The following is a 268,161-nucleotide window of genomic DNA, read 5'->3' on the forward strand; positions in this document are numbered from 1 at the left end:
TCATTACGATTGAACACTGAGCTGCAGTCCTCAGTGAGCAGTATACAGTGTTCTCAAAATACTTTTTTTCTAAATGAAATTGGCTCACATCAAGATTTTTGTTGTATGTAGATTCTCAATATTGTTTTCCTCAACACACTAAATTTCATTTCTCAGTGTCTAGTTTCATTGGCACTTTACAGTGCAGCCACTGATTATAGAACTTTATTTCAACTCTCTGAATCACTGCACGTCATCATGTTTACTCTGTTCCCAAATTATTCTTAACTATGTTTAACATCACAACATTCATCGTAGATTTTTATGGGCTGAGAAAATCCATCCAATCTGAAAATTTAGTTTCTTCCTATCTTTGAATTCCTGAAGTGAATATATCATAGGCCCACAAAAAGATCTCTTTCCATAACATTATCATTTCCTTAAAAGCTTTTGGACAGGAACTATGCCAAAATATTTTTAAAATCCTAGTAAATTTTATGGTTTGTGCCAGCAAACCCATGTCATTAATGGTTTCTTTAAAGAATTCTGATAGAATTACTAAGTATGATCTCCTGCACAAAGAAAAAAAAAGTAACTATTTGCTATCATATCATAGTTATGCCTGTGTTAATTTATTTCTTTTTTAGCATGATTTTTTATCAGATTATTTAATATCATCTGTAGTTTCTTGGATCACTCCTGAAATGTTTTTAAAATTATTGGTGTATTAGCTATCTTCAACTGTCTGGTAACAGAGCACATTCAATGTAAGGATTATTTAAATATCACAGTTGGCAGTTCAGCAATTTTACAAGCGAGATCTTTTAGAACTCTATAGAGAATACCACCTGCATTAAGCAGTTATTGTTCATTATATTGATTTATTTTAGAATATCTTCAACTGTTTCTTTATGTGAGACAGTCTTTCAATGTAATCTTGAAGGCTAATTAAGCTGATTTATTAAAATACATTATGTATAGCAATAAAATTCCTCAAAAGTAGTTCCTTACAGTTCTTAAGAATAATGGATGCAGAACCACATACACAGAAGAAGAGATACCACCTTGAAAAGTTAATTATGAAAAGCTTGTAGGGATCCTGGTGGAAGAATAGTAAAACATCAGTTTGAAGACCAAGGACATTGGGAAACTAGCTACTTGTACTTTCTGTTGACTAGAAAAAAAAATGGTGAGAAAGTGGGAGCTAAGACAGAAATCAGAAGCTCCCAAGGAGAAAAGGAATTGAAATTTGGATCTATACAATTTTGTCTTCCTTTGAACATTGGTAAAACATTACTAGAGCACATCAGTGTTGTTGGTTGCATTTTGTCATCACCATGGCTAGGCTTCATGAACAAAGAGTTGGGAAGAGCTCTACCCACGCTTGCAGGAAGCGTGCTGGTGGCTAAAGAGGCCGATGCGGAATAGGCAAGCCAGGTCACAAAAGGCACAGTGGAACATTTTCTTTTGGTGATATTGGTGAGGAACGGTTCCTTCTGCATTGTCTTTTCTCAAGACTGACTCTACATGCGTTCTCAAAGGAAGCAGCAGCATCGTGAATGGTGTGTCTCCATGAATCCCAGCTGGAGGCCAGAGTGGACCATTGGTGGCAGTCAATATGGCCAAGGCTGAGGTGTTGTTTCAAGGAGTCCCTGTCTCTCCTCTTTGGGCCTCCTCTCTTGCAGAAGCTGATGGTGAGTTCACCATAGAGCACAAACATTTTAACACCTGGCATTACAAACCTTGCCTGTCCCTACAGGGCTTTGCAATGTGGGTGTGTCCTTCGAGCCTGTGCAATGAATGTTTAAGGTGAGACACAGCGTGTGCAGAACTAGCACCACCCCTTACTCCTAAGGTTCATCTTCCAGGGCTGAGCAAACTTGGATGGTGACAGCGAATACCTCAGGACACAGGTTTAGTTAGAATATCTTTTCTTTAGATGAATAGCTAAGATAGATAGGCTGTAGTGAGCTCCATCTGCCCAGGTTTTGGAGTTAGAGTTGTTCTGCTCCTAGGACGGTTGCCAGGGGGCTAATGAGCCCATCCTGTCCATTGACCTACTTTGTCTGACCTTTCTGGCATGGGAGACCCTACTGGAGGCACATACCACTGCCAGCATAGCACACAACCTCATGAGGGCATGTAAGCTTCTCCCCCACAGCAAGGGGAAGTCCACAGAGAGCTCTATTTTGTAAGACAGAAGTATTGGCAAAAGTACAGAGGAAAGTTAGAAAAATCACCTGAAGACTGGAAGAGCCTCCATTTCTTTACAAATTATGAAATTAGTTATTGAATAGAGGCCCAGGCAAGATAAGTATTCACTATTGTGTCATGTCTTCAGAACAAGTTATAAAGCCTTTTTGGTATATATGCTTTGCTAACATTAGAAGCAGCTAATCTCTCATTTCCCAAATTTTCACATGTAAGAGACAGTTTTTTCATGTGGGACTTGTGAACATGACAGTTACTTCAACATTCTTGAAAATTATACTGTTTATTTCTCAGAAATCCTAGCCAGATAAGCTGAGGAATAAAAACAGGATTGGTGAGGAGGGCGCACAATATGGATGCATGTTGATGTCAGAAGTGTCAGAAATTCTGCAAAACCTTAAATAAATATGTTAATAAATAACTCATCTGACAGTGTGGGTAAGCGCAGAAGTGACCCTGAATTGCTGTTGACAACCTGATACCTGTGAGACTGCATCCATTTGTTTGGTAGAGATGCATTTCTTTTCAGATTGCTTGTCTTTCATGTACTATTGAATGCAAGATGTGTCTCAGTGACAGATTGACTGATTGAAACAAGGACAAAGAAAAACAATCATTAATTATTTAAGTTATTTTGTGGGTCATCTTTGAGGACACATCTTGAAGAGGCCAGGCTGCCATTGAAAACAACAAATCTGCAATCATGTAGCTGTTGAGCCAAGTGCTTATTTTGATTGTTTGAATTATGCACGTTAAACCCATTTTTTTCTCAGAAAGACCAGTGCAATCAAACCCAGTGAAATAGTTACTGGTTTTCAGTCTGATCTAGACTTCCTCCCTCTAGAATTAGCAAAGAAAACTCATTCAGCACTTACAGTGAAATGTATAGGTTTTAACTCTTGCCAGAAAAAGCTAATTTTGCTTGCACATCAGATCTTACATAAGAAATTAATCACTTTTTTACATTAAAATGTGGAACTATAAATCTCATAATTGTGATCTAGATTTCATCATAATATGAGCAAAAAATTATACCTGTGACTATTGTCAGGCTAACTTGCATAAATTTTCCAAATTGCAACTGACTAGATAAAAGAGAAAGAGTCTCAGATATGTATTTGAAAACCAAAGTTACACAACATATATGGCACTAAAAAAGAAATGTAAGAATCAAGTCTGTGGTGAAGTTTTGGCTCTCAAATTGTTAGATGGAGACCTGTATCTATGCAGTGATAATTAATTCAGCTAAATCAGGTCCTGTACTCCCTAACTGTTGTGTGATTTTAGATGCTATGGCCCACAGCCCACTTTTTGTCAAAGTTTGTGATTAACTCTACTGAATGGCAACATGGCATGAGAGCCATTGATCTGCTGGCAAGGTATCCATTCAACATATTCTGCTTAATTCATTGATGAAGCTCAGTAGGGAGCTAAACACCAGCCAGCAAAACTGGTTGTGCTTTCTGCCTCCCAAGTGATAAAGACTTCAGAATTGAATGGACTGACAAAAAAGGGACAGGCTAACAGTTTGAGGACATGCTCTCCCACAGTACTGCTAGCTAGGATAGAGAGCAAGTTAACAAAGAGAACAGAGAGAGATGTCTCTTCCAAAGGAAAGCTTCCCTCTCACCAAATTCACTGGCAAAAGGGACCAAGTCCACTTAGTTTTCACACAGACCAACTAATTCCCAAATTACAGTCCCAAATAATTCCTAAACAGTCCCAAATAATTCCTAAAGACTGCATCCTATCTGGTACTTTATAAGTAGTGAGCCAATCTTTGCAGACATGGCAGGGGGCCTCAAGTTAGTTTTGGGCCTCATGCTGTGCATAGCCACACATAGCTCTCTGAACAGCTATGGGTACTCATGTTCTTTCCCTCTTCTCTTTCCTCCATCCTCCTTTGTCAGAGTTCACGGCAAAGACAGTTGTATTGCAGGGTTGCTCAGTAATAAGAGATAAGCCTCTGGCAGAAGCCAAGTTCACACCAAGATCCTGAACCCTGCTCAGCATGGATAACTTCAGAGCATGTCATGCCAATCCAGCTACATTGTACCAAAGCCTCATATAGTATTTCCTCTCCACAGAACAATTCCCAAAAACTGTTATTGCACAGGAAAAATGCAGACTAACAGCCTTCTTTGTTAAAGTATTACTGTTTTGACTAAAAAACCTGTTGTCAACAAATAGTTCTTAAGCAGCAGAACGTCTGACACTTCAAGCTTTGCTAATGGGATTACTTGCACATGCCAGAGCCATAAGACTGGCAAGTTGTTTCACCCCATTTTTAACCTCCATAATATCTGAGAAATTGTGTGCTACCATCAGCAGGGCTTTCAGTTATTTCTGCCAAGGCAGTGTGCTCATACAGGACTGGTCCTGTCAGACGTATGTGTGTCAGAGCACCATGCAGTGCTACATTTGTGTGCATAGAGTTTCTTTTGTGCTTCCTGCAAAATATGTTGGGCACTGTAAGTTTAGACTCATATTTACAAGTTCATGAAGGAAAAAAGTTTTCAGAGGACTTTTTAGCATTACATACATAGCAGCATGAGAGTGAAACTGCCAATTTTGGCACCTCTGACAAATGAAGATTTGTCATGGAGGATTTGGTGTATTTGTTTGGGGTTCTTTTCTCGGAAGAATTTAATCAGTCTGTTTTGAAACTCTCTCGATATCCCATATCATATTAGCAGGGTGCACAGCATGAGAAACTCAAAAACAAACAAAAATTACCCAACATTTGTACAAAGGTAGGTGGACAAAGTCTTTGCAAAACAGTTCATATGCTGGTGGAGACAGAGGTTCACTTTAAAGGAAATGAGGGAGTAATACAGGAGAGAATTGTATGCATGGCCAAACTTCATGAACACAGATTTTGACAGGGCTCTCCCCACATGGGTGTGCCCTTCCAGCCTGCACAGTGGATTCTTTAGGTGAGGCACAGCATGTGCAGAACTGGCCCCGCCGTTTAAGTCCTAAAGTCCATCTGCCACAGCCGAGTGAGCTTGGACAGTGACAGTGAAGTCCTCAGGACTGCCTACAGCACCCAGTACAAACTGGGGCTGACTCTGCTCAACATCTGAGATCTGATAGGATCGGATGGCAGGGAGGCATTGAACTGCCAGGGTAGGTCCCCACTGAGACTCAAACTCACAACCTCGGAATTCGGATCCGGACTGCTGTCCATTACACCACGAGACCGCCCTAGGAAAGAAATGTACCCATATGAAAAGCAATCATCTGTTTAAAATTCACCCTTAGAAGTGAAGCTAGGGGCCTAATAGTTTCCCTGGATTTGTGACAATGCCACAGTGGCTCATGGTGCCATTGCAGCTCCCCCTGATCACTGGCTCTCATAGACCTTCCAGACACCCAGCTGTTTCAAGGGCTGCTGGAAATGAAGAGCCTGTCCAAGTTCAGAGCATGTCAGTGCTCTCCCAACAGCTCTTCAACAGTCTATTTCTAAGTAACTACTCATTTTAACCACAAGGACACATAGACTTATATTCATAACACTCAAAGGTATCTTAAAAATTTGAATGCTCAGTTAACACTTAAACAAAATATCAGCCTTGTTGCACAAAAAAATTTTCCCAAACTTCACTTTGATAGAAAACAAATTTGTGAGTGCATTATAAATATATTTACTACTGTAACCTATTTGATCTAGTGGTATGGTTTTTATATGGTTATTTGACATTTCACAATTGGTTAGAATTCAGCACTGCTGAGTCAGACTGTTAACTAACCTAATTATTTATCAACAAAGGACACCTAAAGACATGTCAGCAAAGCCAAACAGCAAATCAGTGGGAGAACTAGAGCTCCCAATAATGATGACAAACAGTTGCTCAATCTCACAAAAAAGTAATTAAAATGAGAAGAGGAAACAATTGCAGTGATCTAATGGCATGGTTTTTTAAAAAAAAATCAGTTTGAAAAGTATCAGTTTATGTTTTCCGGGCAGCTTGCAATATGAAATCCACCCTCTTGTGTTCAAGGGCTCTTGACTTAGAAATCTTGTTGTATGTTCTACCATAAGGCAAAGGACTTGGGAGTGCTGGTGGATTAAATACTGGACATCCAACAGTGTGTGGTTGCAGCCCAGAAAGCCAACTGTATCCTGGGCTGCATCAGAAGAGGCTTGCCCAGCAGGGATAGGGAGGGGATTCTGCTCCCCTGCTCTACCTGGAGTGCTTCATTCAATGTTGGGGTCATCAGGACAAGAAGGACATAGACCTGTTGGACTGCGCCCAGAGATGGCCACCAAGGTCACTAGAGGAATGAAGCTCCTTGTAAGAGGAAAACATGATAGAACTGGATTTGTTCAGCCTGGAAAATAGAAGGCTTTGGTTGCCTTTGAGTACCTAAAGGGAGACTACAAGGAAGGTGAAGAAGGACTTTTTACAAGAGCATGTAGTGACAAGGCAAAGGAGGATGGATTTAAATTGAAAGAAAGTAGATTTAGGTTATGTACTAGGAAAAAGTCCTTTACAGTGAGGGTAGTGAGACATTGGAGGTAGTGGCACAGAGAAGTTCTAAGCACCCTAGAAATGGTTGGATGGGGGTCTGAGAAATGTGGTCTAGTGAAATCTGTCCTTGCACATGGCAGGAAGGTTGGAACTAGATAGACTAGATGACTTAAGGTCCCTTCCAACTCAGACCATTCTATGATTCTATGCTCTATTTCCTTGACGCTCTAAAGTCACTTTGATTGGCAATCATGCAGTATCTCTAGAAAAGCTTTTATTCGCTTTGATTTTATTGAAGCAAAAGTGGAAATGAATAAAAGAAGCAGACTGGTGTGGTTTTAATTCTTTTATTTTTATTCATCCAAGATTTGTCTATAGCATGCCATCTGATGTGGGATAGTCTTAAAAGTACTGTCATGAGAAGTCTGGAGTTCTGGTGTTTGAGCCTGTACTGAGCTCATACTGTGCTATTGACACTGAGAAAGGAACTTTACATGGGGAGAAGCATAAGCAGTTAAGATGTTCACTGCTAAGAAGTATATGCTATTCATTTAAAAAATAAGTCTCACTATAACAAACTGCAAGTTATTCTGTGTGAAAAGCATACTCCCCACTCCATCTGAGGCTCTGCTGATGCACAGAGGGTAGAGATTGGACAGGAAAGCAAGTTGACTCTTCTGTGTTGGAAGACACTATTGTTTTCCCTGACACATGTGAACTGTGCCCTCCTTCTGCATTTTTTTCCAGTGATTGTTCAACATAAAGTGAGTTTGTCCTGAGAACAGGCCTAGGCCCTCTGATTTTCCCTCCCTGCCCTGTGTACAGACTGGAATATGATGATGCATTCCTGAAGCTTGGAGCATCAGGTTAAGTACCTTACTGTAAGTTATCAGGTTCTAATCCGTCATGGATGGAGAGATGCCAGAGATCACTGATGAAGATTAAAACCCCTTGGTGACATATGGGATTTAAGATATACTTTTCTTTTGTTAGTTCACCTGGGAGTACTCCAGGGATCTTTTACATCTCTTCCCTGAACATGAAAACCATATTGATACTGCAGGTAGAACTTTTGATTATGTTGTGCCATTAGACATGAAAAGATAAATATTGCAATGCTGAAAAAGGAAGGATGCTCAGTTTCTTTTTTAATTAATGCTTCTATCACTGCAAAGCAGTAGGTTCATCAAGAGATCGTAATGTCCAGATAGAATAAAACAAGTCTTATGATAATAAATATCTCTATGCATATCTTCAATTTTGGGTGCAATAGAAAGTTTGTGAAGACTTGAATTTTGATATCTGAATTTGCAAAAGGTTAAGTTCTCAAAATGACAGACTTGCAGGCTTGAAAAATATGGGTTCAGTTAAAAACAGGACAAATACAAATCCAAGAAAAAATAAGACAGCAACACTTTGAAACAGCAATGCTTCAATGAACATCTGACACCATGTTAGCCACCACAGCTTTATAACCCAAGCAACATTTTGCACTGTGAACACTTTTGCTGAAGAGAGTGTCAAGACAACAGGATCTCTTCTGTAACTCTCCTGGTCCTTTCTTTAAATATTATCCATTTGATTGACACTCAGCTCTATATAGGTGAGCCCATGCACTGAATAATTATTCTCTGAAAAGAAATATTCATATCAGAAACTACCTTATATCATTATGGTTGGAAATAATTAAGTAACCTCAGTGATAGAGAAAATGTCACAGCAAGAATTCATTACAATGATAGGTCATGTTTGCACAGTGAGAGCTTTGACACAAAGCTTGTGTCACTATTAGCTCAATAGAGGGTTAGTCACACTGTATTAGTAAGCACTTGACTGCATGATTTCCTAACAGAAGGTCCAGGACATGTCTGAACAGTTTTTAAAATAGTGAGAATTCCTATCACATTGCAGAGCCTTAGTTCTTCCTGGAGGTGGGAGGGAACATGCAGTGCAAAGCTGTTCTGGTGCTTTACAGAAAGACATATTGATATGAATGTGTTACTAATCCATAGCTGCTCTTCAACTCTGCTTCCATTAATGTTCTGTCAGGTTGCTCCTAAAAATCTCTATTTTCATTCCTTATAGCTCTGCTGTAAAAAGTCACTGCAGTGTACCATTTGGTAAAAAGTCTCAGCCTTAGCACAGCTCTCACTGTCACATTTAAACCAAATATTAAAAAATTACCAAAAAAAAAAAACCAACCAAAAACCCACAAACCTATTACAGTATTGCTGAATTCAGAAAGAAAATGCAGGATTCACACAGAGACCTAAGTTATATATTTCATGCCACATTCAGCACTCAGGTATTGAAACAAATTCCTACAGTAGACCATCTTCCCATGCAAACACTGTCTTATTGTGTACACATGCACTAAGACTGAAACAGTGACTGGGTTGGGCACTGATTTTCCATCTGTGTCTGTGAGATTTTGATCTTTGCAGTTCAGTCTCCTCACTACTTGCTAAATGCAGGTAGATGTTGGATCACTCATTTTACTAGACCTAATGGTAAAGTAGATCTGGCAGATATAAATGGTTCTTAGACAGATCTACTATCCAGCTCTGATATGCTGAAGTTTTTCCCACGGTTGAGAAAGTGTAACAGAAAAATGGCCATAATTTGCCCTGACTAATCATATTCCCCTGGAATACTATGCCATGAAATGTCATTTCTGGGTGCTTCTCTTGTCCCTGCCTATGCTAGAACCTGCAGGGAAAGGAAGAGATGGAGGTTATGTCAGAATCAACTTCTTCAACAATCCCACCACACATGCCTTCCCAAATGATTAAGGTCTATTTCTTCCACAGTGCTAGGCTGGTCTAAGGGGATGGAATAGGAGAGACCTCCTTCATCTTCTTACTCTGCTGCAAACATATACACTCCAGGGTTCCTGCATGATACAATACAAATAGGAAGAACACTCGTCGGTTTCTTTTAATCTCAAAAACCATCCTCCACCTCAGTATCCTTGGGTACTTCCTAATGACACATCACTAATTAAACAGAGATATCATGGACAAAGCACATGAGCAAATCACAACATAACAACCAGGCTGGTCATAATGTCATTGTAATGAAAAATAAAGGGCTGAGAGCACAGTGTTCAAGGATCTGTGGCTTACAGAACACAGACTGAGAAAAATTTCTTGAACTTTAACCTTCATAAGCTGCAATGATTCAGGCTTTGTGCCTGAACTTTTCTGTAGGACACCAGGGATACAATATGTTTCTCTCTGTCACATCGATGTCTTTTCAGAAAGGTTCTCTGTATCTGTGCAGCCTGATGTGAACAGTGGAGCTAAGTCTACAGAGGATAAGCCTTCAGTTGGTACCAGAATGAATGTTCGGTAAATTTTTTAATTCACATGATGTCTTACACATGATTTTCCAATAAACTAAATCATTAATTGTAATTAGAATATGTGCAACACAGTAAGATTTTACAGAAAAATCCCTAGGGCTATTCAAGTAAAATTTTCACAAGTCAATAAAGACTTGTATCTCTACTTACAGTAAAATGAGATATTACTGACAATTAAGGATTTTTTGCAAGAGCAGCTATTTCTCCTGCAAATACAGAGTGATCATGCCACAAAACTTGACATTTAAATAGATGCATATTTAACTACATTTAAATAGATACATATTTGACTACATCTGTGTCAAGGTTTAAACAGTAGCCACTGTTAGACATTTTATTTAGAGGGGTTATCAAACCTTTTATTTAGAGGGGTAATTTTCAGTTTCAGTCTATGACACAAAATGAAAGGCATCAGATATCTTCCTGCATCATGAACGTATTCTAGAGAATTAAAGGATAAGTGTATATTCAATGGCTAGAGTTACTACTAGGTCATCCAAGTAAGGAAATTACAGAGAATGTAGTACTACTTACTCATGTAAAAGGGGTACCTGAAAAATTAAATCTCAATGACCATTTAAGAGGAGGCTATCTTCTTGTGATGTGTAGAACTCAAATATGCATGAATTAAAATTATTATTGTGGTATGAAAAAACCCAACACATCTTGTCTAGGAAACTACCCAAATAAAACACTGTGCAATAATCAGTAAAATATTTGTAACATTTAAAAGGAGGCTGTTTCCACAAAGAAACAATATGTTTGGTATATTTATATAATTTTCAAGCAGAATTATTTTTTTCTCAGACATCATTATCACAAAAAAATACATTTGTTTGCTTATGTCTCATTTTCTGCTTACAGAACAATTTTGGTCATGTTCACATACTTCGATCAGAACATCTCTATGTCTCAATGATAGAGATCTATTCTTTTCCTTCATGACTTAGGAGACATAGACAAAAAACTTAGCTCAAGAGGGCCTGAGAAAAAAATCTAACAATAAGAAACCATACCCCTCTGTTCACTATTAAGGCAAGAGAACTCCCCTCTGCATCCTACTGGTGGCTCCCTAGAGACCTCACAGTCTGGTTTTCAGTAAAAATTACACCAGTATACAGTGCTTCACTCACATCTCTCTCCAGCTGTGGATGGTAGGAGAAGGGACAACATAAAATGATTACATCAAGTCCAGATTGCAATTTACACAATGAGAAATTCCTCAGGTTTCATTATGGAGACTTGGCATGCCGTAGTGGAGGCATTAAGAGACATGGGGTATGGAAAAGGAATTTTTCTCAAAGGCATTTTTGTTTTAGGCAAGTTACAACAGATATCCCAGGTGTCACATACAAATTTCAAGCACTGACTCCCATGCAAGTTTAATCACAATGGAATTCCTGCAGTGGCAATTTCATTCACAGCACTCAACCAAGATTTGAAATTGATACAGTAAGAAAATTTGCTGAAGAGTTAGGCTGTTGGTTAAACTGTTGGTTATACTTGTTTGCAAAGTTTATTTTGTATTTTAGTTCTCTTTTCCCCATCTGCAACCAAAAGATGAAATGCCAGATAAAGGCAAAAATTTTGCTCTTGTAGTATTTCTGATTCAGATGTAACTCACCAAAAAAGAGATCTTTAGATTCTGTTCCAAAGAATTAAAGCCAGTTGCAACTTACAGCTTTTTAAGGATGTTTCCAACACCAGAACATTTGAGATTTTAGTGTTATCTGAAGCCCATTGATTATTAGTGCTTTCACCCATTAAAACAAGTAGAGGTAACTTTATGCATGTCATACTGCAGCTGAAAATGGAAGTAATTGAAGCGTCATCCAAAGAGGTTAAATCTGTCTTTGTCCCTGAATAGAGATGATTATTTCTAAGTTAAAATACAATGGCTTGTACTCCTGTGGATCCATAGACCCCAATCATTTGCATAGCCTGAATAAAGAATTTGTGGTTGGTTTAAATGCTCATAAATTTGGACAAGCAAATGAATTCTGTCTCCCCACTGCCCCTCATCAGATAGTGGTTTACTCTGGTTTTGTGCCTTTGTTGTGAAAAGAGGAAAGAAAAGGTGGGGGTGGGAGAATTTATATCAGCCATCATAATTAACTGTTCATGATAAGTGTTACATTTCCCTCTTCATATCAGTTTCAAGTGATGGGATTTAAAGATGTCAGATCAATTTAGTCTGAAGGAAGTATGGCAAATGAAGCTTTATTCCAAAAGGCATGCTCTGGTGGGGAAGAAAGAAGTTTGGCAATTGCTTGGAAAAAAAAAGCCAGATTTCTTTCCTGCCACATTGTGTTCTGTCTGGCAACACAATATAACATATTTATCAACATGTAGGAAATGCAATGGCAGGCCTCAAATTACCTTGCCATTCAGTTAGATACATAAATATATGCAAAGAGAAAGAAATAGTTTAAGGAGGACAGGATAAATTGTTTTTTCTTTTTCCTTTTTTTAATCCAGTAGACCTGATTTGCAACTAACTGCTGCAAAAAAAAAGGAAGGGTCCAGTCACAGCTCTCTTGTTGAGACCTATTAAAGTGGCAGATGTTAGGAAGGCTGTTTAAGCTGCTGAGTGCATGACAGTCAGCAAGCAACAGCATCTTCCCTTGTTTTTCTACCTTTGTTTTATTTTTCATTGTGTTACTTTTCCTTAATCACAACTCCTGCTCTTCAGAACTTGTTACTGATGTTGTTTGGGAATTCAATGAATAAACAAGTCCAGGACACTCATGCCAGACAGCAGTTCCTGTGTCCGAGTTTTAGTGTCATGGGCACATCACAGACTTAAAGTGCTGGCAATGTGCCAGTTTCATATTTCAGCTTTTGCTGCTGTTTTTGGGTATGGTGGTACAGGAGGAAAACATATTTTGTAAAAATTTAAGACAGTGTATTTTACAATGTTATATCCAAGTAAACTATAAAGAACTTATGTTGAGTCCTCCTCTCCTGCTCAAAATAGGTCATTTTATATGGTTGCTTTTCTAGATTTTAATCTCTCAGGCTCCTATCCTGCAAACACTCATGCATGTGATTAACTCTGACTACCCACATGCGTGAAGTGTTTGCAGGATGGGGGCTTTAATTTGTTGTGACAATGTCACAGGGAAGGGAGCTAAGTGGCAATATGTGAGGAGAGCTGCATAAGTGAGGCCATCCAGAGTAGGCTGTGTTAACCCTCTACTGGGCAAAATTTTGCTAATGACTCCTACATCTCTCCAGACCAGTAGTTTATGCTATACTGTGTTTTGTTTCTGGAGATGTCAGAATCGCTATCAAGAAGCTCAAAGGGAAACAAAAGGATATTAATTGTCGTGGAAATTTTTGTTTTGAAGAACTTTTTTCCCCAGTGCATTTCTATTACTGATTGACTTGGCTTTTACCTTTAGGACTGTAATGGTTTTACTACCCCATCCAGAATGGCAGGACAGAGAAACATCCAATGTTTGGCATTCCTGATGTGTGCATAGTGAAGGCTGTACCTCTTGTATTTATGCAGCTCAGTGCTATGGCCTCTTTCTCTTTTCATGATCCCTGTGCCAGAAGCAGCTGGTCTGCAGATTAGGGTGACTGAATAATTGTTTGCATGTAGGACAGAAAACAAGACAGAGGTCAAAGTGTGTGAGTAGTGTCCAATACTTGGAGGAGTCCTGCTTTAAGGCAGTTTTCCTGGATGCATTTTAGTGCCAAGACAACATATAACTTGCACAGGACTAGCCTCTCCAACGTGAAGACAAAAGGTAACATGCAAAATAAATTGGACATACTGGTATCTCTATCAGGGAAAGATGAACGTGCTATCTCGTTCTAGAAGAAACAAAACTTGCTACATAGATACCTGATTCAATTTCAGTCACATAATTTCACAAAATAATGCTTTTTTAGAAATTCTGAAGGCCTTTGTTTTCGTATGAAATAATGTTATTACTGTTTGTTTTCATTTATGTTTGTACACATCACACATTACTATCTCTTCTGTTTCAAATGAAGTTTCAGTATTGCTCCTTTCCTCTCAACCGTTGCACAACAGAGTAATTTTTCATTTTAATAACAATGTAGTAAACATTGACAGACCAAATGATAAGCAGACCTTGTAAGAAAATACTGAAATGATGTTAGGAAATGGAGAAAGGTTGGGCCACAAGCATTTCATCCCACAAGGAACTATAAAGATCAGCTTGCTGTTGGAATTTCACTAGAGCAATTCTATAAGAACAAAGAATATAACTTCTAGAAATATGAATAAAACTGATTTGTCTAATAGAAATTTGGACAGCAGAATACAAACACTTATAATTGTAGCAAGACTCTTATATAACTCCCTGCTTCACTGAAATGTGGGTGCCTGAGGATATTGTTATCATTATGTATTATCAAGTGCCTTACCTGCATAGAATGGAAATCAAAACTTCCTCTGAAATGATTGATTCATTCTAAAAATGTCCATCACAAAGATATAGGTAATGCCATAAAGGACTGTCACTTGTCAAACTGTAAGCCATTAAAAGAACAAAGTGATAACATTATTGTGGTCAGAGTACTGCACTGAAAACAGTGGGATTTATAAAACAAGCTATATAAGCAATGTAATGCATAAAATGTGGTTGCCCATGACCTCCTGTAATGTGGACAGATTCTTCTTAAGAAAGAGCAAGCTCTGACTGGTGCTTTTCCTACTTTCAAAATATCTGCTTCTCATTAGATTCTTAGCTATCAAAAATGGGAAATGATAACACTGCAGCACTTCTGCCAGTGGGAAGAGTATCTCTGAACACGAGGTATGGCTTCATGAGAGAAAGGAGAGTTTAAACTCTCTAAGCACTCTACATCACTATTGAAAACAGAAACCATTGGCCAAAATATTCAAAATTGTTTATAAAAGCAAACAGAATACACAAGTGCCACTTCTTTGGAAATTCATACTAGAATACTACACATTAAAATACTTGTAATTTTTCCATATGGCTATATAGTTTGAAACTACATCCATAAGTGAGAAACAGAACATGAGAAAGAAGGAAAAGTTTCTAATAAAAATTTAAATTACTGCTTAAAAGACTGAAAATAATTCAGGGCACTTCACAACCACTGTGTTGCAATGTTCACCAAAGACATCAGCCTCCTCTGATGTAAACTCATGTACAGTGTGTCTACATATGGCCAAATGTGTCAGTTCGTAATGTGATTAAAAATCAAGGATACATACAGTCTGAGCTACAGTGTCTCAGGATGTCTTATTTATGAAGAATGGCAAATTTGAACCTCTGTCTGGAGGGTTTTATGTTTTACAAGATTGAATCATAGAATATCCTGGTTAGAAGGGATGCACAAAGATAACTGAAGTCCAACTTCTACCCTGCCAGGAGAGCCCTACGAATCCCATCACATGGCTGAGACTGTTGTCCAAACACATCTTGAACTCAGACAGTCTTGGGACTGTGACCACTTTCTTGAGGAGATCATTAGTGTGCCTGAACACCTTCTTGGTGAAAACTTAAGTTGTTGAAAAGTGTTGAGGATAGCTCTGGTCATTACAAATTGGGTTTTTTTTCCCACTGGATATTCAGAAGCTGCTCTAATCCAGCCAGGTTTTGAATTTCCTTAATCTCTTATTTTGTATTTCCTTAATACCTTATTTGGTCTATGGTAGTAGGATCTATTTATTGTCAAAAGACAAAAGTGCTTTCTTTTGGTCACAGCCAATACAGTTTAGCCAGATGAAGAGCCATTGTTCTGTTGTAGATCTTAGAGTCATAGAATCATAGAATCGATTGGGTTGGAAAAGACCTCCAAGATCGAGTCCAACCCTTGGTCCAACTCTAGTCCATTTATTAGATCATGGCACTCAGTGCCACGTCCAATCTCAGTTTAAAAATCTCCAGGGATGGTGAATCCACCACCTCTCTGGGCAGCCCATTCCAATGCCTGATTACTCTCTCTGGAAAGAATTTTTTTCTGATATCCAACTTAAATTTCCCCTGGCAGAGCATAAGCCCGTGTCCCCTTGTCCTATTGCTGAGTGCGTGGAAGAAGAGACCAGCCCCCACCTGGCCAGAACTTCCCTTCAGGTAGTTCTAGACAGTGATGAGGTCACCTCTGAGCCTCCTCTTCTCCAGGCTAAACAACCCCAGCTCCCTCAGCCTCTCCCCATAGGGCTTGTGCTCCAGTCCCTTCACCAGCCTTGTTGCTCTTCTCTGGACTCGCTCCAGCATCTCAATATCCTTTCTGAACTGAGGGGCCCAGAACTGAACACAGTACTCAAGGTGTGGTCTCACCAACGCAGAGTACAGGGGAAGGATCACTGCCCTGGTCCTGCTGGCCACGCTATTTTTGATACAGGCCAGGAGCCCATTGGCCTTCTTGGCCACCTGGGCACACTGCTGGCTCATGTTGAGCTTCCTGTCAATTAGTACCCCAAGGTCCCTTTCTGCCTGGCTGCTCTCCAGCCACTCTGTGCCCAGCCTGTAGCGCTGCAGGGAGTTGTTGTGGCCAAAGTGCAGGACCCGGCACTTGGCCTTATTGAACTTCATCCCATTGGAATCAGCCCATCTCTCAAGTCTATCTAGATCCCTCTGCAGAGCCCTCCTGCCTTCCAGCAGGTCGACACTCCCTCCCAACTTGGTGTCATCAGCAAATTTGCTGATGATGGACTTAATCCGCTCATCTAAATCATCAATAAAGATGTTAAACAGGACTGGACCCAACACAGACCCCTGGGGAACGCCACTAGTGACCGGCTGCCAGCTGGATGCAGCTCCGTTCACCAGCACTCTCTGGGCCCGACCCTCCAGCCAGCTCCTAATCCAGGAGAGGGTACACTTATCCAAGCCATGCGCTACCAGCTTTTCCAGGAGTATATTATGGGAGACAGTGTCAAAGGCCCTGCTGAAGTCCAGATAGACCACATCCACAGCCTTCCCCTCATCCACCAGGTGGGTCACTTGATCGTAAAAAGAGATCAGGTTGGTCAGACAGGACCTGTCCCTCCTAAACCCTTAAATCTTAACTGAATAGAATAAGGTATGTTAGTACTGAAGAAATACTTTATCACTTTCACACATAAATGCACAATATGACACAAACAAATTCTCTAAATTTGATTTCAGAAAATCAAAATATTTTCTGTTTCAATTTGAAGAGTTTGTTCCTTCTGAACCCTTTTACCAAATTTGAGTTTTCCTAAGTTTGCCTGCAAAACTAGACTATTGGTCCAAAGATAGTGAAATTCAAATTCAGGCATTCAAAAGACATTTTACATGATGCAGTCTAGGATGAAATTACAGGTTCTGGACAAGTTGAAACATTTACGTGATCCAACACAGCTCAGATAACATGTGGCTGAGAGTACATAGAGTTGCATTAGTACAGTGCTTCTGGAGCCAATTTACTTAACTCCTCTCTTCTGATTAATTAGGGTGTAGTGCTGTGCTGACAGAGCAATTCTGCATCCAGTTCTGGAGTTATTTTAGATACCTCTGCCTGTTATTGAATTGGAGGATTTACAACTTGCGAAACCATTTCTAGAGAATGTGATATTGTTCTGCATTATCCTATTCTTAAGTTCTAATTCATCAAAGCTCTTAGCATATGCTTAAATTCTGATATGAGATGAATTTTTGGGGGTTTTTTGCCTTTTTTGGAGCCACTTATTACTCAAACATAAAGACATGGAAAAGACACAGGGAGCTGAAAGACTACCACATTATGTCTTCCTAAATGGTGCTTGCACAAATGATCTAAATAGCCACTAATACCTTTCTAATAACAAAAGTAAAAAGTAAAAGAAGATGGAAGAAGATGCCTTTTCACACCTTCTTGAAGTTTATAAGGTATCCCTTTTGGCTGTTTTACCACTATCTCTAATCAATACACTGCTAATATTCCAGGCAGCATAGCAGGTACCCAGGTACTCAAACTAAAACAAACAGGGGAAAAAACCAACCAACCAAACAACAAAACACCAAACCAAATAAAACAGGGAATAAATACAGACACACACACACACTCCAAGTTGTATCAAAAGTCTTCTGAGTTAAGCATTTTGAGTGGGTTTTGTGAAATGTGGTTTACATCCTCAGTGTGACACATGAAACTGTTTTTCCTAAAGTTGTTCAGACTCTGAAGACAACTGCTCCCCTGTGGAATATCTTTCCATAGGCATACCTCCAGGGCAATTATTTTCTTCCTTCCTTGTCTTTCTGAACATAGGAATCTTAGTTAGTTTTTTACGAAAATGCTAGTCATGTCTCCCCTGCACATATATGTACAGTCAAGTCAGCATTAAACAAGCTAAATTAAAAACAGGTGGCTTCTACCCTATTAACTTCTGTACACCTTAGGTCTTGCAGAGCACTGAGTCTTGAAGTTAACTGACTGGAATTAGCCAGCTGAAATTTTCTCATTCCTAAACTTCCTCACTAAGCTCCAAATATGATGATCACATCCCAGCTGATTTTGGGGAATTCTCCTCACAATGTGCTAATTCCCTTGCCATCTTCAGGAATAGTTTGGCCCAGAGATAAGTGTCTTGGTTAAAGATGCACCCAAGTCTAATGATCTAACAGTACAAACAGTTGATTTTCAGTGCCCAGGACTGCTGTCTAGCACTTTTTAATTTAATTGTATGGAGGAGTCTAACAATCTACCGATAAGAACACAAATTTCTGGACAGGTGTATTTGTCCTGACTGTCTAGCAGGGCTGAGCAGTCCGTACAGAGCTCTGTGGTGCAGTCACAGAACTGATAATCAAATTGCTCTTTAAAGGCACTGCAAGTTTCTGTTGTGTAGATAAGATACGCCTCATCTTATTCCAAGCACTAAGACACTGTGGTATCAGTGGCCCCAGACATCCTGCAATCTGTACCCACAGCCTTCTCTAAATCTAAAGTGCCAACTGCTATGCTGCTTTACCTGACAGGAGAGATATTGAAAGCCCTGTTGTAGTAGACTACATTAAATTCCAGATGAGATCAGGGTTTCTGTAGAGGTTCAGCCATTTATGTATTCTGTGATTATATAGGAGTGGTATAGTAACAGAGCAGTCCTGTGGAGATTGTTAAACACTTCAGATACCTGTGCATTGTTACACAGCAGTACACAGTTAACACCATGGGCATCTGGATGAACTATCTAAGAGGCTTTTTTGCAAGAGTCCTATCCAACAATATTTGTATAAATACTTCGGTAATCATCCCAGAGCTCTTTTTGGCCTTAATGTTAGTAATCAGGATGAGTTATTAAGTTATGCAGACTGTACCATAACAGAGACAATGGCCAGCAGTAGACAATGCAAGAAAGAGGTCTGAGAAACACTGTTAGAGATAGGATAACTTCTTCAATGAGAAATTCCACTCCACTCTCAGGCAATTATTGATTTACTCACATTCTAAAGCAATGATCTTTATTCCTCTTCTGAAAAATATGCCATTTTTTATGTTGTTGTGGATTATTATGTTTGTACAACAGCCAAGTGACTTTTGAATTTTTTCCAGGTCTTGGCCTCACTGACTCTTTTGGCAAATAGTTTCCCAGGGTGAATATCTTTTCCCTTTTTAATGTATGCTGCAGTTTCAGTATCATTGAATTCTCTCCCCATGGCATGTTCCTTGATTAGGAAACAGGACCACACAGTTTACTTTCACTCAACTACTCCTATCTCTACCATTCCCCTCTTATTGTTTTCTTGCCTAAGTGTTGATGACATTTTCCAAACTCTAGAAGGAAACTATTTCCATAATACATACTTGATAGGATATGTCACATACTTCCTGCAGCTCTGCATCAAGAAGATTTAGAAATAAGCAGCACCTGTGTGGATATGTCTAGATTTTTAAAATTCAGAAAGAATTTGGGATTCTAATCCTGGGATTTTGTGTTTTCTTTTTCATATGTAGTGAGAAATCTTGCATTGAAGTTCAAAGAGATCTGTTGCTGGGAGAAATTTGTTTTCTGCTCAAGAATAATTGGAAGAAATAACAATAACTGACAGTCAAAATTAATTAAAATAGAAATTATCAAAGATCACTCATGAAACAAGAGAATACTACCCCTTCTACTTGCATTTGTTATGCAATATCTATCTTTGTGCTTTAAATGTCAATATGAAGTGGAAAGTAACGAAAATTCTCTTCAAAAAATTAAAATCATACATTCTGCCTGAGAACAAAAAACCTGCAGGATACTATTCTTGCTCTTTTATTTTCTTCTTTGCAAGCCTGGTGATAGCAAGATCTAAGACTGCAAGAGCTAATTGGATATAAAAATTAAAGGATTTGTAGACACAGAGAAGCAATCTCAAACAACTCCTCCACAAGAGGCATTTTGCAGTGTTGTGTTCTTACAAGTGGCTCTCTGAATGGCTATTCTGGAACTATTTCTCCAGGTACAGAAGCTTTTAGATATCAATTTGTTTCTTTTTATCTAAGAACTTTAAAAGTATAGCAGCATAAGAATCCATGAAATGCAAACACAAATATCTACTGTTCAGAGAGTATACGACCCGGGAATTTAGAATGCAAACATCAACAGACCTGTTTTTTTTTTTAAATAAAGAGGACTTATACTTAGATAAATACCTTTATTTTATAAAGAATATCTGTGAGAATCAGAATTTGGTCTTCAGGGAATGTTGGTTATGGAGAGCTGGAACTATGTACATGGCTCCTACACAAAGTGCAATAACTGAGGAGAGGAGGCCTTTCACAGGTAGAAGCTCTTGTAGTGGAGGCTTCTATTTAGGTCTATGGCTACCGGCATTAATCAATCCTTCTAATAAACGTCTGAAGAGCCAGATCTTAAACTGAAAGCACCATGTCTCAAACAATGAAGGAGAATATTTTCTAGGACAAAATCCCATGCATTTAGGATGAAGCAGGAGAGAGGATAACATGAAAAAGATAAATGCAGTGCCCAAATGCTACTGCTGAAGCGGAACAAACACTTTAAATTTAGATCAAAAAATTAGACTATTTTTTTGAGCCTTATTTGAAAACCTACAACAGATAAAACCTTCTGCCATGTTTTACTTATGCTTTTGTAGGCAGAAAGTACCGAAAAGTCCAAACTATCAGTGAAAATTTCATGGTGATAATGGTTAATCGTAATGGAAGGGACAAGATGCTTTCATAGAAGAAAATTGTAATTTCCTACATTTAAAAGGGTTTTTTGTATTTTTTATTGTTTAAGCAGAAGTGAAGTGCTTATTTGAAATATAAAATAGTGGGAAGTCTAATGTAGAAATAGAGAATGTTAGGAGATTACACTACTCATGACATCAGCATGACTGGTTTAAAGTATTGACATTACTAGATTAACAGTAACAGGTTTTTCACTGTTTTACCTGCTTCACTCTGCAATGTTTTGGTAGGCAGCATATACATGGCTCTGAGGTCAAATTGAATCAACAACACATGCACAGGGATTGATGTGCTTTCATTCCAGATCATTACATATTTCATAAAAGTACTGCAGACCTCAGAGTAATACAAATGTCACACGACCTTGTGCCTGCTTCCACGTCATGTGTTAGATCAGGAAAAGCACAAAGACAGTGTCATATTCCATATGAACTTCACACACATACTCTTTCCTACTGAACAAAGGCAGCAGCAGTATTACTGCTTACTAGGTGACGGCATTACAGAGCTCAAACAGACTAATCACAGAATTACTAAGCATTCATCTGGGTCTTGCAGTTCATGCTGGGCTCTGTGCTACTGATATCCATATCAGACAGTTTACACTACTTTGTTTACAGTTACAAGAAACGCCACAAAAAACAATATCAGCTTTGAAGAATAATTATCAAATTGTTAATTCAACCAGCCATCACGCTTTCTGTAGGCTAGGAGGTAACACTGTCATCAAAATTCACACAGAAAATAAATGTAGTGTTACAGAGTACTTACCATGGCACCAAAAACTTCTGTAAGGCACAGGAAGTACTGATGGAAACACAGCCTTTGACTTTATTATATGTGAATGGAAGGGTAAGAGGAACCGCACAGATGGAAGATAAAGTGCAGCTCCAAGTACTGCTGACATAACTTTGATTTTGTCAGCCACAGTGTGTATCTGAATCTGGACCTCCAAAAACAAATTGACCGCTTGGGTTTTTTTTTTTCATATTTCTATACTAATGACTACTTCTTTTGGTTGCTTTTCAATCATGCCTCCCTGTCTTTGTTGATAATTGAATTTTATAACAAACGAGGGAAATCTTTATCAAAGAGGCAGCAAATCTTAAAGGGTGCAATATATAAATAGAAGCATCTCTGGCCTATAGAAATCACTGTAAATTAGTGATAGTTTCAGGATTCTTGATGTATTGTCTTTTAATCCTGGGAAGAGGAGAAATTTTCACATTTTTCTACAGAGAGTAAAATCTGGTGAAACAACATGAGCTTATTAGATTCAGTTGATAATCTCTACCCTTTTCACAAACTGCCAAACCAGTCAGCTGAGAAATGCAATGATAAGGGTATAAGAGAATAATGCAATCAAGGGAGAAAATACTGAAAGATATTTTTTAGACACTTCAATACAATGACAAAAAATGTCGCTGTGTACTGTTGAACTTAAGTAAAAGAAAACATGTCCATTCCCATATGGTGTTTGAAATATATATAGCAGAGATTCCATGTGTTTTATGAGTAAATTGCATATGAATTGAAATTTTTATTAAAAAGGAATTTTTTAAAAGATAATTGTTAAATGTCAATTTAAGAAAATGCAATACACAACATTAAAGAAACTATTTAATCGCCCAGCTCTTCATCTAGAGCAGCTATTTAAACTTTAAGCACAAGACAAAGAAATTTATTACCCCAATTTGTTATGTTTCTTCAGCAAGAAGAAAGAAGAAATATGAAGAATTGACTAGGGACTGCTCATGCTGAGGAACTGGTAAAGCAGTCAGGTGAAACAATCTGTCAGTGCTGGCTGCAGACACAATACTTTGTTTTTCCTCCCTTTTTAGTAACATTCTGTAATTATCTGAAATTGTCTGAAATTAGAGGTCTATGTTATTCCAAAGATTAAAAATAAAGAGATTGCTTTCTTTTTTTTTTTGTTCTTGCATTCTGGTAAGTGCTCAAAACTCAGATCAACCAGTGGCATCAAGCAAAGCAGCTCACAAGCTGTTCTTTGTAGTCTGACCTCCCAGCATCCAACAGACTGGATGTGGCAGCACAGAACCAGAGTATAGCAACCCCTAGCCTAAATTATAACCTAGATTACAGTTCTACCTACAAGATCCTTCCTTTTCTCCCAGCCTGCAGATGAGTCATTTTAGGGTTGCCTCAGATGTTCTACAGCTTCTATACATTAACCTTATTGGATATTTTTTCATATACTGTCTAACGATTTAAAGGAATTGACATCCCCCTGTAGCTAGCTAGGAATCATGCCTACTGGAGCACTAGAAAGACCAAGGATCTCAAGTGTGCCAGACCTGGTATCGCTCCAAATAGGCAGTGTCCAGACTGTTGTTTAAATAGAAGAGTTCATGCACTCCTGCATTAGATATTCACACTGTGTCAGCCCAGAACACAGCCATAAGATGTTCAATTACTTTTTGGGAAGAACAAAAAGGTTATTAGCATATTTATCATTATACTTTAAAATAGAATTGAATACTCATTAAACATGCATAAAAGAATGTAAATGAAATGAAATCCTCACAGGCAATTTTCAACCACAGTTACTTCGTCACTTCAACACAAATCTTTTGCCATGGTGCTCTGTTGAGATTAAATGTACATGTAAATTGATGTTTTCACTGCCTCTGCAAAATAGCAATTACATTTGCAGTATTTACCTGTCATTTGGCCCTGCTGCCACCTTTTCATCCCCACCAGTCAGGTGATATAAGTAGACTTTCTAGTCCAGCTCTCTAGAGCCTTTCCTAACAGCTTGCTTTCAATTCCTGAAAGCATTAAGTATTTAATGAAATCTTAATTTTTCTCTCTTGTGATTTGTAATCTATTCAGAATAGTATAGGCTAATTCAAAAAATTGTTTTCCTTCTGTGTACTCATCTATGAATGCCTGTGTTAAGGAGAACAAATTGATTGTGGTCTTTTAAATTATTGCTTTTAGAAACTAAATCTTTCCTGCAACTAACATCATGTATCAACAAAATAAAACAGGTTGTTTGTTTATTTGTCAAATCTGTGATTTTATTATCTATTATGCATGCATACAGCTTCACTGATAAACAGCATGCTTAAAACACAATCATAGAGTTCAGTTGTCTTTTGGTTTGAGTTATAACAGCAGTCTAGCATATCAAGTGCAACAGGCACAGGTTCAGTCCTCAGTTTACCCAAAATCAGGAACTTTCCTTACTAAATATCCCTTATTAAGTTAAATTCACATGGAAGCTACATATTATATCTAGTAAGAGTACTCTTTAAATCTGCCGTGCTCATCACTAGGAGATTGGCTGGAAAAAGATTGACTATAATCTGAAAAATTTTCACAATTTGGATTAATGTCAGTAAAGAACAATGAGGGAGTAATTCTATCTCTGAAATAATCACAGTATCAGGTATGACAGATAGAAATTGATGTTTCTTTCAGACAATTTGCACCACTTATTGTTGCAAACCAGGGCCTAGTGAGACTGCACACACCAATGTGATGTAAAGCAAATCCCAAGTTTATTCATAAACACAGGTATATATGACCTCAAGTGACCCCGCCCCAGATGCGGTGGTCTGACTCCGATTGGCTGAGGCTGGAAACATGTCCTTTTAAGGTGAAAACGAAACCTGTAAGGTGGTCCTCCAGACCCACCTGAATCAGGGCTGCAACATCTCCCCCTTTTGTTTCAAAGAACAAGGTGAAAATACAAACAACATAATACACATCAGGCATATTGCAACTTGAACAGAAAGGCTGAAAATTTTGAAAATTGAGAAATAACATTTTGAAAGTCTTAAATTTTGCTAATTCAAGACCTAACAGGGTATTTGCAGGTTACACATCCCTACCTCCCCCTCTCTTTTCAAAATAGACTTTTAGAAGGAGGTACAGTAACCTTTGTAAACTAACACAAACTAATACATGATTAAGACACGTATGTTTGGAATTTGCAAACTTACAACTAGTGCAAAACAAGAAACTTTTCTTTCACGCGTGAAATTGTGGTCCTTCCTGTGCAGTCGTCACCGCACAGACCACTGTAAACAAACTACGAATTTTATTAAATTTTGTGCAAAGTGTCCAAGAGTGCAGAGTGACTTCCCTTAGCAAAGAAGCGAGTTCAGTCCACCTGAGCTAAATCTCCTTATGTTCAAGGTCCATTCTCAGAACTTCTGTGTGGCCATCACAGAGGCCTGAGAATGAAGCTTTGATTTTTAGTCACCTTATACACTCTTGGTAAAGCAGTAAACAAGTGTGAATTCACAGAGAAAATTCACAAAAGCTAAACATAACTACTTACATTCTGCAGAAAATGTTCAGCAGCTGAGGGGACAGGTGTTTTTACCCTTACAGCCTGCTGGGCAACTTGGTAGTGCAATAAGCTCAAAACTGCACTTTAACTGAAAATTAACAGAATTTCAAAATACAGGCTAAACATGATAACTTGAACTGGACTGTTCTTGTTTGATTGGACAGTTAATGACTAGTCCTGCAAATAAGAACAATCAAACAAATCATAATAACAACCAGGATCAATACTCCTTGAATTAATGCTGCTTCTTGCCAGGTTATTAGGCTTAGGGAATGAACCCATTTCTTTAAAGGAGAAATGTTAACTGTTAGCTTGTCAGAATTATTTTTCACTGCTTGTACTTCTTTGGAGTGTTTGCTTAGTTCTGTGGAACACATCCCTTTAAACTCATCACATTGGTAACCATGAATCTTCAACAAGAATCTTAGGGCTTCTCTGTTTTGTAATACTGCTTGTTCTATCTTATCAGCATCTGTTGAGAAATCATTAAGCATTTTGGCAATGATGTTTAGTTGTTCCTGCACCCAGTAGTTAAGCATTTGCACTAAACGTAATGCTCTGTCTACACCAACTGGGGAAAAAACTGCTGCTAGCAAATTTCCTGTATCACTCCAATGTTCTATGGTGTTTTCCTCAGCTTGAGGACTAGACCACTTAACATGCTCTTGTATTGATTGTGTAAATTTGGTCAGCTGGCCTAAGTAACAAGGTCCACTTTTTGCCTGGGCAGATATTCCAGGCCATGCTCTACTACCACAAATTAAGAAATATCCAGGAGGCAGCGCTCTTCTCTGGTTACCTTTTCTGTGAACCAATCTTGTTTTGGGGTAACTTGTATTTTGTGAACCAATAACATTCCAACACCAACTGCTATTGGTGTAACTCTTATTATGAGGAGTGACATCTGTGCTTCCCACAGGAAAATACTGCTGTGACCAGTGTTTGTTTGACCATTCTGATACACTAGAATGCACAGGGTGAAATTCAACACATGACTCATTTCCAGGGAGAGCTCCTACTAACCTTAGCTCTTGCGGATCTCTCTCTAAGGAAGTATTCAATTGCCATATGATGTCTGCTATGGTTTCTCCAGTACGACTGCAGGACACTTTTGCTTCCTCAATACCAAAAGGAATGAAATCTTTGATGTTATGATAAGGTATTCCTATAAGGCACATTTTGTTTGGTTCTCCTGCTTTAACCATGTTATCTGAGCAGAAATTTTCTAGATTTGCCTGTTGAGAAAGCATTATTCATACATTTTGATTAGTAACAGCAACAAGACAAGTTACAAATGGAAGAGATACACTTAGATACTCTCTGGATTTAACTACCCTTTGAATTATGGTGGCTAGATGCTTTTCATCTGGCTTCACCATAGCTGTGAAGGCTTCTGAAATGGTCTTTTGAGTTACCAGAGGCTTCCGTGTTCTAGGAAGGTTAGAAAAGACAGCTAAAGCAGCATTTTTGGATCTTTCAAATCCCTTTTTTACTACATTGTGATTCCCAGCTCCCCCCAGCATGTCCCAAACAGAGGCTTCTTTGTCTGTTGCTCTCCATTCTGGGATACAGCCGGTGGGTGTGGCTGTCGGTAATGGAGGCTGCAGGTACCAGGTTGCTGGCACAGGGGCAGTCTCCACCGGCGTAGGGGGTTCCAGTGCCGGTGCTGGCAGCTGCGGGCAGCGCGAGGCTATCGGGGAGGGAGTCCCCGCTGGTGCTGCAGCGCTTGGATCCTGCACGACCGGCGCTGTGGGAACTCGCTTCTGCGACGCTCGCTCTGTGGGTGGCACACAGTGAAGGGAATGCCCAGGGGGAGCTCCGCGGGCTCCACTCCACTGGGGAGGAGTCTCTCCCCTCTCCATGACGTAGTCGATCCATGCAGGAGGTGGTGGGGGTGGCGCGGGAACCATCCACCCCAGGGGCAGGCAAATTCGGAGCCGACCCCGGCCCCTGCGGGCTGCGGCGGACCCGCGCCTGGCGCCTGCGCTGTGATTTGCATGCAGGAGGGAGTGGGGTTGGGCGGTCCTTGCGCCTCGTGGTAAGGGCGCGCAATTCCTTTGTTTGATTTCGCGGGCGTTGCGATCACGTGGTCTCTTTGTTTTCCTGGCCATGCGGTTTTGAGTCCTGCTGAAATGTCTCCCGCGGCTGTCTCTTGCCGCAATGGAGCGACTCCGGCGTACCCGCGGGGCGGCGGGGCGACCCCAGCCTCGAGGTACCCGCAGGGCATTGGCGTCAGCGGCAGTGGAGCCGGCGCCGAAGGTGGATGGACAGGGGGAGAGAAACTCCACGGGGTTTGTCCCCCCCTCCACATGTCTCTCTCGGCTGAGGGCATTCCCCATCGTGCCTTCTCAGAGTTAGGATTCAAATAAAAGCCACTCACGGTTTGGTTTTCTGCGGCGTGTCTCGTGGGGGTCCAAGGTTGCTGCTGAGGTCCGGCCGCTTCTACAGCGGCAGTCGGTGGTCTCATTTGCTGTGCATAGGCTGTTTCTTGGTAGTTGTAAGGCGGTGCAAAGACGACTTCTTGGCTTTTTGCGGCAACGAACGGCATGGAAAAGCTTTGATTCCATGGTTGCTGTGGTCTTGCCGGGTTTTCCAGAGCGGGAGCGGGCGGTGCCGCGTATGGGTACCACGGCGGGGGTCCCGCAGGCGGCACGGGCGGAGAGGGGTACCGCGGTGGCGTTTCTGCGAGCGGCGGTGCCCACGGCGGTGCAGAAGGATGTTCAGGGGAAAAACTGCTATGTAGAAGCTGACTTTTTTCCTTTCTCTCCGGTAGCTCGAGGTTTTTACGGGCTCGTTCTACCTCTAACAGCATTTTCCTGACAGGTGCATATGACGGAATGAGCTGTAAAAATTCTTCGGGTGCAGTTTGCACTAAATTCTGCAAATCTGCCCCAAATTTATCACACAATTCTACGGAAAGTGTGGAATTGGCATCTGTTAGGTGCCCTCGAGTGAAGCACCAGTCCAAAAATTCCTGTAATGCTTGTCTTTCAATGTTTGTTTTTGTAACACGAGCTAGTTTTTCAAATTTATCAAGCAATAAGTTCGTTTTAGTCGAGTTGGAATTTCCCATGTTTCTTTAACTCACCGGTTCGAAGGTCGTGGTTCCTTCAGTCCACATTCTTCCAATAGCTCTCAAGGCCACTACACAAAACTCCCAAGTTTACGGGAGACAGAAGCTCTCAGAGGCTTCTCCACAAAGCACCCAAAAAAACTGGGGGATAGCAGCTCTCGGAGGCCACTTCTTAAGGTTCTAGGCAGGTCTGCAGGTGGCTTCCATGTCCTCAAATCACGTTGAGGTCCTACCAATTGTTGCAAACCGGGCGCTAGGGAGACTGCACACACCAATGTGATGTTCAAGCAAATCCCAAGTTTATTCATAAACACAGGTATATATGACCTCAAGTGACCCCGCCCCAGGTGCAGTGGTCTGACTCCAATTGGTTGAGGCTGGAAACATGTCCTTTTAAGGTGAAAACGAAACCTGTAAGGTGGTCCTCCAGACCCACCTGAATCAGGGCTGCAACAACTTATGTCAGAATAGTGGACTCTTTATAGTGTAAGAAATTATAAAGAGCCTCCTATTTGATAACATACAATATTCATTGAGATTGCAACTGTGCCTAGAGAAAGGTGCAGGGGAACACAGTGGTAAATGGGTCAGGGAAGGTGGAAGTTGGAAAAGTACTGTATTGGTGTTGCTGCTGTAAAGAATTACTTTACTGTGGCACACTTCATTTTGCATGCTGACGCCAGTTTGGCATAGGGAAACTGTCAAATGTGTAAATCTGACCTAAAAAGCAAAGGCTAAATAGGCAGCAGCTTGCATTTTCTTGATTAATACCTGTATTCCAGTATAAAAAACAAACACACCAAGCTTTTTAGAAAGAAAATTTTCAATATATTTGCAGCATTACTGGTGCAGAATGCTAATTTTTGTAGCAAAGTAGTTCCAAAAGATCCAAACCATTAAATGACAGATGCATATACTGGACAGAACATAAAAACTATTGGTATCATCACAAAAAATATGATGTTATAGTGGATTTGACCTTGGAAATATAGCATTTAACATTCTTGTTTTATTAGGATAAAGCTCTTTATAAAACACAGCAATGTTTCTTATCTTTGAAATTCCTAATTTGTTATTTTTAAGTATCAAATGAAACAAACATCAAGTCTTTCTCCATAGCAGAAGTCTTAAAATTCAGTGGCAAGTAGGCAAATAAAATTAATGTTCTGATTTTATAGTGAATGTTTATTTCAAGCTTGAAGCACTAAAATGCAAAAAATAAACTTTTTTTTAATTGCTAAAAAAATACAAACCAGGGAGGGAAAAAATTTCAAACAGATTAAAGTGTTAAAGTACTGAGCACTGTGGGGTTAAACCTGAGTAGTTTACAAGTGCAGTCCAGTCCCAGAGTAAGCACAAGGACAAAGTGCCTCTGAAAGCATCTGCCAATCAGACATAGAAGCTTGCCAAACTCACCAACAAGAAATATTGAGAAGTACAAGTATTAAATTCTGTAGTACTAAAGTATGTGAACGACTTTCCTCAATCTGTAAAGAAGTGATTCTGGTTTCTTAAAGGTTAGGAGGGCTGAAACTTCACTTAGAGGTAGTTGCCTACAGCAACTTTTCTCACAAAACTCTGCCAGCAGCTTTCCTCCCAAAACTCTGCCAGCAGCTTCCCTCTCTGTTCCAGTGACTCAATCAGCCAGGAAACGTCAGACTGTGGGCCATCAGTCAAACACCAGATATGTACTGAAGTTACATCTATCACAAGTTTCTCTTCTGACTTCAACTGCTGACTTTGTACCTACTGAGGGAGGACTTTCCTTCTCCTTCTAAGAACAATTTCATCCTTCAGTAGCAGCAAAAACTGTCAAGTACTAGTACAGATAGGATAAGCAAAAACACTTCATAATAATAGTGCAGCTCAGTGAAGCACGGTCCATCAACAGGGACTGTGTATAAATCTCCACACCTAATAAACTTTGAGCAGTCTATAACTATACAAGTTTGACAAGACATTCCAGAAAATAGAGAAGACTATTTCCAGTCCATGAAGGGGTAATATGTATGCCATAATATCTGATCAGCAGAAAGAAACCATGCCAGCCAGCATCCAAGAACATTTATGCAGGTCTCTTGTAGAAGCTTTCACAATTTAATATGAGATAATGGTGTATATAGCATTTATAAGCTTCATTTAGCTGTGAAAGAAAGTTTAACTTGTGATCTGGATAAGCACTAATCCAGCTCTACTTCAAACACTAGCAAAGCAGAACAGATAATAAGACTGTGTAGTAGACAAAAAACCCCATGTTTTCTGAGAAACCCCAGCAAGGTCAGATGAATAGGAAGCCAAAGGCATGTGCACTCACACCAGAGCTGTGTGATGTCTTCTAAGGTAAACTACAAAAAATAAAGAATAAAATACTAAAGCAAGAACCAGTTGAGATGGCATGAAAACCAGCTGATAAAGAAGCGCTGAAGAAGTGGGATGTCAGCCATGCTTCTCAGGTGATCCTGTACAGTAACAGGATATCCTGTATTAAATTCTGGGTCTTTTTTAGAATAATAATTAAAAAACAAAACAAACCACAACCAAAATCAAAACATAAGAAAAAAATCCAAACCACAACCAAAAACCCCACAACCAAAAAACCCACTGTCCTAGTTTAGCTGGTGGGACCAGTTAACACTGTGTGGGGGTGATCAAAGCTGTGCATTCTACCCCCTCTATTCATTTCCCAAGGACAATGGACCATTAGCAGCAGCTGCCCAGGGAGTCAGTAGCACCTACATCTGGGGGGGGGGGGGGGGGGGGGGGGGGAGGGAGGGAAGGGGAGGAGCGTGACTGCTAATAGGCTATCTACAGTTCAACAATACCCCATGACTCCCAGACTTAACCACCCATTGTGTGAGTCCCCGCCCTGGGGGAGGGACTGGGTGCTCCCTCAGGGTACATAAGGGGTGGGTAAGAAAACATCAGGAACCTCTCGTTGGATCCAGAGAAGCAGCAGGACCTCAACAGGAGGAGATCACTGCTCTCGACCAGACTACAGCCATTACCTGCACCAACAGGTTTCTCACTTCTTTTTGCTTTGGACTTGGGGGGAACCATGCAGGTCTCAGCACAAGGGCCAACAAACCCCTTTGGGTTTGTGCCCCAGGACACTGGGTTATACTGCTGGGTTTTGTGAGTTAAAGCAATTTCTCTTTGTGTCAATGTATTTATTGTAATATTATTATTAAATTTTAGCCTCTGACTTATAATCTCTCTTGTGGTGAGTTCATTTTCCATGTTGGTTCACCTTTAAACCAGCACACCCACCAAAAATTCCAACTACAAAGCCTCCATTAAACACCCCCCCCAAAACAAAAACAAAAATCCTGAAAATTAAACCACCACCCCAAAACCTGAAATTCTAACTATAAATCCCCCATAAAAAAATCCTGAAAATGAAACCCCACCTCAAACCAAGGCCAAAACAAAACCCCGTGAAAACAAAACAAACAAACCACAAAAGAGAGGGATTTTCTCATATGTTGCAGTAACTGGCTGCTTTTCCTAGCATTCAGTATCCCACATTTCCCTAACTAATGTAGAGTGGACTTATAGAGAGTCGGATTTGCTGGGTGTGTGCAGTACTCTATGTTTGTTCATACTGGACTCACACCTGCACACTTGCAAAGATTTAGCAGCTCTCATAGAAAAAGACAATTAATTTCTAAATTTAAACCAGCTTTTTAAAATTATCTTGATAAAATAACATTCCTTCTGCAGAAAAAAAAAAAGTGGAGCAATATTCCGACAGGCTAACTCCCATGTAACTTGCACTTTGGTATCAGAAAGACTAAATTATCCCAGGAGGCTTTGAAGAGAGAGTCAGAAGACCTAGTGCAGGAACCAGCACAGAAAGGAAACAAGACTCATCAGGAGTTTGCACCTAAGAGTGAATTTGTATTATCAGACAGAACTTCACACCAGCAATTTTGGACAGCTTTTGTCTGTGTACACAGAATTCAAAAGCTCTCCACATCACTTTTTCACCCTGAGGAAAAAAGAGTCCAAAATTAGGAGGACTAGTAAAAACTAGAAGCATTCATGAAACAGATCCAGGTATGAGCAGCTATCATCACTTTCCATAGCTCAAAAGAGACAAGTCTCATGCATCACAAGAAATGGGAAGTTTTGCAGTAGGTCTCCCAGATTTTCACAAATCAGCCTTTGAATCTTTGCTCCAGATCTCACTCACTGCATATTCAAGCCGTACTACTGGCATGGAAAAGGCAGAGAGCACATTCTTTGAAGTGTGCTCCCAGGTGATATGCATGAATGGAAATTCACACTTCAGAGGACTTGTTTAGCATTTTCCATTTGTTGCATATTTAAAGTGAAAACACTCTAGATCTGAAACTGAAGATGTCAAAGTTAGTGGTTGAGTCAGTAAGTTTACATAGATGGGCATAGTAGGTGTAATCACCACTGCCAAGCAGCTTGAGTACAAGCCAGCTCCATCTACAAGCCATATAGCTATGCCATAACCAGGCTGTTCTTTGTCAGGGTGTCCTTAGGATAACAGCTACAATGACCAGATATGATTGCTGTTGATGGGCTTGGAGCAAAAGGAGTGTGAGCTCAGGCCCATCTGCTTTTACCAGTGAAGAAAGTTTCTCAGAAGTGTTATCTCTAGACTTGATCATTCTTTTTATTTAGGTTAATGGTTGGTGTCAGATATTGGTGTCAGATCAGGCCATATCACCACCTTGATGTGCTTTTTAACCCAGATGTGTGACCCAATGGCCTATGCACCCCACTTTGCCATTGCCAGCAGCCTCTGTATCTTGGTCCAGCAACAATCTCTGTTTTCTCTGCATCATACTCTCTGAACAGAGTGCCTATCTTTAGTAATTTTGCAAGTTCACTGTCCTGAATACTCTTAAGTCCGTTCCCCAGAAACACTACTTTCACAATCTCTTAATAATATTAGCAAATAGGACATACACCCTAATTAGAATAAAACAACAAACAAACAAGTCCTCTTAACTGCATTATACCAAGCACCATCCCTTGCCAAGTGACCACATAATCTTATTGTTGTTCCTCCTGTCATTCCTCACTGCCTTACTACCCAACAATTATTCTATGTCTATAATTAGTTCACACTGCTGCAGCAAGAGATACTAACTCGCAATCTTGGGGCTGCCTGAACATTTCCTGAAATCTGAAGAATTTTTCAGGGAACAGCAGCCACTGGTGGCAACTGATCAGAAAGTTCCTCAGGAGAAGGGGTCTCATGTCTTCATTTCAGAAAGACACTTAGCCACCCCTAGAAATCATCAGCACTAGTCACATTTCTGATATCTTAGGACCTTATCTAATGAGATCTCAGGACACATATCTGCCCTTTCTCAGTGCAGTTCTCCTGGTATCAGTAGATCCAGGGTTAAAGGCAACCCAAGTGTGCATGATTTGTCCATAACAACACCTAATGTAATTTAAATTAATTAATGATTTTACATTCCTTCATTTTTGAGAAGCTTTCATCATAGACAGAGATTCCTACTTAAAATCACACCAGTAAGTCAAGCTCAGCTGAAATTATACAATTTCTTTACATCTATTCATTGCTCTATTCAGAAGTCAAATCTGTCTTATAATTTGCTGTGCAGTATCTGAAATACTACAAATTTTTTTCTAAATTTAGCTTATAATCATGTTATGGATCTACTCACCCCAGGATAATATTAAATAGAGTTATTCTACTTGTTCTCAGTGCCTGCTATAATCTCAATTTGTGAGCATTATTGAAAATACAAGATTTAAAGGAGTTGGAGTTTTATGCTTTTTTTACATCTTTTCACTAATAGAAAATATTGGATAGCTGATCCCTTCTTTCTAGTGAATTCATAAAGCCTTTTATAAGCATTATTGCAATTACAATGCTCTCTTTAAGGCTATTAAAGACAGAATTAATTTAATAATATGTCTAAAGGTCTTCCAAGTGGCAGACAATACACTGATTACATTTTACTCTATTTTCTAGTTTAACAGAGTCCTAATTGGTTCAAAACCAGCATTTAAAAATCTTTGTTATTGAACATAATTGAAATTGCAGTTACCAATACTAAACCTTAGGAAATGTTAGAACAAAGGTTATTTGTGCACCATAAACTGGACGCACAATTACAGGATCACTCTTTGTTTTTCTAAGACCTTGGTTTCCATAAGTCTACTGCATAAATCCACAGTTTGTGGGGAAAAAAAACCACAGGGTTAAGCAGAAAATGTCTGTCTATAGTATCCTTCCATGGGTTTAGTTGCCTTTTAATTTTCCTCCCCTAAAAGCAAGGTCATCAAGTTTCCCATTCTCCAAGTTCCAAAACTGAGACCCCAGGACCTGATTAGGAGAAATGTTGAGCAAGAAGAGGAGGAATTGGTACCATTAAATGTGCTGAACATTTGAGAAACATTGGAGACAGAGATCTCAAAACTGATAAATAAGTTTCCTCTGTGCTCTTTCTTTTGCAGAATGAATATACTAGTGCCTCTTACCTGACAGGTGTATTCCACATAGCAATGTGTTAATATACAGAAATAATTTCTGAGGTACAAAGGCCTGCTGAAGAACCCCTAAATGCTAAAGAGATACCCTATGAAATCTTCAGCACTCCAAGTATGAGTTGGATGGATACAAAATTGGTCACAGCCAACATGGCTTCATGCGAGCAAAGTCCTGCTTATCAAATCTGATTTTCTCTTATGACAAGGTAACCCCGTTGATTTAATCTTTTTGGATTTCAGTAAAGCTTTCAATATTGTCTCTCAGGATCCTTATGGACACAATGTCCAGTTTACAGCTGGATAAACAGATCATGTGGTGGGTGTCCAATTGGCTCATGGGTCAAGCACAGAGGGTAACCGTGAATGGGGTGACATCAGACTGGTGACCTGTCACTAGTGGGGTTCTGCAGGGCTCCATCTTGGGACCTGTGCTATTCAACATCTTCATAACATAGGACTGGAAGGGATACTAAGCAAGTTTGCAGATGACACAAAACTGGGAGCAGCTGTTGAGTCCCTGGAAGGCAAGGAGGCCCTTCAGAGAGACCTGGACAAATTAGAGGACTATGCAATCACCAACGATACAAAGTTCAGCAGGAGGAAGTTCTGGATTCTGCACCTGAAATGGGACAACCCTGGACGTACGTACAGGCTGGAGAATGAGAGGCTGGAAATCAGTGCCATGGAAAGGGATCTGGGGTCCTGCTCAATGGCAAGTTGAATCTGAGTCAGCAGTGCCCTGGCAGCCAGGAGGGCCAACTGTGTCCTGGGGGCCATCAGGCAAAGCATCACCAGCCGGCTGAGGGAGGGGATTGTCCTGCTCTGCTCTGCACTGGTGCAGCCTCACCTTGAATATTTTGTGCAGTTTTGGTACGCTCTTAGAGAGTGTCTAAAGGAGGGCAACAAAGATGGTGAAGGGCCTTGAGGGGAAGCTGTATGAAGAGTGGCTGAGGTCACTTGGTCTGGTCAGCCTGGAGAAGAGGCGACGGAGTTGAGACCTCATTGCAGTTACAACTTCCTTGTGAGGCGAAGAGGAGTGGCAGGCATTGATGTCTTCTCTGCAGTGACCAGTGACAGGACTGAGGGAATGGTCTGAAATTGTGTCAGGGGAAGTTTAGATTGGATATTAGAGGAAGGTTCTTCACCCAGAGGGTGGCGAGGTGCTGCAACAGGCTCCTCAGGGAAGTGGTCACAGCACAAAGCCTGATGGAGTTCAACAAATGTTTGGACTATGTTCTTGGGTACATAATGTGACTCTTGGGTATGTGCTTGTGCAGCATCAGGAGATGGACTCATTCATCCTTGTGGGCCCCTTCCAACTCAGCATATTCTGTGATTCTGTGAACAAATAAGAAGTGGAACTAGATCATGAGTCATAGAGAATAATCTTACAGCATTTTATTCAGGGCAAGATCCATTTTTCATGTTGTTGAATTGTTATGCTTTACAAGTAATTGTATTTCCAAAGTCCACACAACTTTGGAAAACGGTTTATGCCCTCAGCTTCTTGTCTGTTCAAAATGTTTAGGATAATCTGAGCTCTGTGAGGCAGGAGACAGGCAGTTTAGTGTTTTCTTCCTTATTTAAGTTTATCTTATTGAAGAATAGAACTTCCTACTGCACTTCTACTTCTGAAACTGTATGAAAAGGGAAAACTGAGATAAAAAATGCAATCTATTAAGAAGACATTAATTTCACTTGTTATGGACAAATTATAAAACAGAAATTATTTACCTCATGATTATGCTGATGATAAGCAAACAAATGAAAAACACTAAAAACCAAGAAGTCAAAAAATAAACCATAGTAAAGCATTAGAATGTGGAAAGCTCTACTGTACATAGCAGTCCAGAACAGGTACAGATACAAAAAATCACCAATCATCATCACTGTTGAAAGTTTAGGCTCAGAAAATCAGTGGTTGATTCTAAAAAGGCCACCCATATCTCACACATCTCAAACAACAACCACCATTTCCCTGGTCACTCACCCCAAATACTCAACATAGTCCCTGACCAGTCAGAAACAACTGGAAACAGGGTGTTTTAGTTGCTATACTTGTTGTTTAGTCATTAGCCTTCTTCCCTCTGAAGACTTCAGCAAGGATACTAATTAATGCAAATGGCTTGTAATTAGCAGTGATGATTTTTGTAATGTGGATACCTTCTCAGTATGAACAGGAATGAGCCACCAACTCATTTCACATGAGGCAACCATCAGGAGGTAAAGATTTGCAGTTAATAAAGACCCATGTGAGAACGAAACCAGTGACTCAGAAAGGTAATGCATTGCTTTGCAATACTGGTCCCCAGTGCTGGCACCACTAATCTAACTGGATCATTGTTAATCCTTTGTTTTACTGAGAATGTGAAAATTCTTTAAACACTTACTTCACATTTAATTTCCTCAGAGATCTGTGTTGTGTGTAACAAATGTGCTGCCTCCTGACAGGGCACCATTACTTGAACAGGAATTCATTACCTTAGTTTGCCTTCTGTTTTCACCTGCCCAGCTCCATTCCCATTTCCTGCAAGCATGATGCCTGTGTCTGCTGCCTTCACTTTTGCTCTGCTAATCCTCCTCTTGATCCACTTTGGCACTGCTCTCTCTGCTTTCCTGGAAGCAGATGTGAAAAGGTTGCTAATAAGCTCTAGTATCTCCCTTCTCTTCTCAGGTCCATTTAACATGACTCTAATTTTTCTGTGATTTTGAACTTCTCCACTTAATTCATTCCTTTTTTCCTCAATCCCTGTTACTGTCTTTTCTCACATCACAACACCTCTGGTTCATACCCACTCTTATCACCAGTAGAGCATGCTGGCTGCCTTCTCCCTCAAACACCTTTCTTTGACACAGCTCCTGAGATAACACTTGAGCTCATTCCACTGCCCCAAAAATATGAGCTCCCACTGAGTCCTTCACTTTTACTGGCTAATAATGGATCAGTCATCACGGATCAATAATCCTTTGTGGCTTCTAGTTGCTATAATTTTCTCCTTCAAAGACCACTCTCTTCTCTCCGTCCTTAGCCTATTGATGACCCCTCTTGTCCATGTGGCAAAGATGGCTGAAGAGCTGCCTCCCCCACTTAAGGTCCTGTTGTACGGGCATCTTGGATCTGCCCTATCCCTGCTTCAGGCTGGCACCTGCAGTCAGACCATGCTTGTGCAGCCCCTGGCTCCCTCTGGGCCTGCCATGGGCCCTGCCTTGGACCTGCCTGCCAGGCTCTCATTGGGCTGTCTCCTGTCTTGCTGACATTATTTCCTTCAGAATATTTTTGCTTTGAGGGATGGTTCAAAATGGAGACCTCTTCCTCCCAGGATTCCGTCTCCACCAGCTGTGCCAGCCAGTCCTCCCTTATGTTTCCATTCCAAGTCTCCCTCCCCTGAGTCATGGCTCTCCATCATCTTCACTTCTTCCCGTGTTTAGAGCTCCTTCATTTTTTTCCAGAATCCCTCTGTAAACATGTGTTCCCACATACCCACTTGTGCCATGACTCACCCTCCCAAGCTAACCTTCTAATTATTTGTAATTAACAATAACAAGAAGGAACTAACATGAAGTGGAGATGATTAGATGTGAGGATGAGTTCAGCGCAAATGCTTAGAGAGACAGAAACAGCATGATATACAACTGAATAATCCAATAATCCTTCTGCGTACATTCGTTTTTCCATAACCACTGCCTGACACCATCATGTCCTGTGCCCTGTTATGAGTTATCTAACCTTGATTCTGAGCAGAGGCCATCCACTTTCATTTCCATAGGTGCTCAGCAGTAACAGAGGTCAGGGCATCTGAAAATCAGGCTGGCTTTTTGAATTTTATGTGTAAAACATCAAACATAACTATTGCAGCTTGTGCTAATATATAATACAAGGCATTAAAATTACCATCAGCTTGTCTCAGCTGCCTTGGATTCACTGTACTAAAAAGTCCAGCCTTTCCTGTTCTGCCGACTTACTGCATCTCTCATGCATCTTTTACTGCAGCTATCCATGTGATGGCAGGCATGAGAACCTGGCCCTGAGGACAAATATGCAAATTGCTTCTTTTATTCCATAGAAGATTAAAATTGCTTTGATGGCACAACCTTGCTTTCTTTTTTTCCACTCTCATTGACTTTCCTCCTCTGCCACAGTTTACTTTATAATGCAGTATGCTTCCCCCATCTTCTTGCATCAGAATCAGTAGTCTTTATCCACTGGAAACAGAATCCCACTGCAAGAGCCTTGTCACTTTCACTTCTTCAGTGAAGGTCATTCCAAACCTATAAAATTTCTTTAAACTTTATTTATTTATAAGAAAGAAAGAAATGGTTTTATCATAATAAGACATGAATTACAGAGGCTACTTTATGAGCAGCAAATTTTATATGTGTAGAATTATCATGAACTGTCAGAGTTTACTATTAATTTGATTCTACTTTTTGACTCCATGAAATCAGTGAAACATGACTTGGAGCAGGTGAGGTCTTCCTGAGCTGGTAGTAAGACTGAAAAGGTGACATCAAAGCTTTTATTCATCTTGTTAACACTGTTGCTGTGGTGGTCATTTGATGTGAAATGCTGGGAACTGAGTGCTTCAGTTAAAAGGTCCACAAGAATGCCCAAGAAGTTCTGAGATGACCAGGTCCTAAAGGGGTTATTTTGTATTAGTGTAGCACTTTGCAGCATTTTGTCTAGGAAGATCTAGTTGTATGATAGGTTATCAGCCCCAAAGATTAAATCCAGGTAAACAATTTACATGAGCTGGTATTTATTCCTGGGGTATGGAATAAGATAAAACAATCCACCCCTACCTAAGATTCTGAGTGTATGGAGAGACACCCATACATCCATTCACTGACTCAAGGAGAACAATTGTCCCACGTTTTCTTTTATCTGACTTTGAAACTGTCAACAGCAAATGAGCAGTTATTATCACAATCATTCAATATATGTAAAGGAGGCAGAGTGTTGATTAATCTTCATTTCTGGCCTGCCACAAAAGAAGTCATCCCCACAATCTGGCAAAGTGCTGGGTGAGTTCATACAGTTACTCCATTCAGAATCTTTAGTGAAGGCAACTGTGAAATACTCTGTTGCTTTTTAACTTCTGAAAATAAAGAGTTTAGTGACTGCTTACCTCGGCCAGTCTGGTACTAATGATGCCTCTCTGTAAGGGTCTATCAGGATAGTACAGAATCACAGAATGTTCTGAGTTGGAAGGGACCCACAAGAATCATCGAGTCCAAACCTTAAGTCAACAGCCCATACAGGAGATTGAACCCATGACTTTGCCATTATTAGAACCAAGTTTTAACCAACTGAGCTTACTCTTGTTCAGATCATATCTACTTGATATGGATGATGGAAAATAGGGGGTTTTCCCATGATTCCACTGTAGAGAAAAAAACCCAACAGTTTCAAATGTAGCCAAATGCTATGTCAGTATGACAGAATCTCTCAAATCAATTTTGTTCCCATACTGAAGCTAATTTACAGAGATAAATCCAAGGGGCTAAATCTTTACTTTCTACTATACTAATTTCCAAACACTGATGATCCATATTACTTGTTTCCAAATATATATATTGAAATACATTTAAATATGTATATTAAATGGGAATTTAACTTCTTGATTTCTATGTATTGGTCTAATATTCAATATTGTGGCAATGCAATGAAAGATATGTGTGCCACTATTGATATTAATAAAGCATAACAAGCGTAAAACCAGACCAAAACAAAAAAGCTGTTTATGCCATGAATTACTCTGGTTGAATCCTTGGGTATGCACCTATTTGGAGGCTCATAATTACCTACAAGAATGTATAATTAATGTTTTTTTTAAATTCCCATACCCATTTACAATCCATTTAATCAGGCAGGAAATTTCCTGTTATTCATGGGCAGCTGAAGCATCATACTCCAACAGGACTATTTTCAGAAGTAATGAAATAGCTTTAAAGTGATGGAATCTTTTTCTAGGTTCCTAAGTAACCTGGAGAATGTCAGAAACTCTGTTCGATATTGAAAAGTATCATATACCAAGCTCATGTTTTTTCTTATATACATTACAGAAAGAGATTTTATGAAATGGAATAATTTCAGAAACTGTAAAAGAATTACAGAATGCCCTAGAATATTGAGTGACTAGTGGCATCACTGGGTAATAAATTTTGTTAACATTGAAGCATGACCTATTTGAATAATGTTCTTGACTTGCTTGCTACTGGCAGGTAAGCACTGGGTGGTACAAGCATGTATGTAGATTTGCAAAAATATATTTTAAAACTTCATAAAGGTGTTTTGATAAGAGTGCAACATTTTTTTTTCTTGGCAATGTTATTCCTGTGTCCACCACTCATAAGAGAAACGTATTTGCTAATTTTTACCTAATCTTTTAATCTTCTCATTCCCATTCCAGTACATATGCTCCCAAGCTAAACTTTTTTGCTGTGTTTTCTCTTGGTTTCAGTGTTAATGATTAGCACAAAATGCTGACCATATAACTATCTTTCAAGAGAAGGTAAAACATTGGTTATATAGAGGATATGGGCAAGTACCTTTCTAATATTAATCTTCCTATATGTAGAATTACAACAGAGATGTTTTGTGTTTAAGTAAAGGCCAAGTAGTGCACTCCAGTGTCTTATTTAAAACAGCAACCAACCTGGGAAAGAATGTCAGCATATTTGATCCTGATGCAATTTCTTATAGTAAGAATTTTAAAGCAGCTTTCCCTTCTTGGGGTAAGAGTCTAAGGCAAAGGTGTACTTTCAAAAGGGTATTTCTCCTTAACCTGATCTAAACATTTCTCTTATTTTGCAATATGAAAATAAAAAGTGAGGATATAGAGCAGAAGCTGCACAAAGCAGAAAGACACACAAGGATTTAGAAGTCACCAAGCATCTAGGTACCACAGGTAAACACTGCATACAAATAGCTGATCACTTAACATATTTTAGTAAGATGTATTTCAGCTGTCCAAAACCAATTAGCATCCTACAATAGAATTTGGGGCCTTTATAGTTTTAAACATCCTACATTTAAAGCCAGTTTATTTGCTTACACCAGCCTGAATTACAGCCACACAAGTGTTATTTTGGTACCCAAAGTAATTATAGTAGCTGAAATAAATGTTTGCACTTTTTCCAGCACATAGACAGTCAAACAAAAAATGCTTTTTCCATGTCAAGTACTATAGCTCAAGTAAATTTTTGTGTTTCAAATGCACACGAACTGGTGTCATAAACAAAAACAGAGGTCTTACTTTGTAAGAGAAGAGGACTCAACACTAGCTCTGTGTGTGCAGCAGAATTAGGTAAGTCATGGTCTCACAAGAATAAAATGAGCCATTATCCCTTTAAGTAGATAGCTGGTAAGCTCAGTCCTGCTCACTAGTGCAAATATACATTTAACTTCACTGAACAGCCTAGAGCTATATTAATGAATCCATCTGAAGAACTCATCTGGGTCTTCTTGTCTAGACTTGAGAAGTAAATAAATATTACTAATACATGGTATTCAGTACAACAACACCAAAATCACATTTATATGCAAGATGAAGCAAGGCAGTGATAACTCCTTTGGTCGTTATTTTGGGTTAACACCTGTACTTCATTTAGTCTGCATTTTATTATACTGCTTGTTCCTTGCATTCAACTTCTGTGATTGATACATCAATGGTAATTGATGTCTGCCTTTCAGAACAGGCCCTCATTCAGTTATATGAACAGTAGGTCAAGCACCTGAACTACTGCATGCTGTTGCATTAGAACAGTTACCTGAAGACTGCCATGTGCTTATACACTTCCAGGAGCTACTTAATAACTAAAGAGAAATAAGTCCAATTCCACAAGACATTTTCCCCCAAGATGGGAGTCCTAAGTCCTCCATAAATCCACCTACTTGCATGGTTTTAACTGACAAATGGCATTGCCTTCAGCTTTGGAAAGCAATTACTGTTCCAAGTGTACAGTTAGTAGTAGTGGGATGGCAGAAAACAGCAGGCCATCCCCCTGTTGTTCACAGCTGTTTTGAGCTATTTTACAGAAAACTTACTACATAGCATAAGTCTAATTGGTTTTACTAACACTTGCAGTTGTTTAATGTTAGCAGTTGGGCTTAATCTACCTAAGGTTGACACTAAGTCAACCTTTAATCTTATCACCCTTTTGATTTTACTTTACTGGGTTTACCATTTAACACAATAAAGTACAATAGATGGGCAAGGACAGGTATAGTCAATTCATTCTACTGTTGAAGTACTAAGATACTCACACTCTTGGTAAGAGTAATGCTTCCACAGCAAGTAGAAGAGAAAGCTTCCACACCTCATCATAGCTACTGTCCACCAAGCATTATCCAGAAGTAAGTTCTTTTCAGTCAGTGTAAAACATGAATGCTGAGATATAGTACTTTGAAGAGATCCATATTTTTATTTTCAGCCTCTAGGACCGTAACTAAATGTCAAGGCCAACATCATTACTCTAGTAAGCTCCATCAGCAGTTGCTTGAGAGGTGCAGCTAGAATTAATAGCAGTGTATTGGTGTTCATGACTGTAAACAGGTAGACATAGACATAGACAAGCTGTACAGGTTTAGAACCTGTCATTCATATCCTGAGTTGTAGCAAACTATTTAATAATAGCATAAAGAAAGCAAACCTGCGAGATTTTTTTATACTGCAAATGAAAAGTATGCTGCATTATACTGGAGAAAGAGGAGAATGATGCTTCAGATTTCTGTTCTCTTTATTGCCAACAGATTTATATTTAAAATGCCAAGGTCCAAAAAAAATGTAATAAATACTTCACTTTGGGCTGTAATAAATTAAAAAAATCAATAAGGAATGCACTTTGCCAGCCACAAGTGTGGGTATTTTTGAAAAACAAGGAAAAAAAATATGGCCATAGTTCACAGTTAAGCAACCAGAAGCTGCTTGTTACAATTATCCCCAACGACGGAGCTCTCCCTTCCCTCCCTCTCCAGATGTGTATTTCACAGTTTAAATCCATCAGAAATGCTCTCTTACAGAGCAAGCAGACACACTCTGCTCCAAGTTCAAGTCAAATATATCTTTAACACACATGAAGCAAGGAAAACTATGATTCGAAGAACTCCTTGTCACATTTTAGTCCAAAAGTAGGTTCAGGCTTCCAAGAGATGTGTGCCCAGCACACTAGGACAGTCAGGTTTTCGTACCACCACACATCCATCATCAACATACTAGTTGCTCCACTGTCTCCACTGTAGATTCACAGTGAACAAGAGGGCCCATTTGGTTTACAATCCCTTCAGTTATATCGTTGCAGTAGCATGTTCAGAGCATATTCCATTCTGTGTTTTAGTTCCAATGAACATCCAGAGACCAGAAGAGTTGTCAGACGAAAAGTTGTTGACATCCTATCTTCATTGATGTAGGTAAGGAGATACTCCTCACTCTGATTGCAAATTATGACTTTTGTGTGATCATGATAGAAATTCACCTGTAAAAGAGAAATGAATTCCTGTTTGTCTACTTCCTTCTCTCATTTTCTGAGACTTAGCTAGTTTTATTGCAAAAAAGTATTTTAAGAAGAATTTTCTACAGTGATGCTGACAAACTTACTTGAAACGTGCCATCATTGAAGAGCATCATTAATGCTTTATCAGATTTGAGCCACTGTAAGAGGTAAAGCCTGGGCCTGCGTACATCTGTTAGGCTGGGCAAATCTCCACCCTAGGAAAGGGAACAGATTATAAGTACTCAGTTTACACTTAGTGTATTTTTACAGCTCAAGAGCCTAAAGATGCTGAACTTACATCCATGAGATTCTCCTCCATATAGTGAGAGAAATACTTCAGTACAGTTACTTGGCTAATAAACTGTTCAGGAGCCTCTGTGGCTGAGAACACAGAGCATTGGCCCAGCTCAGCATAGTAGTGCACTGTCCTGGAAGAGAAGAAAGAAAATAAAAAGGTCAGTGATGAAAAATAAGTATTTCATGTTTAAACAGCCTTAGTGAATTGCTAGCTTTGTAATGATTCTTACTTTTTGTCTGGCAGAAGGCTCATATGTGCCCCATTGTTGAAAAGTACACCAACGGTGTGATCTGACAGCTGGTACCCAAAGCCATACTTGTTAGAGTAATCCACCCATTTTGTAACCCACTGGAATGATGCTGTCAGCTGTTCCTTGGGAATGCTGTCTGCTTCCGGCATGTTCTCCAGACATCCTCGCAATACCCTTGCAACTGTATCAGCAACACTTCCCATGGTACTGTCTTCCAGACCTGAAAAGGAATGATTATTAGACTGACAAGAGCACACTGCAGATTTTAATTCTAAACCTTTCAGTTATCTAGATTTTAATATTAAGAAGTTCAGTCTTTATGACTTTTCAAATTTAATTTTTCAAAAATATTGGCTGTAAAATTTAAAGCATCAAATATAGGGGATGGAAGCAGCTATTTTTTTTTAAGCATCAAAGGCATCAAGAAAAGGTGGCATTCAGAATCAGAGATTACATTTTGCTGAACTTACATTCACTACTGCTGCTGCAGCTTCCTAAAGTTCCTCTGACTAACATCCGAATAGAATCTCCAATCTGCTTAGTTTCTGGCAGGACTCCTGACTTTGCTACTGTTGTGATAAGAGGCTGGATCTCCTAGAAGAGATGTCAGATATGTAAACATCAAACATAACACAAGGCAAGGCTTAACATAAGTTTTGCACGGCTCTCCTGTTTCTCAACAAAATGATAAATTATAGGGAAACTAGTATTAACATTTCCAGCAAGTACAAAGAGCTGCTGTTAGACTGAACTTAGAACAGTATGCCAGGTCTTTCCATTCTTTAGATCTTCAATTTGCATCTCACAGGCTATTAATCAGTTCTCTGGCTCTCCTGCCCTAGCAAGGGAACAGCTGTGTGCAGCTCTGAATATCAAATGGCAAAAGCTAGATCTCAGAGATTTATTCTTTTAATCATGAACTGAAGCCCTGTATTTGGAATATTGAGAAAGAGCACCTGCTAGACAAGTTACTACACAGACAACAATGGAGTCTAGGCAGATACTATAATTACTCAAAAGCCAAAATTTATAGACTCCATACAAAGGCTACCATACCTTGGTGATGCTTGGTTAAGCCCTCTTAAAGCAACTCTGCTAATCATTTAAGCTTGATTATACTGCATACAGTCCCAGCAGTGATATTCAAGTCAAATATCATTTAATTACAGCTACTCCACCCAATTGTTAGTGGAATTGAACTGCACTTGCACATACCTCATCTGTTCTGTGTTTGGGGGGCTGTTGGGTTATTGAGGTCTTCTTCAAGTCATTCCTGAGCCTGTAGATTTCTTCATCTTCTTTAGCTAGTCTGTCTGCAATACAAAAAAAAATACTTAACACTGAATCTTCAAGGGCTGTTCAGTTACTGAAAGCGTAACAAATTAGCTGCAGAAAGAACATTGTCCCCCATGTGCAGCTTCTTCTAAACATGCCAGAGTCTCCCAGAACAGTGATGACATTTATACATACATCACCAAGAGACCAAACTTCAGTAGATAGTATTAACAGATGACCAATATAGATTGTCAGTATGCCATAAGAAGCATTCAGTTATGTAAGATGGTGTAGGTGGGCAGGTTACAATCTATACTTAGGAAGAAAGGTCAAAACTAACCCAGGGAAGCTCTGAGATAAATGTAAGTGCTCCACTGCTATCTCCCAGATGTACATTACCAACACAACACGGATTCAACAGAGATAGGTTTCAAGTCTTGTTACAATCCACTTACTGTGTGTGTCGAAGTATCTGGCTTTATCCTTTTTACCACCAAAGAGAGCAGCAGCTGCTTTTTTGAAGAAATTTTTAGCAGGACTTGACAAATGGAAATCAGGAACAGTGTGACAACAGCTAGCAGAAAGTCTATCAGGTGTAAAGCCCTGTGAAATGCAATACAAAAAATTTTTAGACCACAGAGTATATTTTGTATGGATACTTCTTTCAGCTAGAACACTAGACAGTACAAACCTGTAAGAAAAAGTCATGCCGAATTATTTCATCTAAACTGGGCCGGTCTTCAGGGTTTTTTGACAACATGCTAGCTATTAAGTGTTTTGCAGGTGCCAAGAGAGATGAAGGCAAGCTATATCTTGCTTCCCTTATACATCTGTATGTTTCTTTAAGATTTGTAGTCTCAAATGGAGGTCTTCCCAACAACATTGTGTACCTGGTTAAAAGCAAAGGAAAACAAGATTATTTTACATACCCACAGTACTTATCTACAACTATAAAAAAGGTTTTGTCTGTCTACTAACATGAAAGAAAATTTTGCGCTTGGGCTACACATGTACAAAAGATGCAAAAGTACTGCAAATGGATGCAGTACTGCATCCCTGTTTGAACTCTTAAAAGCCTAATCCAATGATAGAAATATTTCATTTCAAAGGCAGTAAAGTACTTACATTACACAGCCTAAGGCCCAGATATCAGATTCACAGCCGTGCCCTTGTTTGTTGAGGACTTCTGGAGAGAGGTAATTTGGTGTGCCACATATTGTTCTGAAAAAAAAAATCAAAGAGGCCACAGAGCGGGTTAGTATTTCAAATAGAAGATAGAAGCTATTTTTCACAGGACAGGTTTTCCTCTCAAGTTCAGACAAGAATTTAAGAGACTCCTAAAGAGGAGCTACAAGAACCTCAAGAGCATATATATTTTTCAGTATGCTTTCATGACACAGGAAGGACAGACTCATGTCTGCACTATTTGTCAATCAGACATGCCTCTTGCATTTGCTATTATTTAAAAGCAAAAGTCAAAGCATAGCAGCCCATTTTCTGGAATAGGAATTCTTAATCTCAGAAGTAATTAGCTTTTCCTATGAAAGAGGATTTCTCATTTCTAAATTAATTTGGTTTCATTTACTACCAGACTATGTATTTTTGATCTTCCTACCTCCTCCTGTGCTCCAGTGGTTCCAGCCTAGCTGCCAAGCCAAAGTCACCCAGTTTCAGTTCCATGTTCTCATTGATAAAGAAGTTACCTGGCAGACAGAGAATTCCAGTTAGTCCATTTCTTGCAAGGTAGTAATGCATTTGCCACACATGCTGAGTCATACTTTGTTCAAAGTCAGAAGTTAGCCAATATTTTATTTTTTTTAATTAGGAATGCTTAATGTCATTCCTTAAGCGCTCCAAGTTTCCACTGTAAAGACCAACTGAGCTGATTCTACTAATTAAGCTATCAACATACAAGAGTAAAGTGGTACAATACTGACAGGGCTGGAGGAGCGTGTTTTGAAGTAGGGAAGGTGCAGAACTTACCTAGTTTAAGATCCCTGTGTAAGATTTCCTGTTCATGAAGATACTTTAGCCCTGACACAATTTGCCTGAGGTAGTATCGGACTTCTGGTTCTGTCAATACCTTCCTTGCTTTTAAGATGTGAGCCATTGACTGCAAAGGAAAAACAAAGGCAGAAATGTCACTGAACATTCATGCACAAGACTCACCTTAAGCAAAAGTACATGAATACATGAAAAAACAACAACTAAAGCCATAGAAAAATACCTTTTACTCATCACACATATAAATTAGTTGCAGATTCCATGTAAGTAAATACCAGATATCTCCCAGTTGATGCTCACCCTTCTACTGCAGTATTCCAGAAGAATGTAAATATTCTCTCTGTCTTCAAAGTAATGGTAGAACTGCACAACATGTCTATGATTAAGCATTCTGTGCAGCTCAATCTCTTTATCAATCTGAAAAGACAAGAGAGGGGGGAAATGAAAAGGCGTTGCTAGCTTTACTTCCACAAGGTAGAGCTAACAGCTCTATCAGAACCATTTCAGGAAAAGGGCCAGGCAATCTTGCACACAAGAGTTTGAGAATTAAAAAAAAAAAAAGGCAATCATGCATACACACCTTTTCCCTTTGATGAGGTTTTGCCACTCTGCTGTGAGGAATGATTTTTGCAGCATAAACTTTATTTGTTGTTAAATCTGTCATCTCATAACACTTGGCAAATCCACCCTAGAGAGACACAGGAGAAAAAGGCAATTAAAGAGCAGGTATGAAAGCAGTCCCGCACTTAGTCATTACCAGCTCATGTATTAGTCAAGGAAGGCAACTTCCTTCGCAAAGGGCAATTTGCTAAGGACAGGTCCTGGGTTCATCGTCTGTCGGAAGGTTCCCGCTTCCCACTCCCCGCATGCAACATCGAAGTCATTCCCGCGGGCTCGCCCGAGCAGAAGGCTCCATTTCACTTGAATTTCGAGGCAGAGACAAATCAGGGGCAGGAAAGGCGTTGGGACCCGCCGCGTCTGGGCCGGTTGGGGCGGCAGTGCGGCTCCCTCCCGCTGCCCGGGGCAGCGCTCGCCGCGCCGGGAGAGCTCGGGGCGCGCCGTGGCCATTACCTTTCCGAGCACCTTGCCACGGCAGTAGCGCTTCCCCGTCGTGGGGTCGGTTATAATCCGGGAGACCTCGGCGGCGGGGTGGCCGTGCTGGTGCTGCTGCGGCTCCTCCGCCTTCTTCCTGCGCGACTCGCCGCCGGCAGCCCTGCCCGCCGCGGCCTCGCAGCACTTGGCACCACCGCCGCCCGGCGGGTGGGCGATAGTCCGTAGCAGCTCCATCACTGTGCTGTGCTGTGCTGTGCCGTGCTGTGCCGTGCCTGCCTGTCGTCTTCTTCTGCTCTGCTCTGCTCTGCACTGCACTGCTTTGCTTTGCTTTGCTTTGCTTTGCTTTGCCTTGCCTTGCCTTGCCTTGCCTTGCCTTGCCTTGCCTTGCCTTGCCTTGCCTTGCCTTGCCTTGCCTTGCCTTGCCTTGCCTTGCCTTGCCTTGCCTTGCCTTGCCCTGCCCTACCCCTCCACCGCGCTCCACTCCCGACGCTGAGGAACTCCCCGGCTCGGCGCTTATATAGAGGTGGCGACTCCGCCCCGGCGCTGCGGGACGGCCCCCCGCTCGGGCTCCGCTCCGCCCGCCCTCCCGGCCCGGGGGCGGCCCGAGGGCGGCCCGAAGGGAGCGGAGGTTCGCTGGCGGTCCTGTTCTGCCCTCCTTCGCCCGGCCGTGCGGAGGCACCGGGGCCGCCAGTGCGTGCAGAGCCACGCTATTGGCCCGCTGCAGCTACAGAGGCTCCTCTGGCCGCTGCTGTGCCGGTGGGAGCTGGGCAAGGGGAGCTTCAGCACAAGATGTGTTTTTCCTCACTCGAGTGTTTTTCCCTGCGGGGAAGCAGGAGTTGGTGATGGACGATCCTAGCTGTGGCTTGCTTATAGGAGCAGCACTCTAAACGGATGTCTGTTGCTGCATGTGAGGAAGGGAAGGCGTTTTTCTCACCTATGCCAAAGCTGCTCCACCACAGCGGAGAGCGACAGGATCAGCATGAATCTGAGGCCCATGGATTTGAGCGGTGAGGTCATTGGGACACATGCTCCGGTGCCAAGGTGGCTATCCTGTCCCTCCTTTAGGAAAGAGAGCACACGCCTAGGGACACTCCCCACACCTGTCTGACAACAGTCAGCTCTAAAATCTTCATACGCAAAAACATCTCAAGTGCAAATCAAGTTTGAAGACACTTGAAAGCAATGGTTGTACTGGTTTTCATACAGAAAATTGTTGAAGAGTGAAGTGTGCGTCTGGGAGAAAAAGTATTGAAATGTGAAACAGTTTTGCATTTTTTCATTCTGGAGTTTTAAAAATGCTGGAATTCATTGCATTCTTCTGGAATAGTATTTGGCACCTATGAATACTTCTACCTGTTTTCACTGCTGCTGAAAATCAAAGACTAATTGATTTAATAGGAATGACTCTCAGAGCATATAGCTGTATAAATTTAGAGTCAGTCTCTGAAAAACCCTAATTTCAAATCTTAAAGTAACAGTATCATATACTTATTTTACAGTCCATATCAGGATCCCTTCCTTAGCAGAACACACACAGTCCTCCCAGCCAAAATCAGCAAAAGCACAGAATGACTATATTTGATTCCCTCCATAGATATTGCATTATTCAGGTGACAGTACTCAAGTGTTGAATATACTGGATTGAGTACACTCTACTTCTACCCATCTGCATGGTCACGTGCTTCTGCATTCAGGTATCTTCCATCCTTTCTCTGCAAAATCTGATCAAGTCATGTTAGTATCACCGGGGTTTAAATTTCCAGGTAGAGGTAAAAATAATAGGATAAAATTGGGATACTAAGACACTGTTGTGCCCCCTCACTCCTTAGCTTTTCAAGCATTCACTTCTCAGACAAATGTTTTTTCCCTCATGCAACTTTCTCCAAATTAGTACCAGTTATTAAAAAATAAGTTACTTAATGTAAAGGTGATTTCTCGATTCTTTGTTCGCTGTCAGTATATTGCTTTGGTCTGCTGCACTGAAAAGATTATGAGAAGAGGGGAAGATAGGCTGAATAGAAGAACAAGTTTTCTCTCTGCTGGAAAGAAGTGGTATTGCACATGGTAAAAAGGAAATATAAGATAAACAAGCTTTGTCTGGTAAAGGTTTAGGGAAGATCATTAAGATTTACTTTAAGAGGACACAAGCACACAGTTAAAGCTAAGTATACGAAGTGTGCTACTACGCAAGACTGGGAGTATTTATTCTCACCTACTTTGCTGAAGCAAAATCTTTAAGCTGTGTTTCCTCTGACTTACAAAAGTATATAAGGCTGCCAGACTCTTCCATGGAGCAGTTACTCTAATATTGCTTCTTCCACTTTTTCATTGGGATCATATATTTGTCTCAAGATGCCAAGTTTACGATACCATTCATTGTGAGGTTTTACAAAGCAAACTTTTTTCCTTCTAAAGGTGCTCCCTTGGATAAAATAACAGTACTGTAAAGGCTAGAAACTAACCCCTTTAAATATTGCAAGGGAAAGCCATTCTAGCCAGTGCTCTGTAATCTCCCACTTTTCCTTCAAAGTTACATCAGCAGAATGCTGAAGCGTACCTGCAGCATACTCAAGAAGCTCATTTGCAAGCTAACTAGGATAGCAGCAGCTCTGTAGCCAAATCAATATGCATCCATGCAGTTACCCTGCCAAGAAAGAGGGCAAACCTAGCCCAGACTCAGGGTTCAGGCATGTCTTCTGTCTGTTTCCAAAAAAAAAAAAAAATAATCATTTATCCCTACAGCTTCATATTGACACAAGTATACAGCTGTTCATAAAAACCTTATTATTGAGGGTCTGGGAATCCTGGGTGTGAATAAATCCCTGGTTCAGATGAGGAATGGCAATTTGGCAGAGTCATAATCTGCCTAATTACAGGCTTGTGGTAAGAAGGTCTTAGCAGGAACTGCTTTTTCTTTCCCTAATATTGGGAAAGTAAGATGTTCAAAGACTTACATCTCCAGAAAGAATGGCATTAAATCCTGTATGTCCAGCTCCCTGCATACTACAGACTTGGCACTGTGTTCATGGCCATGATTTTGCCAGGGTAACCAAAGTTTTATGTGAAATCAGGATCAACACCATCTACCTGACTTCCAGATGGACTCTCAACTGAACTTCCTGAATATTTGATGCAACAAATATGCTTTTCCCTCCCCAATATGCCCATCTGAGCCAATTCACTAAACTCCTCCAGGCACACACAGCAATACCTCTACAGTCCATACTGGCCTCAGGTGTCAGCCCATGTAGGTTTGGCAGTTGGCCCTGACCTTTTACCTGGATGATCTCATAATTTGCTTTCTGCTATCAGAACATCTACTCTCCTGCCTCCTCCCAGCTTTGGCAGGACATTGTTTTTCATTTAACTGGTCATGGAGTGCCCTCAGCTGCTGAAGCAAAGTTATGGCAGTGTGTCCAAAGAAAAGCGTATTCTACTTAAGCGTGGGACCAACTAATGAGTTCCACAAATAGCATCTGTAATAAGTATCAACATAAAAAATAAAGAGCTTACAGGTGATAAAAAAATAAACAGCTTACTTCTAGAACATCACCCTTTAAAAACCATGTTATTAAAAGTGTGACTTTTACAAAAAGTGCTTCATGATCCTTAGTGACTTGTCTTGAGAAACTATTGGTGATCTTACTGTACTTTAGATTTTGACTAAGTCTCATTTCTCTCCTTGGCTTCTCTCCTGACTTATCCTCTTAATTTCCACTTTCACATCAGACTTTTCTCACACCTGATATAGGTCTGTACATTCTCTTTATTTGTTTTCCTTGTTTTCCCTGTTCTCCAAGGCACTTGTTTCCAGGGTTTCTCTAGCATAGGCATCCTTAACAAATAAAGTATAAAACACATGAAAGCCGGACTAGACATAGGACTAAATGTTTGCTCTGATGCTGCCATGCAGTGTCAATGTGTCATTTCCTATGTGGAATTTTATTGTCATAGTTTGTCCTTCAAATGTATGATACCATTTGTTCTCCCTAATCACTGCAGAGCTAGTGCAAAGCACTTGTTTCTGAAAAAAATTAATGTATTTTAATTTCCTTTATTTGAAGCTCAGCAAAGTTTCCAAATACCTAAATTCTTTTTCAGTTTCATTTGAAGTAATCTACTAATTAAAAAGCAGGCAGATTAATGGGAGCTTAAAGCAATCATGTTTTTCCAGAAAGATCTCAAAAAAAAAAAAAATGTCAGATTCAGCTCCCTGGGCTCACACCCCCCATGTTCCTTCCCTCTCTCTGTGTGTTTTTTCCCTGAGGTTTTTACAGTTTCCCTGCATCTGAGTTCTACACCCCTTCCCTTCCCTGCTGCAGCCCCTCCCATTCCTGCCTTCCTAACCCCGCCCCCAGATGGGCTGTCCAATTCCCTTCAAACCCTGCCCCTATCAGGACCCTTATAATCCAGACCCCAGCCGGAAATAAAGTGCTTCAGACATGTTCTCCAATTCTGTGTGTGTCTGAATTATCTCGGAAGCCGTTCCCATCTCGGTCCCAAGAAAAAGAGGAGGGTGCTTAGCTCATTGGACACATAGGCTCTGCGAGCTTTTAGTTCCTTCTGGAGTGATGTCAAAGTCTGGTTCACACCCCACCTGTCAGGTGTTAGTTCCCTGGGGCTGGCAGGAAGGCAGGGTTTCAGTTGTGGTGGTTATTGGATCCAATATTGGGTCCTCAAAGACACAAAACTCTTATTTCCTGGACTTTAATGGGTACTTACAGGGTGAGGGTTGATGGATAGCTCGTGTTCCCCCAGTGCAATGATAGTGTATGAAAAATAACATAGCTCCAGTCAAGTGTCAGTGTCAAGTGAAGAGAGTGTCAAGGAGACTCAGGTTTCTCCCTCAGTACTCACACTCCATCCCTGTGTTTCTTGGGTTGAGTGTAATGTCTCACAGTTTTATTTCAGGACCTAGCCCCTGCACTGGGAAAGTGCAGTCACACTTTCATAGAGCAGCTACTTCTAAAAATGAAATCAGACCACAGGTTTGCACATTGTGTTGTTTTTTTCACAGCTTGACCTGTTTTTTTTCCATATTCCAAAACAAAGGTTATACTAACCTCAAAGTGAAGAGCACTGCAAAAGTAAAGACTCTTAAGCCTTTGCCTTTATTTTAAAAGTTAACAATGTGTTTGTACAGAGACTACTGTTAGATACATCATTTTCTTCAATGAAAATCTCTATTGCCTCAATTTACCTGCCTTGCAATGCACTGAGAAGAAACAAGAGCACCAACTCTATTAGCCATCCTTAAGAAACAGTTAAACCTAATGACCACGAACACATGCAAATACTTAACTTAGTGTCCTGTAGGAATCACACTCTCTCTCTGCCTGCAGTGTGAATGCTCCTAAGTGCTCATTTATTCAAAAAGTTTCTGTCCACGTGATACTTGAGGAGACATCCTGGCACCATCTAGTCTGCCAGCAGCACCCTGTGAGGTGCTTGGAACCTTGTGAGGCCGGAACTTGAGACTCTGTGTGCCAGTGATGTAGTTGTTATGGCCAGAATTATCCTGCCTCCCATATAAATGACTGCTAGACCCCTTATGCAACTGCATCAGTCATGCATAAGGAACAAAGACCTGTATGATGGTAAGGCATCATGCCCGGTATTAGAGACCCTTAGTCTCAAACCTGAGGAACAATCAGAGTAGTGTTTTGTGCTCTAAAAGAACTATGTTCTTTTGAGGGTTTTGTTTGTTTGGTTTTTGTTTGGTTTGGGTTTTTTGTTTTGTTTCTCTTTATTTAGCCCTTCTCAGAGCCCAAATATCTTACACATAAAACCTCCTTGTTAAAGGAAATAGTGCCAGAGGGTAGTCAAATCCTCTAAACAGAACAAAGAGGTCAGTACTTCAGTCAGTATGTTTCACTTCCTGATCTGCTTTCTTCTTTCCAATTTCAATCAACTGCTGCACGGTACAGGACAGGAGGGTTTCTTACTGGCTAGGCTAAGTGCTTATTTTCTTTCTATGGATAGGAATGCAGTTTCCTGAAGTAAATTTTACTGGAGCTCTGTTAACACAGACAACCCAGTCACAGAGTTACAAGAGATATGGTGCCCATGTCAAAAGGTTATCTGTCTCTATGTCTCCCCTTTCTGTCAAGAACAGCCATATCTGTTTTTCATACATGTGCTGCCAGTAACTAGACATGCACAGGCCACTTCTCTCTATGTATTACAAACATGAAACACAAAAGAAGACAGCAAGTATTTAGGAGATTGAAAACATTTGTTGTCTTATTTTCTGTAATTAACCATAATTGTAGAACAAAACAGCTACAAAGAGATAAATGTTCTGGCAAACAGAAGTATGAGTCATTACTCCTAATCCTCAACAGTTGCAGCTAATGTTCAAACTAACCAAGGCAGTAAGGCATGTCTTAAGCATGTTTAGATATAGAGGAACTCTGGGGAGTTAGAGTTGATGATAGGAGAGTTCCTGGTCTACAGAAAATTGAGTTACTGAGTAATTAGATATAAGCCAGCACTTCCTTTGAGCACTGTGGGTACAAGAGAAGGTCATTGCTACCAAAGCAAGATATTCCAGAAGCAATCCTGAACAGAACAGAAGAAAGACTCTACTCAGGAAGGGAAAGTAGGCTGAAAGCTGGTGTTGTCAGAGACAAGTGAAGCAACCACCTCATCTGTGAAAGAGGGGCATCCTGTGCTCTTTCACTCATTGGGATTAGATTAAACATGGTTAAAATTTATTACGTTTCCTAGATTTCTTCTATGCACGTCTCAAGCAGCAAAACAATATGATTTACAAAAAGTACATAGAAAGAAGACTTAGCTCTATGTCTTACCATAAAAGTAATTTTTCTTCAGACTTGACATGACAGTTGCACTTGTTCAGAGATTCTGAGAAAAGCTGAGAACGATAATTTTCAGTAAGGTCTTTTCTGTCTTACTATTACTTCTGCATTAGAAGTTTGGTTTTTTTTAACTGGAAGAAATGTTTCTTACCTCATTTTATACATAGATCACTACAGTTTTTCCAAGTAAGAGTACTTTCTACATTTATGTAAATATTTAAAAGTGACTGGCACTACATTTAGTTTATTAGAATTACACTTGTCCTGACTGCTAATCTGAAGAGTTGAAACACGTCATTAGTAAAGTCAGTGTGCCAAGTAAAAATAGATCACACACAAGAAATGGCCTCTAATGAAAGTTAAGGTATCTAGGAGGCAGAGACATGTAAAAACTGGGGTGCCAACCTCTTTAAGAATAGAAATGAAAGCAGGTGGTAATTAAGATGAATAAAAGAAAAGATAAGCTAAAATGATGCCTAAATAGCTAGTTGTGAATGTGAACATCCCCAATACAGTTTTTTCCAGCAACTCACTTTGATCCTTTTGTTCTAGCATCCTTTTCTGATTAAAGCTATTTTTAACATCAGCCACTCAGAGAAGGTAGGTAGGCCAGTGCTGTAATTTCCTTTTCCTGACTTTAGCTGCATGGTCCATCAGCCACCAAAGACCTTGGGCAGTTATTGGACATGTGCTTTTTAAGCTAGGGAAGCCAGTACCTTGAATAAATCTAGTCACCAATACAAAATAAAAAAAGGGGAAGGTATTTGACAAGTGCAAATGAAGCCAGAACCATGACAAAAAACCTGCTGAAAAATGATAAATGCACTAGCCAGAAAGCTCAGTGTTGCCCTCTGAACATGGAATATCTGTCTGGGTGAAGTCACTGCCCCCCAGACTGGTCACACACTGGGAAGTAAAAAATCTGTATTACTCCCAGCACCACAGCAAATGCTTTTCTGCACGTGTGCTAAGAGGAGAGAGCCTGGAGTACCCAAAGGGAACAAAAGAATTCAGATACAGAGTTACAGATTGACCCAAAAATTTTGTCCAGCAGAGGCAACATTTGAGAAAAATTTTAGTTCTATTTCAAATTGGTATTTTAAGTGTGTTTGGATTGTGGGTGCTCAGTTGGCCTTTAGTGTTTTGTATTATTTGCCATGGGACAGTTTTTTTCAAATATTGACAGCAGTTACTACTGGCTTAGATCAACCACAGCAAATATATTGTGTATCAAGTCCACCACACTTTTGTATCTGAAGTGCTCAGAGTAAATGCAAGATGAAGAAAGATAACACTCAACAGAACTTACAACAGGTAAGAACATGGACATAAATAGTTGTTGCAGCTGTGCAATGCAAAGAGGAGCTGTGGCATCTGGCAGAGGACAAGCCTTAGGAAAGGAAATAAAATACTGCAAATACAAGTTTAGCAACAGAATGAGATAGCTCAGCCCACAATGTGCATTATTGGACTTTTGATATGGGACTGAGCTAATTTTAGCTCTCATTTCAAGTAAAGCAGAGCACTTCCTTCAGTAAAAGAGTAGCAGTGACCTTCACAGTGAACTGTGAGATTTCTCCTATTGAAGACTGCATTTTGCTTTAAAAGTTTCTTCTTCTATTTTAGACTTCCATTAGAGGGGGTATGCTGAAAGGACTGTCTCTTTTTTTAGATACATCATCTGAAGTATATGAAAAATATTACCTCGTCTTGTCTGGTTTATATATTTAGATTCTCATGACAGAGATTCTGCCTCCAGAAGCTTCCTTTTTTTTTTTTCTTAGTTAAGTATCTCATCACCGTTAGCCTTAAAGGACTTATTTAAAACTAGTAGAATCAGCAAACTCCTGACTTTAACAGACATGGACAGTTTTCACTCATCTGTCAAGTAGTGACAGGGACTCATGGTTAGCATTCCAAATCATATCCAATTGATAATAAAATGTATGAAGGAAATCCTCCAACACTAACTTGCACAAAACATACATATTTTTAAAAATTAACCCTTAGTTTTCCTGCCCTTTGACTCCCTGTTTAGAAATATGGTGTTTAAGGAAACATGGCAGCTTCTAGAAAAGCAATACAAATTGAGAGAAGAGTCAGAAAGCAAGTGAGCAGTGATGAGAAACTGGTTCCTGCCCTTTCAGCAGTAAGACAGGTTTTTCACACATGTATGTGGTTTGCATGAAAACAGGAAAAGGTCACCTAAGTGGAAAATGAAGTGGTGAGTGTTATTTTTTTTACTATATTTAAGGTGATTTTAAAAGTGCCTTTGTGGTTGGAACAAATGTTTTCAAACCCCATGCAGCACTACAGTCTTGAAGAAGAGCGGTTTGGGAGCTGTTCCGCAAAAAGAGACTTGGGGGTGCTGGTTGGCAGCCACCTGAATATGAACCAACAGTGAGCCAGATGGCCAAGAAGGCCAATATCATTTTGCCTGTATAAAGAGCAGTGTGGCCAGGAGGACCAGGTCAGTGATTGTCCCCTTTTTTTTTGGCGCTGGTGAGGCCACACCTCAAGTTCTGTGTTCAGTTTTGGGTCTTCCACTTCAAAAAGGACGTGGTGCTGGAACATGTCCAGAGAAGGGCAACAAGACCCCTGAAGGGTCTAGAATACATGTGTTACGAGGAACAGCTGAGAGAGCTGGGTTTGTTTAGTCTGAAGATGAGGAGGCTCAGAGGAAACTCATCACTCTCTACAACTACCTGAATGGAAGCTGTAGTGAGAAGTTCCCATCCCTTCTGCCACGCCTACTGTGGGAAGAAAAGAGGAAATGGCCTTCAGCTGAGACAGAGGAGATTCAGACTAGATATCAGAAAAAAAGTTTGTCACTGTTACTGTGGTCAGCCATTGGAATAATTTGCTCTGAGAGGTGATGGCGTTCAAAGGGCATCTGGATCTGGCACTGGGCAGTATGGTTTAGTGATTTAGGATTAAAATGACAGTGCTGTACAGACGGTCTGATTGGATGATCTTGAAGGTCTCTTCCAACCCTGATATTTCTGAGAGTCTATGATTCCGAGCTGTCCTGATTTCGGTAAGACTGGTTCTCAAGCATGTCCTTTCACAAAAGCAGGTAAACTGCTGACCAAGTTTTTCTGACCAAGAAGTGCAGATGCCCCAATCTATATGCATTAAGAACTACAGACTTTGTTTGACTTCATTAGATCCAAACTAGCCAGGTAAACTCTTGTAAGTTCAATGTATGAAAATATTAGTCATAGCAGTCTGCTAGCAGAATTCCTTTTCCTGCACAAACCTTGCCATTCCCCACAATATTTACTAGATACTTAAGATCTTTTTCCAGGTTCACAAGCACAGGTCGAATTCAGGCTCAGAGAAACTCTATTTTCTTATATCACTGTTCCCTGTAAATTACTGTCAGATAACCAAGACTTTTGATAGTGATGATCTCAATGCACAGTCTCATCACTGATGAGGAGAATTGAAAAAAGGGAAAAATAAAACAGACTCTACTATATTCTACACTGAAGAACCAAGGAAAGGAACACCTGGAGTTTGCATTAGACTGACATACAGTCATTCCTGGTTGAGAAAGAGACTTGCTGTAAGGACTTCTTTGCTATAACTAGTGAGAGAAAACCTCTGGAATATTGATTCTGCCTTCTAACTTCTTCCTGCTCCTGTGATCTTTTTGGGAAATGTTTTTTTAAATTTTGTTGGTCTAGGTTTGGTGTTTGTTTAGGGGTTTTTTTGTTTGTTTGTTGGGGGGGGAAGGGGCTGGTATTGTATGGGTGTGGTTTCTGGTTTTTTGGTTGGGTGGGTGTTTTGTTTTTTTTTTCTTCCTGCTTTTAATCTCTCTTACCTTCTCTTAGTCACTATGTCACTCTTATGATTTTTAGTTGGGTGATATCCTCTGCTTCCCTGATTTCTTAGCTAAGGTGGCCTCCATGAGTCGTTGCTCTCCTCTGTAGCCCAAATCTTGCCTAACAGCTGCCTGGGGGTCTCCCACTTGCATTAATTAAGTCTGTTTGCTCTGGGGCAAAATCTGAAAAGAAGCGTCATTTTTTAGTGAAAAGGAAGTCATACCAAGGAGAATCTTGGGAGAAAGCTCTAAGTTTGAGGGAAGAAATAAAAATGTTTACCAAAAAGCAGAGGAAAGGATTCCTCCACAATAATCACGTCACTCTATTAAATTTAAGAAAAGGAACTTTAATTAGAAAATGGATATAAGAAGGATAACTGTTCTTAGCTACTATATATATACATATATATGTAGATATAGATATAATTGTAAACAGACCAGAGCACCAAAGGTAAAAATACAAAAGACAACAACCTCCAAACGGTAGATTCCTCCTGGGGCAGCTATATTTATGGATAGTGTCAATGTCCCACCTTGGCTGGCTGCAAGATGAGTTCTCAGTCTTTTCCCAGAGAGGCAGAGATGAGCGGGGAGCACTCACTGAACTCTCTCTCTCTCTTTGTCCTTTGTCTCAAATGAAGAAGTAAAAAAAAAAAAGATGTGGAGGGATGATGATAGTTCCCAGGAAAACAGCTATGACTCCTCTCTCAGGTTGCTGCTGTGGCGGGGGGGGGGAAGGCAGGCCGTGACACTGCAGGCGATGGTGAAACCAGAGCAGCAACCAGGGCCCCAGTGCCGAACCAGTAGAACAGCCATGGCAAGAAGAAGAACCAGCTCGCTAAACAGCAGCAGCAGTGAGGAGCGGGAGAACGGCTTCTCTCCAACAGCAGCACAGACACAGCTGCCACGTTCAGCTTGAGCTAAATGGAATGTCCCCAAAACCAAAAGAGATAGAGCAAAACCATTCCTTGCCACACCTTCCCTCAGTCTGCCCCCCACCCAAACGATCAAGAAGGAACTGGTAGCAGTTAACTACTTCTATTGTTAACTAATGGCATGGGGAGTTAGTGGCAGGGAGAGAATTTTTTTCCTTTAACAAGGGAGTTTCAAAATATCTATAATTCTGATGAAGTTATCTCCTTAACAGACATAATTTTCTCAACTGAATATGCTTTTTTTGCGACATAGCCTCTCACAGGTAGGTGAGACATTTGAATCACTCTTCTTGTCTGAAGATTGGGTTCCACTTGCCCTCTTCTACCTGCAAGAGTTTTTAAGCTTATCTCACAGCTGGAAGAAAATATACAGAAAGGGACAGTGCTGCAAAGAATCCTATAGAAGTTTCATGTTTTCATAGCCTCCCCAACTTCTTTAAAGTGATGCCTTCCACACTTTCATAGTCATTACTCATACAATTATTTTTATATAGGTAAACTATGGCTGCAATAGGTAATATTGTCTCTACAGAAGTTTTAGGAAGTCAAACTTTAAAATATTGCCACAGATGAATGTTAATTTTTATTTAAAAGGTATTCATCACGTTGCCATAATGTCTTCTAAAATGAAAGAAGAAAGCAAAGCAACTGCTTATCTAGCAGCTGATTGATTATTCTTTCTTATTCAAATAAGAAACCAATAAATTGTTTTGAATATGCCTATGCAATACTGTTTTTCTTAATGACAATTCTATTAAACTCATACTACATTTGACTTGTCACAACATTCTTTGTGGGTAATAATCTATGTGTTAGAGTTTTACATACTTTTCAAGGAGGAAGTTTGTGAAAAATAAATATTTGTACTCAAATAACACACATCCCACAGGCAATGTAGAAAAGATTAATAGCCCTATTAAGAGGGCTAGTAACCTTTAGTTACAAGTTGTATACACTGCATCACTTTCTGATTTCAGTTTTATTCAGTCTTTCAAGATTGTGGGGTTTTTTCCTGCAGTACATAACTACATTTTTTTTAATATATGAAAGCATTTATTTTACTCTTTATGCTTTAGAGTATTTCCAAGTCACAACCATACTGTTCAAGCCCCTTCAAGATTTGCCATTTTAATAAATAGCAAATTCTCAGTAAAAGTTATTTCTGTCCTTACTCTCTTACAATGCTCACAATTCAAAGCAAAGAATTAAATACTGGCAGTGTTGAGTTCAATGTTTTCAGACATCCCTGAAGTCTGCTAGACTACGGTGACAGAAGTGTTCAGATATTTTGGAAGTATTACAGAATTACAGAATAAGTGTAGGTTGGAAAGTACCATTGTGTGTCATCTGGCATAACCTCCCTGCTCAAGCGGGGTCATTCTAGAGCTCATGGAACAAGATTGCATCCAGACAGTTCTTGAATATCTTCAGTGAGGGAGACTCCACACCCTCTCTGGTAAATTCCTAGTGCTCAGTCATCCACATGGCAAAGAAGTTCTTCCCCATGTTTTGGTGAACCATAACTCTCAACTCATTCATTATCGGAGGAGACCCGGGGTTTATACAGTGGCAAAAATACTACAAGAGATGGATAGACGAGGACGCTGAAGTCCAGGAACCCAACTCCGACTCCCAAAATATGGAAGCTCTGCGAGAGATTTATAAGGACTCTAATAAGTTCACACCCTATATTGATGTTTCCCCAGTTTGAATGTTATACACCCCAATATGTCTACCCTAGTCACTTTCCCTTAGTTGTTCCTTATCCAAGTTTCCTCTTCCCACAAAACCCTCCGGGTCGCAGCCCCCTGTCCTGGTGCGACTCGGCCATGGGGGCGGTTGCCGGCGGGGCCGCCCACGAGGCGCCGCTGGAGCCCAGGCAGGGACTGTCCCTGCCTCAGACTGCTGGAAGCCCTACAGTAGAATTTCCCCACCCACCTCATTCTCCTATTGGTCCTTTTGCCACTCCTCCCCTCCCTCCTTCCCTTTGTTTGCATGCACTCAATGAAGTGCGTTTCTCCGCCCCGTCTCCGCCCCTCTTCCCTGCCTACATTCGGGGAATTCCCATGCTCTCCTTAAAAGCTAGCGCGCGGCATTAAACTTGGCTTTTCCTCATGGACCGCCGGCTGGAGTGGACTTATTCCGTTCAGGGTGGTCGCTGGGCCGGGGCCAGGAAGAGCCGACCTCACTTCTAAGGGGCTTGATCCTAAGGGAGCCCCGCTGGCCGCTTTCCTAGCCTTGCTCCTGGAAGCAGAAACCTCTCCACTGTATCAGTGGGCCTTTTACAATCCACTGATAATTGACGCCCAACGCAGTGGTGGTATCCACTATCACTACGGTGAAGCAGCATAAGCCGCGGGATGGGTGAGTCCCTCGGTCATCAGTGGACCTCAGAGGAAGCGATCGGGCAGAGCACCTCGGCATTTCTTCAGCTCACGGCTGCCAATCCCTCGTTGTTTAGACGTGGGACCGAAGGACTGACCCTCAGCCTACCTTTACTTTGGGTAGGTAGCCCTCCGAGCAGACCCTGCTCCCTATCACCCTTATTTCATTTATTAAAAATGGGGAAAATTCTCTCTAAGAGAGAAAAAGAGACTTACCGCTGCCTGAAGTCCCTTCTAACTCAGGCGAACTGTAAAGTGGACAAGGCCGCAATAAGATCGTTAATGAAATACATGGCTAAAGAGAACTACTCCCTGCCTTTTCATCTTACTACAACAGAGTGGGACTGTTTTGGATGAAAATTAAGGGCAGTGGCTAACAAAGGCGGCAGGCATGCCGCACATGCTTTAGCAGCATGGACACTGATAAACTCAATCCTAGAAGCAGACCAGGCCGCAGGGGGCCCTAGGACAGAGTAGCGCAGGGCGTTGCGGTCGAAGCGCGGTACCTGCGTCGCGATTTCAGGGGCCCCCCTCCATTGATCCACCGGCGAACCCTGGAACTATTGCTAGCACGGTGCCGGCCGCCGTTGGGGCCTCTCCACGTGCACATGTTGGTTGCCCACAAGATGGCGGCAGACAGCGTGGTGAAGGGCCACCACAAAATGGAAGCTGGGGGACGGGGGAGGATTCACCCGATGCCCACCCCCTGGGCGTGGTGTCAAAAGGGGAGGGACTGATCTCTGTGGTAGGCAGTCCCTGTGAGTCCTTATGCCACACCCAACTTCCTCTTTCCCACGGTGGCCCCGCCCCCTCCCTTTGTCAACATCCGGCCCAAGATGGCTGCACCCATGGACCAGGAGTACCTGGATTACCGGAGATGTTGTTACCAATGTAGATTTTCTCCATCAAAACACCAAAGAAGCCATCATACAAAGGAGAAGGACAATGATCTTGCTTAAATCCTGTTTGGAATGTACAAGTCTCCTGTTGAGAATTTTCTTCTGTATATGTTTATATTATAACTGTCTTTTAATTATGTTTTGCAGATCTCTGAACAACGTATAATCATTTGCATGGGCCAGAAATGGGTGTGCTAGGAATGCATTTAGGTCTGTGAGTGTGATTACTTGAATGTGGTGGCCACCAGTGTGAATGAGATAGTTAGGGTGAAGTATAGATGTATCCCTACACTTATTATATTTATCATCCCTGTGTGAATGTTATGGTTTTCCTAGAGGTGCTCTCTGATGGCCACATGCATTTCACTGAACTTTACCCATCTAAATTCAATAAGTAATTCTACATTTTCTTTATTATCAACACTTCTTGAACATAATTTACCTTTGCCTAAATCAAGTATTTATATCTCATTTTAATTGTGCTAACATTTGCTTTACATGCATTTGACTTCTTTTTATTGACAACCTTTTGTTTGGAGTAAAGATTTAATAAAATAAAGTGTTAGCAGGTCAGAAGACGGTCTGTGAAAAGGTAGAAGAAAGTTTGTTTGTGTAGGGTAAGATAAGGATGGCCAGTGCAAGTATAGGTTGGAGAGAGGAGCAGGAGAAGGAATCTGAGAGGTAGAAAGAGAAAGGAGAAAAAAGAAAAAGAAGGGATACAGGTTTGATGAAAATGTTAATGATAAGAAGTGTTAAAATATTGTGAAGAGAAGACCATATGTGAAGAGTGATAGCTATCATTCGAGTTTCATTTACATGTATTACCTTTTATCGGGAATCTAAGTTGGAACCTGCAGTGTTTCTTTACATATCGTTAATTTTCTTAATGCCTCATGTAATTTTATTTAAAACTGATTACTTTTTCAAGTCTACAATGATTTGTAAAACCAATTCCTGCCCCAGTTTATTCCAGTGAAAGACATTGCTTAATCGTTGCTGTATTTTTCCTTGTATGTTTAAGTCTTTTCAAAGTTTTAAAGCTTTTCAAGCTCCTCGTGCCTACCCAGCATTAAAAGATAAAAAAGGAGGAGATGTCGGAGGAGACCTGGGGTTTATACAGTGGCAAAAATATACAAGAGATGGATAGACGAGGACGCCGAAGTCCAGGAACCCGACTCCCCGAATGTGGAAGCTCTGCGAGAGATTTATAAGGACTCTAATTAAAGTTCACACCCTATATTGATGTTTCCCCAGTTTGAATGTTATACACCCCAATATGTCTACCCTAGTCACTTTCCCTTAGTCGTTCCTTAACCAAGTTTCCTCTTCCCACAAAACCCTCCGGGTCACAGCCCCCTGTCCTGGCGTGACCCGGCCACGGGGGCGGTTGCCGACGGGGCTGCCCACAAGGTGCCGCTGGAGCCCGGGCAGGGACTGTCCCTGCCTCGGACTGCTGGAACCCTACGGTAGAATTTCCCCACCCACCTCATTCTCCTATTGGTCCTTTTGCCGCTCCTCCCCTCCCTCCTTCCCTTTGTTTGCATGCACTCAATGAAGTGCGTTTCTCCGCCCCGTCTCCGCCCCTCTTCCCCGCCTACATCCGAGGAATTCCCATGCTCTCCTTAAAAGCTAGCACGCGGCAGTAAACTTGGCTTTTCCTCGTGGACCGCCGGCTGGAGTGGACTTATTTCATTTGGGGTGGTCGCCGGGCTGGGGGCTGAAAGAGCCTACCTCGCTTCTAAGGGGCTTGTTCCTAGGGAGCCCCGCTGGCCGCTTTCCTAGCCTTGCTCCTGGAAGCAGAAACCTCTCCACTGTATCAGTGGGCCTTTTACAATCCGCTGATAACTCATTATCCTCACTGATGCCTAGCATGATACCTTTTTGGGTTGTCTAACAAACGGGACCACTCCAGCATAGCGCCTTCCTGATGTGTCTCTCCTAAACTACATGTAGTCCTTCATGACATTTCAGTCATGCGAGCTGTCCCACGACATCCACATAATAGCACTGAGCTTAATGCCCTGTGACTGCACACAGATCTCTGGTTCCTCCTGTTTGTTCCCCATACTCTGTACATCGGTGTGCAGGCACGTAATAGAAGTACTTGATGGTGACAGTATCCCAGTAGGACCACAAAGTGATTCCCCACAGTCCTGTCTAGTAGTTGCCTCTTTGGCTCTTTGTGCTTGATTGAGGTATTCCCTCTTAAGCCTTCTTTTGCTGTTAGGGTGTTTCTCTGGTGTTTCCCTATTGGCTTCTATTATCTCAGGATTCTGTGGCTCACCTTCATAGGACTGCAGGTGGACTCCAGTGTGACTATTACATCTCAGAGACACCTGAGCAGAGCCTTCACAAGTACCCTCTCCCTCTAAATTTTTTATGCTATCCCACAGTTTGACAGGGACAAGTCTGATATTGTCCCCTCTCCTATGAAATCTAGTTTAAAGCTCTGTCATTGAGTCTCACTAGTTTCTGGACAAAGATTCTCCTTCCTCATTGAGAAAAGTGACTCCAGTCTGATGCCAGCACTCCTGGTGCTGCATAGGCTCAGGAGTTGTAATATGTTGGGTTATTACTAATTAGGTGGTACGTCTGGTATGACAAACCTTCATCCACTTCATCGTTAGGCTGGTCTTCCACATACCTATTGTGTGGAGGCACCTGGGGGAATGAGGTGAGCAAAGAAGGATTTTGCTTGCCTCCCTGACTCATGGGAAGCTGTGTGGGTTTTTTTGGAGCTCTGTCTTGGTCACCACACTTTTTCTGGTGAGCTTAGATGACTTGGCTTCCCACTGAGCGAACACAATATTTGAACACTTTCAGTGAGTGTAATGATCAGCGACTGAGCTAGCTACTTGTGCTGCAGTGCCTCAGCTGATCTGACACTCACCCCTTGGACTTATATCTGTTGCTTCTGCTACTACCACCATGCTGCCTGACTCAGTATTCAGCACTACTAAAGTATTCAGCACTACTAAACTAGAATTACATTAAGATGTTACTGTGGGACAAAATAGTGGGGTTTAAGTAAAAGGGGACAAGAACATTCAGCTGTTGCTGCACAGACCCTGCTCTGTATGTGGATGAAGTGTACTGGCTGGGCCTCCCCAGAGTCTGGACAAGATGAGCCTGGAAAAGCAGCAGAAGTAGTTTTCTGGACATGTCCTCTGGAGAGGGACAGTGGATTTAGAGATCCCTTGCCTTGAATCTCCATGTGAAACTGGAATCAGTGGCATTGGCAAGACCTTTTAGTCTGGGTCCAATAAAATCACAGCAGTCACAAAAACTTAATCACTTTCAGGCCTTTCTTGACTGTGTTCTCCAGCACTTCAGAAAACATTAATGTGCACTTGCTATGCTCCTGCAATATCCCCTGCTCATTAAAACACACAGAAACTTTAATACATGTTATTAAATAGGTGCTATCTGAGAAGATTCTTGCAGTTTGACATGTGCAGTCCTGCTTATTGTGGTGGATTATAAATGAGAATGAGGTCTGGAGCATAAACATCTGCTTTTGGGTACCCAGTTTTGGTGAACTATTGAAGGTTTTGCCTCATAAAAACATTAATCAAAGCTCAAGAACCCTGGCTTTTTGGGGGTTTTCTGTGTTTTGAAAACTTAGCAGCAAAAGAGATGCCTTCTAAAGACACTTCTACTGATCCCAGTGACACACCCACTAAGAAGTCCATCTTTTCTGGGAGGATGAGCAGAGCACTCCCGACTTGTTAGCACCTTCTGGGAACTGCCACCATTTTTTTCCCTTTCCTATGCAGCTGATGCAGTCAGCACAAAGATAGTCTAGATGGCACACCTGTGTAGGAAACTCTGCTACGTTAGTAGCAGAAGAAGAAAAGGAAAATTAAAGAAATATTCTTTGTGTGTTAAGGAAGATAAGGCAGAAAAGAGACTATTTTTAGCAGGCAAATATTTGGAAACTGACATGAGAACCTGTTGTTCAGCAGCACTAAAAGGACTTTGCAGCAGCTAACCAGTCTTCTGTTAACAACATTGTCCCTATGCTGCATGGCTGTTAGAGAGGCCCAGCAGCTTGCTGTTTCACAAAAATAAGGAATTAACCAGGCTTAAGTAGACTCAATGTCTTATCATTGAAGACTAGAGCTTGTCATGTTAATAAAGAAGGAATGCAATTCCCTTTCTGATAGTTTACAGCAGAAAAGGCAGTTTAGATGAAGCTTCAGAAGTGCAGTATGTACAATACAGCTAACCTCTGTTTTCTCTGTACAGAATAGAGGATGTGTAAGGTTGGAAGGAACCACTGGAGGTCATTTGGTCAAACCTGCCTGCTCATACAGGGTCCCTTAGAGAATGTGATTCAGAAATGCATCCAGATGGTTTTTAATAACTCCAGGGAAAGGGACCCCACAGCCTCTCCGGACAATATGTTCCAATGCTCAGTCACACTCACAGTAATGAACATCTTCCTCGTGTTCAGGTGGAAATATCCATGTTCCAGTTTCTGCCCATTGCCTCTTATTCTATTTCTGTGCAACACTGGGAAGAGCCTGGCTCCATCCTCTTGACGCTGTCCCTTCAGGTACCTGTATACATTCATGAGGTTCCTCTCGGTCTACTTTTCTCCAAGATGAACAGGCCCAGCTCCCTCAGTGAGTCCTCATTATTGAGGTGCTCTACTCCCCTGATCATACTCCTAGACCTCACCTGGACCTGCTCCAGTAGTATGATGTCTTTCTTGTCTTGAGGAGCTCAGAACTGGACACAGCACTCTACGTGAAGCCTCACCAGGGCTCAGTACAGAGGCATGATCATCCCTTTGGCCTGCTGGCAATGCTCTTGCTAATGTACCCCAGGATGCCATTGGCCTACTTGGCCACAAAGACACACTGCTGACTGATGGACAGCTTGTTGTCCATCATAACCACCAGGTTCTTTTCCTCGGAGCTGTTTTCCAGTAAGTTGGTTCCCAGTTTACACTGGCATGTGGGGTTATTCTTCACCAGGTGCAGGACCTGCATTTGCCTTTGTTGAATTTCAGGCAGTTCTTCTCCACCCATCTCTCCAATCTGCCAAGGTCCTTCTGCACAGCACTTCAGGATATTGGCCACTCCTCCCAGTTTTGTGTCCTCAGGAAACTTGCCAAGGAGGCACTCTGGCCCTTCATCTGAGTTCCTGATGAATAATTAACAATAGTTAATTAGTTAAACCATACTAGACCCATTATTAAACACTGAAGGACACCACTACTGACAGGCCTCCAAACAGACCATGTGCCACTGATTACAGCCCTCAGGGATCTGCCATTCAGCAGTTCTTAATCTACCTCACTAAAGGCTGCACTTCCACGTGTATGAGGAGGTCATGGAAGACAGTGTCAATGGCCTTACTGAAGTCCAACACAACATCCACTGCTCTCCCCTCATCTATCCAGTCAGTTTTCTCACCATAGAAGGCAATCAGTTTAGCAAAGCATGACTTCTTCCCTTTGGTAAATTCACATAAGCTACTCCTGACTATCTTCTTGTCTTCCGTGTGCTAAGAGATTGCTGCTAGGATGAACCATTCCATCACCTTTTGAGGGACTGTGAGGCTGACTGTTTTGTAGTCACTTGGGGCCTCCTTCTTGCCCTCTTTGAATGCTGGGGTGATATTTGCTTTCTTAGACTCCTAAGGTGTCTCTCCTGACTGCTGTGACCATTCAAAGATGATTGAGAGTGGTCTAGTAATGACACTTGTAGATTCATCTTGTTAGGGCCCATAGACTTGTGGATGTCAGGTTTGACTAAATGGTCTCTAATCCAATCTTACTCAATGAAGGGAAAGTCTTCCTTCTGCCAGACCTTCTCCCTGGTTTTCTGGGCCAAGGATTCCCAAGGGCTGGCCTTGGCAGTGACGACTGAAGAAAGGAAGGTGTTTAGTAGGTCAGCCTTCTCTGCAACCTCCGTTGAGATAAACCGTATTCCATTCAGTTGCCAGCCCTCATTTTCCATGGCACTCCTTTTGTTATTCATGTATGTATGCGTAAGGAAATCTGGGGTACCAGTTATATCCTTCTCTGTATTTCCAGGTGAAAGCAGCAACATAGGAAGAAACATATAGACTGCCTCTATTAATGCATGGTTCCATCGCTGGTGTCGCCACAAGAATTTTTGAATTTTCAACAATGAAATGGAGCACCAGACATGCTGGCTCACTTTTCTTACTGAGGGAGGAGAATCTTTGCTTGGGAACTAGCAGGATTCATTGGCAGAGCTTTCAACCAGATGTGATGCGAGAGGGAGGAAATATCACTCTTGTCCTTGGCAAAGTGTGGGATGATATGCAAAGGTTAGAGGGAGGTATTGGAGGTCCTCTGTCAGTGACTCTGAAATGTGCTGGATGCATTGGAACACATTTACAGTCTTACCAGGGATGAGCCAGGAACTCCTGAAGTAACCGAAGCTAACATGGAAACATTAGGGAAATATCTCAAAGGAGTTCTTCTTTAGGAAGGTGACACAGCTGACAGCTCAGTTGACTTTAAACCAAAGCACACAGCATGGGCAACAAACTGGAGGAACTGGAAGCTACCATGTTGCAAGAAAGTTATGACCTTTGCCCTTACTGAAAGCTGGTGGAATGAATCCTATGACTGGAGTGTAACTACTATGGCTACAGGCTGTTCAAAAGAGGCACGGGATGAAGGAGAGGCAGAAGGGCTGCCCTCTACATCAAAAGTCTGGTTGTGTGGGAAGAGTTGTTTCGGAAGAACAGCCATAAGAAGATCAAGTAAAGTAAACAATAAATAACACAGAGGAAAATGGACACCACACATCAGACCAGTGTGATCAAGTGAATGCCATTTATTTCACACTGCACGCAGTTTATATAGTGTTAAAGTTACGTTCTATTGGCTAAATTGAACCTCACACCATCTAACTGCATGTCCCAGTTGGTTATAATCCACATCTCAGAAGTCCAGTGTTTTAATGAATTCATCCTAACTGTTTTCAGTTACTATCTCCGGTGTCCTATGAGAAACCTGAGGAGTTCTCATGATAAACCTCTGGGGAGCTGCTGAGAACTCCTAGGGAGTGATCTTTTCTTCACTGGACAACTGCAGCTGCGGCCTTAATTTTCTTAGCTGCTTTCCGTCTCACAGGTCCTTATATAGATCTGAATTGCTCACCTTTGATTTTTCTGTACCTGTAATCAAGAACCTGCATTAAGAATCAGAGACAAAGGAAACTTTGTGGTTGGTGCCTATGACCAAGAGGAGCCCTTCTTACTTCAGCTACATGAGGAATCATGCTTACAGGCCCTTGTACTGATGGGGGACTTCAACCACTGACATCTCTTGGAAAAGTAGCATGGTGAGCTGTAGGCAAGCCAGGAGATTCCCAGAATGTGTGGAGGATAACTTCTTGAATCAGGTAACAGACAGCCCTACCAGAGAGTTTGTGTTACTGGATCTGTTGGTCACTAATACAAGTGAAGTAATTGAGAATACCACAATGTCCTTGTTCAGCAGGTGGGACCAGTTATCACTGTGTGGGGGTGATCAAAGCTGTGTATTCTATCCCCTCTATTCATTTCCCAAGAACAATGGACCATTAGCAGCAGCTGCCCAGGGAGTCATTAGCACCTTCACACTCAGCCGGAGGGGGGGGGGGGTGGGGGGGCGTGGCTGCTAATGGGCCATCAACTGTTCAACAATACCCCATGGCTCCCAGAGTTAATCACCCATTGTGTGAGTCCCCACTCTGGGGGAGGGACTGGGTGCTCCCTCAGGGTACATAAGCGGGGAGTAAGGAGACCTCAGCAACCACTTGTCAGATTCAGAGGAGCAGCAGGACCTTGACAGGAGACCATCACTTTCAGCCAGCCTGTGATCACCATTGTTGACCAGACTACAGCTGTCACCTGCACCAACAGGTTCTTCACTTCCTTTTGTTTTGGACTCAGAGAAACCACACAGGTCTCAGAACAAGGGCTAACAAACCCCTTTGGGTTTGTGCCCCAGGACACTGGGTTATACTGCTAGGTTTTCTGAGTTGAAAGCAATTTCTCTTTGTGTCAGTATATTTATTATAATATCTTTCATTAAATTGTAACTCTGACTTATAATCTCTCTTGTGGTGGGTCTGTTTCTCCTGCTGGTTTACTTTTAAACCAGCACACACGATTGAAAGCAGCCTGGACTGTAGTGATCATGCACTGGTTGCAGTCCTGAGGGATATGGTTCAGGTAAGGAGTAAAGTTAGGGCCCTAAACTTTCCAAAAGCAGACTTCCAGCTCTTCAGACAGATAATCAATGGGATGCCCTAGTAGACTGCCCTTTGGGGAAAAGAAGTGAAACAGAGCTGGTGGATCTTTAAGGCATTCTTCCTTAGAAAGCAAAAGATAGCAATCCCCAAGAACAAGAAATTGGGAAAGGAAGGCAAGAGACCAGCATGTGTGAGGATGGACCTACTGGGGAAAGTAAAGGGAAAGAAGAAAATGCACAGGCAGTGGAAGCTAGGACAGGTAACTTGGGAAGAGTATAGAAATGAGGTTCAGTTATGTAGGGACGGGGTCAAGAAGACAAAGGTACAGCTGAAGCTGAACTGGTCAAGGAATGCAGAGAGCAACAAAAAGAGCCTCTACAGGTATGTTAACTAGAAAAAGAAGGTCCAAGAAGGAGTACTACCCTCTGTTAAACAAGGCTGGAAAACCGGTAATAAGAGATGAGAACGCTGAGGCACTCAACAATATTTTGCCTCAGACTTCCATGGCAGCATCTCTTCCCATACCTCTCAAGTGGATGGGCAGCAGGATGGGAACTGAGGAAGCCAAGTCCCTCCCACTGTAAGTAAAGATCAGGTTCATGAATATATGTAAGTCTATGGGACCTAGTGAAATGCACCTCAGAGTCCAGAAAAAATTCGCTAACGGTGTTGTCATAGCAATCAGGAGAACTCCCAAGTGACTGGCAAAGGGGAAACATACTCATTTTTAAAAGGCTGGAAAGCGGGACCCTGGGATTTACTGACCTGTCAGCCTCACCTCAGCACCTGGGAAGATGATGGAACAGATCCTCCTAGGAGTTATACTAAGGCACTTGGTGGACAGAGAGGTGATTCAAGACAGTCAGAATGGCTTCTACAGTGGCAAGTCCTGACTGACCAATCTAGTGGCCTTCTATGATGAGTGGCCACATCAGTGGACAAGGGAAGGGTTATGGATGTCTTGGACTTCTCTAAAGCCTTTGACACTGTCCCCCACAACATCCTTTCCAAGTCGGAGAGAAATGGCTTTGATGGATGTACTGTTAGACACATAAGAAAGTGGTTGGATGGTCACACCCACAGAGTAGTGGTCAATGGCTGAGGCCCAACAGACACCAGTGACAAATGTTGTCCCTCAGGGTTCTGTATGGGGACCAATGTTATTTAATATCTTCATTGATGACATGTACAAAGAGATGAAGAAAATTTGCAGATGACTCCAAGCTCAGTGGTGCAGCTGACACACCTGAATGATGAAATGCCATCCAGAGGGACCTGGACAAGCTCAAGAAGTGAGCCCATGTGAATCTTAAGAGATTTAATAAAGCCAAGTGCAAGGTGCTGCACCTGGGTGGAAGGAACTGGTATCAATACAGGCTGAGGAATGAACTGATTCAGAGCAGCCCTGCCAAGAAAGACATGGCTTGTGAATGAAAAGCTGGATATTACCCAGGAATACGTGTTCCAGCCTAGAAAGCCAGTTGTGTCCTGGGCTGTATCAGAAGCAGCATGACCAGCAGTTTGAAGGAGGTGATTCTGTGCCTCTGCTCTTGGTGAGATCCCACCTAGAGTGCTTTATCCAGCTCTGGGGTCTCCAGCACAGGAAGCATATTGACCTGTTGAGTGAGTCCAAATAAGGGCCACCAAGCTTAGAGGAGCATAGCACCTCTCCTACAAGGAAAGGCTGAGACAGCTGAAGATGTTCAGCTTGGAGGAGAAGAGTCTTCAGGGTGATGTCATTGTGACTTTCCAGTACTTGAAGGAAGATGAAAGAAGATGGAGAGAGACATTTTGGAAAGGCTTTAGTGAGAGAATGATGGTTTTAAACTGAAAGGGGTCAGGCTTAGATAGGATATCAGGAAGAACATTGGTCTACTTGATAAAATTTGACCCTAAAAGCCCTGTGTTGAACAAATTTCATGTACACAGAGCCAAAACACCAAATCCTGGTGTAGGTATGGATTATTTATGTGTGACTCTTTGTGAGGTGGACTGGAAGTAAGACATCAGACAAATGCTGCCAGGCATGCAAGCTACCATACAAACCACTGCTATCCTAAAGATTAAGTAACTGCCTGAAATGGCACCAAGACCTTCCTTACAACTTGTTCCTGCAGAACCATAAAGTACAGGTGTGAGAGAGTTGGCCAGGTGGTGGCACAGAGCCTGGCATGGTTGAGTGGGAAGGGGCCTACCTTCTTGTCACTGGATCCTTGATTGTCTCTCCATATATCCAATGTCTCATCTTGGGGAAATACCCATTAGAAAGCCTCGAACTTCCATTTCACTCCTGTGCTGTCAAAGGGGTCCTCAGGGATACAACTGTCATTTTTATGAGGAAGTGCTGAGAATTGCAACAAGTGCCAACCACTGCCCTGTAACATTGTGAGAGTGTAAACTCCTGTCCATGGGACCCTGAATGTTCATGTAAAATCCTATTGGGAGCATTGAATATAGCAACAAAAAGAAAAAAAAGCAACCACCCTTCATAATTGAGTGTGTATATAAAGAGAACTGTTGAGCACTAAGTTGAAAGGTGGTGTCTGTGTTTTTCTTTGGAGGGGAAAGCCATAGGCAAGGGTCAACTAAAAACAGATAGGTTTTTTTGTGTTTTCTTTAGCAGTCTACTGGTGTGTAGTCTCAAGCAGATTGGATTACATCTAAGGTGAAAATTTAGAAGAAGAAAGGAAGTATTGTAATATTTTCCTCAGGCAAGTGAAGCTTGGAGAAAAAAGAAAAACATTTCTGGGTAGATCCTAATCCTAGTATAACAGTTTCTAAAGTGCTTTGTTTCTCAGAATGTGCTAATGCATGTTGGGTTTTTTTCTTCTTTTGACGCAGGACTGACTCATAATCTTTAAGAAGAGATGATGTTTGTGTTCACAATATTACTGTGTATCCTGCATGAGAATAAACATAGTAAAATAAGCCTTCTCTTCTTCTTCTGAGTACACTAGGTGTAATGAGGGAAGCACAAGGAGAAAGATATATGCTGTATTAGTGACTATTTCCAAGTAGCTTGAATTTTTTGTACTGTTACAGCCAAAGTACAATAACATAGTTGAATGTGGGTTGACTATTTTGATAACATTAAAAAAAAATCAAAGATATAAGCAGCTAAAAATATTTTAGAGGGACTAGATATAAACTTTCCAGCATCTAGATGAGATTGTGGAAAAAAACAAGTAGATTTTTTAACTACCAGCAGCACCTAGCAGCAGGGTTATGTGTCTCAAAACTGGTTCATCTGTTGCCTTCTTCCAAAATCCTAGTTTACTTAATTCTGCATCTCTTGGCTGATGACCAGCTGCTTACAGGTACTCCAGCTTCTTACAGAGACAAAAAGTGAGTGGTAGATGTGAGAAGAATGTGATGAGAAGAAGCCAAGTTCTAATCCCATACCACAGTTCAGACCTCTCAGAGGGATAGTCCCAATACATCACTCTTTGTTTGGGCAAAAAGAGTGATTTTTCTTTTCATTTGGATTCTGCTTTCTCTCTGTTTGTCCACCTTCCTACTATTTTTCTTTTATACCATAAGCTGGTGGTGTTTTCTGGTTTTGTAGGAGAAACTGCTTAAGAACATGCATTTTTCTATCCACATTGCAACAACAGATAGGGATTTTTCTACAAAACCATTATAAAGCTGCTAGCTATGGTGTAAATTTTCAGTGCTGTCATAGCATGGTAACTGAGAGAGAGATCATATTTCTCTTATATGGACAATCAATTAAAGCATGAATGCTGATACTTCTAGGCTGCAAACACTAAACTCATGTTTTAAAGCGTGTATTCTACTATGTTCTGAGCAGTTCATGCATTTTGGTATATTTTAATACTGAAAAACACCAAAGAACAACAACAACAACAACAACAAAACCCCCAATCTTTTTAAATTTTTTAATGAAAAGGCAACACTGAATGAGATTTGCCTAACTGTATAAAGGAAGTGTGTGGCAAAATAAGGTCATGAATCTTTATCTCACAATTGCCAAGCTTGTATTTTTCTTTACATTGCTCCTCCTGTGCATTATACATTTTGAATCATTAATTTAAGAGAAAAATGTATTCCATTAATTTGTGTTGTAGTTGAAGCTAGACAAGAAAGACAGGAATAAATTCAAAATATTCCCCTGATTTTTCTGATACAAACATTCTTTGAGGAATTGTCTCTTATTGTAAGTAGACATAGTGAAACCAATTTCTAAATCAAGCTTCTTCTACCAAAGTATGTCATATACTATATACAATAATTCAGTCATACCTAGAATGTCAAATATCACTGTTATTGTGGCAGTACTATATCATGATACATGTGTTTTCTTCATAAGTTAATGAAACAGCAGGTAACATACAACTACTTCTTTTTTTTTTTTTTCCCAGCAAGCCTTAAATGATGCAATCTTGATCACAAGATGGAAGAGGACCCACACCATGCAGCCTTCAAGTGTTCTCTCTAGCTGGAAATCTTATTCAGAACTGCTCCAAACTTTCTCTTTTGCAGAGCTCAGCAGTTCCAGGGTGGACAACCAAATCTGCCATTCAGGTAGTGTATGGTGCCGTATTTGTATTGAACATGGTGCAGTGGGATGCAGAAGTAAACATATTTTGGACAGTTGTAGGAGAAATGCTACAGAGGCTACCACATGAAAGAGGCAGAGATAAGAGAGGACCTGCCTCCCAGGTCACTTGCTGAAAGTGGCAAACACTTGAAGCAGAAGGACAGCACAAGGAGAAGTTTGGAAGCTGCAAGCGTAACAGAAGAATGTAACCAAGGACAGTGTCTAACGAAAGAGTGCTACTTTAACGTAATACTCGTGTGTACCAGTCTTGTAACAGTTGTGCAGGGTTTGTTTGGGTTTTTTTTGGATTTTGTTTTGTTTTGCTTCTTTTGGGTTTTGTTTTGCTTTTTTTTTTTTTTTTTGTTCTTTCTTGTTTTTCTTTTTGGTTGGTTGGTTGGTTGGTTGGGAGTTCTGAGTTTTTTCTGATTTTTGTTTGTTTGGGTATTTTTTCCCATATTCAATGCTCCAAATGGGATTTTACAGCTTATGAACATTCAGGGTCCCATGGACAGGAGTTTACACTCTCACAATGTTACAGGGCGGCGGTTGGCACTTGTTGCAGTTCTCAGCACTTCCTCACAAAAATGACAGTTGTATCCCCGAGGACCCCTTTGACAGCACAGGAGTGAAATGGAAGTTCGAGGCTTTCTAATGGGTATTTCCCCAAGACGAGACATTGGATATGTGGAGAGACAACCAAGGATCCAGTGACAGAAGGTAGGCCTCTTCCCACTCAACCATGCCAGGCTCTGTGCCACCACCTGGCCAACTCTCTCACACCTGTACTTTATGGTTCTGCAGGAACAAGTTGTAAGGAAGGTCTTGGTGCCATTTCAGGCAGTTACTTAATCTTTAGGATAGCAGTGGTTTGTATGGTAGCTTGCATGCCTGGCAGCATTTGTCTGATGTCTTACTTCCAGTCCACCTCACAAAGAGTCACACATAAATAATCCAGTGTTTCATACTGGCTCCATACCTACACCGGGATTTGGTGTTTTGGCTCTGTGTACATGAAATTTGTTCAACACAGGGCTTTTAGGGTCAAATTTTATCAGGTAGATCAATGTTTATTTCTGAAATAGGGCAGACAAAGGCTGAAGGGAAGAACAATGGTTTTCTCACTGAATTTTGTACATCACAAAGCATGCTGTCTGCATGCAATTAACAAATGGGGGATAGATGAAGAAATGAACGAATTAATCTGGAAATTTTGGGTTCACTGTGATGCCATTATTTTTTTAGGTAATTCAGTATAGCAGACTTCTGCATGCATAAAAATTTAGGTCCCAGATCAAGCAATGGCCAGGAGTTGTGTCCATAAGGCCACCCTTCCCCTTCCCCTCTATGTGGAACAAAAATCTTTGTTTGGGGAAACCAGTCCATCTGAATGGTCTTAACTGGGTAGATAATGAAGGCTTCATTATCTGCTCATAACACAAGATGCAGTGTACTTTAATCTTGCATTATGATTCATTTAGCAGAATTAGTAAGTGCCATACTTCAATTTGTATTACTTAATTAAAGAAATAGGTAGATAATCATGGAAAGATTTGCTAGAAGATTCTGAGTTCTGATTTATTTGAAAATATAGAGTGATTATTAAAGAGGGCTAACTGTAAAATTAACAAGTAGAATACATGTGCTGCTATAACTCTTTAAAATGCTTCAATTCTCTCCCATGCCCTGTTTTTAGGAATTGCAACACTTGACAGTTCTCCTGAAGCCCTTCACTGGCAAAAGGCCTCTTAGAACTGTAACCTTTCCCAGGCCTCGGCTGCCTCCCAATTCCAGTTTCTAACATTCCTCAGCACCCGGATCTTGCCAAATACCGGCCTTTCACAGCCATTTTTGCAATGCCAATCTGTTTATAAAAAAACCCAAAATTTTCTTTTACAGTGCCTGGTGATTCAGGTCAGTTACCTACCCAAATCATACAGTTGCTGATCATCAGTGGTATCTCTATTGTTAGTCCTTTTCTAATGATAGGAACTGGTTGTTTTTTCAGTTCCTGCACTTTCTCCTAAAACACCCAGCGTGCAAAGCCGAAATCTTCTTTCTGATATTACACTCCTGTATTATATACTTTGCAGGCTGATCTGCAGCTCTCATGAAGAAAGTTTCTTCTTTTCTCTTAAAGGACTTTGCTAATTATTGTAAATATCTAAGTCTGAGCTTCATTTGAAAGGGCAAGCTCCTTTCAGGGGAAACTGAGCCCAGAAAAATTGGTGGCTTTGCTGATACAAGAGGGACTCCTGATGCAGACTCTGTTTGGCAATGGTTTAGTTGTTTATTCACAAGCAGCTTCCAAGTTTTCAATTACTTTGAAGTCATTGGCAACTATGAAACACAGTTAGAGTATATGAAATGTTCAATTCTTTTATTTCCACTGGGATTTTTTAACTAAACCCCGCAATGACCCAGATTCCTCATCAGATTTAGGTTTAGCTTTTGTTGCTTGGGAACTGGAATAACAATTCCAACTGTCTGGTGCAGATCATGAGCATTTTACGCTTATTCTAGCCCTTTGTCCTGTATGAAAAAATTCTGACACCTTGCAGGAACACTTTTGCAAATAGGGGGAAGAATAAATACGGCAGTTCCATTGTTTGGTTTTACTCAGCATATGGAGAAGAGATAGTGCTATTAGAAGGTGTTTCCATTAATTCCCCCTGAAGTAAACTTTGCATATTCCCCAGACGTTCCTACATTTACATCTACAGATGGTGTTGCTTGTTGACATAAACAAGATTATCTTTTCTTCTTATGGAAATGTACAATGAAATATTGGACAAAAGAGCATTTAAAGACTGCCCCAACTGTTTTGTTTTTCTCAGTTTTTAATAAGGTTACAAAGAGACTCTGAGTTAAAATTATGACAAGAACAGATCTCTCATATTCTATATGAAATTGTAATGTAAACTTTGACCTCAGTTTTGGATCAGTACTTCAGCTGTGTGGCTGCAATTGTTCCTTTTATGTGTGGCTTTCTTCAGGGTAAAGGAAAAATTGAATGAGTTTTATCAAGCTTCAGAAACCTTGACAGTGACAAAGAGCCACTTTAATAAGAGGAGCTTTTCAAGCTTGAAGATCTTAGCCAAACTGCACTGAGAAAAACATCTTATTTCAGCAGGAGATTATAATGCTGAAGAATAATGCACCAGAGTAGAATGGAGATTAGGAGGGAAATTAAGATTAAAAAAAAATAAATGGCTGACTACCAAAAGCAAGTATGAATTTACATTCTTTCCCTCTCATATCTTAATATGAGACCAATTAAATAAACATCCAAAATAGCTTCATTTTCTGTTCCCAGAAACATGTATGTGTAGTATGAAAATCACAAAAAAGGGCATTTTAGCCTGAAAACCAGGGACTAAAAGGATGACCAACTACTACTTATCTTTCACAGAACTCTTTACTCTATGCCAAGAGCAATCCTGGTTGAACACTGTGCTTTAACAATTCTTCCCTTCCAGTCTCAACTGGTGACTCACCCTTCTGAGAAATACAGACTGTAGGGAACAAACAGGACTATGAAATATGGAAAAAACAAGACTGTTATGGGTTCACCTAGGTGGACTTAAATTTGGGCTCTGAAGTTTGGACTAAGCTGACGCTGTCAGCTGACTTGAGCTGGGCTCAGCTAACAGCTGACCATTTCTAGCCAGAAATTTTGTATTCCATACCACATTATGACATCATCTCTGGGGAAGTAGGAACCAGTGTGGGAGTGGTTAAGGCTGTCGTTTCTTACCTTTCCTCTTGGGAGGACTCATGATGCTGTCCCAGGGGGGTTGGAGAGGACCAGGCCCACAACTGGCTCAGGGTATCTCAGGAAAGTAAAATGTGTTGTTCTGGGTCTCTCCTTTCTGCTTGAGTTTGTCTCCCTGGGGAATAAGTTTTTTCTTAAGTAATGTGTTCATTAAGAAGTGGGGAATTTGTTGTTGCAGATTTGTGTGAGTGTATATTTGTACTCTCTTCTAATTGTCTCTTCCTTTCGGTAAAAATATATGTAGTTTCAGTATAAATGTGGTTTGAAGTGTTTTTTTTTCTTTCCCCTCTCTTTTCCTCCCTTTCCTTGGAGTTACGAGGGAGGCTTTTCTCTCTGTACTTGGGGGAGTTAGCAGTTTGCTATCTCAAACTGAGACACAAGACCCACACAGAGAACGGTGCCGGTGCACAACCTGGACCATGTTAACTGCATACATGAAAGACTTTGGTGGAGGGAGTTTGATGGTGACACGTTTTACTTGTATGGTTTTGAGTTCAAAAGGTTTTATTGTCACCCTCCTCTGCATGGTTGCCACCCCTCCCATGTCTTCCCCCTAAGGCTTTGTTACCAATGAATCACCACGCTGATCAGGCACAAGGATTGTCTCCCGGGTTGGGACTGTCCTGCCCAGGAGGCGTCCCCTTCCCTGTCCCGGATTGCCGATGCTGCTGATGCTGCAGCTTTAGCAGCCAGGACCAGCTGGAGCGATCCCTCCAGTCCGGACCAGGGCAGGCCTGCTTTGGAATCAGCTCTGCCTAAAGCTGCTGCTGATGCACCTGCCCCTCCTTGTCAGTTTCTGCCCCTCTCCTTATCCCATTGGTTATCTCACCCGTCTATCCCCAGTCCCTGGGATTCCATTGGGTTTGATCCCTCCATTTCTCCTATTGGCTAGCCGAGCATGGAAGTCACTTCCTCTTCCATAGCCCTTACCCAATCCTGTCCCAGTTCCAGCACCTTCCCCTCAAGACCCTATCAAAGCCATGTGATTTTGCAATAAAGAGGTTTTTTCCACGCATCTTTGGAACTGAATAGACCTCTGTCTCTTGCACTCCCTTCTCGGAGAGACCAGCGGGAACCATTTCCTACTCCTCAACGCTGCATAACAGACATCTTTTTCCATGGTCTAGGGTGTGGAAAACTATAAATAGCTCCTAGGGGTGAAGGAGGCAAGTAGTGTGAACACATTTCACACTATGTATCTGCCAACTGTAGGGCCCATTTCAAACTTGTGCTTTATGGGAGAGACATAGTTGGTAACACTGAACTAGAATTTATTGCAATTAATCAGAGAATCAATGACACTAAGACTATTCTTTGCAGGTTACTGTCCATCCTATTCACAGACAAAGATTGTTAATGTGTAATTAGCCATTATATTACAGCTTTCCTTGTGGTCAAAAGTTTGCAGCAGTATAAGCCCATCATTCCCAACCTCATTTCTGGTGATATGGAGAAGAATTTCTTATTTTTTTCTCCTTTTCAAATATGTGAAGAATGTTGTATTGTTTCCCAGTTGCTTTTTGGTCAAATGAAGCAGGTTTTTTTTTTCTTTCCTCAAACAATTTCTATACCTCTGCCTGTATTTGCAGTCTGTACCCCTCTGGATTCTTTCCCATTTGCCCCGGAGCAGGATCATCATGTCAGGACTCCAAACAAAGCTCTGCAAATGTAGTATTCAATGGGAAGACTACGTGGTATGTTACCCCAGCAGTGGTCTAGAGTTCATCTTTGAGCTGATCCTTCTTCCTCCCTTTGAGCTGAGTGATTCAAAGTATCTCTCTGTTTTGTTGCGATTTTTTGGCTTGTTTTTATTTTTGTTTTTTGATTTTTTTGTATGGTGGTTTTAATCACTTGATACTCTTTATAGAATAATAGAATCAAATAACCATAGAATCATCTTGGTTGGAAAAGACCTCCAAGATCATCAAGTCCAACCCTTGGTCCAACACCACTATGATTACTGGATCATGGCACTAAATGCCACGTACAGTCTCATCTTAAAAACCTCCAGGAGTGGTGAATCTCCCACCTCTCTGGGCAGGCCATTCCAATGCCTGATTACTCTCTCTGTAAAGAATTTCTTTCAAATATCCAACCTAAACCTCCTCTGGCAGAGCATAAGCCCGTGCCCCCTTGTTCTACTGCAGGTTGCCTTGGAGAAGAGACCAAACCCCACGTGGCTACAAGCTCCTTTCAGGTAGTTGTAGAGAGTGATGTGGGCCCCCTTGAGCCCCCTCTTCCCCAGGCTAAACAACCCCAGCTCCCCCAGTGTCTCCTCAGGACTTGTGCTCCAGTCCTTTCACCAGCCTTGTTGCTCTTCTCTGGTCCCGCTCCAGCACATCAATATCTTTCCTGAACTGAGGGGCCCAGAAATAAACACAATACTCAAGGTGTGGCCTCACCAGTGGTGAGTACAGGGGAAGGATCACTTCCCTGGTCCTGCTGGCCACACTATTTTTGACACAGATCAGGATGCCATTGGCATTCTTGGCCACCTGGGCACACTGTTGGCTCATATTGAGCTTCCTGTCAATTAGTACCCCAAGGTCCCTTTCTGCCTGGCTGCTCTCCAGCCACTCTGTGCCCAGCCTGTAGCGCTGCAGGGGGTTGTTGTGGCCAAAGTGCAGGACCTGGCACTTGGCCTTGTTAAACCTCATCCCCTTAGAACCAGCTCATCTCTCCAGCCTATCCAGATCCCTCTGCAGAGCCCTCCTGCCTTCCAGCAGGTTGACGCTTCCTCTCAACTTGGTGTCATCAGCAAATTTGCTAATGATGGACTCAATCCCCTCATCTCATCACGGCTAGGCTTCGCAAACGAAGATTTGAGAAGGGCACTATCCACGCTTGCTGCAAGTGTGCTGGTGGCTAAAAAGGCCGATACGGGATAGGCAGGTCCGGTCACAAAAGGCACAGCGGAACGTCTCCCTAGGTGACTATCAGCGGATTAAGAATAGCCCACCGATATGGTGGAGAGGTTTCCGCTTCCAGGAGCCAGGCTAGGAAAGCGACAAGCAGGGCTCCCTAGGATCAGGCCCCTTAGAAGCGAGGGTTGGCTCCTCCCGCCCCCGGCCCGGTGACCGTCCCGAACGGAACAAGCCCGCACTTGCCAGGAGTCCACGAGGAAAAGCCAAGTTTATTGCCGCGCGCTAGCTTTTGAGGAGAGCATGAGAATTCCCCGGATGTAGGTGGGGAAGAGGGGCGGAGACGGGGCGGAGTAACACAGTTCATTGGGTACATGCAAACGAAGGGAAGGAGGGAGGGGAGGAGCGGCAAAAGGACGAATGGGAGAATGAGATGGGCGGGGAAAGTCTGCCGTAGGGCTTCAGGCACTTCGAGGCAGGGACAGCCCCCGCCCGGGCTCCAGCGGCGCTTCGTGGGCGGCCCCGCTGGCAACCACCCCCATGGCCGGGTCAGGCCAGGACAGGGGGGATGCCACCCGGAGGGTTCTGTGGGAAGAGGGAACCCGGACAAGGAACTACCAAGGGAAAAACAACTAGGGCAGACACATTGGGGTGTATAATATTCAAACTGGGGAAACATCAATATAGGGTGTGAACATTAGAGTCCTTATAAATCTCTCGCAGAGCTTCCATATTTGGGGAGCCGGGTTCCTGGACTTCGGCATCCTCGTCTATCCATCTCTTGTAGTATTTTTGCCAGTGTATAAACCCTGGGTCTCCTCCGACAGGTGACATTGGCAAGGAACGGTTCTTTCTGCGTTGTCTTTTCTCCTCAAGACTGACTCTCCGTGCATTCTCAAAGGAAGCAGCAGCGTCGTGAATGGTGTGTCTCCATGAGTCCCGATTGGAGGCCAGAGTGGACCATTGGTGGCAGTCAATACAGCCAAGGCTGAGGTGTTGTTTCAGGGAGTCCTTGTATCTCTTCTTCGTGGCTCCTCTCTTGCGGCAGCCGGTGGCGAGTTCACCATAGAGCACAATCTTCGGAAGGTGGTGATTCTCCATCCTGGAGATGTGCCCTGCCCAGCGCAGCTGCGTTCTCATCAGCACGGCCTCGATACTGCTGACCCCTGCCTGTTCAAGAACAGACACATTGGTCACGTAATCAGACCAGTGGATGTTTAGGATTGAACGAAGGCAGCGCTGATGGAAGCGTTCGAGAAGCCGCAGGTGGTGGCGGTAGATGACCCAGGATTCAGACCCATATAAAAGAGTAGACAGTACAATGGCTCTGTAGACACTGATCTTTGTACTTTTCTTCAGGTGTTTATTGGACTAGACTCTTTTATGGAGTTTTCCGAAGGCTTTGTATGCCTTTGCTAGCCTGTTGTCTATTTCTTTGTCGATCTTACCGTCTGAGGAAATGATACTTCCCAGATAGGTGAACTGCTGGACTGACTTAAGCTCTGAATTGCCTATGGTGATGTGAGGATGATGGAAGACTTCTTGAGGTGCAGGTTGGTAGAGAACTTCCGTCTTCCTCAGGCTGACTTCCAGCCCAAAAAGCTCAGCAGCCTCTGCAAAGCAGGATGTTAAGCGCTGCAGAGCTGCTTCTGTGTGAGCAACGAGGGCGGCATCATCAGCAAAAAGCAGCTCGCGGACAAGGTGATTCAGGGTCTTGGTGTGGGCCTTCAGTCACCTTAGGTTGAATAGGCTTCCATCGGTACGATATCGGATGTAGATGCCATTTTCTTCATTGAGGTCTGCTGTGGCTCTTTGGAGCATCATGCTGAAGAAGATTGTGAATAGAGTTGGTGCAAGAACACAACCTTGTTTCACACCATTGGTTATTGGAAAGGGCTCAGAGAGTGCATCGCCATATCTGACTTGTCCACGCTGATCCTCATGTAGCAGGATGATCATTTTGAGGAACTTGGGGGGACATCCTAAACGTTCCAAGATCTGCCACAGGCCTTTTCTGCTCACAGTGTCGAAAGCTTTGGTGAGGTCAACGAAGGTTACATAGAGACCTTTGTTCTGTTCCCTGCACTTCTCTTGCAGTTGTCTGAGAACAAACACCATGTCTGTGGTGCTCCTATTGGCTCTGAAACCACACTGGCTTTCAGGTAGAAGATCTTCTGCAATAGTGGGTACTAATCTGTTCAGAAGTATTCTTGCAAGGATTTTACCAGCAATGGAGAGCAAAGTAATACCTCGGTAATTTGAGCAGTCTGATTTTTCTTCTTTCTTCTTGTACAGGGTGATAATGACTGCGTCACGGAGATCTGGTGGTAGTTCCCCTTGTTCCCAGCAACGCACAACAAGCTCGTGGAATTTGGCATGGAATGCTTGACCTCCATGCTTCCAGATTTCAGGTGGAATTCCATCAACCCCAGCTGCCTTGCCAGTTTTCACCTGTTGTATGGCCTTGAGTATCTCTCCCATAGTAGGGGCTGCATCCAATTCATGTTTCACCGATTGTTGTGTAATGTGCTGAATTGCTGAGCCTTGGACTACACGGTTGGCACTGAAGAGAGTCTGAAAATGCTCAGACCATCAGTTCAGGATGGAGGTTTTATCTGTTAGAAGCAGTTGACCATCTGCACTGAGTAGGGGGCTTTGAACCTGGTGTGTGGGTCCGTACACTGGTTTCAGGGCCTCATAGAATCCTCTTTGGTCACCCAAATCTGCGCATAGTTGTGTCTTTTCTGCTAGGTCGAGCCACCATTTGTTCTGGATGTCTCGAAGTTTCTGTTGGAGCTTACTGCATGCAAGACGAAAGGCGGCTTTTTTTATATGGCAAGATGGCTGAGCAAGGTGTGCTTGGTGAGCAGTTCTCTTCTTCTTCAGCAATTCCTGGTTCTCTTGATTGTTCTCATCAAACCAGTCTTTGTTTTTCTTGGAGGAGAACCCTAGGGACTCTTCAGAGCACTGCAGGATGCAACTTTTAATATGTTGCCAAAGCGCTTCGGGAGAGGGATCTATGGGATTATCTTTAAGTCTAGTTTGAAGGTTTCCCTGGAAGCTGTCTCTCACTGTGGCTGTTTGAAGATTGCTGACTTGGAGCCTCCTCCTTGGAATGCCGCCTCTCTTAGGTTTGGGCTTGAAGTGGAGGTTAAGTTTGCAGCGCACAAGGCGGTGGTCTGTTTGACATTCTGCACTTGGCATCACTCAGGTATGACGGACATCACTGATATTTCTCTGTTGTACTAAGATATAGTCAATGAGGTGCCAGTGCTTGGATCGAGGATGCATCCAGGTTGTCTTCAGGCTGTCTTTCTGTTGAAAGATAGTGTTGGTGATGGTGAGCTGCCGTTCTGCACAAAACTCTAGCAGGAGGCGTCCGTTGTCATTGCAGTTTCCAACGCCATGCTTGCCCAGGACTCCTTTCTAGGCTTCAGAATTCTTACCTACTCTGGCGTTGAAGTCAACAAGGATTATGATCTTATCATCTGCAGGAACATTTTGGGTGAGGCGGCGCAGGTCTGTGTAGAATTTGTCTTTTTCCGCTGGGTCAGCTTGGAGAGTTGGGGCATATACGCTAAAGAGAACAACATGTTGCTTGTTGTTTAGAGGGAGGCGTAAGGGCATAATGCGATCGGAATGACCTGTCGGCAGATTTTCAAGTTTGGAGGCAATGGAGTTTTTAGTCATGAAGCCAACTCCTGAAAGGTGTCTTTCAGTTTTGGGTTTGCCTGACCAGTAGAGTGTGTAGCCAGCACCATGTTCTTTAAGGCTGCCTTCCTCATGAAGACGAACTTCACTGAGAGCAGCAATGTCAATGTTGAACCGTTACAGTTCATGGGCAATTAGAGCAGAACGACGCTCAGGACGTCCACTATCCCCAGTATCAAGCATGGTTCTGATGTTCCAACATGCAAGTGTTAGTTTGAGCACACCTTTGCAGGCAGGTGTATGCCTTTGAAATCTCTTTGTTTTTGTTTGACCGCATGGAAGATGCCGATTGGCCGCGGTTATCCAACTGGGTGTGGAGATGAGCTTTGTTTAGGCCACCTTTGCTAGGCCCCTCTCCGTGTGGAGCAAGCAGTGCTGTCCCTAGAAAAGGCTGCTTGGTCATTTCAGGATGCTGCCGCAAGAGACTGTCATCTTCGGGGTCAGGTCTCTAATGACCCATATCCTGAACTGCCTGCATGCAGGGTTGGGTCTGCGGCTTCCAGCTGCTTCCTATCACCTGCCGTTTTCGACCCTCACCTGTCACTACAGGGCTTTGCAATGTGGGTAAACCCTTCGAGCCTGTGCAATGGATTTTTTAGGTGAGGCACAGCGTGCGCAGAACTGACCCCACCCTTTACTCCTAAGGTTCATCTGCCACGGCCTAGCGAGCTTGGACAGTGACAGCGAATACCTCAGGACGTAGGTTTGGTTAGAGTATCCTTCTCTTAGATGGATGGCCTTACAGGGCTAAACGAGCTCCATCTGCCAGGGTTTGGGGTTGGAGTTGTCCTTCTCCTAGGATGGTTGCCAGACGGCTAGCGAGCCCATCCTGCCTGTGGACACACTTTGTCTGACCCTTCAGCTGAGACCTGTTTGGCATGGGAGACCCTACCGATGAGACAAACCACCTCCAGCATAGCTCTCAACCTCATGAGGGCACGCAAACTTCTCCCCCGCGACAAGGGGGTGTCCCCGGAGAAGATCCCCTCATCTAAGTTATCAGTAAAGATACTAAACAAAAATGGGCCCAACACTGACCCCTGAGGGACACGACTAGTGACCAGCCACCAGCTGGATGCAGCTCTATTGACCAGCACTCTCTGGGCCTGGCCCTCCAGCCAGCTCCTAACCCAGCAGAGAGTGCTCCTGTCCAAGCTGCGGGCTGCCATCTTTTCCAGCAGTATGCTGTGGAAGACAGTGTCAAAAGCTTTGCTGAGGTCCAGATAGACACATCCACAGCCTTCCCCTCATCCACCAGGAGTGTCACCTGATCATAAAAGGAGGTCAGGTTGGTCAAACAAGGAGCTGTCCCTCCTAAACCCATGCTGGCTGGGTCTAAACCCTTGCTCATCCTGAAGGTGATGTGTGGATGCACTCAGGATGAACTGCTCCATAACCCTCCCAGGCACCAAGGTCAGGCTGACAGGTCTGTTGTTGCCAGGGGCAGCCTTGCAGCCCTTTTTGTGGATTGGGGTGACATTTGCCAACTTCCAATCATCTGGGCCTCCCCTAAGAACCAGGACTGTTGGTGGATGATGGAGAGCAGTTTGGCAAGCTCTTCTATTAGCTCCCTCATCACCCTAGGGTGGATCCCACCTGGGCCCATAGACTTGTGAGGATCCAGGTGCCTCAGTAAGTCATTATTTCCTCCTGAAACACAGCAGGACTATTTGTCTCCCTTGTCTCTCTCTACCAACTCAGGAGGCCAGTTGTCCTGAGAGCCACCTGTCTTACTGGTGAATGCTGAGGCAAACTAGGTGTTAAGTAACTCAGCCTTCTCCTCGTCTCTGTTAGCTATGTTCCTCCCCAAGTCCAACAAAGAATGGAGGTTTTCATTGCCCCTCCTTTTGTTATTAATGTATTTATAGAAGCACTTTTTGTTATCCCTAACAGAAGTAGCCAAATTGACTTCAAATTGTGCTTCTGTCTCTCTGATTTTCTTTCTACATGACCTATGTCCCTAAACTCTTCATGAGTAGCCAGCCCTTTTTTCCACAGTCGATAAGCTTTCTTTTTTTTTTTTTTTTCCTGATTGCCTTCAGAATCTCCCTGTTCAACCAAGCTGGTCATCTTTCCGGCTGTCTTGCTTTTTGGCACACTGGTACTGGATATTCTTCCGTAGCATGCAGCATAGTCAGATCCACAATAAAGAGCCCATGCTCCTTATTGCTATTACTTCCATAGGTGGAAATTCCTGCTTTCCCTTCACTCATTCTATCACATTTATTTCAGTAAATTCAATCTTATTCAGCTTAGGATGTAAAATGGAGTGAGGGGAAACACCTTGCACAATTTTCACAGATGATATTTTCTATAGTCTTATTTGAAAAAAGATCTTTCATAACTTTGTTTTCTCACATTAGGGCAATAAGTGGCAAATGCTAGAGAATTTATCACTTGGGTTAAACCTGGGTGGTATTGAGGAATAGGCACACACACTGTTAGATGTATCTTTGGTGATGTTCCACACACAAACATGGAGATCACATCTGTAATTTAGATAGGGTCTTTATACTACAAAAATCCTATCCTACTAGTGAAACCACATGGCCTTCTGAAAATGGCCTTTTGTGAAGAGTCCCAGTCCTATTCCTTTCCCAAGGCTGTGCCTGGGCACTACCTTATGGCTGCTGGCTGGCTGTGCTGGGGAATATGCTAATACTCACGCACCTGGGATGGCCAGATGCCATTATTGTGCTCAAGCCTGTGCTCTAGTCTCATTAGGTCTGTTGCAAAGAGGTAGCCTCAGATTCCTTTGGTGTTTGCTACCTTACTTGCTGCTACACTCTTGACTTACCATTCAATCTCCCAGATAATCATGACCAAGGAGAAGAACAGCTCTGGAATCCTATTTTTGGAAGGATATTATTCATCCACAGTGCAACCTGATAAAGATGTTCTATGCTGGTTTATAAAGTCAGTTTCCCACCTCGTGCTAGCCAGGACTGGCAGTGACCTACAATGTAATAGCACCAGATAGCTCTTCTGCTTCATTCTTAAATCAATTTAAACATTTAATGTCAGTTTCCCTGGAACCAGACTATTACAGGACATGCTTTTCTTTGCATCTGCAGGTGACGAAAATAGCCCAGAGTGACTTGCTGTAACAGTGCACTTAGCACTCATGAGCCACTTCAAATCCCAGAAATAGATGTATAGTTAATATATCCCCTATCCTCTGCCAATTATTGTCAGTCCCACTAAGAGCCATGACAGTAATTTAGTTTCCATGAAGGACACTGTTATTTCAGCAGATGTGCTGTAAAAAGTACAAAAATATATCTGTGCTGAAATTACAAGTGTCATGACAGACAAAACTTCCAGATTAGAAAACCAGAACTTGTTTATATATGTGTATACATATAAACACTTCATGTAATTTTGCTTGTGCTTTTTAGAAAGTAATTGTATTTTTGAATAAGATGATTGTACTGAAACCTTCAGAATTTCATATTAGAGCTACCATAATACCTTAGTCATCTGCAAAGCATATGCTGGGTTTTAATTGTTACTGCATTCAACGGGATTTTTCATCTTCTTAAAAGCAGTCCTGAACTGGATGGACCAAAACATTTGATCAGAAAGAAGAAACAATCATTAAAATTAACTTGACCTTTTAACTAAAAAACCTTTTTCATCTAGGGGAATATTTAAAACAAGGTTATCCGGAAAAAGTCTAGTGGCTCAGAGCTGGTTACTGTTTTCTTGTTGAGTATTGTTACTTCATAGACTTTTTGGGTGCCTTGTCCAAAGGCTGTCCCAGAGCAGCTCCCAGGTAAGATCACCAGGTTGCATATATATCACTTATCTTGAAGTCAATAATAATGAGTAAAAATTAATTCTACATTTTGACCTACAAGATATTTACATAAGACTTTTTGAATTTTGTATCTTCCGATGATGGATCCTATTGGTTGTCTCAAAGTGAACCACTGTTGTCCCATCACATAACAGTGACTACCATCCAGTAAAAGCAGTTCACCTCCTGAAGCCTTTCTCAGATAATAAGCTCATGGTCCTCTGCTTTGCGACCCTTGTGTTTTTGATTTTTCCCCATTGTCTTCCTCCCTTCCTACTCCTGGACTAATATCTCAGACAATAGTAAGCATTTTCTTACTAATGCTTAGGCCCAATAGTGTCAATTTTTAGTCTCCCCTGTCCTAAAAATATAGATCAGTGAATTTTGTCTAGTGATGTTTCATTTAGCCCTAACTAACTTTTCCTTGAGCTGTTGGTTTTAGGTTAATTTGGAAAGTTAACAGGTGTTGATCCAAGCTTTCCACCACATGGAATTCTTTGTATGTTGTTATCTCTTTATAAGCTGAATCATTCCTTCTGTTAATCTTGCACTATTTTCAATTTGAGCTTTGCTGATTTCAGCTTCAATCTTCTTACATCTTGCCTTTCTCTGCTATATTGAAATAATGATGTGCTACCATCAGCTGTCTGTTAGCAACATCTGCTGAGTGCAAAGAAAGCATTTTTACCCTTTTTCTCCCAAGCTAAATCAATTAGGGCTCTGTCAACTCTTAACCCCTCTGCCCTGCCCCCCATCCCTAAAAATAAAACAGAACAAAACAAAAAAAAAAAAAAAGAAAAACCCACAGACACACCTACCAAAAATCAACAAAAAATAACAACAAAAAGTAAACCAAAACAATAAAGAAAAAGCAAATAAACACCCACAACCCACAACATTTTTTGACATGTCTGAAAAGAAAGGTCTAACTCCAGTGCAGTTGAGGAATGTTAAGGATACAGGAAGAATATATAAGGGAGACTCACAGATATCAAATACTATGGTGACCTTAAATGACATGACTCAGTCTCTGACCTTCCATGCCACTCTGTCACATGTGGAATAGCAGCATCATCCTGTACTACAGTATCCTTCTGCAAAAGGCTTCTTTACTTATTAAGATTGTACAAAATATAATAGAAAAAGTGTCACCTTACAATGCCTGATGTTTTAGTGCTTTGAAAGCCTGAGTTATTATTAATATAATGAGAGCATCAGCCACTAGAGGCCCTTCATGTCTAGGAGACTGGCTGAGCCAAGATACCATATACTATCCCTCTGGTTTTATTTAGTTCACTCAAAAGGGAAATGTTAAAACAATAAACTACCAAGCTGAGAAGCAACATTCTGACTGTCAGTTTAGGGCCCTCTGATAGGACTTGGTCTCTTCTCAGTTGTTGTGTTTCTTCAAAAATGTTCTTGATATTGAAGTCCTTTTACTCAGGCATTCCTTTTCATTTCCAACTCTTCATCTTATTTTCTCAGTTACTTAAATTGAAGTATAGTTGTTGTTCTTTTATCCTGTTTCTAGTCTTAACGCTCAAGGCACCTTATCTAGAAAGCAGTAGGGGACCTTTTGACCCTTGGGAGAAGCAGTACATAGTCCACGCTACTGAATGTACATCACTCCTCAGTGCAAACAGATGGACTAAATTAGGCTAGATCTGCCACAAAATGGTCACTCAGACCTGCAAATATTTATTGTGAATGCTTAGATGGAAGCATAAGAGTCACATGTTGGCTTTTTCTGCTGTAGTTTCAGTAAAGGGGATTCACAGTAAATTACAATTATTTTTGTTACTACTGTGTCACAGCTCCAGTAGGTTTTTTATGTGCTGGATGCTTTTCAAACAATAACCCATTTTGTCAACCTGTGATGCTGGTCCAACTCTCAGCTCTAGAGGGCAGGGCTTGGGGTGTACTGATATAGTGAGAAAAGTTGTTGCAGAAGAAAAGCAATCCTTTGCCTTGTAAAATGACTAATACATTCTGCAGATGTACTTCCTGAAGGCCAGCAGAGATGCCTGACCCATTGCCTCTTTCACAACAACACACAAGTGACAATTAGAAAAACCCAGTGTCTCTTAGATGTCACCTGTTGGTTATTTCCTGTGTTTGCCTCTATTACAATTATCACTGCTGTGGTCTTCAATGTTATAATATTCATGCAAAAATTAAAATAATAGTATCCCAATTAGACAGCAAATGACTTTTCAAGGTTAGTGAGAAAGAAGTTATTTCAAACAACTCACGTCTTGTTCAGGATCAAAATAAACCTTCAAAATTGCCCAGTAAAACTTTGAAAGGCTGGTAAGAATAGAATAGTCCTTGAGCCACTCAGACCAACAATAAGAAGCAGAAGTTGTTGCTGGGAAAGTTGTAACATATGGACCAAGAAGTCATTTCTCACTGTACTAACACCACTGCAAAACAAAGCAGATCTGTGTGAAAGAAGGACACTAAGCATCAGAAGGACAAGAAACATCTTAAGCAGTAACATTCTGTAAAGTACTAATGAGTCAACAGTCCTGTTTAAGTGAACAGACTCTGAGCTGCAAACAATCTGATTAATATGGAGGGCCTGGTAGAGATTACCACATTTAGGGCTTTATAACAAGCAAACTGTTTCATGATGGTGATATGCCCAGCTTTGTGTAGTTCATTAGTCTGTATTTCTTATTTACATGTTACATAAGAGTGCATTTTAAAAAGAGCCTTTTCTTGTACTTCATTATGAATGTGGTACAGCTGCAGGATGATTAACAAGGAACATAAAATGTTCACAACTTTTGCAGGACAGAGTGGTAGGAAGAAAACAAGCCACAGAATGGACTATAACTTGCCCAGAAGTACTCACTGACTGAATAGAAAGCAGATACCAAGTGACAAGGCATAAATGTGGGGCAAGTGGGCTGAGGGGGAAGGCTGAGAAGAGGCTTGTACTATTTTAAACTTTGTAAAAGTACAAGAAAAAAACATGGTGTATGATATCTATCAGCTTTTTGGTTGTGCTGTAATATACATGTATGCAGTGAAGATCAACCTTAATCTTTCCTGTCCCTTTCCTTTATTATCCTTCCCCTGAAGATGCAAAAGGGGAGGGAAAACATTTGCAAAATGTGTGGGTTGCTCTCCAATTTTTCTACCAGATTACCATGGCAGGGCATAGTCAGAACAAAGGCATGAAAGGGTGGAAGGACTACCAGCACTCTTGCCTCACCTTGCCAGACAGCACAAAGCCCTTGGGCACTAAGTTCAGAAGCTATGGCACAGCAGCTTTAATGACCAGATGTGGCATGACCTATGTGTAAAACATATTGTGAGATAAGAAATGTTGGTGCCTGAAGGGGAGTCTGTGGACTCTCAGAGAGGTCCCAGGGTTTGTACTGCAATGATGGCATTTATTCTTTCCTTTATCTAGCTCTGGCATTCTAAGAGACATTTTCCTGGAAAATCAAATCAGTGTGGCCTCATGAAAATTCAGGGCCCTAGTTGATGGAGTGGACTATTTCATTCGTTCTGAGACATAATAAAACCCACCAGTGCCTTGCCTCTGCTATGAATTTTCCACAGCAGATAGACATGGTGCTGCAAAAGAAAGCCTGCATAGAATTAGTACCAGAAAACGTTATTAATAATACATGTCATGTACCCCAAAACAACAAAATTAAGGTTTTCTATGCAATATAATTCAAGCTGTTTGTGTGGGTCTATTTATGATAATCTCCATTTCAGATTGCATTGTTTTTCCCATTCTCTTTGCATTTGATAGGCATAGGCAGTACTCATTCCTTATGAGCTTCCATTTAGTAGTTACTGCCCACAAGTCAGAGTCTGCCCTGAAAACAATATTATAAATTTGTCCTTGGTTGTCAATAGTTCTCGTTGAATTGCAGAAATCTGAGAAATTTTTAAAAAGAAAAAAAAAAAGCTGATAGAATTTACTCATTCCCATTATAGAGCTGGTAGCAGAAAGAGTTAGATAAGAAAACACTCCTTTTTCTTTTCCCTTTCCCTTTCCCTTTCCCTTTCCCTTTCCCTTTCCCTTTCCCTTTCCCTTTCCCTTTCCCTTTCCCTTTCCCTTTCCCTTTCCCTTTCCCTTTCCCTTTCCCTTTCCCTTTCCCTTGTTTTTATGCCAAATTCCAAATCTCTTAGATCTCACCTAAAGAAAAGTAGCACCATTCAGTTCTTGTGACCTAGGTGGTTTCATCTAGGGCCAGCTCTGCTGCTAAGCAGATTCTATATTCACAAACTTTTCAGATAGCCTTGTTAGTAGATAACATTCAGTTTTGAAAAAATCACATTACTGAAGGACACCAGATTTTTAATTACATTTCAACAGTAAAGTGTAACATTATCTTGAGAAATCTTCTGCCCACAGAAATGGATAATTTTAGCAGAATTTCACAAAAATTAGAAACTGCTGATAAATGTCCTAAAGGGGTGGGTGTCTGGCAGTGCTGGAGTAAGCTTGTCAGTCCAGTTTCACGTTAGTGCAGGATTTGCTGTGAAGCAAAGTGTTGAGGGTTTTTTTGGTTTTTTGTCATAGTAAGGAAAAGGAAAAAAAAACCACTAGAAAAAGGGAGAAAAATCAAGAGTCTGATGATAAAAAATTGATTACTCTTTTATCAAAATTTTGCCAGACCCTTTCGGAGTCATTCACACTTCAGGCTTGTGTTTGTTGTCAAAACAATGGATGTTCAGAAAATTAGATTAGAAAGGGTTTTACTTACAAGGTTCTAGTCTTTATCTCTTGAAGTGGCTGTATCTGTTAGAATTGAACTTTGGTAACTCATGTCAGGCTCTTAAACTTATGTTGATATCTGATCTTTAAAGCATTTCTTTTGAAAGCAATTTTCATTACTTTAAAATGTGTTCTCCCAGGGCTCAAATGTACATAAGTTAACAATTACTGAGTATGGCTTAAAACACAAGTGTATTCCTGCATTCAGTAACAATAACATTATAACTAGTCTGTGTTTATAAAGCTATCATTTAATTGAATGATGTTTTAAACAAAGTATTTAATGAACAATTACAAAAAATGATCAAAAATAGTTGTTAGGTAAATGAAGGTATGGCAGTTAAATGCCACCCTGATGCCCAAGCTCATCAGATCTTGGAAGCTGAGCAGTGTCAGGCCTGGTTAGCACTTGGATGGGAGACCTCCTGGGAATGCAGGGTCTGTAGGTTCTAGTCCTGAGGACTTCACTGTCACCGTCCAAGCTCGCTTGGCCCTGACAGATGAACCTGAGGAGTTAAATGGTGGGGCCAGTTCTGTGCATGCTGTGCCTCATTGCGCAGGCTGGAAGGGCACACCCATGTGGGGAGAGCCCTTCCCAAATATGCATTCACGAAGCTGAGCCATGATGATGAAATGCAGGCTGGAAAACAAAAAGAGCCATTGCTCTGAAAAACTGTATGAAATTAGGTGGTTTTGAATTCTTTCAGATCACATCAATGTAAGAATGTTTTTAGCTATCTGATAATAGTCTAAGTCTTCTGCCTTGCTAATATTTGATATTCTGGAGTGTTTTTGGTTTTCTTTTGTGAGCAAATTCCTTGTCTTAAATTAAAAATTCTTCATCAGTGTAAGGAAAATAGCCTGGCATTATCCACATGAAATAGAGCTGATCACCATTACCTTTCAAATTTTTTGTGTTTGAGACCACTTCAGCATATTTCAGTGGATGGACCGACTGCTTTACAGGGCTGATAATTCAGCTTTTTTAAAAGACAGTCTTTTCCTTATGAAGTAGTTGAGATACACTTGAGGCTGAAAATCATGGACTAAGTGTTTTCCTGCTAAGTATATTTTGAGCTAGAATGAGATTTATATCCTGTCAGGTGATGGCTGTATTGAAATATTTTGATTGAGTTTTTTTGAGAAAATGGTTTACATATAATTTTGCCTGTCCCTCTGTAATAGATTTACTGGATTTTCTTGCTGTTAAAAATGATTTAAAAGTTTTCTTGTATTTCACAACTTTGGCTGTGACTAATTCAGCCACAGACCCAGAAGACTGGGAGGTTTACAAAGGGCACAAAGGACAGGCAGAATCAAAGACCCTCAGACCTGAAGCTCAGCCAGGAGGGAAATGAATTTCTGTCAGGGTCTGTGGTCAGGAGAAAGTCAGGGGAAGAAGGTAATAAATGCAGAGAGCAGAGATGTGTCTGTGTAGAAGGTCAAGCTGTAAGGGCAAGAATCAGTGTTTAAATTAAGAAAGCAAATCAATAACGGAAAAATAAGAAAGATAGCAGGAACTCAGAAAGATTGGCAGTTTTTAAAATTATTCTATGTTTTGATTTGAAAACTTTGGCAAAACGCCAAGTATTCAACCAAAATAGTGCAGCCTTCCCCCTACCCCCCTCCATGGGAAAAGGGAAAGAAAAAAACCCTAGAACTTAAAATGCCTTTATATATTCACACAAAAGAGGGAATATTAGAAGGTAAAACTACAATATAACACATATATACAAAGGTAAAAAGAAACAATAACTCCACACCAAGTTGCCCACCCAATGATACAGATTCCACCACCCCAGCTACAAAACTGCCCAAGAGGCACCTCCCCAGAAGCACCCAGCAAGAGAGAAGAAAAAACCAACAATATGTTTACTCTTATGAACCAAAACCAGCTGCAAAAGTAGCGGTGAGCGGCAGTGAGGCCTGGCTGCCTGGAACAACACACATGTCCTTCCCAGTCAAGCAACCACGAAGGGAGAAGACCCAGGCACCTCCCTCCCTCACTTTTATATCTGTTTTGACATCAGATGATATGAAATATCTCTTGGGTTGCTTAAGTCAGGTGATGTTTGTCCCCTCTAATCTACGTAACACTATCTGGCCTGCTAAAATTGAGGCCTACTAAAATTAAGGCCTAATCTAGGCCTAGCTAAAACTAAGGCCCAAACTACCACATTATATTAACTGTAATGAGGAAATAAGGATGCAAAAAGAATTAATGTAATAAATGTGTATTTACCTTCCCTGAAGGACAGGCACACAAGACAGTAGGAAGACTAGGTCTAACAAAGTTAAAAGAAAAAAATAATAAATATTATCAGGTGGATGAAGAATGAATGTATGAAGAATGTAGAGAGATATTGGTTGAATGTGGTCAACCTTGAAATATGAAAGAAGTGATTGCAGTCAGTGCAATCTGGATTTAAGTAGTCATTTTATTCAGTGCTTTACAAAAACTTATCAGAAAACTCAATTAAAAACGCATCAGAAAAGAGCTGTGTTAAAAGAAAAATTGTTTGCACGTCTGTAAGAAATGATAGTGACGGGAGGGAGAGCTGCCTGGATGAGGGTGCCTGTGCATACACGGGTATGAAAAGCATTCTTCTCCAAGAGACTATTATGCCAAATCAAATTTCAGTTCTTTGTTTAGTGACTGATCCAGAAGATGGAATAATATTTTAGCAAGTATTGTACTGGCAAAACTCCCTGTGCGCATTTAACTTTTAGTAAGGAATTATTAAACCTAGAAAATATTTGCTAATAGATTTGTGAAAACTCAATCTCCTAACTAAGGATTCAGCAGAACAGGAATTATGGACAAAGGAGAAATGAGACAGCAGAACACCTGCAAGAGGAGAAATTCCAGAAAGCTACTTAGGTATCAGGTTGCTGCAAACCCAGACATTTCAAATGAAGAAAAGTGGAAACCCAGCCAGTGTAGCCTTGGCTGATATGTTAACATATTTTCCCAGTTTGGATTTTAATGCCACTGATTTTCTGTACACATAAAATTTCTGTATTTAAATCCCTATCTTGGTCCTGTTTAGCTGCTGCCACACATCTATTGGAAAGGAGAACTGAGAGACACTGATAAATTGGTCACAAGGCATAACAATGCATTCAAAGGCAAGAGCTCTTAACTCTTAAAATTGCATGGGATCTGACTTACCTGATCAGATGAAAAGATATTATGATGTGAAACATCTATAGATAAGAACCTCAGGTGAAATGTTAACATGTCAACAGGATCAAAGATGCAAGCGGCACAGATATCCACCCCCTCTGATTTCCACCTGTCCACATAGCATGACATGAAGGAGGAAATTCTACCTAGGGTTTCCCACCAACAAACTTCAGAAAAAGTGTTGGAGGAAAGTTAAAAAACTGCCTGGGTGTATATTTAAAATGTGATGTGGTGTTGCAATGCTAATTAATCTTTTCATTAGCTTATAATGAAAACTCAGAATAAGAATATTGGAAAATAGGCTAAAGTAAATACTGGGAAATATTCTGAAGAAGAAAGCAAAATGAGTATTTGAAAGTGGTATATGACAACAGAAGGGTGCAAATGGTACAAAGCTGTTGATAATCAATCTTGTCATTAGACCTGAGTATTTTGAGGATTTATTTTCAAGAGAAGAACATCTGCTGAGTAGCTAAATACAGTGAACACCAGCAAATACATTAAAATTATTTTGGAGATTAAGCTTCGTTTTGGCAGTGTTTAATTTGAAACTATGTAAACAAGCTGAATAATGAGATTGAGTCAAATACAATGAGAGGCTGTGGGAAGTATTTATATTTCTTTCTGTGCATTTGGGGAGCTCTGTTCAGTAGCTAACTTGCATAAAGCTGCAGAATGAGTTAAATATGAATGCCTCGTGAAACAGAACCCCGTAGTTTCAAAGGGCAAACAATGTAAACAACTTGAATTCTATAAAATTATTCTGCAGAGATCATTAGAAATAAAAGAAAACAGGTTTTGAGTCCACTTCCAAAGATGCTGTTCAGTAGCAAAGACATGCTGGCCTCATGGAAATTAGTGGAAAAACTACTGAATTTTATGGACTTGTAATTAATTTAGCTGCCCACCTACAGTAATTCTTGAACTAGTTCAGAAGCAGAATGCCATATGCTTTTAACACACCTTGTTAAGGGCATAATCTCTGCAACACAAGCAAAGCAAGGGAACTGAGGTTTGGTCCTCAATCAAAGGACTAATTATATTAAAGGCATTTTCACAGCCATTGACTCTGATGATTAAGATTCTGACAAATCTTGTCCAAAAATTATTTCTGTTCTAGAAAAGCGTCTGACCAAAGAGCAAACAAATAGCATGAGGAAGCAGCACAAATTTTTAAAGTTCTTGACAGCTTAGTCTAAAAAGTGGAAAGTCATTTACAGTCTGAAGCTGAGGAAGGACTTAGCTGATTCTGGTGTATACAAACCAATCATAGAATGGTTTGGGTAGGAAGTGACCTTTAAAGGTCATCCAGCCCAACTCCACTGCAATAAGTGTAGACACATTTCACTAGATCAGGTTGTTCAGAGCCCCATCCAACTTGACCTTGGATGTTTCCTGGGATGAGACATTTGCCACCTCTCTGGGCAACGTACTGTTTCATCACTGGAAAGCCAAGCTGATATAGTTTAGCCTGTATAAACTAAACACACACTCAGCTTATATGGGCAGGATCCTTGGGTGGAAATATGCAAACAAATCAAAATGTCAAAGTTGGGTCTGAAAATAATAGTTACACAGCACTTGAACATTACATTTAGGATCCTAGAAAGAAGAAATTGGAGGCGATCATCACTGAAGGATAATAAGACTATAATACTAATAGATTTTTTCCTCCATTTATCTCAGTTCTCAGTTTCTGGAGGGGAAATCTTCAGCACAGGGCATTTTGTAATGGCATAAATTATATCTATTAACACAAGTCAAGAGTTTACTTTATCTGCTTATTATTTTCTTGTTCACTGGTTCAACCAATTTCTTTCCGTCAGTTACCAGCGTCCGCTAAAGGAGATACAGCATTAGAGGTTGAATTGCAGCCATCCAAGGCATAGTACAGATAAATATATTTGCTAGACATAATTACATATGAGAAGTCAATTCTGATCACTCACGGTGAATTATCAGTGGATACAGTCATGATCTTGCTTGGTAATTTGCTGACAGTTAAGGTAATGCAGATTCAGACAAAATCTCATAGTGTTCAAGAATGATAATATTAAGCTACATTCTCATTTCCTGCTGGGTGAGAACATTTAAAGAAGCAGAATGCATGAACCAGCACTGTCCATTTCCAATGGAGTTTTTTTGTACATGACAAGATCTATGCTTTTGAAAGTCATTGAGAAGTGACTTGCCAGCTTTTCCAGAACCCATTTGAAAGTGAACACGAATGTTTTCTGCTAGCAAATGAAGAAAGAGATGGCAGAGGAAATGGAGTAATAATAGTCTGAGAGTAGCCTAAGAGAGCTGTATCATATTATCCAGGTGAGATGTGACATCAGCCTTTACCAGAGTTCTGGGAAAGGGCTGGCAGGAAGGGAATGTGGAGAATAAAGACGGTGTTTTAAAGTATTTATCATATTGAGAGAAACTTAATTTTCCTGAAATCCCTACATGAGGTTTAAGTAATCTTCAATCTCTCTTTTTCAAAACAATTAGGTTTTATACGAAAAAATATACTGATACTACTCACAGTTTTATCACAGCATAATGGCTTGACTTTGACTCAAAATGAACACCTCTCTCCTCAGTCATGTATAATTATAAACTTAGTTAAAGTAATTCTAAAATATAGGAAACATAAATTTTATTTGTGTACATAGTAATTAAACATTGGCCTGCCTTAAAGTGAATTCAGTTTAAATTATATGTAGTTAATAGTACTGTCACATGATAAGTGGGAGTTTAGATTTTTGCCTTTTGGTAGCCCTGGGAAAGTCAAGACCCTGGTTGCCAACAGTCTGTCCATGTCTCTCAAGGAGACCATTCACCAACAGATCCAAAAGGTTGGAGGGCAGCTTGATCTCCCGTGTTAGAGGGGACTCAACAGAACAAGGACCCCTCAGTGGGTCCTGCCAGGCTGTTATCCACTGCCGGTAACTGCGACAACTCACTTTGCTTACTTTAACAGTTCATGCAATAACACTTTTATTAATAAAAATTGTGACAGATTCATAACATTTAGAGGTTGTCAATGATAATATCTATTGCAAAAATATATTTTAAAGCAACCTACTGATACATGCATTGAGCAAGTACAAGCTCTGATAAGAAGCAATCTACTAATGTGCTATAGGCTAAGCACAAGCAAAAGCTCTAATCCTAAAAGCATCATTTGACTTCTGTAGAGTATATTTCTCACCCACAGCATCCCTTTGGGAGGGGAGAAGATGGACTCAGCACACTGACTGATCCCAGCAGTTTCAGTGGAGGTCTTCTCCCACTTTGCCCCTATTACCAACTTACTTTTATACTATTTTCTTTATGTTTGGGGAGTTTGAGTGGCTTTACTCATAAATACCTTTTATTTCTGATTGGTGTACCTGATGGGACAGGGGGTGGTGGTTGTGGCTTGGCACTTGGGAAGGGGTTTGACATGGTTGTTGGCTTCAGCAGCAGAACATCTTGATTCTCTATTGTCAGACAGGTACTGTACGGTCTTGGTACCACAATGTTCTCCCATTCTGCTGGGATTAGAATGGAGTGAGGCCACATAGTCTCCACTTCATTCTATGCCCTGTTCTGTTTATCTGAGCAGATGTTTATCTTTGTCTTGGGGAGGATGTCAACCTCAGTCCATCCAGGGAGTTGCAGCTGTGTTTTACACTAGAATTTTGGATCCTCTTCAGATTTAACTCTACCCATCCTCCCACAAATACTGTCTTTGTTTAACCAAAAATGCTGACCAAAAAAAAAAAAAAAAAGAAGAAGGAAATATCCTATGATAACTACATATCTATTTGCAAGTTATTGCTGACTTGATGCTAATAGTAAACAATATTTTACTAATGTAATATAAGCATTAATTTATTACCTTGAAACACAGGCTTTCCTCATGCTTGTTTCTTTTGTGTGCAAGAGAAGATTTTTGATACTCTTAATAGTTTGATCTTGTCTTCAAAGAGTTGATTTGCAATGGATATACAATATACTTTTATTATCATATAGGAAAATGAACAATGAACAGCTCAATGTTATTGCCATTTTTACTTCTGATTTTAGTGCAGATGCTAGAACCCTCTGAAGCGTAAATACAGCACAGCTACTCATATTGTATAATAAAGAGCAGCCAACTTGGACTTCTGCTACTGAAGCTGATAACTGCAATACTCAGATATGCAATATGAATGTAAGTTAAAACCTCTGTCTGTTCAACATAACAAATATGTGATCTGTGTGCAATTCTGGTTAGCACAGAGAAAAATCTCCCATAATGAATATGCCTTTAGAGCTTAATTCTAACTGTACTCAGTGCTTTTACCAAGAAGTTGATTATTAGGGAGAGACAACCCAGAGAAAATTATGAGGAAAGCTTAGAGACCATGGCTGGAGTTTAACATCATATAGGTCAAAGCAGCTGGATGACAGTAGTCATTCATTCTTCCTTTGCCAGCTGTGCAGCAGTAGTAAGTATCCTTTACTACTAAATACCCTCAACAAGATTGTCTACACTGCCCAAGGCCTGACATATTGCTATAGACTACATATTACAACCCTGTACTGCAGAGCTAGGGACTTGGGACAGGCAGAAGTAGTTTTGCAGAAGCAAAAAAAATCTCACGGTGGGTAACTAGATTTGTTCTCTTATGGGAAACTGTTGTGAAGTAGATGGCATTAGTGTAAGTATTTGTATTTGAATCTGAGATGGTTTTGCTTATTGATGTGTGGCACCCACAAACTATTTTTGTTTTCAGTATCAGATGGTCTTTTTTATTTTATTTTTATTTTTAGAATACATTAAAGATTTTGCTGAAGAAGAAGTCTGCAGTCATGAAAAGTCCGTAAGAGCTCTTCTTTCTTCTGACAATATGTGAAAAGTGCTCACCAGTCTCTGGACAGTATTGTTTCTTTCCTTTCTTGCATTATCCCACTATCTCCCACTCCCATGGACAAAGGCAAATGCAATCAATGTCTGCATAAAGTCATTACATAAAATCAATTTCCTCTGTTTGTCCACTCTTATATGAATTTCCAGTGCCTCAGTTGCTCATGTTGTTGAAAAATGTGTGTTTGTCATTCTCTCGTCATTCAGAGCCTGGGCACTGCACTAGTGTACTTTTGTGAGTTGTGGGGGCAGCTCAGGTAGGCTTCTTGAAATTCTTCCCTCTGACAATCCTCTCTTTTGGTAAATACAGTTTGCTGCAAATGAAATAGGATATATAGCAACTTTCTACTGAAGAATAGGAGCAGGTGACATCTCTGTGACAAACCTTGACTTTGAATTCAGAAAAGCTGCTACAAACCTACAGTGTATTGATCAATTAATCTGCTTTTCTCTGTACAATTGAAGTTCCTGTTGGCTCTGATCTTCATTTTCTGATGCACTGCTTTTATAAATCAACACTGTGTTTTTTCCTTGTGTAAAACTAACCACTCATGCAGTGAAAGTACTTCCATTTGAGAAGGACATGCTGCAAAACTCATTAAGAACCACATGGATGCAGCTCTCAAGCAAAATAATAGGTTCAACCTTCTCACTATTTCCAGTAGAAATTAAATCAAATGGTTTAAAATACATGATGGAAAAGAGACTAAAAAACCCTAGTTTTGTGAAATTTCTAATTCTGCTCTGCAAAATGTTGTTTGCACAGCACAGCCACAGAACAACATGGAGTCCTGAATCACTTTGTTCTAGTACCGTCTAGTAATTATAGAAACTAGTGTACCAAGGGTTAGAAGTCATAGATTAAACTAAGCTAGATATTTCAATAGGATGAAATGGTAAAGATCCAAGATTTTTGGGAGTTAGAGCCAAGGTTTTGCAAGTTTGACAGGTCATGTCACTAAACAAAGAAAAGGCAGAAGTCCAACAGTGATGAAGACAATTCAAGACCACCCTGAGGGATGAAGTCAGGAGACCACCACCCATATTCGAAGGTAAAAGAAAAGTTCTGCCCAAGATTTCACCCAGTTATTAATATGGGAATTAGAGGGTGTTAACTGTGAACTTAAGGCTATAAATGGCTTGTTTTACACAAACGAGTTAGGCAAATTTTTGCCCAGTATGAACTGGCTTGCCTCCAATGTTGTCTATAAATACCTTGCTGCTATTAGAATAAACTTTCTCTTAGCAGTTATTTTTTGCAGCATTTTTATTTATCACATGGAAAACAAGTTTTCTGCTTGATTACACTCCAAGATTTTTGATACCAGCCTTTCCAAATAAAATATAAAATAAATGAATTATTTGTCATGTCCCCTTAGCTAACCAAAAAACCAACAAAAAAAAAACACCAACAAAAAGAAAAAAATGCCATCTGGATCTAACAGATGACTTCTTTCTTCAGCTCAGTTCGCAGGCAGCCTTTGCTGTGGCTTTCTGCAAGCTATTAGAGCTCAGAGGTATAATGCAAAAGGACCAGTGCCTGAAAGTACAAGTTTCTCTACTGAACACATTTTTCTCCCTCTTTACTTATGTCTGATGCTGCAGTTCTGACCACTCTAAAAATACATATTCTAACAGTAGAGCTCTTTATGTAATGCTTTACCTATGTGTTCTTAACCAGAGTGTTCACTGCTATTGCTTGACTGGAGTTGTCATATATTTCCGTAGTGTCATAGGGCTGGAATGATCTGGGATCCTGACTGAATACAAAAAAAATTGACATTACCACATTCCTTATGCTTTTACTTTATAGGGTTGACAGGTGAGTAATTATGAAGGCAATCTTACTGGCAAATCAGATTACTAGCCACAAATCTATATTTCGTATTCTTGAAACTCTAGCCATATGACTTTGTTTTGTTTTCTAACCAGATGAGAAAAATAATGTACTACAATCTGAGAAAGCAGATACAGCCCAAAGTAAATCCTCCCTAGTGAATGTATCTAAACCAAAAAACATAAATAGTGATTCACAAGCTGGAAGAAACTGTAAACACAAACCACCATCTCCTAATGAAAACTAACCAGAATATCTTAGTGGATAATTTTTGAACTGTGTATGCCATAGAGACTTTTGTTTTATTTCTGTTATGCAAAGCTAGTAGCAAGACTTTGAGAAATATTTTAAAAATTTGACATTTTCTAGAATCTTGCATTTTCTTGAAATGATATTTTTACTTGAAGTTATTTAAACTAGCAAAATGTTGTTTGAAAAACTATACCAGTGAATGTCAACAAATCTAAAGGAAGATTAAAATTTAATTGCTATTATAGCCTTAATTCTCATTCCTCTACAATTCATTACAGTTAGAAGAAATATAGGAAGAAGCTTCTCAGAGCTTAGAGTCTCAACTAAATAATTATGGTATCTTTTAAAAATATATACAAATATGTTGCTTTAGAATAATTGTTTGCTTATTGGTTTTGTCCTTATTTGTAAGTATTTCTCTTTTGCTGGATCATATCAGACACCATTTTCAAAGAACGTAGTCTAATTAATTTCATCAAGATTTTTTTTTTCTTCAAACTTTTGGGGTTTTCCCTTCCTTACACCCCCCAAATCAGCAGCATCTAAAATAAGAAAACATTATCTTATCCTATGGAAAAGGAAACAGAGATGAAGGGACTTCCTTAAAGCCACAAGATGGATCAGTGGGAAAGAGAGAATCCAAACCTACTTTCAAACAAATTTCAGACCACACTCATTCTTCCAGAACATGCTGTTTGGCATTTTGATTTCACTTGGGAGAGTAAACATGTATGTAAATTAGACTTTGTGGGATTATGGGTGACTTAACATTGACAGCTCCTGCAGAACAACCACAGGGGCTGCTGAGAATTGAAGTCCAAGCAAAAGCCTGGGAAAGAGTGACCAATCACCCATGCCCTGGGCAGAGACTTTAAAATGATTGGATAAGATTGCACTCATCCTCCACCTATGTCAACACCCTTTTTTCAGGTATAAGAGTGCATGCTTGACTGTTACTAAACAGATCTCCACTTTACCATCATTTCAGGGGTCTGCTATTTTATTCACTGTCACAAGACATCAATTAGGTGCCCTAAAAATGAGGAACATGAAGCTGACCATGGTGAGAGTTTCTCTTCAGTGTGGCAGTGTAAGAGATCTGTCCCTGAGGTTTGCCTGTTATTCCTCCTTGCTAGAGGTTGTTACTGCAGAGGAACAGGTAATGAAATATTGTATAAGCGCCTGTGTTGGTTTAAAGGTAAACTGGCAGGAGAAATGAACCCAACACAAAGGAGATTATAAATCAGAGTTACAATTTAATAACAATATCACAATAAATCCAATGGCACAAAGAGAAATTGGCTTTAACCCACAAAACCCAGAAGTATGACCTAGCACCCCGGGGCACAAACACAAAGGGGTTTATTAGCTCCTGTGCTGAACCCTATGTAGTTCCCCCAAAGTCCAAAGTAAAAGGAAGTGAAAAACCTGTTGATGCAGCTGACAGTTTGCAGTCTGGTTGAAAGTGGTGGTCTCCTCCTGTCGAGGTTCTGGTCCTCCTCTGGATCCCACAAGTGGTTCCTTGAGGTCTTCAAACTCCAAGATTATGTACCCTCAGGTCCAGGTGGGAGCACCCAGTACCTCCCTCAGGGTGGGGAGTTCCACAATGGGTTATCTGACTCTCTGAGTCATCAGGTATTTTGGAATTGTTGCTGGCCCATGAGCAGACACGTCCCCTCAGGCTGTGTGTGAAGGTGCTAATGAGTTCCTGGAGGGGAGTTATCACAGCTCTTATCTCACAGGTGTCTTCCACATCCAGCTCACACCCTGAGGGGTCAGGTGTGCCCTGGGCAGCTGCTGCAAATGGTCCATTGTTAACAGTTCTTGGGAGATGAATAGAGGGTATAGGATGCACAACTTTGGCCACCCCCACACAGTGATAAACTGGTTGCACCTGCTGAACTAGGACAGCACCCATCATCAACTATGGCTGGAAATTGGACTGTTCCATTCAATGTCTTAAACTGGTACAATGGTTTCTACAGTGAATATCTACCTGTGGATTTTCTGGTCAGCTGCCAGAATTTTGCTTGGTACCTTATGCAGAAGTCATGATGATAGAATTGCGTTCATTTGTAAAACATCAATCCAACATACCCCATCTGTATCTACCTGTCTTTATGCTCTCACTTTCTGTATAACTTGGAGGCTCCAGAGAACTTGGGACAGCCTGTAAAAAAAGACTAATTTATTCCCTTCCTAATTACTTCCTCCACATGCTCAGTCCTGCATGCCAAATGAGCATATGAGGATTGCCAGCTAAAATGACTTAAAGCATGACATTATGGATGAACTTAGATTCAGACATTTGTGTTCTGTTACTATTTTGGTGTGATGCACAATTTTGCAATGAGCAAATGCAAGAGAAGGAAGCAGACATTCAAAATATGAACATACCAGATGGATTATGAGACAGTTGCAGGTAGTACAGATAGGATGTGATGATTTCTCTGACACAATGAAAATGCTCCTTTAATGGAAAATAATGGTGACCAAATGCTAGGGGCTACTGCCAGCTCCCTGGCATGATAATTCACTGCATGTGTAACAAGGAAGATACGGAACAGTGGAAGCATTTAACTTGGAAATAAGGAATAAAACGGAGGTAGACAGTATATCATTATTCATGTATGGAATCTGCCAACCACTCAACATCTTTAGTGAAACAATTACTGGCTGCTTTAAAAGACTCCAAATACGTTTATGAAGCTGATCTGACATTTAAGGCCAAGTTGGGGCTCCTTTCTTCGTTTGGATTTCCAGCCTTAATTGTCAGACCTGAGAGAAGGTGAATGCCTCTAACTGAAAGCTAATGAGATCTACAGGGGATCAGCATCTCACAAAATGACATCCTCACATTTGACCTCCAGAGTCTTATTCTTCATATCCCTGATGAAATAGGACTGATGTCTGAGTAGGCCTGCTGATTGGTGTTTTAAGTACTTATGCAGAATAGAAAATCAAGCAATTATTCTTTTTCTTCCTGAGTCATGCATTGCTAAGGGACCCAAAAATAGCTATTAGGTTGTTTCCTGCCACAGCAGCCTCTTCTAACACAGCTGCAGTGCATTCATGGGAAGTACTTGATAAAATCACAATGATATCATTAGCAGCAACAGTGTTTCTATCTTAAAATGCTTATAAGGTGAGAAAAAGCAAGTAAAATTAAATTATATTAGAGCTAGATGTGAATATATTTGTTTCCTCCTTAATTTCTATGTCTTTGGCTGAAAAATACATAATCTGACTAAGTGCCGGTCTTTCAACTAAGTGTTTCTTCTTGTTAACTTATTTTTTAACTTTGGTCTGTAGTTAACCACAACAGAAACTTTGAAAATAAAATCTAGTGAACTGTAGAAGAATTAATGAACTGTAGCAACATCTGTTACTGTCATTTCCATTAATTATTAGAAGCTTTGTGCTAACATCATACTGAGGGAAGATAATCAGATGCAAAATGAATGAACACAGCACCCCTAGAAGTCTTCCTGTGTGAATATCTGATAAAACTGATAAGATTCATGCTTTAACCAACCAGCCTTCCATCAAGAATAGGAAAAAAAAATCTGCCTCCTTGGTTTGAGAGCCTAAACTCCATTGTCTATGGCTGCTGCTTCCCTTGGCCATTCTGCAGACCTCTAAGCAGATGAATTAATTACACAGCATTTGCTGATATTATGCAATTATTTTGGCAGTGCACAAACGATTCAACAGGAGGAACTGTGTGAAAATTCCCACCGCAGCAGTAGTCCTAGAAGCCCCCTCTCTAGATTATCTGATTGATCTGAGTTATTGTCAGCACTGATCCCTCAACGTCATGCAATGACCATCTAGAATTGTGATGTGGTGTATCAGAGACGTGACAGAACTCTGTTTTGTTTGCCATGTTTAAAACTGGAGGTCCATGTCCAGGACAGATCTTGTGTTTTGTTGTATAGAAACCCAGGAACAATAAAAGAATGATTTTCTTTTACATACCAAAAAGTTAGGATGATGACATTCCACCATGAATAAAAGGTCTGATGCAAAAGCATTACATAATACATTTGATAAGTACTTTAAGTGCATTTTTTAATTTTACAATGCATGTACTACTAGTAACTATTTCTACAGATATATGCACAATTCCAAGCATGAGTTTTAGTTCCATGAGTTCTATAATGTTTGTAACCTGCCCATCATGATAAATACACACCACTTTGAACCTCTTCAATGGTTTTCAGACCCTGTTCAAGAGTTTGCAAAGCCCTGTTCAAGAAGCAGGTGAGCAGACAATTTAAAATTTTTGAAGTTACAGTTGGTACCAAAAACTGGTACCAGAAGACATGCTCCAGCTGGCATTTTCTCCCTTGCCTAAACAGGTCACTGGACATGCAGATTCTTAGTGGTGTGAGTGGTCAGATTAGGAGCGATGAGGCAAGAGTAAGAGGGTTTTGTTCTTCAGACCCAGGATGCACAGCATAGGGAGATGCCTTCAAAGGGAGGTGTGTGAAATGCCTCTTTGATCTCCACAGACCTGTGACCTTATTGCAGAGAAGACGATTATGCTATGCAATAGAAAATGAAGATCACAACACAAGTTTTCCTTTTTCTATAAGACAACAAAACTATTGCATGTAGAATATGAGGATGCAGGAAATGTGATGGTATATCTAGTGCTGTGACCCAGTAGCCATGGCAACAACAGTGCAAAGACAGATTACCTCAAAGCTTATTTTCATCAATGGCAAGTGATGCAGTGATTTATGCTCGTCCCTTATTAATAAAATGAAAAGCTGCATTTCAGTTCTTTGTTGCAATTCTAGTGGCTGCAAAGTTAATAGGGAACAGACCAAGAGTGTATACTGTTCTGAGTCAGAAGGAAAAAAACATCACTGACAGGAACCATTTTCTTGTCTTTCATTGTAATGCAGACCTGTCAAGTCTCATGTGATACACTTTAGACTTGTTCTTTTAGCAACTGTTTTCTCATTCCCTACTGTGGCATCTCAAGTTCATGCATCATCAGCATGCTGTCATGTGGCCTGATGTGTGAATCTTGTCTATTGGGATTTTAAGGATTTGCAGAATCTGTCAAGGTCACAAACCCAAGCATCTATACAGCAGTGAAGCATCTTCATCTGTTGCAAATACAACCTTCATGGATTACACCACAACATGATTCTCTGTACTTTATCTGTCTTCTAGCCCGAGAAGAAGTCCCTACAGATTTTGTCTCAATGGATGTGTATCTAAGATTTGTGCTTGAGACAGATCTTACCTTGTTTCAGTGCCACATCAGCTATAAACAAGTTTCATGTATTTTGTTAACTTCTGCTTGCCTTCTTAATGAAATAATGTTTAAAATTGGAAACATTCTTGAGATCTTGAATCACCATTTCCTTGCTCTCTACATTTCCTGTTTATCTAGTCAAAAGACCTCATACCTTTTTTTTTTAAGAAAAATCTAAAGAAGACATACTTCAATGTTTCCATTTAAAATCATAATCCAAATTTGAAAACATGACAGATTAGTCAGGGTGAATGACCTTTATTGCTTGATAAAAGACTCATGACTCTTGTTTTTTCTGTTTTCTGCATCCAAAGTCCAATCCCAGGATAAGTAAAATGGCATGCAGGAGTAAAAGAAATACTATTTTCTAAAAGACCAGGGAAAAAACCCCAAAGCTATTTGACATTAAAGATAATATGACAGAAAGCATTGTCAAGGGGTATAGATATTTCAAAATGGCTGGTTTTTTTTATTATCTAGAAATAACCATTATTTTCTTAAATCAAAAATTGAAAGGATTTTTTATGTTCATCTAAGAATTAAAATAAAGGAACTATGATCATTAGTTAACTTAGTCTTATTATTCTCTGTATTAACTCAGGTTTCTCAATCTTAATTATTAATTTTATATCATGTTCTACACTTTGAAAGTTTTGAAAGCAGAGAAAATATTTGCTCCCAATACATGCATTGAATTTGTAAAGCAAAAGTTACATTTCATCATACAGTGAGTTATCTTTACCCACATAGACCTCTACTGCAAAATTGAGTAGAGGTTAATGTCTCCATCATTCCAGAATTCATGCATTCAAAACAACTCTCTTGGTTACAGACCGACTGTCTCCTGCTACCTTTATTAATACAAGTTTTCTCATATTTCATATGCAGCTCTGAAAGTTATTTTTTCTCTTCAATGTACTGTATTAGTGTTTTGGAAAAAAAACCCCAAACCTGTGTTACAAAGACTGAAAAGTGGCCTAAAATCACACTGTTCTACAACTACATAAGTCAGATTGGCTGTACTATCTCATAGGCAGCAGGTTCATTAGCTTCTGTAATGATTTACATTATTTGAATGATTATTTTTCATGATCTAAGAAAACTCAGTATTTCTTTTATTTTCATTAGTTTGAATTAGAAATTAATAACCAGCTTATTCTGTGAATCCCATGATCCAGCATTCAGTGTGAAAAAGAAACATACAAAAAACCTCCAGTCCTGTGAGTGTTAGCAAATTAAAAGGAGGTAGTATAATCAATACTGCTGAAAATCTGAACAGATGTTCATGACTGCTTCTGCTGTGTTTCAATTACTCCTGGTCAAAAGAATTAGATGTTATACTAAACTGGGTTCCTTGTATGATAGCACTTGGTGAAAATAGCTAGTTCATAGTAATTATGTCTAAAAGGGAGCTTCAAGTAGATCATGATACAAAAATGTTAACATCTTGTGACCCAGTGACTAGTAATCAACAGAAACTGCTGCCTCAAGAAAACAGCACTCTGTGGACAGGAGTATCATCACAGCATGACTGTTAACACGGGACTAAGATGCTTGAGGTACAAAAGCTTACTTGTGTCTAGGATTATACTATTTAATTCTGGTTCATTTTGTTCTGATTGCATGTTCCAAAGCCTCTGAAGAAGATAGAAAAGGGTGAAGTTTCTGCCAGACAACAAATAACAGACAAAAACTGAGTAATGAAAAACAACTCCAGTATAATTCCTTTGACCAACGCACAAAGCCAAATAACAAGGCCAGGCCGGATAGAGCCCAGAGCAAACTGGTCTAGTGGGTGGTAACCCTGCCCATGGCAGGGGTGTTGGAATTACGTGATATCTAAGGTCCCTTCCAACACAAACCACTCTATGATTCTATGAAATGTCAGTGTTAATTGTGCATTTTTATGCCTTTGAAAAAAGCAGAGAAATATTGTTTATGCAGGTATGGGGTTTAACATTTCCAGTTAAAAAAAAATCATGCTTTATAGAAAGACATGTAACAATATAAAAGTAACACAGCTTTATGTTCTATTGATAATTCTCTGAATGGAGGGTTTTGGTGAGGGATTGCTTCAAGACATCAATGCTAAGATAAATTCAAATATAATTAAAATAAGTGGAGGATATTTGTCTTGGGATAAATTTGGGAACCTAGCATCATTTCAGCTGTGTAATTTCTAATGTATATGCAGTAAATCTACTTTATACATATAATAGATTAATCAATCCATAGTATCTATTTTCTAAATTCTATAATCAAAACTTCTCTAAATATTTAAATCTACTTTTTCAAATACCTATTCAGCTAAGATTTAAAATGATAAATATTTTATGGAAAGTTATATATTCAGGATTATGGCATACATTTATAATACTTTCTAAAAACAAAATCCCATAAAACAAAGCTTTCATAGGAGAAGCTCTCTGTTCTTCCCTAACTGCAATTGATAACACATATAACATGCCTTGTTTTCAGAGCAAAATGGGTTGTTACTCATGATATTTTTGGTAGATATTCAGCTAAAATCAATAGTAAGAATAAATTGCATGCACTTAAAAAAAAATCAACTCTCAGCTGTTTATGCAGGCATGCACACATACACATGGCCTACAATGTTAACCAAATTCATGCTGTCTACATGCCCACAATGGCAGAAAGAGCAACATTCCATGTTTCATGCAGGAAAGAGGAGTGTGCTGCAAAAAATCCATGATGTCTTTGAAAAATACTCCATAGTTATAAATAGCTGCAAATGAAATTAACAACTTGCAGAGCTCAAATGAAATTTCTTCCAGTATATTTTAATCCATATTCACGTTTCTATTTTGCCATTTGTCATGTCATAGCTCCTCTGCATGATTCACTTTACACAATACCACCTATGCAGAGATGGGTAACCCACAGGACAAGCTGCTGTTTCCATGCTGCCTCAACCTCTGCCCTTGCCTTCTCCTGCCCTTTCCTCTGCCTGGGATGTGACCAGCTCTCAAACCTTGGGCAGCCATCCCCATAGTCAGTCACCCATAGCTCATCTTCACCCTTTTATTAGAGCAGAACACGCTAAATTTTAAATCTAACAACTTTTATACATTTCCTACCCTCTGGGGACCTGTACATTTGGGCTCAGGCTAAGTATGGGCTCTGGATTAGCGGATGGGTTTATGCAAGAAGTGCCAAGAAGAAATTTAAAGCATCTTCTTGGGCACTAACACCCATCACCTCATAGTGACATCGCTACTGACATCAAAAGCGCCTGTCACCACCCAGAAGCGACGTCCCCATGTCCCCGCAGCACAGCGGCACGACCTGGGCCTGCCTGCTCCTGTTCGTCCACGACCGCAGAGAATTCAAGCGGGGCAAGACAAAGCAGGAAAATGGGGTGCGATGAGGAGGAGGAGAAGGGGCTGTTACTGTGCACAGCGAGGACATTGACAGGCAGTCCTCATGGCGAAGGGCGCTGGGCCTGTCGCAGCCTCAGTGCCGGCGGCGGGGCACGAGGCGCGGCCGGGGGAACGCGACCAGCCCGAATGTGGGAGCAGGATCAGAGGACGGGAGCAGGACCAGATGAGAGGACGGGAGCAGGACCAGAGGACGGGAGCAGGATCAGAGGACGGGAGCAGGATCAAGGAACGGGAGCAGGCCCAGAGGACGGAAGCAGGACCAGAGGACGGGAGTAGGATAAAGGGACGGGAACAGGACCAGAGGACGGGAGCAGGATAAAGGGACGGGAGCGGTCCCGCACCCGGTCGCTGCCATTCGTGCCGCCCCGCCCGCAGAGGGCGTTGTGCAGCGCCCTGCCCGGGCCCCGCATGTGCCCGCCCCGCTCCAGCGAGCGCCTCCCGCCGTCCGGGCCGGCGCTGTTCCTCCGTGAGCGTCGCAGCCGGGCCGTGAGGGCGGCGGGGCGGCTCCTTCTCCAACCTCTCCAGGGTCGCACTGCACCCTTCGTTCCCCAGCCGCGTCGCCCTGCGCGGCCCGAGACGAGCTCCCAAAGAGCCACGCCCGCCCCGCCCGCGCCGCCGCCGAGCACCCCGGGAGCTGTAGTGCCGCCCGCCCGCCCCGGCGGCAGGGCAGCCGCGCAGGGGACTACGGCTCCCGGGGGTCTGCGGGCCGGAGGGCGGGGCGGGCTGGGGGCGGAGCGGGGACAGCTCCGGTGCTGATCGCGCCGCGGGTTTGCCGGCAGTACCCGGGCGGGCGGCGACGGCTGTCGGTGCGGCAGTGAGCGGCAGCGGAGGCGGCGGGGCCGCGCTCGGCCATGAGGCACGAGGCGCCCATGCAGGTCGGTGTCCGGGCCGGGCCGAGGGAGGAGGGCGGCGGGCGCGGTGCAGCCGAGAGACGGGACAGGCAGGAGCCTCTTCTGCTGAGCGGAGAGGGCGAGGACACCCCTGGCGTGTACGGGGCCCGGCGTCCGTGCGAGGGGTGGTGTGCCCGGGAGGGGCTGCCCGCCGTGGCGCATCCCCGGGCGGCATAGCCTGCGGGTTTCAGGTCACTTTCGGACACATCGAAAGGTCTTTTTCAGATAGTGCCCCTTGAGCGTCGATCGCAGCTCCCCTGGGGTGACTGGATGTCAGTTGTTAGATGATAAGCTGTATCGAGGTCCTAGCGGGATGCGCAGGAAGTTGGCACGATGCCTCCACCTGTTTATTCAAGGAGCAGCTAGTTATCCATCTGCATTGGCCAGAGATTGCACATGGTTAGAGCAAGTGGTAGCAAAGAGGTGGCCCGTTTTCAGCAGTTTTTACGTATGGAAAGAGATAATACCCCCCAGCACTGGAGCAGAAGGTGCTATACAGATACAAGTTACATCACACAGAGTTTTTAGCAGTTTCTTGGTTGTTGTCTCAAAACAATTTATGCTGATGAACTTCAGTTTTTAATTAGGGCCTATTTTGTAATCCCTTGCAGAGGCTCTGAAACCTCCAGCCTATACACTGGAACACATGACTTTTTTAGTAGAAAAGTGGGTTGGTAACCATCACTTTGCAGTCAAGTGAAAAGAGCAGTTTTGCAGGCTGCTGATTTAGGTGATGAACTGCAGCCCTATTAGCTAATGCTTTTCATGCTGGATATCTACTCTGACAGTAATAAAATTTCAGTCTAAAAGGGAGATCTTCATCCTTTTGCATGCTACACACTTATGTCAGAACTGTTTATGTGCTATTTTCCTTTTATTCACATATGTTTATTGAGCTACTGAAGTCATGTTTAGTATGTATTTGTTTAGGAGAGCGTTTCATTAAAAGGAAATTTTACTAGTAGAGAGTGTCAACTGTAGATTCGTCTCTACTGTATCTGACATTTTTGACAGGTTGTTGAAGTCACTGGAGTCCTTATATACTTGTGGAAACAAAATGGTGGTACAACATTAAAAGGACATCTAAAGAAAGGAGAGTCAGGATATAAAAAATAATAAGTTATACTCAACCATCAGAGAATGGCTTCTTCATTTTTTTACAGATTGTCAGAACAAATGGAATTATTGTTAAACATAATTGAGTAAAAGTCAGTAGAAAACATGGCCTCAGTATAATAAGAGACAGCAGAAAGCTATAAAACCCCCTGTAAATTTCATTTTTTCAAGACTGCTGACATGGTCATTCAGCGTCTATTTTTAAGCATATCTCATCCAAAATTATAATCGTATGTGTCTGGATTTTTCCAAAATGCAGTCTGACAGAGAGAGTTTAATTTTCAGTTGTAGTTTCTGAGTTTTTTTTTTCCTTTATTCTATTTACACCATTCCCATAACACTCAAATATAATTTCTATTAAAGATTCCAGTAAAACAATTATCTTTTGTGGATTCTTCTTCTTAAGAATCTTATTTTCCAGAATTAGGCTAATATGGTTGAACCTTTTTCAAATGCAGTTTAGAGTGACTGAACTAATTGCTTGATTTATCTCTTTTATCTATGTGATTTCCTATTACATGAAACAAATGTACTTGCTTCTTTGCACACAACAGTTTTATGGAACAGTTTGTTACAGAGCTGTCATCTCTGAATTGTAGAGCAAGAGAGAGTGTGCAAGTATATGTCTTTTGATTCTGAAAGAAACAACTCAGAGGAGAGTGTAAGCATTTTTTCCAATTTCCACCAAGCAATAATTAAAAAGAAAACTAAAATGTTAAAATATTTTATCTGGAACTAAATAATGGACTGAGCATTAGCACTTTCTTTCTATATTTGTGAATTCTTTGTTACAATCTCAAGCTCATGCCATTCCTCTGAAGACAGGAAAGGCCAACAATTGCCAGAAAGGTACTCCTTACAGAAAAGAGCTGTCTAGTGTAGAAGTTTGCTGTTGTCATCTGCTGAAGGTAAATGGATCTGGGTCACTGTTTGTGGCTACTTTTAAATTTTCTAGCCATGTTTTAGGAACAGATATCAGTTTTAGTAGCGCTTGTGGCTGTGGAGTCTTCTTTAGTTCAGAACTCAAAAAGCTATGGATTCTCTTTTTTGATAAATATTGAATTCTGTATGGTTTCTGCATATTCTTATAAGAGTTGGTCTGAATTATTTGAAATGTCAGATTTCTCACATACCTGCACTTTGCCAAAATACAGAAAGATCTGTAGTTTGGTTAACTTGTTTTTAGTGTTTATTAGTACACATCGACATTAATGGTGGCGATTTGCAGAAAATCCTAGATCTCTAGAGGCATTCTCTTTTGCTTGCAAGGACACAGATCATTTCAAAGGTGGCTGAGGCCATAGAGGGGAGAGAAAATTAGAAATTGGGAAATAATTTGTAAATTTTCTGCTTTGCCAAGGCCTTCAATGAGAACATTTTTTTCCTCAGTTTTTCATATCCTGTTGTCACTTCCATTGGTTATGTCCAGACAAGATAGATTTATAACAGACTCCTCCAAACACAGTGGAGAAGGGCAATAGCAAGCAAAACGTCTGCTTACAGATACTGAAGAAGTTACAAAATTATGACAAGAAGAGCCCAATCAAAGCTATTAGATACAGGAGCTTGCATGGCAATTCAGCTCCTATCATTCAGCAAAATTATTAGACATGTCAGTCTCGGTTCACATTAGAAGTACTGGAGTACAAGACCCTGCCAAGCCACTGAGTCCACAGAGAAACTTGTATACACCTGTTTGTTAACTGATCAAGCTGCATCTGGAGTTTGCAGTCCTCTTTCTGTTAACCACCTCCTTTTGAAAGTGTGCTGTGGAATCACATTCCCTCGCTGATTAGATACTTGTTAATCTCCAGCTCAGAGGCACTCGGGGCTTGTTTATACTCACTTGTTAATGTCCAGTGTCTGCTTCAGTATACATCAGTCTAAATAGTTCTCATTGCATGATGGCCAGACTGCTATCTAGAGAAACAAGCTTATGTTTTGCTTACTGGTTTTTGGCCTCTTTGTTTCATTTGTTTGTTTGTTTGTTGGCCTTTTTAAATATTTCTGTCATAAGATAAGCTCTTCCTTCTTGTAATCTTCATAATAACCTTTCTGTGTATTTTTCAGTTTGAACACAGCTTTCATAAACACACTTGACCAGAATTGTCACTGCTGCTGTCTCACTAGGGCCCTAGACAGTGGCATTAGTATTTCACTTTGTCTCTTGGCCTGATGCAGCTGCTCTGGCAAATGAAAAGTTGCACAATTTTTCCTAGTCTTATGCCCCTGAGTGCTGTACTAAATACAGCAAATGGCAGAAGGCTTTAGCCATCTCGTTTTCATTCTTTCATCCCCCCTGGTAAATCCAAAGTAATTTGTCCTGGAGTACCTGGCCTGACATAGCTTTTATATTTTTTTTTCAGAGCTGAACTATTTTGGTTGCCAGTTAACATCCTGTCTTAGACTACCTCACTTAGGGCTATATCTCTGGTTTTGCCACTATTTGGAGAAGGAGATTTCCATGTATGCTCTAGAGCAGAAATTAGAAATATGCTTCTTAAGCTACCCTTTTCATGGATAAAATAAATTTCCAGAACTTTCACTCACCTGAAATTCCACTGTTCTGGGCAGCTGCTAGTGGTGTGGCCACATTCATGATAGTTCTGTTATTATGAAGCAAGTAGATCTTCTTTGAGGTGTTTTAGAACTCACAGTTCTGTGTCTTCTTGATATATACTGACTTGGCTTTTCAGTGTGCTGCTTAAAAAAACTTTTCGTTTTTAACTATCGAAATGTTTCAGACTGGGTAGTGATACATTTACAAATATACAAGATTCTAACCTCATAATACCTTGAAGCAAATAAGCTTCTCCTGATGCTGCCAAGTACATTAATTTACAAGCTGTGCCCTGCAGATGGCTAGCAATCAGTAAATTCCAAATAAGTGGCTGGTGCATTGTCCACTGAACTCTGTTAAGCCTTATTAATTGATCAGTTGAAAAATTGATGGTAAGGATTTGTGAGAACTGGCTGTGGTCTGGATCTCTGGATACTGATGTATTCTTTGAGATCATACCAAAAATACAAATCGACCAAGATGTAGAAAATAAGAAAACAAAAGTCATAGTATGCCTCTGAAAGAGTTAAGAGTAACATCCAATCTCTACATTATTAGTCTGATATTTTACTAGAAAACAATTAGGTTTTTTCATTACTAGGTTATATTTTCACAGTGTACATATACGTAAGGATTTTGATAACATTTTAACTACTTTGGTGATGTAATTTAATCTACATATGAAAGACAACTAATGTGCAGTTAATACCATTCACTTGCACATCCTATATGCACTTTGGTAAGTTACAGTCATTGACTTTTTTCATCTTATTCCATTATTTCAGTATCCATTGATTATGTTTGACTAATTATATTTTACAAAGGCAAAAAGATCACCTTGCAAAACACTGTGTGTACAGGGAACTCTGTTTTCATTGAAATATTAACTAAAGTTTGTTTCCTTTTAGAAAGCCATGTAAATGTGTATTTTTCTACACTGTATCTAGAAAAGGTGTGTTGCTTTTTCCATTACAACCAAATTATTCTAAAATAAACTGCTATGTATGTATGTATATATGTGTATATATATATGTGTATATATATATATATATAAACACTGTCAGTGTCATTTCACTCTAATCTGATTCAAGGGATCCATTAAATAAAACCTCAGTTACCCCTCCTTCAGGGCTGGGGTTTACCATCACTGTATAAAGAAAAGCAAATGGAAATTAGCTAATCAGTGTCTGTTTATCCTTAATGTAGATAGAAACAAGCATTTTCCCTGGGGTTACTATCAATCTTTTCCTTTAAGACGTGCCTGTTTTTTAAAAAAATGTTTTTGTGAAAGGCATAAAGGAATGAATTTCAGTATATTCAGTCTTGGGTTTTCTTGTCTTTTGCATCGTTTTTTCCAGGGACAATTCATCCCACATTAAGCATCCAGAATGAGGTGCAAATAATGCAAACTGAAATAATGTGCAGGTGAGCGAGGGCACAGCATGCTGCTCTGCTAAAGTAAGAAAGCTACTCAAAATAATTCTGTCAAAGAATGAAACCTTCTGAGGGAAAAAGAGTAACATAGCCAAATGTTTTGTTATCATCATGAAGGTGGCAGGTAAACATGTAGTTTTTCAGACATTTGTTCTCAGACCTGCTGTGTTTTCAACTGTTCTTTTGGGATCAAGGAAACAGCGGAACATAAGATTTGAAAAATATCTGGATCTGATATAGAAAACTCTACTTAATGATTAAATTTGCCTATGCCCATAAATAATCCGTGTTTAAAGAATTTAGAGACATGCTGTAAGCAGGAAAACTGCTTACAAAGCTATCCATTTTTGTCCTTGTACCATATTCATGCTGGCAACATACCTCCTCCCAGCTTTGATAAGGAAGAGAGAGGGACCCCCTGACTATAGTTTTTCTGTTCATTGTCTTGAGCTCAGATTTCCCAGTGGACTAAAGTCTACCCTAAGTGCTCTAGAAGGTGGCTTCAGGCTCCCTTTGATGTTAACACTCTGATGCACATAAGGATCTGAATAGGGACTCATTCTACCAAAAAAACCCCATCAAAAAACCACACACAACAAATCCAACCCCCAAAACCCAAACAAAAAAACACCCCCTGAAAAAAACCCAAAAACAAACCAAAATCAAACACGTGTGTTTTCATTTTTTTAAATGAAAATAACCCTGAGCATTTTGTCTTCAGTTTTACTAAGTAAGGACCAAATGGTACTGAAGAAGGAACTCAATGTGTTTTGTTGAAAGTGATAGTTGTTTAATATATCCATTTAATTTTTAAGAAAAGGACTTTGTCAAAATAAAGGTAGGAGTTTTTCTTTATTGGAAACAGAATATCATAACTGTAGAGAGCTTTATTTGGTTCTCATCCATGTGTGTAATGTTTAATCAAAGGTCGAAACATGGTGTTCCCAGTGATTGTTTCCATCATTGTTTCTAAAGGAGCAACATAACATCCACACTATCTTCTTATTTCTTTTGCAAATGTCTCCAAAATAGGAACAAATACTGTTAGGAGTGAACTGATGTATTTATACATCTAGAAGTGGACTACAGTGCCTTCCATATTTGCTTTAAGTCAGCAGTTTGCATTTAAGAAGGAGAAGAAGTGAAGGCTTATTCACAAGGTTGGAGAGCACCAAGCCTCTGGATTTCCCTTAAAGTCAGCAGAAAAAGACACTCCTCTAGAGGATCATTTACAATGGGAGCCTAATGTGAACTGTGCTTGGAAGTAACTGTTTCTTTGCTTACTACGGAATGAGTGAGTTAAGGAACTAATTGCAAAGTCTTAGCACCTGTACTGAGTTTGATGTTCACACAAGTGTAGGCATTGGTGCTTTTCTAAAACACATTTGAGTTTTGGACACGAGAAAGGATCACTATCAGCAGTCTAGGGAGAATGGCTTTCTAGGCTAAAGTTAGTCTCTCCAAACAGTTTGAAATATTAACAGTACCTGATGAATCCTGCTGGAGAAAGTAGTCCTGTCCTATGCCTTTCCCATGTCTTTTCTGTCCTGTACTAAGCAGACACACTCCTGCCCCGAAATAAAAAGTGGCTGCAATTCTTTGTTCAACATGCTTGTAATTATGTTATGATACTGCAAGTAATGAATCTGCAAGTTCAGGGTACAGGTGTTGTTTTTTTGTTTTTATTTTCTTTTTTTAAGAAATTTTGAGAAAACTATTGCATAAAGAATGCACATTATCATAATTTAGAGAAGCACTGAAATTTCTCTGTGAGTAAAGTCTATGTTTACAACTATCCCCGAGAATCACATTTTTACTCAGGAAGCCTACACAAGGTACAAGGTTTAGGAGGACTGTTATTAGATTCCAGGTCTCTCAATTTGCCTGCTCACTGAATCATAGTGTTTCTGAAGTGTTAGAGATTAAAGTACACAGGCATGAATTGTAAACCACATAAGACTGAGAGCAGCAAATGGAATGAAAGCTAGAACCTCTTTCAGAAAATCTTAAGCAAGCTGAAGAAGCTACATGGAAGTCTTCCTAGGAGATAAAGAAAGAACAGGAAGCTCCTTCTTTCTTCAAGTGGGCAACTACTGGCTTCAGCTGCTGTGTAACAGAGAGGAGCCTAAAGGACAGTGGAACAGGCTGCTGGGGCAAGGGCACAGGTTACACATCAGCATCTGCATCTACTGCAGTCTTTTGTCTGATGGACTTCATTGCCTTGTTGTTGCAAACTGTTATCCTTTTTACGGCTGGGATTAGACTGGTTTGATTTTCTTTTTCTCATGTTTGAAGCAAAATATCCCCAAATAATAACACAATAATGGAGAGTAGTGAGGATTTCTGTCTTTTCTATAGCAATCAGAAAGCTGAAAGATTAGTAACGTGTATGTTTGGTAATAATTAGGGTTTTGTACTAAAGCTTCTTTGTTGAATGCCTGTGGAAGAAGTGATTAAATATTAAGGCCAATGCAAATACTCAGGTTGCAAGCATGTAGGTACTCAAGATTACATTAAATGAAGAAATTAATTCTGAAATCAAACACTCTCTACTGTATTATTTATGAAATATAAATCTTACACTGATTTTTCTTTTAAAAACTTGCTACTTCCATTATCTTCTTCAGGACTTTTGTCTCCATTCCTATATGCCTCTTCAGTACCCAAGAAAGCTGGCGTACTGTTATTTGTGTTATGAAACATCAGAATTAGCTCAGAAAATTTTTGCAGTAATTAAAATTCGGCTGAGAAGTTGGGTCACTGTACAGGCCTCATCCTGATTCCAACTGTTCTTTCTGATTGCCCAAATGCACTCTGAGGTGGCTGACTTAGAAAGCTTTTACATGAGCTGCTTTTCTGTAAACCTTTGTCTTAGGATATGGTGTTTGTCTTTCGGTCTCAAATCAGCATGCAAAAGTGTTGTCCTTAGAATAATCACATTCAAAAAACTAAAGATCTGCCACAGGCTCTCAAAATATTTGAGATTTTTTCTGAAAAAGAGGTGAAACACTGTAAGTTTTTTATTTTTTCCCTTGTTTTTTGAGCATCCCAAGTAGAATTTTGGACAAGTTTTCAAGTTAATCTCTGTAATTTTCCTTAAAGTCTAAGTGTCTATTGGAATCCCTCATCTTTTAAGTCTGTTGTGGAAAACAGGTTGCTATTCAACTGTATTCAGTTATTTGTGCTCATTCAGGTGTTTTATATGGATTAAAACTGTATTTTAAGGATTCAGTTTTGAAAACATTGACAGTGCCATCCAGAGGGACCTGAACAGGCTTGTGGCCAATGAAAACCTCATGAGGTTCAAAAAAGTGAGGTGCAAAGTCCTACACCTGGGTCATGGCAAACTGAAGACACACCTACAATTTGTGTGGAGAAGTGACTGAGAGCAGACCTGTGGAGAAGGACTTGGGGGATGATTATTCATGAAAAAGTCAACATGAGCTGGCAGTGTATGCTCCCAGCCCAGAGAGCCAATAAAATTCTGTGCTGCATCAAAAACAGTGTGGCCAGCAGGTCAAGATAGCGGATGCTTCCCTTCTATTCCTCTCTCATGAGACCCCACCTGGAGTGCTGCTTACAGTTCTGGTGTCCCTAGCACAGGAAGGACATGGAACTGTTGGAGCAAGGCCAGAGGAGGGCCATGAAGTTTATAAGAGAACTGCAGCACCACCCCTATAAAAAAAAACGCTGAGAAAGTTAGGTCTGTTAAGCCTGGAGAGGAGAAGGTTGCATAGAGACCTCAAGAAACTTCCAATATCTGAAGGCCTATAGGGAAGCTGGAGAGGGACTCTTCCTTAGGAACTGTATTGATAGGACACTGAATGACTATTCACAGTGTGGGTGACACTGAAAGAGGGGAAATTTAGGCCAGATATTAGGAATAAATTCTTTACTGTTAGGCTGGTGAGATACTGAAACAGGTTGCACAGGCAGGTTGTGAATGCCCCAACCCTGTCAGTGTTCAAGGCCAGGCTGGATAAAACCTTGATTAACCCGCCCATACCTGCCACTTTTGATGACGTTGCATTAATATTGCAAATTCAAAAAACTATAGAATATATTAGTATCAGAAAAAAATCAAGACCTTATTTCAGAGTTAGTTACCCAAATCACTATTTAATGGTATAATAAGTAAAAGCTTGTAAAGCCAGAATGCTTTGAGTAAGTTTATAGGCATGGGAAAAGACAGCAACATATTTACAGTAAAATAAATGGTTCAAGAATTTTATTAGGTGTAAAACTTATTAAGCTTTTGCTTAGAAATATACCTACTATGTCACAATGCAGCACTGATCTCTTATTTCCTTCTTGTAAAAGTGAAGTATCTTTATCTGTATTTTCACCATGTTTCCTTCATCATGTTTTCTGAAGGCACATCTTTTTAATCCTAAGTCAGAAAATATCCTGGGTTTTTCAAATTACTACTTTTTGTTTCGGTAACACTCATCAGTTATGTTTATGTCCTCTTTTGCTACTAGAACTATTACTACATAAGTGAATCATAAAACATGAGCTCTGCGAACTATTTTTTGAGGTTTACTTTGAGGTGTACACATTAGTGATCGTTCAAGAAGATGTTTTTCTTCGACTTCATTGATATCTGGTATGAAAAACTCCAATAAAATCTAAATGCTTCCAGTTTTGTATGATACAAGAGACAATAAACTATTTCTTTTTATTTTGAATTACAGATGGCATCCGTTCAAGATTCCAAATATGGCCAGAAAGACACATCTGACCAGAACTTTGATTATATGTTCAAACTGCTCATTATCGGCAACAGCAGTGTTGGAAAAACCTCCTTTTTGTTTCGATATGCTGATGATTCCTTTACGTCTGCATTTGTAAGCACGGTTGGGATCGATTTCAAAGTAAAAACAGTTTTCAAAAATGAAAAAAGAATTAAGCTGCAGATTTGGGTAAGCTAAAAGTAACAATTCTGTGAATTAAGCTGTAGCAGTTTGATAGCATTTACACTACTGCAGATTTGTTCTGAATGCTATAACCCTTATATGTATACAGAGAAAGAGAGAGAGAGAGAGAGCACAGTGATGAAAAAGCAGTTAATTATTTTCTGCATGACTTTTTTTGCTTGAGTAATAGAGTGCAGACGGTATTGTTAAGGTTCTGAAGTACAGTGATTATATATTCTGAATTAAATTCCTTCAGGAAATAATACAGGTTGACACATTTTGGTATCTGTGCAGTGAAGTATAAACAACTGTGCAATATGTAGGGTATTGAAAGTGGTACATATTATATCAAAGTAACTTGAAAAACCAGCTTTAGGATCTGGTGTCTTCCCATAAAAACTTATGAATTCATGTAGGAACTATGATAGTGGATGCATAACAAAAGACATAATTTTTTGCTCTGATAGTTACATATGTCATCCTGATCACCTGAAACATCTTCCTTTCTTCTGCTGAGGAAGAAAGCATGAGCAAAGGGATAGTGTTGCTAAGGCATACAAAAAACCTCATTCCTTTGTCCTACAGATGCTAGGATGCCAGGGAATAAGTGTCTTTTGCTGCAAGCTTTCCTCAAAAAGAAGTGATATCCAAAACTTATTTCATAAAATCATAGAATATTCTGTGTTGGAAGGACCCACAAGGATCATCAAACCCTTCTTGTGGCCCTAACAGGAGAATTTCGAGAATCACATCGTGTGTCTGAGCACATTGTCCAAATGCTTCTTGAACCCAGACAAGCTTGCTGCTGTGACCACTTCCCTGGGGACCCTGTTCCACTCTTCAGCCATCCTCTGAGTGAAGAACCTTTTCCTACAATCCAACCTAACCCAGCCAATTCAGCTTCAGGGCATTCCCTTGGGATCTTTCCCTAGTCACTACAGAGAAGAGATCAGTGTCTACCCCTCTCTATCCCTTCATGAGGAAACTGTAGACTGCTGTGAGGCGTCTGCTCTTCTCCAGACTGAACAGACCAAGTGACTCCAGTTGCTCCTCATAATATAGCTTCCCCTCAAGGCCCTTCAAACATATCCACAGCCCTCCTTTGAATGCTCTCTCATAGCTTTATGACCTTCTTATTTATATTGTGATGCCCAAAACTACACACCGGACTCAAGGTGAGGCTGCACCACTGCAGAGCAGAGCAGGACAATCTCCTCTCTTGACTTGACAGCAATGGATGCCCCAGGATATGGTTGAATTTATGACAGAATTACTGTTGCTTCCATTTGGTAGTTCTTGAGTGATTTTCACTAAAGGGAGAAGGAGGAATAGCAGGACTTTTAATAATATGGGACCTAGAGTTAACACTTCGGGTCTTTGTTATCTTCCTGGTGTGCTTGAAGATTCTGAGCGGTGTTTTCTTTGTGAGACACATGTAACAGCCTTAAAATGCACATTTTCTGTTGTTTGGGGGTTTTTTGATCATTAATACAAGAAATGTAAAATTCGCTTAATGATGGGTAGCCATTAAATCTCAGAAAACCTTGGATCAAATCTGTCCAGTTCATCTAATATTATTTGAATGGGAGATTCAATTTGAATATATTTTTAATATGGCATGAAGAAGAATTTTCCAGTGTTTTTTATGGTCTATCTCATTCACGTTTTTTTAGGTAGGCTTCAGCCCTTCACATATCAATTTGTTGTTCTGTGTGCTCTAGGAACATAGACTTTTTGCATCTCAACCTCTTTAAGTTTAGGTTATTGATATTTTCATCAGTATAACAGCACTATATGCTAGGTAACTGTATGTCATATGCATGCTTTCACTTCAGTAACATGCTGGTTTCACGGTCATACTTTAGAGCTGAAGATCGCATCAACATTGCCTTATTTTTTTATAATGGAGCAATTAAATTTTGTTCATATTATAGTCTTTACACAGTTCTTCTAACCACCAAGTACCCACAAATAGATTTTACTGTTCACGTCTCTCCTAGCAAAAGAAGCAATGCTAGTTTACAATCTTGTAGTTATGTCATTAGTTTGACACCAGTATATTTTTTGTCTCCTCATGTCAGACTAAAAATATGTGTTTGGCTCAAAACAGTCCAGTGATCTAAATGTTTTCAGTCTATCTGTGGCATAGAGGGGACATAGCAGCAATACTTTTTCCAGCTGGAATGAACTTACTGTTCTAGCAAAAATGTGCATTTTGTTGTTCTTTGCAAGACATTAACATGCAGAGTCCAAACAGGATGTGACAGTCCTTGCCTGAAAAAAACTTTCAACCAAAATGAGTGAAACAAACACAAGAGCCCCAATGTCCCTTAGGGAAGAGGAAAGAGAAGTGCAAATCATAGAAGAGACCTTCCTACTTCAACTGCAGGTGAAGAGTCACGTGCCACGATGTAGGCACCTGATGCAGGGGTTGAGGCAAAAGGTCAGATCATACTTCCATGCTAAAGGTTTTTACCCCAGCCAGCAATGCATCTTTTTGGGTTTGGTTGGGCTTTTTCCCACTCAGTTTTTAATGCCAGTTCTTAAAAGGCTTTGTCGTTGCCAAATTAACTCAAATTGCAACAGCTCACTATAGCTTTTAGCACTTTTTAGGTGGAGTATTCTGCATTAGAGCATTATGTTGATCTTGCTAGTAACTTAGTTGACTGTTGCACCTCTGGGATCTCAGTAAATAAGTAAAGGTCTCATAATATTATTCTAGTCCACAAAATCTGAAATAAAGCACTCTTATCCCATCTCATAATCTATATCAACAGCAATGTTGTTCTTAATATGTATTATCTATATATGTAACTTGTGTCCATAGTATACTTTGTTATATTTCTTTGGTTATGCAAATATCTTTCTAAAATGAATAGTACTCCTGCAATATCCATTTCCATTTCAAACTGCATGTATGAAAGACCATTTATATTAGATAAAATATAAAATTGAATGAACCATAGTGAATGTGATTTGATGTTAGTTCTGAGTAGAACATGCATGTTTGTAACACTTACTTTAAAATCAGTGGCAAAGTATTTGATGACATCATTTGATAAATGATATTCAGCATACATGAAATAAAATACTATTAAAAATATCAATTTTTTTGTATAGTCAGAAGAATCTGAAAGTGTAACTTCAAAATATATTCTGAATGACAAGATCAGAATTGAATTACTTTGCCATGCACTTAGGTGTTGAAACACATGCAGTGATGCTGCTGTGCTGTCCTTGGCTAGAAGTAAAATGCAGAAATGTGTAAATAGTAATGCTGTTAAATCAGTAAAAATCCCTAGCCTAGAGCACAGTTAACCCACAATATTTGTCCCGTTGCAATTTTGTATATATTCCTCTAGGGTATACATTTAAACTTCCAGTTTAGTAATGCTTTCAGCACGATACTTTGTGTACAACTTGAAATACTATTGGAGCTTGCTGATTTCCTCAAGAGTCTCATATGCTTACTAGGGAAGGGTGCAAGTTTGTTTCAAAGTGAACTTTGGCATTCAAGGAGAAGAGTCATTATTTATTAATAAAATTCACAGAACGAGTATCACAGATGAGCTAGGAAGGGTTAACAGATTGAAGTAGTTTCTGTCTTATATACTCCAATGCCTTGCAGGTCTTTTGTTTGTGGGAGGATTTTTCTTGCTTGGAGGCAATGGTATCTTACTCTTGAATTGTCTTCTTTCATTGTTCAAGTCAGGGACAAAGAGACTCAATCCAGTCCTTGTTGTTGCACCTTTTTCATATGGTCAGGAGGAGCCTGCTGGAAGCACTGTGACATTTGGTTGTTTTCCTCCTGAGCCAAACATCTTCTTTCAAACAGAATTTATTACTGGGATTGAGAGAGATTCAGAGTTTAAGTGCTATATTCATTAGTGATAGCATATTACCTTGTCATATGACCACCAGCTGGCCCTGAAATTCTGTTTCATTGCTCATTATAAATGTGACATCCTGGTATGAATATTAGCAATACATAATATTAACATGTTTCTTACCCTTTTAGGAAAAAAACAATCCATAAAAATGTTTTTTTTACCTGCAAAAGTATTGATTACTCATTGAAACAAAAAAACAAACAAAAAATTAAAGAAACTGTATCTGTATGCAGCACATACCTGCATAGGATAATAGTCCATTGAAGGCCTTTAGGATGTTTTATAGTGTCAAATAATAAAAAGTAATGTATTTTCCTCCATTTGGTTTGAGCTAGTAATATTAAAGGAAAGGAATGGAACTATAAGGCTGTAAGATTCTCCTACTTTCAAAATGCAAGATTTCACACTATGATGAATTAAAAAAAAATTCAGTACTAAGTCAGGCAAAAATACACACTAAATTATTAAAAACTCAGAGGTTCAAATAAAAAAATAAAAAAATCTTAACCTTATAAGTCTGTCAGTGCATTAATTGTATAAATCCCTATGCTGTGAGGATATCCTGCAGCTGTCATGCTATAAATATTTACATTACCTTTGTGAACTCTGTCAGAAATAATAGCGGGCAAGAGCATATGGAGAAAATATAGACATTTTTGAACAGCAGAATTTATTAGCTAATACTTCAAAATAAGCCATAGAAATGGGAGGAAAAAAAACCAAAAAAATAAAGCCTAGATACTTGTTCCTAGAAAAAAGAATCAACATATTTAACTGCATCAGCATAACCTTCCTACAACTGTATGTGACAGTTTCATTTGATACCCAAAATGCTGCTTCTCTCACATAAAGTTTTCTATAAATCATCATAGGAACTAAGTGAGTTGAATGAGGAAATCCAGTGTTACCATTCAATAATTAAAACTATACTAGCTGTGAAAAAAAATAAAATATGTTAGGCACTTACATTCTTTTTCCCCTAAAACCTTCTTAGCTGTCCATTATCAATAAAAAGTGTTCATTTAAAAAGAAAATAAGTTTAGAGGGGGTGTGTGTGGGGGTGTGTGTGTGTGTATGTGTGTGTGTACGTGTGTGTGTTTATGTCGGAGTAACAGTATGCATGAAAATTGCCTTGATACAGAATATTTTTAGGGGATATCGTGCAGTAACTTACAACTACTGAGGCAGTAAAATATTGTAGAAATACCCTGTAACTGTGACTGGCAATAATCATCAGTGCAAGAATCACTAAATGCACCCTTCAGCAGAAGGGTCGTGAAAGCCAAAACAATAAAAGTGGAGATAGGAGTAGCATGTGGAGACAATGGATAGGGAATGTAGAAAATGTTTCATCACAGGATTTTCAGGTCCTGACTGTCTTATCTGACTCATATGAGTGTTTTTAATTGGTATGATAGTCACTGTGAAGTTTATTTAATGATTCCTTTCTCAGCTGCTCATGATGATATGTAGCTGCTGCTTTCAATACACAGCTTTTCCATATGAGGATAGTGAATATCTAATATTGAAAATGGGATTTCTTCATGTCTGTAGGTGTGTATACTGTAATACATCAGACAAAGTGATTCAAAGTAGTGTAGAATCTACAGTAATGTAGCATCATAGAATATACTGAGTTGGAATGGACCCATCAGGATCATCAAGTACAACTCCCAGCCCTGCACAAGACACTCAAAGAATCATACCATGTACCTGAGAGCATTTTCCAAACACTTCTTGAATTCAGTCTTGGTGCTGTGTCCACTTCCCTGGGGAGCCTGTTCCAATGGTAAAACTACTGGGCTTTAGGATTTCTCTTTATTCAGTTGTGTTAGTGCTGGGGAAAAGAGGTGCATTGCGAGAGGGTTCTTCATGCCCTCGCCAGCCCACCCACAACGGTACCCCGGGTTTGGGCTTGTAGTCGCACATGCGTATTCTCATAGAGATAGAGCCGTGCGCTAAGGTTAAAAGCAGAGCGTTCTACATTATTCAGGGGTAAACAGGTTATATAGCTTTTTGGGGTGAACATGTGGACAATAACAACTTCTCATAGGCCAGAAGGCTTTGTTCACACGGCAGCGGTGTGCTCTCATTGGTGGAAGGAGCTGTGTGCACGTGGCAGGCAGCACCCCCCAGGCACCACGAGGTTGGTGTTTGTCTCCAGGTCTGAGGTTGTTTACCTGGCTTTCAGCTGCCTCAAGGTCAGACTGACCTTCGCTAGCTTGTCAGCCCTGGAATTGTGGGTTGTGCATGCGGGGCTGAGGCCAAACCTCCCCTACATATTAGTAAATTGAGCATACCAAAACTGTGTTTTGACATTGAATCCAGCTGGCATGTAATAGCATTTGTTCATATGTTTAAACTGTTTCAGTCTCTGAAAGAGAATGGACACATCCCGATTCTGTATTGGGAAAATTCTCTGTCCTTTGCTAAGTCCTGGACCCTGCTCAAGAACTGTTAGGCCTAGTGCTAGCAAGCTTGGGTCAAAACCGTGCCAGAAAACATGCTGACAGTTTCACAGTATAGACAAATTTGATAGCCTTAAAATGCAGCTTGGCAGAACTTAATTTGCTGTTACAGACATGTCCTGAAAGGGCAGCAGCTTCAGTGAGACGCGGGCAAGGCTGACCTGCCTGTTGTGATCAGCAAAACAATGTGTTCACAAATGTTGATCTGTCAGTAGGCCCTAAAGGAACCATTCCTGAGAAAAGGTGGTCAAAGAGGAATGTAGTTGTGGTAGACAGAAGACAATCTCTTTCTGGACTTTTCCTGTTAGCTGAAACAAAATAAAATTCTGGAAACCTTTTGTTTCATTTAGGCTGCCCTTTAACAGATGAATGTTACCCCAGTTGTGGTTGGATATGGTTTGCCTATATTATTTCCTTTCTTCTCCTTTGCTTATTTCTGTACAATGCAAATCTTTGAAGAAGCTGAAAGTTTTGAGACAGGATCCTATTTTCATACTGCTATATTATTTCATGTGATTCTTCTTACATATTCATTGAGAGCACCTCCACTTATGTAAGACTTGTATTTGGTGTGCTTTATTTCATAGAAACACTGGCATTCAATAATCATTATTTTTCCATAATTGGTTTTTTTCCCCACTATTTTTTGTAGATTTGGAATTTTAAACAACAGATATTGAAGATTCGTACAGCCAAAGGAAGGCCTGTTATAGTACAGACAGTATTATTTTGTTCAGATCTCAGAGAACCGCCAGGATTTTTTAACCTTTGTAAGCTTGTGGGAGATCTTAGTTGCTTCTAGAAATTGTATATTTCCTGAATTTAGGGTTTCTTAGGGCTCTCCTTACCTTGCCCTGTTTATTCTTAGTTCTATTTCCTGTACTTGTTTTTCTGTTTGTCTTAAAGTTGCACCCATGGATTCAATTCAGCTCAGTTTTCCATTGTTTTAGGTAAGTAGCCAAAAAAAATTGGTTGAATAGTTCACTTTCACCCATTCAAGTGGGAATGAACAGATAAGAAGGGGAGATGCTTCTTACCTAAAAAGCAGCTGAGACAGCTTGTTTTTTCTCTAAACATTAGTATATGCTAGTAATTTATATAATCTATATAATAAAATTTAAATAATTTGTATAGCTTAGACATTAAAGGCATCAGAGAATAGGGAAATATAAGCAGAGACTGGAAAGATATGTACTGCTATTTGAAGTTTGACTGCAATTGCTCATACAATGAGGCACGATGTGAGAGAAAGAATGGAAGAGTCTGAAAATGAGACTGGGTTTATGAGACAGGGCACCATAAATAGTGTAAAAAACCAGACACAGTAGCAAATACTACTTGTGATATTTTGTATTATTTCTTTGCAAATCACACTGCAAAAGTGGTGACAGAAGTGCTAACAGTAGTCCTTCACAAAAAACCCGCAAACTCATTAATTTTTTTTTTGCAAGAAATGCTGCCTTGGGAATTAGTCTATGTGTAAAATATAGATGTATCCATCATAAACAATGTGCATCTTTTAAAACCAGTTGTATTTCTTGTAGAGAACCAAGGTTCAGTCTTCAGTGCCAAAGAGATTTTGTCAATGTAAAAGGCATGTTCATCTCAGACAGGCTTCAGAGCAAAGACCACATGCTGTACACTTCGTGAGACAGGCCATGCTGGCCAGTGATGGCATTTTTAAAATTAATACACTTTTATTTAAAATACAGCACTGGCTGTTCAAGTAGTGATAATACCATTTTATTGCTATAAAAAGCACCTGTCTTGAGAGTTTTGTTATCAACTCTACATCCAACTCAGAAAAAAAGGATGGTGCTTATTAACTCAGCATCCTGCGTAGAGAGCCCTGTGTCCTGATCCTGTGTGCTAAAATACACAGCAAAGTGATTGCAAACTCCGGGCCTCAGACAGTTAGGAGAGGAAATGTGAAGTAAATTATCAGTTCTGCAACTTCAATCAGCATTAAAGTCCACTATTTTACCTACTATTCCAATGTTTTTTTGAAAGCCTTCTGTAATTTTGGGTCAAAGCTTTCATTCTTTTTCAAAGTTTTATGCTTTACAGAACCCTTCATTGCCTATTTAAACAATTTTGCTGCATATCTTTGCTTTCAGCATAGAAATCAGGTCCCTGTGACCAGCCTAACACTACATATATGTCATCATTGGACTTTAAATATTCTCTGACAAGACTCTTGTTATCAGTAAAATAGTACATCTGTATTCAAAGGCAAACATTAATTAAAAGAAAGGTGGTATTTAGCATAACTGAGATTCCAAATAAGGCTTGTCACCCTCTTCAAGTGGAAGCTTCCAAGGGAATTCTTTAAGAGAAACTGAGCAACTTCAGGCGCTTTATGGAGCACTTTTCTATAGCGTGTCTTACGCAGTTTCTTCATTGGACTCCTAGGAAATGAATCCTGCCATGGTTTAGGCCAACAAAACATGAGACTGCCAGACCTCAAATAATTGCACCTCCCCTAACCCGTGACCAAGCAGTCTGGTATAACATTGTTTCAGCTGCCTTTGCCTTCGACATTGTTCCACAACGATCCATATTGCCTTCCACATTCCCCTTCAGCAAGTCCTCAGCTTTTCCCATGCAGGAAGCATATAGCAGTGTAATAACTGTCATGAACCAGCACTTACATGTGTCAAACATTATATAAATGCTACTTAGGCTTCCTAAAAACTGGTGAAAGATAAAATAGAAGAGTGTTTCATATGTGTGTACCTGACTAGCGAGGTCTTTGGTTTTGCTTGAAGTGAAGAGTTAGGATGAGAAAGAAATAATGAATGGAATGATTTTTCTGGGACATGGCTTTGAAGCAAGAAAAGTAATATTGGACTAAATATGAAAGAAAAAAGTTGTTTTAATTGTTTAGGCTACGTAGAATCTAGAGAAATCTGATGGTATACTTTAACCCATATAGCTTATACTTATTAAACTATCATTTTAAGAAGCAAAACTAAGCCTGTTTCTAAAATTAAATCAATGTTGACAGCATTCCTTAAAGTGCAATCAACTGTGCTGCCAGTTCTCCTGAATGGCACATTTAGGATATCTATACAGCTGCAGTGGATCTACAAAGGAGGGGAGGGACAGGGAGGGAGGAAAGGGAGAAGAAGAAAAAAGTCCATACAAGCTCTTTGCTGAATTTCAATAAGATTGATGTTGTAGATTAGAGCACTCTTGCTGTGCAGTCGGTGCTTTGAAATCACAGGACCAGAGCCTTGGACAGGAGCCATAATGTAAATACCATGAAAATGGGAGTGTAGAAACAGTATTTAAAGCTCACTTTTGCCTTCTCCTGCTGCTCAGTGCAGGCTATTTCCCCATGCTATGTTATAACAGCTTGAAGTTAATAATTCTGAAATTATGCTGAGTTGAAAGGGTCACAAGTGACTGAGGGAAGATGGTGAGGGTCACACAAAAGTAACTCATTTTTATTTAATGCTGCTCAATTTGCATTATGTTCTGGAAGTAAGCTTAAGTGCTTTTTATAAGAACCCAGAACCATAAGAGACTCTGTATCACATCCGGATGTTTATTGTAGCTTATGTATTATGGGTAATGCACCTAGATTTTACCTGTGAAACTATGATATTAAACAAAAGAGCATCCCTGGAGAATTTAGCTCTGTATTGAAATAGCTATTTCTTGGTTCAGCTAAGAAAAATATGTTGTTAGTTGCATTATTTTTCAGTAGGGAAGCTGCTTGTACCGCTATTCTTCCTTTTCAGTGTAGTTGAAGCCTAATCTTCAATCATTTCTGAATACATACATTGTTCTTTTATAACCATCTAGGTATTTTGTGGTTTAACTCAGACTGTTTTATTACTTACTGCCCATCAAAAAAGACTTTACGCAGTTTTTACCTGTTATGACTGTATTTATTCTACGCAGTTTTTACCTGTTATGACTGTATTTATTCACTAATTACAATTTGAGAAATGTAGAGAATTTTACCTTGGTGAATTCAGTCATCTCAGATGGGAGTTGTTGGTGTAAATCATCAACTTGTTTACTCTAAAATTAGGATGATACCTATATAGAGAGAGTTCTTACTTTTCTACCAATCAGGTTATTATTTATGTGTATTTATAAAAAGAAAAAGGAATTTCCTGCCACAGGAAATCAGTTGTTCTGTTCTGACAGTGAGAATATACTTGGGCATTTATGCCCTATATGAATTTTATACTGTTGATTTTGGTTTATTTTATTTCAAAATAAAACCAACTCTGCAGAAAGGAATATGAAGTAAACTCTCACAGGATTTCTGATTTTCCTTCCTAGATGGTTTGATTTGCAACACTGACTACCAAGGCCACTGACTGTTCAGCTTAATGAATCATTTTAGAATGAGCTGAGCTAAAGGAAAAAAAAAGACATCTGGATATATACTGTTTCATAATTCTATATTCACCTATAATTAGGACTTATACTTACTGCAGTGTCTTGAAATCCTCTAGGACTGGTTATTTATGACCTCTGCTCTAAAAGATATTAAAATTCTCATCCTTTCACAAGACTTCTAACAGCCATTCATGCGGTTTACCTAAACTGCAATTTCCCGAGAGAAATCTGTGATTAGGGTTTCTAGATTTTAGATTTTGATCACATATGAGATAGCATCATCTGTGCTAACAGTGAACTACAAAGGTGAGAGTAAAGTGTGGAAGCATCCCACTTGGCTGAATGTAAATGTAGGATTCTTTAACTGTAGGGACAAAAGGAATCAAGATAATTTCCTGGAGAAGACGGAGTTGAGTAATGGAAAGAAGAACGAGTAAGGACCTAATGTTTTGAAAGGAGAGGACATCAGACTTGGAATGCATTGTGCAAAGGTTTGAAGACACAAATCATTAGTAAACTGAATACATAGTATGTACATGTTTATAAAACCTGTTAATGATGAGAAGTTGGGAAGTGTTAGCAGTAGAGAAGATGAGTATATCACACATGACAAAAGTGCTAATTTTGTGTCAGGTAATAAGAATGGAATTTAACTGAATGGTACCAAGTTGGGCAGTTTGGGAACAACAATAAGAAATTATTTTATAAATTGGAAGTTATTTAGTAACAGTAACTGAATAAAGGCATAATCTGGGTATATGAGAAGATGAAAGGTTTCTACTAAAAATCATAGGAAAAATAGTTAATATGCCTCTGGCATCTGCCTGGTGAAATATTTCTAGAGAAAATTACCTGTTGCACTGGATTTACTTCATATGGAGAAAGGAACTTCAGCTGAAGACAGGTACAGGATAATCCTATTGTATTGCATAAAGAAACTAAAGGAAATAGAGGGAAACGAACAAAGGCAAGACTAGTGCTTTGGGGTTTGGCAGTTTTTTGTTTTGTTTTGTTTTTCAAATAAATACTCTTAATTTTGTCCAAAATGCACAATCCTCCATTAAGAAACAATTTGAACAAAAAAAAAATACATAACCATGTCTGTTATTTACATGACATCAACGTGCTGAAGTAACCTGTAACAAATGAGAAGGAGACACACTGATGGTGTGGTGCTCTTATATACATTGTGTAAATAACTCAGGTACTTGTTTCAGTTCTTGGCCATGGGCTACTAACCTCTTATTTAGACCAATTTCCTTTTGGAATGTCCACCTATACAGTTACTAATAATGCCTTTTATTTCACAGCACTCTGAGGGTGTCCGAATAGTGTCAGTAGCCAGCTGCATCCCATAAGATAGACCTGGTGGCATGTAGATGAGTCATAGCAGAAGCGTGACCCAAGGGTGTTCAACAGGAAATCAGTTTGGTCACTGGACATGGTGTGTCTGATAGACAAAGAAGCTCACTAGACAGCAGCTGAGGGTGAACATGTCTGTTTACTGTGTTGCAGGAAGTATGGATCTATCAAGACAGAGACACGTTATAAAGATCATGTAATTGCAAGGAAGGTTATAGTGGCTTTGGCTGGGAAACGGAAAGGCTGTGCAAACCAGTATTGTGCTAATTAGAGGGGAAAGGAGAAAACAAAAGGATGTGATCAAAGCACATATGAGGAGTCCTGTGAAAGTGAATGTCACCCTAAAGCAAGATAGTAATTAGTAGCCTGAAGGGTAAAAAGACCTTACAGAAAAGTCAGATAGTCCAGGAGAAATGCCACTCTGCTGAAAATAATGACTGCCATTATGATTGTGCAGGAACAGGAATCTTAAAAGCTAAATGAATAAAGCAATGGTAGAAGATGGAATTTGTAGGTAACACTCTTACTTGGACATCAGCTTTGGGGATTAAGGTCATATATATTTAGAGCTAAAATGAAGAGTATTTCTTGCCTTATTTGAAAGGCTAAGACTACCTAAAGAAATATCTATCCTGTTGTAAACCATCATAATGGCTAATCTGTATGAGATGAAAGAGACTGTGATTTGAAATGGATGGAAACAAGAAAACATGGAATTCTTCATTCATTCTCTCAGTCCCATACAGGTAGATAAGCAATGAAAGTTCTTGATAGAACTTTATATCAATTAAGGAGAGTCTGGGCAAATTCATGAAGGTGCTTAAGAGATACACACCAAGCATGTTCTATAGACATAGAAACTTGTAGCTCAGGAAACCACAGACCTGCATGTGGTGGGAGCATAGTAGGATGTTAAAAAGAATTATCATATATGTCCACCTTGTTGCAATTTTCCTTAAATATTTAATCAACACTATTGTAGAGGTTATCTACTAGCTGTTATTTTTTGATCTGACTCAGCAAGGTTGTCCAAACATATATGGTTATCTACCTGTAAAACAGATCAGTTCTTTGCCTTCTTCCAGGGAAAGCTTCCCTGGTTTTTATGAAGCTGTATTTCCTAGCTAGAAAAGGATCCAAGGAGGTAGGGATTTTACCTTCCTGACCCTTGCAACAAGGTTTTTTGAGAGCTGTGTGTTAGTAGTACACAAGTAATCAGAGAAGAGGTTAAAAGTGATGCAGGGCAGGACTGTAGTCTTATTTCACCATGGTGAAGGATGCAGAGTCAGGAACTGAGCAGATTCCAGGAAATCTTATGGTACTCCTTGTGTTTTGATTCTCATTTTTAAGTATTGCTAGGAGGCTAAATTTTGCACAATTATCTTGTAGTTCCTGGTAGGTTATATGCTAGCTTTCTTTTGCTAAATTATAAAATTTCTTTACTTCTTTTGAAGTCTCAAATATCACTTTCTATTTTTATCTGAATTCCTTTAGAATCCCTAGGCCCCAGTGCACTGGTTCTTAGCCATTTGTATTTGGGTCAGTGGAGTCCTGTAGGACAGCCAGACATGATCTGTGAAATGACTGTAGATATGAAATATATTCTTACACATGTAAGCAAGAAAACAAAATGAGGGAAAATTGGTAGTTTACATTATTAGCACAAATAATACTCAAATAGTTAATACACCAGTTTAGTGTATTTGGCTGGGAATCAAAACTCTTGTGGGGTGTCTCAGAAAAATAATTTGAGTAACCCTGACTTAGAAAGCCCTATTTTCCTTCTGTAAACATGGGAGCACTACTGCCTCCTACCTGACTTGTAATGCCTATTCTTTCTTGAGCTCTTATTATGTTTTTTCTTCTTTTTTTTTTTTTTGTAGAAACTATGGGGTTAACACTGACCACGGTGCAGACCTTGAGACTTAGTTCTGTGATATTTTCCTTTTTGTGTTGCCTGTTAGGAAGTGAAATAACATTGCGTGACTTTCCTTCTCTGTGTGTAAAAGAATAAGTAAATATGTACACCTTCTTTAAGAGTGGGAGATATTCAGACAAGACTGGCTTAAGTGTGGATTCAGAGGTTGTTTTATTTTGAACTTATTCTGGCAAGATGCTTGGGGTTCCCTCTTTTGACAATGATGAACACACATTCATCTAATACATCTTTTTTCTCAGTGCAATCACTGTGCAAAGCAATGTTTCCAGCACACTGTGTACTACCACACAAAGGGTCCCAAATATGAAGTAATGACACAAGAGCACAGTATGAAAGTCCTTACATAGGAGAACTGACACTGTTTTTCTAAACTTTTTAAAGTTTGTGGACATTTTTCTTTTACCTTTTGCTTTTTTAGCTGATTTACTTGCATGTAGCACTATGAGAACATAAAGAGTACCCTGTGGTTTTGCCTAATTTCCAGCCTAACTCAGATAAATTGCTGAAAGCGAAAGTAAATTTGGGAGTTTTTGCCCTGGACACAGAAGTTCTTAGAAAATAGAGTTGTTCTCCACCCCAGGAGAACTCAATTCCTGCAGGTGTTTCTTTTTGGTCATGCAGAAGGAAGTCTGTGTTAGTGATTTTTCCAAACATAACTTTTTACAGACCAAAATGAATGTGTGTTTCTGCTGAGAACTTGAGTTTTAAAAAGTAGCACTCACCTCTTACCATGGCATTTCTTTTGGAAGCATATAGCTAAATTCACAGGTAGAGTCCAGTAACACAGGAGAATCTTTTTAGTGTAGTTATAGATGTGGCCTACATAGAATGGAATTTTAAATGCTAGAAGTTTCTTTTATTTTAAATTTAAAAAGGGTAGATTCACCCACATAAAATGTCCATTAGTGTGTTTCCCTTTGTTTTTTCTCATTAAATATAACTAAAAACCTAAGTAATACAGGAATTTTTTTTCTGATTGTCCTATGGATTTTGTCACTGTTGTATGAACAAAGGTTTTAAATGTTGTTGACTGTCTCATAGTTTTTTATCACATAAATATTTTAATAATAGAATAAATTTTCCTCTATGGCAAATTACTTTCAAGTCTGAAAGAACCAATGTTGTTAGCTTACTGTGATTCATCCCCTTGACAACCCAAATTTTGTCGCAAGGGCTGCCAGACTTCTAGCATTTTGGAGATTAATAGGGTCTGTTTTCTGTTTCTGAGAGGGATTTTGTGGTCTGACTTTGAGTAGGTTAGGGAGGAAAGAAATAAGTTTAATAGCTTTTAATGTCCTTGAAAGTCTTAATTCAAGTGTTTGACTGCACTTCATCCAGAACCAAATGACCTGTAAATCTAGCTTAGCCATTACCTTGTACTTTATATCTCTTGTACAGCCAAACTCCTTAAAATGAATTAAGGATTTAGGAATATTTTAGCCTAATTACAGCAAGTAAACAGTTGAATTTGTCAACTTTTTATTATGTTCAAGATACAGTTGATACAGTTTTATCAATTGCTGAGTCTATTGTGATTATATCAAAGATAACCTCTGACTCTTATATCAGAAGAATTTTCTCTTACACAACTAAATTGAGTGATGTTTTCTGGACAGATTGTGATGAGATTTCCAGTCATTTCTAAATCTGGTAAGTTTATGGATAGAATTTCCAAACCTGATGAAGGAGTTGAAACAAAAAATTCTCCAGAAAAGTATACAATAGCATTCTCTCATTTTATCTGTTCTGTAATTGTAATTTAGGGACAGGTTTTCAGCTGGTATAAATCAGTGTTCCACCAACGTAAAAAGAGGCAAATTAGCAAGCTTCATAAAATGGAGATACAGGTTTAAGATGAGAACATGGAGGAGAGGGGGATAACACAGAAGTGAAATGAGAAACTTAAGGTCTTAGTAAGCTGAGATTTAGGTATTTGCCCAAAGCTAGTAATCTACCATGGCTCTATAATTGGTGGTCAGAAATATCTGTCTTCAGAAGGTGCTTTATTCTGTGCTAAAATGCCTCTCTAAAACAAAAGTTCGATATAAAAATTTCTTTTCTGGACATAAAAAAGAGAAAGAAGTAGGCATAAATATAGTAAAACAGGTGCTTATATTTCGATGGCTGAATACCACCCTCATTGGCTGAAAAAAGACAAAAGGAGACCTTTGGCAACAGGAACAGCCAATGGGTGAGAGATTAATCTCATTTTATTCATGGCTTTTCATAATTTTTGCAAGAATCTGTATGCTGTAAATTGATGAGCGTTGGAGCACTTTGGGCAGCTTATGAGTAGATCAAATGATTCTAACAAGACAGAGATGAACCTCTGAATCAATGCTTTGCATGCAGAAGGCCCTTTTAGCTGGATGCCGTTGCTGAGATGATGCCAATAATACGGCATTTTTTTATTTGTTAGAGCCAGATGCCTTTGTTCACATACTGAGTTTCACTATCTGGTGAAGAAAAGGATTATTGAGAAGGAATATTAAGATGGATGTTAATAATTATTATTCAGGAAAGTTTAAAGCTCAAAGACATGAATATGCCATCTTTCTTGATCTTTTGAGAAATGGAGAAGAAAAAAGAATAGCCATCAAGGCAGAAATTTTAAGCAAAACAATTAATCTTTCTAATGCCGCTATATATGTAGATACTCACATCAATTTTTGGGACAAATAAAGGTTATGTTCATGTTAGATCTGATGTCTCTATGGAGACTAAATGATGGTGTGAATTTCATTGTAATCATGAGTGTCTCATGAAAAACCTTTGTGGCAGAATCCAGAATATTTTAGAAAGTCTGTACTTTTTGTTCCATAAAATGATGCTGACGCTATCATTTTACAAAAAGGTGGAGAACTCAGAATAGAGGCCATACCACTTGTTTTGGTGTGAGTTTATATTTTCCAGTCCTTTGAGGATAGGTTATAATACTTGTTTCAGGCTGATAGGTTTAAGGTCCTCTGTACATCACTATTAGTTTCCAGAGGTGTTTACAGAATCAAAAAATGGTTAGTGTTGGGAGACCTTAAGAATCACCTAGTTTCTACATCCCTTCCATGAACAGGGATACCTTGCACTAGACCAGGTTGCTCAAAGCACTATCCAGCCTGGCCTTTCAGGAACAGGCTATCCACAACTTCTCTGGGCAATGTGCTCCAGTGCCTCACCATCCTCTTTCCAAAGTACATAATTTCTACCTAATATTCTGTCTAAACTTACTCTCATTCAGTTTAAAGCCATTCTCCCATGTCTTACCACCACATTGATTCTGAGGAACCCCTCTCTGCCTCTCTTGTAGGCTCCCATTTAGGTACTGGACAGTGCTATAAGGTCATCTCAAAGTCTTCTCTTCTTCAGGCTGAACAACCCTAACTGTGTCAGCCTTTCCTTGCAGGAGAAGTGCTTGACACCCCTCATCATTTTCCCTTGTCTGGACTTGTTTCAACAGATCCATGTCCTTATACTGGGGACCCCAACTGGAGCTTGTTGGCCACACTTCTTTTTATGCAGTCCAGGACAGAGTTGGCTTTCTGCACTATGGGCACACATTGCCAGGTTAGGCCCAGATTTTCATCCACCAGCACCCTCAAGTCCTTCTCAAGGCTGCTCTCAATCAATTCTCTGCCAAGCCTGCGTGTGTGCTTGGGATTGCCTTGTCCCAGGTACAGCACTTTGCACTTGGCCTTGTTGAACTTTCATGAAATTTCCACAGACCCACCTCTCAAGCCTGTCCAGGTCCGTCTGGATGGCATCCCATCCTCCAGTTGTGTCAACCACACCACACAACTTGGTGTCATTGGCAAGCTTGCTAAGGGACACTTGATCCCAATGTCCATGCCATCATGCTTTGTTTGTGATTAATGCTTACCATGGGGAAAGAGGTTGTACTTCCTTAAATCTGATATTTTATAAGCATTTCTGGGCATGATCTTTCATAAGCATAAGCTGTCTTTGTTGTGGTCAGTGACACAGTGCCTTATTAACAACTTCCTAAGGAGATTGTATGATTTCTTAAGTCTCTTAAGAATTTTTGATTGGCCATTTTTTAAAGTGCTTTTGTAGTTGTCTTCTTTTCCCAAAATCTCTACAATTGTGTATGTTTTCGTGTTTGGAAAAGGATCACATATATTTTGCCAATGGGACATGGGCTAGGCAGTGAAAGGACTCCTGGGGAAATAAATTAGATCAAGAAAGAAATTTATAACAACCTGGCAAGAATTTGTTTTCTCCTGTTTTCTGTGGGAGTGAGCAGGAATCTGGTTTCATAACCATAGCTTAGGAAGAAGATAGGTAATTGATTTTCTCCATGGTGAGTTCTGCTCACTAATCCATTCTCTGATTTGTTTATATTTGTCAGAGAACATTGTGTAATGCTTGCTGCCATTCCTCTTACTGTTAATTATCTGCACTGTAATTTAATTGTCCTTTGTAGTGTTCTGCATTAGAAATCTTAAATAATTGTTTTTTGGGGGTTTTTTTGGTTGTTTTTTTTTTTTCCTAAAAGCCAGGCATTTCCCTTTGAATACAAGCCAAGACTTTGCAGCATATGAGTTAATGAGCTGCATGTGATACTAATCATTTTGGGTTTGTCTTTTTCAGTCTCTAATAGGCTTTGGCACAAATCTGTATTATTCTGTGTCTTTTAAAAATTATTTCTGGGGCTCTTCAAAGGCAGGGGTCATAAGTAATTTTTGTGATTTGGCCTCCATGCCAGAAAGCTGCTCATGTGCATGAAAATATCATGCTTGTCTCTACCATCCATGAGTATGTGTTCAGAAGAAAATATGTTGTCTTTGCACTCCCTTCTGCTGTCAGGAGCTTCCAGAATTGAAATCATTTGCAAGTGAAAATCATAATTATCAGTTTTAGGTCTCTGTTGTGCATCCTTTAGGAGAGTGATTTCTGCTCATGCAAGTTGAACTATTGCAAATGAGTTAATTCAGACAAATAAAGACTGAAAGGCAGGTCTATATTACTTACCCCCTAGAGGTCTGCATTTAAAATCATTAAGCTTCAAATTTTACTCTCAGTTTATCTTGTTTGATTCATGGCTAAATATATTTCTGTCTAGTAACAACTAATTCTTGGTGGCAGCTGCTGTTCTCAAATCACATTTTGTACCCATGTGCCTGTAACACATGCAGTTAATTATGACAGAGGACCTGGAAATGTTATTAGAATGCAACCACTTAGAGACCCTCACTAATTACATTGAGTGCTACCTATGATCAGTTACATTGGCCATTGAGTATGATGTGTGTAGTATTGAGTCTTCACAGAAAAAAAAAAGAGAATTAAAATGGAGATAGGAAGCATCTACTTTTTTAGTCTGTGAAGGAGAAGAATGCCTAAGGACCTTAAAAACAGGAAAATATTTCATACTGATACATTACTGGAGTGTCTAATTTGTGATGGAATATCTGAAATAGTGATTTTAGGTGAATGTTAGATGAATACATTTGTTACTTTCTCCTTGTTATAAAAAGTTACTTTGTCATAAAAAATTACTCTGTTTTGTGAGGAATATTAATTCTCTTTGGGTTCCCTACTGACTTTCTGAGTAAGGAGGAAGGAGGAATAACATTAGGTGGGGAGTGTAGTTAGATACTCAAGAAACCTCCTCCTTTTCACAGCATAATGTGGTATCTTCTGGACTTGTTAGTCTTCTCGTTTGTATACACACATCACCTGCTCATGTAGAGTAGGCCTAGGCTGAGACCCTCTTTTTGGAGAAAAAAGGTAAATACAGTCAGAACAGCAGCTAGATAGGATCAAATAAGAAAGAATAAACAATATTTAGGGGTAGAATTCCATACTGTGGATTTTTTTCTCCTCTTAAAATATTCTCGAATATTGAACTGTCTCATCTCTTGTTACTATTTCTTTCTATCATGGTAACTTCATGTTACACTGGATAAGGAGAAGTTATCCTTGCAGTTGCTGGAAATGTGCTTTTGCAATAAGGTACTGGTCTCTTCCCCACAACACTGTCAAACAACTGAGGCATAGAAGATTGTCCACAACTTGCTCAGGATTACAGATCAAAGCTGTAATTCCTCAGCTTTCCTCTTGTTGTTTTTGTTTTTTTTAAAGTTGTTTCCAAGCATTACCACCAACTTCTCAGAATATCTGTGAAGAAATCAGCACATGGCCTTCCTATGTGATTGCTAATGGGCTTATCAAAAGCTACAGCACAAAACTACTGTTGCATGTGATTTTTGCCTTACTTTACACTGGGCTTTTAATTATGACATTTCATAACTTAATAACTTTGATGTGTTAGTCTCTAACGTTATTTGAAAATAGGGAATTCAGTGTTCAGGGTGTATTTAGCTTGACAAAGAAGTTTGATAACTTTTACTTAAAGTAGCATTTGTCCCCATACCTTTCCTACAGAGAAATGCCAGATGATAATCCTAAGGGAAAGACAATGCATTCTGTAGAAGTTAGGTGTACCAAAACAGTGTGTAGATCTTGTAGTAGTTCTTTGTATAAATAAATATCATTCCTAATCTTAAAATAACAGCTTGATATTACGGCACATTCAGGGTCTATTTAAACAGTGAAGAATTTCTACCAAAATTCCTAAAGATTTTCCATAGACTAGCAAAAGTCACTGAACTGTTTTCATGCTAAAATAAAGAGCACTTTTTAATGTCTGACAGCACTTGAGAAAAAAGGGCAACTGGAAAACCTCATTCTTTCAGAAAACAGTAATTCTATATTCATGTGTTTTGCTTTGTTTTCATGTTTTTCTTTCCCTGCTGCCTTTCAAGACTTCATAGTGTGTGATTCAGTTTAATTTGGCGTGCTCACTGTAAGCTAAGCATGATGTTTGTGCCTTGTGTTTTTTTCTTCTTAAGGGTCGAACTCCACAATGGTAGGAATTAACTGGAACTAACAGCATTAATTATTCCCCTTGGATGGATTCTAGACATAGCTGATTTAATCTGCTCCATTTTCAGTAATTACCTTATTGCGTTCCTCTTTCTATCATTGTTCTGATATTCATCAGATCTCTGTGTTTGCACTGACTGGATTTTAAATAGGGAACTTAGCACAGATAAAAGATCACAGCTGTTCATTTTAAAATTATCTCAGTTTTTAAGTTTTCTTTGGTTTTCTATAAAGCTTCTCTGTCACTGGGATCTGAAATGATGATTTGTGTTAACTGTGAATGACACAGGTACATTTTTGTGTTCACTGTCTTTAAGAAGGCAGCAATCAGAAGAAACCTGGAATGCACATGCTTCAGTAGAACTGGTGCCTCAGGACATCTTTATGGCACTCTTGAGCTTGGGACAGCAAGGTGCAGAGACTAGTGCAAAGCTGCTGACAGCTGGGAAATAGTTATTTTTATCACCTGAAATAAAGAAATATCCCTTCTGTGTGGGCTAGTGTACTGGTTTAAAGGTAAACCAGCAGGAGAAATGAACCCAGCTCAGGAGACATTATAAGTCAGAGTTACAATTTAATAAAAATATTACAATAAATACAATTACACAAAGAGAAATTGCTTTTAACCCACAAAACCCAGTAGTATAACCCAGCACCCTGGGGCACAAAGAAAAAGGTGTTTGTTAGCTCCTGTGCTGAGCCCCATGTGGTTCCCCCAAGTCCAAAGCAAAAGGAGGTAAAAAAAACCCTGTTGGTGCAGACGATGGTTGCAGTTTGGTGAAGGGTAGTGGTCGCAGTCTGGTCAAGAGTGGTAGTCTCCTCCTGTCGAGGTTCTGGTCTTCCTCTGGATCCCAAGTCCCCAAACCCCCAAGGTTATACCCCCTCAGGTCCAGCTGGGACCGCCCAGTACCTCCCCCAGGGTGGGGAATTATAGAATGAGTGATCTCACTTTGTGAGTCATAGGGTATTTAGAATCATTGATGGCCCATTAGCAGACATGACACCTCAGGCTGGGTGTGAAGGTGCTAACGACTTGCTGGAAGGGAGTTATCACAGTTCTCATCTCACAGGTGTCTTTCACACCCAGCTCACACCCTGGGGAGTTGGGTGTGTCTTGGGCAGCTATTGCAAATCGTTCATTATTAACAGTTCATGAATAGAGGGTGTAGAATACACAGCTTTGGTCACCCCACACAGCGATAAACCGGTCCCACCTGCTGAACTAGGACAGCTAGAGAAGAGACACATACTGAAGTCCTTACAGAATCACAGACCCCTTACAAACTTCCAGAATAATCAGTGTGGCACTTATTCTGTCAAAGGATTTTAGTCTTATTCTATCAGAGGAATATTGCATATTTCTGGAAAAAAAATATGATATTAGTGACATTCCAGCCAAAACAAATCTATCTGGACAACTAGATTCATGATTCATTCATTATCCACACAGAGCTGTAAATGGTGTAGGTTTACTACCTAATTATTATAAAATCTGTCCAACCTTGCTCTTTCTTTAAGGCATTTTAGTTGCAGCTTTATTATCAAAACTTTTTCTTGGTGTTTCAAAATTCTTTCATCCATTATCCAAGTGTGAGGCAGATTAGGACTGCTTTTTTGATTTGTTTTCTACACATATCTAATATGACCAGCAGAGATATGGCTGTGTTATTTTTAGATTTGTGGAGCTACTCTGGCCTATATCAGAACAGAATCTCATCCAATACCAATAAAAAGCTACTTGAAAATTGTCTTCGCTATTCTGCCTTTAATCAACATTAAGGTTAATACTTCCTTCTAAAGGAACAATGTGTCTTATTTGCTCATGAAGCAGCTTCAGATTTAGATAGAGTTTCTGAGAGGCTGATTTATTTTAGACTAGACTCAAGAAAAAGCCATACAATTGCCATGAAAAGAATGAATTGCTCACCAGTTCAAATTATGTTAACAAAATGAGGAAAAGGTAATTTTCCCTATTAGTAGACTAATGAAAGGGCTCACTTCTTGTATATATATTTATTATATATATTATTTATATATTTCACTGTATTTTGTATGGAAGTTTAGCACTTAGTTCTGTCTTCACTGGTCAGGCTCAAGTGTGACTGACAAACCTTGTGGAGTCAGATTCTGCGCTGGCAACCCTGAAACCACAAAGATGGCAGTCCTAAAGAGGATTACTGATGTAACTATTGTGGTGATCAGGTATATGTAACCCTGGACAACAAGTTGGTTTGCAGTCACTAATAAGAGTAGGATAATACTGAAAGTGTCTTGGCCTTAGTTTTGTACTGACATTGCTCATACAGTCTGATTCTTTGACATTTGCTCCTGTTAGACTGCTTTAGACAAACCTAAGCTACTTCTCTCAGTCATTGTCTAGAACCTAAGGGACTTATTCAAAGCTGTATTTTTGTTAACATGTTAAATGTACAGTGGAACATTTGAACTTCTGTTTTGCCCATAGCCACTGAAGTGGAACTCTTTTGATCAATTAGTGGTATAGCCATGTAATAATGACAGGCAGTCACTCCTAATAATAGCAAATTCCTAAGGATTAATGTTGATTTTTTTTACTTGTTTTCTTCCTTGGTTTATTTCTCCATTCTATCATAAAACCAAAGAAATTTTGATATAGAAAAACCTTATATTATTGTGCTTTTAAGTCAGGAGAATAATGTGCTTCTCCAGTTTATCTTTGAACTATAGCTGGTCTCAACAAAACATCATTTAAGCTTTGAGAATCGTGACACCTCTTCCTGTTCCATTTCTTTTCTGCTTAGAAATGCTCTTAAATTCTGAAAGCCTGCAAAACATTGGCTTTCTGTATCAAAACCAGAGAGCATACAGATGTATTAGTTGTAGAGTAAATAACAGGGATTCAGGAGAAAACATAGCTACTGAGGATCATTTTCTGAGGAAGACTTCGGTGGTTCTGCATGATAATTTTGCTAGTTTCAAGAGTTAGCAGAATCCAAAGCAGGCAGTAGGTAGCTGGGACCATCTGAGATGCATTCTTTACTGTAAACAGTACAAGAAATTTGGGGGTTGGTGGTTGGTTTGTTTGTTTGTTTGGTTTGGTTTTTTTTTTGGCAAGCATTTGTGAGCCAACATTTTAAAGTTCTTAAAAAAAATCTCTGATGAGCCTGCAAGTTCTTCAGAGAATATCCTTCCTTCAAAGAAATACTCAAGTATTAGGCATCTTAGATAAGCAGGATGAGGAAAGATAGATGTCATTAACTGAGACAGATTTACCTTCTAGTTAGAAGGCAGCCTGCCCAGTGCAGCCAAGTTGAATGGAGTCCAAGAAAAATTAGTGTGGAGGTTAGGATAAAAGTCAAACCATTTACAAGCTAGAGGAGAAGACAACTGAGGGTATTTGGATCAGTCCCATATGGAGCACACACAGTGAAAAGAGCAAAATCAAGGGATAGTGTTGCTGACTATGGTGCTGGATGACCCTTGTCTAGTATGGGTTTACTGGTAAGGAAAGTCCTTGGGTGTTCAAGTGGAACTGGATTCCTTAGCAATCTTTAACTTAATATGTCTTTTAACAGCTAAAAATATTTTTGTCTGTTGCTTAACTCAAATTACTGTCCACAAAGTGCAGGTATGCACATACATGTTGTTTGGTCTTTAACCTATATTCACCATCAGTGTTACTGGTAAATTTATAAAAGAATGCTGTAGCATTGGGTAATCTATTACATAATCCTCCTCATTAAACTTCACCCATGATATTGTGTTGTTTCCCCTGCCCTCCCAACTTCTTCAAACATACAAGAATAATATCAACATACTGGAGCAAGTTCACAGAGTCACAGAATATGCTGTGTTGGAAGGAACACAAAAGGATCATTCAGTCCAACTCTTAGCCCTGCACAGGACTATACCCAAGAGCCACACCATGTGCCTGAGAGTGTCATCCAAATGCTTCTTGAAAACTCTGTCAGGTGTGGTGCTGTGACCACTTCCCTTGGGGAGTCTTTTTCCAGTGCCGAACCACCCTCTGGGGGAAGAACTTTTTCTAATACTCAACCTAAACCTTCCCTGACACAATTTCAGGCCATTTCTTCACCACAGAGATAAGATCAGTGCCTGTCCCTCCTCTTCCCCTCACAAGGAAGTTGTAAACGCAATGAGGTCTCCCCTCAGTCTCATCTTCTCCAGGCTGAACAGACCAAGTGACCTCAGGTACTCCTCATAAGGCTTCCCCTCAAGGTCCTTCATCCTCTTCATTGCCCTCCTTTGGATAATCTCTAAGAACTTAATGTTTTTCTTATATTGTCGTGCCCAAAGCTGCACACAATATTCAAGGTGAGGCCACACCAGCACAGAGCAGAGTGGTACAATCCCCTCCCTCAGCAGAGGATCACCAAATTGCCTAGCAAGCTGAAGCTCTTGCATTGTGAGGAGAAACTGAATACCCTGAGCTTGCTCAGCCTGTAGCAGAGTAGATGCTGCAGGGACCTTCCCATTCCTATAAGGAGGTATCAGGTGGTATTTCATAGCATCACTAAGGTTGGGAAAGACCTTTAAGTTCAAGCCCAGCCATCAACCTAGCAGCACCACCATGAGAAAATACATCTTTCTATATAAGGACAGGTTTTTCCAGAATAGCAACAGTAAAACAGTGAAAGAGGTTGCTCTGAGAGCCTGTGTGATCTTATTTTTGGAGGTTTTCAATATCCATTTGAATAAAACTTTAAACAACCTGGTCTGAACTTAGGGATGACTCTACATGGAGCTGAGGACTGGTTTAGATGATCTCCCAAGGACTCTTCCAATCTAAAACCATCTTTGACCTTACAATTAACTATGGAAAAGAACTGAAAAATTGATCAATCTGCCGCTGTGATTTACTACAAAATAGTTGCTGATGGGGAAATTAAATTCTTATGGTGCTTAGAATTTTGTAATAAATCTGTGTAAAACTAGAAGGGCAGTTATATTCTAGTATGTCCGTTGCACTTCACGATAAATTTGTAAGTTCTGTTGCCTGAGGAAGAAATTAGTTATGTATGATCATGCTCCCAGCTAACATCAATATTCCAGCAGTACCCTTGTCTTGGATGTGGTTATGCTATATGGGGAGTTTTTCTTTGGATATAGTGCAGGTATGCCATCAGGTAAGCTCCTTTGTTTCTTGTGTGCTGTGTCATGTAAAGCAGCTGTGCCATGGTATTTCCCTGGTCTGCAAATCAGATAAAACTGTTACGTGAAGAGGGGCAAGGTCTATTTCTTTACTGTCTGACAAGTCCAATTAAGTTTGCATTGACATGATACACAAACAGAGATGAAATTATGATCTCTCTAATATATGTTTAAATATATGTGCATATACTTCTGACATCTGTGGAATAGGCATGCGGGAAATGATCTTTTTGCATCCTTTTGGAGTGTTATAAACAAGAAGTGCTGCACCTCTAGCCAACTGTTATAGTAAAATAAAATCAATATTATAACACTAGTTTTTTGATAGATTAAACAAAATCAACAAACTAAAGTTAATAAAATAAAATCAGTATTATCCGTGTAAGCGCCATCATTTGATTTACACTATAGTCAAACATTAGTACTATTTCCATTTTCTGGCTGCATGAATTAAGTGCATATTACAGTGGAAGAAACATCTCTTTTATTTGCATCTGTTGCAGTAATGTGGGCAGGGAGTAGTAAGAACAGTCACGTACCTCAACATATAAAAATCAAGTGTTTTCAGCAAAGTGTGGATGACCAATGTGTGATGAATTTAGCAAATGCAGGAGATTAAGAACTCAAATTTGACCATAACAGTACAGAATCAATTTGAACTCCTCTTAAGTAATTAATTATTAATTAATAATTAATAATTCCCACTACTGTTGGAACTGTGACTCAATAATATTGCAGGGATATTTCTGCATATGTACCAATATCTGAAATTCCTAAGTGGTAGGTTACAGGATTGTTGCCAAGCTGTGTGTCCCATATGGATAATACAGCATTCAGGGATTCAGTCTGCTTAGTTACAGGTTGTTCTGAGAAAGCCTCCACTGTGTGCTACCATACTGCAGAGCTTGAATTCACTAACAGTTCTTGCCTCACTCCTTTTCCCTACGAGGTGAAAGGAGGACTAAGGAAGCACTTGCAGTGTTTGAAGCGGTTGGAATAACAACCTCTGAGTCAGGAGCATGTGCCAGTCTGCCAGCAGATAGAAGGATGGAAAGTGGCTTGTGGTAGGAAAGCAGATAAAGCAGAAGAGTGGAAAGAGTTTTGGGAACCAAATTTTATTGCCCAAATTGGTAAGTTTCATAGGTATGTTCCTGTATGATATATGTTATAGAGGCATCCAACACCTTTTATCAACCAACTCTATCTTATTTATTTGAAAATTTATTTAAGTCCTATCTCAGATTATGATGCTACTCATGCTGAGCCACTTGGTTTTCATTATGTTTGTAAAATCTACCTAATGTAAGCAATATCAGAATAAAATGCTAGAAAGACTGTTGGTTTAGACGCAAGGATTTGTCATATAAGACTCAAGAGATGACTTTTCAGAAGGCCTGGTTCCTTGTCCAGCTTTGTCACTTGCTTTTGAGAAGCAACTCTCTTCCTGTTTGTCCTGTGTGTAAGGAGACCTTCTTTTGCAATGATCTTCCAACTCTGTTTGATGTGGTGTGCAGGTCTTTCGACCAAAATTTTTGATTTGACTTCTCCTTATGGAGTAGAGAAGGCCTCTTTCCAGAAGGACATTTTTTGTTGTTGTATTTTAATAAATTGTATTTGGATTTGGGTTTGAATATTTCCTGCAACAGTCTAAGTGGAGGAGAGCAACAATTCATGCTGGAGTCAAAGTGAAATATGGATGATATTTTATAATTCTGTTCATCCTCTTCTGTACAAGAAATAAAAAAGTAAGAAAAAATTCAGCTGGGTGACATATTAGTCCATTTCAGTAAAATTTGATGGAGAAATGGTTTTATTTTCACCTAGATTCTGTCTGTAAGTTCCTTTCTGAATCTAAAATTCCTGTAATGGGAGATGGAAAGCTTTCTAGCATGTTTGGCATATACCTGTGTATTTAATCATGTGCATTATATTGCACATAGTGCAGACAATCACAGTTCCACATAATCTGTTGCAGAACTGGCCCCTGCATCTCTACTCATCAATTGTTCTGATGCTGATCTTCCATCACTTGACATAAGCATGGGAATTGGAATAATTATTCTCATCTTCTTCATTTAAATTAAGAAGTTATATATATTTCACACATTTTAGAAACCTTTCTGGGAAGGTGCTTGGACAGCTATAACAATAATGAGTTTTATATTAAAACCTAATCTCTGTTTACAATATATGTGTTGTTTATGTGTTGAGAAAAAGGGAGGAGTCTGGTGAGAAGAACAGAAGAATACCCAAATACTTCAAAAGTCGGATGTTCAGTGCAAGTACTGTAAATATCCAGGCAATAGCAGAGAAAGATTAAACCATCTGCCCTTGCGAATGAAGGCTGACTTCTCTGCTGAGATTCCATTTACTTTTATTTTTTTACTCATTTAACAGGGATTATCTATGGAGATACTTTAGGTTAGGGTATTTAAAGACATTCATGTTATCTGCTGTATTGGCTTGTGTAGGTGAAAATACCATTATTTAATTTTTAAATCTAAAAATATTCATATAAAATACTTTCCGAAAGTCTCCCAATGTGTCAGAAAACTGTTCTAAGGTGGTATGTGTAGAACAAGGAGCAATTGGTGCAGTCGGTCAAATTTATATACTAGATCTCTGATTGCATCGGTGTCCCAGAAGTAATGAGCATTTTAATTCTTGAAAAAGTATTCATTCAGATTAAAAGGTCTGGGATTTTTTGGCACTACCTGGGTAATTTTCCATTCATTTGAAAGCAATTAAAAATGGACTTTCCCTTCCATTTTTTTCTACTGTACAACAGGATTCTTTGAATTAAAACTAATTAGCTTCCTTACCTCATTGTTTTACTCTAGGTATTTTTCTATATTATCATTATATCAGTGGGGAACTAGTATTTCTTTCTTTTATGAAACTTTTAAAATTTTCCCCTTTCCTAGTAAATTCAAAAAATGCTTTTCATCAACATGGCAACATTGTTTATGCTGGTTCATCTGCTAGTCAATTTTGAGCCAGAGGCAGTTACTGATGGTAATGCTGCAAAAGCAGGTCATTTGGGGACAGAAGTTGAATTCCCTGTGCTATTACCATCTGAGATTTCCAAAAAACACTAACAATGCAGACCAGTGATACCTTTCAAACGCTATACTTTCTGCATGTTTTTTGATCTAGAAATATATTCTGCACAGGCCCTGTTCTTAAATAAGTGAAATACATTCTGAATACTTAGTGAAACTGATGTTCTTAATTCACTATGAGAGGAAACATGTTTCAGGCTACATTGAATCTCGTTCCTTGACTGATGCTATCTGCTTTTTGAACAGCTCAGATATATTCTTAGTGACCCCCACTCTCTGTTTCGCAAACTTCATTCCATGATGCACAACTGCTGAAAAAACCAACTAAAAATTTTATTTGAATTCCTAAATCACAATTCATGTGGTTCTGGCCCCTCTCATAGCATCACAGAATCATAGAATTGTTTAGGTTGGAAAAGATCCTTATGGTCACTGAGTCCAACCACTCTTTTACATATTCTCAGGGGTGCCGATTCAACCAGTTCCCTGAGCAGCCTGTTACAGTGCTTGACAACCCTTTCCATGAAAAAACTTTTCCTAATATACAATCTGAACCTCCCCAGTGCAACCTGAGGCCACTTAATCTCATCCTGTCACTTGCTACCTGGGAGAAGTGGCCTCGCTGCAACCTTCTTTCAGGTAGTTGTAGGAATTTATAGTCCTCCCTGAGCTTCCTTCTCTTCAGGCTAAACACTTCCAGCTTCCTCAGCTGCTCCTCACAAGACTTGTGCTCCAAGCCCCTCATCATCTCTATTGCCCTTCTCTGGACTCACTCCAGCACCTCAATGTCCTTGTTTTATTGAGGGGCCTGGAAATGGACACAGAATTTGAAATGTGGCCTCACCAGTGTCAAATACAGGGGGACAATCATTTCCCTGGCCGTGCTGACCACAGTGTTGCTGATCCAAGCCATGATGCCATTGACCTTCTTGGCCACCTGGGCACACGCTGGATCATGTTCAGCCACTGTTGACCAGCACCACCAGGTGCTTTTCCACTGGGCAGATTTCCGGCCACTTTCTCCAAAGGCTGTAGCACTGCCTGGGGTTGTTGTGACCCAAGGGCAGGACCCAGCACTTGGCCTTGTTGAGCCTCATATCACGGACCTCAGCCCGTTGATCTAGCCTGTTCAGATTAGTGGTTTAAGTCAGTCATCTTGTGCATCTTCTCTTCCTGAGCTTGTCCTTCTTTGTTTGCTTAGTTTTTGGGTTTGGTTTCTTTTGTGATTTTTTGACTTTTTTTCAGAAATACTGGTAAAGTTCTGCTTTCCCCAAAGGGTCATTTTGTAATGAGGACATCACTGAAGACACAAAGGTAGCTGAGCAAGCAGTGACATAGTTCATATGTAAGCAATCTTTCTTCATACATGTTCCTATGATACGGTATTGTTTTCACAGCAGTGATGTTTCTTTCCCCGAAGAAATGTTCAAAGACATTTGTGCAAGAGGCAGTAAAAGGAGAACAGAAGCAGTTGCATTTCAACCAGATTCAATTTAACTTCCTTGTGAGTAACTATTTTCACTGTTGTTCTGGATCTGCTCCTCAGTAATTTAAACAGAGGAAAGTCCTAATCTTTTACCTAATATATGAATATACATATTTGAATATACATAGTTGAATATTGGCTCTGCATGTGCAGAAGACCATCTCCAATATGAGCTGTTATGCTTTAGTTTAAGTGGAAAACTAGGGGATATCTATACTAGGATGTAAATGTTTCTGTGGACAATGAGTTTACAAGAACTGTCTGTTCTGGCAGAAATGAATGTAAAACTCATTATTTGTGTCCTGTCAGTCGCTGAGATGAATGGGAAGCAGCAGATCCTAAAAATTCAGGTGCCCAAGACTGAAAGTTTCAGAGATCAATTATGTTTCTCTTAGTCTTAATTTGGAAACCCACAAAATTAACAAGAGCTGGAGTTTGGATTGCTGGACAGAGACTAAATGTACAACCCAACATGTCTCATAGTGGTGGGTTTGATGCTGCAGACATCAATGCCAAGATGTCCTTCCTGGGCAGCAGATAGAAGGAAGGGTTTTCTTTCACAGTAATGGCTTTCTGCAGGATGTAGTAAGAGAAAGATCACAAATCACCTGGATTATAGCTAGAAGATTAGGGAGGAAAATGTTTCAGAGAAAACAGCATCACTGCTCTTCTGAAAATCTGATTCAAACCACAGAGGAACTATTAAGTTTAATAAAGAAGAGTCTTCTAGTGACATGTTTGTATCAGAAATTTCATATTCTCTTTTCTCTGCCCTGTGTATCCTTAAGTCATAGAAGGTCTATACTTTGCCTTACTAAAGAACCCTCTAGTAGATTCTTTGATTCCATTTATGTGTTAACTTTAGTTTTCTTTTCTATAGAGCATATAAAGGGATATGACTTAGACCAGTTAAAAAATCATACATTTTAAAAATTCAATATTTGTTAGAATTCTTAATTTCTTTTAATCCTACAGGACAGAAACAATGAGAATTTAGATTTATGAAACACTTTTTATCTCTATGCTTCTATAATTTCAACATTTTGATGTTCCAGCTTCCAAGTGATACATAAAAGAATAGTTTCATAAATACAAGACTTAATTCTCACAATTAACTGTATTTAATAGTTGATTACTCAATGCGAGTAATAGACTTTACTAGGTGAGAGAAATCACATGAGAGTCGTGGCAATTTGTCCTTGCTTTCCTTGATAATGAACTCTTTAGAAACTTAGCCAGTTTCCATATTATGACCTGAAGTATTGCTTTGCCTATGTTGCTTCCTGTCTGCCATGGCTTTTAATTTGCTGTGCAAACATTGAGTACAATGCTATCTGGACATTTCCTGTCCACCAATTTTGCAGTAACATCATGACATGTGCAAGTCTTGCTACACAGATGAGTTTATCAGCAAGGCATATGCTTAAACTTTAAAGTCAGTTTTTGAGTAAACTTTGCCTTTATTTCTATGGACAGAACTTCTCTGCAGATTTCCTGCTGTCTACTGTCCCAAGGAGCCAGAAAGCTTCTTGCCCTTAATCTTTGCCATATAATAGTAAAGTTCCTTTTGAATGAGTAGTTAATATGGGACATTCTCCCATAAGGAAGCCAGTGTATGAACCTAAAAAGGCAATAGCATCATAATTTGAAGTGAGTTTAATAAGAGGATATTATGTTCTTTTTATAAAGCATTCTTGATTTATTACAGTACAAAAAAGAAGGTCTCAGAAGAATAATTCTGCAACACTTTGTGGAACATGAAAGCTGCATGCCGTTTAAAGATGCTCCATTAGGCTTTAAGTCATCTGCCAGCTTTTCAGATAACTTCAGTTGGCATCCTTAGCAGCTGACAGCTCTAGCAAATCCCTCCCAGGTGAGGACTGGCTTATGCACTGACTGTCTCCCTTAAAATATATAAGGGAATCTCAGTTATTTCACACTGTTATTCACCCAGTTTCTGGTTTATATTCTTTTCAACTTTTATTTTATTGCACCTGTCTTTGGCTCTGTCCTGATCTGTGTATTTGCTTCTGCACTATATTCTCCCAACCCACTTGGTTCTTACCTTTATCTTTGTTCTTAATCTCATTTTCTGTTACACTTTGGTGATAGGTCTTTTTGACTGACTTTCTTAGCCTTTCTTATAAGCAGGCTGTAGACCCCAAGTTATTCTGTGGTTGGCATTCCTCTAATTTTATCTGCCTTCAAACTTTATCTGGCCTTACAGCATGTGTTCATCTCTACTTGTGCACATTAACAAGACCTTTTATAACTCTTTTTCTTGACCTTTCAGCTTTTCTTTTGATTTGGCCACATTTTAATCCTCCTTTTTCTCTCTAGGACTTCTATTCAAGTTGGAAAGCACTGACACTCAAAATTTTTCATCCTAAAGTCCTAGCTTAATTTGTGTTTTCCATCCAAAATCCAGCAATAACTGTGGATGAAAATCAGAGGATGTCATGTTTAGAAGATAAAACAAGAATTTTGGCAAACTTGTGTGGAGATGGACTGTTTACATGCGTATATCTATAAATTGACTGGACTCTTCTTCAGGCCTTTATATTTTCCTAAGAGCAAGTCCATAAGTGTTCTTGATATTTCTTCTACAGCTTCATTTTTCAGGCCCAGCAGGACCTGTACAAGAGGGTCTTTCAATGTGAATGAGCTCTCAAGTATTCTCCGTCCACTTCAGACCTTATTTTCTGTCCACTTCAGACCTTATTTTAGACCAGCTTTAAGTGGAACATCCAGTTCTGCTTAACTGGGGAAATGCTTCAGGCATTGTGGGTTTCTGAGAAACAGTGCTGTGTGTAAAGCAAGCACTGAATATTGCATTACAGCCACGATCACACCATGGCATATAGAAAGCTCTGATCTTGTATAAACCATTGCCGTATCAAATTGATTTGATAAATGTTGGAGATCCTGTTGCATGAGACAGTTTTATATCATATTTACCCAATCTACTCTAATCTTAAATCAATAATGTCTGTCATTCTGTAAATTATATATGATCATCATATCAAATTGATTTCTATAAAAGTGCATTCTGGAAAATTCAGTAAAAATTAATTGAGGTACCTGTCCAGGATCTGGGCAAATTTTATACTCCATGTGTTCTCTTACACTTGTGGAAGCATAAATGTCATTAGCAAAAAACTAAGAAGTTCCTAAAATGGAGCTGAAAAAGACAAAGTTTCTGGTAGAATCCAGTTCGTCTGATAACTGCATGTATTTCCAAAAGTTGTGATAAAACAAATTTTATATTAAAAAAACATGCTGTAATACAGCAGAAGACTACCTTTGTAGTATTTAAGATCATTAAAGTAAGCAGTGGAAATGTATTAACTTGTTAGTATCCCTAGGACTCAGACAGATGCAGGGACAATGAATATTTTCCATACTGAAATATAATTCAAATTGCTTATCACCTTCACGGAGAAACAAAAACCCAAAACAAACAAAGCAAAACAAAAAGGGTGCAAGTGCATATTATTATTTTAATATTCCTTAGATATTCATAAAAGGAAATATGGAACTTCAATATTTTAGTGAAGTAGCCATAATATTTAAGCTGCGATTTGTGTCCATGTGATTATCACACACTGACATGGAACCCGTTTTCATATTTTTATATCAAAGGTTTTGAGGAGATGCTGAATTGGAATACATTACCCATATTTAACAGAGACTGTCCGAATAATTTCCTCTCCCTTAGCAGCATGAAGAAATTAGTTCTTTACTCTGTTCACACTGAAAAATTCCTGGTACAATCCAAGAATACCTCTGTCTTATAGAATTATTGTTTTAACCTAAATTGCCTCATATACAGAAAACTGCAACAAAGATTGTACCCTTTTGTCCTAGTTCAGCAGGAGGGACCAGCTAACCCTGTGTGGGGGTGATCAAAGCTGTGTATTCTACCCCCTCTATTCATTCCCCGAGGTCAATGGGCCATTAGCAGCAGCTGCCCAGGGAGCCATTATCACTTCACACCCAGCCTGAGGGGGCGGAGCTGCTAATGGGCCATCAACAGCTCAACACCCCCTGGCTCCCAGAGTTAATCACCCATTGTGTGAGTCCCCGCCCAGGGGGAGGGACTGAGAGCTCCCTGAGGGTACATAAGGAGTGGGTAAGAAGACCTCAGGAACCTCTCGTCGGATCCAGAGCAGCAGCAGGACCTTGACAGCAGGAGATCACCGCTCTCGCCCAGACCACAGCCCTCGCCTGCACCAACAGGTTTTTCTTTTCCTTTTGCTCTGGACTTGGGGGAACCACAGGGGTCTCAGCACAAGGGCAAACAAACCCCCTTGGGTTTGTGCCCCAGGACACTGGGTTATACTGCTGGGGTTTTGTGAGTTGAAAGCAATCTACCTTGTGTGTCAGTGTTGTTATTGTAATATTATTATTAAATTTTAGGTCTGACTTATAATCTCTCTCGTGGTGAGTTCATTTCCCCTGCTGGTTCACCTTTAAACCAGCACATCTTTTGGCGCCCAACGTGGGGCCACGAGAGAGAAGTCAGAATTACAATTTCATTTTGTGTATTTGGATACAGAAACTCCCTGACTACCATGTTGCTTGATGTATTCATGTGGATGGTGTATCTGGGCCTGTTCATATTTCGACACATGGGGAACCATGTGCCTATTTTGATGCTCTCTTTAATACCAGGGAGAAGGATCAAAATTGCTTTATTAATATACTATGTTTATGTTGTCATAACATCAGAAGCAATGAATTTCATTGTGAATGTATATTCAGTCTGGTGTGCCTGTCCTGGTTTGGGTTGTTACCTCTGGGGTCTCATTAAAAATAGCACCCAGACTGTGGGGAAAACGGGCAGAGATGGTTACTTCCACCTTTTCACCTCTGCTACAACAATCATTGAAAATATTGAGCTTCCTTTTGATGTTAGGGACAGCATAATCCTACTGTTAGTGCTGTTAGTGTTGCTTTGTTTCCTCTGTACTGTATACACCATGTTTAGGGTCAGAACTGGGCTTTCTAAGGAGACTTGCTGGAGGCCTGCCCTGGGAGCGGATGATGTTGAGTGGCACGGGAAGTGGGAAGATATGGGCCAGTATTTGGAGACCTTCTCTCCCCAAATGATCTGGAAATTCACCCCAGAACAACTGCAGGACCCTGCCAAAATGCTAAGCTATGTGAAAGGAAGATGCTCTGGTAGTCCCAGAGAGGTGCAGCTCACAGCAACCTGCTGGGCCCTGGCCACTGCCTACCGCACACTGCTTGGTGTGGTACAGCATCATCAGGAGGAGGAGAAAAGGAGCAAATCCACAGGCACCATGTCCACCCAAACCACGGCTGAGTCAGAGAGGAAGAGAGATACATCAACCAGCAGCATGTCCACCCAGACCATGACTGAGCCAGAGAGGAAGAGAGATACATCAACCAGCACCATGTCCACCCAAACCATGGCCGAGTCAGAGAGAAGAGACACATCAACCAGCACCATGTCCACCCAAACCATGGCCGAGTCAGAGAGAAGAGACACATCAACCAGCACCATGTCCACCCAAACCATGGCCGAGTCAGAGAGAAGAGACACATCAACCAGCACCATGTCCACCCAAACCATGGCCGAGTCAGAGAGAAGAGACACATCAACCAGCACCATGTCCACCCAAACCACGGCCGAGTCAGAGAGAAAGGGAAACAAATCAACCAGCACCATGTCCACACAAACCATGGAGGAGCCAGAAGGACAACAGAAACCGATAGCAGTTGCCCCTGTCCAGAAAAGAAAATCAAAGACCAAATCAGTTCGTATAGTGCATGATGAGGAAGAGTCAGGACCTTCATCTCAAGCAGAAGAAATGGAGCCAGAAATAATCACCCGGTCCCTATCCCTGGGAGAGCTGCGTGAGCTCCGGAGAGAGTTCACATGACAGGCAAATGAGTCCATCTTGACCTGGCTACTTTGAATCTGGGATGCTGCAGCCAATGACACAATTCTAGATGGGAGTGAGGCAAGGCAGCTGGGATCCCTTTCTTGAGATGTTGTCATTGATCAGGGCATTGGAAAGAGACAGGAAACTCTCAGCCTCTGGTGGCGACTGTTGTCAAGCGTGAGGGAGAGATATCTTTGTAAGGAGGACCTCCACGTACAGCAAGGACAATGGAACACGATGGAACAAGGTATCCGGTGCTTAAGGGAATTAGCCGTACTGGAGATCATCTTTTCAGAGGATGAGAGATTCCCTAAAAGTCCAGATGGTGTCCAGTGCACATCCCAGATGTGGTTAAAATTTGCACGACTTGGGCCAGAAATGTATTCTCGCTACCTTGCAACATTGCAGTGGAGAGAGGGAGAAGACAAGGTGGGTACACTGGTCAGCAAACTCAGGATTTATGAAGACACTGTCACTGCTCCATTACGAGCCCACGTCTCGGCTGTGGAAGCAAAACTGGCTGAACTGGAAGAGAAGATTAAGGAAGGACTCTTCCATATCTCTCCAGAACAAACGAGAGTCTCTGCCATCAGAAGCAGGCGTCTTCCAGCTAAGGAGAAAGGGTACACTCCACGCGGCAATCTGTGGTTTTACCTCCATGAGCATGGAGAAGATATGAGGAAGTGGGATGGGAAACCCACCTCTTCCTTAGCAGCTCGAGTACGTGAATTGCAAAGAGGCACAACTAACACAGGGAATTCTTCAAGGTTGAAGGCTGCTCCGGTCTCTCGTGGGCAAGGCTCCAGACAGTATAGGAATGATGATGTTATGCCCGATCCTCTTGAAGGAACCTCCCGGTCATATTCACAGGGAGAGCGCAGTGAATACCATGACCAGAACTAGGGGGGCCCTGCCTCTAGCCAGGTAGAGGAGAGGGACAATCGGGTTTATTGGACTGTGTGGATTCGGTGGCCTGGCTCATCAGACCCACAGAAATACAAAGCTTTAGTGGACACTGGCGCACAATGCACGTTGATGCCATCAGGATACGTCGGGGCAGAATCTATCTCTATTTCTGGGGTGACAGAGGGATCCCAACAGCTGACTGTACTGGAAGCTGAAGTCAGCTTGACTGGCAAGGAATGGCGTAGACACCCCATTGTGACTGGTCCAGAAGCCCCATGTATCCTTGGCATAGACTACCTGAGGAATGGATATTTCAAAGACCCAAAGGGACTGTGTTGGGCCTTTGGCATAGCTGCTGTGGAGACAGAGGAAATCAGACAGCTGAGCACCTTGCCTGGCCTCTCAGAGGACCCTTCTGCTGTGGGACTGCTGAAAGTTGAAGAACAATTGGTACCGCTGGCCACAGCCACGGTGCACCGTCGGCAATACCGCACTGACCGAGACTCTGTGACCCCCATACACAAGATGATTCGTGAGCTGGAGAGCCAAGGGGTGGTCAGCAAGACTCACTCACCCTTTAATAGCCCCATATGGCCAGTACGAAAGTCCAGTGGAGAGTGGAGGCTGACGGTGGATTACCGTGGTCTCAATGAGGTCACACCCCCCCGAGTGCCGCTGTGCCGGACATGCTGGAGCTTCAGTATGAGCTGGAGTCCAAGGCAGCCAAGTGGTATGCCACCATCGACATTGCCAATGCCTTTTTCTCCATTCCGTTGGCAGCAGAGTGCAGGCCGCAGTTCGCTTTCACCTCGAAGGGGGTGCAGTACACCTGGAATCGACTGCCCCAGGGGTGGAAACACAGTCCCACCATTTGCCATGGACTGATCCAGACTGCATTGGAAAAGGGTGAGGCTCCAGAACATCTACAGTACATCGATGACATCATTGTGTGGGGGAACACAGCAGGGGAGGTTTTTGAGAAAGGAAAGAAGATAATCCAGATTCTCCTAAGAGCTGGCTTTGCTATTAAACAAAGTAAGGTCAAGGGACCTGCTCAGGAAATTCAGTTCCTAGGAGTGAAGTGGCAAGACGGGCGTCGTCAGATTCCAACAGAGGTGATCAACAAAATAGCAGCTATGTCGCCACCGACCAGCAAGAAGGAAACTGAGGCTTTCCTCGGTGCTGTGGGCTTTTGAAGGATGCATATCCCAGAGTACAGTCAGATTGTAAGCCCTCTCTACCTTGTGACACGGAAGAAAAATGATTTCCAGTGGGGCCCTGAACAACAACAAGCCTTTGAGCAGATTAAACAGGAGATTACCCATGCAGTAGCCCTTGGGCCAGTCAGGACAGGACAGGATGTGAAGAATGTGCTCTACACTGCAGCCGGGGAGAATGGCCCATCCTGGAGCCTCTGGCAGAAAGTACCTGAGGAGACTCGAGGATGACCGCTGGGATTCTGGAGTCGGGGATACAAAGGATCTGAGGCCGGCTACACCCCAACTGAGAAAGAGATCCTGGCAGCTTATGAAGGAGTTCGAGCCGCCTCAGAAGTGATTGGCACTGAGGCACAGCTCATCCTGGCACCCCGACTACCAGTGTTGGGATGGATGTTCAAAGGAAAAGCTCCTTCTACCCATCACACCACTGATGCCACATGGAGTAAGTGGATCGCTCTGATCACGCAGCGAACCCGGATAGGGAATCCTAATCGCCCTGGGATTTTGGAAATCATCACCAACTGGCCGGAAGGTGAGAGTTTCGGATTGTCCTCTGAAGAAGAAGAGGAGCAGGTGACACGAGCTGAGGAGGCCCCACCATATAACCAGCTACCAGAAGAGGAGAAGCGATATGCTCTATTCACAGATGGCTCCTGCCGCATTGTAGGGACAAGCCGGAAATGGAAAGCAGCTGTATGGAGTCCTACACGTCGAGTTGCAGAAGCGACTGAAGGACAAGGTGGATCAAGTCAGGTTGCAGAGCTGAAAGCTGTTCAGCTGGCTTTGGATATCGCCGAACGAGAGAAGTGGCCAAGACTCTACCTTTACACTGACTCGTGGATGGTGGCCAATGCTCTGTGGGGATGGCTGGAGCGTTGGAGAAAGGCCGGCTGGCAGCGCAAAGGGAAACCCATCTGGGCGGCTGAGATGTGGCAGGACATCGCTGCCTGGGTAGAGAAGCTGAGTGTGAAGGTCCGTCACGTAGATGCTCATGTACCCAAGAGCCGGGCTAATGAGGAGCATCGTAACAACGAGCAGGTGGATCGAGCTGCCAGGATTGAAGTCTCTCAGGTAGATCTGGATTGGCAGCATAAAGGTGAATTGTTTCTAGCCCGATGGGCCCATGATGCCTCTGGTCATCAGGGCAGAGATGCGACATACAGGTGGGCTCGTGACCGAGGGGTGGATCTAACCATGGACAGTGTCTCACGGGTTATCCATGACTGTGACACATGTGCTGCCATCAAGCAGGCCAAGCGGGTGAAGCCTCTATGGTATGGTGGACGGTGGTCGAAATACAGGTATGGGGAAGCCTGGCAAGTTGACTACATCACACTTCCCCAAACACGCCAAGGCAAGCGCTACGTGCTGACCATGGTAGAGGCAACCACTGGATGGCTGGAGACATACCCCGTATCTCACGCCACTGCCCGGAATACCATCCTGGGCCTTGAGAAACAAGTCCTGTGGAGACACGGCACCCCAGAGAGAATAGAGTCTGACAACGACACCCACTTCAAGAACAGCCTCATAGACACCTGGGCCAGAGAGCACGGCATTGAGTGGGTGTATCATATCCCCTACCATGCTCCAATTGCCGGGAAAGTTGAGCGATGTAATGGACTACTGAAAACAACCTTGAAGGCGTTGGGTGGGGGAACTTTCAAACACTGGGAGCTGCATTTGGCAAAGGCCACCTGGTTGGTCAACACCCGGGGCTCCATCAATCGAGCTGGCCCTGCCCAATCAGAACTCTTGAATACTGTAGATGGAGATAAAGTCCCTGTGGTCCATATGAGAGGTAAGTTAGGAAAGACTGTTTGGGTGAGTCCCACCTCAAACAAAGGCAAACCCATCCGAGGGATTGTCTTTGCTCAAGGACCTGGTTGCACTTGGTGGGTAATGCAAAAAGATGGAGAAACACGATGTGTACCACAAGGGGACCTAATTTTGAGCGAGAAGAGTTTGTAATGTTTCATTGTATATATGTGTATATATATGTATAGGTAAAAAGGGGATTAATTTGGGAATGACTAGATGGAGTAGAATAAGGGGTGGATAATGTCCTAGTTCAGCAGGAGGGACCAGCTAACCCTGTGTGGGGGTGATCAAAGCTGTGTATTCTACCCCCTCTATTCATTCCCGGAGGTCAATGGGCCATTAGCAGCAGCTGCCCAGGGAGCCATTATCACTTCACACCCAGCCTGAGGGGGCGGAGCTGCTAATGGGCCATCAACAGCTCAACACCCCCTGGCTCCCAGAGTTAATCACCCATTGTGTGAGTCCCCGCCCAGGGGGAGGGACTGAGAGCTCCCTGAGGGTACATAAGGGGTGGGTAAGAAGACCTCAGGAACCTCTCGTCGGATCCAGAGCAGCAGCAGGACCTTGACAGCAGGAGATCACCGCTCTCGCCCAGACCACAGCCCTTGCCTGCACCAACAGGTTTTTCTTTTCCTTTTGCTCTGGACTTGGGGGAACCACAGGGGTCTCAGCACAAGGGCAAACAAACCCCCTTGGGTTTGTGCCCCAGGACACTGGGTTATACTGCTGGGGTTTTGTGAGTTGAAAGCAATCTACCTTGTGTGTCAGTGTTGTTATTGTAATATTATTATTAAATTTTAGGTCTGACTTATAATCTCTCTCGTGGTGAGTTCATTTCCCCTGCTGGTTCACCTTTAAACCAGCACACCTTTCTCTATGAGCTCAGGATACATATATGTTAATTTCTGTCTGCAAAGATGCTTTCTTTTTTCCTTGTTAGATGAATTTATCAAGATGTTATATAATGTGGGAATGTTGGTGTAAATGTTTTTAGTTTCTCTGACATTCAGCCTACTGTATATGGGTAGTTTAATGGACATGAAAGGCTGAGTTCAATAGTGAGTTATATAATAGACAGTAAGTAAATGATAGTTGAAAAGTAAAAATATCTAGTTTAGATTTAGCAATGTGAATGTTGTTATGCAGATCTCCCTTGACAAAAATTCATTAGGAAAGTAAAGGAATAAAATAGCAATGTACTTGTTTAGTAGAATTCACATTAATTTAATTTGTTCTTTGAGGAATTAAAAATAAAAACTCTGAAGTTAGTCTATTCATAGAATAAATTATGAATTACAATGCTGGTTCAGAAATGACAGCTCAGTTTTCCAGCTGAAAGATAGAAATTCCAGTAATTCATGTCTTTGTAAACAGTTAAAATATTGGTCACCTTTGAAATTCTTATTCTTGTGGTTGTTGTAAGTTATTAGCACTGTCAAATATTCAGAATCTACTCTGCTTTTTTTCCCTGATTAAATTAGGGACTGGCTCATTTTGTTTTTATTCTAAATTTAAATAACCGTGGTACAGTAGCACATGTCAGTTGAGGGGAAAATGTTGCCAATTTCATATAGTGATTATGAAAAAACTCTGTCCAAAGCTCAGTGGCCATTCTCCAGCATACAGATGATGGGACATGCTATTGGGTTTTACAGCAGAAAGGTTTATAATTACTTTGTGTAGGGTTTGTATTTATATGGTTTTGTTATATAATCTTTTTTTTCACTTTTAATGTTTTTTTTATAACACAGATTGGCATCCTTTGCAGTTTGTGAGTTTAACTCTTTCTTTTTCCTAGTCATTAAGAGACAGATCTATAAAGTGGTTTAGATGGGCCAAGTCCTTTCCTAGAGGTCTGGTTCCTAGAGTAGAAATTATATGCCTAGACTACGCAATTGCATTTCTAGGGCATACAGATAGCTGAACACATAAAATCAGAACTTAGACAGATGCTGCATTGTGTGAAGGGTTGGTATTTGTAAAACAGCAGCAGGAAGCATGGAAAATGATAGGTCTGAAATTTTGTGATCCTATAATAGTTATATCCTGATATCAGCATTCACATCACAGAAACATATAACAGCCCAAGTTGGAAGGGAGCTTGAAAGATCATCTGGTTCAGCCTTTCATGGTAAAGGAAGCCTAGATTTGGTTAAAAAAATTGTTAAAAAGAAAATTGAGGGGTTGGAAATGCAAAGGAATTTTATTATTAATTTTTCCCTAAATTGTTGTCCAGAATTCTCTGTAGAATATATAAAATAGGGTTTAAAACTGGGAGAAATCACTATTGTCAACAGTTTTTTTAAAAAGCAGATTTCAACAGTCTAGCTCAGAAATCCTTTTCTCTAACTCAATAAAACCCATGAAAACATATCTGGATTTAAGTGGCTTCTATGTTTTCTTTCTATATGCTGAATAAACAGCTTATTCTTAGTCTATGGGAGTAGAATTGAGTGCTTGCTGCTGTGAGGAGTCAGAGCCACTATTCTCATCTCACTATTCTCATCTCACTATTCTCATCTCACTATTCTCATGCAGTGGTTTAGTACACTTGCATTTCCAATTCATCCTCCTGAGTCTAGCTATTCTGTAAGGTAACTAATATATATTAATTAATATATATATTACTTATTTTTTTATATATATATATTTATATTACAACTTATAATTAATGAAATGTAAGTGTATATAGGAACAATTATGAATAAGCATATTTTCTTCTTGTGCTTTGATGAAGTCAGTAAGTATTCTAGGACTGTAGATGCAAGTTTGCCATGTGAAAAATTTAATTTCTTCTTCCTTGACATAAGGATGTAATACTTAGGTCAAAGTAACAAAAAAAATTATATCACAATAGCAATGGAATATATATATATATGTTTTTATATATATATATATATATATATATATATGGTTTTTTTCTGAAAAATGTGAGGAAATTTTTACATTCTGATTTACAAATATTTTAAAGTAATACAGATAGAAAGTTGGTTTTTTTTTCTGTAGCTGTAGAACAAGCTGGGCTCCAATATTCATTAACCTATTAATTTTACTTCTAAAATATACTTGCATTATTAAATGAAGTGCAAATTAGATTTTGTAAATTCTTTATTTCCACTATGCATTTTTGGTTGCAGTACTTAATCTTTGATTCTGGACCACTTTTCATAAAATAAAAGAGAAAAAGGATCTTGAAAGCAAATCCTGAGCCTTTCCAGAAAGATATTCTAATTAACACCTAATTCTAAATTAATTCAAAATGAAGCTTGGTGAAAATATAAAATGGTGCTTTAATTTGTTTTACGTAAAGTTTTATTGATCCAAATTATATACAAAAATGGGGAAGAAGGACAAGGGAAATTGATCCTCACATCCAGCAAAGTAGGAAAGGCCACAATCAAAGTGAAGACAGGACCAGGAGAAAGCTGCAGGTTGTGGTGGGAAAAGAGGGAGGCATGCACTGAAATGGCAGTGGGGAGTCCAGAACCAATGGCAACTAAGGTCCACTTACACTGGACTGGAAAAGAGGTAGTGCTACCCTGGCTTTCCTAAGTTTTGTGCTTTACTAAAATATGATAGCTAAACTGCAGAGAAGGAATATTTTATGTGAGTGTTTATCCTAGTTTAGCAAACCGGGACCAGTTTATCACTGTGTGGGGGTGACCAAAGCTGTGTATTCTAAACCCTTTATGCCATTTCTCATGAACTATTAACAATGGACCATTTGCAGCAGCTGCCCAGGGCACACCTGACCCCGCAGAGTGTAAGCTGGGGGTCAAAGAAGCCTGCGAGATAAGAACTGTGATAACTCCCCTCCAAGAAGTAGGTAGCACCTTCACACACAGCCTTAGGGGGCGTGTCTGCTAAGGGGCCATCAGCCATGCCAGAATACCCCATGACTCACAGAGTTAGACCACACATTGTGGAACTCCCTGTCCTGGGGGAGGTAGTGGTGTTCCCACCTGGACCTGAGGGTATATAATCTTGCTGTTTGGGGACCTCTGGGACTACTAATGACATCCAGAGGAAGACCAGAACCTCGGCAGGACTGTGACCACCACTCTCGACCAGACTTGGGACCATCACCTTCACCAACAGGTTTTTCTTTTCCCTTTGCTTTTGGCTCAGCACATGGGCTAACGAACACCATTCTGTTTGTGCCCCAGGGTGCTGGATTATACTTCTGGGTTTTGTGATTTAAAACCAATTTCTCTTTGTGTCATTGCATTTATTGTAATATTTTTATTAAATTGTAACTGATTTATAATCTCTCTTGAGTTGGGTTCATTTCTCCTGCCGGTTTACCTTTAAAACAGCACAGTATTAAAAATAAGGAGAAAAAAGAAAGACTAGGAAAGGAAAAAAGCAGAAATTTAAAATTATATTAACTTCAGGCACAATCAGCAGGCACATAGATGGAGTGAGAGAAAGCTAATCTGGCAGTGAAATACTTTTCCAATGCCAACCAGGATTTTCTAGGAGCCAGTCCCTCTAGTGCAAGCTCTGCTCTAGCTTCTACCTTCCAGGACAGACTTCCCAGGCCCTTTTTTGTTAGCCACATTTGGAATAATGCCTCTCCCACTCCTCTGACCTCAGATATTTCCAGCTAGCCCTGCCATGCTCCTGCATCTCTCCCATATGATCAATGAACTGTCAGCTCTGATTTTGAGGTGAGCTCTAAGGATGAGCACATAGGTCTAGCAGGCATGTACTGGTAAGCTCAGTAGCTGGCTTCTCCTGCTCCAAATGTTTTTCTTTTAAATGCATGCATGTATTCCTACAAATACCTGCACACATGCACAGATACACACATAATTTATACATGTATGAAAATAAAAGACAGACTCCTAGGGAAACCAAAGCCATGAGAAGTTTGGAAGGCGCTATTGACATGAAATAGGTATATAAGCAAAGACTGAGTTGGCAATACACAGTGTTGTGTCTTTTGTGCATACATTAGCTGAAGAAACTGTTTTGAACTGTAAGTGTTCATCTGCCTGTGTTTATATGTGTCTAACACTTTCTGTTGAAAGTGCTGTTTGTTGAGAGACAGTGCTCCTGGGATAATCAGCTCCTCCTGCTCCAGCAGCTTTTCTCCCTGTCCCATTTTCTCTGAGCTTTGCTCAGTTGCTTCTGACATAAACCCACAGCTGCTCCTCCTAGGTGATTGGCAGCAAGCTTCAGGTAGATTTACCTCTGCCTCCCATCTCAAGAGGAGAAGTTGTCCCTTGCCCCACCTTGAATATCTCTTTTACTGGTTTGAGTTTTTTTTCTCGTTGGTTGTTTTTTGTTAGTTCCACAGGTGTTGGGCAGGGCGTGCTGGGTTTTAGGTGTTTGTGAGTTTTGGTAGGTTGGTTGATTGGTTGGGTGTTGCCGCCCATTGACTCCGGTGGGTCCAGAAGAACCACGTGACACTGGACTCAGAGGTCAAACAACAACAAGCCCAACATCTCACCTGGAAGGGGCTTCGTATTTTACCTTATAAGTACATGTTTCTAACCTTAGCCTATGGAGTCAGATGTGCTGTGCCTGGGGCGGGGTTATCTCAGGTTATAAATGTTGTCTAATTTGAATAAAGTTGGGATTTGCCTGAACACCCTATTGGTGTGTGCGGTCTCCTTTGGACCCATCCACAATAGTTGGGGGTCCTCTGTGGTTTGTGGTACTTTTATTTTTATCCTTTCTTCCTGAGACCCCAGAGATCCAACTCATCTGTGAAATTAAACAGAGTTGCTTTGATGGAGTATATAAAAAACCTTTAGGTAGGAACAACTGAAAAGAATAATGAAGCTCATTAAGGAGCTGCAGTTCTTGATTGCTATGCCAATTTCTTTTACCTTAACAGAAACATTTGGCCTGCAAAGTGAGAATTCACCCAACTCATATTTCTAATTTTATCTATTTGCCTTTTCTTCAAATGTTGTGGATCTGAAAAAGAGGTATGAACACCATCCAAGAAATCTTCCTCTACTCTTGCCAGGTTTTTGGCACATAAGAAAAGCTGTATTGTAGTATGAGTAAAGCTTGTAGTGAGGAAGTCAATCTAAAAAGAGGCATATGCTTAGCATACAAGAACTGAAATGCAGAGGCACAAAGTCACTCAAGCATGCTAGAAAACAAGTTTATGTTTTGCAGACTGAATTCCCTTGTGGCAGGCTTATTAAAAGTTCTTACTGCCAAATGCTATTTACTTTCACCTTCAGAACTCTCTGTATTAGTAATGAGCAACTTTATTTGCAAATTATTTACATAAAGTGTTGTTACTGTCAGTGGTGCAGTGCTAGGCAAGGGTTAGAGGGGCAGCACACACTCAGCAAAGAAATCGAAGGGCCTGATTTAACCTATTGCTCAAAAAACTACATATAGTCTAAGCTGGCATGGAACATTCTAGATGAAATCTAGCTTGGCAGGACTTGACAGTAACAGGGATTTATTTCTGCTGAATTCACTCAGTGAATTGTACTTGGCAAGCCTAAATAGGAATTTTAGGATTGCTATCAGAACATTGGTTTCTTTCTTTTGTATTTTGAGACTTTCCAGCTCCATAAACTCTTCACTTCATGTGAAACATGGATTCTTCTTGAGTCAGCTAACTTGCTATCCTTAAGTGTTTCTACTTGCGCAGATGGCTATTACATGATACCTCTCTGGGAGCATTGTTGTCAGCAGCTGGTGCATTCTCCATACACTAAGGCCTCCAATGGCAAAGCAGTTCCTCAGGAACGATAAGAATCCATAGGAAATTTCCCATAACATTATTATAGGATTGATTCAAGGGAGGAGCACAGGACAAACCCTGGTACGTGTTGTTACTGTAAAATAACTAACATATCTTTGCTTTTTTTGTTGTTGGATTTTTTTGTTTGTTTGTTTTTGTTTAATTGTTCTGTCAAATTTCACATTTTTAAGTTTAACTGAAATGAACAGCCAAGGTAATCTAGAATTATTTGTCTCCATACAATTTGATACATATATGATAAAGGAGATTTGGCCAAATACATACCAGATTACTATTTTCATCATGGGCCAGAAGCAGATACTTTGCACTCAGTCTATACATCTACCATTCCTTTTTCCCTGTCTATAGATGTAGATGCCCTATTTGAGATCTTTTCTGATGGAAAAGCTTTAGTGTTTCTTTTAGCTACTAAATCTCTGACAAAAAACACAATTATTTTTTCTAATGTGATATTATACTTATCAGGATCTGGAGCATGTAAATGTTTTCAAGTAACTAATTTCAGTTATAGGTGAAAAATATAACTTAAGAAAAAAAGTCCAACAAACATACTAGAGACATCAGGGTGCACAAAGGCAAACTATGTGTCTCAGAGTCTTCCAAATAGTTAACTGTAGGCTATTAGCCAGTGAGCTGTATGCAAGGCTCAGGAACTGGGTACTTGGTAAAATACTGTGACCAGTAAACCTTATAATTCTGTGATTAAATATTTAAAATCTGCTGCTTACTAAAAAAGATTCACAAAGATTGGATCACATAATTGGAAGCTAATGGAACACTTTATTAAAAATAGAATTTATGAAAGTGAATATAATATTTAAAAATATTTCTTGCAGCTGCTGAGACTTTTTGTTGTTTTTCAGCTAAGATTTGTATAATACTTCTTTTTGTCTTCTATGTATGGTACTTTTCATAAAGCATTCCCTCACTCATTCATTCCTCTCTGCTTTTCCACTCTGCTTGTTTAATGAACAATCATCTGTTCTTAGCAGACATTAACTACATTAATGGAAAGGCCCCCAAGACGATGTATGTGTCTTGTTTTCTGTCCATCAAAGATGGAAATGAACTGTCTTGATGTCAGTCAACAATAGGTCAAATTTTATTTTTCCTCGGGCTTATTTTATTTAATTTGCTTAGAAATAAACATCAGTCAGTGCAAATGCAGATGTTATATTATAGAATTTGAGTCTAAGAAGACAGTGATCAGATTAATTATTTGGTCTTGCAAAATGGACTGGAAGAGAGTAGCCACACCTGAATTGGAAAGAGTTTTCTTCAAGTAGGAGTATATAACTGTACCTGAGGATACAATCATAGTGTTTTACAACTATAAATATAATACAATATGGAAATGATTTCTATTCTGCATAGTTCTTCCATAAGAATAACAGCTAATAAGCAGAAAGACCATGTACATTGGTGCATTATCTATTTCAAATAAATGGAATAATTATAATAATATATAATATTTAATATTAAAGTGGTTTTTTCTAATAGGCTATCTGTCCTGTCAAATGGTATTTAAGTTCTTCAAAGATTATATGAAAGGATCTATCTTTAGGGCACTTATGAATATATTCTGGTTTGAGTACAAGGGAGATGCTTACGAGTGTGTGGAACAGAAAAGTTTTGACACCTTGGTTACTGATATTTGTGTTTATTTCTTACATGATCATAAACACCATACTGCATAAATTAGACCTATTAAAATTTTAATTGCTTCCTTATAGCAAGCAAATATAAAACAATACCAACAGGAATGTGATTGTTTGAAACTAATAAACTCCACTTGATTCATGGTCATGCATCTATCATATACTGAAATATCATTTTAGAATTTTTTTATCATCTTTTTAACATAGCATTAGCTATAAATGTAGAATTATGAATTGCAATTTGAGAACAACCCCAAATACCTGGTTCCTTCCCACTGACACAAATCAAATGCCTGGGTCCAGAAGAGCATGTCCTATCCCATATTCAGTCAGTGTTTGGATCTTTATCTGCAGCTTTCTTATGCTTTGTGTAAAATCATTTAGGAACTTTCATCTCATTTTGGCTTCCTTAACACTCATTTTTTATTTTCTACAATTCAGAGTTCCTAAGACCACCCTATGAAACTTTAACACTGCACAGAAAATAGTTGGTGTCTCGGATATAAAGTGTCAGTGACTTACGGTTTTATTGCTATGGCTTTTCACTCTTATATGCAGGCAAGCTTCAGTAAAAACACCCAGAGCAAAGATTTGCTTCAGTAGCAATGGGCTCCTGCTTGTTATGATATTGAACATACTAATCATATGTGTCTATGGCTGAAAAAGAAGCAGATAGACGCTGATAAAACTTGTTTGATAATCATCTCTTATCTGTACTGAATGGCTGAATGCTTGCTATAGGCCTTATTTTCCTTCTTCCTCAGAGATGTCTTCTCTAATAACAAACCATATAAATGAAGCTAGGAAAAAAAATGTAAATCTTATTCCATAAATAAAATACAAAGGAATTATTTTAAATAATAATGGATGATATTTCTTCTAATTTCTGCTAATAAAACATTATACTCAACATTTCAATGATACTTTCACCTGATTGACAATCTGACTTACTGAGAAAGAACTGAGCTCTGAGTATTAGAATATGCACAGGCTTAGTGAAAGTCTTAATGTCTTAATATTCAGTAACAGAAATCTGGCAGCAGCTATCCAGCTTCCAGACCACAGCTGATACAGGCTCAGCCAGCTCAGAGCATAAGCAGAAAAGTCTAGGTCTGTCTGGCCTTCTCACAGAGATATAACCTAACTTCCTGTGAGACCTATTAAGAGTCTAACTTCTACTTTAGCTTTCCATCTTGAAGTACTTAAACTGCATCGAAGCAGCGGCTGCTGTAATACAAGATGAACAACAATCTTATATTTCACCTTGTTTGGTTTCAGTAATAACCTTGTATATTTTTTTTAACCCACAAGTTTTCGGTTGTATGTAAAATCTCCTTTTCTTATTTTATTAGTTTATGGAATGAATTGTGTCTGTGTAAGGAAGGAGGCCTGATTAATCTGTTTCCCTGTTGTTCAAAAGGGAGTACTACTAGCCTAGGTCCTATTTCAGAAAACACAGCAAACATGTTTGTGATTGTCTATTCTTCCTTTTCTGTAGGAAGGTAAATTAAATAAATTTCCCTGTTTTCTTAAAGTATTTCTTATCTACTAAAAAAATCAGAAATAATTATATTAATTTTCAGTTTTTTAAAATTAAATATGTACAGATATAAATTTGTGAGTTTCAGGATTGCACTAAAATGTTACACATGCTCATCTAAAGCTTTTAGTGTTAAGTGCTTAAAACTGCTAAATAGGTATGCTGGAACATGAAATAGTTCTTTGTATTTCAGTTACTGCTATTTCTCAATTTTTATGCAGATCTGGGTGTTGGTATCACAGCATCAGAGAATTGTTAGTGTTGGAAGGGAGCTCTGGAGATCATTTAGTCCAACCCCCCTTCCAAGGCAGAGTCACATAGAGCAGGTGACACAGGAATGTGTCCAGGTGGGTTTTGAACTTTTCCAGAGAGGCAGAGTCCGTGACCTTCCTGGGCAGCCTGTTCCAGTGCTCTGCCACTCTCAACGTAAATAAGTTCTTCCTCATGTTTATCTAAAACTTCTTGTGTTTTAGTTTATAGCAATTGTTTCTTTGTCCTGTCTCTGGGCACCACTAAAAACGTTGGCACCATCCTCTTGGAACCTGGCCTTGAGATGTTTTTATGCATTAATAAGCTCCCCTCTAAATCTTCTCTTCTCTAGACTAAGCATTATCCTAAACATTGCATATAAATATATTAAGAGGTAGTACCTATCTGGAAAAACTTAATGGAAATAAGTAAAGCCAGGAGTAAAAGAAAAGAATACTTAACATGTCTTACTTTAAAGTCAATTGATTGAAATGCAAAGACTGAGGGAAGAAACTGGTTTGATGCAAGAGACTGATAGCAAATTCCTTTTTCTTTTCTGTCAGATACCATCCTCATTTTAAAAACACTGCTGTGCAGTCCTTTTTTTTTTTTTGTCAGCCAAAATCTATATTGGTGGACACGAGCACCAGTAGCTTAAAATCACAACAGAACAATCAGACATTGCCTTTTTGGTCAGGATGTCTCCTGATTTCAGGAACATTTCCAGTCTTGTAACTAAAATCTTAAGGATGCAATTTTGTTCCAGAATTTTATCCAGGACATGAGATTTTACCTGTCAGATGGAAATGTACAAGGCAGAAGCAGGAGAGAAGATTTTTATCCAACTCTCTGAATACCATGAATCAGCAATGACTCAAGATATATGGCTTTACAGGGGGCCATGCCTTTCTGCTTCTCACCATCCACCTCATAATAAAATTGATGTGTCCCTCCAATTATGATCCAATTCAGAATTCTTTTTCTTGTTGTACTCAGGATTGAAGAGTTTTACAATAACTGTTCTCAGAGTTTTATTTCTATTAAAGCAAAAAATATTTTTTCAATTTATTTGCAATGTGTAACAATGTGGTTTGTTACTCTTTTAGGACACAGCAGGCCAGGAAAGGTACAGAACAATTACCACAGCTTACTACCGAGGCGCAATGGGTTTCATTTTAATGTATGACATCACAAATGAAGACTCTTTCAATGCTGTGCAGGATTGGTAAGTAAAACTAGAAATTCACATTAGATGGCAGAAAGAATATGTGATATCACTTATCTGCAGTGACAGTGTAAATGATTTTGGAACTTATTTCCGAATACAATGCTCCAACATTCCTATATCCAAATATATGGGGGGGAGGGGGGGAAGTTGGTTATTGCTTGTTTTTGGTTTTTTTTTTTCAGGAAAGTCAATGAATACTTTTAAATGTATTGCATATAATAAATTGTAACCACTGTGCTTGCTGTGATTTCAATTAACATACATCATTCATACTGCTAAAACCAACAACACACTAGTGTGGACAGTAATTTCTAAGATACCATAAAACTGTTTTCATGTTTCATTGAAAAAAATGAGATACCCTGTGTGAGGATTATCTTTTGATTTTTCATCATGTTGCTTTTAACCATAGCTAGATATAGATTATGCTGTTAGTTTTGTGCCTCAAGTGTTAAAATGAGCAAACTTTATCACAGGAACAGAACCTGGAATGGCTGGAACTTACATACCTTGTGTTATGTGAAGGTCCAGATGTCTCCATAGAGGTGTGTCATTTTAATTACTCATGGGTCAGTCAGCATCCAGACAATCTAGGGCTTTTTAAAGTAAAGGTAATCTAAAAGGAAACCCAGAGTTTACCTCAGTGATTTTTTCCTTAAGCTATTTTACTCTCTGAGAGCCTTACAGCATGCTCTGAGTGGTACGAGTAAGATTTGTCATGTGTGCTCCACATGCTCTCTTACACGCAGTTCCCATGAGAGAACTGTGTTTGAAAGAGGATTTTGTTCAGAGTTTGTATGATTTTTTCAATAGGTTTCTTTAGCTGTTTTAAGATTTACATACTTCTTTCAGGACACATAAAGTCAGAAACATGTTGCACAATGAAAGAATAGTGGTGCTATGATACCTGTTTTTAGCAGGAATTGTTGCTCAGCCTCAGACTGTCCAAGAGGAAACTTTTTTACACTCTTCTACTTATTATTGTGTCACGGAATCTATGGAGCACCTTCCCTCTCAACACCTGGAGTCTTTGTTGGTCTGTAAAAGCTCATTCTAGTCATTTATCATTCTGAAAATAATAACTGAGAACCTTAGGTTGATTCTGCTTTAAATGGCATCTTGTATTGCCAAACATTTCCTGGGTAAGTACTAGGGATGTAGTCGTTCATAGTCCTTCAGGGAAAATGGGCAACTCCAGACTGTGTCCCACCTTCTCGCTATGAAGTGATCTGTACAACTCTACATCAAATTGCTCTTACGAGCAACTCTTTCCATTTATAAGAGAATCAATAAGCTTACATAACTAGTATAGACTGGACAACTGTGTTTTGGACAACTGAATGTATCTGAGTGAAATCTCTGCTTATAATCCAAGAGGAAGACATGTTTGCTCATTGTAATTTGTTATGCCAAAGGGGTGTTCTGCCCATGGTGTACCAGCTCAAAGCATCGTGCTGAGTACTTGCTGTTACACATTTGTAAGAACCACTTTGTTTGGCAGCAGAAGACAGAATCTCCTACCTAACAGGAGGTAGCTGAAAGTGTTATTTGTGGATGCTGCTGTGAAAGGTTAGCAAAACCAGGGAATCCAGGAATACACCAGTCTCACAGCTGAACCTGCAGATGTGACTACTGGCTGATAATGGCTGCTTAGGACCAGCTGTGATCTGCAAATCTCATTGTTCCATCTCTAGGCAAACCAGATGGCATGCCATGTATTATCTAGCTTCTTCCAAGACAAATATTTCTTTTTATAGCAAGGGTAAATATGAACACTCATTATTAATTTTCCCACCTGTTTGTTTTCCAGTCTCCTAGATCTGGTATATTTGGCACTCTTTGTCTTCTGGTAAAGAAACAAGGCTTTATACTAATTAAAAAGAAAAAAAAAACAACTTTAAAATGAAGCAAGAAGATATTTAAAAGCAACAAATGTTCTTAAATAGGTTTATGAAATATGACTTTTCCATCATTTATATCTAGAACCTTTACAAAGAGTTGGCAGCTATTATAGAAATTTGGCAGAAAAAAGGGGTTGCAGTATTGTGTCTTAAGATCTATTGAGCATTCATCTGCATGATGAAAGGAATGACAGATACGATGAGTGCTTCACTTGTCAGAATGAGACATAGATTTGCCTGTAATAGCGTTTTTAATATCATAAGCCCAGTAGCTGATCTGTTGTTTTATTACTCCCTGTATGGGTGTGTGCAGGTATATGTATCTTCCTGAAAGATATGAGGGAGGTAGTGGAAGCTTTTAATCCTCTCTTGGGCTTAAAATGCTTTTCTCTGTGATAAGTGTGGCTCTCTAAGCAGCAGTGCCACTTTACATATGTACAATGGGCCAAATCCAAGCTCAAATCACATCAGCTTCAAGACTTGCTGTAGAAACTGCCCTATAGCCAGAACAATGAGTCTACAGGTACCTTTTACAACTGGATAAAGGACTTCAGTTTAAAATGTGTGTGGAGATGATTCTTTATATTAAAAGGCATTTTTTGCAGTCTGAAATCTGACATTTCTCCTTTGTAACTACAGATACAGATGAATAATAGTTATATCTCTAGATGCCATGTCTAAGTCAGCATAAATCTATTCAGCTGTGAGAAATTCTATACTCAATGTGACTATTAACATTTTACTTGGAAAAAAAATCAGTATCTGTAATTTTATCTAATTGTATTAGCAATAGTATAACAGTTCACCAGTCTGTGGAACTGAGAAAGGATTTTATTTGAAAGCTTGGCTAAATAACTTGAAAGTCCTATAATTTCAAGCATACAGCTGTCCCTTCAGGAAACTTTCATATTTTATCTTCCCTAAGGAAATGATAAAAAAAAACCTTAAAGATTGAGTATTTACATAACAACAAGGTTAATCCTTAAACAGAAGAGGGTTTTTATGTTCAAAAACTTTTGGCATGAGAAATTTTAAGTTGGAACTTCTGATAGTTCTGCTGTGTGTATATCCAGTGATATATTGTCTTCATACTCATCCAGAGGATGATGCTAAGAACATGCTGCCAATGCTGCCGTCCTGTAATTGCTCAATCACTTCAGAATTGCTGCCTTTTAGGGTATGTTCAACTATCCTGTGTTCTCTGAGTAGCTAGGTTCCCTGTATGGTTTCACATGTGCTACAACAGATGTTGTTTAAATGAACCTAGCTTGGTAGACTGTTCAGACTGACAAAATTGGCAAGTCCTTTCTAATTTTTTACTATTTGGGGTTTTTTGTATCATTCTTAAACTGTATCAGCAGTTAGTCTAGATGTTTAAAAACTTTGATAAAATAAGAGTATTTCTCTTCAATTTCAGGTCTGGTTTTGTTTTTCCTCTAAAGAAAATGCCAGTGGCAAGTCACTGCATTTGTATTTATCCTTTATTGATATAAATTTCAGAAGATCACAGGGGCCAACAGTTTCTGGTTTTATTCAGGGAGAGTGGATTTGTGCTGAAAATCTGTCTACCAGGAAAAGCAGCAAATAAAAGTGCTTTGACTCAGCTGTTCTCCTGTGGAACTCTGCTCATATTTTGAAGCTGCTGGTGTTAGGAGGCTTTTTCTTTCAGAAATGAAGCTAATGCTGGAAGCTGTGTATCTTGAAGTAGTTTGATGCACATTTGTCATACTCCTCTAAAAAGTGCAGATTTGGAGATCAGATTTATTTCCTGTAAATAGGAACCAGTTGTAGATCATCATTTCCTGCTTGCTTGAGTTCTAAATTAAAAAGAGGGTACAACCGAATAGCCAAATATTCTCATTTAGCTGAATTTTTTAGGCAGTGTCCACATGTTTTAACTATTTAGCTGAGTGGGATCTATTTTCACTAGAAATTCCTCCTTTTTAAATCTGAAGGGGAAATGACTGAGTATTGAGAGTGGCTCCATGCCACTTCATCTCTTACTTTTTTAGTTCAGTTGTAATGTCACAGTGCTGGCATTAATTCCTCTTTTGTGCTACCACCTGTAACATCTATGTTTGTTAGCCTTTTCCTACATTTCACTACATTTCACTAGCAGCTGTTATGTATCTTTTACTCTTAGTGGTTTAGTCCTTAGAAAGTGTGACCTTTATGGCGGTGGTGGATAAAGGCTTTGTACTGTCTTTGCAAATGCTATCAACTCAGTATGGTGAATTCCATAAAGTTCCAGTACAATAAATGTCTCTGAGTTGAAGTTAAACCTGTTTTTACAAATACAGCTTTTCTAGACTTCTGATGACTGAAGTGGAAGGAGTTGAAGTATGCTTATACTCAGAATATTTCTAATGTGATACTTCCACCTCAGTCAGAGACAGCAGGTATGTAAACTATGATCTAAAAGCCTGAAGTTTCATTTTCCAGATTAAAACCCTAGACTTGAAATTTCTCTAGGTCTGAAGGCTAGACAGGCATAAGCACCTTGTGTACAGTTGTTTACACAAGTTGTTCCTCTGCACCTGAAAACATTATCCTAGATAAAAGTGTTTCTCCTTCAATATCTTTACTGTCTGGTGACTGCTAAAGGCAATGCTGTGGAGGGCTTCCCTCTGCAGGAATTAAAAATTTGAGAATTTGCTGACATCTCAGATTCAGGGATGTTTGCTCTGGAAACACATAAGGCTGAAAGAGCCTAAGAGGCTTTGAATTATTGAAGTTTCTAGATAATCTGTGTTTTGTAAGCTTGTCAAGGTCTGTGAAATCAATTCTTCCTGCATTTTTGGCTGGGGCTTATTCTAGGAAACACTTTGATTACCCTCACTCTTTAAAAAATAAAGTGTTTGCCAAAAATGCTGATTGTTTTTTAATGCCCCTGTTGGAAAGATTATGGTTACACATCTTCAGAAATTCAGAGAATCCTTCATGCAAGATACTTCGTTTTCCTCTTTTTCTCTTGCTTTTTTTTTATGCTGCAATTTTAACTGCTCCTCCCACATCCCCCCTCTAGTCTACTCAAGCTCATTATGTTTAAGAAGGAGTGAGTTGGCAGAAGATACATAAACTGTCAATTTTATGAAGGTGACAGAGATTTAGCCAGCAATTTGTGATTTGAAGAATTCTATCATACTCTATTTCCACATTTCAACAGAACTTATTGCAGAATTTTGTATCAACCATTATGGTTGGAACGCCATGAAAACTAATTTAACTTAAAGACAACAGAATGAAAGACTGATTGTACATTCTTTATATGTGCCCATAATACATGGGAGGTTGTTACTGGGAATTGGGTCTGGGCAAAGACTATACAAATGAAAAACCGACCATGAGACAAGACTAGAGCAGATCCTGAACTATGTTATATGGTTTCAGCCACTACTAGAAATGTGGAGCTTTTTTCCTATGTTATACATGTCTTGAATTAAATTATTCAAGGTGTCGTTTCAGATGGTTTTAAAGCAAAACTTTAAAGTGTCTATGTTGTGAAGGATGAAGTGGACATCACATGATGATCAATATGATCAAGTAAATGCCATTTATTCAGCTCACTCAAGCGCCTATTATAACCCAAAGCATCGCTCACGTGCCCCATTTCTTAAGCAGATTGGCTAAATGAGTATGTTCATGCGACAAGATAACACTTCTATTTGGTTACACTGGAAGTCCACGCAAACAATGTTTTTGTTAAACCCACAAGGGTTCCTGCTTCCATGCTCTTCTTTCCCATCGCTAACCACAAGTGTCCTGAAGTTTATCTCTCCACAAGCTTCACAGAATCCAAACAGACTGCATTGCTCACATATAAGAAATTCTCCCACATGTCTATGCTACAGTCAATTCAAAATGACATTGAGAATTAGGGCATGAAAGATAAGAGCATTTACTTCAACATGGCATTTGGTTACTGGATTTACCAAATATATCAATACTAGTGGTTGTCATTCTGGACAACATGGTGAAAAAATCATTTCATTTCTTCTAACTTTTGGCTTTTTCTTTCCATATAACACCTCACTGAACTAAAAATTAGCAGCTACAGCTACAGTGCACTAGAAACAGAGGGTTTTTGTGTTCTGCCATGTCTCTCTTGTAATGAGAGACATGATGGCATTTTTGAATTGTCATTCAGGTAAAAAATAAAATTGCAGAACATATTGGCATGTTAATAGGCAAATGGAAGTCCTCAAAGCAAACTAAGCCCATTAAGTTACTGTCAGCACTGCAACACACGTTTCTAAAGGGCATATATTCATGCCCTTGTCTTGCTTCCACATCTAAAATTTTAATACTCTTGCTTGACACGTTTGATCTACAGATAGACTTTTTTCTTTTACCACTAAATATTGAACTTAGTTCTATTGTTTAAGAAAAAACCCCATCATTTGCTGTATGTCAGGGAACAAATCTAGAAGGTGCTTCTAGGCAAATTTAGCCTAAATCTCTCTTTGCCAAAACACACAACATACCATACAGGACACATATATATAATAAGTTGCACTTGATATCAATACATATTTAAGCAGATTTCTGGTGTTGCTTTTGACTTATTTGTAGTTTTCAGACTAGCATGAGCAAGAAGTTACTTACTGATGGATAGTTTCATTCTCCCATTTAAAACAAAACTGGTATTTCACAAATTATATGCTGTGAAAAAAAAGTGAAATTTAAGGATGAGTATTTAAAAAAGAATATTGGTTTGATATATTTTTTCCTGTCTTTCTAAGTCTTTATTCTCCACAGTGGATAAGGGGAAAGGGAAATGGTATTATTTATGGAATTAAATATGGAAAACAAAAGTGCATTTTTCTATTTTAAATACTCTTAGTGGTTGCAATTACATGGCATTTGCAATGCTGACTGTTGGAAAGAAATCAGTGTCTGCCCCTCCTCCTCCCCTCGGAAGGAAGTTGTAACCGCAATGAGGTCTCCCCTCAGTCTCTTCTTCCCCAGCCTGAAAACACCAAGGGGCCCTCAGCCACTCCTCGTACACCCTCCCCTAAAGGCCCTCCACCACCTTTGTTACCCCCCTTTGGACACTCTCTAACAGCTTAATGTCTTTTTTATATTGTGGTGCCCCTAACTGCACACAATGTTCAAGGTGAGGCTGCCCCAGTGCAGAGCAGAGCGGAACAATCCCCTCCCTGGGCTGGCTGATGCCCTCCAGGACATGACTGGCTGTCCTGGCTGCCAGGGCACTGCTGCCTCAAAAGTTTTGGATGTGGCAGAAAGTAATGTATTACTCTCTTGTCACTGACATTGCCAGTACATGGCTTTAGGAAAACTGCCAATGAAAAAAGACACCTGTGTCTGCTTCTCTAAAGGTTTTTCCTGATAGCATTTGTATTAAGCATCACAGTAGCCTGAAAATTGCTTTCATGAAGATACTTTCTTATATTTGTTTTTTTTTTTTACTAAATGCTGAATTTTAATATGCTTATTACCCATGGGAATTTATCCAAATCCTTATTGAAATGGGTTTTTTGTTTGGAAAATAGTAAACCTTTGACTTAAAAATTCAAACAATATCAGAAAACATTTTCAGTAGGTTTACTGTCCAAAAATTATTTATGCATTGTAGCAGTTAATCAGAAAAGACAGCTTTTATTTTTCGTGGCATTTTTCATTCTTTCCTATCTCTATGTACTTGTACCATAGAATGAAACGCTCATGTGAACAGAAATTTTCTTTACATGGTTTTTGGTCCTTCTGGCTCTTACCCACACCTGCTCTTTTCATGCATTTAGTTGTGGAGCTAAGGGCTTCTGCTGAAGATCCTACACCCCTCCCTTGAACCTCCTTCACTGTAGATAGGACATTTTCTTCTATGCTAAGCAGCCACTCAATATCAGGATGTTCATTCAGCTGTCCTCAGCTGTATCAAACCGTATTAGTCCTGCCAGTGCGAAGTCTAATGAGAAAAAGGAGTAAATAATGTCTGGACAGAATTTTCTCAGGGTTCTCTGTGTCTTTCTTTTCCCTTAAATTTGAAATCGGGTAGTATAGTCATTACGTCACTGACAGTGATCATGCACCCCGGTACTGCTCAGTCACTGCTTGGTAAGTACAGCTCCTCGGTGGAGCTAGCCTCAGTTATATGCTTCAGGATTTCACCAACAAGAATATGTCTGTTTTAACTTCCACTGGACCTAAGTGACCTCGTGAGTGGCTTAAATTACCTGTCTTGCTATGACTAGACATGAGTTATTAGCATAACACATTGTAGCCTCTATGTGAGAACCAGCTGCAGACTGGTAACTACATCACAAGTATGGCTGCATGTCCTCTACAGCTCCCATCCTTACAGATAAGGGCTGCACTTCTGCAGGTCAATTTCTTCTCTTCTTGTTAGAGCTGGTCCATAATAAGGAAGGCTACTTTACTCCTTTCCTTTTTCCTCAACCATAAAAATGTGGCAGTCTGTCTGATATGAAACAAGCAAAATCTTTTATCTGGGAAAACATGGCAAACTGGCAAATCATGCCTGGCTGCCACCTACATCTGGCAAGAAGAGAGGTCTGGCTTAACTATCCCCATAAACTCGCTCTGGTGGACTGGAAATTTCATAGTGGAATTTCATTGTGCAGCTGAGGAGGCGACATAAATACTCAGCCTTTCAGAGAACTGTTGCTTAAACAAGGAGGGGTCCCAATCTGTACCACATCCTGCTCTTGATAATGGTCACTGAGGATTACAGTGCAGTAGATAAAAGCAAGCCAGGTGATCAGATCAACCTCTAAGAGCTGCTGTGCTGAACTGCTATCCATTACTTAGACTATGCTAAGGTACTCTTAATGAGATTTTCAGTTTTTTCTGTTTTTTTCCTTCTATTTTTAAAAGCTTCAGTTGGAAAATACTTCTGACAGGCTAGTGGTGAGCTGCTGGAGTTTATCACAAAGATAAATAAACTTACAGATGGTAAGACTCAGTCCAATATTTATCTAGTCTGTCTATTTTATAGATAGAACCAGTCAGTGGTAAGAGAGAGAAAACCAGACATGTTATAATCAACTCACAATATTTATTTTTGTAGTAATAAATGTAATGAAATCTTGGGGCAGTAATAGTATTCATTGGCAGAACAGTAACTAATATACTCTTTTTATCTTCCTGCAACTCTGTGTTGAGAGTTACACCATCCCTCAATATTCTCAAATGAAAACTGCCAACATGGGTCCAATCAGTGACTTAGTAATGTCCCTAAACATATTCCACTCTCAGCTCAAAACTGCAGGTTATTTACTTTTCTCAGTACTCTGATATTGTGAATCTGTTACTCTTAAGGTCAGGGGAATATTATGGCCCCTGTACCAAAGTCAAGCCTTGAGATTTGCTGATGGAGCTGTTCCTTTGAGGATTTCACTTTTGCAGATATCTTCTTTGGGCTGCGATGGATCTCAGTAGCACTAAGGGCTGCAGTGTCAGTCATGCAGCCTGGACGAACTTAGTTCAAAGTTCCGCAAGACTAAGATACTGTGGGTCATCAGCAAAGCAGTGTAGAATCTTGTGGACAGTATGAAGTTTAACTAAGACCCTCTTCGTCATGAACTTCCTCACCTCTCTTCCCCTCTCACCTCCTTTCTTTTACACCTGGTTTCAAGATTGCCCTGGTTTGAGTGTCAAGCATTGGCAGTTTTGTGAGTACATTAGCTGTGTGAGATACAAGCTGTACATGAATAAGTTTCAGTAAAATTCATCCCTCTAATCAAGCAGGAAAAGTGCCATCAGTGTTCTTATATTGAAACACAAACTGCAAAATAACACAGCTCTGTAACCCAAAGGTATTGGTTATTTGCAAAGCATAACTTAATGCTATTTAGCTTTGACCTGCAAGTGAATACCCTTTGGATTGTCTTTTGTCTTGGGTTGAGCTGGCAAAATATCAACTGCCCAACACAGAATGTTAGAGCCTTCCTCCCTCTGCTAACAAAAGGGAGAAAGGAAAAAAAACCTAGAAGCTTGTTTAAACTTAAACTAACTATATATATATTTATGCAGAAAAGAGAAAACTAAAAGAAACTACACACACACAAAATAACTACCCACTCTCTATCGAACACAAATTCTACCATTCTAACTACAAATCACTCTGGAGAACTCAATTCCCCAGAGACAGACCCAAGCAGAGAGAAAGACTAAGAACAAACATTTTACTTTCCTAAGACAACATGGTAGTGAGCCAGTGCGGGGCCTGGGCCTGCCATCCCTTCTGGGAAGGCACAGTGCGTTCTTCTGGTACCACAGCTTGAAGGAACTGACTAAGCCACTCCCACACTGGCTCCTACACTTTGAGATGATTTCAGAATATGGTATGGAATACCATTGGCTAGAAGAAGTCAGCTGTCAGCTAGCTCAGCCCAGCTCAAGTCAGCCGACAGTCCCAGGCTTACCCTGAAATCTAAAGCCTGCATTTAGGCCCACACAGAGCCAAACCCATAATATCTTTCATCAGAATGTTGCAAGGCTTTGGTCATTAAACTGTGATGTTTGTTGTGAATGTTCAATAATTTTTAGGTCCATTTTTTTCCAATGCCACTTTTTGTTCTGTGCTATACTACTAATAAAATTCTGTTAAGAAAATGAGGAAAATAAAGCTTTAATTGGAACCCCAATTTAGTGCCATCATCATTCTGATAAGTATCTCTAGAAGAACTTGCCTCTTCCCTTATCTCTTCCCTTAGTATCAGGTGACAGCATGTTAAAGACAAATAAACATATCTGATTTTGTAGGTGTATAAATAGAGAGTTATTATAAAATAAGGAGAAAGATGGGGAAATATCTTTTTAATCCAAATTAGAGGTTTAGCTTCTACCTAGTGCTCACTCATGTTTCCCACAATAACAGTGGGAAGCATTGGAGCCTTTCTTTTTCTGAAGCATAAGTAGAACAGAAAAGCCTGCCTGCTATTTGGGTAAAGGTTTTGTGTGTTTACTAAGTACACTTTAGTGGAAAACAGGTTTCAACAGCACTGACTTTCTTCAGACATTAAGAGATACTCTTGCAGAACTGGCAACAAAGACAGTGCACCTTGGAGCTGATAAAACTCCCCAGAGAGACCAGAGGGAGGACTGTCTTTCTACTTTAATCCTTCTCTGTCCTGGCCACCAAAAAACGAAGGAGCATTGTCATAGATTAATATGTCACTGTTGTTGTGTGATGCAGTAGTGCACAAAAAGATGCAAACTAGCTGAGATGCCCCAGTCAGATTCTGGGTTAACACTGTTTCCAGTAAGTTAAATTTCATTACCCAAACTTGGATATCACTCTGCAGTGCTCAGTTCTGCAATGTAGACTTCAACTACAAATTATTGCTGAAAGTTATTGCAGTTCTCCCTGAGAGTAAAACCAGCATAAGTTGCTTCACCAATTTAGGAATTACCATTGTTGGGAAGAGGGAAGTAGAAGGCACTGGTCTGTGCATAACTCCTGGAAACAGCAAGCAAAGTGTGGAAAAGCAAGAGCTAGTACATAGCAGGTTATTTCAAATTCTACAAAGAACAGTAGGGACCTCAGTCTATCCTTTCCTCTTTCTTGATGCTATTGGGATTTTAAAAAATGCAATTAAAAGTTAATTGTCACATGAAATCTCGAGAAGAGTTGTATCTGTTCAATGTTCACAGAATGGAAGGCTTTCATAACTCTCCACTTTCCTCCACTTGTAGCAAACATTCTCTGCCATAATTTCACATAAAGAGGAACTCGAAAGAAAAGAATAAATCAATGCTTTATATCTTCAATTGCCTCCTGTCACTTGTACTATAAATCTCTATTTAGAGTTCTTTTTTCACAGTGAGTGAAAAGATATTGTTATATCAATTAAAAAACAGTTCAGAGGGAATGATACCCTTGGAAAACTGTAATACTGAAAAAAATGATTTCAGGCCCAGTTTGACAGACATATCTACATGAAGTATCCATTTTTTCCATGCCTGCATGATGTCCCTAATTTTGTTTTTCAGACTGTGTCTTTCAGACATACACTAAACAAGAAAAGTAGCATTTTTCATTTGAAGTTAGTTTTTTTTTCCTGTTAATCCTGGAGGGAAAAATTTTCTAGCAAATCCATATTAATTGAACACATGAAATTCACACTTAGATGTGTGTGTACATTAGCAAAGTGTACTAAAAGAAGCAAGAATAAAGAAAAAGACAAGTAAATTCTGTTTCAAAACAATTCTGGAGAAAGAATAAAACTAGCAGTTTCTTTTGCTGGTCAGTGAGAGGAGCCTATGTATTACAGCTCACTTGCTACAAACGAGGAAGTAACAGAGCTGCATGTTACAGCTTCTGGGAGAAAGGGAGTGAACAAAACATGAACCAGCCAGAACAGACAGGGATACAAACCTTCCTTTGATGTAATATTTAATATCAGTCCTTTCAGTATAACAGAGCGGAATGTTACAGCCTCTGGGAGAAAGAAAGTGAAAAAAATGTGAACCAGCCAGAATGGATGGGAATGCAAACCTTCCTTTGATGTAATATTTAGTACCATTCCTTTCAGTTTTGGTTGCTGGGAGAGAATTAGAAGACACACCAATAAGACCCAATGACAAGTCACCCAAAAGAAACCTGCATCTGCAATTAGAAATAAAAAAAAAGTCATAGCTTAAAATTGTATATATAGCTATGGAAAAATTGAGAGAAATGCTAAGTATTGCTTTTGTATTACATTTTTGGATTCACAAATTGAAATTTGCCATTTTAATTTCTCTATTTATTTAGTACAGCTTTTTTAATCTACATACTTTCTGTGCTTTTAAACCACAAATGCTCAAAACTTTACATAACATTTGAAGTTATATTTCTAAGCAAATTTAAAGACATTTCCTTTACAGATTGGAACAGTCAACATTGGTAGCTCATTTTAAATACAAACACTAATTTTTAAAATCTTCCCAAAGTTTTGTTGTCTACCTGCATATAAGATTCAGTAGATTACAAAAAATACATAAGTAACTAAGAATGATTAGGACATGTTGCCTTTAGCTGAGAATTAATACAGTACCTGTTAGGAGAGATTTATATTCTGAAAGTCATGGATGTTTAAAATGACTTTTCAGTTTCCATGGAAACTCTCCACTGGGTTAGTTACTGCAGTCACAGCTTAGATATATAAACAAAAGCATGGGTGAGATAGCTTGAGGGGAAGTCTGGGTTTATCTGAGGTTGTTAAACGGCTTTTCATACTGTCTGCTGCAGTAAACCAGCCTTCCAGATCCAGTGTGCTACTAAGAAAACAAAAACTAGTATTTTCCTCACATTTAAGTTAAGGTTTTAAAATTTAAACAATTACTTTGGTGGCTTAAATTTTTCCTTTCCAAAGAAGAGAACTACTAGTGCTCATATTTTCAAGAAGTTTGGGATAAGTTATAAACACTTTTATGAGACTATCTAAACTGCAGTCTTTGAGCTGAACCTTAATTTGTTTTAATTCCAGTTCTATTCTTAAAAAAATCCCTCTTTTCCAGTAAAGTCACACAACGAAAATCCAGTCAGATCTTACAAGTGCTGTCCTGCCAGCTTTATGTGAAATGTCCCAGGAAAGAGAAGTGAACTGTGAGAAGGGGGTGATGGTTCTCCTTAAGTTACTGGAAAGTGCTGCTGATCCATTCAGCAAACAGGGAATGCAGAGAGAATGAATGATCTGAGGATCTGTCTCCTTTTTGGAGAAGGTGGCAAAATTCCAAGTGAGCAGAAATAAAGTTTTTAAAGAAGGCATCTGAAAAGGGAATAGGTCCTTGAGGAGCTTTCCTCAAGCCAGTTTCTGAAGAAGGTGAAGGTTGGAAGTTCTCGCTGAAGGACACTGCACTTACAGGGAATTGGGGATCACAGGACTGTGAGAGATATCACAGAGACCTTTGGGAACCAGAAAATGCCATGAATCAGAGGGAGCTGAGTGAGAGCTGTGGAATAAGGCAGTTTGGATCATCCACCATAGATTGAGCATGTGTCTTCAGACTGTGATAGGAATGAGGTGGGAGGGCTCACACACAAAATCGCTGGGGAATGGCTGCTGGAAGCTTGTCTTTATTAGATATTTCTATTACCTTTATTTAATTCATACATCACGTCGATTGCCCTCCTTAGTCTCTACTGCATCACTTCAAAAATAATTTTTACTACTTTCTAGCTATTTTCCATGTCCTCTCTTTCTGTTGGTATTCTTAGAACATCAGCATCTTCTTGAGAATCCAATTCCAAAGATGGAGTTTATCCCTTCCTCACTTAATTGGTAAAAAGGACAAAGAAGGAGAGAAAAGACTTTTGCTAGGAAGAAGGAGGACACTGCAGACTGAGACCACTTCATAAAGCAGAAGAAAAATTTTAAAATATATTTAAACATGTCGTGGAATTGTTTTGTTTTCACTTAGGGTATGATAGCCCACTCAAGAACACTTGTGTATTGCTGGAAAGTCTCTGACACAGACTTTCTGCATTTCAGTCTGATTTTTTTACTAAATTGTTCAAGTTGACTTTGCTGTCTACAAAGGTTATCTTGAAAACTATGCGGCAAAAGACTGAAAAAGGGTGTTTCAATATTGATCTGGTATATTCATACCACAAAACTGATAATGGCAGTCTTTCTCCACAAAATCATTTCCTGAGGACTAATGGCTAGCATGCACTTTGAAAGCACACTCAGCTCCAAACAACAAAGAGCTGTGTTATCCCATAAGTGCAGAGATGTCTTGGAAAAGCACAATTATCCCCATTTGTATGGGCAGCTCCCTGCTACATGAACAATGTCAGCTCTTCTCCCTGAGCAGGAATGGTAACCCACACTCTTCCTTACTGAAGAGTTGCAAGTACTAGAGTTCATCTCATGAGTTATTGAAAGATGATGGAAGCAAAGGCTTGTGTTAACAGCAGGTAGGTTAATGCAATTTATATTTCCATGAGGTGTGCAAAGTGAGGACAGCTGGACAGTGCCTTCCATGCTCCTCTGACCCATTGTCCTATACAGAGGAAATTTTCGTTTTCACAACTTCCAGACTAAAGCTTCCTCATTGCAGCCAACCTGTTCCCCAGTCATGGACAGGCCTTGCTAGCTTGGTGCCCAGCCAACCAAGCAGAACTTGGGTAGCATTCTAAAGTGTAAAATTGCACTCTATACACATGTTGGATTAAAATGTTATTGTAACATCCCACAGATAGCACAGGTCACTATCACAGCTTTATTTCCTGCAGGTGGTTTTTGTATTTTTAGAGACAAAGGTCTTCTGACGTGCAGCAGTTGTACCCAGATACAGTATGTTGAAAACAGTTTCTAGATTTCATTTTCTTTAATAAAGATATTGGAGAAAATGATAAAAATTAAGCTTAACAGGCTGCAAGACCTGTCAAGGCAAATTAAAATTCATTCTTAGTAGAATACTCTAATACCTGTCTTATTCAATGATGTATGTACATGTCTAATAAGTTTCTATATTTCCTATGCTTATTCACCCTGTTAATAGTGCAGTGCACTCAACACAGATCACCTCTAGTCTTGGACTGACTTGGACTAAAGGTCTTGTTTTCAGTTTTGTGAAAAATAATTTTTCTTTTTCTAATAGAAAAAACGTAAAGAGGTTAATGGCATGCTAAATTAACTAATTTTGATACATTAATGTATTTAAGTGTTTTTATTAGGCATTACTGATATTACTATTAATTAAAAACTCCCAGAAAAGCAGCACTCCTTTATTCTGTGCTAAGATTTGAACAGAAAAACAAACTCAATACATTCCACATGAGATTGCTGGGAAGCAAAGGGCTCAGAAACACAAGTGTTTGGATTCACTTTTCAGCATTATTAACTCAATCAGTCAATACAGATTTCATTATCTTCATTTTTATTGTATTAGCTTTTGGAGTCTTTTTTTATGGCTGAAAGCATTGTTGCACATTCCTAGCTAGTCTTAATTGAAAACTATTGATTCATTGCATTAGATGCTCTCCTTTTTGATTTTTTTTTCTTTTTACACCCATGGCCAGTTGCATACATATAAGAACCTGCTGTCCAGAGAGTGCTGAAATCCTCCACACTCTTAAAAAATAGGTTTTGAATGTTTTTTTGCTTTTTCATTTTTAACTATAACTAAGGCTAGAAAGGATGAGATTGGCCAGTCCTTCCTAATTTGGCCAGTCCTTCCTAATTAAGTGCCTGAAAAATGATTTGAGTATTGCTTATTTAATATTCAGGAGCTAATCAATATTTTTAGCATTTATTTTGATTATCATTTCATGATTTATTACTTTGAATAGAATTCTGCATTCATAAAAGGCCCTCAAGAAAGTAAGGGAAGGGAAGGGGAATTTCTGTAAGGAATGTGTACATACCATACCATGAAGTACATCATGTGCTTCTGAGCCTAAGCAATGAAGTCTGCTGGAAATGGCTTCCCATTTTGATTAGGACTTAAACCATGGGGAAGTGAGGGTTGGGCAAGCAAAAGGCATGAAGAAAGTGAGATGGAATCTTTGTTGGTTTATCAGGTTGCTAATTATTTTGTTGTGTTTTCTGTTCGATCTCTGCTTACATAAAGATGTAAATCAGTATATTTGGTGGATGTGGATTGTTTGTTTGGGCTTTGGCTTTTGGGAAGATGACTATATACAAAGAAGGAAAAAACATGAGTGCAAAATTAAAGACCTAAATTATATGGTGAAAAGAATGGGAGGGGAGGAAGTGGGGAAATGGGAGGTGTGTTAAGAATGTGAATATTGAGAACAGTGCTTAAGAAGAATAAGAAAAAATAATAATAAATTTTTGAATGTAGAGAATTGAGAAATAAGGTGGTTCTAATGGGTTTTCAGCTGCATTTTCTGTTCTCATTCCAGCTATTTTGCATTTTGAATCACCACTAGTGGCTGACAAACAGTACACATTTTATACTAGTTTACTGTGATGGGAAAGGGCAGTGTTGCTCAGCCTGCTAACCAGGGGCAATTTAAAACCAGTGAAAGTTGTATTTAGAAGCTGCGAGAAGTTTTCTGCTCAGTCAGGGTATGTGCCAGGACTGGTCAAGCATCCTGGATTATCAGCATTCTTGATGCCATCATTAGATCTTTAAACCTCCACCGGGTGGGTTTCAAGAATATAAGCCTATCAAGTTTTAGACAAATTCCAAACAAATTATAAGGCAAATGTCATGTTCACAGAAGAAAATATGTCAAAATGTATACCTCCTGACCTTTATAAAACTGTGGAGATGAGAAAGTAAAACAAAATACAGTGGAGCTGATCTTGTTTCTTCCTTCAGCCATTTATTGCTTTGCTCTGTGTATTAATTCATTGCAGTAGCAATGAATATAAATTTCTTTAACCATAATAATATGTAGTCATGTATCTGTAACTTAGTGAACAGGTGGCAAATGTATTATAAACTAGAAACATAAAAAACACCAGAGAGTTTGTTGCACAAAGCACATCCAACATTTGGTGTTTTTAACACATTAAAGAAGATGGACACTGGGTTTTAAAGCTTCCAAAAAAACTTCAGCCAGCATGTTGTTTCTCATGGTGATCAAAAGGACATGTCCACTATCTGCCTTCCACAAGTTAAGTCTTAAAGTCTTTAAAAAAACGTTGTTGTAGATCATTATTAATATTTTATAATATTTGGGCTATACCTCACTATTGAGAAGGGGTGTTTTAGGTTTCTCCAAGAGCTCATCCAGAGTACTTTGTTGTTATTTTCAAACATGTATGACTTTAAAAAGTACTTGAAGGATATCTATATATATAGAGAGAGATACATATGGAAGAGTGGTCTCACAAATATGAAAGTACTAACTTTAAAATGATTTCTGTTTTACATAAAGTGCAATATCTAAAGTGATGATACGCCATTGACAGATGTCCTAGGAAGTAAGGTGTTAATCTTCAACTTGACAGATTTAATTAGAACAATGGAAGGATATGAGAATGACTGCTGTAAAATATAGTGCTTATACTTGTATGTCAATACATAACAGGAAAAGCAGGCAATTGAACTTTGGAGACATTATGAACTGCACAGAGACTATAGCCTAACTGTTGACAGTTTGTCCATATGAATGATTTTTATGATGGATTTTTAAACTCTGTTGCAAGAGCATCAATAATTATCTGGTCTGAACCCAGTAAACACTGAAGAAGGACCTAGAAATATATGCTCAGTGAATAATTTTAAGCTATGCTCTGCCACATGCATGCCCATGTTTTAAAGGCAGGTAGGTCCTTTTATACAGGTAGGGAGCGTCTGCCATCAGAGCAGCAGCTGCATACGTCATTGGGCTGGACAGATCCTGATTCTGTGGCCAAACTGAAAAAAAAAAATTCTGTCAGTCTAAGAATCTTTATCTCCAACAAATATTATTTTCAAAGTAAGATCTGAAGGTGGAATGGGGGGTGGGAGTGAAGTCAAGTATCAGAGTGAAGGAAATATTTTGTTCTCTCTTAAAACACTTTGAGGTGAAAAGGACCATGTGGCTTGCCAAGGGCTCCATTTTGTTTTGTTTCCATGGGCTGAGGTTGTGAGGTATCTTTACACCTTTTTTGGCATTTTAAATGTTTTCAGACCTTTACCCTGAGACAAAAAAAATCCATCTGTTCTCCCTGGAATGTACTTAAAAATGTATGGCTTTAGAAAATATGATATGTGCTGTGACTTAAGAATGACTCTAAAGATCACATTATCGTTAGTTACAGTGATGTGAAGTAACTATGTTAGGAATGCAGTCCAATCCTATTTCTACAGTATCACTTTGTGTAGTTTGCAATTATCTTCTTTCATCATAAGGTACAATTGAATTTCAATTAGTGAGTTTTTTTGCTTTCCTTTCTTTCTTCTTTTTCCCTTACTTGGAAAGCTTGGGATTTCAATGATCTCAAGGAACAGAGATAAATACACCTAAAATAGTTCAGACTAGATGATAGTTAGTATGTACAACAGGCAAGCAACCTGACTGCTTCTGGGATTTAGTGTCATGTCTTTGTGTGATGCTGCATTGCATGGTGTAATTTAGACATCCAGACTACCTAGAAGGTTCCCTAAATTAGTAACACATGATGCTGTACACATGCTCTCCATCTGTATTTGTCTGTGCTACATTAAGGATCCTTTCTTCTTTCCCTTTCCTATATTCTGAAGTTTAATAGGACATGATAAGAAAGATAGATTGATCTAGTTACCTTTCTACCGTTAATGCACTCAGTAAAGGTCTTCTCAGAATTGACTGCCAGTTGTAGTAGGCTTCATGCAAAAATGCCTTGTAAAATGTCAGTTCTTACAAAAAATAAAACAAAGCTTGGGAACGGAGATGGTGGAAGCGAAATAATGCTAAGTACCTGCATTTATTTTAGGAACTCTATCTCAGGTTTAAAATTTGGTAATTTGGATGGGGAGTAGCTGTTTTCACAAACAATTTTTTACTTATATTAATTAAATAGTTATTGTAAAAAAGATAATATATTAACCAAAATATTTTTAAGTGTTCACAAGTACTTCAAATACATTGGAAACAAATTCTTGTTGAAGAAATTATGATATCCTTCTTCACTTTGGCTTTTCTGTTCCAAACTATCTGTCTCATTTCAAAGGCTTTAAGTGTAGAGGGATAAAAGTAATGCACTTAAAACAGTAAACATATACTCAGTGTAGATGGGAAGACCTTTTTTATAAACTTTGCAAATAGTTCCACCTTAAATCCATACACAGCAGTTGGAAATAGGTCAACACTGAGCATCTTGCTGTTTGATGAAAGAATTCAGACCTGTTTCCAAGGTAACCAATTCTATCCTCTATAAATCTCTGCCCTGCTTCTACCTGTTTTGTGAAGCTGAGTGCTTTTTTCCTTTCCAGAGGTATAGATTGAACTTTAACACACACATGTACACAGGCACCACATGCTGCTTTGTTTCCACTGTGAAGAAGGAGACAACAAAGGTAAATAGGAGTTGGTTAATATTTAAACTCTTAATGCAGGTGTCTCAGTAGCACATTTGTAGAGCTATTGTATGTGGTGCAAAGTACCCCTTGAACAAATAGCTTTTACAGGAATGGCAGATTAATTTTGGATGAATTTCTAGGTCCCTGGATGTCAGGTCATTATAGTCCCCTTTGTTCTCTGCTCTTTACATAGACTAGAAAGAATTTTTATAGAAAGTAATGAGGACATGTCAGTAGAGGCAAATGATATTCAATAATACCATGATTTAGGTAGTTGCTTCACACATCTAATAACAGCATGTAAAGGCAGAACACTTTAGCAAGATTTCTTTGCACATTCCACATGCTTCTGCACACATTAAAATATTTTCTCCAAAAGTTCAGAAAGATAATTCTTTTTTTCTTAAAATTATTTTTTCTTTTGAGGCAGTAAGCCTTTGGGAGCATCGGGGCACAAAACAAATGTCAGGAGAGCATAGAAGAGTAAAGAAGATATGGCAAGAAATGAAGACACTCCTGCAAAAATTTCTTCTTTTATCTGGAAAAAAGTGTGAACATGATACCTGTTAGAGGACATTCTGACTGTTCCCACTATTTTATAGAAAGCATATTTAATTGCAATTTTTTGGTTCTGTTTATTTAAATATTAACCACACAGGCAGAGTAGAGTTTCCTCTAAATGAGTCACAAAGTAAAGTAAAACAAAGTAATTGCTGCAAGATGAAAACTACTCCTGCTCTGGTGCAATAGCAGATGTATCTAATCTACAGTTTTAATAGAGGACTTAATAGTGATATAAAACATCATTATTCTAATAATCTATTAATCATATCATACACTAGTATTAATCAAAGAATGTCTAGTTGTGTTGAGTCATTGCTAATACACTTTGTGAAGTCTGATACACACTTGTAGTTTAGCTTTTGGAAATTCAATTTCTTACCTGAAAAGTGACAAGTTGTGTCACCTAGATAAATCAAGTGTCTCAAATAAAAGAAACAGATTCACTAAATTCAATTCTGAAACTATGTATGATTCCATACAGTTTTGTTCTGTGCCTTATATTTCATTTGTAACAGCAAGGATTGTCTTAAACCTCAGTTTCAGAGTGTCCTGGTTCTGGTCAGGACAGTGTTAAGTTTTTGCAGTAGCTGGGAGGTGGCATGGCCAGGACATTGAGGTTGTTCTATACCACCTCAGTCATTGCTGGGAGTGTGGGGAAGGGACTCTCTTTTTCAGGGAGCAATCATGGTGAAGGGACCCAACTATTGTCTATTATCTGGAGGCTTTTTTGTGTGAATAATTTCTTTTCTTATACCCTCTGATCATTCGTATTGTTGCTATTACCATTCATTTTCTGATCTCATTGTTGTTTCCATTAAATTCTTCTTATCTCAAACCATGATCTTTGCCTTTTGTGTCTCCAGTTCTCCACTCCATCCCACTGCAGTGGAGACGGGAAGGGGAAGGGGCAGCAAGAATGAGCAGCCTGTGGTTTTGAAAAGTCTCAGGGTGGGCACTGAACTGAGGAGTACCATTCCTAAACCACAACAGGGAGGAAGTTGTAATTAGTTTTCTATTGACAGAATTAGGAGACGAAAGCCACTGCCATAAGTAAACACCAAAGTTTGAGAGGGCTTTGGGTAACTCTAGTGAATTTCACTTTCAGAGGCATTTGCGTCTGTAATGGCAGTTCTGCAGAGTTTCAGCATAGGGTGCACAGTTCAAGGAGGAGCAGTGGAATGGACTCATGTTTTTTTTTTATGAAAATCACACTCCTCTGCCTCTTCTGTAAAGTGGCTTTTAACAATCAGCATAAAACACATCATACGTAATTCCTTCCTATATCATCAGGAATGTAAAATGCATTCTTTTAATTAGGCATGTTTATTTTTAAATTGCTTATTTTAAAATTTTACTTAATTAAAGCTGTTGCGATAGCCATGTCCTCTTTATCTTGTTTAATAGCCTTAACATTTTGGTCACAAGACCTATTATCTGTGTTTTTCTTAAAAACTGCTTCGTCATACAGAAATCATGAAACAGATACTTTGTGTTCAGTAAATTCCTGCTTTAGGGAAGTTTTGTTGCTTATCAGTAAATATTTCTGTTGATAATTACTCAAGTCACTGCTGGATTTTTTTGGTTTTGATCTTTCTTTACATTTCTAGTCCAAAGTTAGTTCTTTCTCCCCTCATAAATAGCACCTTCAAACTCTTAAAGGAGTCTTTAATTTCTATATATGTTACATCATAATCAGTGTTCATTTGGCTTTGATCCTTCAGAACTATGTAAATGTCAATGACTAAGCAATATACTATGCGGACCATTATAAAAGAATCTTAAATTTTAATAAAATTTTAGTCCAAGTCTGTCACCAAGGCTCTGTTTATAATCAAATAAGAGTAAAAAGAATCTGGGAGAGAAAATTCAGATCATTATACAGTGGATTGGAGTGCTGTCTGCCAGGTCCTGTGCCTTTGCTTTGACTATAGTAGGAAGCAAAGCATCTGAATTAGACAGATGCCTAGGCTTTCAGAAACTGCAGTTCCAGGTGTTGAATTTTAGCCATGCTGTATTTTTGGGGGGACTTAGAGCTGCTTACAGTTCCATGAAGAAGTCATGGGAAAAAGCTGTGAACATTCAGGATGAAAATGTCCCATCTGAGGTTAATAATTTATTTTTTTTTCTATTTTTTTATGTATCTTTGAAAGTCTTATACGACCATTATTATGTTGCTTCTTCTACCAAGCTCTCTAAATTAAAATTATAATACTTTATTCTCAAGTTGCTAAATCTCTGATCTGACTTGTTTCTCTCCTCTGTAATTTCATTTTTCTCAAAAGTGTAGCATGAAAATATAGCAAAAGCCCTGCAAATGCTGAATATAATGAATAATCCTTGTTCTTTATATCTCTCAACTCCGCCAGGCATCAGATTTGTCTTGTCACTGTGTAACCTGCACTCAGTTTTCAGTTACTACAGCCCCAGTCTCCTTTTCTCTACAAACACCATGTAGTTAGTTATCTCAATGCTCTCTTCTTCCAGTAGGTAGCACGCTGCACTCATCTATATTAAATTCCATCTCATTGATTTCAGATTGCTCCATCAAGTCTAACAAAACCACTTAAAATTCCGATGCCATTCTCTGAAGCTCTTGTAAATACTTCTCTGTAGCTTGATGTCTGCAGAATTGATCAGTGTTTTCCTTATTCTGTCATCCAAGTAATTAATACAGCAGCAAATAAAATCTCATTGCCACCCCATGTTTAGAATACCTTTCTAGCTTTGGTGAATCATTCATAGCTAACATGAGAACAGATATTATAATTTTTTCAGTATCTCCTCTGCATATTTCCTTTGCTGCTTTATAAAAAAAAATCCTGTTACATGTTAACCTTACTGAACTCGAGGATTATCATTCATTTTCTCCTCTTACCTGCCAGGTTATTTAGACTATCAATGAAGGCGAACAAAATGTTCTGACAGTCTTTGTTGTTGATGTAATGAAGTAGCATACCTATGGTGGCTAAGTCTTACGAACTGATGCCTAAGAAGCCAGGAAACTGTTCAGGTATTTCCAGGCATTAAGTAGACTTATTGGTCTGTAATTTCTCAGCTTCTGCTTTTAACCTTTTTCTTTTAATGAAGGTGTCCTGTGTTTAAATTCTTGGGTCCCTACTCCACAGGTTCTCCAAGACAATTGTTAATAGTTTAGAGATTAATTCAAGAGGTTACTTAATGCCTTAGGAAGAATAAAGCTCTCCTGACTTTAATATGTGTGTAAAGTTCCTGAACATTCATTAACATATTTCGTATTTTGACATGCATTTCTCTCCTATTATTAATCTTACATTACAGATGAAAACTAGTCTTTATTACAAAGGACAAATGAAGTATGAAATACAAGCTATTGAACATGTAGACTTTGCTAGGCCATCAGTCCAGATGAGTTCCAGCTTGTTTCTAAGCTAATAATGCTAATAAATTAATAATAGAATTTTTATTTGCATTTTCTTATTTTTATATCCCCCTGAAATTGTGGGAGATGAAACTCTTGCTCCCTGTAAGGATCAGATTCCTACTAAACCAGGTCTTATCTAGATACTTGTAGCTTAATTCCATGGAAGAAAACCCCTTTCTGCTTACATCAGAATTCCCATGATGCACTACTTAAATTAGGGACAAATTTATGCCTGTGGATATATAAACACAAACTCTGTCCTGTATTTGATTTTCCAATTAACAACTATTTGCCTGAGTAACTGAGAGTCACTTCATCTGCTGTTTTGTGAAAAAATTATGCAATTTTTGCTGTAAAAAGATTCTATCCACTAAATCTTAGAATAGAATAGTTTGGGTTGGAAAGGACTTAAAAGACCATCTAGTTCACAGCTTCCCACCATAGATAGGGACCCCTTTCACTAGACTAGGTTGCTCAGAGCTCCATTCAGCCTGTCCTTAAACATTTCCAGGGATGGAGCATCTACTGCTTCTCTGGGCAACTTGTTCCAATCTAAACCTACTCAATTTTAGATTGAAGCCATTCCCCCTTGTTCTGTCACTACATACTCTTGTAGAAAAGTTTTTCTTCCCTTTTCCAGGCGGAACAAACCCCATTCTCTTAGCCTTTCCTCTTATGAGAGGTTTTCCATCCTGCTAATCATCTTCGTGGCCCCCTCTGGACTCACAACAGGTCAGTGTTCTTCCTGTGCTGGAGACCCCAGAGCTGGATGCAGCACTCTAGGTGGGATCTCACCTGAGCACAGTAAAGGGGCAGAATCACCTCCCTCGAGCTACAACCTGCGCTGCTTTTGATACAGCCCTGGATACAACTAGCTTTCTGGGCTGCAAGTGCACATTGCTGGGTCATGTCCAGCCTCTCATCTACCAAGTCCTTCTTGACAGAGCTGCTCTCAATTCATTCATCCTCCAGCCTGGACTGATACCTGGAGTTGCTCCAAAACAGGTGCAGCACCTTGCACTTGGTCTTATTAAATCTCATGTTGTTCCTATTGGCCCATTGCTTGAGCTAGTCCAGGTCTCTCTGCATGGCATCCCATCCTTCAGGGCTATCAACCACATTGCTCAGCTTGGTGTCATCAGCAAATTTGCTGAGGGCACACTTGATCCCTTTGTCTGTGTCATTAATGAAGATCCCAGTACGGTCCCTTGAGAGATAGCATTTGCCACTGATGTCCATTGGGACTCTGAGCCATTGCCCACTAACCACTGGATCTGACCATTCATCATGCAACTATTCATTAAATCCATCCAATTTAAAGAGACTTATTTTTTATATTAGCAGATATTCTTATAGAAAATATGAATGGGGTAAATGCATGTGATAAAAATGAATTTTGACTGATACTAGACAAAATGTTCATACTTTGTACATAAATTATTGGTACAATGTTAAACCTTTGAGATGACTGACTTCAAAGGCTCTTGTCAAGGTATAATGTAGAATAATGGTGTGTGATGTGTGTCTCTCACTCTTCTGAGCAATACTCTGTAGGTCTGCCAAGAAGAATTGCCTTGAATACTCTAAAGTCAAATCACAATAAGGCAGGATACAAGTAATGTGTCTAAAATGCACAATATTGTTACAAATATTTATAAAGGGAAGGGCTGTCGAGCAAACATACTTTGTCTGCTTAAACAAGTTAAATTAGAAGGACCTTTTCCCACTACATAATTTGTTTGCTGTAAAGAACAGTGTTTTGGCACTGAACAAGTCGTGCAGGATGTATTTTGATGTTTCTCTGACCCCATGGTTATCTATGTGAGACAGGTGAAGAAGGCACTGACTAACTTCATGATGTCTAGCCCTTTTATCCTGCCAAGTTGTTCAAACTCTCCTTCCTAACATCTTCAGAGAACATCTTGTTTCTGCCATGCATGGATTCAATCACAAAAATTGCATATTGCGTATGAATAAAAGCATTCATTTCATGTAAAAGGCTGAAGTCGGGAAGAAATATTTTTAAATACTCTATTTTTTTAGGCTGACAATTTTGTCTTACATGCATTTGTCAGACAAAATCATTGTTGTTTGACTTCCATCTGATACATATTAAATAAAGATTCTTTTTTAAAATTTTTTCCGTCTACCGGTTACAACACTCTGAATGAAAACTTTTGGCTTGTGTTCATGTGTCCTAAACTGATCATAACTTTGGCTTGCTCCTAAGACACCTGATACCCCACGACAGGCTTTCATCCAAGTACCAAGCAGCTGTAGTTTACTCAGTTATTTAATCCACTCTAAGACAACACAATGATTTTTAGTACGTTTTGAGAATTTGAAAAATAACTGAGCAGTTTTACAGAGGGAATATGACATGCTTCTGTCAGTGAAACTGATAACCAAAAATAAATGTAAATGTAACAGCCTTTTGGTTTAGATACACAGAACACTGACAGTTCACAGGACATAAAATTTCCAATTTCCAGTCATACCGTAACACAGTGCGCTTTTTCTCAAGTCTTGCTTATATCTCAAGGCTGGTTGTATTTATACATTTCTGTGCCAGAGAGACTGAAACTGAGTATCTTTCCTGAGCAAGCTTCTGCAAAAAAATCTATGTGTTGCAGTTACTAGTCTTTTTAAACAGTAAATGTCTCAGTTTGGGTAAGATGGAGCCTATTTTATGTATCTAAAGATAGAAGACATAGAAACATTCAAAACAATCAAACAAAATAAAACTAAACCAAAACCCCCCACAATCCTCCAAACATGAAGTGTGCTTCTCCAAGAAAATGCAAGTAGTTCTTTGTGCAGGGATTTCTTTTGGGTATAGGCTGGGTTTATGGCATTTGGGCACTGTGAGAAAATTTAGTATGTCCTATTTAATTCCTTTTCTTACCTCAGCTTTGAGCCCATTTTTGAATGTAAAGAAACTGCACCCAAATATGTGTGGTACTCTCCAACAAAAGTGAGAAAATAAATAGACCAAATGAAACTCCCCAAAGAACCCTGCCTACAAAACCATGAAATTGGCTAATGACTTGGACAAGAGGAATTTTTTAGTATTCTCCTCAATTGTGTTATGCATGCAGCCAGCATTTTGCTTGGTTATTTGACTGTTGTAGCATATTGAGCACTGGTTTTCATTTAAGCAGCTTGCAATGACACTTGAGATTTTTCCTAAGTGATTGTAGTTCATTTAGACTTCATTAGAGAAGATGAGTAGAACAGATTATCCCTTCTGATGAGTGTGTTTTAAATTTATCAACACTAAATTTTAGGAACTTGTTCATTCATTTTGATTCCTTTACTCCCGCAGAATTTTTTTCAGTCATCTTCCATCCTGACTATTTAACATGGATTTTCCATACGTTCTCATTTTACTTTGTTTTTCAGAATGTAATTTTTACTGTTTTCTTTTCCTCTTTGTCTTGTATCTCTCAGCCAGCTCTAATTCCATAATTATATTTAGGACTTGTACTTTACATAAGCTTGTGTTTACTACACAAACACCTGCAACAGCCCGAGATGTTACTTTGCTGCATCACCTACCTTTAAGTGCTTTTCCATCATATTGCTGCTATAAACAACTCAGCTAAACAAAAGAGCAGCTCAACTAGCTCACAGCCCAGAGCCATAGTTCATCATCAGATAAGCCTATATATTATTTTGGGAGACAGACATCACATTTAATCTGTTAGATTAAACCTCCATCAGGAAAAGTAGTGAGATGACTGGGATTTCATGTGTCCAAATCCTGAAACTTCTTTTAAAATTTTCAAAATTTTAATAGTCCAAAGAAACTGCATCAACCAGCTGGTTCACAAGAGAAAAATAATTACAGAGCTTTATACATTTCTTCAGAGTACATTAGCTGAGTACAAACTTACCTTCACAGTTTTAATGCAAAAGAAATGTTATTCTATTTGGCCTTGTAGAATTGTACATAGCATTCTTGACAGTACAGTAAGCATCAAGAACTTACATTCTGCTTTTATTTTATTACCAACACATCAGAATTTGAATTGACATGGATCTGTATATACATTCTATGATGCCTACATCAGCACTCTACACAGCTGATATTCAGCCTTTAGCACAACTGTTCTTTGTGATGCAGAAATTTTTTACATATTTAGGTACAATATCTATTTCATTTACAAATAAGCATGCAGTGTCCTGTTTCCCTGAACACAGCAGAAGCTAACAAAAGCCAGAGTTCTTGTGCATTAATGTATAAAATTCCCCCATCCTACACCTGCGTCTGCATCTGGTTTTGGTTTCCTCACTTGGTCCTATTTTGGCCCCAAGAACAAAACAACTACAAACCAATGCTGTATTGTAATCCCATGTGCCTTGCTTTAACCTGCTTTCTGTCTTAGTCCTTGGCCTTTTCTTCAGTATTTGCAGCTGTCTTTGTTATGGTTAAGGCTGCTGGAATATGTGACATACCATTCTGTTAATCACTGTATGTAAAGTTAAAAAAAAATAAAAAGGAAAATACCTAACCAAAAGAGTGTAAATGTGAGCAGAAGCATACAGAAAAAAGCTATAAAGTAACACAAAGAAACAGGATACCAGTGAAACCGTAAGAATTAGAGTAAAAACTCCATTCCCAGCATCCCAGCTGGCTGTTCAATGAACAGAGACATTACTACACAGATTGTTTATCAACAGAGATTTAGAGAAGGATTATGTAATGCTGGGAGGTTTTGTGTTGGTTTTTTTTTTTGGTTGGTTGGTTTTTTTAACAAAAGACAGCTAAGGAGAATGCGTGGAGGTTACTCTTTGAATAATAAAACATGTTGCTCATCCAGGCTGGAGTTACCAGTAAGGCAGAGGTGAGGTTTGGTAGCATCTTGACATTCGAGAAAAGTGAGGGGGTTTGTACAGAAGTACTCTGACCAGAAGGAATTTTCTGGAATTTCAGAGAAAAAACAACATCTTTTTTTTTTCTTTCAAGCTTGAATATGTGGATTCTTAATGTCCAAATATGACAACTATGCTGAAGACCCTTACGAAGCTCTGAAAATAAGGAGTTCTTCTCATGGCTTGAGTGAAAGATTAGAAAGAAAGATAATTTAGTGTTTGAATCCATTTAATGTATCTGTGAGAGGTCAGGCAGAGTATAGTGTAAATGATTATATGAGTATTCTAATTGACAGTCCAAAAATAGATGTGTAAATCCATATTGGTTGACACTTGAACAACCAAGCTAGTTTAATAAAACTCAACATTCAAATTCATAGCTCAGGACAGCATTACTACAAATTCTAGATGTCCTTTCTTTGAAAGTATCATAAACTGTGAAATGCCACAGCAAACAAACATTGCAAACAAACCAAACCAGACCAAAACAAAATCTGTTATAATGCTACAGTTAGCATCTGTCAGTGGTTTATATAGCAATACTTCAAATTAAAAATAAAAAATATTTCTCTTCCTCTTGCCCTTAGTCTGAAAATTAAAAGTTGTGATATATTCGCTTTGACCTCTCTGATCAAAAGTGTTACACCTGCTTATCACAATGAATCCTTGGGACCACTGCTGCCACCTTACTCCGTGACATGGATTTGCAGTCAGCAGTAAGACAATCAGGATTTGAGCCCCGTTTTCCTGCTGCTTGCAGACTTAAATTTAGCAGGGCAAGCTACACTGACCATGAATTCCTTAGCTAAAGATCTGCACACAAGGAATGAGTATGCAGCATGTCTGAGACATAATTTTCGGGGAAACATCTGTTTGTACTATCTTTCAGGGGTCAGGATAGAGGGCATTTTCCTCAGTTTCCATCTACAGTGGTAGAGTGAAGGATCTGTCTCTTCCTCCAGCCTTTAGCATTTATACCTGCATTAAGAAGTATTATGTATTCTTTTTAAACCCCTGAACAAAGGTAAGGGATAGAGGCCTATAGAGGTCAATTTTGCATTGCCCATTGTTTCTCTGCATGAGGGTTTTATAACATAAGTAATTTATTTGATTGCTAGGTATGCTTAAAGTGGTTGGCCAGAAAGCTTTGAACTTCAGTGAAGTACAAAAAGCAAGCTGTTCATTTAATCAGCACATTTAATTCATCCTGCTTTGCATGCTGTGCCACACTGTCTTCTTTCCATATAAGGATTCTGTGGTATCTTCCTGCAGCACCCCTGCCTCTTTTCTGCAAGCAGCCAAAGATGGCTTTGTGCATATTGCTTATATATCCTACAGGCCCAACTCCTTTTTGGTGTGCAATGTAGCAGCTACTGCCTTCTCCTATACCTCTTCTCTTCAGGTGAGTTTTTTTTTTTAATATTCAAGGCTGCTTTCCCCCTGCTCCCCAGCTGAGAGCATGTTCCTAATTTATCTTGCTTTTAAATATTTATCTTTGCACTGCATGACTAAGTGGGAAGTGAATCGGCAAACTGAGTTTTGATTATATTAGAATTCATATAATTTTAAGGTGTGTTCTGCCTTGAGATAATTTTTTTGTTTATTACTGGTTATTCATCAGATGTCTCTTTAAGCAGCCATTGTTTAGAATGCAATGAGTGTTTTCTAATGCTATGCAAAAATTTCAGAAAAAACCTTCAAAGAAAAATTGAGGACTTGAGGGAAGATTTTCTAATTTAGGAATCATACTATATTAAGAAAAAATATATCATATTTGTTCTAGTATTTATTAAGATTAGGGTTATTTTTTCTCTCAGATTCATTCACTTACACAAAATACATAAATATGTAACATGTATTTGCAAAAAATTAATATAAGCTTTTGTGTCACTTTCAGTAGTCTCCATTTTTTTAATCTGGTTTACCTTCTTATTCTAAATTGTACAAGAACAGTGAGGCATTTCAGCATTAAGAGAGTATCTACCACAAATGTTAGAAAAGGTACTTGATTATCACTTAGCATCTCATGATGCATACCTCTCTTTACTTAACTGGATGCTTTCAGATAATTCATAATTTCCCTCTCAGTCACATCCTGTCTTCCATTGTAAATCCTGCCTCTGCCAGATGTCCAGAGGGTAGAAGTTAAAATTTGTTTATTAAATGATTGATCTATTCAACACTGCTGGGACAAATGGGAAAAGAGAATATAGATTTAAACCTAGTTATCCAAATTATCTTCTCTACTTCCCTGGGGAAGACTGAAGCTATCAATGCTAACCTGGAGGTCATGAGGTTGCCGTGGGAAGCACTAGGTCCATGAAACAAGTCCTGTTTCTCTGAATGTTCCTCAAGGGCTCTGGGGCTCTCAAGAAAAGAGTAGTTCAGTTGCATTCTGCTTCCCCTACCAAACCTTCCACATCTGTGCCTCAGCTTGGCCTTGGATTGCATAAATTCTTTTATGTAGACTGTGTATCTGCAAGGTAGTCATTGTTAGTGCCTTTGAACTCAAGCCCTGATGAGACTGAGCGCCCTGCTTGAAATTTTTTCTAGTTTTTGACTGGGGTTTCTTTGTGTTAAAAGAGTACCACTGATCTCTTTACCTCTTGATGGGTCCACTCACAGTTAACCCAGTCTGGAAATACATGATCCTTGTGGGTCTCTTCCAACTTGGCATATTCTGATTCTGTAATCTATCATAAAAAAGCCTACTCATGTAGGACACCTTGTGTCTGTGAGCAGAGCCTACAATGAAGTCCTTGTTTTAGAGAACAATCTGGAGATGACCTTTTAGCTGTCTTGAGTAACTTACACTGCAGTAAAATTTGGCAGAGCCAGAAACTAACCATTTAAATTTCATTCTCTGTCTGTGATCTGCAACCTCCATACTTATAGGATTAAATGAGCTCAGAGCAGCACACATTGCTAAGAAGACAGTGAGGACTAGTTGAAGTTTCTGAGGTGTAAATGTTTTATACTTAGTGATTTCGTACTCTAATCCCATCAGATGATGACAAAGGTGTGTATAAAAGAAGCCAGGTTTGCTGTAACCTCCCCCTGGTCTGTGAACAGCAGCAACCTTACTTTCAAATGTTGTTATGCAGAATTTAGCTTCACTGAAATCCAGGAATTCTCCTAGATTAAATCAGCCAGAGCCACTCTTTGTGGTGGCATCTGGTGGTTAATACCATCAGGCTTTTCAGATATCTTGTTTCCTCCCATTCAGTCTTTCTTAGCTCTGCTGATCAGTGTAGGAAAACACGTGGTTACCCCCAAATACACACACTATGACTGAGGCACCATTTAAAGATATCAGATGGTGAAAGGAAGCTGGATGGCAGGAGATGATGCCATCCTGCCTGAGATTGTAAACCTTCCACTGTTCTGCCATGCACACAGAAGTGTACTCAGCTGACCTCGAAGTCTGTTGCAAGCCAAGCCCTGTGTTTTCCCTTCTTTAGTTATAGGTTCTGAGCGTACTTTAGGGGATTAGCCTTCCCTGAAAGTGTTTCATAACAACATAGCTTATATGAGTTCATTAGCTAAACCATATCCTGAATGATCTGCAGAAATCCTTCTCTAGTGTGAGACAAGTCAGCTGGGATGTTTGCTAGTTTATATCTGTAGAGGTGTATGGGGAACCCTCACCTGATACTGTTATTCTCTAGAAAAATCTGGTGTCAATTTGTGAGCTCTGTAATCCTGGAGACCTTGGCAACATCCCAAATTGTGAGTGAGGTTCCTCAGATTAAATTTACCTGATATATTGCAGACATCCATATCCAAATTAATTGCATGATGGTCTCTACTAGTCAATGGTTAGAAACAGTCACTTTCTGCTCATTATTCATCTCATTAAAAAGTACTTGTCTAGGATGACCAGATGAATTGCATCCAAAAAGACTTGTACCAGCCCATCTGTGTCAGAGCTATAAAGAGTCTTGACTCTTAATCTGTCTAGCTCTGCCAAGAGAAAACTAACAGAGATGTGGTTATACAGGCAAAAGTGTTACTGTTTTATTTTGATTTGGTATAGGATCAAAGTTGTTGGCAGTGCATGATAGCTTATTACATATAATTACATATTTCCACAATGGAAACACTTTCTGGTAAAGGACAGTAATTTCCTCAGTAATACCATATAAAAACCTGGTGACCAACTCATTTATTCACAATTACTTGTTTGCAATTGCAAGTTTTCATTTCTGCACAGTGCATAAGGACTGTTTTATTCTTCTGATTTTTCAGTATATTACTTCACTTGACTCCACAATACACAACAATTTCACTGAATTTCACTGAAGAACTGACTTTCTGAGCGTTGTCCTGGGAATTATTCCATACAAAGATTACTGTCTACCCCAAACACCTGTTTAATGAATACGGTTATGTCCACTGAGAGAGGTCTCTATCTGCTGAAGTCAGTGACAAAGTCTCAATAAGACAACATTAAACACTTTTTTATTACCAGAGAGAAGGTGTAACCTTAAAAAGGTCTTAATCACGTTTTAACGGTTATGCTTGAAAGATGTCTCAGGCAGAGTGAGATAAACTTTAGTTTTTCAAAGTTCAACATAAGCTCTAGGAGAGGTTAGGCTGGAGCTTATTGAAATGCTATTGTGTTCAGTTTTCAAAAGTGTTAGAAAGTTTTAGAGCTAATCTTCAATTTTTTTACTAAAAAGTTGTATTTATGCCTGAATGTGTTTCTGACAACTTCTTCAATACTCAGGATTTCCTTTTAAATCTGGCTTCTGGGGTCAGGGACAAGCACTACACTTTTTTTTACAGAACTGTAATGTAGAACAAAATTCAAATACATACTAGCTAGGCCTTGAGAGGCAAACAGATACATTGTCTATATACACATATGTGTCTATAAACAGTATTCTGAATTATACTCTACAGGTAGCAGCATTACTGACGTTATGAACAAATAAACAAGTTTCTAATTTTTTGCATTGTTTTAATCTTGCTTTATTTTAAGCCTAGAAATAATATCTGAAGTCTAATGCCTCCTTCCATCCTGTGTCACTCAGCAGGAATGAACCTTTTGTTTACTTCCTTGCAGGGTGAGTCAGCGAGACAATCCTGCCACCCTGTGCCAGGCAGGATGTAGACAAAGAAACAGTTTTTACTGTTGTCTTTGACTACTGTCTGCCCTTGCTAAATGAATTTTGTTCAGCAGTACTCCAAAAGCAAAGTGTGATCAGACTAATGAAAAATTTACCCTCAGGCTCACAAAACAAAACAAAACAAACCCAGAACAATTATATAGCTCTTACTCATCTGGTTAAGTAGTATCAGTTAACACTATGAATAAAGTATTTGCCATTTTGCCAATCCAATTTCAGATATCTGTGAAAAAATGCTGAAGCTCATGAGTTCAAATTAAAACTGGGCCACGCATATTCCAATTCAGAATTTTAGACCTCAGATCCCTTGTGATTCCAAATGTACAGCCACAGAGAGAAATTAATTCCAAAGAGGTACGGGTGCAAGGACAGAATAGTAGAATCAAAATTTAATGCTTAGGGTTGAAGTATAGTTCTGAATGTTTCATTTGCTTTATTTCCAGAAAATAATAAGCTAAGTAAATTTAATGACAAAATGCTGATAGCGTTTGTATGCATTCTGGTAAAATAGTATTAACAGAAGAAACATATCCTTGATGTTTTAGTCAAACAATGCTGTCTTATCAAGAAGTAAAATAATTCATTATTGCCCTGACAGTTGCAGCTTCCAATCTGCAGGAATCCTTAACAAGGACGGTTCATGATAATTTATCACAGGTGACTTCAATAACCTAATAATCTTTTTCAATGATTAAAATGAGGTCTGATTTGTTTTAACCCCTTCACTAATACTTAGGCATTTCAGAACACAGTTTATGTGCATATAAGACTGAGTTGTTTATGAAAGAATTCATGCAAAATAAGAAATGGGAAAAATAAGACAAAATTATCTAAAAAGACAGGACATAAGAGAAGCACTAGCAGAACTCATTTAAACTTGGAAAAGTGGAAGCTAAAACTACAGAAGAAATAAAATTCAAGCCAGTGAATTTGAGAATTGAAACTTGGGAGTTATTCCTGGTGAAACAGGTACAAAGGGATTATGAGCCACAAATATGCAATGCATTTCATAATGAGATTTGACAGTAAAAAGTCAGAGTAAATCTAGTGTTCCTGAGAATTCTTTAATTTGAAGATCCTTAAAATAAAGGTGTCCTGTTGCAAGATACCTGCTATTTATATTGCAAATATGAATTTGGATTTGCCACTTGAAAGAAGGAAAAATAACTCTGTGTGATCCAGCTCTATGACAGCTATAGAGCTCTCAGTGTTGCTAAAAAACAAAAGAACTTGACTGTGCTTGTAAGAACTTTGCTGCTTCCAAAATTCCACTCTTGTGCAGGTGCTCTTTGGGGCTGGAGGTTACAGGCTTATAAGTGAGCCCAGAAGAGCAAGATATTCTTTGATAGGCATTGCAGTCCAGAGGTAAGGGACTATAGCTGGTGCATTGAAGAGGGAAGGATTAAATATGAGCATGGAGGACTAAAAGGACTCCCTCACCATCAGTATTACTTGCTTAACTATACATATTTTTTTAAAATTGTTAAAAGCCCATCACTGTGTGCTGGTTTAAAGGCGAACCAGCAGGGGAAATGAACTCACCACGAGAGAGATTATAAGTCAGAGCTAAAATTTAATAATAATATTACAATAACAACACTGACACAAAAGGGAAATTGCTTTCAACTCACAAAAACCCAGCAGTATAACCCAGTGTCCTGGGGCACAAACCCAAGGGGTTTGTTTGCCCTTGTGCTGAGACCCCTGTGGTTCCCCCAAGTCCAGAGCAAAAGGAAAAGAAAAACCTGTTGGTGCAGGCAAGGGCTGTGGTCTGGGCGAGAGCGATGATCTTCTCCTGTCGAGGTCCTGCTGCTGCTCTGGATCCGACGAGAAGTTCCCGAGGTCTTCTTACCCACCGCTTATGTACCCTCAGGGAGCACTCAGTCCCTCCCCCTGGGCGGGGACTCACACAATGGGTGATTAACTCTGGGAGCCAGGGGGTATTTAACTGTTGATGGCCCATTAGCAGCTCCGCCCCCTCAGGCTGGGTGTGAGGGTGATAATGGTTCCCTGGGCAGCTGCTGCTAATGGCCCATTGACCTTGGGGAATGAATAGAGGGGGTAGAATACACAGCTTTGATCACCCCCACACAGGGTTAGCTGGTCCCTCCTGCTGAACTAGGACACACTGAAAGAAAAACAGAAAATGAGGACACATACATGTCTCTGTATCTGTTTCCTTATGTATGTATTCTACTGTAGAAGAATAAAAATGGCAAGGAAAAGATATCTTCAAGTGACAGCATATTGCTCATTTACTTGAAAGTGTAATATAGTCAAGCAGATGTTGCAGTTGCTTTAGTAAATTACTTCAGAATTCCCTTGTTTTACAGCTCTGTTTTTCAAATACCAGTTAGGATCAGCTGTATTGATTAGGGTCATTACTAGTACTTCCAGTGACAGTCTAGACAATCAGCATAAATTGGTCATAAGCAGAATCATTTATTTGGTAGCATCTGGAACATGAAAACATGGGAATAATCAAAAGATGTGCAATCGGAGGTTTTCTCTTGCCTTTTATTAATGTCCTTAATATTATTTTCCCATAAATGCTTTTTTTCCCATCTTCTTTCAAACCCTAAATATTTTGGATTGTGTTCACTGTGCATGTGTGGTAGTAGCTTTGAAGGATGATAATTTAATGGTGGGTTTCACAGTGGGGAGAAAATTAAAATGTACAGCCTTTTGTCTGTGTGGTGAGTTGTTAAATCACTTCCCACAGCATGACACAGCTTGTGGCATTATACATGACCTAAAAAAAATCGTCATTAACATGTGTCCTACTGTGAAAAATGTACGATATTAGTTGGTCTGCCCATAAGTAAACCTTGTTGTAGGGAAGGATTTTGCACTTCTGTGAATAAGAATGAAATAATTTGATTTATTTTATAGTTTTATTGTGATGAAAAGTAGGAAATATGTGGAAGATCTCTCTGCTGTTAATGACAGTATTGACTATTCTTCATGGTTTGTGTAAATATGCATTCAACTTAAAAGCCTGAAAAAACAGTATGTGCTACACACTAGAAGAGAAAATATATACAGTTGGTGGGCTCTTCTAAAGAGACAGACATTTCAACTCAGGCACAGGAGGTACTGGGTAGGAGGGATGCAGAATACAGTACTAACTCAGTATGAGGCTTTTTCATTTTTATTTTTATTAATATAGTAAGATCATATTTGGACTCCTGCTACACTGGTATTGGAAAGCATTTTCAAGATATATTTGACAGCTGGAAAGAAAGCAGAATGCAAAGATTGTAGCAAAAGTGCAAAAACTAACGATGTGCAATCTGATTAACACAAATTGAGTATGCCCTTTAGGCTTCTGGTCCTGCATTGTAACTCCAACTAAAGAGATGTATCTAAAAACTACATTTCGAACACAAATATCTTTTTTCCGACAATATACTCATTTGATACAATAATCTTCAGACAGTAACAGACACTTGGTGCTCTTATTTGAAACAACACTCTACAGAAAAGGCACCAAAGCTAATACATGGACTGTTAAGAAAAATAATTGTAAAATACATCAAGGATGGAAAGTAGCTCGATAAAGTCCTCAGCAGAGGATTCTGAATGGGAAGGTGCTTCCAAGTGCAGAGTAGGAACAGCAAGAAATAGTTCATTTGAGAGAAAGACAGTTCTGATTGATGAACTTCTGTGATGCCTACCTGTGCTCTTAATTACTACGCAGAATTACATAATTATTACTGCTGTGTCAGTTCTTATTGCATTGTGTTAAAAGCAGACCCAGAATGGATGTCACTGAGCAAGCATATAGTTCCTCATTACAATTATAAGAATAAACGCAAATAAACACACAGGGAACATCAGCTCTTACTTCTATAGGTGTATCTGCCTTTTTTAATTTTCTTTTTTTTTTACTTTTGAGCAATTAAATTATTTGCGAGATGATATGTCATATTTCCTTGCTTAATGGTTTAAAATGCATATATTAAAGGTTAGCTCAGTTTTATCTCCAAAAGAACTTGATTCATTTTGATTTTCTTTATAGCCTGTCGAAAATGAAATGTAGAACATATTTTTTTAAAATGAAACTATGGCCTAAGAAGCGTGTAGTGGAGCGTTTTTTTCATTAAAGCAGATGCAATTTCTACTAGAGCATTAAAAACATGTAAGGCTCTCAGTAAAGTACATTCTGACTAGTTTTTGGGCTGATAATGAACCTGAAATTTGTTAGTGTCACACCTGTCACGCAGCCTCTGCATCATCAGGGTATCTGCCTCCAAAGAAAGGTTAAATGTGTAGCCTTTCATTGCGTGGTGTGCACTCTTTGGCTCTGCACAAGGAAGATAAAGCCTGTCAGAAGTGGTGATGCACTGATATTCTTTTGGTTTCCTCAATATCAACAGGTTTTCTTCACAATCATAAAGCAATTTTCTATTCATTTGCCCTTCAGCCCAGACAGAAAACACAGCATTGTATAAACAATAACTGACATATCGAACACAGACAGCTTTGGCCAATATTCATATATCCTGCTTTGTTGCAAGCATGGAAGGGTCGATATATCTCATTTTTGCTATTACATCTGTTAAGGAAACTTTTCTGACTGATCTTCCAGGAGCCACTGCAGCAGTCACATTCACTTCACCTGAGCTAGGACTGAGGTCCCTTCGAAGTGTGAGGCTCCAGTGAGCTGATGGCTGGCTGCTTGGCACCCTACACACACCACTCTCACAGAGTCAGACAAGGCTTGACCCCAGGCTTCCCATAGCAGAGTCTCAGATATCTGGACCCTTGACATAATTTAATCATGGTGCAATAACAAAGTAACAGCTCTAGCTAGTCCCTTTGAGAAGAGACCCTTAACAAAGGCTTTTAAATCACAGTCTAAGCACTTGAAAGCCTGGAATCTTCAGCTCTGGCTGTGCCTGTGAGTGTCCAGTCACCTGGCTAACACCACAGGTGTGCCCCTCATTGTGCAAAGGATCAGTGCAGGTTCACAGCCCTGTTTCTTTGGTTCCTGCCACCCAGAGCTCCATCTGCATCTGGTACTGCAACTGCACAGCGAGCTACCTGCTTGTATTCCTCAACACATCCACTTATCCCCAGATCCTTTTCCCTTGCTCTTTTGTGATGCCAAGGATGGAATAAATCCATTTTCTCATTTTTTCCCTTTGTTGCCCTTTTCCATCCATTTTCTTCAATACTCCTGTGTTTCTGGGTCATCTGAGTCTATTCTCTATCATATATTAATAAGTGCTTGCAGTCAGTAGATGCCAATACCGACACTGAAAATAAACATCACACAGTCAGTATACATCATCTATTCTGAGTAGAAGTGGAGATGCTAGAACGTCCACTAGATTTAAATCCTCAGTGAGAAGGATTAAGGTACAATCTTTCAATTTCTGTCACATGTTCGTCTGTATCAGGTTTATATTTTGATATTTATTTCCTTTATCAATTGGTTTTCTTGAATTTCACTAATTGTTGCAATCATTATAAATGCAAATGGTAGAAGAATTTATATTAGCCCCAATAATTGAGTTTTTATGTCCCTCAGGTGAAGCACAGTGGAATTATGAAATGAGTAGCAATAGTGCAAAAGTTGAAATATGCAAATCTTCCATGTTAGTAAGGAAGAAAAGAACCTGAGCTGTTTCTAGAATTAGTTCAGTCTCTTGGTGTTGTGTATGGCCCCAGTTGTTCATCAGTTCAATTAAAATCTGGCAAATGTTACCATCTTCATTTTAGTATTACTGAAGTTATTACTAATTACTTCTAGTATATTCATACTAAACCAGTAATCATGACCTCAAAAAGTCTAGTATTCAAGTAGTCCAAGACCCTCTGTCTTATTTTGCTAAGACTGCTTCAAATTTTTAACCTCAGTACTATCTTCAAAATCCCAATCAGAAAGTTGAGTTGGTGTTTTTGGTTGGTAGACTTATGTGTTTTTAATGGCTTGCCTCCCACTAATAGTACATTATTTACTGGAGAATAGATGAAAAGTCTAAGGCCACCTCTCTCCCTGCACTTCCTACAGCAAGGTCTAAGCACCAAGTGCTGAACAGTTGATGCAGAGCCAGATTCCAAATAACCATCAAGATTGAGAATTGCAATCATTTAATGTGCTATAGAGAATAATCCTACGTGTGCCCCATCTCCATCGTATCCAAAAGATGAACATGAGAAAGAGAGGAGATGGGTAAACTTCAAGATACTGGGGCATTCCTAAGGCATATAGCCTACCAGCATTGCTGGGGATAAAAAGAGTTTAGGAGACATAAATGAGGGCATGGGGAAAAGAATGGCACTTACGCTATGCACTGAAGTGTAGAAAGCACTTGGTAGTATCAGGGAGACCCCAAGGTCATCTTGCAGAAAAGCTGGCTTGAGTGAGAAGTGTGCCAGAGCTCATCTCAAACAAGGACAGTGACATGAGCCCATCCTCTGAAAAGATGGGAATGGCATAGCTTCCCCTTAGCAACTCTGTCTGTGTAAGGGGTTTGAGAGGGATGTGCTATATCTTCCCACATCACAGGATGGAGACTAGGGAAGGCTGAAAGAGACCCTCCATTCCTTTGTTTCCTGAAACGTCTGCAAAAAAAAAAATACTCCAAGCCAATTTTAGTGGGAGATAAGGGAGCAGTAGTTTTAATGAGCTCCCAGGCTCATCCAGAAATACATACTGACACACGTGCTCAAACTCTGATTTCCATGGGTTTTATAATACTGTCCACCCAATCCCCGCTTTACACATCTCTCAGTCCAACTCTGTCCTGCCTCAGGCCCAACCCCTCTGATTGGAGTCTGGCGGAGATTTGGGACTCCTCATTCCTCATCTTCATCTTCCTCAGCACACATAGGACCCCTGAAGCCTTTCCAATGTTCTGACTTCTACATCACTCTGCCAGTGTTTATGTCTTGTGTGGCAGGCCTTCTGATATTCTTCAGCCTTCTACCTTGAAGACAAGACTAAATAGCTAAAAGAATTTAAAGCATTGATATGGGATAGAGGTTACAATCCTTAAACATTGAACTTAAGCTGTTAGAAATGCTGCTACACTTAAATCTACACTTTACTACAGTTACAGTACTTCTAAAATCTATAAAAATGTGAAAAAAAAATCAAACCCCCCTATGGTATCAGTTTAAATTACAAAAGGAAAATGACATCTCCTGAAAATTCTGGAAAGCAAGCCTTCCTGCTCAGAGGAGGATGGGCACTTGGCACACTCATTCGCAAATAAAGGCTGGAAGTTCAACTGGGGACACTGAATGCTTTTGTAAACACCTCCAAGCTCATAGCTGCTTCTCTGGTACTCCCCGCACCAAATACTTAAATAAACTGAAAAAGTTCTAGAACAGATAACCTAGACTCCACCCCAGATCCCATCACTATACCATGACTTCTAATAGTTTAGCTAATGGGCTTTGGAGGCACTGTACTATAAAGATGGGAGAATTTTAAGGATTAATCAGTCAATTCGACATTGCAGTTGAATTCAACGTAACAGATGAATTCAACATTACTTCAAAAAGCTATACAGTCTTGGTAGAGATTTTGTTAATTTGCTTTGGGGTTGGTTGAGGAGTTTTTGCCTATTTTTTTTTACATGTTTGTGTTTTGGGGTTTTGGTTGATTGGTTCATTTGTGTTTCTTTGTATTTCTTTTTCCTGGCAAGATAATGCACTCAAGTTAATTGAGTACACCTTTCGGAAACCAGAACATTAAAACTACAACATGTTCCCAGAACTTGCTGGAATAAACCTACATGGCTCCCTGGAACATTTTCATTAAGGTGCTTCTCTGCCATCACTGCATGTGACTTACTACCTAATTAATCTGAAAGGTCTATAGAAACCAACCCCTCTAGTGCTGGCAAGCATCCTTGGAGGACTGGATCCAAAGAGTGGTGCCATGGTTTGCAGCTGTCTCTAAAAGTTCATATTCCTGCTATATTTGCTGCATGGATATATCTTTATTGAATATATTTGTTTGCCATCATTGCAGTCTCTGGGTGAGAATATACTAGAGACTATTCCAAGTTATATAAGTGTTTGTTCTAGACATGACTTATTTAAAAATGATTGTCTGAAAAGGGATTCAGAGTGAACCCAAGGTATGCCACCATGGGGTGCAACCTGTGAATGCATGGAGTACAGCACACAAGTTTGCCTTCTGAAGTAGTTTCTCCAAGGAGCAATGCAGCATTACTCAGGTACATCTGAGTTAAGTCTGAGCTCTTACGGGAAAATGTATCCTGCTGTATCTAACAGCTCAAGAGAGGAGAGGCAGCTGCACCTCCATACATAAGGTCCAGCTAGTAATGAGGCTGAAGATCCATTCCCAGCAGACCATGCGTGCAGAACACACAAAGGACAACAGATATCTATCCATATACACATGGCCAGGCACACAGATCACAGAAAGAAACACGGAGTGTTCTCACAAGCACAAAGAGTGTCAGCGTCCTCACTCTGCTCCACTCCCAGCAGAGCAGCAAGGTTCACTAGTGAGAAAATATATCTGTGTAGACTTGCACATTGTGGCTCTCTTCATCAGCTGGACTCATAGAGTCAGTCAGTCTGCCTTGTAGCTGCCCCTGGGTTCCAGTCTCCTCCGTTTCTGGCATCTGTACATATAAGATTGGGTGGTCCCGTGGTGTAATGGTGAGCACTCCAGACTCTGATCACAAGGTCGTGAGTTCGAGTCTCAGTGGAGACCGTACCGGGCAGTTAAATGCCTCCCTGCCATCCGATCCCGTCAGATCTCTGATGCTCAGCAGGGTCAGCCCCGGTTAGTACCGGGTGCTGTGACAGTCCTGAGGACTTCACTGTCACTGTCCAAGCTCGCTCGGCCGTGGCAGATGGACCTTGGGACTTAAACAGTGGGGCCAGTTCTGCGCATGCTGAGCCTCACCTAAAAAAAAAATCCACTGCGCAGACTCGAAGGGCACACCCCCACCTGGGGAGAGCCCTTCCCAAATCTCCGGGTGCTGTGACAGTCCTGAGGACTTCACTGTCACTGTCCAAGCTCGCTCGGCCGTGGCAGATGGACCTTGGGACTTAAACAGTGGGGCCAGTTCTGCGCATGCTGAGCCTCACCTAAAAAAAAAATCCACTGCGCAGACTCGAAGGGCACACCCCCACCTGGGGAGAGCCCTTCCCAAATCTTCGTTCACGAAGTTTGGCCATACATACATATAAGGTTCCAGTTTTGACCTGTGCTCATAGGTTTCACACCTGACAGTAGGAGTGAGGCTCTCCTGCAACCCTGGAAGAGACCTGGATATGGTGTCCCATCTTCTGAATCCCTGATTTGGGAACCTGCCTTCATGCACCCCTGCTTCTCTAGGCTAGTACACATGGCCCCTTGTACAATCTGATGGCTCCTGCAATAGGCTTGGGAGTAGCCAGGACCAGGACATTATTCACACCCTTCTACCTGCCTTCATCTTTCTATCTTTCTTGTGGATGTGCAGATGAGTTTTAATTACATAATTTAATGTGAACAGTCTGGTTTCCACAGTGGTAACATCACAGCAACTCTCCCATAGTTCTCTGTGCTGTCTTCCAGCATCTCAATTGCCTCAGCCCGCTGGGGCTGTGTGTTCCTGAACCCTGTTCTGTCTCTGTGCAGCGCTCCCTGTAAGCTGCCTGAGAGCACACACTGGCACCCTGCCACTGATGCCTTGGCAGTTATTTGAAGATCTCACTATTTTAAGATGAACCAATAGCATTGTTTTCATTTGCTTTCAGCAAGTGTTTTTTTCTGACAAGGAATATGGCAGAATTGCAATCCAGGGAGAACAAGTCTTGTGTTGATTACAGAAAGTAATGGATCATCGAACTCCTTCATTAATCTGCTTCTCTGGAGTCTATACATTATAAAAATTCAAGCATGATGCAGATTGCCTGCCAACCATTTAACTACAATGTGAAAGATTTACAGGATAAATTACTATTGACATCGACCAGGTCACTGAGAGTGAAAAAAACCTGTTGTATTCAGCTTTCTGCAGACATGAGCTTTGCCTTTTCATGTCTTCAATCTTCCTGAGGCTAAAGTTCTTTGCAAGGACAATGGTTTATGTATGAGTTAATCAGAAGCCTCAGTCAATTGAAAGGTCATCTATACAAGGAACAAGGGTTATCTTTTTGGGTAACCCGTTTATTGGCTTTGGTGGAGAATTGTGGGAATCAAAACCTATAGAAGCCATTAGGGAAATGTATGTCTAAGAGAAAACATAACAGTGATAAGCCTATTAGATTCATTGAATCAAACTCCTACTGATGTGAGGTTGGGTGGGGATATATTTGACGGATACTCACAGTCAGTTGTATTTTTGCACTACAGTCTTTTGTAAAACCTAAACTTTTGGATTTGTTATGAAAGAAAATATCTCTTGTTACTTATATATATATATATACACACATATACGTGTGTATATATATATATATACACACACATATGCTTAAATATATATATACACACATATACATTATTGTTACTTAAATATATATATACACACATATACATGTGTATGTGTATATATATATATATATATATATCCACACATATACATATATATAAAGGAGATGAGCCGTAAGCAAGTCAGATAAAAAATCTATGAATGAAATTAGTTGCTTTGGTAATGAGAAGCATTTGATTGCATAGGTTAATAGTTCATAGAATGAAAATTCACATCTGGCTGCAATAAAATGAAGGAAGTTTACATTCCTATTCAAAGAAACTAATATAAGGCTCTGGAGCAGAAGTCTGTAAAACAAGGCTGAATGAATCTTTATGTAATGAATATTTCTCCAGGTTGTATTTTTTTATCAGTTTCTTCTATTTCACCTTTGCAGGTTATGTATGTAATTCCTTCTGTAAAACTTACTATTGTTACTGTATATTTTTCTTTTGAAATATCTTCAATTTCCTGCTGACATAAAGGGGATAAATTGACCCCCAACTCATAATTGTTCAATACCAAGCTCTTTTGGAGTCCTTAATGGGCTAACATCCTCTGACATTTTAGCTACTAGCAGTTGCAAAGTTGCTATGGTGACAAATGTAGTTCTGGTTAAAAAAGTAACAATAATTCTATTTTGATTAACCATCCATCACGGTTCCCAAAGACCATTTTTGCCAACATCAATGCACAGTGCTCTTTTCTCACTTTGGTCACAGTACCTTATGAACACCTACGGAAATTACCTTAATAAAGACTTAAAGTAGTATAGTTTCCACTTACTGAGGACACTTACTGAAGAAAAGAGCAGGGCAGGCCCAAGGAAACAGTCTGTAATACAGAATTCCTAGTGCTTGCTTTAGCTTCTTTTTGATCATTGTGATAAAGTAAAATATTCCTAAGGGCATCCCTTAAATTCCTCTGCTCAGAACTGCAAACTCACCAGACTTGGCCTAATGCTGCTTTGACTTATGCAGGAAACCTGTGGGCAATGGCATTGGACACAGGGTCCCAAAGAAAGCTGTAGCAGCTTTTGTCCATGCCCCTTTGCAATAAGCAAAGGCATCTGGGGAGATTTGATCCATTTTTTTATCTTTCACTAGCATCACTTGTCAGACTACATGATGATCTTTTTTTGTGCATGTAACAGTTTGCAGACAGGGATCTGAATATGTAGACATAATGGCTGTTTTGTGAGAGGGGGCCACTAGTGAACTTATCAGCCATGCAGACCAGCTTCTAAAAGATTTAGGTGACAGATTTTTGAAGCTATTTCATCTTTTCTTAAAGAGACGTAAGTCCCTGATATGCCACAGGATTCCCTTTCCGAGCGTCCTCTCATAAAGGTGTAATTATAGAGGTTAGTTTCTATTCTAGTTCCATTTTCCTAAGCACCCTATATTGCCCAAGGAGAGAGGGATGGGGGAAATGAGAGAGAGAAGGAAGAGGAAGTGGTGGAAGAGTGTGGGGAGAGAGAGAGAGAGAGAGAGATGCTCTCCATCTTTTTTCTTGCTCCATTGCTCATATGGAGACAGAAGAGATACTAATATCCTACCAAACAATTAACTCGAAGTCTAAAGCCAGACATAGACACAAGTCTAAGTCAAAAGCTATGTGCTCAGAGTAAGCTTGATACAGTCTGTGTTACCTTCTAGGGCAGGTACTGTGCTCAGTTAGAAGGTGGTAACCAGCAGCATCACTCTTGGCTGAGCCTAGAGTCAGCTGTGGAGCTTTCCTTCCTGCAGAGCAGGTCAAAGTATCAGCAGAATGATGGCAGTCAGCAACTGAGAGGTACTACAAGTGTGTTGCTATGTCGCCCATTAGCTACATCATGTTCAAATTGCAGAAGAGAACATTTTTAGGGTAGGCTGTTTCCCTACCACATCCCATTCAGATGCAGTCATGGTTAAGGCTTTTATAAGTTAAATGGAAGGTAAATCAGAGTTCAAACTCGGCTCCTGTCCATCACTTAATGCATCATGTCAAATGTCAGTGTTGCTGCACTTCCGGTAGGTCAAAGAACTGTAGTGGAATGTTCTGGGGAGAAACAACACACTTGCTCTGAAGTTCCGCTGCTGAATTTACATCCGATTTTAAAAGTTGAAATATAACAAATGAACATGCTGGTGATTTTGTTTCAGAGGTCTGCTTTTAGATAATAAGGTTGGCATTAAAATGTGAAAATACATTTTTAATTGTGTGGGAGAAAGTGTCATCTTTTCTTTGTAAAAATATTGGAACAATGTTGATGGCAGGAGAAAGTAATTTTTTTAACAAGCAACAGTAAAGCCTGCGTTGATATTATTCCTGTAATAACACCTGACATATCATCCCTAGTTTATTTGAAATCCATAATTGTCTCTTTTGTCTTGCTGCAATTCTGTTTGAAATTGATTCAAGGGGAATTTGATTTGCTTTGACTCATCTCTCTCTCTCCCTCCCTCTCTTTTTCTTCTAAGGTCAACTCAAATCAAAACATACTCTTGGGATAATGCCCAGGTTATTTTGGTTGGCAACAAATGTGACATGGAGGATGAACGGGTAATCTTCACTGAGAGAGGCAAAAATTTAGCAGAGCAACTTGGTAAGAAAAGACATGACAAAAGCTTTATGATTGCTTGTGAGAATGCACAAATTTATTTCAGTAATTGCTACAGTACTTGGAATGTTCATGACACATTCTCTGTAAAGGAATGATATTTGTTTCTGCAGCCTTTGTGATATGGAGCAAGATTAGTCATGTGTCTGTATATATACAATATGTTTTAATAGTTATAGCTACAGGCACATATGCCCTAGAAAGGAAAGAAATAAATAAAAATTTCTAAGGAATCAGCAAAAACAACAACAAAATGAGGAAAGGAGAGATAAGAAACAGCTTACTCAAAATGTGAACTAGAGCTCCTTGCAAGTTGAGAACATTTAGGTGATGATTACCAATAGCAATAATGCAAAATAGAAAGATGCTGATACCCAGCACTTCATCTACTATACATTCACATACAGTACACAGATAGTATGAACCTCTGTTTCATAAAGTCTCCCTCTGAGAGGAAAATGTTGTACACACAGAAATTACAGAGCTGGAACACTTCTGTGCTTTCTGTTTCTACCCAATATTGTTATTCGTTTATTCCATGAAATGTTTTTAAGCGACACTGGCCAAAATGCAATGTAAAATCTCCAGAGCATCGTTGTAATACTGCTACACAGCCTGTTTTTTTCCTTCAGATTTGCTGATCTCTGGAGAGCAAGCTCAGCAGGTGGGCAAATCAAATTCTGGCATCATTAGTGGGCATGGGTTTTTTTATTATTTTTAAAATGGAGTGTGGTAAAAGCTCAGTCCAGTCAAAATATGTATGACCAAGATCCCCTTCTCATTATTCCTATATATGTGGCTAGATGAAATGATGTTATAAGAGTGGATCTATTCTTATGCTTCTGGTTCTTAACTTCTGCATATTCATAGGTCACTGACCTTATTTTTTGAAAAATATATTTTTCTGCTTGTACAATTGCTTTTCCTGGTAAACAATTTCATCAGAACAACATATCTTACTGTTCCATCTGTCTAAATAAGTGTTGCATGTAAAAGCAGTTCTTAAAAGTATGCATTAAAAATTGCTATAAATTAGTCCCTGAAAGTGGAAAAATACTTAACAGCAGGTCCAGGAGTTTCTAAAACTGTTTGCAACAAAACATAATAGTTGCACTTGCTGTAGCAGAGGATATGTTTTTTTTTCCAGAAATACCCATCATATCATATATATTTCTATAATCTGTTCCTCCTATTTCTAATATTTATTCATTTTACTGAGAGCTAGGAAAGTGTATTAAATGGAAAAAAATCCTAAAAATGTAACTGTACACTTTTACCAGAAATTTAGACCAGGCATTAAAATGTCTGGCAATAACCATAAATTTGCACTGTTGAATTTAAAGAGGGGGTTTTTTTGTTATTGTTCATTTGCTTGTTTTTTAACTCACATAATTAATCTGAATTTCTATTCCCTGTACTGTTTGCCTATAAAAAATTAATGCAGTGAATTGGAAAGAAATCCCCAAGGTCATGAATTTAGCAAGACGAGAAGGATCTTTACATGTTGTACAGTAAAGAATCCCAAGCTATAATAACCAATGCTTGAAGAAAAAGGAAAAGTAATGAGATAGATATCAAAACACATGTTTTAAGCTTTAAAACAAATTCCAACTCCTAGGATTTAAAACTCAATCTTTATGGAAGCAGATTATCCTCTACTTTCATGTTTATCTGCTCAAGGGGTACCTTTCTGAGATGCGCATCCTGCGGCTATCTCAAGGGCAGATTATTGTATTGGACAACTTGTGGCTCTGATCCAGTCATTTACTGTTTTCAAACTACACACACAAATGTTGACATGCTTTCTGTACAGCTGCAATCATTTCTTAAATCTGCTTATAGACTGTGGGAGATGGTGTCAGAAAAAGCAGAAGGATGACTTTCCCTTAACTAGTAAGTGCTCTGGCCTTGCCAACTAGTCTGAAGGACACACATTGTATCAAACACATGGGATTGTCTTTACTTTCTCAGACAGTGAGTTGACAACATTGCTTACGGGCAAGTTTTAAAAGTAGCAATATAGATTTTAATGTCTAGCAAGACATTTTAAAACTGAGCCCTTTGAATGGCATGATCTGCAGTTTGATTGCAGCCACAATTACAAGCAAATACAAATCATGAGTGCTGTACAAAGAACACATTGTGAAACCCTGTCTTCTGAAGTGTGGTTTTATTTGCAGTCACTGACAAAAGGAGTCCATGCACATTTTGGGGTGGATTTTGAAACGGTCGATAAGAGAACTGGGCATTTCACCCTCAGGGAAACATGGTGTTCTTTTAAAAACAGCTTTATTGGAAAATTGTGCCTCCTTGTGGCTTCTGACCTATGAAAAGTGTGGCTTTAAATTTTGTTAAGAAAGTGTAATCATTTGTTTCTTTAAATTTCAGTGCTGGCTTATTTCTCAAGTGTAATCCAAACAAGTGGTTTAGATCAAGCAGCAATAGGTCTTATTACTAATGGGGGTGGTCTGGCTGAAGTAGTCAAGTATCCCACAGTAGCTCCAAGTACTTTTCTCATGACACTAATCAAAGTTTACAAAAGACAGAAGAAATAGTTAAGAACCTAGACCTAACCTTGAAGGAAAATTAATAGAATGTTAATGAGATCAGAATCTGTCTTGTTTCCATGGAAGATTTTTTTAAAGTTTGTTGATAATGACATGACAGTGGTGACACCACCATAGATCATAGCTACAAGCAGTGTACTACCTTATCTGTAGTAATGGTCCTAAGTAGGTGCCTGTGCTAGTTTAAAGGTAAATCAGCAGGAGAAATGGACCCACCACAAGAGAGATTATAAGTCAGAGTTACAATTTAATGGAAGGTATTACCATAAATACACTGACACAAAGAGAAATTGCTTTCAACTCACAAAACCCAGCAGTATAGCCCAGTGTCCTGGGGCACAAACCCAAAGGGGTTTGTTAGCCCTTGTGCTGAGACCCACGTGGTTCCCCCAAGTCCAAAGCAAAAGGAAGTGAAAAAACCTGTTGGTGCAGGTGAGGGCTGTAGTCTGGTCAAGAGTGGCGGTCGTAGTCTAGTCAAGAGTGGTGGTCTTCTCCTGTCAAGGTCCTGCTGCTCCCCTGGATCCGACAAGTGGTTCCCAAGGTCTTCCTACCCACCACTTACGTACCCTCAGGGAGCACCCAGTCCCTCCCCCAGGGCGGGGACTCACACAATGGGTGATTAACTCTGTGAGTCATGGGGTATTGTTGAACCGTTGATGCCCCATTTGCAGGCTGGGTGTGAAAGTGCTAATGACTCCCTGGGCAACTGCTGCAAATGGTCCATTGTTCTTGGGAAATGACTAGCAGGGGTAGAATACACAGCTTTGATCACCCCCACACAGTGATAACTGGTCCCACCTGCTGAAATAGGACAGTGTCTTGTGAAATGTGTAAATTGGCAAATATACAGTGATACTTTTCCAGACTGTAGCAAATTATATTTGTAGTCTCATGAACCAAATGCAGTACATTTATATTCAATGGCCCTTTAATTATTTTTTTCCATGGAATTGTACAGTGATATCTTCGAAACCTTATAAAATCTTACCATCCACAACATCCTTTAAGTATGCACAGTTTACCTGTTATCTGCTTCTGCTTTAAATTGGCCCCCTGGTAGTTTTATATTTCTTCACTGTTACATTCTGAGAAACAGTGAACAATAGTTTGCTGGTACCTGCTCTGTAACACTGGGTTTCAGCGAGCTCTATCATACTTCTTTTTCGCCACGTTGAAATTCAGTATGTGACTGAGACACAAAACCATCCTACACCTTAGTCATTCCTCATCACCCTATTCAGTAATTTTTTGTAAGTAGTACAGCCTTTTTTCAGAAATTAGTTCATGTCTGTTTAACACAAAAGTATCAATAAAAGACTAATGATGGAAAGAGATGAAAACAGAAGGCATCAAATAAAGGCACGTAACTTTGCCTCACAGAGATATCATTTCAAGAAAATACAGAAATGTGACAAACCGGCCAACAGAGAGAACTAATTAATGTAATGTTAATATTGACATAGGGAGCACAAGCAAACACATTTAAAGAAGTTTATTAGCTAATCATTACAGAAAAGGATATGGAATATAATTCTTATATTTTGTATCTTCATAAATTTTCGCTCTGAGCACTACATGCATTGCCTATTGAGTAAAATACCAATAGAACTTATGTACTTTAAATCCAAAACACTTACATGCTTCAAAGCATTTTAGTAAAACAAGCCAGGAACTTTTGCAAGCAAAAGGCCTTCAGACTTGCCAGTGAATTGCTTGCACAGGTTTTCTGACATAATACTCTCATGCATCTCAGCTGAATTCACACATTCATAAAAACTTGGTGTCAGTTCTCAGAAGAGATATAAAAAGAGTGACTCATAGATGGCGTAGACTTCTTTGTTCTTCTATTTGTGGTCTGTACAATATATTGCACTTGTTATCTACAAGTGCAAAGGATAATCCAGCAAAGGATTAGCAGGCAAAGATGTACACAGAGCTTTGAACAGAGTCCGAGCAACTGCATGTGCAAATGGATAGCTGCATATGTAATTGACATACAGTTTCTCCATTTATTTAGGACATTCTGCTGTGTGTGCAAATTAGGTAGATAATTTTTTGTGTGTTTGGTTTCTCAGGTGGTTCTGTACAGACTCATGTTTGTTATCTGTGTGTTGCAAATTATTTCAACAATCAGTAGTTTTTAATTGCAAGTACTGTCAATACAAAATATTTTTAAGTCCTGGGCCCCTATGGTTGCTTCAAAAGTACAATCCTGGCACAGGTCTAACCCATGCCTATTGTGCTGATGCTGCACCACTAGACAAATACTGCAAGATATGCCACAAATGTCTGACCAGCTTTTCTGTAAGATCCTGTTTGTCCTATTTCCTCTTTTTGTCTCAGACTGGCTAATGCTTTGGGAAACTGAGTAGTGGTTGGAAGGTAAATCCAGTGATCACCTAGTGTGGTGGCCCACTAAAATATACCTATGTTCTGTCCAGCAGTTTTCAGAGCAGTGTCCTTCCCATCAGATTTTCTGTGCCTCCACATTTCTTGCGCTCTGCTACCCAGGTCACCCATGGCTGAGGGCATTCAACATGTCTGAGCATGACCTGGGGTGCAATTGTCCGTTTTCTAAATTTATCCTGGCATGCTGTCTCCCCTAGAGGCCAACAACCAAAGTCAGAAAACAAAATTAAACAGGCCCTTTCTGGGTGAGCTCTCACATTCCCTTCTGCAAGGAGTGGCAGAAGCCAGGCTTCACACTGCACTCAGGGCATCTGCAAAGGGCTCTGAGTATTATGTGCCCCAGAGTCAGCAGTATGTGTGACTTCAGTGCACCTCCCCAGCTTGTCACTCAGAGAGATAGTAATTTTATCCCTCAGATGTAAGCACATACCTTTTATATTTTGGTGTGGTTTTCTTCTCTCCATCCTTTCTCGTCTCTTTTCAGCCATTTCTTCCTTAAAGTCTTTATTTTCAGCTCTTTCTTTCTCACTCACTATCCTTTTCTTCTCTTGATTCCCCATGCTTTGAAAATAAATTCCACCAAAAACAAGAAGAAAAATTCTCACTTTAAACCAAAGTCATCTTTCCTTGTCTATTTTATTTTCATTTTGTTCTTGGCTCATATATTTATGTATGTAACCGTTGTGCTGAGGAGACACCAGAGACCCAATTCAGCAGTGATTAGATCTCTTCAAATTAAACTCATTTAGCACACCAATAAGCCTGAAAGTGGAACATTTGTCAGTGTTGTGTGCTTACACAAGGTTCAATTCTATGTGATATGATGCAGCCTACAAGAGCAGACCTGCTGCTGAGATGGGGCAGGAACATGACTGGTTTCTGAATCTCACCAGGACTGTGGTAAAAGGCAACAGCTCGCCAGCATCTGGACTGGAGTGCACATTCACTTGCCTTGGAGTATGAGCCCTGGGAGGATAATGTGTACATTAAGCATCTGTGGGTGCACTGGGTGTACTAGGCAGAGATGAGTTTAGGCATTGAGCTGAAGGGGCATTTTTAGGGCTGTAATTCTGGCATCCAAATCAGGAGTCAAGTGGGAGTTGACAAATCAGCACACAGCTTGCTAGAACAGCTAGTTCTGTTTTGTCTCCATGGCTGTCTGAAGGCTGTGGTGCACAAGGCAAAGTCAGCCACAGTTTAGAGAGCATGGACATATGGCTGCATCTAACTTTACATTAAAAGTGAAAATCATTGGGTTGTGCAGGAACATACCTGTTCATACTTGCATCCTTGACTGTTTTTTAGCTCTTTTTAAAGGGCAAACGTTAGTGCCAGAGGAAAGAGACAGACTGACAGTACTGACGAACACCAGCCTTCTGTTTAGTTACAAAATACAGAGGGTATTGGCAGAGCAATTAAAGGCTCCTGTGCCCAGGATGTTTTTAACTGGAAGAAATGCCAACCTGCCATTGCTTTCACATACTGAGAGCTGCGTTACAGCAAAGTTACTTAATAGCAATGAGAAAGAAGGGTTTACTCAACCAATGTCTCCCGTAAACTCCCCAAAAAATTCTTTGCCAGAAATCCAATTTATTGTCCAAATGCACTCATTTAAAGGGTATCTGAAAACCACAACCAAAATCAATGCAACTTCAATTTACATGAAACCTTCTGTTGTGAAAAGACTGGAAAAGAAGGTGTTTGCTAGAGCATGGCTACTAACCGTCCCTCAGGTCTGTCTGTTCTGTGACAGCTGACAGTCCCCCTTTAGCTTTGATTTTGTAATAAATTTGGTCATCCAAATTCAAAGATTGGATAAATACCTTAGCATTTCTGTTAGTAATCTTTACAATAGCTCTATCTAGTATGGTGCCAATGCACTGCTATTCAGTAAGGTGATATTAATAGAGCCCTGTTTTGGGGTTTAATGTTGTTTTAATACTTTTCTTAACACATTGTAGCACTTGGGCTTGTATAGACAGAAGATGTCCAGTCCGACTGGTGTATGGAGCAAAGCACAGCATAACTGGATCTGCTGCAGATCTAGGAGATACTTTGAAGAACAGCAATGGTCATCAGCTTCTTTCAGTACAGTTTCTGAGGAGAGATGACCTTTGCAGTCATCCACGTGTGTCTGTCTCTCTTTGTCTGAAAGATATTGACAATTCTCAGGACGTGGACATCTAAGCAGAGGAGAAAGGTCTTGCAGTTGCCTTGACTAACAGCCTGCAATGTGAATGCAAACCTCATTAGATACTATTCATAGCAGGCAAGAATGTAAGTGCCTGCCAGTGCCTACCCCCAGACTGCCCACAGGATGTAAATCCAAGAAAATAAGGCTTTATTAACTCCTTTCCAATATATATATTATGGCACTATTAAATTACTAATTCCCATAACTACCTAGATTTTGCCTTTTATATACCACTATTACAAAGGGAGCAGATTCCTGCAGCTCTTTCTTGCTCTGATATTGTAGTCTTCTACTATTCCTCACAATACTGGATTGAAATTGGCAGAAAGATTGAAGAGCAGCACTAAGGATCACAGTTCAAGCTTGACTTCATGAAAGGATATTTATTGCAGGAACACACCCTTGAGCACATCTGTAAAACATAATATAACATCAGGGATGGTAAATGAAATTGTCTTGGTTATGGACAAACACTCTGAAATCAAAATGTCTTCTTGATCAACTTGATTAACATATCTCTTGTCTCTACTATCTGTGGAATTGTGCTTAAAATTTGCTATCTAGTGTGTCATCTTGTTATTACATTTCCTGAGGAACATGAGAGGGTACAGAATGTTCTAGCCTTTGCATATGACTGCTTTTTGGGATTTTTTCTTATGTTTTGAAAGCAAACATAAAATAAGTGTTAGTGAGCAGTCATGAAGGAGCTTCCGCAGAACCAGAACAAGTGTGAGGTAGAGAGGGAATAAAGTCAGTTATCCTGGCTGTTTGTATGTTTCAGGGAAGGTATATAAACTGCTCTGTGTGCATTATAGATCACCATGTGAACAACAGCACCATGTCAGTGCTCTGTCTGGCCCTACTGCTGTAATGCTCTGTAGGAGCTGCTGAGAGCTTGCCAGCTTTCTTTTGAGTCAGTAGAAGGGGTTAGATAAGGGAAAGAGTCACAAGGGAAACTGAATTATAAACAAAAGACACATTTAACTTATCCTGATATATGTTTCACTCACTTTGTACATATGTTTAGGGAACACTTTGATATTTGGGATTGTCTTAGTTTCAGTTATGTTCTGCCCTGCCTACCCACTTGCCTCTTTGGCTTGTTCATGTATTTGGTATAATCTGCTCTGCCCAGTCTTATCCACATCAGCAGTATAGAACATCACAGGTGGTGGGAACATGATGTTCTTTGAGCTCTGCTTCCCTGAGCATCACCAGATAGTTGCCTGACTTCACGCTTATACCCACATGGAAAATCTTTTCTCTCCATTAATAATAAGCAGTGGGAAAAAAATCCCTGAAGAAAGTATTAAAAGTCATAGAACTGAGGCCCTCATACACAGGGATTTTAAAAGCTTATTATGTCTAATGCTGTTAGTAAAATAATTGCAAGATGAGTCAGGAGGGAAGGAGATGTCATGGGGAAAAAGATCTGCAAAATATTCCATAACAAAATGAAAACAACCAGTATTCAGGTGTTTATTCCAGGCACAGTCTGCTAGAAAAAGTGCTCTATATCTGAAACTTTTCCACAGACAGTGTGTCAGTTAAACAAACAAACAAAAAGAGCCAATCTAATTTACTAGGATGTTTTGCATAAGGTAACACCCTTGTGAGGAATTGAATGCCTTGCACATGATGGTCAGTTGCTGTCCTGCTGGCTACAGGAGCCTGTCTTGCAAGGGTCTTTGTAATGATGTCTTCAGCTGCATCAGATGAGATTTAGAACTCCTGTTCTGTTGAATCTTGTAATCCAGCTGGTCTTATGTACCCACTACATACTATGATGTTTTGACAATGATTAGAAAAAACTGTGGTCAAACCTTTTCCTAACTGGCTTAAATGGTTTCAAAAGACTGCTCTGTGTGACCACTTCTGCACCTGCAAGAGCAGCTTTCATAGACCATGTACAAATGTCTTACCTATGTGCAGCTGATTCTGTTCTATGGTAGGAACTGCCTGGGAGGAGCCCACAGGTATGCCCCATTCTGTACTTGGGATGTTTATCAGCACAATTAAGCATATAAATAGTTCCTATCAGATGGCCTATGCACAGCAGAGGCTGATTGGGATAATCTCCAAGGCTGTCCAAAATTCCCACTTCTACAATTCCTGTGGAGAATAAAGTATTTGATTTGTTATGGAGGCAGCTGGGAGTTCAGCCACTTTCTCACTGGTCAGTGCATTGTCTCTTCTGTGCAGCAGAGTCTAGCTGGGAAGGCCCAGGTAATTAATGTCTAAGGTGATGGAATACCATCATAGCCTGATACCCATCTGCACCACTACTATAATCGCAATTTCCTTCTTATATCAAAACTGTATCTAAAATTTCATAGAAATCACCGTGGCTGTAGTGTCTGTTTTATTTTATTAGTTTGTGCTTGACACTCTGTAACCCTCTATTTGACTTGGAGGATGGGTGCCTCTAAGCTTTTTATGAGGTTATTATGCAAAACATCCTCACCATGATAGTGGGGCAGTTTTCTTGATCCAACCCATGTTACAGTATTTCCTGACATGGGTCTTCTCTCTTCTTTGTGACTCTTTTCCTGTTGCTTTCTGCTTTTCTCTGTCCATATCTCTTACCTAACTGTCATATCTGCCACTTATGATCATCTCACATGCCAGTTATTCTATCTTCTTAACTTCTCCCCTCATAAATGCCCTTAAGATCATTCTTTTTCCTATCATCTTCTCCAAGGCTGGACCCAAATTGGACCCAAAGCCTCCAAAATTCTCTGTGAGTTTCCAGTTAGATGTGTGTGCCATTTCTCAGGCATTCTGTCATTGTCAGTCAGTCTTTCTGCCGTAAGGATTCATGTCTAGATTTAGTAAATATCAAATTGAAAAAAACTTTCCTTATGTTGCATGGTTTTCTACCTGTACTTTTCCAAACATAGTTCTCTATTTTGACACCATCTTAATAACACAATGGAAGTGCCTATTTCCAGCTGAATAATGCTACAAAGAACATAATAGTTAGAGATGGAGCAGCAGATTATTCCTTCCCAATGGCTGTATATATAGGGCATTTCTAAAATAATACACTCAAAACAGTATCAGTTTTTAGATTAGAATGTTTTAGAGTTTGTCTATAGTTGGAGCAGTCCTGATTTTATTTGGTTTTGTATAAAGCAAATAGCACTACTGTATTTACTCTGATTGTGCTAAAATTTTAACTGCTCTTCTTTTATGAGTCCTCTCACGTTTCCTTTATGAGTGTATCTCAACTCTTCCTTGGCCAAGAGAAGTTTGTATATTTACTGGAGATGCTGAAATATGCATACAACATAAATGTGTTGTTTATTTTCTTAGGATTTGAATTTTTTGAAACAAGTGCCAAGGAAAACATTAATGTCAAGCAGACATTTGAGCGACTTGTGGATATCATCTGTGACAAAATGTCAGAAAGTCTGGAGACGAATCCCACCATTGCTGCCAGCAACCAGAATACCCAGCTAAAGGACACGCCTCCTCCACAGCAGCCCAACTGCAGCTGTTAATGCAGCTATCAGCAAAGGCTCCAGTGTGTTCTGTTGCCAAGAGAGTGTTTATGAATGGTCTATATGCCTTTATATATACTGTCTTATTAATTTATTTAGGAAAACAGTCTTATTTTAGGTCAGCAGCTGTTTGAGTATGCATATGGAGATGGAGTGATTATTAGTCTGAATGGATGATCCATATTTTAGCATCAGGTTCTTGGATGCAGGGTGGGTATTAATTTCTCTTTTGTTTTTAGTGTCTTACATCACACTTACTTCAGCTGGTGCCATGTCCTCAGACCACATTTGCCTAGAATAGTCTGTCACTGCATCACTTTCAAATTACGTAGAGGAATCCATAGGGTAGTGGGCAGGATATTTTAGAGTAAGGCTCTTGATGCCACTTTTATATACTCCTGATTGAAAATCAATTTAGAAGTATCCTTGTAGTTAGATAATCCCTCATTCTGTCCAGGTAATTTGCATAAGGAACACTTCTTGGAGGACAATACCTTGGAAAATCTACACTCATTTTGTTAAACATTCTGGCTGATTGGAAACTACAGAAGTTAGTTCTTGGACCCAAAGCCATCAAGATTCTCCATGAGTTTCCAATTGGATGGTATTCAGTTCAGATTCTGAGATAATAGGTACTTCATCCTGACTAGATTGCTAGCGTGTTTACTTTTCTATATTACCCCTGACAAAGGCAAATCCATTGTGTTTAGTTTTTCATAGCCAAAAACTGCCTTAGCATGTTGCTGTCAAACCTGCATGCTTTGATTTTCAGGAATTTCATCTCCCATTCTGTCACTAAGACAGTTATCACTGCCTACAAACACCTGTATTTTACTCAGACCTTTTGGAGAAGTGCTAGTGGTGTCAGTGAACTGAAATCTGACCTCATTTTCTCCATCTATTTTGGGAAGAGAATTGGAATTTTTAAAACTTTAGAAGTAATGAAGAATTGTAATAATTTCTAGTCTTAGGCTGAACACATTAATAAGATCAGCAAAAGGCTGTGAAGAATAGCAGAATAAAGTACACAAATTATTTTTAACAAAGTGATAAGTCATATTTCACACTTTTTACTCCTTTAGTAATTACTTACATCTGTGTCCTGGAGTAATTTGTTCAACTGCTTTACTTGCATTACAACGACATTTTTTAACAAAACAGCATAATTGAAGAAGCATTGACTATTTTATTGTTCCAATTAGACAGAATTTAGGACAAAGTTGACATTTCTTAAACTGTCTGCAGTGGGAAAAATCTAAAGACAAATAAAAAAAGCGAGTAACACATGCTACTGCAAAGAAATCCCTCTGCACACTTTATGTTTTTTGAAGGTAATTTATATAACTCCAGTTACACACTGAGAGAAAATGGTCACTTTTTTTTTAACTGATTAAATATTCTGCATACACTTGGACACAGTAAAAATTACATCCAAACAAGGCGTATAGACACATGTAAAATGGATATGCCATGAGGGTGCTACTTTGGCTGCCTAACTTAAATGAGCAAATGTTCTTTGTTTAGTCTAGGGCTTTAAACCATGTCTGTCCTGTTAGCTAGTTTACTTAGGCACTTTTTTTCCTAGTAGACTTGGAGACTGATTTAATTCCATGAAGACAAAACTCTATCCTCTTTAGGCCCAGTGAGCAGCCAGGTGGAAGAGGCATGTGCTATCCTGTCTCTCCCTGGTGCTGCTTTTGCCTTCCTCATCTAAGGCAGTGTGTTGCTAACTGTGCTGAGAGATTTTCATTAGTACCTCTTCACCCACTAGGTACCAGCTGATTTGAAAAAAAATGGAATACAAAGTTAAGAAAGCTTAGTTTAAGACATTGGGCAGTTTTCCATGCTTAGATTGTTAAGTGCAGTTATTCTTGGTGGAGAGAAATGATCAGGAAAGCCTTGAGACATAATTCAGCTTCAGCTTTCAAATGCTTTTGAAAAATTTTGGTTTGTATTATTAGTTTGAACCATCTCAGGCAAAGTGAGGATAGAGGGGGACATAATTGGACTTAATCACCTCATCCATGATCTTTGCGCACATTCTGCAGCATGGCTAAAAGTGCAAGTATTCTTCCAGCTTTGCTCTGGGATGCTTGCTGTAAAATGATCATTTCCTGTGCACCATATAACAAGAAAACAAGAAAAAACGGCTTCAAAATGCCCCTTGCTACAGCCACACTTTGCTTGAATGCAATTGCAATGAATTCAGGACCATACCTGCCTCAGTATGAACATGTAGACTCTAATGTGCAGTGGAAATATCTTACTAGCATGTATCTTTTTAAACAATTGAGTAGTAGATAAATAGTTCTTTACATAAATGGGATTAATTAATTGCTTTTCATTTTTCATGAGCAGAAGAGTGAGAACAAAATCAGAGGGAGAATCTGTGCTTCACGTTTCTGAGACAGCTAAACTCCCAGGCCTCTACACATGTTTGGCCTTCTGCATGGGACAGGAAGGATGCGTGAAGCAGCTGCCAGAATAATGCTGTTCCTTAGAGCATAAAAATGTTTGAGTTTTTCCATATTAGACTGTTTTAAAACCTGGGGCAAACTCAAAACTCTTAGTTGGCACTGTTATGAATAGAAGATTGGGAGGGAGGACCTGCTTAGGTCCCATCAAACCCAGTTTATCCTATCATGACTTCTGAAATTAAAAATGTGTGGAAGTTCAAGTAGGTGTTTTCTTAACAATCTGGGTTACCTACTATTGGAAAAGCAGGCTTTGATTTTCCATCACTGGTTGGCTTTGGCAGCCACATGCTTTACTGCAATATTGAGTTTTCTGCTATAAAATTGGTCACATAGATTATGAGCATCATGCTCTCAGTACCTTTCTCAGGTGGAACTTGCCTTTTGTAAAGAAACACCAATGACAGAAAAGCTTTTGAGAAGTAACTTATTATCCCTTCCCCAAACATTCTAAGAATTCTGAGGGAACTAGCAGTATTGAAGTTATGCCTTGGCTTGTTATAGGATAGGACATCCAAAAGCAGCCTGAGTCAGTCTGGTTTGGCTTGTCTCGATTTTTGTAGTAGAACTGCAGTTTTCTTAAATTTAAGTAGGCTGAACATTTTTGGAAAACCCATCACAACCTACTCAAGGGCCTAAATTTAAACAATCAATGTCTTGTTCTTCCACATATCCAATGATTATGAGTTGTTAGAGGATACAGGCAGGTTTTTGTTATACCCTTGACTTACCCAGTAGTATAGCACAATTCTATCAAGGGCAAGCACCAGGCTAAAAAGCATCATATTTTGGTGGTGGAAGAGGGGATGGATCATTAAATTGAAGCCTGAGATAACAGTTACAAAACTGCTTTCAGCCTCATCACAAATCTTGGTGAAAAAGTACTTGCACACCGTGCACTAATTTGTTGTCACTCTCACAAAGCAATAAGACTGAATGTCACAGTGAATCACTGGTCCAGCCACAGATACCCCCTTCAGCTGAGATTTATCCATTTGGTGAGATACAGCAGTTGACATACAGAGCATGTTATAGTTCCAAGAGATTAGATACCTTTGGGCAGAGGGTCCTGAGCTCTACAGTGCCAGCTGAACTAATACTACACAATCCATTTTCCAAGTTATGATCTAAACTAAAGCTTATAGTATCAGGATAATCCTGTGCATGGCACTAGCCTTATCATGCTTTGCTTGCTGTACCTTCAAACTAGGGCTCAGAAAATGTCTTGGGAGCACACAGTAGCATGGGGATGACTGATTCCTGTTTTGGCACCAACCTGCTGAACAGCTACCAAGCTCGCTGGGTTGAACCTTCAGACATTTGTTTGTGTTTCTTTTAAGAGTTCATGTTCACAAGCTGTAGCGTAACTAACTTAATACTGTATCTTTTATTTTTATTGTTGTTGATTAGAACAATTTATTTAGACTTTATTTATACTTCATTTGCTGTTTTAAGTGCATATGAACTAGCCTGATTTTCTGTCAAAAAATACGCTTTCTGAACAGCTGTGTAAGTGACTGTTACCAGGAACTGTTTGTTCCTTTGTGCTTATACTTAATGGAATGCCTAGAGAAACTACCTGAGCAACTACATCTATGTGGCCTTTTCCAGAGCACAAGTCTGAAAGATTAAATTTTCTTCCCAGTCGGCTCAACTCTGTATATTCATCTGTACCACCTGCATCTTCTTTATTTTTTAAATGAAAGTGCTTCAGCACAAGATTTCCTGGAGTTAGATCCTAAATTTGAGAATGCTTTGAGTTTGCCAATTCTAGAGAGAAAAAAAAGTCACAAAAATTCTGCATATGGTGACAATGCATTTGTTTTTTCTGTAGTAGATGAATGATGCTGCAATTGCATGCGAAAAGTCCCCTCCCCAACTACTTTTTTTTTATATTTGTTTGTGAGAGGTAAGTTTTATTACTTGCATTTTTACAGGCATCAACTAAACTTCTCTTTTGCTGACAGATCAATTCCTTCTTGGCCTGTTTTATATAGACACACAATGTATGAGCCTTATTCTTTAGGATGACACATTTAGCAGTGTAAGAGCATGAGTTTGAATCCTCAGATAAACCTTCAGGGAGTGTAAAGCAACATGCCAGCAGGAGATTAAGCTGTGTTAATTTACACCATTTAAAGCATACATTTTGACTCTATATTCTCCAAGGTTCATAATTTGTCAAGTCCCATTTAAAGAGGCAACTCATCTCAGTTATTTGAATGAATTCTACCAATTTTATTTATTTAACGGTAAATGCAGTTTATATTTGCAAATTAAGCTTTTTTATTAATTTTTTTTATTTTTGATTTGGTTTGGTTGGTTTGGTTGGTTTAGTTTGTTTATCCATGGATCTTCACTGAAGCAGAATTTGTAACTACAGAAACATAATATGCATGTGTATAGCAGTACATGTTTGATACTCATTCAGTTCCCACTGTTACTTTTTCATGTTTAGTGCCACCTTCCCTAAATGCCACAGTGGAATTTATCCATACATTTTCATTACCATTGGAAATGAAATGCGTTACATTTGAAGACCATAGGTTTATTATCCACAGTTCCAGCAGAGGTAGATGGCTTGTCATTTGTAGAATAAGGTACTTGGTGTTTGTTCTGGAGGGGAAGCAAAAATCCCAATTTTCCAATAGCTTCAGGATCATGCATAACATGCAGAAATGAAAGCTAGAGATTGTTTACCACTTCTGGCGATAAATTTCCTTGAGTAATTCTGACATGTACCTGCAACTAGTGATAAATGAAATGTTTGTGCTGTAACTCCTGTTCAGTATTTTGTCAGTAATGTCAGATGTGTTGTGACTCAGTTGGACTGTCACAACATGTAACCTGTATACTAGTGTTTGTAGATTTCAAATGTCTTAAATGTTGCATGAGATTATGTTACAAAAAAAATAGGTATGTTTTCTATTTTTGAATACCTCAAAATTGAGGGATCATGGGCCAATAAGTGCAATATTTAATTATTTACTCAGTGTATATAAACTTGTGTGAAAGGGAGAAGTGTCACTTCTGTGTGATAAGCTGTTGATGATGCCTGTGTGGCTTAAGATTTCCAGTAGATGTACATGTCTTCTAGAAAAATTCTATAGTAAACACTTTACCAGTGTAGTTTAAGGATATTCTTAAGTAAGTTAAACTATTTTTCATATATGAGACAATGGTAAAAGATATTTGTATGTTTACTGCAAGTGCATGTCAATTTTACTTTTAGAGTTGTAAATGTACTTTTCTGAAAATTGTAAAGTTACACTGACACTAGTGGGACAGTGCTTTCAGTCAGAAGATGCTTATAACCATTTCTAAACTGGCTGTCCATATTTTCAAAGCATGTTCTCTAGAAGCGTTAAAAGAACCTCTTAGAGCTCAGCAGTTACATTGAGCTATTATGCCTGTATTGCATAATATCATGTGAGCATGTTTTCTTTAATCTGATAACGTTAACTCATAATACTGACCTGAAATCTTAAATAGGAGTACCCAATATACTTGCAGATGACTCGTCAAACTTCAGTTGGTGCCCTGGGTTATCACTTTTGGGAACAGCTTGAAGGTCACAGTCAGCAGCACAGCACAGTGGATGCTGACCTTAATTAGTCACTTCTGATATTAAGTTTCTTAACTTCCCTAGATTTTAAAGATGGAAGATGCATCCTTAAATGTATTGACTCATATTCTTCACTTCACTGTTACATGTCCCTGAAAATTCAACAACTACATTGTTAGGAGTAAACCTGAGGTACAAATGGAAACAAAATGCAGGTCAGACTCTAACTATGAAACTAAAAGGAGACATTCAGTAATTTATTTTTCCTTTCCTGCTATCCTTGCATATTTCTAATAGTTTTCTAAGAATATAAGCAACGCCATCACTACTCAGCAAGGCCCTTGGTGTACACTTGGGATCTTAAGCCCTGAGTCTGCCAGGAGTTCCCAGCCATGCCCACAGAGTCTGTTAATTCTTGCTGCATCTCTGCTTTCAAAGGAATGTGTCTTCTGTCTTGGAAATTTGTGTGAAAGAGACAGTCTGCTGTGTCTGGGTAAGAACTGGTTTTGCTGAACAATTTTCACATATATATATATATATATATATTCCTTGGTACCATACTAAAAGGTGTGTACTAAACTTTTAGTTTGATCTGTTGCATTTTTCTGACAATGTACAAGGTTGATTTAGCTTTCAGGTTTTTGTTTTGTTTTAATTAGCTGGATCAGTAAAAGAAAGAAACCCTAAGGCCTTCTGGAAACCAGTATCATGGATTTCCTTTCCTATGTCGTCAAATAGTTTCTCTTAGAAAGCAAAGTAGCCAGATTGCATTAAGTAGCATGGGACAGTATTTGAATGACCTGAAAAGTCCTTAAAATTCTCACATTTCTGTACCTTCTGCCATTAAAATTTCTATATAATTATACAGACCAGAGTTAAATTAAAATGTATATGGAGAGAAAATGGGGATTTCTTAATCAAAACAGGAAACTCTCGGCATCATTGTAGCCGAGCAACAAAGTAGCAGTCATAAAATAAGGTACCACTTAAAGAGAGATATATGATATACAGATTGCTACAGGAGTACATAAACTTTTTATTGCTAAGTGAACTGACAGTTCAAGGGCTGGCAGATAATTTTACCTAGCTTTTTTATTATTCCTCATAGGCATGTGATTACATGCATAAAGATAAATGCTTACCTTGAAAATATGTAGCTGTTCTGGTTCCCTCAAACTAACTTGTTAGCTGAATTGTTCTTGAAGAAAAGTTGAAGTACTTGCTTATGATACATTTGTGAGGGGGTGAGACTCAATCTGTGCCTTCTCCCCTGACTCTTTCTGCAAGGTAGTTACTGTGGTTTAAAAAACAATGTGTTAGTTAAAATGATGCTTGGTGACATAATTTGTGAATCTTCTGCATACATCCACAAGAGTCCTTTCTGAATGTGAAGTACAAGTTTTATCCACATGGAGAGTTTTAATTCTGTGCGAATGTAGAGACCATGTGTATTCCATTGTATATTCTGTTTGTATGTGATTTCTGTATAGCAAGTGGATTTTGTTTGTTTAATTTTTTTTGCTGGATTTTTTTTTCCTTTTGCTATTACAATAAATACTCAAGAGACTATATTCATGAATATCTCAGTTGTGGTAACACAGTCTTACACCCCACCGCATTTATTTCCTTTCACGTGCCAAACCAGTGAGGGAATAACTTCATTTTTGACAAAATAACAGACAAAGATACCACATCTGCAATAATCCATTTCATTAATATCCTCTCAGCAGCACTGGTGATTGTAGTTCTGTATGAATTCCACAGAATTCACTGAAGACTTTTCCCTAGTAGTCTGAAGGAGAAAGCTGTTTGGATATTTCCCTAGCAAAGCATGCTGCTGTCTCAGCTGATATGCTGACTCTTTAAAATAGGACAAAGTTTTTCTTTTGATATTTCACTGTCCAGACTGTTAAAAAATACATGTGCTTTTTGGATGTTGTTTTTAGTGGGTCTCATAATCTTAGTCAAAATGCACCATCTCAGTTGTGGTGGGTGGTTATTTCACAGAAATTGTGATGCATCACTGTTCAGTGATTGCTTTTTCCTATACACATACATACACACATACTTGTGCTAATTTGAATCTTGCTGTGACTCCTGAATTTATCTCCCTCCACATAAGTTCTAATCAAACAATCTGTTGAACAGGTTTCACTGTCCCCTCTGTCCTCCAGCTCCTGAGAGCAGGTGTCCACATACAAACTCTAGGACATCCTCTCTCATTTTGCTGTGTTCAAGCCAAGTTCCCCTATTTTTCTAGTATATTTAAATCTCATCTGTAAAATAAATATTTCCTGATTTTTCCTAATTCCCTCTCAACACCAACTGCTCCCAGCTTTTCGCTTGTAATCCTGTATCTCTAGATAGGTTTCTGCTGAAATGTCAGTGCACCTCACTGACCTCACTCATAGAGCTTCTATTTCTAGAACACTTTTCATCAAATCACTTTTGAGAATGGAACTCCCTCATTTCTTCCAGATACTGGCAAAATTCCGGTCTTTTCCACCTACCTACCTCATGCCATTGCTGTCAGATTGACCTTAATGTACTTGCTCTGTATATTAGAGGGAGTGGAAGACAAGAGAATGAGGTGTAAGAGAGGCAGGGTAACAGGGAAGAAATAGATGACTCCTTAGAGATACCTTGGAATGAGAAAATTTTTGAATTTCTGTTATTTTGAATATGCTGAAACTTATATAGAACTAAACTAGAGAACATCACAAATGCATAGATGGGAACAGTGATCTACTAGGATACTCAGCAACAGATGTTTCTTGCTCAAGAAAACCCATTTTTATCCTATTTCCAGTCAGAATGCTGGAGGCAAAATTGCTAATGACCAAAAACCAGATATCAGAAAAGATGCTGGAATGGGGAATTGTAAAGTATCACAGAAAAGATTCCCAAGATGTACTTTAAGCTATGGTGAACAGTGGGTCATCAGTGGCAGGCATATGCACAGGGAAGCTGGGATGGAGGGACTGCCCTTGGGTCTGGTCCCAGTGCTTCACTGTGGCTTGAAAATCTGCAAGTGCTAGAGGAGTGGCAGGATGAAGACACATACCAGCCCTGGCTTAAGCCTAGGAGTGACCTCAGGCAGCCCTGCAACACACTGCAACATAATGGAAAATGAAACCAGAGGCCATTCCAACTGTAGAAAAATGCAGTGGAAGGGCCAAAGCCCACTCAAATTCCCAGTTATTACAAAGAAAAAACTATCTTCTTGAAAGTTAAAAACTCTAGTATTACACTCTTCACTTCCCAACAGCTGCCACAGAGGAGGGTATCTGGGACCCCACACACAGCATCATGTTCTCCTGAGGTTATACAGCCTTTCCCTCACAATCTATCATATGAAGAGTGACTTTGGACTGGCAAATTATCACCCTTTATGAGGCAATGCAAGTAACCTGATACAACTTGCCAGGTGCAGACATCAGCACACTCACAACAAAGCAGAGCAACCGCACTCGGTGGCCCTGCAAGGTTTTTCGAGGCCTCAGGAAATGCGTGCTCACTTGTTTCAAATCAATGCCTGTGGTTAGAAAATGAGTCTATGAATAGCTGTAGAACATCTGGGGGTGCCACACAGGATATCTGCCTCTCACCAGACTCTTAAAGTTTTAAAGTTTACATAAGATTTTAGGAACATAAGATCAGGCAGATATTTTTTAAAATTCTGCCCTGGTTTTCTTTCAAGATGTATCCCAAGAGATACAGTATATCTTCATTTTTAATGCTATCTTTAATACTCAGTAAAGCAGGAGAAGGCTGAGCCCCTGATCCCAGCGCTACACACACACCCTGCTCTGCTCTGCACACCGCCCAGCCAGCTGTGCCCTGCCGCTGCGAGGCAGTCATCAGCTCAAGCGACATCTGGTGAGTGTCTCAGGTGGAATCTGTCTTTGCACCATCTCTTTTATTCCTTTTGAGGAATAACACTAAAAATGGTGTAGAAAATAAAGTCCATTTCAAATTGCAGTTTCTCTCTTCAGTAATTAACAACAGGAAGATGAGTTTTCTGATGTCTTCACTGCATGAGTGCACATAACCATCCACATGCCACCTGGCAAAGCAGAAAAACACTAGGGTTTTAGTGTATAACTAAAGTCAACAGGGAACAGATCTTATGTCATGTCTATGCAGGTTAAAAATATCTGCACTAGCATTACTGATAAGCTGGTTAAATAGCCTCCTTTTACCTCACAGGTAATGGGGGCCATCTACCAAGATGGAGGTACTTGGTGCTCATGTTAAGTCTTCAGGCGATCACTAAACCTGGGGCACACACAGGATTTCAGACAGAGCCTTTTGTTTCACGAGTCCCATGGCCTTGGTCAATAGGGCTGGCTGCCATCCACTTTTATTATTTGGGTGCTTTCTATACCGTGCTGTTAGGGGACATATATACCTGGCCCTGGGATGAACATTTCCATCTGGAAATTGCCTAATTCCCCTTCTACATGTGACTTGCACTTTTCTTCCACTTATTACGTGCCTGAAGTATAATAATAGAGATTTCCAAAGTAAAAAAAAAAAAAAGGGATTTTTTTCCTATTTCCTTAGCAAATAATGTCTTCATTATTACATTTCAGAGGAAACCATAAAGACAATTTATTTTTCTGCTAAGCTTTCTCTCTTGTGTTACCAGTCTTGGCTAGAGGTAATCCATGTGTGTACAGTCCCATAATGCAGACAGCAATAACTCAGAGTGGCAGGTGTCTGGCAACTGAAAAAAAGAGGAAATCACAGAACTACATTTTGGAGATGTGCTAAGAATAGACATCCCTCCTGCAGTGGGCTCATTAGTGGGTTAACCTCTTGAGCTTGAGTAAGAGGCCTTAGTGTGTCAGTGCTAAGCAAACAGTTGCTTCTCCTGCATACACCGCTTACATTCCAGAGAGAAACTGTGGCCTTTTACTGCCAGGGGTTTGGGAAGTGAGTGAGTCTTTTTTTTTTCTTTTTTTTTTTTTTTTTTTGAAAATGAGGTCACATACCCAGAAGAAAGGTTCACTGTACCAGGAAAGATGTGGATAAATACTGCACTCAAATAATAAGCCACGACATATGCGCATGATGATGATGACAGACAAGCCACAGCAGGGTAAAGGAGCTGGGTCTGGATGGTTTTTGATGATTACAGATACCATTCAAAGCCACTTCCAAGTATGAGCAATGGAAACTATGATCTTGTGAGCGGCCACTTTCCTCATTGTCTGTTTGCCTTCAACCACACTTCACAGTCCATTACAAGGTGTCTGAGCACTACATTTGCTCAGAAGGTGTTGCTGCAGCCCAGCAGTGGGGTATCACAGAGCTCAGCTACTGGCCTAACCACTTGGTGCTAAAAGAAGGTATGGGAAAATGGGAAAAGGCGGGTGCATCTATGAGAGTTGCACAAAATCTAGGTGTAAAGTTAGTAAATCACAAAATACCTAGTTCCTTTGTCCATTTTAGAGGTTCCAGGGCTTTTGACAAGTCAGAACCCTAATATGAGCACTTGGTAAAGCTTGCTTGTGGGTGTTACACATCGGGCTATGCACACCTCAATACAGAGACACCACAGGGTCATCACTAGAACTTGCTGCTGCAGCTCCATGCTACTGTGGTCAGCATGGCCAGTCCTCAAATTAGTTGTGCTATTTCAGCGTAATATTGAACTGCCTGGTGATTATGCGCTTATCTAAAAATCTTCCTTTTTTCTTTCTTTTTCCTTTTCTTAGCATTGAAATGAAAATCAGATGCCAGAAGTATCTTGTTGCTCACCATCATTTCTGGTCTCACAACAAGAACCTTGTGTTATCCAGCACCCTGTACAGATGCTACATGCTAAAATCTCCCCCAGCTCTCTCCCAGTTCTGTTTTCCCCTGGCTCCTCAGGAAGGAGCAGTGGCTCTCTCTGTGCAGTTTATGATTGCATTAGGTAGCCCTCTAACGTGTGTGCGCTGCAACCGAACTGCGTTGTGCAGTGCAGCTGCTCCCAGCCATGTGGAAGGAACTTCTCCTGTCCCCTGTCACCTACCAAGCAGCAAGGGAAAACACAAGAAGGGAAAAATTAACGTTTATGTAATAGATTGCCTAAGGAAGGAAGAATCTGGAAGAGAAAGGACTTTCCTATGTCTGCAGCCTGAGGGTCACAGCAGCAACTTCAACCATCAAAGCTGCATTTTTTAAAAACACCACAGTGATACATACTGCGACAAATCACAGAAGAGGACAGAGGCTGAGGCATGCACGGAACAAGATGGGCGCCAGAGTGTACCACAGGCACACCCAAGAGGCAGGATGAAAAGGGGCAGTTTGAGGGTATACAGCTGGAGCTGGGCAGCATTAGGGGACATAGTGGCAGAGGAGATGGCATCAACATGTAGAGATGTGAGGAGAGCTAGAAGACACAAGGACAAGAGAGCATGGACTTCAGGAAATACCTAATAAAGAGGGAGAAACTAAGCAATCTGTGGACTGTGAAGAGTGCGAATGAGATGGAGGAGCTAGAAAGCATCCTGCTAAAAGGAAACTAGAGTGATGTCTCATTGCAGAGCTGTTGAGTACACCTGTGGATCTGAAGCTGAATGTCATGTTGAGATGTTCACAGAGGCTGAAATGGCTGCCCAATTTGATTCAGCATATGTGTATAAAATACTTTGATTAAGCCATGACTTAGAAATGAGGACAAAACAAATAAAAATACTGTTATCTTTTACAGAGACCAGGTCCAAGAAATAAACAAGCTGAACATCTGAACTTCTTTGGTTTGATTCCATGAATGACCCTTCCCCCCAAAAACAGGACTTCGAGCCACATTAGTGTAGGGTAAGATAAAAAGTAAAGGTCCTTTAATAACACAGGGCCTACAGCCCACAGGAATACAGGATGACATGCATGTGTCTCAGTTCTTGTTTCCATGGCCTTTATAATAAGATCTCTCCAATCATTGCTTTACACATTTCTCAGTCCAGCCCCCTGGAATTGGGTCTGGGGTCATCAAGACCCTCTGTCTTCCTCAACTCTTCTTCCTCAGGCACACAATGGTCTCTTGGAGTTCATCCAGTTCTGGCTTTTGGGTCACTCTGACCTATGTTTATGTTTCGTTATGTAGGCCTTCTGATATCCTTCAGCTCTTTACCTTGGAAAGGAGTCTAAACAAGATTAATTAACTAAAGGAATTTGAGCTCCCTGTTCTGGGACAGGCGTAGTGATAGAAAGGCATTAAACTTAAACTGTTAGAAATATTAACCCTCTAAAAATCTACAACTACTGTGTTCCTAAAATCTACAAAATGTGAAAATTAGAACAAAAACCCTTTCGGCATCAAGTTTAATAAAGAAATCCCTTTCTTCAAAAAGCACAGTTTTATTTTCTTTCAGAGCATTTTGCCTTGGGAGCAGTTCTCAGCTTTCATAGGAAGAAATCTCCATTTTTAACACATTCACTTTACACCAAAATGGGCAGCGTGGCCTGCATGGCTCTGCGCCTGCCGCAGCCCGGCCCGGGAGGGACGCATCCTGAAGAATTCTGTATCTTTGAGTGATACTTCAAATTGTGGCTCAAGAAGAAAGGTCCCATGGTATAATGGATAGTACTCTGAACTCTGAATCCCAGGGTCATGAGTTTGAGTCTCAGTGGGGACCATTCCCTGGCAGTTAAATGCCTCCCTGCCATCCCATCAGATGCTGAGCAGGGTCAGCCCCGGTTAGTACCAGGTGCTGTAGACAGTCCCAAGGATGTCACTGTCATCATCTAAGCTCACTCGGCCGTGGCAAATGGACCTTAGGACTTAAACGGTGGGGCCAGTTCTGCACACGCTGTGCCTCACCTAAAAATCTGCACAGCCTGGAAGGGCACACCCGCGTGGGGAGAGCCCTTCCCAAATCTTCATTTGGGAAGTCTGGACAAACATACAAACATACTTTACACCAGGCTGCTGCTCAGCCTGGTCGATAGATTGAGCTGGTCTATCACGTGAAGTCTACTCTTACTGTTACTTTCATCTCTGTATTTGAGTGTTAGGCCTGAGAACTAAGCCAGGCTGCATTTTCTGTCTTTGGCATTGTCCAGTCTATTCACTATGAGACACAGGGTAATCAGACGTGTAGCACAGTCTGTTGGTACAGAAGGGGGTGCTACCCAGGAGTTGTTGTCCTAGTCAGGACAGGAGCTAACTTGAATGCTCAGTGAGCTTGCAGTGCACACAGCTGCACTGTGTACAGTCATTTTGACCACCTTCCCAATCCCTGGTTGACAGTGGCTGAACATGAGCCAGCCATCTTCCCAGGTGGCCTAGAAGGCCAGTGGCATTCTGGCTTATATCAGAAACAACATTGTCAGCAGGACTAGGGAAGTGATTGTCTCTCTACACTAGTGAGGCCACCCCTCCCCCCCCAAACCTGTGTCCAGTTCTGGGCTCATCACTACAAGAAAGACATTGAGGTGCTGGAGCAAGTCCAGAGAACGGTAATGGAGCTGATGAAGTGTCTGGAGCACAGGTCCTGTGAGGAGTGGCTGACGGATATAGGTTTGTTCAGCCTGGAGAAAATGAGGCTCAGGGGATATCTTTTCACTCTCTAGGACTACTAGAATGGAGTTCGTAGCCAAGGGGGTCAGCCTCATCTCCCAAGTAACATGCAATAGGACAAGAGGAAAAACCCTCAATTTGAGCCAAGGGAGATTTAGATTGGGTATCAGGAAACATTTCTTCTCTAAAAGGGGCCAGGCATTGGAACAGGCTGCTCAGGGAAGTAGTGGAAACACCGTCCCTGCAGTCTTAATAAAACCCATGTGGATGTGCCACTGCAGGACACGGGATAGTGGTGGACTTTGCAGTGATGGTTTAATGGTCAGACTTGATGATCTTCACAGACTTTTCCAGCCTACATGATTCTGTGATTCTGTTCTGTGGTTCCTCTGCCTTACTCTACAGCTGTGTGCTGGAGGACAATGTGTACAGACGAGCATCACTATATTCTTGTAACAGAGCAGCGCTAAAACCGGAAGGGATCATGCGGAGTGACCGCGCATTTCCTTTAAACCCTTTCCCGGAGGTTCCCGTCCCGAGAGTAGCAGTAACACACCGGGAGCTCCCGGTGGCTGCGCGAGCAGCAGAGGCGGCAGCAGAGGGAGCGCCGCAGCCGCGCTGCGCAGCTCAGCCGCGCCCTCCGCCCGCTCGCAGCTGCGGGAGCTGTGCCCGCTTTACACTTCGCTGGTGTTTTCGTAGGTCGCTCCCTGCAGCTTGCATTTATGCATATGCAGGGTGCTTTCCCCGTTTTCCTGCTCCGAAAGAGCGGGAAGAGGTCTGTGTTCTCCATGCCGGAGATGAGTGGCCTCTGTTCGCCACGATGTGGCGACAAGGCCTTTTTTTTTTTCTAGCTCGGTGCCGCCTGATGGATCCCTGGCGGATACCGTTATCTGCTACCTTTACCGGCACGAATCCAAGCGTGGGAAAGATTTCTGCTCCACTCCAACCCTTCATTTTTATTCCCATGCATACTGCATCATGTTCTGCCCGCAGCACACATTTTGGCAGCAGCTGCTAACACTTTTCAAATCTGTCTTTAATTAAAAGACTTCAGTATTGTCATTCTTCTGATTTCCCAAACTATGAGTCTGATTCCAGGAAAGCTGTGAAATACGGGCCTAAAAGCCATATAATCTATTGGCTTCATCCCTTCTATTGTCTGCCGCGTAGGGTTTGTTGACCATACTCCAAGTGCATCTGGGATGTATGTTTGCAGTGTCAAGATTTGCTGCTTAGGTGAAGGACAAAAAGTGCAAAAAGGAAAAATATTTCAAACTGTCAGCTCTCAAGACAAAGATTTTTTAAAAAAGCACTGAAGCAAAATGATGGAAAATGGTCTCACACAATCCTTTGTGGGCACCCCAGTCTCCACCTCTTCATTTAAGCTCAGCACTGCAATGTTCCATCTGCTCATGACAACTCCCATGACCAGTACTTCTCCAAGCACCAAGGGCTAGAAATTCCCTGGAAAACTAGTACCAAGAAACTCTTAAATCATTTCCTACCAGCCCTAAGACAAGACATTATAGTTCCATAGCCAGAAGCAACTCAAAATTTACAAGCTTGGAGGCTTACTCAAACCTTTGCACTTTTTTTCAGGCAGCAAGGCTAGTTGTGGATTTTCACACACTTCCAGGTGGGTTCACAGGGCCACCCAAACAGCCTTTCCTATTCAAGCCCTGTTCAGCCAGAAGCAGAGGGTGCTGCACACAGTAACCATAGCCTGTGGTGGCCTGGACAGGAGGCTGGCAGATAGACAGAGCTTCTCACCCACAGCAGCTGCAGAGAGGGGGAAACACACAGTTTTAATGTGCGCCTCATGATGCTCAGTGTACTGTTTGTGTGAGTAGAGGTTTCATGTCTCTCCCTGCCTTTTCTTGCCTCCACCTTCTGATTCCAGGGATAGGAGTAGCACAGAGCTGGTTTAAGTGGTGAAATAGAAAACACTCTTCCCCTTCTTTGGAACCTACTGCATCTCTTTCTCCAGTGAAAAAAGTATCCTGACATGTCATGGGAAGAGGTTTTGCCTAGGTAGTAAACCGAGGCAATTTTATTCAGTGTATAGGAAATGCCCTTTGCACACTATAAAAATAAATGATCCCTTGCTACCTTTGCTTTGCCATATGGCAGGCATGTGGTATGTGAGACTACAGTGTGCAAAAATGGTCTATTCCACTGCCAGTTCCCACAATGTTATTGCAGTTCAAACACTTTCCAGGCTTTATCTTAAAACCCTAGGTCTAAGACTAACAACTCAGAATGCTAAAAAAAAAAAAAAAAGCTAATAAAAAAAAGGCTAACATTTTCCAAAACATTTATTATACAGGTAAATTTCCAAACCTCAGTTTTAAAGGTTACCAGTCAGACCCACTAGTGAAAGAGCAGGAACATCAAATGTGTCTTTTATTAACTCATCAAGCAGTGGGAGAGGGCCCACTCCTTATGTGTGCTTCGCAGTATAGTGCATAGTATGTGGAGGGATCAGGGTCCTAGTCTGCACTGAGCAGAGACCAGGATATGTCAGACCTCTTCATCCTTCTCTCACCCCCAGATATGGGGGCCACTGGGTTTGGAGGCCTTGGGAAGGCATTTAGATTTACTGGAGGTTTACAGCTTTGAGAGAGAGCAGAGCTGGCTGCAAGTTATCAGCTAACCACCTCCTAAAATATCAGGGAACCCTGCCCCATTCCCATAGGAAAAAAGCAACTGCTTCTCTGTTGGCATCTAAAACATTACAATTTACTGGTCTGTCCCCAGCCAGCCAGAAGGCAAGATGAGAAGATACTCAGCTGAGACAGATAGTGCACAATGTTTATGCCCTCACCAGGAAGCCACATGGGTTTCCTGGACCCAGTCTCATAGTGTCAGCAGGGCAGGCAACTGAAAACATAAGGGCCCCCTTCATGTGGTGCATGGTACTGTGCCTTCTTAACCTCTGTTACATACATTGCAAAATTATTTCTCAGCAGGGCCACCCATAAGGTGTGAATCCCAGTGCTGCCTTCCCGAGCCATACATCTGGAAAGGATGCCAACCTGATTTCTGAAGGTTTCTGGAGGAGGAACATGTGCTCTTACCCTTTGTGTGACATAGTGGACAAGCATGGCCAAGGGAAAAAGCACTACCAATGCTGCTACACAAAATATGCTCACTGAATGGGAAGAGAGGGCAGGATTTATGTTCCACATGAAATATATTAAAGCTATGGATTTCCCTCTCCCATTCTTCTTCATCACCTCTCATTTCAACATGTGACTCCTATTTTAATCCCTCTTTTCCCCAGGGGTGGCATACTGGCCCAGTCCACAGCCACAAACAGCTTTGCTGTGCTGGGGCTGTGTTCTCAGATCACAATATTCTGCCTTAGTATGCCTGCAGAAGGCAATTAGAAGGATTAGTTCAGCTCTAATTTATATACCAATGGCAGTGACCACTGCCCACAAGACCATGAAGCATTAAGACCAGGAAAATAAAAACCCAGAAATGGTGTGGAGACCAAACAATTCATTTGAGGCATAAGTTCTCTGTGCAATGGCTTTTCCTAGTGAGGGTTGCTGTGACCTGTCAAGGGACTCACCATGCATAAATTCACCCTCTTCTGCCCCTGCTTTGTCTTGGCTCTCAGTTGCTTACTGTACAGCCAAAGGCTTTGACTCTGAATGTTGTCTCTGGGAGAGCTGTTTTGTAAAATTCATGCTTTCCTGGTGGGCCAAGAGCAGCCTGGGAGAGCTCATCCCTGCTTCCAGCACCATTCTGGTTCTTGCCTCCCCTGCATCTTCCACCTTCTCAATTTGTCTGCTTAAACTGACTGGTGAGGTCTTACAGCAGAGCAGAGAGGGTCCCAGGTGTCAGACAGGGACAGGTGCTGGCAAATGTAAAAAGCAGCATGGCAGAGGTTGAAAACTCAGACTTTACAGAGAGATGTGGCAGTGAATAAGCCATTTTTTAAGTGGTTGGGTGAAGCAAAGGGCATAAGAATTAGGAAGTATCAGATACACAGCAAGTTGTAAAAGTTTGCAGATACTGAGTACAAAGTGAAAAACAGTAAGAAAAGTTGAAACAGAGAAGGTGTGAGCTACTTCAGACCGTGACAGTATCTTATTTTTCCTACCAGACACCTCTGTAGCTGCTCCTTTTTGAGCAAGAGAAGATGCTTCCCTGGTGCCCTTCTCAAAGGGAAGCAGAACTTTTCAGGCCAGGAAGGGCATGATGATTGGGGTTGAACATTGAGTGATCTGTAGTCATTCAGTCACATCCTACACCTGCATTTGATGAGGGACCTTGGTAATCTGCTGATTTGTGGCTGATTGGTAGCCCCTACAACAGACCAGCCCGAAGGACAACACCAGTGCTCTCATGGGGTCAGCTGGTTCCCTGCTGCCTGTCCTAATGCAGGATGAAGACTACTTTGGTCCAGATCCAGAAATTGTGGTGGCTCAGGAATAACAAAATTCTGCTGCATGATCTAGTGATCCAAAGAAGTTGGAGAGGCATGAAAAACTGCTGGAGTTGATAAGTACATCTGCAATGGGAACATAATCTGCTTCTGTGGAAATGACTCTGCTGATGGCCAGAGAGCACAGATAGCCTAATGTAAAATCTTGAGTCAGCAGTCCCTCCCAGCAAACCCCTGAACGAAGAAGAGCCTTACAGGATGAGAGAGACATTTCCTGAATTTTAGTGGAAAATATCTTCCTGATTTGGACTCATAGGTCTTACTGTTAGCCCTCTCAATTTTTTTAACATCAAATCACACACTGACATACAAAGTAAAAAAAGAAATGTCTTGGACTTGCAATGGGATCATAGAATCATGAAATGGTTTGGGTTGGAAGGAACCTTAAAGATCATCCAGTTTCAACAACCCCGTGCCAATGATGTTCCACTAGACGAGGGTGCTTAAAACCCCATCCAGCCTGACCATGAATATTCCAGGGATGTAAGAAATAATGCTGATTCCTGATCCTTCAAGTTCTTTATGTAAATTCCCCCATAACACATCACTTCCAGCAGATAGCATTTCAAGTGACTCTTGTCTCATAACAACTAGGCTATGACTCTAAGTAAAAATACTTTCAAATATCTGCTTGCAATACTGCAAATATTCTACAGTCTTTTATGATTCTCCAGTACCTAGGCTGAAGCCTCTTTTTTATTTTATGTTTTAGGGTTTTGGAGATTATGGTTTTACCTGTATTATAGCCACTTAGTGCTCATCCTAAAATACCATTGTTTTCAGGCTGCAAACAGGAGGAACTCTACAGTGAAAATAGCTGTTTACACCATCAGTTAATGTGATGACCATCTCTGGATCAAGTTCATAGTGTGCAACTGTGCTGGTTTAAAGGTAAACCGGCAGGAGAAGTGAACCCAGCTCATGAGAGATCATAAGTCAGAGTTACAATTTAGTGAAAATTTTGCAATAAATACAATGACAGAAAGAGAAATTGATTTTAACTCACAAACCCCAGAAGTATAACCCAGCACCTGGGGGCACAAACACAATGGTGTTCGTTACCTCCTGTGCTGAGTCCCACGTGGTTCCCCTGAGTCCAAAGAAAAGGAAGGGGAAAACCTGTTGGTACAGATGACAGTTGCAGTCCTGTTGAGGTTCTGGTCTTCCTCTGGGTGTGACAAGTGGTCCCTGAGGTCTTCAAACCCCAAGGTTTTATACCCTCAGGTCCAGCTGGGAACACCCAGTACCTCCCCCAGGGCAGGAAGTACCACAATGGGTGATCTGACTCTGTGAGCCATGGGGTATTTTTGGAATCGTTGATGGCCCATTAGCAGACATGACCCCTCAGGCTGGGTGTGGAGATGCTAATGACTTCCTGGAGGGGAGTTATCACAGTTCTTATCTACCAGGCTTCTTTAACCACCACCTTGCAGACTGAGGGGTCGGGTGTGCCCTGGGCAGCTGCTGCAAATGGTCCATTGTTAACAGTTCATGGGAAATGAATAGAGGATGTAGAATATATAACTTTGGTCACACCCACAGAGTGATAAACTGGTCCCTCCTGCTGAGCTAGGACAGCAATATTTTCACCTTTCAGCAAAGCAAAAAGGCTTCCCAGGAGAGTCAGCCTCCTCTATGCTATTCTCTACTAGCTCATCAAACTTTCCATAGGGTTGTGGGGAAAGCAGAAGTCTCCAGAAAAAGCAATTTTTAACATAATCCAATGAAATGTTTGTTGAATGTCAAGCACTTCCCGAAGTTTTTACATTGTTACAGGACCTTTTTGTTCAGTTATTTTGGTGGGAGGGAGGGATTGAAATAGTTTTGCATCAGAAGAACACCAGAAATGAAAGTCTGCTGTTATTATGTGCTAAAAAATGTTACATTGTTTGTGCAAAAAGGTCAGAATTTACACAAAAAGGAAAAATCAGCAGCACATATAGTGGTGTTCAACACAAGACAGCAGTAATTAACACAGCATAGAACACATATGACTGCATATTAAATGTGTGAAGTCCTATTCACATTTTAAAAATGTTACATATGAGTTTCTCAATAAAACTTTAAAATTACCCACTGCAACGTTACCAGTTCACAGCATTTTATTTTCAAAAGGGGATTTTAGTGCTGCTGCATGTAGAATAAAGTACAGAGTGTGGGGCCTAGTAGGTGTGTGTCACTTACTTTAGGATATGGCAGTGATACAATGCCTAACCACAAAACCTTTATTCATTTAAATACTGAAAATTGCTCTCACCCTGCTATGTATATGCATTGAGACCTGTGGATTTAAGAAACTAGATGTGTACAGAAGAGAGAAAAGAGGATGAAAAGCTGAGCTCTAGGGAGGAAGCGCTGCCAGAATCCGTACAAAACCAAAGAGGGACACAGAGAGAGAGAGACCAATTCAGGTCGGTCTGATATAATCAGATTAGTTTCAGCTTGGTTTGGAGGGGAAGGAGTAGTTCAGTAATAGTCAGGAATCACTGCAAGAAGTAATTTGTGTACTGCATACTCCTGCCTATTCAGTCTTCAGCTGCTTGACAAAGACATTGATATCAGGTGTGTAGTTATCCAGACAGGTGTCCATGTACAATTACTTCATAAAAAGATGAAGCTATCGATGGTCTTATGTTGTCTCTCTAGTCTACGAGTAACAATCATGTTGGTATTATTCTCCGAAGGCCTATTTGATGTATCAGCTCTCCTTTGTCATATAACGTAGAATCAAATACCTGCAGCATCCACTTCCTCCCTCAAGACCATTTACACTAAAACATTACCTGTGCATGATTCACTGTGTTTCCATTTTTGCACTCCAATGAGGATTTCTAGGAACCCACATTGACACTGCGCTGTTACTTACTTTAGGGTCCTCAAGATCCTTCCCTTTTCCCCACAGAGACACTGTCAGATTTGGGGAGAGTGTTGACCATGTTCATGTACTTTTTATACAAATAAATTCTGCTCTAATCATGCACTGGTCAGCAGCACTGTGACAGCTGCCCTGATTGATTCCTCAATCAGCACAGAAACCTGGACAATGTGTAATGAGAGGTGGGACTGCCTAGTCCTCAGTAACATCCTTGTGCCCTTGCTCAGATATCCAGGGGCTTTCCTGTCTTGCCAGTTCAGACAAGGCTTCTGCACGTAAACAGATTTCACTTTTGAAGACAATGATTAATAAAAGAATGAATCATAATACAGCTGGGAAGTCTGTCAGTCCAGCTCTGTCAAAAATTATCCTCTAGAGAAAGTCTCTTCAGAAGAGGCAGTTTCTCCAAAAGAAAGATAAAGCACTTTGTAATAAGAGCTAAAAAGGAAAGTATTCCATCTACTTGAATATAATGCTGGAAGATTTTCTTTTTTAGTCAAACACTTCTTTGAGTACCTATGTATAAGTCAGTGAGGGGGGAGCTGGGGGTTTTGGTTCTCCTTAGCTTAATGACACCAAAGTGAAAGACATAAAGAATTCCTGTCTCTACTTTCAGTATCTATAGTGTTTCCATCACCAAGACTGACAGTTTCTTCCCCGCCATATCATGTCATATCTTTCATGAGTGGATTCACATGTTACCTGGTTTATATGTGACATGCTTACTAGAGACCATCTTTAAAACAGGCATTTGTGAGTCATTTGCCATTTAGCCATACTATCAACCCCCCTACACTTTGAATGCATAAACATTTTTAAAACCTTGAATCATTTTCTCTTATACTATCATTCTCAAGCACTCTGAAAATTCTGCATGTTTCTAGAGCAGTGCAGCCTGGTTTTATCACAGTAAGCACATCTGAAAACAGGTCAGGGCTATTTTAAATTCCTCAGGATGACAACTTTCACCAGTACCTCTGGAAGCACAAATTAAACCTTAAGGCAGCATGCCCATATTCCCTTTCTGCCAGCCAGGCTGGAAAACCTCCCATGTTTTCCTATTGCAGGAGCTGCTAAAAGCTGGAGATACCAGGGACACCAGGGGAAAAAAAAAAAAGGAGGAAAGAAGAACCCTTACATGCCCACAAATGTGCTTACTTTTGGCTTTCAGCCTATTTGCACATGATGACGTATTAGAGCACATATTTTCAGTACTTAGATAAAATAATTTCATAAATTAATTTACTGCCATCATCTCCCTGAAAGAAAGCTTTAATCAGTTTTGCATGGAAGACATTTAAAACTCTCTGTATTTCGAAGCCTGTATATCTTCAGATGGAAAAAAAACCCACGTTCTTTAGGTATGCAACTGTTTCTGCACGTGCCCTATGAGAGCTGCACAGTAAGATTTTTACTTTCAGTTGACTGAATTATGTTATGATCAGGTATGTTCTAATCCTTAACGCAACATATGATGCTGGTTGTACTGGAGGTGATTCAATAGAGGCAATGAACTAAAAATATAACATGTACTCTCTGGTTCCTGGTGTTCCCATTAGGAGCCTAAATTTCCAAGGTACATTTATGCTTCTAGTTACTACACAGCTAGATGAAGTTTGCAGCTGCTCAGAATTACCATGAAGAACAGTGGTCCACTTATATCTCCCTCTAAATCAGTGGTTTGTACTGATTCTTGAAAAGAATCACACCCATTTTTGATGTCAGAGGTGAAGTCACTGCACACATGGTGGTTTAGTGTGATCCTGCCAGGTCACAGCACAGATTCACACCTAACCATGGCCTCCTGTGATAAAGATGTCAGCTTCAGCTCCCTGTTCTGTTCCATAGGTCCTAAATTGCTGGGTGGAGAACAGGGTGCCAGCCAAGCTAGAGACTTCAGGCTTTGTAGGGTATAGGGGAAAATGGACACATCAAGCCAAAATACCTGCTTATTCTTGTTCACAGCATCAAGTCATGAAGGAAGCAGGGACTTATTGCTACATGCTATTCTTGTCCCTTTGCATCTTCCCTATGCCCCTAAAAACTTTCAAGTGCTGTAAAAGTAAGTAGTAAACAAAACAGCCCCTGGCATAGTTTTTGCTTTTCCTAAAGCATGAGAAAGCCTAGTCTGGTTAACACCAAGTGGCCTGGACATGAGTAACCCAAGATAAAGCCATGCTATGCTGCAGAAAAGCAGGGAAAGAGAGTGATGTAATTTTGCCTTGCACAGGTTGGCACAGATTCTACTGCTTTAATGGCCATTGCACACACTCAAGACTCACATGAGCATGTCCTGGTGCAGGCTAACAAAGTTTGCCTTGCCCTACCACTGCTGCTTCTCTACAGATATCTGTCATGATCAGACATCACAATGAGAAACAAGAAAACAGAATGCTACCTTGTTTTTCTCAGCTATAAAAACACATCAATTCATTATGCTCATTTCATTCCCCTATTTCTTGTGAAGCTACATGTACATCTTCAGAAGACAGGTGAGAAAAGAAGGTGGGAGGTATCAGTCATCCCTTCAAGTGGTTTGGCATTAGCATGTCACCAGTGTATCAGGGAATTCATCAAAGTCAGGAATAACAGGTGACTCACAAACAGTGTCTGTGCTTTTGTACATCCCTGGTTCAGGTAGCATATTCACTCATTGGATTTAATGTGTCAGGCAAGTGAGATGGGGGATTTGTCGAGGCTGAATGCATCTGGCGTTGGCTGTCAGAACAGACTGTCTACATAGTGCAGCTCCCTGAAACAGTGGGTCACAAAGGAATGTATCCTATTTGCGTTTCTGAATGGCTGCATCCATGACAGGGAAGGGCACAGTGTGCATCTCCCCAGAAGGAGCACCTGTGCCTGCACGGCTGTGGCTCACTGCACACCCTACACCTCTCAAAGGGCTATTGAATGGTCTGTGCTGCACAGTTCCCATCCTAATAAATGGACTCTGATCTAGATCAGCAAACTTGCTTATTACAGTGGTAGGTGGCAGAGATTGTGGGAAGAACTGCCTTGCAGTCATTGCGTTTGTACATCCGTAAAGGAAAATGGGTCTTACAAACATCTTTACTCTCCCTTATCCCCCATCTCTTCTGACTTTTTTTTTTTTTGGGGTGGGTGTGTGTGTGTGTGTGTGTGTCAGATGGAATCCTTTCAGAGACAGATGGGATTTCCCAAGGAGTGTCTTGCTCTTTGTCAGGTGTGAGTGAGTTATGAGTGTCCTGGGGACCTGGTGCCATGATCTATGCTGGCTTGGCAGCTCCCTGTTCATTTCAACAGTAGAGAACAGTATGCTGTTTTCATTACTGTCGCTAATTAAATACTGTGAAGGCGACCAGGACTAGCACTAAGGCACCTAGTCACCATATGGCTACTATCATGTTTCCCCATGCACCAGGTGGTACCCAGGCTGCAGAGGAAATTCCTTTGGCTTGGAGATACCTCTGTGGGTTAGGGCAAAGCCCTGGGCTGCCTCCAGGAGCCACCAGAAGCCAGCATGCACAGCAGTGCCCTTCATTCTCTTTCATTTTTCTGTGCCTTGTAGGACCTCTCCCCTTGGAATGCAGACAGACACTCCTGTCAGAGCCTGATGCCCTGTGTGCAGGCCAGTCACTGCCCTCAGATGCTGTTCTCTGCTTGAAACATTCCTGTGAAGGGCTCTCTGCATTTAGTGAGCTGGCCTCATCCACATTTTATCTTGGTGACCACATGAAACTACTTGCTTTACTTCAGCCAATGGACTATTTTGCCAGGCTAGACGATGTGCCTGGAGTATACTAGGCATACATAGCACCATCCCCCTGAAAGCAGACCAAGTGACTTGCCTTAGTCACCACATACGTACCTGGTTCTAGGGGACCCAGGCACAGCACTCCTACCTAGACAGCCCATAGTAAGGCATGATGTGGGCTTCAACACCTCTTCCTTTATCATTCAGCCCCCTTCTGGTTGTGGCTATCTCTCCAAATGCAGTGTGAAGAGAGGTAGAATCAAGTAGGCCTTTGTAGCATGGTCTGAGTTGTACAATCTGAGGTTTAACAGGTATCCTTGAAGTTACTAGTAAACTTCTGCCTGACCCAGACTCTGTCTTACCCTGTCCCTTTTCTAGACATAGGCAGATGTTCTTTCCTCCACCAAACCAATGCAGCTCAGAATATGAGCTTTAGCCCACATTTCTTCCCTTTCTAAGTGGATCGCCTGGTTTTCTGCACTGAGAGCCAGACTTTACAAGTTTTTATACTATGGGACTTCCTTGATGCAATCCATGGTCATACCTGGGTACTTGACTTATATTTTCCTTTTCTTTTTTATTTTTGGTTGGTTTCTTTCTACCTTTCTTCTAGGCTGACATCTGCCAAGCTCAGCTTTTTACCTTCTTTTTTTTTTTTTGTTCTTGTCACAATTCTTCAGGAAGCAGAGAAGGCTGCTGTGTGCTTCAACGCAAGATGCCATTTTTGTAGTGATGGACCACAGCCTTCTCCTCAGTGAGCAGCAGAGAGGCTGTGTGCACGAACAGTGACCTATCCTGTACGAAGGTATGGATAGCATCACTGTGAAAACTGTTACACCTATCTGGGTGGGCAGGAGTATGTGATGACAGGATGCCATTGACACTGGGCTGGCTGCTCCACTGTCTGATGAGCATCATCTTCGCTGTTTGAGAAGCTGCGGAGATACAGGAAGAGAACAGACACCCAAACATTAGATGTTTCAGTGCATATTTCCACATCTTTGCACAACTCAGCATTTGGTGGTAGTGTCATTGGTAATGCTGGGCTTTGTGTGGCAATGGTTGAATCATGGGCAATGTTGCCTGTGGGTGACTGTGCTGTGGGAGAAGTACCTTTCCCACGAGTACAGGAGGCAGGTCAGAGATCCCACATGCACTGTGTGTACTTCATCCAGAGTCACCAGAGGGAACCTCACACCTGCTGGTATCTGGAGTGAGACAGCTTATGCTTTGGTGAGAGAACAGGGCCAAAATCCTTTTGAATAAATGCTGCAAGGGTTTCTTTGTAATGCAGCATCAAAGATACACTTTATGGTTGAAAATATTTGTTGAATGATGCTTCCTAGGAACGAATGTCAGAGGAGGTTTTTTCTGAGACACTCAAAGATATGAGGAGAATGTTTTCCTGTTATGTACCTCTTTACCTGTATCACTTACTATAGGCAAGTTGTCCCATTCTAGCAATGCAAAGAGAGCAGAACAACAACCTTCACAGTACCTAACCAAGGAAGCTGAAGGTGTGAGAGTATCAAGATGATGACATACTAAGTACAAAGGAAAAATCTCATTGAACCAGGGAAAACCAACAGTGATTGAATGCCCTAGTCTAAAAGGAAAGAACCGGTGCACACAGCAAAACTTATAAGAGCACAGAGAGTTACTGAGATGAAAGATGTGAGAAGTAATAACAAAAATGGTGAATATGATGAACTGCAGTTAAAATATAGTTGACAAGTGGTTTGGTTCTTCAGAGCTGTGAAAGAAGTGGGTTTGGAGGAAGGTCAGACTGAGGCTATAGCCCCTCCTCTGATTCTGCAACCTGTTCCAGCTCCTTCCCTCTTCCCAGTTGCTGAGCACTGCTTTGGGGAAGGGTTTTTTTTTAGCTTAACTACTGGAAGAGAAGGAGATTTTTAATCACTTTCTCAGCGCCTGACAGGAAAGGGAATGGGAGCACAGAAGCTAGGAAGATGAATGTGCTGCTAACACAGCCAGAGTGACAGCCCTTTCCTCTCTGCCCATAGCATCAGATTGGCTGAACAAAGGGAGCACTGTGTTATTAGAAGTACCTTAGCTAAATATGCATTATTTGGGCCAAAGTGGGATGGTTTTGGCCAGCAATGAGTCCCTGGAGAGGGGTATGAGAGGGGGAGATGTCAGTCAGTTTACCACAGTTGGTGCTGCAAGCTTCAGGCTTGCATGGGATTCTCAGTCATATCCAAGAAACTTACTGATCATTGCAGATGAACAGAGGATTGGCCACTTTTCATCTTCTGAATAATTCAATAGTTTTTAAGAGAGCTTTATCAAATCTTACTGCCAACTAATTTGTCAGGAGCAAACCCCAGAGATCAACAGTGACAGAGGTCTGTAATTTTTTTCTATTTTTGGGGGGGGGGTTGGGGTTTTTTCCCCCAGAAATCCTGCTCTCCTCTCTCTCTTTATTTAAGTTGAAAAAAGAAGAAAAAAACCACCCAACCAGAACAAGGAAGGAAAGAAAAGGAGAGGCACTATTTTATCATCCACTCTAGCCTGCACCAACAGCCTTTGTGACCCCCTGACCAGCTTGCTTTTCCTGCAGGTAATGAACACTGAGCCAGCCCATCTGTGAGCTTACTCCAGTCATCTAGCTGTGTGTTAAATTTAAAGTCTATTTTAATTATTAAAATGTCATCACCTGTTTGATCCTTGAGACTTTCCTGACCTCCCTGGTATAGAGTATATCACACACTTTTAAAGTCAGTTATCTCTGTTGCCTGATTTTGCAGTGTCTCCATTACTGTGAGCCATTTTAAGGAATGTCTGAGCTGTGTTCCTCATATGTAGCTTAGGAACATCTTAGTTGGTACATGCATATGTGTGCATGTTGGTAACTACTTGTATTTAGATACATAACTGTCTTCAATCTTTCTTCTTATGCATGTGCATTTTGCTTCTTATGTCCGGAACAAGGGGGATGGTGGTTCAGGACTGTGCTCATCCCCCAGCCTTCCATCCCCTTACAGCAGAGCTGGAGTAGTGGGATCAGCCATAGCAGTGCACAGCTCCCCGCTGTAGCCTGCTTGGCTGTAAGAGTTGAGTTCAATCAGAGCTTGCAGGCCTTGCGTTGAAGCTGTCAATAAACATTCATATGTTTAGTCTTGCTGACACATTTGCAAGGAATGTCCTTTCTTATAGGCAGTCTGCCCAGCTGTTTACTCCCAATAACTTCTGGAATTTCTCCAGGGTAGACCCACTAATTGGCTGTGTGGAGCAACTGTTTTCCACAGAACACAACTGCTCTGCCAGAGAAGCAAATTCATCCATATATCCACATAGTTTCCCCTTTTCAAACAAACATTTTATATATATATATATATATATATATCTAATATATATATATCTAATATATATATATATCTAATCTATATATATAGATAGATATAGATATAGATATAGATATAGATATAGATATATGTATGTCTGTGTGTGCTTTTTCACACCAAACCTAGATTATTTTATATGTCTTTCACTGATAGAAACATAATAATCCTTCCAAAGGTCCTGTATCAAAAGCTCACTTTGGTCATAGCGATTTTTGTACTGTAAAAGCTTTTTGGAAAACCTTAACTTGCAGATATGCACAACCAACTCTGTACTGAACTAAAACTTGTTAGCTGATGTCAAACACTAACCCACCATCTTGACATGGACAATAGCTGAAAGTATTCAGACATTAATTTCCTTCTGTATCAAAAGAAATTGTTACTTCATTCTTGGTGAGAAGAGATGGTAAAATAAGTTGAAGAAGGACCAAAATAAGATCCTAACCTGCCATGCCCAGGGTTAAGCTGTTCACCACTGCTGTTTTTCAGGGCCTGACTTACTCCACAGAAGCTATCCTTTAGACTTCCTCCAAGGACTTTTTCCCTCCATATCCATGTGGCAGGACCATGACAGCAAGAGGTCCTTCCCTCACCTCTTAAGTAAGTTGTGGCTTCTTTATCTCAACACTTGCTGGATGTGGAGCTTAAACACTACCTTAAAAGGTACTCCCAGCGTCCCTTCATCCACCACCCCCTCTGTGCTCAGATGCACCCTATGGAATAATTCCTCAGCCAGGATTAAGCCTCCCTGCACTTTCCTGCATCAACCCTGAGAAATGCCCATGTGGGAGTTTGGGGCCAGGCAAGCAGTAGAACCAGGCACCTTTGCAGAGCAGATTCAGGCAGCTGTGGGACTCTGGGATCTGAGCAGCCCTTCTCTTGCTGCAACCTGCCTCATAAACAAATTCAGGGTTTTTTACCAGTTAATCAAGAGAGGCCTGGTGCTTCCCTCTCCTCTAACATGCATGATTGTGATGCTGTGCAAGCTGTGCTGCAGGTATCAAGGTTGTGTTTTCTATCATTTGCTTGTTTTCCCCTCCTGGGAAACCTTCACTTCAACTTGTATGGTGCTTTCACCTTTTGTCACCTACTGCTATCACTGTCAGCTGCAGCAAGAGACACAGATTTTTGTTCACTTCTCTTACACACTCAGCTATCCTTTCCAGAGCCTTAATGTTAGAGAAGTTTCATGGCATTGTAGACATGCTCTCCTGTTTGGCTGTGGCAGAAGACAGTGGAGCTGAGACCTGCTTCCCCACTATATTAATTGTTAATGAAGTTGAACTTAAGAGCAGAAGGAGAAAGGAGTGATTCATAACCACTCTTACTAATGCTTTCAGACTTGCTGGATTTGCAGTGACCCACAATTAAATTTCCCTTCCCTAGCCCTTCCCGAAGTTCTACCCTGCCAGAAAAATTTCAATTTATGAGAGGCAGACTGTCACATTCAAAACAGTCCAGTAGCAATATCTGAAATGCAAGCTGGGGTTTTGGATATGAAAACTACTTCAAAGGGTTTCCTGATCTATTTTTCACAGTAATATGTCATTCTGTACTGAAATGAATGTGGAGAGATTAGCATGTGCCCAAAGCAGTTTTTCTTTTCACCACGAACACAAAAAATCCCACCTTGTCAGGAAGTGACTGGCCCAGCTGCTCCTTTGCAGTTCCATGCCAGCAGCCCAGCAGCAGGTTGTGCAGCCCAGGACTGTGGCTAGGACTGCAGCACCCGTGCTCTGGGGGTCCCTGCCAGGGGCATGTCCTGTTCCCAGAAAGCAGTGGGAATGCACTGCTTGCTCCTGGGTAGCTGCTGAAAGGGGAAGGGAAGGCACTGGGGTTTTATCTCCATTCTCTCTGAACCAGTGCAGCAGAGAAAAGGTTGAGTACCACTACAAGGATACATTTTGCTAAAAGGAGACAAATTCTGATGTCTGTTCCCCAAGAAAAAAAACACCATTAGTGATGTCAGATGGCTGCAACTACGAGGAGAGCTGCAGGATTCTTCAGAAATACAGCAGAAGGTTGTTCAAATCCATCTTAAAAAAACCCCAAACCTCTGAGTTTTTAAGGTTGGCTATCCCAAAACATTACTTATAACATCACCTCCCACTCATCCCCACACAATAGTGCACCTGCACTTGCTTGTGATTTTCACCACTCTCTAAGCACAAACCCCTGAGGATTCTGTCAGCACATCAAACCTGCCAGAGAAACATTTGCACCATTGCTCCCTCCTGCCTTGCAGCTGCTGCAAGCAGCCCATCTGCAGCAGTCAAGCTTTAGGACTGCTGCCTCAGCCATCTCATGAGAAAACAGTGCTGGGGCCTCCCTCAATTTCTGGCTGGTGGAGCACTGGAATGAGAAAATCCAGCAGACCAGAGGATCTCAGGCTTGATGCCACTTTGATCAATCAGAAGGGCCGAATAGTTCTGCAACAATGTATTTTAAAAGGGATTCCCCTCTAGTGTGTATGGACGGCTATAGGCCAGTGAGAAGTATCAGCGGATATTAATATTTATGAAGGGAATTCTGGTGAGTTAAAAATGGACAACACTATCAAATATTTCTAATGAAGCATGAACTTGAGAGTTACTTTGATAACTTGTGAGGGAAAGAAACAAACCATGACCAGCTGAATGCTTTTTCAGCTTGGAACTCTTGGATAAATGGGTAAATTGAATACTAATGGCATTCATTATACTAGTTACTGACTACGGAGAAGTGCACTAGAAGATAGTCTGGGTATTTTGGCTCTGCTGAGGACTGTGCCTGTGGCATCATATCTGCCATATGTGCCACAAATCTATCTTGTTGACCAGTTCAGTGTTGCAGATTAAAGGCTTCGCTCCAGTGTAGCACCCCACACCCATTCTGGTAAATAAGATTTAAAGACCTTTTAAATTTACAGACTGCTTCAGTCAGTGCTGGCTTGCTTCAAGAGAAGGAGAAGGGGGTAGTAGGGCAGCAATGCTCCATGGCAACCCACAGGAGCACAGCAGGTTTCTTTCCACCACAGCTGCTGTTGGGCAACACCTGGGAGTTTTTCAGTGATGCATTAAAGCCTCAGTGCACTTGCAGTTTTTGAGGCTATCCATCCCTCCAACGACTTCAGAGCAGCTGACACCCCAGCCTATGTGCTGTATTGAGCAATGAGCAATAAGCAGCAACTCTGGCTGCTCTGCTACATGGGCAAGGAGCAACTGCACAGCCCAGAACATTAGTATATAATAGCCACAGATCACAGTGGGGGGGTTTGGCTGAGATTTGCATCTCCTCAGACTTTTCCACAGCACCCAGATGGTGTCTGGGCATGGAACAGGGCTCCCCAAGGAAAGCAAGATCTGTACAGGCAAACAAAGCAAAACAGGGAATTCACCTCTTCCCATGGCCTGGCAGGTGTTTGGCCTTCTCCAGGAGAGCAGAGCCCCATCACATGTAATGGTGACTGGAGAAGACAAACACCACAACCCAAACAGCTCCTACTTCTTCCTTCTTCCCCCCAGCTTTATATACTGAGCATGATGTCAATATGATGTGAAATATCACTTTGATTAGTTTGGATCATTTGTCCTGGCCATGGCTCCCTGCCAGCTTCCCATGCACTCCCAACTTCCTTGCCAGTGAGGCAGTGTTAAAAAGCAGAAAAGGCCTTGGCTCTGTGTAAGCACTGCCTAGCAATAAAAAAAAAAATATTTATGCTATCAACCCTGTGTTCAGCACAAATTCAAAACACAGCCCCATACTAGATACTGTGAAGATCAACTCTATCCCAGCCAAAGCCAGCACAGAACTCATTAGTTGATTGCAATGAGGGTGACTTACATGAGTAATCTTCAGCAAAACTGGAGACATTACAGATATACCCTTTTCCTAAATAACATGCTAGCAAAAACATAAAGAAAACTGCAGCTGACACCTGCAGTTTCCTAAGCATTCTCTGTCTACATGCAGACACTAACTTGCTAAATCAAATGTAAGTGTATCAGAGGGCCTGAATGGCCCTGCATCTCTCATCACTACACGT

General features: G+C 40.0%; 2 protein-coding genes across 2 annotated transcripts; one reads left to right on the top strand and one right to left on the bottom strand.

The window, feature by feature from the left end:
• Positions 1-43,790: 43,790 nt before the first annotated feature.
• Positions 43,791-49,783, bottom strand: PLK2 (polo like kinase 2). Its single transcript, XM_071581098.1, has 14 exons — positions 49,466-49,783; positions 48,975-49,082; positions 48,695-48,811; positions 48,374-48,503; positions 48,006-48,093; positions 47,516-47,611; positions 47,082-47,280; positions 46,846-46,993; positions 46,331-46,428; positions 45,586-45,709; positions 45,095-45,335; positions 44,866-44,995; positions 44,672-44,782; positions 43,791-44,549 (listed from the first exon to the last, which is right to left on the bottom strand). The coding sequence occupies exons 1-14, from the start codon at positions 49,679-49,681 to the stop codon at positions 44,358-44,360; spliced, it is 1,998 nt and encodes a 665-aa protein (XP_071437199.1). The 5' UTR covers positions 49,682-49,783; the 3' UTR covers positions 43,791-44,357.
• A 65,795-nt stretch (positions 49,784-115,578) lies between these two features.
• Positions 115,579-242,767, top strand: RAB3C (RAB3C, member RAS oncogene family). Its single transcript, XM_071581158.1, has 5 exons — positions 115,579-115,694; positions 125,514-125,741; positions 177,507-177,625; positions 224,345-224,469; positions 234,970-242,767. Exons 1-5 carry the CDS (start codon positions 115,671-115,673, stop codon positions 235,155-235,157), a joined length of 684 nt encoding a protein of 227 aa, XP_071437259.1. The 5' UTR covers positions 115,579-115,670; the 3' UTR covers positions 235,158-242,767.
• The last annotated feature ends 25,394 nt before the right edge of the window (positions 242,768-268,161 follow it).

Source organism: Pithys albifrons, chromosome Z (assembly GCF_047495875.1).
Source record: "Pithys albifrons albifrons isolate INPA30051 chromosome Z, PitAlb_v1, whole genome shotgun sequence".
NCBI lineage: Eukaryota > Metazoa > Chordata > Aves > Passeriformes > Thamnophilidae > Pithys > Pithys albifrons.

What these genes read in the sequence shown, in the direction of transcription:
- PLK2 (XM_071581098.1), bottom strand. Translation starts at nt 49,681, where the DNA reads ATGGAGCTGCTACGGACTATCGCCCACCCGCCGGGCGGCGGTGGTGCC. An exon ending in AACCTCATCAAAGGGAAAAG is followed by an intron (nt 48,812 to 48,974) that starts GTGTGTATGCAT and finishes TTGTCTTTTCAG; the next exon opens with ATTGATAAAGAGATTGAGCT. An exon ending in TGGAATACTGCAGTAGAAGG is followed by an intron (nt 48,504 to 48,694) that starts GTGAGCATCAAC and finishes TTTCCTTTGCAG; the next exon opens with TCAATGGCTCACATCTTAAA.
- RAB3C (XM_071581158.1), top strand. Translation starts at nt 115,671, where the DNA reads ATGAGGCACGAGGCGCCCATGCAG. An exon ending in GGCACGAGGCGCCCATGCAG is followed by an intron (nt 115,695 to 125,513) that starts GTCGGTGTCCGG and finishes TTTGAATTACAG; the next exon opens with ATGGCATCCGTTCAAGATTC. An exon ending in GAATTAAGCTGCAGATTTGG is followed by an intron (nt 125,742 to 177,506) that starts GTAAGCTAAAAG and finishes TTACTCTTTTAG; the next exon opens with GACACAGCAGGCCAGGAAAG.